Raw genomic sequence first — 288,358 nt, 5'->3', positions numbered from 1 at the left:
AAAGGTCTTCATTAAATTGTTCTTTACATAATATTCGCTGATATAACTATTTTAAATTTTAACATAAAATTTTAAATTTATGTTTTTAGTATTCTTAGAAATATGTTTTTTAAGAGATCATAATTACTTCACTATATTCATTACAGAATGAGGGTCACTTTCATTCTTGACTTTTAAGACTGTTCTCAAATGGTTTGCAGGTAGCATTCTTAGAAGAATCCTTATAACAAGTGTTGTTTTCTCTTGTTAATCCTCACCCGAGGATATTTTTCCATTGATGTTTAGAGAGAGTGGAAGGTGGGGATGGGGGGCAAATAGAAACATTGATGTTAGAGAAACACATTGATTGGTTGCTCCAGGCAGGGCTGGGGATTGAGCGTGCAACCTAGGTACGTTCCCTTGACCAGAATCAAACCTAGGACTCTTCAGTCTGCAGACCTATGCTTTATTCACTGAGCCAAACCCGTTAGGGCTGTAACAAGTGTTCTTAAACACTTTATGAATTTCAGAACTTATTTTCTTTTCTGGGGGGAATTAGCAAAGGATGGTCACCCTCCCAACTGCTCTCCCCTGCAGGCCTGGTCCCTCCCAACTGCCCTCCCCTGCAGGCCTGAGTTTCCCTCCAACTACCCTCCGCTGCAGGCCTGGTCCCCCCCAACTGCCCTCCCCTGCAGGCTTGGTCCCTCCCAACTGCCCTCCTCTGCAGGCCTGATCACCCACAACTGCCCTCCCCTGCTGGTCATCTTGTGGCAGTCATCTTTGATCACATGGGGGCAGCCATCTTGTGTGTTGGAGTGATGGTCAATTTGCATATTACCTCTTTATGATATGGGATTACTGAAATTATTACAGATGTTCCCAATTTAACCACCATTGCCCACCTCACCACCAGTACTCACCTCCCTTGCCTTCACCAAACTGTTGTCTGTGTCCATGGGCTATGCACATATGTTCTTCAGCTGATCTCTTCAGCTTCTTTTATTGAGTCCACCCCCACCCCCCCATGTCAGGTCTGTCAGTCTGTTCCATGTACACATGCCTCTGGATATATTTTGTTAATTAGACTTCACATATAAGAGACTATATGGTATTTCTTTTTCTCTGATTGGCTGATTTCCTCTAGCATAATAATCTTGAGGTCCATGCATGCCAACACAAAGAATAACAGTTCCTTCTTTTTACGGCCGTGTACTGTTCCATAGGGTAAATGTACCACGGCCTTTTTATCCACTCATCTACTGAAGGGCTATTTCCAGACCTTGACTAGTGTAAATAACATTACTATGAACACTGTGGTGCATATATTCTTTCTGATTGATGTTTTGGGATTCTTAGGATGTATTCCCAGAAGTGGGATCACTGGATTAAAAGAAAGTTCCATTTTTAATCTTTTGAGGAAAATTCCTACTGTTTTCCATAGTGGCTACACCAGTCTGCATGGGCACCAGCAGTGCACCAGCACTTTTCTCCATTCCTCGTCAGCACATGTTGGTTGTTGATTTATTGATAGTAGCCGTTCTGACAGGTGTGAGGTAATACCTCATTGTGGTTTTAATTTGTATCTCTCTGATGATGAGTGACTTTGAGCATTTTTTCATGTCTATTGGTCATCTGTATATCCTCTTTGGAGAAATGTCTATTCCGGTCCTTTGCCCATTTTTTAATTGTTTTGTTTGTCTTCCTGGTGTTAAGTTGTATGAGTTCTTCATATATTTTGGAAATGAGCCCCTTATCCGATGTATCATTTGTGAATATGTTCTCCCATACAGTGAGTTCTCTTTTCACTTTGTTGATGGTTTCTTTTGCTGTGCAGAAGCTTTTTATTTGATGTAGTCTCATTTCTTTATTTTCCCTTTTGTTTCTCTTGCCCTAGGAGATGTATCAGCAGGCATATTGGTACAAGAGATGTCTGGGGTTTACTGCCTATGTTTTCTTCAAGATTTTTTATGTATTTCTTGTGTGTGGTGTAAGTTGGTGGTCTAATTTAATTTTTTTGCTTGTACCTATCCAATTTTCCTATCACCATTTTACTGTCTTTACTCCACTGCATGCTCTGGCCTCCTTTGTTAAATATTAACTGACTATGATGGCATGGTTTGATTTCTGAGGGTCTCTGATCTGTTCCATTGATCAGCATGCTTTTTCTGTGCCAGTACCAAGCTGTTTTTATTATAATAGCTTTGTAGAATAGTTTGATATCCAGTATTGTGATCCCTACAACTTTGTTCTTCTTTTTCAAGATTACTGAGGCTATTCACGTGTGTGTGTTTTTTATTTGTTTGTTTTTTGTTTGTTTGGGGTTTTTTGGTCCCATATAAATTTTTGGACAGTTAGTTCTAGATCTGTGAAATATGCCATTGTTATTTTTTAAGGCATTGCGTTGAATCTATACATTGCTTTGGGTAGTGTGGCCATTTTAACTATGTTAATTCTTCCAATCCATGAACATAGTATATGCTATTATTTGTTTGTATCATTCTCTCTTTCTTTCTTCAATATCCTATGGTTTTCCAAGGACAGGTCTTTTACCTCCTTGGTTAACTTTATTCCTAGGTATCTTATTATTCTTTGCTGCAACAGTAAAAGAGATTTTTTTTTAGTATCTCTTTCTGAGAGTTCATTATTGGTGTATAAAAATGTCATTGATTTCTGGATATTAATTTTGTACTCTGCTACTTTGCCAAAAACATTTTTTAGATCTAATAGTTTTTTGGTGGAGTCTTTAGGGTTTTCTATGTACAATATCGTATCATCTGCAAATAATTACCCTTTTACTTTCTCTTTTCCAATTTAAATGCCTTTATTTTTTTCTTCTTGTTGGAATTCTGTGACTAGGTCTTCCAATACTATGCTGAATAAAAGTGGTGATAGTAGACATTCCTGTCTTGTTCCCGATCTTAACAGAAACACTTTTAGTTTTTGCCAGTTGAGTATGATGTTGGCTGTAGGTTTGTCATATATGGCCTTCATTATGTTGATGTATGATCCCTCCATCCCCACTTTGCTGAGATTTTTTTTATTCATAAATAGTTGTTGTATTTTGTTGAATGATTTCTCTGCATCTATTGATAAGATCATGTGATATTTATCCTTCATTTTGTTTATGTGACATATCACATTTATTGATTTGGTAATATTGCATCATCTTTGCATCTATGGAATAAATACCACTAGGTCATGATGTATGATCTTTTAAATGTATTGCTAGATTTGGTTTACTATTATTTTCTTGAGGATTTTAGCATCTTTGTTCATTAGGGATATTGGCCTATAATTTTCTTCCTTTGTAGTATCTTTATCTGGTGTTGGAATTAGGATAATGCTGGCCTTCTAAAAAGAGTTTGGAAGTGTTCCTTCTTCTTGAATTTTTTTTTGACATTTTATTCCTTTTTAAATATGTCCCTTTAACATATTTTGTAATACTAGTTATGTGGCAGTGAACTTTTAAAAATAATTTTCTTGTCTGGGTAGCTCTTTATCTCACCTTCATATATAAATTATAGTCTTGTTTGGTAGAATAGCCTTCATTGTAGGTTTTTGTTGTTGTTTTTACTTTGGTTATTTTGTGCCAATCCTTTCTGCTCTGCAAATTTTTTGTTGAGAAATAAGCTGACATTGTATTGGAGCTTCCTTGTACATAACTGCTTTGCTCTGCTGCTTTTAAGATTCTCTTTTATCTTTATTTTTTGGCATTTTAATTATGATTTGTGTTGGTCTGAGTTGTTTAGGATTTTATGTTTGGGACACTCTGTGCTCCCTGAAATTGTATGTGTATTTCCTTCACCAGATTAGAAAAATTTTCCATTATTATGTTTTCAAATAGGTTTTGATGTCTTTCTTCTCTTTCTAGTACCTCTGTGATACAAATGTTGGTATGCTTGATGTTGTCCTAGAAGTTTCTTAATCAATCCTTATTTATTTGATTCTTTTTTTCTTTTTGCTGTTCAGATGGGATGTGTTTTTTTTTCCTTTGTCTTTCTAAACTGATTTGAACCTCTGCCTCATTTGGCCTACTGTTGACTCATGTTCTTCATTTCAGTTATTGTGTTCTTCATTACTCATTGGCTTGTTTTTATATTTTATATTTTCATTTTTATGTTTATTCTCTGTTGAAGTTCTCAGTGGGTTCATCTCTCTTCCCCTAAGTTCATTGAGCATCCTTATAACCGGTGTTTTGAACTCTGCACCTGTTAGATTGCTTGTCTCCATTTTGTTAAGTTCATTTTCTGGAGTTTTTTTTCCATTTGGGGCATAGTTCTTTCTCTCCTTATTTATGCTGCCTCTCTGTATTAGGTTGACCTGCTACATTTCCTGCTCTTTGAAGATTGGCCTTATGTGGTACGTTTCAAGCGGGGCCGAGTGGTACAGCCTCCCTGTCACCTGGTTGGGTTCTCTAGGTCTTTCCTTTGTGTGGGTTGTGTGCCCTTGGTTGTAGTTGAGTCTTTATTGCTGTTGTGATGTCAGTGGGAGGGGTTGACCCTGAGTCTGACAGGCAGTGAGGAATGTCTGTGGCTATAGCAGATGAGCTGTTGTGCAGGGACTGGCCCGTGGAGTGGAATTTGTTTTAGCGGGGCTCTGCTCCTGCTGAACCTGCCTTTAGGGTTTGGCATTTGTGGGCTGATTGGGTGGTCCTTTGTTTTGTTCTGAACCTGGCCACCAGGTATATTGCTTCTGGGGCCTTTGTGGGGGCGGGGGGATGCTCTGGTTCGGGCCAAGGTCAGCCACTGCCTGTGTCCTGCCCAGGGCTACCTGGTAGGAGGTACAAAGTGATCTGCAGAAGGTTGCCACCTGTGCTTGGCTTGGAGGCACCTGGGAGAGGCTAAGTAGAGAACTGATCCAGCTTCCACTAGTTTCTTGCTTAAGGCAGCTTAGCAAGTGGTAATGGGCCTGCTGGGGCCAGATGCGACTTGTTTGGTATTTTTGAACTTTAGAGATATTTCAGGAACATGCACACTGCGACCTGAGGTGACCAGTCTGTTTGGGAATGAGGTTGGAGCAGGAACGTGATTTTGGTCAGTCAGGATTCAGGGAATCACCAGGGAAGGGTGATTGGTGTTAAGTAGTTTAGTGGATAGCTTAGATATGGTGCCCATTGAGCTTCAGGCTGGGTGTGGGGAGGACTCAACAAAGGAACAATGATGTCCACCAGCACTTCTGTCCTTGTATTGAGCCGCCCTAACCCCTGCCCCTCCAGCCCTCACCCTAAAATTAATAAATCCAGCCCCTTGCCTCCATATGTCCCTGGCACTTTTCATGCTGCTTCCCCAGTGCTGGAGATCAGAACAAATTGTGTTTAAAAGTGAGTCTGTGCATAGGTCTCCAACAGCCCTTCATCTCACTCACTGCCATCCCCACAGTTAGAAGTTGTGGGGTCTGGCTCTGAAGCCTTAGGCCGGGGAGCCTGGTGTGGGGCTGGGACTGCTTGCTCCTCAGGTGTTCTCCACAGCTGAGAGAGCACTCCCATTTCTTAACTCCACAACGTGGATGTGGGGCCTGTTCAGACCAGGTCTCTGCCTCTCCCACAAGTCTCCAGTGGCTTCTTCTTTATACCCTTAGTTCTAGGAGTTCTGTTCAGCTACTCTTCAGGTGGTTCTCAATGATAGGTCTTCTATAATTTTGTTGTAATTTTGATGCAGCAATGGGAGCAGATGAGTATAGCAATGACCTACTCCACCATAGTGAAGGGAAGTCTGTTTGCTTTCATTTTTTTTTTCCATTTTATTTTTTATTTATTTATTTATTTGTTTTTTAAATCTTTATTGTTCAGATTATTACATTTGTTCCTCTTTTTCCCCCCATGACTCCCCTAGTTCCCGCCCCACCCTCCGCCCTCACTCCCCACCCACTGTCCTCATCCATAGGTGCACGATTTTTGTCCAGTCTCTTCCCGCATCTCCCACACCCCTTTCCCCCCCAAGAATAGTCCAATCCCTTTCTATGTCCCTGATTCTATTATGATCACCAGATTATTTATTCACTTGATTCTTAGATTCACTTGTTGATAGATGCATGTTTGTTGTTCATAATTTGTTTCTTTACCTTTTTCTTCTTCTTCCTCTTCTTAAAGGATACCTTTCAGCATTTCATATAATCCTGGTTTGGTGGTGATGAACTCCTTTAGCTTTTCCTCATCTGTGAAGCTCTTTATCTGACCTTTAGTTCTGAATGATAGCTTTGCTGGATAAAGTAATCTTGGTTGTAGGTTCTTGGTATTCATCACTTTGAATATTTCTTGCCACTCCCTTCTGGCCTGCAAAGTTTCTGTTGAGAAATCAGCTGACAGTCGTATGGGTATTCCCTTGTAGGTAACTGAGTTTCTTTCTCTTGCTGTTTTTAAGATTCTCTCTTTGTCTTTTGCTCTTGGCATTTTAATTATGATGTGTCTTGGTGTGGTCCTCTTTGGATTCCTTTTGTTTGGGGTTCTCTGCGCTTCCTGGACCTGTAAGTCTATTTCTTTCACCAGGTGGGGGAAGTTTTCTGTCATTATTTCTTCAAATAGGTTTTCAATATCTTGCTCTCTCTCTTCTTCTGGCACCCCTATAATTCTGATGTTGGTACGCTTGAAGCTGTCCCAGAGGCTCCTTACACTATCTTCGTATTTTTGGATTCTTTTTTCATTTTGCTTTTCCGGTTGGGTGTTTTTGCTTCTTCGCATTTCAAATCATTGACTTGATTCTTGCACTCCTCTGGTCTGCTGTTGGGAGTCTGTATAATATTCTTTATTTCAGTCGGTGTATGCTTAGTTTCTAGTTGGTTCTTTATCATAGCATCGAGGGTCTCATTAGATTTCTTGTAGATCTCATTAAGTTTATCGGCGGCTTCTAGACAGTTCTTGAGAGCCCTTAAAAGTGTGGTTCTGAACTCTCTATCTTCCATTGACAATTTTGTCCTGTTTCTTTGTCTCTGCATTTTTTATGCTTTCTTGGTGCACCCCCTAGTGGTCTTTGTGTGCAGTTTTGTTGTAGTTAAGCCTTGATTGTTGTCGTTGATACTGGGGGGATTTGACCTCCAGGCCAATTGGCTGTGAGAATCAGCTGTGTCTGCAGTGGGAAAACTTCTGTCCTCTGGGGAGGTGCTAATCTAGCCTTTGCCTGAGGCTATCCGGCAAATGACTCTGTGCAGGGCTTGGGCGGGGCGGGTCGCACAGGATCAAACAGGGCAGGCGGAGCGAGCATTTATGGCTGCTCTCAGTTCCATCCCTAGGGGCTCTGCCTCTCAGAGTCCCAGCAACCACTGCAAACCTCGGAGAGAAAGCTGCCTTCGAGTTCCGACCAAAGCCAGACAGTCCGGCTTCTCCCGTTTGAGTCTGGGTCCCTAGAGACTCGCCCGGCTCTGGAGCTCAGAGTCTGAAGCTCCCTCCCGATTGAAAACAACAACCGCGCCCTCTGCCGCCAGCCTGCTCCGCGAGCACTCCGCACCTGAGAATTTCACTTCAGCACTGCGCCTCCTCTGAGTCTGGGTGTGATATTCTCTTTCCTCCTACTTGTAGAATTTCCACTCAGCCAGCCTTCCTGTGGTTCTGGATGATGTCCGTTCCGTCTTTTAGGTGTAATTTGAATTGGTTGTTTGAGGCAGCAATCTCCGGCGTTAACCTATGCCGCCATCTTGGTTCTCCTGTTTGATTTCATTTTTAATTTATCTTTGGTGTCAAAATTATAAGAATGATTTGGTTTATAGAGCAATGTAACGGATATGAAGTCTTTTAAATCTAGATTATTTTTAAAATTTAGGCTGAGGAAAAGAGGAGCTGTATCTTGAGTAGATTTATCACACAGATACTCTTGAATATAATTTTGTTCAGGAAAGTAGATTAAGAAAACACTTACCACTTTGTCAATTTTCTGATGTTGACATAGTTTCTGGATATTATAGTATTCTTCACAGTTATCATGAAACTTTTACCTTCTTGTCATGTATACAGATAGTTAAATTGTATATATAGGAACATACGACTTGAGCTGAATATGGTGATTTCTTACTTCTTCAACTCACTAACTGATGAGGATACTTATGTATTGGTATATATGTGTCTGTGTATAATATGCACATACATATTAGAAATCTGAAACAGTTTTATTAGCCTGTGGACTAGATGGACTGCTGTTTCCAATAAAATGATGTATTATACTACCAACACCAAATTTAATAAACAAGAAAAAATTGAGACACTTTTAGGAAAGGGTTTACATTCAAGCACCTGAGTTTTCATCAGTGTGATTCATCATCTTGCACCCCCATGTGGTAAGGCGAGGCTGTGCTGTCCTGATCACAAGCCACAATGGTTACTCCCTACCATACCTATGTATGCCACTCCCCTGCTCTCCAGCTGTCAGTCCTTTGCTTCCCGCTTCCCACCGTGTTTGTAATTCCCACAGCTGGCCCATTGGAAGAAGAGCGGTTTGGTTTCCCTTCATTCAGCGGAGTTTCTTGCCTGACCTGGCCTCTCTCGCTCTTCAGGGAACTTTCTCTCGTGTCTGCCACTTTGGAAGAGCGAAAGGAAGATCAGTACCTGAAAATGACTGTGTGCTTGGAGACAGAGAACAAACGGTAGGTTGTGGGAAACCGTGAAGAGAAGAAAACTTAAGGACATTCTCCCGTGTTCATCAGGGTGAATCTAGAGGGAACCTGGTGGGCCTACACCCTTAGCCCCAACTCCAGAAGGGCTGCCTGCTTTTGCTAACAGGACATTTACTGAGATTTCACATATATTGCTCTATTTCCTCTTCACAGAAGCCTTGAAAGGTAAATAAGACAAACATGATACCCTTGGCTAGTAAGTAAACAGAGACTTACAGAATTTGAGCAGGTTGCCTGAGCCATACAAGTGAGCAATATCAGACCTAGTAGCTTCTGTGGCCTGAATATTTCCCAAAATTCTATATAATAAAAGTGCAATATGCAAATTGACTGAACTGCAGAACAACCAGTTGGCAGGGGGTGGGGCTGGCAAGCAGGTGGTGCCAGGCCAGCCAAGGCTCATGCCAGTGGGCAGAGGGAGGGAACGGTGATGGGCTTGGGGGACCAGCAATGGTGGAGAGGCTATGGGGGGGCTGGCACTGTCCCCTAATCAGCCTGTCTGGTTGCCTCCGCAGAGGGAGGCCAGGTGGCAGCAGTGGCAGGGTGATGGGGGTGGCGCCGTCCCCTAATCGCCCATCCGGTCACTTCCTACAGAGGGAGGCTGGATGGCAGCAGTGAGGTGATGGGGGCAGCACCATCCCCTGATTGGCCGGCCCGGTCACCTCTGCAGTAGGACATCTCCTAAGGATTCCTGGACCGTGAGAGGGAGAAGGCCGGGCTGAGGGACCCTCAACCCCAGTGCATGAATTTTCGTGCACTGGGCCTCTAGTTTTATTATAAAAGTTTAAGACATATAGTGAGGTTGAAAGAATTTTGCAGTGAACACCCTTACAAATACCACCTAGATCAGGGGTGGGCAAACTTTTTGACTCGAGGGCCACAATGGGTTCTTAAACTGGACCGGAGGGCCGGAACAAAAGCATGGATGGAGTGTTTGTGTGAACTAATATAAATTCAAAGTAAACATCATTACATAAAAGGGTACGGTCTTTTTTTTCAATAGTTTTATTCATTTCAGACGGGCCGGATCCAGCCCGCGGGCCGTAGTTTGCCCACGGCTGACCTAGATCCTGCCATTAATATGTTACCTTGCTTGCTTATCACATGTCCAAAATTCGTCTCTCAGTGTGATCAAAATTTAAGGTTCTGTTTATCATCACATCATACTATCATACTGTTCCACAAACATTCTGATTATTTCTCATACCAAGTCTTTTTCAACAAAAACACATTTATAAATTTCCTTTAAAAGCATTTCAGCTCTGTAAAATATTTAAAACAGCTAAAGTTTTAGAGTGCCTATGTGTATTTCCAAGTAGGTGGGTCTCTTGGTAGTAAAATAAACAGATCATTGGGTATTTAAAAAAGAGAAAATTAATTTAATTCCTGAGTGAAACCTGATGTCCATTTTGAGGAGTCTCCTCTTTGCTAGGAAAAGGCAGAGGTAACAGATGACGGTGAAACATGCAGAGGGTGGCCCTGGCTCTGATGCTGGTCACGTGGAATTGCAGCCGTGTCCACTGTTAGGGTCTGTCCCCTGCGTTCAGAGGTAAAGGTAGCTCAGGGTGCTGCAGGAGTGCAGGGAACAGGCAACTGGAGAGGTCAGATCATGCTTCTTAGAGGAGGAGGTGCTGTGCTCCATCGTGGAGTGGGAATCAGACAGGAAGCAAGAGCTGACTCGCATTGCAAAGCATTGGGTGAAGGTTGGGCAGATGGCAAATACCACAGTTGTTAAATTCATATAATACTCTCCACCTCACAAATGGCATTTTTAATTTCACCACCATCACCACCACAACGTAGGTAAAGATGTGTACTCGTTATTTACTTTTACCGTTAGGAAGTTGAAGTGGAGGAAACATCCTGACATTTTGTATCCCCTCAAATTCTAAGGCTGTGTGTTACATGGAGGGGTCTGAGAAATTGTCTTAGGTAGATTAAAATATTTGGAGTATCTCAAGTGGTTTTTGTCTGGTGTTAAAGCAGTTAATAAGGAGCCTTGATATTCATCTTTATCATCACATTCTGGAATGTTTGTAAAGGCTGTATCATGAGTTTTAAAGCTAGCCACAGGCTGACACTAATATCATGTCACTTGTCATCTCTACCTCAATAAAGCAAACACAAAACAGAATCCTAAAAAACTAGCTATGAAATTAACTTTTTAAAATATATTTTTATTGATTTCAGAGAAGAAGAGAGAGATAGAAACATCATTGGTGAGAGAGAATCATTGGTCGGCTGCCTCCTGCACGCCCCCTACTGGGTATCGAGCCCGCAACCCAGGCATGTGCCCTTGAACAGAATCGAACCTGGGACACAGGCTGATGCTCTATCCACTGAGCCAAACCGGCTAAGGCTAAAGTTAACTTTTTAGAAGAATTTATACCAACTTTTTTATAGAGGTTATAATAATCATGTTTTTTTTTTCATTTGAGTCATAACCAAAAAAAATTTAATTGATAGATTTGAACACCTTACAAGTTTAGTAATTTAATTTAATTACTGTTTACTAAGAGTCTTTGCCTGACCTGAATGTGAACATCACATTTATGGGTTGGTGTTGATTCACACATGGATCATGTTAGTGGCTTCCAGAACAGGCAACTTGCTGAACTACAGTTCTTTAAGCAGATGGGTCCCTGCTTGGTTTACGGACCTTGTGGGTAGTGTGCTGTGTGAGGAAAGCCTTTTATCCTGTGCGTGCAGCTCTTGCTTCTGACTCTGCCTGGGAAGAATGCGTTGGGATCTGCGAGCCACTTTTCTCTTTTCCCCCCAGATCTTTTCTTAGTCTGCAGGCCAGATTTTGTAAGTAGCTATTTTTCCAGGCCTTGTCACTGCACACGAGAAGCCTCTGTCGGTTGTTTCCAGGTACAAATTGTTAAGTTGCGGCTATCTCCAAACAGCAGAGTGGCATGGAGCAGAGCCACAGCAGGAGATGGGGAGAATGGGAGGCATGATCTTCTAAGGCCACAACAGAAGAACTAGCAAGACAGGGATCGTTACTTGAAACCCTGTTGTACAATTGCTAGAATTCACTCATGTTTTTGTCCGGCATGTGCTGGTGTCAAAGTCTTCTTTGAGAAGGTAATGAAGGAATCCTTTCCCATAAAAATGCACATACGCATGGGAAGAATTTTCACAAAATCTCAGGTGGTTCGTGGATTGCCTGTAGTTCCTATCTGTCTCCCCTAGAGGGACCCATAAGACTCAGAGTAAAAACTCCTAAATAACAAAGTGGTGGTCACAAAAAGCACTGCATGAATTCCCCTGTCCGTGGCAAAATTAAAGGACTGTTTGGCACTAAAGTTGGAAATGATCACCCATGACCTTTGGGAGGCTGGTGGAGGTTGGGTTGCCACCTTAGCCACCTCGGGGAGCAGCAGCTGCAGGAAGGTGGCTACAAAACGAGGACCTGTTCCCGGGAGGCAGCAGGCAATCCCTGGTGCCTGTGTGTACTCTCTAACATCACGTTCTTTTGTTTTTGCAGCCCACTGACATGGATCGAGGAGAAAGGGCCTGGTCTAAAACGAAACCGGCATTTAAGCTTCCATTTCAAATCTGGGTCCCTAGAGAATGTGCCAAATGTAGGAGATAATAGGAATATTTTTCTGAAAGATCAGACTATATTTGTCCAGAAACTCTTGGGCCAGATTTCTGAAGTGGAACTGGCTGCTGAAAAGAAACGCATCCTGCACTGCTTGTGGCTCGCGGAAGAAATCCAGAAACGCTGTGGCTAAAAGAGAAAAGAAAGCAGCGGGCTCTTGCGACGTGAAACCATAGTTTGATGTTTATCGAGAGTTGATTTTACCTCTGTTCTTGCAATTAAACACGTCTTGGGGAAACAGGTTCGCTATTGTCGCTGGTTGTATGGCGCGTGGTATTGAGAGTAGAGGCACATGTGGTGGGGTGAGGAAAGAGCTCAGCTTGCTTACGCTGATCCAATGCTTTGTATGCCTGATTTCATTTACTCTCTCCAACCACCCTATGAGAAGGGGATTACCAGGCTTGTTTTCGTTAGTCTATTGGAAAGTCTTGCTTTTAACCCCACTTGGGCACTCCACCACTACAAAATAGTCCCATGAGCCTTAGTCCCTGCTTTCGGGCATTTTATTTTCTCACAAACGTTCACTAGTCGGCTATGCTAAGTACGCAGGTTTCTTAAAATGAATGAGAGGTAGCCACTGCCCCCAATAACTCACAGTGTCATAAAGGAACCAGTTACATAAACCGGTCATTGTAATGTAGTAGGTTCAATAAAAAAATATATATCCCTGGCCATCTGGAAAGGAGTTCAGGGAGATACTGACCATGAATAAGTCAGCTGTGTAAAGCTGAGAGCAGGGCCTTCCTGCAGGGAGCTCACATAAGGGAATGGAAGCAGCCTGGTGAGTGCCATGGGAACACTTACTGGAGGAGGGAGGCCTGAGAGGCAAGCCTTAGCCTGGAGGACCCTTTCACCAGGGGAAGGCACTGGCATGTTACTTATCAGGCAGTGCAGGTGCACTGAAAGGTGCCATTTAATAGGGGAGTGGCATGGTCAGTTGAGAGCCAACAGATATGCTTGTGCTTTCAGCCTTTGGCCCTGTCTGGACTTGTCCCTGATATTGAGTCAGACTCTGCTGAACTTGAGGACCAATCAAGTCCCAGGAAGCTGCTTTGTTTCATCAGAGGTCCTATTGCATTTTCTTCAAAGCTGGGTTTGCTTTCTTGCTTCTGTAAATCCTCCACCTTTTTTTTTGCCTCCTCCTCACTTGCCATTAATCAGTTCAAAGTCCTTGAGATTGTTAACGTAAAAAACCATTGAAACCTGTAAAGAATCTTTGTGAGTTTATTTGAGCCAAACTGTCGACATATGCCGGGAAGCAGAACCTCAATGAATTGAGATAGTGCTCCGGAGAATGGCAGGGTTACATCCGTATTTATACATGAAATTCATTGGTGACAGATTTAAGGAGGTGGGATTAAGCGAAGCGGGGGAAACCTCTGTGATAGGATAAAAAGTAAAATGATGGACACATACTTAGGTGGGTGCAGGATCAATCAACATGATAATGAAGGAATTTGTAGTATCTGCCCTGGCGCCCAGAACATTTGGTTATGCCCCAGGGGTTCCAGAAAAAGGGAAGTTACAAGTTACCCAGACACTTCAAAGGAATGTTATCTTAGAGGCAAAAAGGCAAATGGGCTCAGTAAGGATCAAAGTTGATCTTGTCAGTGAAGATACTGGCCTAGGACATAACTGCCCACCATAACTGCTTTTAGTTAAAGTTTAATTTCAGACCATCCTTTGTGGTTATTTTAGGTCTCTGAGTCTGCTAGGCTGCCACGCAGGCCTTCCCTGAGCTTGTCAGGTCAGCGTGTGGCCCCTTTCGTCCACAAGGTCATTGATGGAGGCAAACTCTATTTTTTTTTTTACCTGTTTATATTATTCCATCACCATAGAACATCAAGGTAAATAAAGCAAATATATTAATTTAAATATTTTTCAAGCCTTATGGTTATTCTTATACTTGCCATATAAAATAATTTGTAATAAATATTAGTCAATTTATTTTCTTAGTTTCTTATATACATCAAATGTCCCTTAAGGTCAGGGAATATTATATTGTATTTATTTTTGTATGCTGTGCAGCATCTAGTCTGAGGTAAATATTAAATATTTTATTATTAAAATGTAGTGCAAAAGGTTCTCCCATTTGGGTTTGATAATTGCTGTTTTAATATTATTAACCCTACTTGATATTGGAAGTGGGGGTATTCAAAGAAAACCAGAACTGGATGGACAGTAGAGTTGTATAACCAGATTTTATTCAGGAGTATTGCAATAGAGGAAAAGAGACCTCAGTATACAGCTGGACCCAGTTCCAAATATAACATAGACTAGCGGGGATTGATACCCAAGGAGCAGGGCAGGGGTCAGTAGAAGTGAAATTAATAAGAGGAAACATCAGGGGTAAGGGGAGGATTCTGGCTAAACCATCTTGACACGATCCTTACAGAAGGCATGTCAACCTGATCAGATACCTGGTGTGGGGGTGAAGAATTTAATCATATAGTAGGGTGGGGATTTTTACTAAACTGACTAAAATTAGGTGATGAAAACAGACATGGACGTTCCAAGGTAAAGGCTTAACTGAGAAGAATGTTTAGAGGAGCCCGGGTCATGGGCTCTGTCAGTGGTCGGCAAACTCATCAGTCAGCAGAGCCAAATGTCAACAGCACGACGACTGAAATTTCCTTTGAGAGCCAATTTTTAAACTTAAACTATATAGGTAGGTACACTGTTATTAACTTAATTAGGGTACTCCTAAGGCTTAGGAAGAGCCACACTCAAGGGGCCAAAAAGCCGTATGTGGCTCACGAGCCACAGTTTGCCGACCCACTGGGCTATGTGATTACTAATTGATACTGATAATTACTTATCTCAAGCTTAGTTTGTGTTTGGTCAAAAGATACAAAATAAAATCATCCATTAATTTTACTAATTTTAAAGAACTGCAGAGGGACAAAGAAGGGGAGGTGAAAGAACAACCTGGAGAGACGATGGGCCGGCAGCCTTGCTTACTCCTCTGTGTGCAACTGCTTTGGGGCCTGCTGGAGCCATGCTGGCTATACCCCATTGCAGCGTTTCCCAAATGCTTCTTCCTCCACAGGCCACTCCCACCCCCTACTTACAGCGTCTCCCCCAGGGTGTCACAGAAGACACCACAAGTGTCTCTCAATCATTGGCCCAAAGTGCCACGAGATTGTGGCCTTCACTTTCTCCTGCCATGAGGCTCTCCTGACTTCCTTGGAAGACTGGTGAGTAAGTGGGGGTTTGAGGTCTGATATTTCAGAACAAGTAGCCTTTCTATCCAACTTGAAAAACAAACAGAACACCTTTATCTAGCTGTACCAATGATAATAAGTGCTGGAGTGTCCTCTAGGAGGAAAGTGACTTAAAGTAGTGCCTTGAACTCCTCTCTTCCCCTCGCCCACTTCTCCCTGGCAGAAGTAACTAACTGTAAAGCTGACAAAGAGACTAAACGCACAAGTTCAGCAACCATTTTTACACACTTGAACTCTCTGCTTGTCCATGTGGTAGGCTCTTCCACCGTGGTGAGGTGGCCTAAAGCTTTGAGGAAAAATTAAGTTACTCTAAGACAGGGAAGATTAGCAAACCCATTTGCCTGTAGACACCAGCTACATTTCCCAATCAGCTTTAAAAAGAAAAAACCTCATCTCACAGGCAGGATCAGGATGGTGGCATAAGAGGAGGCAGAGTTTGTCCCCTCCCATGAGCACACCAAATGGACATCTATATTTGAGCAATTATTACTGAGAGATAAGTGAAGAGTTTATGCACACACACAAAAGAGCATAGAGAAGATTGAGTAAACACTGGAGCTCTCCAGAATCTGCGGGAAACCACTAAGTGCAGAAACCTGGTGAGCACCATTCTTTGCATCCTCCCCGCACTTGGATAACATGAGTTGGATCTCTCTGTTCAGGTGCTCTGGCCAACCTGCAAGGGCACCACAGTGCATCCCCAGCCACCCCTCCTGAAAAGAGCTCCATCAATAACAAGAGTGTCATAGCAGATGCACATGTCCACCCCACATGGGGCTTAATCCACAGTGTCCAACAGGGTACAGAGGCATGGGTGCACCAGGCCACTGCTGCACACACCCACAGTGCTGCCCCAGCTGGTGAAAAAGCAGAACGAGCATGCACTACAGCACAGGCACTCACAAGGCTCCCCAGCCCAGCCCAGGCTCCAGCAGCAGTCAACAAATCAACAGTGTATGCCTCACACATACACACAAGCCCAGCTCCACCTGGACTCAGAGGAAGCCGGCAAAGCGCCACAGTGCATGGGTGCTCGTGGAGCTGCCCTGCACAGCACAGACCCCAGTCCCATGGGAGACGATCAAATTAATAGGTATCACCAATGTAATACCCCAAGACCCATACCATTCTTATACGCCAGTAGTGAACTCTCAGAGAGAGAAACTAAACAAACCACCCTATTTACCATCACAACAAAAAATTAAGATACTTAGGAATAAATTTAACCAAGGAGGTAAAAGACCTGTATTTCGAAAACTACAGGACACTGAAAAAAGAGATAGAGGAAGATATAAACAAGTGGGAGAATATACCATATTCATGGATTGGTAGAATCAAAATCATTAAAATGTCCATATTACCCAAAGCAATCTACAGATTCAATGCAATCTCTATTAAAATACCAATGGCATATTTCACAGACCTAGAACACATATTCCAAACATTTATATGGTATAAAAAAAGACCCCGAATAGCCACAGAAATCTTGAGAAAGAACAACAAAGTTGGAGGGATTACAAAACCAGATATCAAGTTTTACTACAAAGCTGCTATACTCAAGACAGGCTGGTACTGGCACAAGAATGGGCATATAGACTAATGGGACAAAACAAAGTACCCAGTAATCAACCCAAGCCATTATTCTCAATATTTGAAAAAGGAGGCAAGAGGATACAATGGAGTCAAGACAGTCTCTTCAATAAGTGGTATTGGGAAAACTGAACAGATACATGCAAAAAGAAAAAGAAAAAACAGAAACTAGACTACAAACTTACACCATATACAAAAATAAACTCAAAATGGATAAAAGACTTAAATATAAGACATGACACCATAAAAATCTTAGAAAAAAAACAGGCAAAAAAATCTCAGACATCTTTCATAGCAATATGTTTACAGATACATCTCCTAGGGCATAGGAAACTAAGGAGAAAATAAACGGTACTACGTCAAAATAAAAAGCTTCTGCACAGCAAAAGAAACCATCAACAAACTAAGAGAACTCACGGCATGGGGGAACATATTTGCCTATGATACATCTGATAAGGGGTTAATCTCCAAAATTTATAGGGAACTTATACAACTTAACAAAAGGAAGATAAAAAAATCCAATTTAAAAATGGGCAAAGGATCTAAATAAGCACTTCTCCAAATTGGACATATAGAAGGCTAAAAGGTATATGAAAAAATTTTTAGTCACTAGTCACCTGAGAGATGCAAATAAAAACAACAGTAAGGTATCACCTCACTCCTGTCAGAATGGCTATCATCAATAAATCAACAAGCAACAAGTGCTGGCGAGGGTGTGGAGAAAAGGGAAACCTAGTGCACTGCTGGTGGGAATGCAGACTGCTACAGCCTCTGGAAAACAGTATGGAGTTTCCTCAAAAAATTAAATTTGAAACTCCCATTTGACCCACTGATCTTTTAGGAATATATCCTAAGAAATCAAAAGTACCAGTCAGAAAGACTATATGACCCCTATGTTCACAGCAGTGCAATTTACAATAGGTAAGATTTGAAAACAGCCTAAGTGCCCATCAGCAGATGAGTGGATTAAAAAACTGTGGTACATCTGGATGTGGGCAGGAGGGCCCTGGGCTACTGGGAGGCTGGTTAGTGGCAGCGGGTCAGTGCTAATGGCTCCATTTGGCCTCATTAGCAGTGGCAGTGGCTATGGTGATGACCCTGACTTTCTATTTCTGATGTATTAGTCCTTGAATATCTATTTGGTTCTGAAATTTCTTTTCCTTTGTCCATTACCCATCCTTTCCCGTAAATCCCTCAACACAATGTTCTATTTAAATGTTCTTTGTCATTTACAAGTCTCTATTGACTACTAACTTTGGTAATGGAGCCAGTTCCTTCCCTCTTCATGTCTTATGATTTTTAAAAATGCATTCTGTATTGTACATAAGAGGACAGTGGAGAGTAAAGCATAATTTTGTGTCTGTCCAGAGTACATGCCTTTCATTCTGTGATGGTTAGGGTGAGGGACTTATCTTTCAGAATTCCGCCCCCTCCCCCCCCAAGTGGAAGTGAACTGTTGCTGAACTGCAGCCTTAATTAGATGGAATTCACCTTCATTTAGCCCAAACCCTATCCTCCCATGCCTTATCTTTCTGGGCAAGTTGATAGGTTTTTTTTTTGTTGTTGTTTTTTAAATGTTCTAACTGGAATTAGAGCTCGGTCTCATTTTTAGTTTGAACCCTAATTTGGTTCCAACTGGCAATTAAGCGTGATGTCCTAAGCTGCATGAATTATCCTTGCTTACTAGGTCCTTTTACATTGATTGCTACTTTCTTTGTCAACTTTCAGAGAAAGGGGCAAAAGAACTCTTTGGTCAGGCAATTAATGCCCTTGTAGACTCATCTCACAATATTTTCAAAAGCTTAATTGATTTTTTCTTTCTTGCAAAATGCCCTGGTCTATGGCAAGTCCACTTCTAATCCAACACTCAGGCAGGCATCTGCCCCAGGTATAGCGGCTGCAGTCTCTGCTTACTTGTGAAGAACTCATCCCTCTTCAGTTTACATCCAGGCGACAAAATAGAAGAGTATAAACTAAGAAGGCAGAGAGGAGCAAGCTGCACCTTCACAGTCTCACAGAAAATGCTTCTGGGGAAGCGTGTGACTAGTTCAGCACAACCCCAGAGACTGCTGGGAAATTAAGGGAGGGGCTCAAAAGTAGGGCTGATATTAGTGCAGTTAATAATTGAAGGTCTTTATATTGAATAATTGCCCTTCTTCCCTATGCTTATGTGCTTGTAGATAGGTATTTACCACCTAGACAAAATACTCAAAGCAGTTCTCTAAAGGGCATGTAGATTTTTATACCGAAGAGTAAAACCTTCCCCTTCCTGGCATGTGGGGGTTCCCAAAACATAAAATCTGGCTCAAAGCTGAGTTTGAGAACCTAACTCTTAGCCATAGCTGTGTTATTTTTGTCAAGTTACTGAAGTTGATTGCCCCAGTCTCCTCATCTAATCTAATAAAAGAGAAACATGCAAATTGATTGCACCTCTGCTGCACCCAAGCCACGCCCACCAGCCAATCAGAGCAACTATATGCAAATTAACCCAACCAAGATGGCGGCTGGCAGCCATGGAGCTTGAGCAAGCAGGAGGCTTGGTTGCCCCAGCAATGGAGGAAGCCAAGCTTCCCACCTGCCCTGGCCGGCTGTGGCCTCTGCTCAAGGCAACAAAGTTTCAATTATAGAAGATAAATAAATCCCAGATATGTGCTTCCAGCCAGCCTCCACAGGGAGCTTGAGTGGCTGGGGGCCGTCCGTGGCCAGCCTGCAAACAGCCATCAGCCCCTCACCCAGGATGGCCACCCCCTCATGGGGTGAGGGTCCCCACTGAGGGGCTTGGCCAGCCTGCAAACAGCCATCAGCCCCTCACCCAGACTGGCCAAGCACCCCAGCAGGACTCCCCTCCCTGAAGGGGGTGTGGCCAGTCTGAGAACGGTCTCAGCCCCTCACCTAGGCTGGCCAGGCACCCCAGCGGGACCCCACCCTGATCCAGGACACCCTTCAGGGCAAACCAGCCGCACCCACCCATGCACCAGGCCTCTATCTTACCTAATAATAGACAAACATGCAAATTGACCTTACTTTCGCTATGCCTTAAGCCACACCCACCAGCCAATCAGAGCTAGTATATGCAAATTACCTCAACCAAGATGGTGGCCGGCAGCCACGGAGCTGGAGCGAGAAGGAGGCTTGCTTGCTCCAGTGATGGAGGAAGCCAGCCTGCCGCGGCCTGCTCTGAGCTACACTCAAAGCAACAAAGTTTCAATTAAGAAGGTAAATAAATCCCAGATACCTGCTTTCAGCCGGCTGTGGCCACAGAGCTAGAGTGAGCAGGAAGCTTGCTTGCTCCAGTGATGGAGGAAGCCAGCCTGCCACCGGTTCTGAGCTCCATTCAAAAGTAACAAAGTTTCAATTATAGAAGGTAAATAAACCCCAGGTACCTGCTTCCAGTCACCATGGCCACAGAGCTGGAGCAAATGAAAACAAAAAACAAAAAAAGGAAAGGCTGGGAGCTTCAGTTGCCAGGGGGCTTGGACAGTCTGAAAACAGCCATCAGCCCCTCACCAAGACTGGCCAGGCACCCCAGTGGTGACCCCCACCTGAAGGGGGTTTGGGCAGCCTGAAAACAGCCATCAGCCCCTCACCCAGGCTGGCCAGGCACCCAAGCGGGACCCCCACCCTGATCCGGGACACCCTTCAGGGCAAACCAGCCAGCCCCCACCCGTGCACCAGGCCTCTATTCTATATAATAAAAGGGTAATATGCAAATTGACCCTAACAGCAGAATGACTGGGAATGACTGGTCACTATGACACACGCTGACCACCAGGGGGCAGATGCTCAATACAGGAGCTGCCCCCTGGTGGTCAGTGTGCTCCCACAGGGGGAGTTCTGCTCAGCCACAAGCCAGGCTGAAGGCTGCCAGCACAGCAGTGGTGGTGGGAGCCTCTACTGTCTCCTCAGCAGCACTAAGGATGTCCGACTGCAGCTTAGGCCTGCTCCCCGCTGGCAAGTGGACATCCCCCGAGGGCTTCCAGGCTGCCAGAGGGATGCCTGACTGCCAGATTAGGCTCAATCCCCCAGGGAGCAGGCCTAAGCCAGCAGGTGGTCATCCACCGATGGTCCCAGACTGCGAGAGGGCACAGGCTGGGCTGAGGGACCCCCTCCCTCCCGAGTGCACAAATTTTTGTGCACTGGGGCTCTAGTCTTACCTAATAATAGACAAACATGTAAATTGACAGTCCCTCCGCTACACTCACCAGCCAACCAGGAGAGTATGCAAATTAACCCAACAAATATGGTGGTTAATTTGCATATGTAAGTGCGAAGTGGCGGAGCAAAGACTGAAGGCTCCGGCCTGGGTCCTGGGTGCCGAAGGAAAACTGGTGCCAGCAGCCAGGGGAAGGGAAGGCCTATTGCATGAATCTCTTCATGCAATGGGCCTTTAGTTCATAAAATAAAAGGTGTTTGTGAGGTTGAAGGAAATCATGTATGAAAAGTGTTTAGCATGGTGCCTAGAATACAATAAACATTCAATAGACAATAGCCCAGGCCACATAGGGGAGAAATCAGGTGTGGCTGGCACTTCCCTTCAGCCAGGAGGAGCAAAGAGCATTTCTATTGTTATTGATGAAATAGTTGTTTTATATGGAAAGGAAGAAAGGAATCCAAAGTTAGGTATTGGAGAGAAAGAGGAACGTCTTTTTGTTTTGTTTTTGTTTTTAAAGATGATTCACAGCATTTATATATTCTATTTAGTACAAGGACTAAAAGTCATTAAAATTAAATGAACCCTTGGCTGATTTAACACTTCCTAATTCAGTATCTATACTAATAAAAGGGTAATATGCAAATTGGTCATGACTCCCTCACAGTCACAACTGGATATGCTAATTAGTCACGGCCAGTATGCAAATTGACCATCACTCCAACACACAAGATGGCCTGCAGGGGAGGGCAATTGTGCGTGATCAGGCCAGCATAGGAGGACCGTTGGGGTGATTGGTCCAACAGGGGAGGGCAGTTAGAGGCAACCAGGTCAGCAGGTGAGGGCAGTTGGGGGGCGATTGGGCCAGCAGGGGAACAGTTAGGCATCGATCAGACTGGCAGGGGAGTGGTTAGGGGCAATCAGACAGGCAGGCAGGTGAGTGGTTGGGTGCCAGCAGTCCTGAATTGTGAGGGGTCACAGATTGGAGAGGGTGCAGGCTGGGCTGAGGGACACAACCCCCCCCACCCCCCCAGTGCATGAATTTCGTGCACCAGGCTTCTAGTTTTCAAATAATCATATTAGGTTTTAGGATTTCAAATAGAGCAAGCAAAGCAAAACAATCCCTGTTTCTTAAAATATAATGAAACACAGAAATCAAACTGAAACATGTGGTTTTCCTCTGGGCAGGATGCAAAGGTTATTTCCTAGGTTCCTGTCCAGGTGGATTCGAAGAATAAAGCCATAGACAAAGGTGGAAATTGGGAAGCAAGCACAGACTCCCACTTGGGAAGGGGGGTCCAAAGGGGTAGCCCACTAAGTGTCTCTTTCCTAATGTTTATAAAAGCTTCAGTTCTTTGTGTCCTAATATCCCCTCTGATTGGCCACTTCAAAAAGCAGCTACAAAGCTCAAACCCCACATGGGGTCCCCTTCTTCTTCTCCCCCTCCTATGGTAGAATTCTCTATTCCCTGTGAAAACCTGTTTTCCTCTTTCCCCCTTTTGTTTTTCTACTCCCTGTGACTTTCTCCTGTCTTCTGTAAATGGGTATCTTCCTCTCCCCTTTATCCTGTGGCATCTTTTTTCTCTCTGTGTGAATGTTTGCCTTTTGGCAGCTCCCAGCCCCCCAGCTTTGCAGTCCTCCCCCATGGGCCCTCTTTATTTCTAAAACTCCCTAAACCTGCCTATTTTACTCCTAAAAACTCCTTTCCCAAGATACCTCCTTCTTTAGATGAAAACTTTCCAGGAGAAAAGTAGGCACAGAAAACTCTTAATTGGAAAACAAATCTTAAACGAAAAAGAACTTCTAATCACCAGCGGCCTTGGCCTGCTTCTTCCTCCCCCCCATCCCCTTGGTCTCTCCCCTTGAAGTTTCAACAATTTGAACAGCTATAATTCAACAAAGGACCTCCCTCTTCAGTGCACAAACATGTCTAAGAGATCCACATACTGAAACACCTAGAGGTGGGCAAGCGGAGAAAGCCAGGGGGTGAGAGGGGAGCAGAGCCATGGACACAGCCTACACCCTAAAGCTCACTGCGGGGCCCAGCCTGAAGCTCACTGCGGGGTTCAGCCCCAAGGCAGAGGGGAGAAATCAGGTTGTGATTGGCACCTCCCTCCAGCCAGGAGGAGCAGAGAGTCATGAGCATTCCTGCGAGAGGGGGCATTACTAGCTGTAGCTGAGCCCACTGACCTGGGCAGGGATGAAGCACAAAGGTACGACCACAGTTGTCTGGCAATCGACAGTTCAGAGAAACAAAGCCACGGAGCCTGGCTCCCTTCCCTTAACCTCCTGGATATTGTCCCCTCACCCACCATGTCGGGTTGCACAGCACATTATCTGTAGCGCTGAGAACTGGTACTACAGAAACACAGTTTTCCTGAGTGAAGGGAGCACTCTGCAACTAATCCCAAGGTCAGGTGGAGGCACAAGGGATAGGATGTAGAGGACCACTGCTCCCCCATCCTGGGAGGGCAAAGCAACCAAGGAGCTCACCCCACTCCCATATATCTGGGAGGGCACTGCTGGTGGCCCCTGACTACAGAAGACAGCACTGGGATTTCAGGGTTGATCCCCTGAAACCAGGGCAAACAGATCACAGGGGAGGTGAAAGCAGTAATAAGAGGGAAGTTTATAGCCTTACAAGCCTACCTCAAGAAAAAAGAAAAATCTCAGGTAAACAACTTAACATTACATCTTAAAAGACTAGAAAGAGAAGGGGAAAAAAGCAGCCAAAAGTCAGGGGGAAAAAAGGAAATAATAAAAATTAGAGCTGACTTGAATGAATTGAAAATAAAAAGACTATTCAAAAAATGAATACAACAAAGAGCTGGTCCTATAAAAAGATGAACAAAATTGACAAAACCTTGGTTAGACTCACTAAGGAAAAAAGACCAAAGATGCAAATGAACAAAATCATATATGAAAAAGATGTTACCACAAATATCACAAAAATACAAAGGATCATAATAGAATACTATGAGAGATGATCTGCCACCAAATTCAATAACCTAGAAGAAATGGATAATTCCCCAGAAACATATAATCTTCCTAGACTGAATACAAAGAACTGGAAAATCTAATAGATCAATTGCCAGTGAGAAAATTTAAACCATCAGAAACCTCTCAAAAAGTAAAAGCCCAAGACCAGATGGCTTCATTAGTGAATTCTAACAAACATTCAAAGATACCTATTCTTATCAAACTCTTCCAAAAAACTGAGAAGAGGCAATACTTCCTAACACATTTTATGAGGCCAACATAACCCTGACACTAAAACCTGGCAAAGATAACAAAAACAGAAAACTACAAAAATATGTTGGATGAATACACATGTAAAATCTTAAACAGGGAGAACCAAGATGGTAGCATAGGTTAACGCCGGAGTTTGCTGCCTTGAACAACTACTTCAAAAGTGAAACTAAAAGACGGAACGGACATCACCCAGAACCACAGGAACACTGGCTGAGTGTAAGTCCTACAACTAGGAGGAAAGAGAAACGCATACGGACACTCAGAGGAGGCGCAGTGCTGAAGTCAAATTCTGAGGTGCGGAGTGCGAGGAGCGGGCTGGCGGCAGAGGGCGCGGTTGGCGTTTTCAATCCGGAGGGAGTCGCAGACTCTGAGCTCCAGATACGGGCGAGTCTCTAGGGACCCTGACTCAAACGGGAGAAGCGGGACTGTCTGGCTTCGGTCAGAGCGAGTGCAGCTTTCTCTCCGAGCTTTGCAGTGGGTGCTGGGACTCAGAGAGGCAGAGCCCCTGGGGACAGGACTGAGAGCCGCCATAACTGCTCTCTCCGGCCCACCCTGTTGATCCTGTGCAACCCGCCCCGCCCAAGCCCTGCACAGAGGCATTTGCGGGATAGCCTCAGGCAAAGGCTAGATTAGCACCTCCCTAGAGGACAGAAGTTCTCTCACTGCAGACACAGCTGATTCTCATAGCCACTTGGCCTGGAGGTCAAACCCTCCCTGGTACTAGCTACAACAAGGTTTAACTATAAGACTGCGAACAAAGACCACGAGGGGGTGCACCAAGAAAGCATAACAAAATGCGGAGACAAAGAAACAGGACAAAATTGTCAATGGAAGATAGAGAGTTCAGAACCACACTTTTAAGGTCTCTCAAGAACTGTTTAGAAGCCGCCGATAAACTTAATGAGATCTACAAGAAAACTAATGAGACCCTCGATGTTATATTGGGGAACCAACTAGAAATTAAGCATACACGGACTGAAATAACGAATATTATACAGACTCCCGACAGCAGACCAGAGGAGCGCAAGAATCAAGTCAATGATTTGAACTGCGAGGAAGCAAAAAACACCCAACCGGAAAAGCAAAATGAAAAAAGAATCCAAAAATGCGAGGATAGTGTAAGGAGCCTCTGGGACAGCTTCAAGCGTACCAACATCAGAATTATAGGGGTGCCAGAAGATGAGAGAGAGCAAGATATTGAAAACCTATTTGAAGAAATAATGACAGAAAACTTCCCCCACCTGGTGAAAGAAATGGACTTACAGGTCCAAGAAGCGCGGAGAACCCCAAACAAAAGGAATCCAAAGAGGACCACACCAAGGCACATCATAATTAAAATGCCAAGAGCAAAAGACAAAGAGAGAATCTTAAAAGCAGCAAGAGAAACTCAGTTACCTACAAGGGAATACCCATACGACTGTCAGCTGATTTCTCAACAGAAACTTTGCAGGCCAGAAGGGAGTGGCAAGAAATATTCAAAGTGATGAATACCAAGAACCTACAACCAAGATTACTTTATCCAGCAAAGCTATCATTCAGAATTGAAGGTCAGATAAAGAGCTTCACAGATAAGGAAAAGCTAAAGGAGTTCATCACCACCAAACCAGGATTATATGAAATGCTGAAAGGTATCCTTTAAGAAGAGGAAGAGGAAGAAAAAGGTAAAGATACAAATTATGAACAACAAATATGCATCTATCAACAAGTGAATCTAAGAATTAAGTGAATAAATAATCTGATGAACAGAATGAACTGGTGATTATAATAGAATCAGGGACACAGAAAGGGAATGGACTGACTATTCTTGGGGGGGAAAGGGGTGTGGGAGATGCGGGAAGAGACTGGACAAAAATCGTGCACTTATGGATGAGGACAGTGGGTGGGGAGTGAGGGCGGAGGGTGGGGCGGGAACTGGGAGGAGGGGAGTTATGGGGGGAAAAAAGAGGAACAACTGTAATAACCTCAACAATAAAGATTTAATTAAAAAATAAAAGAATAATAAAAAAACAAAAGAAAAATCTCCTGAATAACCAATTGAAGACTAGCTAGAGAGAAGCCTTATGACAAGAACTTACAGAGCAGGCCATGACAAGACTAGTAGGAAGTGTGGAGGAGCAAGAGAGCTGGCTGGAATAGCACAGCAGGAGCTAAAGTGCTACAGGTATATTTCCGCTGTGGGGGGTGTCCTCTGAATAGTTTGGGGTCTAAACCCCAAGCTAGGGTCCCCAGAACAGAGCATCAGAACCAGGAAAGGTGCCCACATAACATTTGGCTGTGAAAAAGCAGCAGGGCTTCTTCTGTCAGGGAGAGACAGCTGGAAATGCAGGCACCCTCCTAAAGAGTCAACACACAAAATGTTGTTTGCAGCTACTCACCCTGGGCTCTGATGAAGAGAGGGCAGAGAGGTCTAGAACTGCATGAGGAGTCTCTGGTGGTGGCTCTTGGGAGAGAGCTGAGAGGTCAGCCAGCAGGATCCCTCTGCTGAGTCATTCTCCCATACTGCAGAAGCCACCTTTCCCAAGCAGAGCATTCCCCTCTATGTAGCATCAGCTTGGGTAAAGCAACAGCCCCACCTGTTGGAATCCCTCTCAACACACCCTGTGGAGCCAACCCCCTGTGAACAAGTACAGCTGGCGGCTCTTTAAGTGACTGAGCCTAACAGACAGCTTGCAGGCAGAACCAGATCTCTGGGTAACCTGAGACATTTGATGATGTGCCCGTGTGCCCAGTGCTAGTAACAGCAGATCTTGGTGCACAGCTTGGTCCTTTCCACACTCATCTAGCCCCAGCAGAGGGAGCCACAAGCTTACTAATAGCTCCAAACAGGTTACCCACAGCCATTCTGAGACAATGTCTGACATTGTCCTGCACCAGAGTCCCTTCAAAGAGGCCCAGAACCAATAAACCCAGTGGCAAGCTTCAGACAACAAAGCAGCATATCCCAGGGAGATCTCGGCAGGCATCAAACCCTGCCGAGGTGAATTTGCTTCATGTGATCAGCACCTGCACAATAGCTTGCACACTGTGTTGGGGGCTAAGCCTCTCTGTCAGCCAGCCTGAGGATTGATCCAATGCACAAACAGGCCAATAGCAATCAAGACTCAATTACAATAGGAGGGCCCACATAACATGCAAAAAAGACATTCTTAGAGCACCCAGCTCAGGTGATCAGGGAGATTGTGCCACTGGGTTGCATAGGTCACCTATTACATAAGGCCACACTACCAAGACTGGGAGTCATAGCAGATCCACCTAGTTCATAGAAACAAACAGGCAGCCAAAATGGGGAGATGAAAGAAATAGTCCCCAAATTAAGGAATAATGGAATTCTCCAGTAGAGCTAAATGAAATGGAGGTAAGGTATTTATGAGATATAGACTTCAGAATGATTATAAGGATGCTCAATAACATGAAAAAGGACATAGAAACCACAAAAATGGACCAGTGAGAAATGAAGAATGCAATATCTGAAATAAAGAATACACTGGAAGGAATAAACTGTAGGCTCGATGAAGCAGAGGATGAATTCAGCAATTTGGAAGACAAGGTAGAAAAAAAAGTACCTAATCAGAGCAGCAAAAATAAAAAAGAATTAAAAAGAATGAGGCTATTTTAAAGACCTTTGGGACAACATGAAATGAATAACATCCATGTCATAGGTGTATCAGAAGAAGCAGCAAGGGATGAAGAACCTATTAGAACAATGAAAACTTTCATAACCTGGTGAAAAAAGAGATAGACAAGTCCAGGAAATGCAGAGTCCCAAGCAAGATGGACCCGAAGATGCCCACACCAAGATACATCATAATTAAAGGCCAAAAGTAAAAGACAAGAAGAAAAATTTAAAAGCTTAAAGAGAAAGGAAGTCAGTTACCTACAAGGGAACTCCCATAACACTGTCAGCTGATTTTTCAATAGAAATGTTTCAGGCCAGAAGGGATTGGCATAAAATATTCAAAGTGATGAATAGCAAGAGCCTAAAACCAGGCTATTTTACCCAGCAAAGGTATCATTTAAAATTGAAGGAGAAATGGAAGAAAGAGGAAGAAGAAAAAAAAGGAGGAGGAAGATGAGGAGGAGGAGAAAGAGAAGAAAGTTTAAAAAATAAAATGGAAATAAATAAAATACTCATTTTAAATGTAAATGGCTTAAAGGCTCCAATAAAAAGACATAGGCAGCTGAATGGATAAGAAAACAAAACCCACCAAAACCGGTTTGGCTCAGTGGATAGAGCGTCGGTCTGTGGAGTGAAAGGTCCCAGGTTCGATTCCAGTCAAGGGCATGTACCTGGGTTGTGGGCACATCCCCAGTAGATGTGCAGGAGGCAGCTGATCGATGTTTCTCTCTCATCGATGTTTCTAACTTTCTAACTCTCTCCCTTCCTCTCTGTAAAAAATAAATATATTTAAAAAAAACCAAAAACAAAACCCATGTATATACTGTCTTTAAGAGACCCACCTCAGAATGAGATACACAGACTAAAGGTAAAGGGGTGGAAAAGATATTTCATGAAAATATAAAGGAAATAAAAGCTGAAGTACTAATTCTTTTAAAAAATATATTTTTCACCGGTGAGGTCGAGACGGCCCCGGTGAGGTCAAATCGGCCCCGGCGAGGCTGAGACGACCCTGGTGAGTCTGAATCGGCCCCGGTGAGGCTGAGACGGCCCCGGTGAAGTTGAATCGGCCCTGGTGAGGTTGAATAGGCCGCGGTGAGGTTGAGACGGCCCTGGTGAGGTTGAGATGGCCCTGGTAAGGTTGAAACGGCTCCAGCGAGGTTGAAACGGCCCCAGTGAGGTTGAAACGGCCCCGGTGAGGTTGCAACAGCACCGGCGAGGTTGAGACGGCCCCGGCGAGGTTGAGATGGCCCTGGCGAGGTTGAGAAGGCCCTGGTGAGGTTGAAATGGCCCCTGTGAGGCTGGGACGGCCCCTGTGAGGCTGGGACGGCCCCTGGGAAGCTGAGAAAAATACCACATGAACTCACTCATTTATGGATAATAAGGACCATTATAAACTGTTGAACAAAAATGGATACAGAGGCAGAGCAGCATTGAGCAGACTGTCAAACTACTGTGGGAATTCTGGGGAGGGTTGGGGGGGGGGGTAGGAGATCAACCGAAGGACTTGTATGCATGCATATGAGAATAACCAATGGACACAAGACACTGGGGGGTGGGGGAGGCCGGGGGAATGTCAAGGGGGGGAATAAAAGGAGACATGTGTAATACTCTTTGTAATACTTTAAGAAATAAAAAAATAATAAAATAAAAAATATTTTTTTTTATTTCAGAGAGGAAGAGGGAGAGACTACAATGATGAGAGAGAACCATCAATCGGCTGCCTCCATGCCCTCTGCTGGGGACCTAGCCCACAACTCAGGCATTTGCCCTGACTAGGAATGGAACCTTGACCTCTTGGTTTTTTTTGTTTTTTTTTTAATATATTTTTTATGAAGATATTACATATGTGTCCTTGTCCCCACGTTACCCTCTACCCCCACCCCCCCGCTCATGCCCTCACCCCCCCCCGTTGTCCATGTCCATTGATTAGGCCTATATGCTTGCATATAAGTCCTTTGGTTGATCTTTCCCCCTTACCCCCACCCTCCCCTACCTTCCCTCCAAGTCCCGACAGTCATCAGCTTATGTTGTTCATTATATTCCACAAATGAGTGAGATCATGTGGTATTTATCCGCTCTCCAGTTCCATCCATGCTGTGGCAAATGGTCAGAGTTCCTTTTTCTTCTTCCTCTTCTTAAAGAATACCTTTCAGCATTTCATATAATGCTGGTTTGGTGGTGATGAACTCCTTTAGCTTTTTCTTATCCGTGAAGCTCTTTATCTGACCTTCTATTCTGAATGATAGCTTTGCTGGATAAAGTAATCTTGGTTGCAGGTTCTTGCTATTCATCACTTTGAATATTTCTTGCCACTCTCTTCTGGCCTGCATGGTTTCTGTTGAGAAATCAGCTGACAGTCGTATGGGTACGCCCTTGTAGGTAACTGACTGTCTTTCTCTTGCTGCTTTTAAGATTCTCTCTTTATCTTTTGCTCTTGGCATTTTAATTATGATGTGTCTTGGTGTGGTCCTCTTTGGATTCCTTTTGTTTGGGTTCTCTGCGCTTCCTGGACTTGTAAGTTCATTTCTTTCACCAGGTATGGGAAGTTTTCTGTCATTATTTCTTCAAAAAGGTTTTCAATATCTTGCCCTCTCTCTCCTTCTGGTACCCCTATAATTCTGATGTTGGTACGCTTGAAGTTGTCCCAGAGGTTCCTTACACTATCTTCATATTTTTGGAATCTCTTTTCTTTTTTCTTTTTCGGTTGGGTATTTTTTGTTTCTTTGAATTTCAAATCTTTGACTTGATTCTTGGGATCCTCTTGTCTGCTGCTGGATCTCTGTAAATTATTCTTTATTTCAGTCCGTGTATGCTTAATTTCTAGTTGGTCCTTTTTCATGTCCTCCATGGTCTCACTATACTTATTGAGGGATTCATTAAATTTATCGGCGGTTTCCATAAAATTCTTGAAAAACCTTATAAACGTGGCCTTGAACTCTATATCCAATCGTTTGCTTTCCTCCATTTCTGCCATTTGTGACCTGTTTCTTTGTCTCCGCATTTTGGCAGCTTCCCTGTGTTGATAGAGTGGCCCTGTGCGCCAGGTGTCCTGTAGGGCCCAGTAGCTCAGCCTCCCCAGTTACCTGGGGTGGACACTCTTGGTGCACTCTTGGTGCCTTGGTTGTTGTAGAATCACTGGGAGGATTTGACCTCCAGGCCAATTGGCTGTGAGAATCAGCTGTGTCTAAAGTGGGAGAACTTCTGTGCTGAAGACACCCTTCTGGGGCAAGACTTGCTTCAGTGGGGCTTTGGTGCTCACTGAGTCTGCTCCCTGAGTGTGTCCCTTATGGATCTGAGGAGTTGCAATCTGGATGGTCCAGTGGCTCCTGGATCTAAGGAGGTGCTAATTCAGCCTCTGCCTGAGGCCACACAGCAGGAGCCACGAAGAGGTTCAGCTGTGAAGCAATGCAAGCCGCTGCGGGGCCTTGGGCCTTCTCTTGGAAGTTCTGGGTCTGCCTGGCTGGGCTGCAGTTAGGTACATTCACATGCAAAAGCCTCTGCCGCAGCCTGGGTGGGGCGGGGTCTCAGGGAATCAAAGGGCGGATCAGGGAGCTATGGCTGATTCTCCGCCCGGAGTCTCGGGTCTCAGTGACCCGCTAATTTCTGCAAGCACCTCTGAGGGAAAGCCGCCTTCAAGTTCGCCCGCTGCTGGACAGACCAGCTTCTCCCCGTATGAGACCTGGGTCCCCAGAGACTTCCCGGAACCGGAGTTCAGAGCAGTCGGGAGTTTGTGATTCAAAAAAGCAGCCGCGTCCTCAGGTGCCACCCCCTTTCCTCACACGCGCGAGCCGCCGTACCTCTGCACTTCACCTCCGCAGCGCCTCTGGCTCTCAGCGTGCTTCTCTTTCCTTCTAGTTGTAGAATTTACACTCAGCCAGCCTTTCTGTTGTTCTGGATGATGTTTGCTCAGTCCTTTGCGGTAATTTTCAATTGTTGTGGGAGGCGACAATTTCCCGGTGTTTACCTATGCCGCCATCTTAGTTTCTCCCGACCTCTTGGTTCTTAAGTCAATGCTCAATCACTAAGCCACACCAGCCAGGCTAAAATTAATCAGATCTATTTTTCAATCTTTAGGTAAAAGTAACCAATCAACTTATCCTTCCCACAATATTGAATTTCTATATTATCACTTTACTGTTTTAAAACTGGCAACTTTTATTTTAGAACTAGAGGCTCGATGCACAAAAATTCCTGCTCTGGGGTAGGGGGGTGGTCCCTCAGCCCGGCCTGCCCCCTCACAGTTTGAGAGCCCTCACCATATGTCCTACTGATGGCTGGATGTCCTACTGATGCTCCCATGGGTAGCGGGCCTAAGCCGCAGTCTGGCCTCCCTCTGTGGAAGGCAACAGGGCCAATCAGGGGAAGGCACCGCCCTATCACCCTGCCGCCGCTGCTGCCTCTGCCCTATCTCTGCGGGAGGTGACTGGGCCCATCAGGGGAAGGCACTATGTCATCCCCATCACCCTGCTGCTGCTGCCGCCTCTGGCCTATCTCTGCGGGAGGCGACTGGGCCCATCAGAGGAAGGCTGCCACTACCGACTACCACAGCTGCTGGCCCTTGGCCCTCAAAGCCTGCCGGGTGGGGGGCGATCTGGGGCCAGGGCTGTGGGAGGTTGAGGCAGAGCAGGTTGCACCCCGTCCAGCCTCTGTGGAAGGAGCAGCACTGGGACAAGGGCCATGCAGCCCCCTCTCCCGCTGCCTCTGTGAAAGGGGCCACTGCCTCTCCCGTCAAATCCACCTGCTACCAACCATGAACTCCAAAAAAGCATCGGCATTTTTTGACTATCACTTGCAATATACTAAAACATTCAATAACTGTTATTTGCTCATTACATAAAAAAATTTTAATAAAATTTTATTCAAAGTATTTTGAAAATCATATTCAAAGCACAAATTAGACCATAATAACAATGCTGCATAGATAGTGGTATACAAGTTCCCTGATGCTTAGTGACTTCCTCCTAACTAAAACTTCAGTTTGCAAGTCACCAGATAAAAAATGGCGGGGGCATTATTCCGTCTCTCTGAGGTTGGAAAAATGGCTTTGATGGTGAGAAGTGACACCATTTAAACATCAAAGATTAGATTATACCCCAACTTAACTATATTCCCTTTTGGTTATTTCCCAGAGATAAAACTTTAGAATATGTAAGGATTACTAGAAGGAAATAGAAGATAAATGACCTCTTGGAAGATATCCTGACCAGTGCTTGCTTTAATGAGACAAAACACTGAAAAAAGTTTTAAAGATTACAACCTCACCATTATGCTTTAAGTAAAATTGTTAATATAAATATATTTTTACATAATATCTTACAAGAAAAAATGTTTCCAATACTTTTACCTTCAGTAAAAAAAAAAATGTTATCACTAATGGAGATTTGAAAAATAATTTTCATAGTAGAACTTTAGAACTTTAACTTTATAGAGATTGAAATAATTTCTAGAAAATTGCAAATAGTCTAAATCAATAAGAAACTGCTAAATTTGTAAGATTACTTTTTGAAAAGGAAGACAACTTATCTGGAAGAAATTTATAGCTGAAAACGTTGTTCATTAAAAAGCATGGTTACCCTGAAAAGACTCTTAAAATTACCAGTACTTTCATAGGCCCCCAACAATTCACAAAGGAGCAACTTTTAGGCTCTAGTCTAGCCTTAGTTACCTACATAAAATTTTTTTTTTTTTTTATCTAAACAGTAATTTGTGCTAGGTCACAACCAAGGCATCTGAATGTAATGGACAAAAACAAATTTTGCATGCATTTCAGGTAAACTTTTTTCTTTTCTAAGAAAGTTTGTAATTTTTCAAATGGTCTTGGACACAAACCTACTGCTCACAAAAAAAATCTTTTGTATGCAAATTCAGTTTCCTTATAATAGTAAACATCCTGGTCTATGCCTAGAAAATAAGGCATGAGTAATTAATTCTTCATTAATTCTTCACTGCAGAGCATAGACAAGTGTTTTCTTTCTAATGCAAACATCTCAAAGTGCACTGTTATTTTTACATCTCATGCATTTACAGTCAGAATTTTCTGAATTTCTACATACTTTTAGTATAAAAGAATGTTTATTCCCAACTACTTACATACCATAATTACTTGAAAAAAGACAAAGTGAGAGCAGCTACAGAAGTAACAGGATTTTTTTCACAAATAAGAATGTAATGTACAAAAACTGGCAAACTAGTGATAACTGGTAGTATGAACTCTTATAATAATAATCTCCTTTGGTTTTCAAACTAAGATTTGACAAGTTTAAAGCCCTGTCCTGTGTCCAGCACAGTAGGAAGAAACCAACTCATTTTTAATCTTTTCAAGCACCTAAAACAACTTTGGCAGATCCATAAAAGGTTCAGACCACACAACCAATTTGCCAAGTGTACTAGTGGGTATGTAATACGAGGAAAGTGCAACATCCAGTGCTTGGCCACGTCACTTCCCGTTGGCAAATGCAGAGTGTAGTCGCTCCACTGCTTCGACACACCATATACTGCTTTCACTTTGCGTCCCTTTTCAGTCCAGCAGATGCTATTATTGGAGTTGCAGTTATATTCTACCCAGTCTTTTGTAAAGTCACCCAGCTGTGGTGGGTCGGCTTCTTCAATATCTATTGTCTTCATCAACTCTGCTCCCTGCACTGCAATATACTGGTCACTTATTTTTCTTACTTCTTTCACCCAAGGGGTTGAATTCTCACTGTCTAATATAATAATAAGTCGAGAACAGAAGGAACCATTCTTTTCTCTCCACCATTCTAAAAGTGTGTCAAGGCGTAGTATGTCTCCACCTATAAACAAAAGAAAATTCAATAAGTAATTTCTGAATACTCTCAATAAGAATACCCTTCTGTCCTAAGTGTATTTTCTTTAAATTTTGGAAATTAAATATGTGAGTAGAAAAACAGAGCCTTCCTTTCAAAGCATTTCCTCAGAAGATTTTTTTTATTTTTTATTTTATTTTATTTTTTTTAATACATTTTATTGATTTTTTACAGAGAGGAAGGGAGAGGGACAGAGAGTTAGAAACATCGATGAGAGAGAAACATTGATCAGCTGCCTCCTGCACACCTCCCACTGGGGATGTGCCCGCAACCCAGGTACATGCCCTTGACCGGAATCGAACCCGGGACCTTTCAGTCTGCAGGCCGACGCTCTATCCACTGAGCCAAACCAGTTAGGGCAGAAGATTTTTTTTAAAAAACTTTAAACTTCAGGTTAAAAAAACGACAACCGAAAAAAAAAATCATCCTTGTTACTCACATAAAAAAATGGGATATGATAATTTTGTTAACCAATGTCAACCCAATATATTTAATTAAAAATTTTTTCTAAATGGGATATACTATAATAAATTTAAAAAATTATTTCTCTGGCCAGTTTGAGCATTGGCCTGCAGACCCAAGGGTCTCGGGTTTGATTCCCAATCAAAGGCACATACCTCAGTTGCAGACTTGATACCCAGATACCCAGCCCCAGTTGGGACCCGACGGAAGACAATCAATCGATGTCTCTCTCTCACATCCATGTTTCTCTCTCTCTCTCTCTCTGTTCCCCTCCTCCCTCCCCTCTATTCTCTCTCTCTCTCTCTCTCCAAAAAAAAAAAAAAAAAACCAATGGAAAAATATATCCTCAGGTGAGAATAAATGCAATCTTACTTTAAAAAATTATTTTATAAAGTTAAATTTGTTGAAAAAAATTAAAGGAACACTTATATTCTTCTACATCAAAAACAGCAAATATAGCTCGTGGTCCAAATCTTGCCCATTACCTGTCTTGGTATAGCCTGAGAGCTGAGGATTGATTTTACATGGTTGAAAAAAATAAAAAACGAACAGTATTTTGTGACATGGGAAATTATATGAAATTTACATTTCATATCATTGTTTCCATAAATAAACTCATTTGCATTCTGTCTATGGCTGCTTTTTTTTTCCTTTTTAATCTTCATTTGAGGATATTTTCAACTACAGCAGCAGAGCTGAGTGGTTCCAACAACGCAGATCCTATGGCCCACAAAGCCAAAAATATGTGGCCCTTTACACAAAAACTTTGCCAATCCCGTTGTGCACCACTGATAAATAATGTTACCTATCCTCATACGTAGGCACCTACTAGATGAAGAAGAAACTCTTCCTCCCTGTACCAAGAATGAATTTAGAATGAATTTATTTTTAAATCAGTTTTATACATGAAAAACAATAAATGATTAAAAATAGTTTATTCAGAAAGCTCTAAAGTAAATAAATTTGACCTACAAACCTGTCTTATAGTTAGTAGGCTTTCCATCTGGTTCATTGTGGATAGTTTCTTTTGCATTAACTTTGATTTTTAAATGTTACATTAAAATATTTTGATTGTTTGGTTTTTTGGTACCCTCTTAAATTTCATGGCCAAGGCAATTGCCATTTTTACCTCTCCCTAGTCCTGGCTGTGTCTCAACTGTACACTGATACAATGATCCTAATTCTAGATATTTATCCTAAGGAAAGAGTAGATATTGGGCAAAAAATTACATATAATGATTTCCTTCCCTTTGCTATCTAAAATAGTGTAAAATATGAAACAACCAGGGGAATGGAAATAAATTATGGTAAAACCTAATGAGGGAAAGGGAACTTTATAGTAAAGTGGTATTTATTAAGAAATTTTAATGACGAGAAAATTATCTGTGCAATTAGGATAAAAAGTATGACACCGAAGTGTATCTATAAAAATAACAGCAGGGGTTATTGCTGGGTGTTTGGATTTCAGGTGGTTTTGCTATATTTTTTTATATTTTCCAATTATTTTTTACATTGTGTATGTTACTTTTATAATTAGAAAAATGTTTTAACATGCTACAATACACTTTTTGTTGTTAATCCTCACCTGAGGATATTTTTTCCATTGCTTTTCAGAAAGAGTGAAAGGAAGGGAAGGAGAGAGAGAGAAATATCGATGTGAGAGATACATCAACTGGTTGCCTCCTACATGCACCCTGATAGGGGGTGGGATATGATCCGACAGCCCAAATTCGTGCCCTTGACTGGAAATCGAACCCGAGACCCTTTGGTGTGTGTGGGGCCAGTGCTCTAACCACTGAACACACTTTCCTAGGGCATACATACTCCTGAAGATATATTTTTTTAAAATGGTGAGATGCTAACTTTTCATTACTGCCAATTCTATTACATTTCTCTAGAGACCAGAGGATAACATAGATTTCAGGAGCTATTATACAAATTCCATCTGCCACAAAACATCACTAATTTACCTTTTACATCTATTTCAATAACTATTCTTCAGCACATTCTACACTAAGTCTCTTATATATATACTAGAGGCCCGGTGCACAAAAATTTGTGCACTGGGGGGGGAGGGGGGTCCCTCAGCCCGGCCTGTGCCCTCTCACAGTCTGGGACCCCTCGGGAGATAACAACCTGCTGGCTTAGGCCTGCTCCCGGGTGGCAGAGGGCAGGCCCAATCCCTAGGTGCAGCCCCTGGTCGGGCTCAGAGCAGGGCTGATTGGGGGGTTGGGGAACCGCCCCGTCACACTCAAGGCAGGGTCGATGGGGAGGGTGCAGCGCCACCCTGTCACGCACAGAGCAGGGCCCATCAGGGGGGTTGGGGCTCCGTACCCTGTCACGCACAGAGTAGGGTCGATCAGGGGGTTGAGGAGCTCCCCCCTGTAACTCACAGAGTAGGGCTGATAGGGGAGTTGGGGCACCGCCCCGTCACACACAGAGCAGGGCGGATCAAGGGGTTGGGGCGCCGCACCCTGTCACACTCAGGGCAGGGCCGATGGGGAGGTTATGGCTCTACCCTGTCACACACAGAGCAGGGCCTGTGGGGGGCAGTTGGGGCGCTGCCCTCTATCACCCACAGAGCAGGGCCGATCAGGGGGTTGGGGCACCGCCACTGTCACATTCAGGGCATGGCCAATGGGGAGGTTATGGCTCTACCTCGTCACACACAGAACAGGGCCTGTGGGGGGGGAGGGGGGAGGTTGGGGCGCCGCACCCTGTCACACACAGAGCAGGGCCGATCAGGGGGTTGGGGCGCCGCACCCTGTCACACACGGAGCTGCAGGGCGATCAGGTTTGGCGATCAGGAGGTTTGGGTGCTGCCCCCGTCACGCTGATCCCGGTGCCAGGAGGCCTCGCGGCTCTGCTGATCCCAGTGCTGGGAGGCATATTACCCTTTTACTATACAGGCGAGAGGCCTGGTGCACGGGTGGGGGCTGGCTCATTTGCCCTGAAAGGTGTCCTGGATCAGGGTGGGGGTCCCCACTGGGGTGCCTGGCCAGTCTGGGTGAGGGGCTGAGGGCTGTTTTCAGGCTGGCGGGTGACTGAAGCTCCCAACCGCTCCTTTTTTTCTTTTTCTTTTTTTCATTCTGGGCCAGCTTTAGCTCTGAGGCTTGGCTCCAGCTCTTAGGCCTTGGCTGCTGAAAGCAGGTATCTGGTTTGTTTGGGTTCTATAATTGAAACACTGTTTCAACTCCAGCTCTGAGATCCCGCCTGGCTGAAAGCAGGTTTCTGGGGTTTTGTTTAGCTTCTATATTTGTAGCAATGTTTCAAACTGCAAGCTCAGAGGCCGGCAGTGGCAGGCGGGGAACGTTAGCTTCCTCCCTCACTGGAGCAAGCAAGCCTCATGTTCGCTTCAAACTGCCTGGCTGCCGGCCGCCATCTTGGCTGGCAGTTAATTTGCATATCGCCCTGATTAGTCAATGGGAAGGGTAGCGGAGGTACGGCTAATTACCATGTTTCTCTTTTATTAGATAGGATATGCTCTTTAAATATCAACAAGAGACCTAACGCAGCATTAAAATCTTTTAAATGATGTCTGTCTCTTCTGTTTTGGTTTGCTCTGTGTTCTCCTATGAATTTGAGAAAATTCATTTGGCTTTTGGCCCAGATACAAAGTACTTAACATTTATCTTAGATAACAGCCATCTCATGCAGTTCAAGTAATTGAGAGTGAATTATAAAGGCTTTGTTTGTCTGTGATAAAGTACTTTACAGATTATCTACATATTTTTCATTTACAAAGTAGGTAACAGTTGTTCCTATGGGAAATAATATGATAATAATAATACAAGAATAAACTCTGTGTTTCGAGTACTTACAACTGCAAACCTACTTTTGCCAAACCCAGTATTTCTGTCTCTCATCACAGCCATCATTGTTTTGTACCCTCAAGCCACAAAGCAAAAATACCAGGTTCCGTATTATGAAACCCCATAAATTTAAGAGGACTACATATTCTAAATACTGCGAGTAAAGGCATAGGATAAAGGGCAAATACAGATTCTCTTTCCCACAGCGATATTTAGTTCTGGACCTGCTCTTAACTTGTTAACTCAAGTAATGTTATGATGTTTCTATTTTAAAGATTTTTAGACAGTAACAATTACAAAGTTCTGTGAGCCTGGAGCTCGTTGTCACTGGTTTAGATTGGATTACAGCATCTTCTTCAGAGCAGTTTTCAATACTATCTCTGAGGCAGAATCAGCCTTTGAGGGCTGTGTCTGGGGCAGGCTGGGGCAGGAACTGACTGAAAAGAGGCCTCAGCCTCTGGGCCTGGTTCAGCCTGGTTACCAGCAAGGGGGCCAGATGCCTCAGGCCTTGCGAGTATACAGTTGCTGAATTATGAGGAGGACTGCTATGTCTCTCCATTGTTTTTTGTTTTGTTTTTTTACTTTTAATAATAAAGTCTCTGACATAGAGAGTTACACATTCTGTCTATGGCTGCTTTTCTTATTTGGAACAAATCGTGGCTAACAGAGGGATTCCACAATGGTCAACTTATTGGTGACATACTTCAAAAAAATATAAAGATAATATTCCAGAATGCTACTTCTAGACATTTACTTATTATAAACTCCTATTTTAGCATTTTTAACTCTTCAAATTATTCCTGATAGTGAATAAAAATTTAACAAGATACGCACGCACACACACACACACAATATTTATCTTGGTGTCTATTTACTCTTCCAAGGAAAAGAAAATGCTGATTTAAATACTAGTAAACTGAACATCTAGAATTTATTTCCAAAGCAATCTTTTAAAAAATACTTGAAATAGACTTTAAGATAAAAAAATGTTTATATTAATAAATTCTTCACCTAAACAGCAAGCTTACTTTTAAGATTACTTTCTTATAAAACTTCAAAATAACTAAGGATTTATGTATGACCATCAAAATAAGGCTTTTCCCCCATTTAATTTGGAAATAATTTATTATCATAAGCATTAAGTTTTCAACAAATAATCTGTTTTTAGGTCTGAAATTCTATTTCTCTAAAGATCTTTTGACTACAACTTTTTCTCTTGTGCTCTGAAGTACACAGAATGCTACTCTTTACCTGAAATTAAAGTACCCATAAAGGTTAAAGAATTGTTTTCTATTTTGAGTTATTAAAAAGGTAAGGTCAGGCCCTAGCTGGCTTGGCTCAGTGGATAGAGCGTCGGCCTGCGGACTGAAGGGTCCCAGGTTTGATTCCGGTCAATGGACATGCCTGGGTAGCAAGTTCGATCCCCAGTGGGGAGCGTTCAGGAGGTGGCCAATCAGTGATTCTCTCATCATTGATGTTTCTGTCTCTCTCCCGCTCTCCCTTTCTCTCTGAGGTCAATAAAAATATATATTTTAAAAAAAGTTAAGGTCAGGAAAATAATTTTATAAATTATATTCAAGTAGTTTTAATGTTGACTACCTTCTACATTCTAATGTTTTGAAAATGGCAAACCAAGCTAACAAAAACATCTACTTAACCAGAATATGTCATTTCTCTACCTTCACGTTTTTTGTCTTTGGTGGCAACTTGGTACAATGGGAAAAAACATATTCTAGGAGTCAGGCAAATCTGGGCTTGAATCATGATTCCTCACTAATCAATAGTATGAGCCCTAACCGGTTTGACTCGGTGGATAGAGCATCAGCCTGCGGACTAAAGTGTGACAGGTTCGACTCCGGGCAAGGGCATGTATCTTGGTTGCGGGCACATCCCCAGTAGGAGGTGTGTAAGAGGCAGCTGATCGATGCTTCTTTCTCATCGATGTTTCTAACTCTCTATCCCTCTCCCTTTCTCTCTGTAAAAAATCAATAAAACATATATATTTTTAAAAAATTAAAAAATTAAATAAATGGCTTCATACACCTGCAACTGTGAATGTAAAAAAAATAGTATGAGCAATAGATAAGCTATGTAACCACTTTTAGCTTTCATTTCATCCTTTAAGTGAAACAGTATTTACCACAAAGGATTTCAAGTGAAGATTATTTCTAATGTGTATGAAATAGCAAGCATAGTAGCTGTGCTTCAAATGTGCCAATAAATAAATGTTAGTTTACCATTACTCCTAGGCAGACATTGGATTGTTCAATTATTTATATATAGAAACAAAAACTACAAAAATATTTTTATGATAAAGTCTTGGTTACAAATTTGGCATGAAATTAGCGAGACCATGTGATTTAAAATCATCTCTACTTTAACATGGAGTTTGTTTTCTTCCTTCTGGAGTTCATGTTTAGGCAGCTCTGCCTCTGTCTTTCTATAACACTTATGTTTATTATTTTTCTTTGATCTGAATATCTGTTTCTACTTTAACTGTTTTATTTTTTGTTTGGGTCCTTGGTATACATGAAAATTATTTTATGAAAAAAAGCAGGATATAATTATACCTAAAAGAAGTATTTCTAACCTAAAGTAAGAAAATTACTTTTTCATGATTCACTCAGTTTTATCCATCTACCAATTACTTAAGGACCCCCTACTATGTGCCAGGCTCTGTTCCAGGTGCTAAGCAAATAATTCATAAGACAAAGCTCTTGACTTACAGGGTATCTATTCTAGTTGGTGAGAGCAACAAACACATTTACAAATAATATAGAGAGATCTCATTTCTCACTTGGCAGGGAAATTTAATATCACCCTTTCATTTTATAGATGAGAGAATCGAAGCCAAGATAAGTTAAGTAACTTGTCTAAAATAACACTATTGCGGCAAATTAGGACCAAAACCAAGGTCTTCTGACCTAAGTGCTTTTCCCACCATATCACATCACCTGCTGTTTAAAATTTTATTGAGCTTTCTAGGATAAATAAAACTCTACATGTGAAAGACTATGAAAGTCAGTATCCATAACATTAAGAGACTTAAAAGTATTAGTCAACTTAATCAGCTTCTGAAAAGTGTTACTGTATTTAATAATTCTCAGAATAATTTAAAGGGAAACTGATTATAAGTATCACATCAAACAGATTTTTTTCTTCCAATAAGAGTAAGACATAATTCTCAAAACCTTTGGAGATTACTAAAATTATGCTATATAGGTATGCTAGAAAAAAGAAAAAAGTTATATCCAGGGGTCCTCAAACTTTTTAAACAGGGGGCCAGTTCACTGTCCCTCAGACCGTTGAAGGGCCGGACTATAGTTAAAAAAAAAACTATGAACAAATTCCTATGCACACTGCACATATCTTATTTTGAAGTAAAAAAACAAAACGGGAACAAATACAATCTCTGTATTTGCATGTGGCCTGCGGGCGGTAGTTTGAGGACCCCTGAATACACTTGGTAAACTGTAAAGTAGGAAACAGAGAATTCTGAAAATGTGACGTTTCCCAATGAAGGACAAATTTCCACACCAGGTGCATTTTCATAACAGTGAAAGTGCCAGAGGTGACTTTACCTGCAAGAGCCCACTCTCCTGTGCCATGGGTGTGCCCACTGTAATACAAAACATACGTATCGTGTCTAGGTCCATCCACAGTCCGAAGCTCAAGAAAAGCTTTCAGTTTGGAATGCAGAGTATCAAAAGACAGTCCACTTGTGGAATAGTCACACCCATAGGTCTCAATCATATGATGTGCAAAAAATCTTTGGATAGCATTGAGCATGCCAGTGGACCGCAAATTTAACTCCTGTACATGTTCTGGTGGAAGAAGTGCTGGCTGGCCATCAGGACTGAGGAGGAAAACAAAAGATTATTTCAGTGTTTAAGAAACATTCATTCTATATCATATTTTTATCCTTCACTTATAAGTAATTATCTAAGAAGCATGATAGTTTCTGCTAACTAAATGGCAGGATTTAAAAAAAAAAATCACCTTTTCTAAAATTTCTGGTGCTAGAATTAAGCTTTGAAAATCAAAGCCTAGTTTCTAAAAATTTTATTTCTTATCAATAAACAATAACAAAACTAAAAGGTGGGATAATAATATACCTCCACATGTAGACAGCACTACACTCTTTGTTCTTTATATTTTCTCACCAAATGATTGGTAATGGACAAGACATTTTAAAAGCAAAATTATACTAACTTTACCCCCAATGTATTTCAAGAACATGGGTGGGGACTATAATAAAAACTTTTCTTTCTCGAGAAAAAAAAATAAAGTATGAAAGCAATATTTTTAATTGTATACTTATTTAATTCCTATATTGAAAAGGAGTCTATAAAGTGGTGTTCAAGTTTTACTAACCTAAGGTAATAAATTATAGAAGAAATTGCCTATTAGTAAATGGCATTTAAAAATAATCATTAAAATTTAGTCAAACTGCCATATCCTACTAAATACTAATTGAAGACCTAGATCTGTTCCTGGAACAATTGTAAAATGACACTCTAGTAAAGATGATAAACCAAATCCTACAACTAGCAGAATCAAAATATTATGGATATGGAGGGAGGGGAAATCATTAATCCTATCTAGGAAAGGAATTTCAACCAGGAATTTTGAAAACTTTACATTTTGCTTCATGTATTATCAATAGCTTTCAAATAATACTTTAGTTTCCATTACAAGAACAAAACATTTTGTTCCATACTTATTTAGGTAACGATTTAATGATCACAAAAAAGTAAAAGAAGAAATGCATAAACAAAAATTATAATGGAATAAAAATCTAACCATGCGCCCTAACCGATTTGGCTCAGTGGATAGAGCGCCGGCCTGAGGACTGAAGGGTTCCAGGTTCGATTCCAGTCAAGGGCATGTACCTTGGCTGCGGGCACATTCCCAGTAGGAGGTGTGCAGGAGGCAGCTGATCGATGCTTCTCTCTCATCGATGTTTCTGACTCTCTATCCCTCTCCCTTCCTCTCTGTAAAAAATCAATAAAATATATTTTTAAAAAAATCTAACGATGCAAATTACTTTTTCCACATATTCCTTCTGCAAGTTGTCACATCTTACTTTATTTTACTTCTAATGAGAATTTTCAACTTTTTATTAAACCTTTAACATGGAGGAAAATATTTAATACAAATAGTCTATTTGGGGTTTTTATGTCAAATATTTGAAATTAGATAAATTTTTCACCCCAAGGAAAAGTATGATGAATTCTTGTTCATCAGGATTACTTAATGGCAAAGAACTCATTTTTTCTATTTCAAAGTTACTTAACTAAATAAAAGAAAAATTAAAATGTGGCAATATTTATAGATTCAGACAGATCTACCATATATTTGGGATAAAAAATTTTGAAATAAAACTATAGTAAGTTACACATATTTATACACATACAAAAACATATTTGCATGTATACATATATACACATTTATATACACATACATACACACACACACACACACACACACACACACATTGACAATCTTTTGAATTCCTCGTATTTGTATGACATTCTCTAGAGGGCAGAGCATTTTTATATTCATATTCTCACTAGCTCTTCATAATATTCTTCTGAGATGGGCAGAATAGGTACTGTCATCTGCATTTAGATAAAGACACTGAAGTTCAGAGAAGGTATGATTTCCCTAAGGAAATACAAAACTAGGATTTAGGACTCTCAGGTCTAGTGTACATTCCATTATATTTTATCATGCTGTTTCACAGGACATTTTTTTAAAGAAAATATTATGATTCCTTAGAAAATTCATTCATATTTCCCGATTTCTAGCTAAAATATAACCTAATATAGCGGTTCTCAACTGGTGGGTCGCAACCCCTTTGGGAGTCGAACGACCCTTTCACAGGGGTCGCCTAAGACCATCGGAAAACACATATATAATTACATTACGATTCATAACCGTAGCAAAATTACAGTTATGAAGTAGCTATGAAAATAATTTTATGGTTGGAGGTCACCACAACATGAGAAACTGTCTTAAAGGGTCGCAGCATTAGGAAGGTTGAGAACCACTGACCTAATCACTTTTATAAAGAAATAAAATAAATTGAACCCTGAAAATTATAATTTCACTGAGAGTAAAGGCTTTTTAACATTTGGGATAAATAAAAAATGTAACAGTAGTATATATTTAAAATACTATAGTTTTTAAAAAATGTGCTATATTTTATATTTATCGTCATACAAATATTAAGAAAATATTAAGAGTCAAGTAGTTATTACTAATTACTACATTCTAGATTACTATACCTGCAGAAGTTGGTAGGAATCACAATAGCATATCCAACAGATGTTCCTCCTAAACAATTACCCAATTCATGGAAGAGCCCATGAGCCATGGATTCCAATGGCAAAACAATTAGAAACATGCTCAAGAAGATTCCATTTGTTGGCTAAAAGAAATTTAATACATCAAATTTACACAGTGTGAATGCACTTATGTGTGCATATGTATATATATTTACATACATCTATGCATATTTACTTACATTTTTGGCACCACTTCCAAAAATAATTAAAAGGATAATTAATTATCTAAAAACAATTATAAGTTGAAGCAGACAAGAATATATGGATAAGCAATGAACCCTAAATTTATCTCTAAGGTTCTTGAATCCTGGCAAAACAAATACAGCACATATATTTTTGAATTTGTCAGATAATATCCCACTCAAAGTAAAAATACAAAAACAAAACAAAAACACAACCACTCTTGATGTAACTTAGAAAAAAAACAGAAAACAAATCCTTTGCTGTTAAAACCCATATGCCCAGCAAGGCTTGTGTGGCTCTGTGGCTGAGCATACACTATGAACCAGGTCAGTTTCATTCCCTGTTAGACACATGCCTGGGGTTGTGTCTAACAGCTAAGCTTGATCCCCAGTAGGGGGCGTGCAGAAGACAGCTGATCAATGATTCTCTCTCATCAGTGATGTTTCTATCTCTCCCTCACACTTCCTCTCTAAAATCAATTTTTAAAAATTTGCCATTTTATAAAAAAAATAAATAAATAAAACCCATATGTCCTGAATCACTTTCCAAATATTTACTTTTTCAGAAAAGATACTTTAGAAAATGTCTTTTTTTATCCTGCAAAAAATGCAGAAATTAAGAAAATAAAATCTTAAAGAAAATTTAAGATCCTGAAACTATCAAAGTGAATTCCATTCTTATATTTAATTAAACTTATACTACAGTCTTCCTTTGAAAAGCTTTAGACTCTCTATAGACTAAATTTAAAATTGTTAAAAAAAAGTAAATAAAGGACATTTAAGCATCCAAAAAGAATAGAAAAAGGAGGCAGAAGATAATATTAAAAGGGGGAGACAAGATTAGGTAGTAACTGCAATAATGGAAAAGAAAATAATTAAAGGACCCTTTTAAGTGAAAAGAAAATGGAAGGATGATACTCAGTCCTGATCTATATCTTTGCAATACTGATACTAGTCTATGTTCTGTGTTGTTACTGCACATACTACACAATCATGGGCCTATGTGCATGAACACATTTTTTTCTAATACTAGAAGGTAGTTCATTTCATCAGAATTTAATAAAAAAATAGGAAGCTGATTCCCATAATGGATAAAATGCCTTACATCTGATACATTCTGTTATCAAATACATAAATTATACAGTGCATGCCTAATTTAGAAACATTAAAAAATACAAATATTGGCGTTCTCCCTCCCAGTAGCATGCTGGCACCTTTCCCTATGCCCTCAGGAGCGTCACCTTTACCTTCCTCACTTCTAAGCTCCAAGGGCCCTTCCTTGGCCTCTATAACTTGTTTCCTAAGCCCATTTATTCTACGAATTACTTCTTCTATCTGTAATTTTTCAAACAAATGTTCTCTGATAAAATAAAATAATACAAATAAGTAAAAAAGACATGTCATTAAAATTACTCCAAGTACCATCATTCATACCCAGGTACTTTTAAAAAGATTTCCAACCTTCATGCAATTTATGTTTACAAATATATATTTATATATTTTTTTTATCCAAGGGGGACTGATAATGTTCTGTAAACTTCGTAATATATTGTAAGTCTATTAACATAGCTCTAAAAATATCTGTGAAGACCAAATGGCATTCCTATCACCTGATGAAATCTTAATTAGTTGATTAGCTATTATTGGCATTTAGGTTCCTATTAATTTTCCATTATGCTTAACAGAACTAGAATAAGTATTTAGTTCTCTGATTAATTATATTAAATACCTTTGATCATTTAGGTTTCATATTTAGTGAAGTGCTAAATACTTTGCCTACTTTTCCATGGGGTCACCTTTTAACTATTGATTTACAAGTTTGTTTTGCTCTCAACATATTTTAGATAAGAGTCTTTTGTTGGTTGTATTGTAAATACAGGCACAACATAATTTATTGTGCTTCACAGATACTGAGTTGTTGTTTTTTTACAAACTGAAGGTTTGTGGCAACATTACATTTGAGTAAGTCTATCCGTGCCATTTTTCTTTTAAATTTGAGAGGATGTTTATTAAAGCTGGGATGGTGTGGAAAAGGAAGGGCTTAGGTTAGAAGAGGCAACAGAAGAGAGTCTGGGCGGGGCTGATTTGGCTCTATAGAGGTGTTATAGGAAAGAAATGAGCCCACATGGGGCGCTTCGGCTCACGAGGAAGTCAGAGAAAAGGGGGTCTTGGAGACAGGATCAAGGGGTTAGCCTGGAACAAGCTGTTGCTGCACATTGCTGTCCTGGTTGCAAGTCTTGTGGGCACTCTTAAGAGTAAGGGAGATGCACACCTGAGAGGGAAGAAAGACATGGGCACGCTCCTGGGAGGGAGAGAGTCTCAGTGCCATTTTTTCCAACAGCATTTGCTCGCTCCATGCTTCTGTGTCACATTTAGGTAATCCACAATATTTCAAACTTTTTCATTATTATTATATTTGCTGTTGTGATCTATGATAAATGATCTTTGATGTTACTGTTGTACTTGTTTCAGGTTGCCACAAACTATACCCATATAAGAGGGTGAACTTAATCAATAAATGTCATATGTGTTCTGATTGTTCCCCCATCTCTCTCCCTCTCCTGGGGCCTCCTATTTCCTGAGATACAACAATATTAAAATTAGCTCAATTAATAATTGCAAGTGTTCAAGTGAAGAAAAGAGTTCCATGTCTCTCACTTTAAATCAAAAGCTAGAAAATACTATGCTTAGTGAGGAAGGTATGTCAAAAGCTGTGACAGGCCAAGAGCGAGGCCTCTTGTGCCAGCCCAATCCAGAGCAAGGGCCTATTTCCTCAATTTAATGAAGGCTGAGAGGTGAAGAAGCTGCAGAAAGTGTGAAGGTAGTAGAGGTTGGTTCATAGGATTTAAGAAGCCATCTCCATAACATCAAAGTATAAGGTGAAGCAACAAGTGCCGATGTAGAAGCTGCAGAAAGTTATCCAGAAAATCAAGCTAAGATAATTAATGAAGGTGGCTTCACTAATCAGCAGATTTTCAATGTAGAAGAAACAACCTTTTATTGGAAGATGCCATTCAGGACTTCATAGCTAGGGAGAAGTCAATTCCTGGCTTCAAAGAACAGGCTGACCCTCTTGTTAGGACTGATTTTAAGTGGAAGTCAATGCTCAGTTTCCACCACCTCTCCCTCCAAAATCCTAAGGCCTTTAAGAATTGTGCTAAATCTACCTTGCCTGTGCTCCATAGTTAGAACAAGAAAGCCTGGATGACAGACCTATTGCTCAGCTAAAAAAACACTCCTTTCAAAACATCACTGCTCATTGGCATGCAACTGGTCACCCAAGAGCTCTGAGGGAGATGAAAATGAGATTAATGTTGCTTTCATGCCTGCTAACACAACATCCATTTCTGCAGCCCATGGATCAAGAAGTAATTCTGGCTTTCAACTGTTATTATTCTAAGGCGACATAGCTGCTATAGATAGCGAATCCTCAGATGGATTCAGGCAAAGTAAATTGAAAACCTTCTGAAAAGGATTCACCATTCTAGATGCCATTAAGAAAATTCATGGGAAGAGGTCAAATATCAACATTAATAAACTGAAAGAGGTTGATTATAACCCTCATGAGTAACTTTGAGGGGTTCAAGATTTCGGTGGAGGCAGAACTAGAACAAATAATCCAAAAATGTGTATGCAACCATAAAGGACACAAAATAGTCACAACAATCTTGAAAAAGAATAACAAAGTTGTAAATATCATGCTACCTGATATCAAACTGTAATACAAAGCTATAGTCATCAAAACAGCATGGTACTGGCATAAAAACAGGCACATAGATCAATGAAAGAACAGAGAGCCCAGAAATAATCCCACACGCATATGGTCAATTAATACATGACAAAGGAGGCAAGAACATTCAATGGGGTATGGACAGTCTACACAATAAATGGTGTTGGGCTCTTTCTGCCATCGTGGGTCATGTGGAGGCCTGCTGTGAACAGGACTTTTACAACAACAAATATGTCTGAAAGGCTGTGGTCCAAGGCCATTTATGCTGGCATCAGCAGGGTCTGTGGAACCAGAGGGAGCACACAGCTCTTCTTAAAATTGAAGGTGTTTACCTATTAGAATGGCTATTATCAACAAGACAAGTAATAACAAGTACTGGAGAGTTGTGGTAAAAAGTTGCTAATGGGAATGTAAAGCGGTAGCACTAATATGAAAAACAGTATGCAGTTCCTAAAAAAATTAAGACTATGATCTAGTGAGTCCTCTTTCAAAACATCTGAAAACATTTATTCGAAAAAGATACATGCACTCCTATGTTTCATTGCAGAATTGTTCACAGTGGCCAAGACATGGAAACAATGAAGTGTACTTTGATAGATGATTGGATAAAGAAGATGTGGTACACACATACAGTGGAATACTACTCAGCCCTAAGAAAAGATGAAATACTGCCATTTGACACAAAATTGATGAACCCTGAGAATATCATGCTAAGTGAAATAAGTCAGACAGAAAAAGTTAAGAACCAAATGACTTCATTTACACGTGGGATAAAAACTAAAAGCAACAAACAAAAAAATCCAACCAAACAAGAACTTATAAACAAAGACAACAGTATGGTGATTACCAGAGGAAAGGGGGTTAGGGGAAAGTAAAAGGTGAAGAGGTCAAATATGTGGTGACGGAGGATGATCTGACTCTGGGTGGTGGAAACACAAAGCAATATACAGATCATGTATCACAGAAATGTACACTTTAAACCTATATACTCTGATTAACCAATGTCACCCCAATAAATTTAATTTTTCAAAATTAAAGGTGTTTATGCTCAAGATGAAACTCAGTGCTATCTAGACAAGAGAGGTGTACACAGCAAAGAACAAAAGGATTAAATGCTCCAATCAAAAGACATATAGTCGCTGAACAAATAACAAAACAAGACCTTTATATATGCTGTCTACAAGAGACTTCTGATCAGAAGAAAAACAGACTGAAAGTAAAAAGATGGAAAAGATATTTCATGGAAACTGAAACAAACAAAAAGCATACTTATACCAGACCAAAACACAGGCTATAACAAGAGAGAAAGAATGACCCAGCAATTTCAATTCTGGTATTTATTTGAAGAAACCCAAGACACTAAATTAAAAAATCATATGCACCCATATGTTCACTGCATCATTATTTACAACAGCTATGATATGGAAGCAACCTAAGTGCCCATCGTTAGATGAATGGATAAAGAAGTGATGCACACATACAATAGAATATAACTTACACATAAAAAAGAATGAAATCCTGCCATCTGCAACAATATGGATAGATCTAAACAATATTATACTAAGTGAAATACATCAAACAGAGAAAAACAAATGCTAGATGATTTCATTTATATGTGGTATATATATAAACAAAATAAATGAACAAGCAGAATAGAAACAGACTCATAGATACACAGAATAAACTGATGGTTGTCAGAAGGAGCAGGGGGTTAGGGAGCCAGGTAAAAAATGTGAAGGAATTAAGAAGTAGAAATTGGTAGATATAGAACAGTCATGGGGATGTAAAGTACAGCATAGGGAATATAGTCAATAATACTATACATGGTGTCAGATTTATTGGGTTGATTACTTCATAAATTATATAAATGTCTAATCACTATGTTGTACACCTGAAACTAATATCATATTGTAAGTCCACTGCAATCGAAAATAATTATTTTAAAGCATCTTTTTTGACCAAATGATATTAAACTAGAAACCAATTACTAAAAAAAACTGAAAATAACAAACACGTAAAGGCTAAACAACTTGCTCATAAATAATCAATGGGTTAAGGAGGAAATTTTAAAAAATATCTTCAGATAAATGAAAATGAAAACACAATGACCCAAAATCTATGGAACACAGAAAAAGCAGTTCTGAGAGGGAAATTCATAGCAATCAAGTCTACCCGAAGAAATAAAATATATCTCAAATAAACAATCTTACCTTATACCAACAGTAATTAGAAAAAGAAAAAACACAGCCCAAAGTTAGTAGAAGGAAGAAAATTTAAAAAAGATCAGAGTGGAAATAAATAAAATAGTAAAAATTAATAGAAAAGATCAATGAGCCGAAACCGGTTTGGCTCAGTGGATAGGGCGCTGGCCTGCGGACTGAAGGGTCCCAGGTTCGATTCCGGTCAAAGGCATGTACCTGGGTTGTGGGCACATCCCCAGTAGGAGATGTGCAGGAGGCAGCTGATCGATGTTTCTCTCTCATCGATGTTTCTGACTCTCTATCTCTCTCCCTTCCTCTCTGTAAAAAATCAATAAAATATATTTATAAAAAAAAAAAAAGAAAAGATCAATGAAACTAAGAGTTTGTAGTTTTAAATAAAGATAAAATTTATAAAGCTTTAGCTAGACTCATCAAAATAAAAGGAACAAAATAAAATCAGAAATTACAACTCAAAACCAGAAATACAAAGAATCATAAGTGACTACTAAGAACTATACACCAATAAATAGAAGAAACAGATGAATTACAAGAAACATACAATTTTCCAAGTCTGACTCAGGAAGAAACAAAATCGGAGCAGACCAATTAGTAGTAACAAAATTGAATCAGTAATCAAAAAACATCCAACAAACCAAAGTCCAGGACCAGATAGCTTCACGGGAGAATTATAGCAAGTATTTAAAGAAAATTAATACCTACCCTTCTCGAAACATTCTAGAAAATTAAAGAGGAAGGAATACTTCCAAACTCATTCTATGAAGACAGCATTACCCTGATATCAACACAAGACAAAGACTACAAAATATATTACAGGCCAATATCCCTGATGAACATAGATGTAAACATTCTCACACATTAACAAATCAAATTCAAAAACACATTAAAAGGATCATACACTATGATCAAATGGGATTTATTCCAGAAATGTGAGAATGGTTCAATAGCTGCATACAAATCATATCTGCATACTAACCAATGTAATACAACAATACATTAACAAAAAAAGGACAAAAATCATGATTATTTTAACATGCAAAAAAACACATTTGACAAAATTCATCTATTTATGATTAAAACTCTCAACAAAATGGAAATGGAGGGAACATATCTCAACATAATAAAGATCATATATGATAAACTCACAGGTAGAATAACCTCAATGGTAAAAAGCTCAAAGTTTCCCCTCTAAAATCAGGAATAAGATAAGAATGCCTATTCATATCACTTTTGTTCAACATACTACTGAAATTCCTAGCCTCAGCAATCAGACAAGAAAGTAAAATAAAAGACACTCAAAGTGGAAAGGAAGAGGTAAAACAGTCAACCAAAAAACTATCTCAGTAAATTAATTCAGTAAAGTTGCTGCACACAACATTAATATACAGCTATCAGTGGCATTTCTATATACCCATAATGTATAGAAAGAAAAATTAAGAGGACAAATCCCTTTACAATTGCATAAAAAAAATTTTAAGAAAGCCTAGGAATAAGTTTAACCAAGAAGGCAAAAGACCTAGACTCTGAAAACTGTAAGATGCTGAAGAAAGAAAATGAAGACAACACAAATGGTAGAATATACCATGCTTGTGGAATGGAAGAATTAATATCATTCAAACATCCTTATTACCCAGCAATCTACAGATTCAATGAACAAATAACCCTAAAATTTATATGGAACCACAAAAGCAATCCTGATAAAGGACATAATTGGAGGTATCACTCTACTGATTTCAAGCTGACTACAGAACAGTATGCTACTGGCACAATGAAACAAAATAGAAAGCCCAGAAATTAACTCACACTTATAGGTAAATTAGCACAACACAAAAGGCAGCATTATACAGTTGGGAAAAGACAGTCTCTTGAATAAATGGTGTTGGCGAAACTGTACAGATTTATGTAAAAAAAGCTGGACCACTTTCTTATACTATGTACAAAAATAAACTCAAAATAAAGACTTAAAGGTAATATGTGAAACCATTAAACTCCTAGAAGAAAACATAGGTAGTAAACTCTTTGAGAAGGGAGGAAGAGGTAGGAGAACTTTTGCTAGAGTTTCCCACATTATCCTCCATCATAACTACCACCACCACCACCACCATCACCATCACCATCCTGATAGTCCATAGCATTTGGCAAGTTAAGTGAGGAAGATATAATAGGGGCAACGCCCACCATGTTTACATCATTTGGTTGAATCCCACAGGCTCCCTTATCTAGCCTACACTGACTAAAAAGCACCATACCCAGATAAATCTCCACGTCTCCCTTCAAATATTCAGATCTAGAAATCATTCTGCAGCAACTAACTAGTGCAAAGCAGAAATAACCTTCCTTTATGCCCTACATCCCAACCTGAGCATTTGTCACTGTAATAATCGTTTGTTTACGTGCCTGTCTACTCCCCATCCTATTAGAGACTGTGTCTTCTTTAAGAACAGAGGCATTTCTTAGTTATCTTGAGGTCACACAGTATAGTACATGACATACAGCTCATTCAATAAATGTTCCATGAATGGAAGACTGGATTTATTAATACTGTAGATATAAACTCCGACCACACAGTTTAAATGTCTTTGGTAACATTCTGTGGACAGCAAATATATTGGGTTATTTTTTAAATAAATAAACAAACAAACAAACAAACAAATAAATAAATAAATATCTTTTTATTGATTTCAGAGAGTAAGGGAGAGGGAGAGAGGAAGAGTGAGATAGAAACATCAATGATGAGAGAGAATCATGGATCAGCTGCCTCCTGCAGGCCCCCTACTGAGGATTGAGACTGTAACCCTGGCATGTGCCCTTGAATGGAATTGAACCTGGGGCCCTTCAGTTCCCAGGCCAACCAACACTCTATCCACGGCTAGGGCGACAGAAAATGTATTGTAAAACCTTTCTTTCTTTCTTTCTTAGGAGAGCCTTTAATTTGTATGTAAGTACCTGATATGTTACTACACCACCTTTTATATAAAATCTTAGAGAAATGGCTATGTAAAAGAAATGTGCTGTAGTGAGGAGACCAGTAGACTACATAGAAGCTATGTAAACTGGTTCTGGCTACTACCAGTGACTCTGGATAAAAGTCTTCTCTCGCTTTCAGTTTCCTCATGTATAAAAAAGAAAGAACTGTCAGGCCAGTGTGGCCCAGTGGTTGAGTGTCGGCCTATGAACCAGGAGGTTACAGTTCGATTCCCAGTCAGGGTACATGCCCTGGTTTTGGGCTCTATCCCCCATAAGGGGCATGCAGGAGGCAGCCGATCAATGATTCTGTTTCATCATTGATGTTCCTCTCTCTCCCTCTCCCTTCCTCTCTGAAATCAATACTATACATACGTACGTACACACACACACACACACACACACACACACACACACACACACAATTTTTAATGAAAGAATTAAGGTACAATCTCTAAACACCTTTCAAATGTTAATATTCTAAATAATATTTAATCTTTGAGTACGTCATTCATTAATGAACAAGCAAAGGTGAGAGGCATGTCACATGTTGAGCATGCCTAACATTTTGGTGCCTCTTTGCTAGAGATCAAACTAAATTATCCTATCAATGTTCATTTAGTACTTCAATTCCATGAACAAAATTGATTAAGTGCCATAAAAAAGAATCTCCTTTTGAAATCAGGAACTTGACCTTTCAATTCTAATAATTAAACACTTGAAGAAAACATTTAATCACACATCATAGGCACTGACATAATAAACAAACTATAAGCTTACCTGCCAGGAAACTGCTCCCAAAACAGCTGTTGCAAGAAGACTAAAAAAAACTAACTGCTCTGAAATTAAGCAAAAATGGCGCATCCCTTTGGATGCCATGATTCTATCAAGGCTGTTGTTATCTACTCTGTGGGTAAAATATACTTTATGGCAGTCGTTTAATTTGGTATGAAATCCCCAAAGAGTTAGAAGAAATATAATATGACAAAACAACCAGAAAATTCCAAAAATGGAAAAACCTGGTATTACAAAATACCAGAGATGAGTGTCTCTAAGTTTAAATGCTGAAAGAATAAAAAATGTAAGTTCAATCATTCCAGTGAAAACAACTGAAAGTCTTCTGCAAATTCTTCCACGGTACAAAAAGGGTTTCCACCTCTCAGTCACTGAAAGTCCACTAAAATAAATGTCAAGGAAAGGATCAGTTATCAGGCAAATAAAAAAACATGCAAAAGCAACTGGATTTTTGGGAGTATCCAATGAGGAGAAAAATAATAAGACTACAAAAATAACTAAGTTTAAAATAGCTAGAAAAGACTTCATTCTTAGGTCAATAATCAGCATGGCCAAAGCTACAACCAGTAAAATGACACTGAGAGACTTTTCCACCAACATAATTGTGCTGGCAATGGCAAATCCAACAAGTTCCAGAAATTCAACTGTGGTTAGTAAAGTGGGCCGATGATGGACATAACCAGAAATTCTCTCCACCAAAGCACATAATATCCTTAATATTATAGAAGTCAGAAGCAAATATTTGGTTGATTCTTCTTTCACATCATTTTTAAAGAATGAATTATCAAGAAAGCATAGGAGGCCAAGCAAGAATCCAAACCACAGATTGGAGAGACTTAAACTTGCTACTTCCATTGAAAAATAATAATAGAGGATGCTGGCAATTCCAAGAACAAAAAGACCAAGAATAAAAATGACCAAAAGTAAGTTATTTGCTGTTTTTTCCCATCTTACGTAAAGACCTAAACATATAGCAACCAGTAAATTGATTCTGGCTAAATAGCCAAGATAACGCACTGAAGAATGCATGTTCACTTCTCTGTTTACTTCTTCCAGTCTTGTCATTGCTAAATAGAGGCAATGACTAAAGCAATAACGCAGTGATTTACACATGTAACTTGGCAATTTTGGCTTTCGCCCACGTTACAAAAATTAACTGCTTATATTTCATTCAGCAAATCCCATGCATCTGTAACTTCTATTTCAGCATTTTCTCTGGTTGAATTTTTGTCTAGTGATCTAAAAAGAAGAAAAAATATTTCAATGTTACTTTTATATAATTTATCTTTCACATGTAGCTTCTTCATTAAAAATAATGAATAAGTGAGAAATAAAGTTTATTCTGAAACCCAGTTTAAAACGTGACTTGCAAGTATCTTAATGGTAACTGTCTCTGGCTGAAAAATTCAGCAGTTTATCCAAACCCAAAAGGCCGTGCTCTCCACTCATCATATACTAAGATTGTATGACTAAATGAATATCAATGAAACTTTTTCCAGAAGTGGTGAGAAATTTGCCTAGTTAATTCTTATCCAATATCTCTTTTTTTCAACAACATGCAAATGTAAGACGTTCAGCTTAGCTTAGATTGTAGCAGGTGGGTTTGGCACAATGAAAAGCTACTCAGATCTTAAATAGAATGAGGGACTTCATCATTACCTCTAATTTGGAAAGTTCCAGTATCCAATAATAGCAGTCATTACTACCTGCCTAAAACCCTCTACATATTTTTACAAAGCAGTTCTAAAATGCTATAAAATCTTAATCTTTACATTGTTTAATAAACTTTCTAGAAGCAAAGTTTATTAAAGTTATTCAGTCCCAAAAGGTGACCCATAATTCTCCTTGTACATTTACCTCTACTACATTACTATGATTATCAAACCTACTTTTCAAATCTAAGTATTATCTCTGTAGCAAACCAATTCCTGACCTTTCTAGTCAAAATTGAAAAGTTGGAATGTTGTATTTACTGTAGAGTAAATTAAGAAATTAATTTTACTTTAAAAAAATTATCATGGGGGGTGGAAGGGCAATGGGGGGTAAGGACACATATGTAATACCTTAATCCAGGGGTCCTCAAACTACAGCCCGCGGGCCACATGTGGCCCGCCGAAAACATTTATCCGGCCCGCCGGGTGTTTTTGCCGCCGCTGTGTGCATAGAATTTGTTCATAGTTTTGTTTTTTGTTTTTAAACGATAGTCCGGCCCTCCAACGATCTGAGGGACAGTGAACTGGCCCCCTGTTTAAAAAGTTTGAGGACCCCTGCTAATCAATAAAGAAAGAACAAAAAGTTATCATAAGGATTATTTGTTGACAGGCCAGACAATTATTTCAACTTTAAGTGCCATACAAGATGCACTTAAAACTTGACAGTGGTCACAAAATGGTTTAACTAGGGAATTCTTCAATTTTTCTAGTATACTGTTTCAGAAGAACTGATGCATTGGCTCATGGCCACACTGAATATCCACAGAGAACTCAACCAGATAAAAACTCAAAAAGTAACTAGTTTGTGATCAGCTTATTTATAGTTTCTTTCTTTCTTTTCTTTTTGTGTTTTTGTTTATTTTGGAGAGAGAGAGAGGAAGGAAAAGGGAGAGAGAAACATCTATGTCAGAGCAAACATGGGTTGGCTGCCTCCCATATGCCCCACAATGGGGATCCAGCCGAACCAGCAACCCCTCAGTGCATGGGACAACACCCAACCGAGTCACACCCGCCAGGACTTACTTATACTTTCCTTCTTAAAAGCAGGACACTAAAAACAGACCCAACATAAACATGAGATAACCTGGAATGAACCCTTAATTATCCATCTGACTGGAGAAGAATGTCATTGAGTGAGCACCTCAGGGTGTCTGGGAGTATTATTACCAACGAATTCATGCACCAGTGGGGTCCCTTGGCCTGGCCTGCGGGATTGGGCCGAAACCGGCTTTCCAACATCCCCCGAGGGGTCCCTGATTGTGAGGGCGCAGGCCAGGCCGAGGGACCCCATCGGTGCACTTTCGGGCCAGGGAGGGACATGGGAGGTTGGCCAGCCAGGAAGGGACCAGGGGAGGGCTCCAGGGCGTGTCCAGCCCATCTCAATCAGTCCTGATTGGCTGAACCCCAGCAGCAAGCTAACGTACTGGTCGGAGCGTCTGCCCCCTGGTGGTCAGTGCATAGCATAGTGAGCGGCTGAGCGGCCTTAGCATATCATTAGCATATTACACTCTGCTTAGTTGAACGGCCAACGGGTCGACTGGACACTTAGCATATTAGGCTTTTATTATATAGGATTTTACTTCTAGATGTTCAACAAGTAGATTTTTTACAGCTAAATTGATTTAATTAAATAAGTTGTAACTGATTTTCCTCAATTATATTTTCATTCAATAACTTAAGATTCTATACACATTTACAGAAAATATCTTCCATTAGTAAATTTTGGTTTTATCTTTTATTTAAGTATGAGAAACTGATAAAATACAGACAGCATTGCACTTTTTAACATTATTTCTCTGTGTTATATAATCATTCACCAAATATATATCCTCAAAGGGTGGGTGGTACCGTTGGGACTCAGATGACTGAACACTGACTGCCAAAGGAAAAAAGATCACACATTAGGCTGAATGGTTATCACTCAACCACAAGCATCCTTCCGTGGTTCCCTGGTCAAAACTCTCTCCCTTCTGTGATTTTCCAAACCTCTCTTCCCCATCCTCAATCTCTGACTCCTGCTTCCCACTGCATTCTCACCAGATGACTTTGTCTCCAACAGAATAATCAGAAGGGATTTCACTTAAGTTTCCAACACCACAAACCCACCTCTACCTACATCTCCTAATACAAGAAGGGTGTCCCTTCCCTGTCTGAGGCTAAATCTCTGACATACTCTGTATCCCTTCCCCTGTGCCTCTTCCACAACTTCAGACTCTCCTTTCTTCAAACTCCCACTCTTCTCTTATTCATCAGAACTTAAACATTTGCAAAGCTCTTTTCAGAAACACCAAAACAAAAACACACCCAGAAGCAACAAACAAAACAACAATCCTCACTCATTCCCATCTCCTCTTCTAAATTCAATCTTCTGTACTTTCGACAATTAATATTTGATTGTTTCACTTTTCACATCACTAAACTGTGGGTTCCCACCCCACAATAAACTACTCTGCCGAGTACTAAAATGGCCAGTAAACTCCTAAATCTTTGGAGGAAAAGGAGCCACATACTAAACCTCACAAGCTCAGGGAAGGCCTGCATGGCGGCCTTACAGACTCAGAGACCTAAAGTAACCATAGAGGATGGTCTGAAATTAAAACTTTTTAACTAAAAGCAGTTCATAGTGGGGTAGTCAAGTCCCAGGCTGGAATCTTCCCCGACAAAGGTCAATTTTCACCTTAACTAACCCTGTGTACTGTCTTTTTGCATCTATGATAACATACCTTTGGAATGTCAAACTAATTTCCTTTTTGCGGACCCCTCAAAGCACAGAGTGGAGACCACCAACCCTCTTTTTTTAAAAAAATATATTTTATTGATTTTTTACAGAGAGGAAGGGAGAGGGATAGAGAGTTAGAAACATTGATGAGAGAGAAACATCGATCAGCTGCCTCCTGCACACTCCCCACTGGGGATGTGCCCGCAACCAAGGTACATGCCCTTGACCAGAATCGAACCCGGGACCCTTCAGTTTGCAGACCGACGCTCTATCCACTGAGCCAAACCGGTTAGGGCCAACCCTCTTATTGTTACTGAGTTAATTGTTGACTGTTAACTATCCTGTACCCCCCATGCAAAAGAATTATGTGTCTATCATTTTACTTTTCTTTTAAAAATATATTTTATTGATTTTTTACAGACAGGAAGGGAGAGAGATAGAGAGTTAGAAACATCGATGAGAGAGAAACATCGATCAGCTGCCTCCTGCACACCTCCTACTGGGGATGTGCCCACAACCAAGGTACATGCCCTTGACCAGAATAGAACCTGGGACCTTTCAGTCCGCAGGCCGACGCTCTATCCACTGAGCCAAACCAGTTTCGGCTATCATTTTACTTTTTATCCAATCCCAGAGGTTTCACCATTTTGCTTTCTCTTCTTTCCCTAATCTAACACCAACGGATTTCATGTAACCCACTTATGTCTTCTCTTTTGATTGTAATGTACAAAATAAGATGCAAGACTGCCATTTTCTGGAGCATCTTCTCAATCCGTTGAGATTTGCTTCCGAGCAATTGCCAACAATTTGGTTCAAATAAACTCACAAAAATTCTCTACAGGTTTTAATGTTTCTTACATTGACAAATTCAGTGGGTGCTTTTCACTCATATGCTCCACATTCTTTGAACAACCTTTGATTCTATTGACTTCTCTCACCTTCTGAAACCTGTCCTTCCTTTAGCTTCCAAAGACCAGTCTCCAGATTTTCTTCCTTAATTGATCTCTGCTTCTCATCTCTCCTCAATCCTACCTTCAGACATTCAATCCCAAGCCTAGACTTTTCTCCTACTACATATTTTCTACGAGCAATCTCATCTATCTCCATATCTTCAAATATTATCTCCCCCTACGCAGACAAATATTAATCTACCTGATAGACTTAAACGCATTAGCTCGATTCTGCATTAATAGAAGTAAAAATCACGAAAACAGGTAAATAAAGTACAGCACATCCATATAATGGAATATATGCAGCCACTATTATGGACTAAAATCAACATGGCAGAACACTGCTTTCAAGTGGCTAATTTACAAAAGTCTTTTCCCTAACCGGATAGTCTTCAAACGACCATTAGCCTGGATCAGAGAGTAAACAACAAAGCATTGCAATCCCTTCCAATTGGCCAGCCATCACTGGAGAATTCCTTGAGAGGCAGATAAAAATGGAGCACATGGGAAACCTGATGGGCCAGAGCCTGTTTTATGCTACTGGGAGCTTCCTCTCTCCTTCACCGCCCATACTGAATCCTTCCCACGTACTGACCACTCTTCTTCCTGCACACCTCTTACACCTTCCCACTGTCCAAGGTCACGGCCCCACTTCTGGTCACTGTCATCTCCTACTTGACCTGTATCCACTCTCGCCATTCTCTCCAAGATGTGTCCTTTTTTTTTAAAAAAAAAAAATACATTTTATTGATTTTTTACAGAGAGGAAGGGAGAGGGATAGAAAATTAGAAACATCGATCAGCTGCCTCTTGCACACCCCCTACTGGGGATGTGCCCGCAACTAAGGTACATGCCCTTGACCAGAATCGAACCTGGGACCTTTCAGTCCGCAGGCTGACGCTCTATCCGCTGAGCCAAACCGGCTAGGGCAAGATGTGTCCTTTTTAAAACCAAAATTTGTCACATCACTCTGCTATGTAAAACCCTCCAATGGCTTCCCATCACCCTTAGTAATAAATTGTCAACTCCTTAAAACACCTTATAAGGCTCTCTGCATTGGAAGTGAATAAATCTCCTGTCTTGTTGTTGCAGAAGACCAAAGAAATACCAAGCACGCTTCCTAGAGAAAAGGAGGGACGCCGTTTATTAACACTAGTGGACTCCGGGGATAATTTCCAAATCAGAGTGAAGAAACACGCAGAGGGCTTCACGTTTTATAACCTTCTGGGGTCTTTGTCTTGTAGATATGGTTCCGCTCCCTTTCCTGGGCTTACAGGAAGGGCCCCAGATGTTGGGGGTCCCCAGGCCACATCCGATTATCTGGGGGGGGGGGGGGCAGTGATAACGACCTCCCCCCTCCCCCAGGGCAGTGCATTGTTTAGTTTTTATGGCCTGACACACCTTGCAAGACCAGCTCCTCCTCATTGTGTGCATCCCCGTGAACTTTGTACTCTAGCCTTACTGACCTTCCCACTTTTCCAATGCTATTCCCTCTCCAGGTGCACTCCCTTCCCTCCTCCTAGCCCCAGGGCGGTCCTCGCCCCTGGCTTACCCCTCCTCCTCATGTCTCAGCCTAAACCATTTTCTTAGGAAGACTACCCCTGACGCAGGTGTAGGTCCCTATACATCCTCTAAAATAGGACCATAATGACCATCACCTGTCTGCATTCCTCACGACATCACAAAGTCTCTCAACATTTGTCGTCACTCCTATATGCCCAAGGTCTTGCACAAAGTCTGGAACCAAGTAGACATTGTTAAAAAAAACAAAGACTAGCCCTAACCGGTTTGGCTCAGTGGATAGAGCGTTGGCCTGCGGACTGAGGGGTCCCGGGTTTGATTCCGGTCCAGGGCATGTACCTCGGTTGCGGGCACATCCCCAGTAGGGGGTGTGCAGGAGGTAGCTGATCAATGTTTCTAACTCTCTATACCTCTCCCTTCCTCTCTGTTAAAAATCAATAAAATATATTTTTTAAAAAAAGAAACAAAGACGAATCCAGAAATAACTATATTTAGCAACACTGCCAATTAGTTAGGGACCACTTACTACCCAGAGAAAATAAACACAACACCTGATAGCTCACCACTAGTGGTAGAGCTAAGGCAGCGGTTCTCAACCTGTGGGCGGCGACCCCTCTGGTGGTGGAACGACCCTAAGACCATCCTGCATCTCAGAGATTTACATGACGATTCCTAACAGTAGCAACATTACAGTTATGAAGTGGCAAGGAAAATAATTTTATGGTTGGGTCACAGCATGAGGAACTGTATTTAAAGGGCCAGAAGTTTGAGAACCACTGAGCTAAGGGATTCCATGAATTTCTGGATGGTTTCTGGGCCCTACTCCAACCTTCACTCAATTCATTCAAATTCCTGTAAATCAGTGAATTCTCCCCCAAACCCTACCCTCGGGGAATGGCTCCCAGACACCCATCACTGGCGGCATCACTTCAGAAACCACCTCAGCTCCGTCTAGGGGCGGGGCAAAGCTAAAGGAGCCGAGAGCAGCCAGGCTCCGGGCCCCTGAACTCACACAACTCTTCCCGGAAGGAGCGCGGCGCCCCGAGCAGGGACCGAACCCGCAGCGACAGGCAGCGACTGCGGTTCCCCAGCACCCGCCCCCTCCAGCGAGGCGAGGCCGGAGCCCCGGTCCTCCAGCGCCACTGCTCAGGGGAAGGCGACCAGGCCTGGGAGCCCCGCTGAACGGGGGCGGAGGGACGGGGGGTGGGGGGGGGACCGCCTGCCCCCTCACCTCCCGCCGCCGCCGCCCTCACCCCGCGGGGAGCCGCTGGGCGGAGCCAGGGCTCCGGGCCCGGGTCCCGCTCGCCCCCTTCCCCTACCAGCCGGGCCGCGGCCGCCGGAGCTCCCGCCAGCCTCGGGGCCGGCCCCGCGGCCACACGGCCCAGGGACGGCCCTCGGGCTGTGCTGCAACTCGGGAGGGGGCAGAGGAGGGCCGAGGGCCCGCGGCCGCACGCACGAGGGCTGGCCGGTCTCTCGGAAACTTACTCCGACGCCGGCCCGCCACAGCCGCCATGTTCCCGCCGCCGGAGCCGCCGCGCTACGGAGCGCCGCCCGGGTCAAACCGCGGCGCGTTCCTCCCGCGAGGCCCGGCCTCCCCCGCTCCGGCCCCGCCCCGCGCGAGCATCCCCGCCGGGGGCGCAGCGGCACCTGCCATCGGGCCGCGGCCGAGGTCGGGGAGCGGGACGGCCACCGAGGGTCGCAGCCGTGGTGTCCGGCCGGCGGCCAGGCCACCTCCTCCGGCCGCTCAGACCCGGGAGCGGGACGGCCACGCCTCCCGTGGAAATACCGCAGCGCGCTGGCCGGGTGGATCAGTGGTTGGAGCGCGGGCCCGCGCACCGTAGGGTTTCGGGTTGGATCCCTGGTCAAGGGCACCTGCTGGGTTGCAAGTTCGATTCCCCGCCTGGTGGCGCGGGCGCAGGAGGCAACCAATCTATGGGTCTCACATGCATGTCTCCCTGGCTCGCTCTCTCTTTCCCTCCCTCCCACTCTACAATCAGTGGGAAAACATCCTCTGGTGAGGATTAACAGAAAATAAAAAATACTGCAGGAGGCGATGCTGCTCTTTATTTTAATACCTTTGGAATAATAATACCTGCCTGTGTCCATTGAGCGGCTAAAGCCCAAGCTCCTTAGGCTCCCCTTCAAAGCCCTTCTTGCCTCCTTTTCTACTAGAGACTCTCTTTATGTTTAGCTTTTTAAAATTCAATTTATTGGAGTGACATTGGCTAACAAAATTATGTAGGTTTCAGGTGTACAATTTTATAGTACACCGTCTGTATTCGGTACTGAGTGTTCGCCACCCGAATCAAGTCTCCCATCACCATTAATCCCCCGATTACCCTTTTACCTCTCCCCACCCAGCTTGATCATGTTGTATTATTTTTTTAATGCATTGTGTATTCACTTTGCTCGTATTTAGTTTAAGATTTTTGCATCCGTATTCATCAGAGACATTGGGGTGTAGCTTTATTATTTTTGTGTGTGTATGGTGTCCTTGCCAGCTTTTGGTATCAGAGTTATATTCACCTCAAAAAATGAGGAAATATTGCCTTTTCATCAGCTTTTGGGAAGAGATTGATTAGGATAGGTTTCAAATCTGGTCTGAATGTTTGGCAGAATTTAATGGGGAAGCAATCTGGTCCTGGACTTCTATATTTCGGGAGGTTTTTGATAGTTGTTTCCACCTCCTCACTGCTAATCAGTCTATTTAGATTTCCCAATTCTACCCGATTCAGTCTAGGAAGATTTTATACTCCTAGGAATTTATCCATTTCTTCTGGATTATTTAATTTGAAGGCATATAGTCTTTCATAGTATTCTAGTATGATTCTTTGTAAATCTGTGATGTGTGTGGTAATTTCTGCTCTTTCATTTCTGATTTTGTTTATATGGGTCTTTTTCTTTTTTCCAAAATAAGTCTAGGCAGAAATGTGTCAATTTTTTAATCTTTTCAAAAAACCAGCTCTTGGTTGTATTAATTTTTTAAAAATTAAATGTTTATTGTTGAAAGTATTACATATGTCCTTCTCTCCCTCCGCCCCCCCCCCCCCCCCCCCCATTGACCTCTTCTAGCCCCCGAACACCCACCTCTGGCCTTCACCACCCTATGGTCCATGTCCATGGGTTATGCATATATGTATACAAGTTCTTTGGTTGATCTACTCCCACCCGCCCACCTTCCCGCCTCCCGAGAACCAACAGCCTGTTCCATGGTCCTGTGCCTCTGGTTCTATTTAATTCATCAGTTTACTTTGTTCATCATATTCCACATATGAGTGAGATCATGTGATACTTATCTTTCTCTGCCTGCCTTATTTTACTTAGCATAGTCCTCTCCAGGTCCATCCATGCCTGTAAAGCTAATGTCTGCTGGAGAAAGATGTCCTCCGCAGCGTGAGGGAATGACTCAGCACAGGAAACCAGGGTTGCTGCCCTCCCAGAGCCCCTAAACCTGGCTTCTGCTCACACTGCTGCCCTCCCTCTGCCAGAGCCCAAGATGAGTGGCTGCCATGTGAAATTTTGTGCATTGGCCCTGTAAGAGGGTGCCTGCATTTCCAGCCATCTCGCCATGCTTTTCACAGCCCAAAGTTATATGGGCACCTTTCTCAGTTCTGGTGCTCTCTGCTGGGGCCCTAACTGGGGTTTAGACCCCAGAGTTCTCAGTGGGAACACCCCACAGCTGAGATATCCCTCCAGACCTTCAGCTGCTGACTGTGAAAGCCTGGCCAGCCTTTTCCTGTCTCCACATTTCCTTACCAGTCTCTACTTGGTCTCCACTTTCCATGTTTGGTTATGAGGATTCTCTCCAGCTAATATTCAGTTTATTACTAGTTTTTCTGTATTTTAGTTGTATTTCCAGTTTGGTCCTGGGAGAGTGTCAGTGTAGCTTCTACTTACTTCATCGTCATTTTTAAGCCTATATCTGAATTTTTTGTATTGTCTCATTGTTCTCTATTTCATTCAATAGTGCTCTCATTATTTCCTTTCTGCTGCTGAATTTGGATTGCTTTTGTTCTTTTCTTTCTAGTCTTAGATGTAATATTAGGTTGTTTATTTGGGATTTCTCTTGTTTCTTGAGATAGGCGTATAATGATATAAACTTTCCTCTTGTTACTGCTTTTGCAGCATCACAGAATTTCTGATATGTCATATTATCATTCTCATTTGTCTCTATATATCTTTTGATCTCACCCTTTATTTCTTCTTTGACCCAGTCATTTTGAATGTTTGTGTGTGCTGGAGAAGAATGTCTGATCTGATGTTTTTGGATGAAAGACTCTCTAAATGTCAATTTTGTCTATTTGGTCTGTGTCCTTTAAGGCCAATATTTCTTAATTTTCTGTTTGGATGATGTTTCTAGAGCTGTCACTGAAGTATTAAGGTCCCCAACTATGGTTGTGTTTTGGTCTGTTTCTCCCACCATTAGTTCTGTGAGGAGTTGCTTTCCATATTTCGGTGCTCCCTGATTGGGTGCATATATATTGAGAAGTGTTATGTCTTCATGATGTCATGTCCCCTTTGTCATTATAAAATGTCCATCTTTATCTCTATTACCTTTGTTATCTTAAAATGTATTTTGTCACATATATGTATAACTACACCTGCCTTTTTCTGGGTTTTATTTGCTTGGAGAATCATTTTCCACTTTTTCACTTTGAATCTACTTTTGTCTTTGCAGCTTAGATATATCTCCTGAAGGCAGCATATGGTTAGGTTTTGTTTTGTTTTGATCCAGTCTGCTACTCTGTACCTTTATATTGGTGAATTCAGTCCAGGTGCATTTTTTTTTAAATTTTATTGGTTTCACAGAGGAAGGGAGAGGGAGAGATAGATAGAAACATCAATGATGAGAGGATCATTGATCAGCTGCCTCCTGTGTGCCCCACACTGGGAATTGAGCCTGCAACCTGGGCTTGTGCCCTGACTAGGTGCAGTTTTAATATGCTGATGCATCAAAATGAGCGTATAGGGGAGTTTTGGGTTATTCTTTGGTCTGTTTCACTGTTATCTTAGCTGCCTGGCTTCAATGGGGTTTTGTTATTTGTTACCAGACATTATCTGTCCTTGGGTTTAGCTGACACAAATGGCATTAATTGGGCCTTTGTTCTTTATTTTCCAGACCAGGGTGATTTAAGTTACATATCCTCTGGTTAGGGAGGGGAGGTATAAACAATTTGCTTTCAAGTGACCTTGGTTGGGGAAGATAAGGTCTTGCAGTTCACAAGCTGGCTGCAAGCTGCTCAAACTGTTTGGCCTTGTGTAATTTTCTTGTCTCAGTTTCCCTATTCCACTGCCCAGGAATTTTCCTAGCTTCTTACTATCCTGCCACACAACTGTCTGCTAGATGTTTATACTTGAACACATCATCATCACTTCTAATTCAACTTGCTTTTAATGGACATTTACCCTTTTGTTATTTTAATTTGTACCACTGCACTGGAAACTCCCTTCTGTGTTGGAGAATTCCTGTGAGTCTGTTGGCTGAGACTGAAATGTGAAATATTTGCTTAGCCAATCATGCGCACCACTGAGAAGCTATTGACTCAAAAAAAGTGGGCCCAGCAAGCTGTGCTCCCTGGGTAACTGCAGGTGGCTCCTGGGGCAGAGTGTGGTTCTAGTGGTGGTGCCAGGCATCCAGTATTAGTGGTTCAGTGATTCAAGATGTCTGATCATGGTGACCGCAATCCCAGAGCCCTCTTCCATCATGTCTGTGGTCTGTTGTTATTGTTTGTCATTGTTGACCATGCTTGTCCAAGCCTCAATGTCCAGAAGTCCTTTGAGCTGCCCAATATCTTCTAATAAATTTCTTTCCTGCTTAAATCAGCCACAGAGGTTTTCTGTTCCCCAGCACTAATATTCCTCTTTCAAACAGTGCTTTTTCATCTTTCTCAAACATGAGCTTCTACCTTGTGATCTTGAAACCGTTTTTGATGCTTATCCTGTCAGTATACTTGAATTTTTTCTTAACTTTTCACTTACAATTGACATACAATATATAGTTTCAGTTGACATACAATATATAGTGATTATACTTTTATATGATTTACGTGTGATCACCCTGTAAGTCCAGTACCAATCTCTTGTCAGTCAACTTTAGAATACTCTAATGAACGGTGTCTGCGCTTGTGTTAACTTCAATCTGCACAGTCCAGGGTGAGTAATTAGCATCTGAAAGACACTAATCAGGAATCTTCACTATTAGTTGGATGCAGAAGTGCTTCCAATATCACTATGTAAATCTTCAATAGAGGAATGTTAATTAGCACAAAGGATTAGAAATAATGTTTCATTCTGGAAATAACAGATATTCAAGATACATGACTAGAATATTGTACAGGCACTTTCATCCTTGTATAACTGTTGTATGAGACTTTGCTGACTCTACCAGACTGATACCCTTCAGAATGGCCCCTGGTGTCTAGACTGCTGTTTAGTACTCTGTCACAAAATATTGTTTGTGTAGTTTTTCTGTGCCTACTTATTGATAAATATTTATTTATGTAGTAGTATTAAATCTGAGACTGGCTTTCACTGTAGGACACTACAAGTAGCAAGGAAGGAGACGTGTAGCTGTCATAAATTTTTTGTTGTTGAAGGCTACTAGTATTTACTAAAAAAACCTGATAATTGTGAAGGCCAGTGTTGTTCATTTTTATCCATCATATTTCATGCATTTTCTTTTAACTTCCATTGCCAGTACCCTAGTTGAGGTCCTAGTGCCTGTATTACTTCAATTACCTACTAGTATATGCTAGTCATCTTGATGTCAGCCTCAACCCAGACCAGTGGTTGGCAAACTGCGGTTCGCGAGCCACATGCGGCTCTTTGGCCCCTTGAGTGTGGCCACTAAGTTTCAATTGCACTGTACGTGCGCGCGCGCCCGCACGTGGTATTTTGTTGAAGAGCCACACTCAAGGGGCCGCAGTTTGCCGACCACTGACCCAGACTAATGCATCACACTGGTCCCCTCACTAAACTCAGAGCACCACTCTGTGACACTTCTTGGATCGAAATCAATAACTTTTACAGGTTACAACAACCTTTTTTATCGTATGGCACACATAAACTCATCATTTAATTTCTGCAACACACTGAAAAAAATATATTTTGCAGATCTGACAAAAATAGATATAATTTGGATTGACTTACAAAAAAATGGTAATTATCTACCTTTTTGTTCCAGAGGACTTTTTAAAAGATCAGGTGCCTGTACTTGTATATAAAGACTAGAGGCCCAGTGCACAGATTTGTGCACATTGAAAGGAAATTAATTAGAAGATGGCCAGCGGGGTGGGGCTGGGCAAGATGGGCTGGACACATCCTGTATCCAACCTCCCGCAATCCCTCCCCGTGCACCTGGGGCGGTGCCGGGGCTCGAAGGGCGTCTGCAGAGTGAGCAGGGTTCCCTCTGGCAGGTGGGGTCCCTTGGCCTGGCCTGTGGGGATTGGGCCGAAACCAGCAGTCTGACATCCCCGAGGGGTCCTGAAGTGCGAGAGGGCACTCTGCAAAGTTGCTGTCGCTCAGCAGCTCCTGCATTGAGTTGTCTGCCCGCAGGTGGTCAGTGCGCGTCATACCTAACCAGCTGGATGACCAGTCACTTAGCCTTTTATTTATATGGATTTCTGGTACCAAGAATTGATCCGACACAACTTTATTGTGTTAAGTATGCAACATGACCAATAAGATTTAACACTATTATATGACTTACAGGTCAATTTGCATATCACCCTTTTATTATATGCCTGGTGCATGGGTGGGGGCTGGCTGGTTTGCCCTGAAGGGTGTCCTGGGTCAGGGTGGGGGTCCCACTGGGGTGCCTGGCCAGCCTGGGTGAGGGGTTGAGGGCTGTTTTCAGGTTGGCCACACCGCCTTCAGAGATGGGGGTCCTGCTGGGGTGCCTGGCCAGCCTGGGTGAGGGGCTGATGGCTGTTTGCAGGCTTGCCACAGCCCCTTCAGTGTAGGGGTCCCCACTGGGGTGCCTGGCAAGCCTGGGTGAGGGGCAGAGGGCTGTTTTCAGGCTGGCCACATCCCCTTCAGGGTGGGGGGTCCTGCTGGGGTACCTGGCCAGTCTGGATGAGGGGCTGATGGCTGTTTTCCAGCTGGCCAAGGCACCCAGTGGGGACCCTCACCCCATGAGGGTGTGGCCAGTCTGGGTGAGGGGCTGATGGCTGTTTGCAGGCTGGCCACAGCCCCCAGCCACCCAAGCTCCCAGTGGAGGCTGGCTGGAAGTAGGTATCTGGGATTTATTTAGCTTCTATAATTGAAACTTTGTTGCCTTTAGCGGAGGCCACAGCCAACCAGGGCAGGCGGGAAGCTTAGCTTCCTCCATTGCTGGGGCAACCAATCCTCCTGCTTGCTCCAGCTCCGTGGCTTCCAGCCACCATCTTGGTTGGGTTAATTTGCATATAGTCGCTCTGATTGGCTGGTGGGCATGGCTTGGGGGTGAAGCGAAGGTATGGTCAATTTGCATGTTTCTCTTTTATTAAATTAGATGGGAGCAGCTTCATGGAGAATGGTCAACAATGAGCGGGTACTTGGAAGTCACCACAGACAGGTAATGGGAGTCCACGTCCTTGCTGTAGGCACCTCAGCACAAAAGGCTGAACTGATAGCCCTCACAAGAGCCTTAGAATTATCCCAGGGAAAGATACTAACATCTACACTGACCCTAAATATGCTTTCATGGCCATCCATGCTCATGGAGCAACATGGAAAGAAAGAAGGCTCTTAACCTTGGGAAATAAATAAGTGCATCAAACATGCAAAAGAAATTTTAAAATTGCTAGAGGCAGTGAATCTACCAAATCAGATTGCCATAATGCACTGCCCAGGACATCAGAAGGGCAGTTCCCAAACAAGCCAGGGAAACCAAACTGCTGATAAAGCAGCAAGACAAGCCACCCGAGGGCCGCCACTTCTTGGGATTCTAATTCTCCACCTGAACTTGTCAGAGTTTAAACCTCATTGCACAGAATGAGGTAAGAAATGGCCCGTAAATGAGGAATCTCTAACAATGACCCTAATTCTCTATGGAAGTTCAACACCCATGGTGTGATCTTTCTCCTTGAAGCTCTAGTATATCTCATCCTCAAACACCTACATGAAGAGACCCATTGTGGAAGGGATGCTTTAATAGGCCTCATTGGACCACATGTGAAGAGCCCTCACTTACAAAGGACTATTCAGAAGATTATACAAGCCTGTCAGATATGTGCCCCAAACAACCTGCCAAAAACAATCCTAAAACAAGAATGTGCTCCAACAGGAAAGGGAGTACAATATAAAGGGGTATGCCCGTGTGAGGACTAGCAATTTGACTTTACACAGATGCCTAAAACCACAGGAAACTTTACATTTTTATTAGTTTTTGTAGATACCTTTTCTAGATAGGAAGAGGCATACATATCCCAACAACACTGGAAGCCAAGTGAGGTAACAAAACCATTCAAAGAAATAATCCCTAGCCCCGTTGCATGTGGCTCAGCAGTTGAGCATCGACCCAGGAACCAAGAGGTCACTGGTTTGATTCCCGGGTGGTGGGCTCAATCCTCAGTGTGGGGCATGCAGGAGGCAGCCGATCAATGATTCTCTCTTACCACTGATGTTTCTCTCTCGCCCTCTCTGAAATCAATAAAAATATATTTAGAAGCAAAAAAGAATCCCTAGATTTGGTCTTTCTTTCAACATTCAAAGTGACAATGGACCATTGTTCACTTCAATAAATCTCCCAGAAGAAAGGATAGGAGGGGCACTACACACTCAATAAAAACTACATGCATCTTGGAGACCCCAATCTACAGGGAAGACTGAGAAAATGAACCAAATAATAAAGACAACCCCGGTGAAAATATGCCAGGGAACACATCTGAAATGGGACCAGGAACTGAAATGGGACCAGGAACTCTCTATTGCCTTGTTCTGAACTACGGAAGTGCCCTGAAGTGGGCTTAAATTAAGCCCTTTTGAAGGTTTATGGGAGATCCTTCCAATTTTCTGTTTTAGGAACACCTCCTTTAGATTTAAAACATGAATAGAAAATGTAAAAGCCGTATGTACATCATCTAGGGCAAACACTAACAATGTTGCATAAGTTTGCTCATTGCAGGTCTATCTACCTGTCTGATGAGCCCTTACACCCATTCCAGCCGGGAGACCTAGTTTTACTAAAGACCTGGAAGTCTCAAGGTCCTGAGCAGCAGTTAGCCAAGCAATGGGCCAGTCTCTATGACGTCCTGCTGACAACACACTCTTCACTAAAGCCGACAGGAATCGAGCCTTGGATCCACCACACACAGATAAAGTGGGCACCACCTGAGGAGGACTCGATCTTGCTGCTGCTGTTGATATTGCAAAGCTGGACCTGCACTCCTGAAAGATATTTAAAATTCCTCTCTCAGAAAGGGACAGTACTTCCCAAAGCTAAGTGACAATATTGCTTTTTATTTTCTTCTGCATTTCCCAGACAGTGGCTTCCTTGGAAATTTATCCCACTGTTGGGTGTGCCATCCAAAGCCCCGTTCAGGATTAAATCATGGGGATCCTTTAGTTTATTCAGTTTCTGATTTCACTACAATTCCCCCTGCACTACTAGGCATACCCCTCACTAAACACTTGTTTGCACAATAGGTCTCACTCTGGAAGCCCATTAACACCACCAGCTCTCGAAATATGAAGCAGTCTACCAGCTTTGCTTGTTCAATAGTTCCATCCTCTAGACACCATATATACCATCTTCCAAAGAGCAGTCCTCCCTCACATAAAGGCTTCCCTCCATTCTTGATCCACCTCTTCTTTCAGTAGATAGTAAGAATCTCTGGTTCTGGGGATAGGTAAGACTATACCCTTTGACAGCTGGAAGACACTACAGAAGATGAGACCTCCATTCATTTCCCCTTAGATAACAAGGGTCCAGAGTTTTGAACGGGGGGAGTTGTTACCGCAGTCAGTCAGAGCACTGGGGAGTCTTCCTCCACTGGCCAAGATGGCACAGGGAGAGGTTTATACTGAGTATGCCAAGACCTAGAAATATGAATGGATAGGGCCCTGGATGAGCTGAAAGCTAGGAAGGGTCTCAAGCCTGCCAAAAGCTAACAAGGTAGTGGATAGGGGGGAAAAAAGGCCCTTCCACTCCCTATCCCTATAAGAACAGGGGGCTTGAGCAGGAAGAGAAGATGGTCTTTGAGACAGGAGTTCACCTGTCCACAGGTCCTGCAGTGTGGCTCTTGAATAAAACCTCTTTTCCTTTTGCACCAGCACCTGCCTCAAAAGTTTGGCTTTCCTTGCAGCAGGCAGCCAAACCTTCACTCTTTTGTTCAGCTATATTCCTAAGGAGGTTATATGTAAGCCAAAACCTTAATAACAAACTAGCCATGCAAATCCAGTATAAAATAAAGACATTCTAGGCAGAGGGACTTGCTAGTACAAAGGTGGGCACAGGCTTGTCCCTCCCCACCCTGGGATTTCAACATAGAAGCTGTAGGAGTGAGGATTGCTGTGGGAGAGTTAGGGAGTAACAACATCATTTACATTTGGCACTTCCATGAGGGATACCCATATTTAAGTAAAATGCATCCAGATTGGCTATGAAGAATGAGCCAAAAGGTCATGTGAACAGATTTCTTTGATATGTACCACAAATTGCTGCAATACAAGAATATGCTGTTATGCAATTTTAAAGTTTTTTTTTGTTATCTCATGTTAATGCTATTTTTTGTTACATTGTCAGCTCTGAAGAGCACAGTATTTATTCCTTACAGCACCTAGTCTAGTATAATAGCGTAGTAACTAATCCTCAATTAAAGAATCAAGCAAGACTAAAGAGATAGGTGTGGCATCCTACCACTTATTCTGTAGCTCCTCATTCCAATTGGCACCATTCTCTATGCCAACAGGGTCCCTCCTATCTTGGTAATCCTTCTGGTAACACAGCTCCAGATCATCACCTTTCCTCTCCATAAAAATGTTATCTTATTACTTTAAAATCCCCGGGTCCCCACTGTTTTCACAGCAGCCTGTACTCTGGTACTTTGATCTGTGCTAGGAGCTCTAAGTATCTTTCTTGCAGGCAGTCTCCAGGGATTTGGCCTACTTACTTCTCTTCTTCCCAGCAATCACCCATCTACCTTATTTCCGGGGAATGTTTCATCCATGTCTGGCTTTGGGAAATAAGTTATCTTTTGGATTCTTAGTGAAAAGGCCTGTGGCATTTTAGAAACTATGATTGTTACTTGCTGACTTCCAAAAGTATCTCTGATGTAAATAACTTTCAAGGAAAGTGGAGTATGATATAGTTGACATACAGTGACTAGATAAACATAGCTAGAAAATTCTAAGTCATTCAAGTTCTAAATTGCCTCCCCATTTTGAAACCACTTAACGAGATAGGTCAAAACACACAAAACGTTCAGGTTACAAGTAATGGACAATGTATATTAGAAAATTAAAAAATTGTAATAAATGTGCATTGTTCACAAAATGTGAAAAAATACAACAAACACTTTCAAGTATGCCACTTGGCAACTATGATATAAACCAACTGATCCTAAAGAATCCAACCAAAGGATCATTTGTTTTTGAAACACCAAATTATTTTGGAGAATCCAACTGTGAATGCATCAGGAGGACCCTTACTTCTTTATATCCAAATGAAATCATTCTCAAGAGTATCCATATTAATACAGTATTAGAAGGCTCTATTGACTTTTCTTGATATTACACATATAATCTGGCACCAAGCCACATGACTATTTATATTTTAACACTTATATATTGAATTGGCTTTGATAGAATATGTGTTCGTTTAAATCCTTACTAACCTAATTTGAATACGCTGAATTTACAGTAACAAATGGTATTTATAAATTCAAAGAAACTTATAGTAAGTGGGAGTACAGGTTTTATAAAGAGAGATTTTTTTATAAAGAGAGATTTTTCTGTAAACTACTACTTAAAATACAACATGCACACTTCAGAGCATGAGCAGAATCAACATCTGTAAAAAAATCAGAAGTATTTATAGCACCAACATTTAGCTATAATACAAATGCTGACTCCAAGGTAGCACCTACACCAGGATCTCAAAAGCACTGTTTTCATTTACTTTCAAAGCACTTTTATTGGTATATTTTTTTCTTTGCCCTTAAGATAGTATTTAGTCAAATCAAAGAAAACAATATGGTAAAAGAAGTATTACTAAAACACATGTTTTTTTTTCTTTCTTTTAGGGGAGCTACAAGACTTGACCTGCAGTGCTTAACTGGAAAGAAAAGTCAATCTTTATTTAAAGAATCTATTAAAAGCTATTGAAAGTAAAGGAAAAATTTCAAGTTACTTATTGCATATTTGAACAACCAATATTTATTGCATGTAGTTAACTGACTTTTTTAGGTTAATTACAATCGTATTACTTTCATTAATTCAGAATGTGAAATTTAATTTGAAATATCAGGTACACACATTCAACCATTTATATCTTAAAAATACACTTTGTACTTCTAAATAAAGTTTGACATTCAAAATTAACTATGGCAATTCACAATAAGCACAAAAACATCAGTTTTACCAGAGTAAAGAAGTGCAGTTTATGAAATTTAGGATCAACTATTGAAAATACAAGTTTTCTTTAAACACACACACACACACACACACACACACACACACGTACATTAACATGAAATCTGAAACTGATATTTCAGTGCAAAAACCTCAGTATGAGGTAATTTTAATGTAAAAACCACTTGAAAAAAAAATCCACACAGTGGCACTCTTAAAAATGATAATTTACATCACAATTTCTGGCTGATAAGACAACACAGACTAAATATTCTTAGCTATTTAAACTAAATCTTGTCTTGTTTGGACATATATTTCTCCTTAACCATTTGCTTCTGATTCAGAAACACAGAAAGATTTATCAATGTGGAAAGGGAAAACTTCCACAGCCAATGAATGATTTATATTTTCAAAGAAAAGTTTCAGTTAGCAATTATATAGAAATAAGAATACCAAAAGCTCAAAACCATTTTATTAGACTACCAGCAGAGATTACTTTTAATTTTTTTCTATATAATTTCAGACTTGTAGTGCAGTATACCTTCTTAGTGGAAAGGTGAGGACCCCTTATGAAAAGTTAGTCTAGATAAAACATAAGCTCTCTTACAAGTGCAAACCCTTTCACAAAGGTGTTTTAGGTCAATATTGAGTATTATACTGTTCCTTACTTAAATAGGATAATTTGTAAATGAACTCTACATTTAAAAAAACAAAAGTGAACTTGCACAGTTAAATATATTTAACACCAAGGCTCAAAACAACAAGAAAGTTATGAAAACTCTACTTTGGCAATGGTGGTTTTTGTACTGTGCTAATCAAATTACAATACACACTTAGGGGGAACTCTCTCCCCCAGTATCTGATGTTGCCAAATGAGCAAGAACAAGGACAAAAATTACCATCAATTCCAAGAAGTTCAGGAAATATTGGATCACCAGATAAAACTGAAAAGAAAATGGCTTTCTGTAACAGATAGCAATTTCGTTAGAAAAAAGAACAAGTGCATCACAAAACAGCTAAATCCATCTATTTCTGTGATACATTTAACTGGTTAACCATCAAAGTGCAATCTACAGTTTTCTACATATCCCAAAGTTTCTCACTGCAATGGTTTAAAGTCAACATTGAAAAGATGAAAAAATACATAGCAAATTATGCTTCACTTTTCACAATAATACTAAGAAAAAGGTATCTTTCTATGATATCAGAGTGCTAAATGCTAATGTAATAGTGGTTTCTGCTATGACAAGAGTCACACTCTGCATGAAACTTTAAGATTTCTATATAAGAATAAATTTTAAAATCCAAAAGTAGAAAAAAATAGCAAACTCTGTCAACCTTTGCATTTCTCCTTTGCAAACCAGGTTTTAAGTACTGAGTTCATGCTAGTATTTCCGATCAGTGTAGGCAATTTAGGAGTCTGGAATGAAAGGTTTTCTGTTTATATATTAGCTTAAAAGCAATATGGGATCTTCTAGCTCATAGAAAGGAATGGAGCTGGCTTGACTTTCTCCAGAATCTGAGTCGTATGGAGCATCAGGGAGCTCTGTAAAACCATATGCCAGTTGTTCATCTTCTATATCTGATCGAACATAGCAGGAAGTGTTAGAATAGTCCTCATCTTCTATACTGTTGAAATCTTGAGGAATATATAACATCCCAGGGTAGTTTCTACTTACCAAGTCACTTGTAGTTTTTAGGGATATTTTTCTAAATGCCATCAGATGCATATGTGAAAATTTTGAATACTTAAAACGTTTAAAGCCCAGGGACTCTATAGCAATCTTCCAGCTTTTCATCATCATAGCATGACGATTCTGATGGGAGGAATCAGGTGTGATGATAAGCAATAAACCATTTAACATTAACAGTTCATGGGCTTTCTTGCAGCAAATCCATCTCTGGTAAGGTGATGGAAAATAAGAAAGAAGGAGAGAGAAAACAACCACATGGAAAAGTTCTCCAGGAAGAGAATCAATAGGGTTTTTCAGCTGCTTCAAAAAGGCATCTATAGCATCCTGTGCAAGCTGGAGTGGTTGCTGAAGCTGCAAGTTCAGGAAGTCACATTTATATACACTCTGCAGAAGTGGAAAAACAAGGCACATTAGAATTCCAAAATTACTTCCACCTTATTACAGAGTTTATACCAAACTATCTCAAAGCATTTCTATATAATTCAAACTTTAATTATGTACCTTTCCCTTCTAAATTATTCCATTTGCACAAAGTTATTCAATCAAAACTTTTAGTCAAAGAAATCAGAGTAATTCATTCTAGATAATTCCTAGTTCCCATTTAAAAACATGTAATTTGAAATCAGAAATATTTTTGAGATACATATCTTTAAAAAATAAGGGCTTATTTGAAATTTAATTGAGGTAAGATTTAATAGAAATGTTTTCTTCTTTTATGTTAAGTACTTTTTTACTTTTCAATTACAGTTGACATACATTATTATATTAGTTTCAGGTATACAACGCAGTGATTAGACATTACATAATTTATTAAATGATCACCCCAATAAATCTAATATCCATCTAACTCCATACTTATTAGAATATACTGACTACATTCCCTATGCTGTACTTATGGCACTCAGCACATTAACCTCTAGGTCCATCCATGTTGTTGCAGAGGGCAAGATTTTATATGTTTTTATGGTGAAGTCATAGTCCATTGTATACAGGTTGGGGCAAAAGTAGCTTCACAGTTGTTCGTATAAAAATACAAGAATAAATAATAATATATGAATAAACTGTTTCATGTAGTCACATCTGTACATCTACTTTGCTTCACAATGTATATATGCACAACTTCTTCTTTATCCATTTACCCACTGATGGACACTTAGGTTGCTTCCACATCTTGGCTATTATAAATGCTGCTGCAATAAACATGTGGATGTCTATATCTTTTTGATTTAGTGTTTTGTGTTTCTTTGGATAAATACCCAGAACTAGAATTGCTGAGTCCTTCTTTGTCTCTTATTAACAGCCATTGCTTTAAAGTCTATTTTGTATGGTATAAGTATTGCTGTCCCAGCTTTTCAATTATTTCCATTTGCATGAAATATCTTTTTCATCCCTTTATTTTCAATCTGTGTGTGTCTTTTGATCTGAAGTGAGTGCCTTGTAGACAGCGTATATAAGGGTCTTGTTTTCTTATCTATTCAGCCTCCACATGCTTTTTGATTGGAGCATTTAATCCATTTCACTTAAAGTAATTGTTGATAGATATGTATTTATTGCCATTTTATTAGTTATATGTTTGATCTTGCAGCTTTTAAGATTCTCTGTCCTTAACCTCTGCCATTTTAATTATGATGTGTCTTGGTGTGGGCCTTTTGTGAGTTCATCTTGTTTGGGATTCTCTGTGCTTCCTGGACTTGTATGTCTATTTCCTTCACCAGGTTAGAGAAGTTTGCTGCCATTATTTTTTCACATACGTTTCCAATTCCTTGCTCTCTCTCTTCACCTCCTGGCACTGCCATGATGCAAATGTTGATATGCTTGAAGTTGTCCCAGATGATTGTTATACTATCTTCATTTGTTTGGATTTTTCTTACTTTTTGCTGTTCTGATTGGGTGTTTTCTGCTTTTTTATCTTCCAAATATATGATTTGATCCTCTACTTCATCTACTCCACTGTTAATTCCCTATAATATATTCTGCATTTCAGTTAAGATGGTCTTCATTTCTCTTTTATACTTCCTATCGCTTTGTAGAAGTCCTCACAGAGATCACTGAACATCCTTATAACCCGTGTTTTGAACTTTGCATCTGGTAGATTGTCTCCATTTTCTTTAGTTGTTTTACTGGAGTTCTGTCCTGTTTTTTCATCTGGGACATGCCTCTGTTTCCTCATTTTGGCAGCCTCCCTCTGTTTATTTCTACATAAACTCCTGCGCTTGGTAGAATGGCCTTATTTAATACGTATCCTATAGGTCCCAGTGGCACAGCGTCCCTGATCACCTGAGCTGGACATTTCCAGTATTTAAGTCCCCTACTATGAGTTTTGGCCTGTTTCTCCCTTTAGTTCTGTTAGTAGTTGCTTTATATATTTCAGTGCTCCCAGATTGGGTGCATATATATTGAGAAGTGTTATGTCTTCTTGAGGTATTGTCCCATTTATCAGTATAAAAGTACATATTTGTCTCTTTTTACTCTTTTCATCTTGAAATCTATTTTGTCAGATATAAGTACAGTGACACACTTTTCTCTGGATACCATTTCTTGAGTTATCATCTTTCACCCCTCATTCTGACTCTATGCTTGTCTTTGTAGCTGAGATGGGTATCCTGAAGGTTGATAAGTATAGTTCTTTCTTTTGTTTTCCAGTACACGGTGCTACAGTGCAAATTTTGTTTTCTCTTACCTGCAGTACTGGAACTTGTTGGACTCTGTGGGGTGATGTTGCTTCAGTGTGGAAAATGCCCTGTATTCTTCGAGGAGACGGGCATCCCTTCTATAAGTGGTTGCCTGAGTCTCTGGGCAACACCTTTGTGGTAGTGTGGCCAGTGATGGGAATCCAGGTCTGAGTTCCAGCCCTGTTTTCCTGCAACCAGAAGCAGTCAGTTGCCCTGCACTCTTTGAGGTGTCCCTTCTGCCTTTACAGGTTCCACCGCAATGGGTAGGGTGGGTTAGGTAGGAGAGGTGGGCTGGTTCATTTGGAAATGAACATCTGCAGCTTTATTCTTTCTACTGGGTTTAGCTCAAATGAGAATAGGCCACTCCATTTAAAATGATGCCTCTGCTCCTTCACAACTTTCTTCTACTGCTGCTGCCTCCACTGGAAATGGCCGGCTACAAGAGGGTGGGGGGGGGAGGGGAGGCAGACTTGTGCATCTGTGGCTTTTTCTTTTTCCTTGGTGATGGTGGCAGTGCTACCCTTTGCACTATTTTTTTCACTGTCTCTATCCCTGGGTTCAGCATCAATGTGCACCAGCCTCCGGTCCACAAAAAGGAGGCTGCAACCCTACTGCACAGCTATACCACCTGTTGGGGCTGCTGCAATTGCTGGACTGCTTCTGCAGCTCCCTTCTCGGTCCTCCCTGCCCCCATGCCTGTACTGCTCACTCTTACAGCCCACCTTCAGATGGCTCAATGTGTGGTCACTCAGACATTTCGTGTTGGTCAGGGAATCCTTTGATGAATTACAGTTGTCCAGCCTGCTGTGTCTTTAAGAGAGGAGACTAAGGTTTTCTCACGCTGCCATGATGCTGACATCAATCTCAAATTTCCCTTCTTTTTTTTTGTATTAATATACTTTTTTATCAGTTTCAGAGAGGAAGGGAGAAGGAGAGATTGAAACATCAATGATGAGAATCATTGATTGGCTGCCTCCTGCATGCCCACACTGGGGATGGAGCCCACAACCCAGGAATGTGTCCAGTCTGGGAATTGAACTGCGACAGTGGTTCACAGGCTGACTCTAGGTGACAGATTTTTATCTTGTAGTCCTTTAACATGTCTTTTTCCAGAGTGGCTATTTCCAGCCTGTGTGAGTGCCAAGCACTATCACCTCTAGTCCTTTCAGGTGGTGCTTCTTCCATTCTCATGCAGTTTTCTACACACATATTGATCAGTACTCAGCTGTGTACTGAAGGAGGACTCTGCAGACCTTAGAGTCTTCCCTCTGTGCAGCTCTCATTTCTTTGGTACTCTGCCCTGGGAACCCTAGCTGTTTTGGGCTGCTAGAACTTTCAGCTCCATCTCCACAACTCGGGGGATCAGCTGGGTTGTGATCATCTCTTTGTGCATGTCCTGAAAATGATCTGAAGGCTATATACTGGTGCAATTTTAGGGCCCATATAATTTGTTTCAGTCCCTTGGGGATCATTGTCCTTTATTATCTAACGTCTAATCCTATATAATAAAAGCCTAATATGCTAAGTGCCCGACCATTTGTTCGACCAGTCGCTATGATGCGCACTGACCACCAGGGGAAAGACGCTCTGACGGTAGGTTAGTTTGCTGCCTGGGTCCAGCTGATTGGGACTGTGCAAGATGGGCTGGACATGCCCTGGAGCCAACCTCCCACAGTCCCTCCTTGGCCTCTAAAATATTCTAATTAATTTCCTTTCAATGTGCACAAATCCATGCACCAGGCCTCTAGTGTCTTATAAATTATTTTGTTCACATTTTTGTTGCCTAAGGCAGGGGGGAAAAGGATCACTCTGGTCCCTGTTACTTCATCTTGGCTGGAAGTGTCTCTTCCTTTTGTTTTAATTATAGGGTTCTGAAACTGTGGAAGTCTGATTCTACTACTAAACTTATATATAGCAGTTGTTTGCCTTCCCTAATGATTTTACAGTTGAAAATTTATAGCCACATCTCTAAACAAATAAAATATTTTAAGAATAATATTTAAGCCTGAGGTTCAGATCAAATGGTTGTCATGTCTCAGCAGTCCCTGAAGGATATCTCTAACACAAGTATGTGTCTTGAGGAAGGAAGGCGAGAGTCACCTGCCCTTTAAAACTATGGCTCCTTATAGCACCTGCAATGAAAAGCTAAGTAGGGCTGTTTAAATATAAAGCAAACATTTGTCCATCGTTAGGAAGTAGAGATAACACTAATGGTTTTAGAATTTCCTTGTTCCTCAATGTTACTCGTATACATCTACTCTAGATAGTCATGCTCATCAAAATTAAAGACCCATGAAAAAGTTGAATCTTCAATTAAAAACATTCCAATAATGATAGAAAACATTTCTTTAGCACTCACTATGTAACAGGTATTTTTCTAGGTGCTTTAAATATTTTTCCTCAAGTAAACATTATAACAAACTTGTAAAGTATAATCCATTATTAACTCCATTATACAGATGAGAAAATGAAGCTCAGAGATTCAAACCCAGGTTGAACAAAAGATTAGATTCTTTTATTCAAAAAACAAAATGGGAGACATCTGTAATACTGTCAACAATTAAAAAAAAAAAAAGTACTTAATGAGTACATAATGTACCAGGCATGTTTCTAAGTGCTGGGAACATAGTAGTGAGAAGGAAAAAAAAAAAAAAATCCTTATGCCAAAGAATTTGTATTCTTACACGCATTTTCTTTATAAAAATAAAAAGTTAATTTGAAATTTTCTTTTTGTGCCTGGTGTATCAAAAGTAAAATGGAAAACATTATAAATTTATGTCACTAAAAAAATTCTCCTTTTAAAAGTAGAGGATACATTCTGTGTAAAGGTAAGCAGTTTCATTTACTAAGTACATATAGTGGGATTAAATAAAGTTATGGCTAACTCCAAAGCCTTTGCTATTTCCATTATTCCATAATGGCTTCACATCACAATACATTTCAGAAAGAGATGCATTAAAAAATAAATCAATCAAAAGCCCAAATACTATAGCTATCTAAAAATCTGTGCAATTTACTAAATATTCTTGATTGCAAAAATAAATGATAAACAGGGAATAAAAATTGAGAAAATAAATACAAATATGGTAGAAGTCAAGTTAATATTTGTTAACTAAATGCTAAAAAATTTTAATTAAATATATATTTATTTTTGAATGGAAACAATATCAACATGTACACACGAAATATATTTGGTATTTCAAAAATGTAAAGACAATTATTTTCCTTTGTAAATATGCATGTAAAATATTCAAGTCTCAAAACAAAACATAACTATACATACCTCTACGGCAGGTACAATGTCTATGCCAACAGTTAGAAATTCTTCAAACTTCATAAATGGGTTAAAGCAGCTGCCAACATCAAGTAATCTGATCTTCCCTGAGGTTTGTAGCAACCTAAAAACATATTATTTTGTCTTATAACAAGCAAAATAAAAATAAATTATAAGAAAAATTCAGACATCTGAAAATTAAAAAGCTCATATAGATTTTTAGCTCTCTTTTTGGCCTTGAGATTCCTTTAACACATTTAAAAATTATGGAGGACCTTAAAGAATTTTTGTTTATGTGGGTTATTCCTATCAATATCATATTTGAGAAAAAAATATATTTGAAATTAAAGTCAAATAGTTTAAAAAACATTTATTGATATAACAATAAACCTATTGTATATGATATTGTAAATTTGGTATTTGTAATGAAAAATCTAGGTCAGAAAGACAGTAAAAAGTGAGTCATTAGTTTACATTTATTCAAGTCTCTTTAATGCTTGGCTTAATAGAAGATTGGTGAATTCTCATGTTTGCTTTTGTATTCGAGCTGTTCCAACATCACATGCCACGTAGTCTCTAGAAAAGCCTACACTCTACACTCATAAGATTGAGAGTAAAAAAGGCCTTTAACTTTTTAGTATTACTGTGAAAATAATTTTTCCTCCACAGACACGCCAGAAGGTTAACTTAGATTCCCAGACCACACTTCGAAAACTATCACTGTAGATGAGAGAATCCATTCACAAATCATTTCTCAGTAGTAAATATAACAATGTCTTTGTACTTAACTTTAATTTGTTTCAATGAGTTAAAAGGATCAAAGAGAAAAGCATAAACGGAACAGTATTGTTATAAAATTCTTTTGTTTTATTTTTATTTAAGAGCTCTCTTCATGTCCAAACACAGTAGGAAAAAATGAAGCAATAAAACCAGAAATGACCATATTTTAAAGTTAGCCAAATGCATCAAATATGGATAGCAGCAAGGATGAAGGAAAACAGTGGATTTCGTTGGTCTAAAGCCTATAATCCTAACATTCAGACAATATAGCAATAAGAAAAATCAACTTCATACATATGCCATTTTACTGATTTAAAATAATTTTCTTTAAAAAGATTATAAGTGGATATTGGGGAAAAAAATGAAATGCAAACAAATAATTGGGTAAAACCACAATCCTGACTCCTTAAATTTTAGAGAGCAGAGAGAACCTGTCCAGCGTCTCTCCTTTATACATTAGTAGAGGCCCGGTGAACAAATTCGTGCACCAGTGGGGTCCCTAGGCTTAGCCTATAGGATTGGGCCGAAACCAGCTCTCCGACATCCCGAGGGGTCCCAGATTGCGAGAGGGCGCAGACCAGGCTGAGGGACCCCACTGATGCACGATCGGGGCTGGGGAGGGATGTGGGAGATTGGCCAGCTGGGGAGGGACCATGGGAGGGTTCCAGGGCGGTCCAGCCCGTCTCGCTCAGTCCCAATCGGCCGGATCCCAGCAGAAAGCTGACCTACAAGTCGGAGCGTCTGCCCCCTGGTGGTCAGTACATGTCATAGAGACTTGTCGACTGGTCAACTGTCTGACTCCTGGTGGTCAGTACATGTCATAGCAAGCAGTTGAGCAGCCTTAGCATATCATTAGCATATTATGCTTTGATTGGTTGAATGGATGACCAGACACTTAGCATATTAGGCTTTTATAATATAGGACTAGAGGCCAGGTGCACAAAAATTAGTGCACTTGAGGGTGAGTGGGGGGTACCTCAGCCTGGCCTGTGCCCTCTTGCAGTCTGGGACCCCTCGGGAGATAACAACCTGCTGGCTTAGGCCTGCTCCCGGGTGGCAGAGGGCAGGCCCAATCCCTAGGTGCAGCCCCTGGTCGGGCTCAGAGAGGGCCGATTGGGGATTTGGGGCGCCGCCCCCTGTCATGCAAAGAGCAGGGCAGATTGGGAGGTTGCTATGCCACCCTCAGGGTAGGGCCGATTGGGGGGTTGGGGCACCGCCCCCTGTCACACTCAAGGCAGGGTCGATGGGGAGGTTGTGGCGCCACCCCGTCACGCACAGAGCCGCAGGGCGATCAGGGGGTTTGGGCGCTGACCCCTCTCACGCTGATCCCGGTGCCTGGAGGCCTCTCGGCTCCGCTGATCCCGGTGCTGGGAGGCATATTACCCTTTTACTATATAGAATAGAGGCCTGGTGCATGGGTGGGGGCCAGCTGGTTTGCCCTGAAGGGTGTCCTGGATCAGGGTGGGGGTCCCCACTGGGGTGCCTGGCCAGCCTGGATGAGGGGATGATGGCTGCTTGCACCTGGTCACACACCCTTCAGGGTGGGGGGTCCCCACTGGGGTGCCTGGCCAGTCTGGGTGAGGGGCTGAGGGCTGTTTTCAGGCTGGGACTGAAGCTCCCAACTGCTCCTTTTTTTCTTTCTTATTCTGGGCCAGCTTTAGCTCTGAGGCTTGGCTCCAGCTCTGAGGCCTCAGCTGCTGAAAACAGGTATCTGGTTTGTTTCAGTTCTATATCTTAACTCTGTATCAACTCCAGCTCTGAGATCCCAGCTCTCTGAAAGCTGGTTTCTGGGGTTTTGTTTAGCTTCTATATTTGTTACAATGTTTTTTAAACTGCAAGCTCAGAGGCCGGCAAGGCAGGCAGGGAACGTTGGTTTCCTCCGTCACTGAAGCAACAAGCCTCATGTTCAGTTTAAGCTGCCTGGTTGCCGGCCGCCATCTTGGCTGGCAGTTAGTTTGCATATCGCCCTGATTAGCCAATGGGAAGGGTAGCGGTCGTACGCCAATTACCATGTTTCTCTTTTATTAAATAGGACTAGAGGCCCGGTGCACAAAAATTTGTGCACTCGGCGGGGAGGGGAGGTCCCTAAGCCCGGCCTGTGCCCTCTCGCAGTCTGGGACCCCTCGGGAGATAACGACCTGCTGGCTTAGGCCTACTCCAGGGTGGAAGAGGGCAGGCCCAATCCCTAGGTGCAGCCCCTGGTCGGGCTCAGAGCAGGGCCGGTTGGGGAGTTGGGGCGCCGCCCCCTGTCATGCACAGAGCAGGGCGGATCGGGAGGTTGCAATGCCACCCTCGTCACGCTCAGGGTAGGGCCGATTGGGGGGTTGGGGCACCGCCCCCTGTCACACTCAAGGCAGGGTCCATGGGGAGGTTGCGGCGCCACCCCCTGTCACGCACAGAGCAGGGCCAATCAGGGGGTTGGGGTGCTGCCCCCTGTCACTCACAGAGCAGGGCCCATCAGGGGGGTTGGGCTCCGTACCCTGTCACGCACAGAGCAGGGTCGATCAGGGGGTTGGGGAGCTCCCCCCTGTCACGCACAGAGTAGGGCCGATAGGGGAGTTGGCACACCGCCCTCTATCACCCACAGAGAAGGGCCGATCCGGGGGTTGGGGCACCGCCACTGTCACACTCAGGGCAGGGCTGATGGGGAGGTTATGGCTCTACCCCATCACACACAGAGCAGGGCCCGTGAGGGGGGGGGGGTTGGGGCACACCGCCCTCTATCACCCACAGAGCAGGGCCGATCAGGGGGTTGGGGTGCCTTCCCCTGTCACGAACAGAGCAGGGTGGATAGGGAGGTTGTGGCCCCACCCCGTCACACACAGAACCGCAGGGCGATCAGGGGGTTTGGGCGCTGACCCCTCTCACGCTGATCCCGGTGCCGGGAGGCCTCGTGGCTCCGCTGATCCCAGTGCTGGGAGGCATATTACCCTTTTACTATATAGAATATAGGCCTGGTGCACGGGTGAGGGCCGGCTGGTTTGCCCTGAAGGGTGTCCTGGATCAGGGTGGGGGGTCCCCACTGGGGTGCCTGGCCAGCCTGGATGAGAGGGGATGATGGCTGTTTGCAGCTGGTCACACACCCTTCAGGGTGGGGTCCCCACTGGGGTGCCTGGCCAGTCTGGGTGAGGGGATGAGGGCTGTTTTCAGGCTGGGACTGAAGCTCCCAACTGCTCCTTTTTTTCTTTTTTATTCTGGGCCAGCTTTAGCTCTGAGGCTCCAGGTCTTAGGCCTCCGCTCCTGAAAGCAGGTATCTCGTTTGTTTCGGTTCTCGAAACTCTGTATCAACTCCAGCTGAGATCCCAGCCGGATGAAAGCTGGTTTCTGGAGTTTTGTTTAGCATCTGTATTTGTTATAATGTTTGAAACCGCAGGCTCAGAGGCCGGTAAGGCAGGCGGGGAACGCTGGAGTCCTCCGTCACTGAAGCAAGCAAGCCTCATGTTAGTTTCATGCTGCCTGGTTGCCGGCCACCATCTTGGCTGACAGTTAATTTGCATATTGCCCTGATTAGCCAATGGGAAGGGTAGCGGTCGTACGCCAATTACCATGTTTCTCTTTTATGAGTGTAGATTATTACCTTAGGGCCCATTAGGGAGGTGTTTCATTTCCAAATAGTAGGCTAAGCTCCTGGAAAAGGCACTAAATCAAAATAATATAAAGTTGATTTCCTCCAAAAAAAATGCATGCACTATGTGTAGGGTTACATTTTCTTGTTGTTAATCCTCACTGGAAGATATTTTTCCATTGCTTTTCAGAGAGAGAGGAAGGCGGGTTTGTGTGTAGGCGGGGGGTGGAGGGGGTGGGAGGGAGGTGGGGAGAGAAATATTGATGTGAAAGAGACACACTGATTGATTGGTTGTTTGCCTCCTGTATGTGCCCTGACCTCGGGCAGGGAGTGAACCCACAACCCTCAAGTGTGCAGACTGAAGGGTCTTGGGTTTGATTCTGGTTAAGGGCACATGCAGGAGGCAGCCAATCAATGATTCTCTCTCATCACTGATGGTTCTATCTCGCTCTCCCTTCCTCTCTGAAATCAATAAAAATAAATAATATAAAGACCAATTACAAAGTAAACAAAGTAATTAGCACCAATGCCAAGAAATATATCACTGCCTACACTCTGGAAGCAAGACCCTCCCTGATGACATCCACTACCCCTATCTGTAATTCTATTCACTACCTGACTTAAATGATAATGGTATCCTTTTGATGGTCTTACTACCTATGACTGACTGCTTAAATAATATAGTTTAGTTTTACACACTATACGTTTTCTTTTGTGACTTTCTTTTTTAATTTAATATTAATTTTGTGAAAGTCATATGTGTTTCTATTCATTAATTGCTGTTAATTTACATTCATTGCTGTATAGTAGTACCTTTACTTAACACATCCCATTGGGATTTTGATTACAGTAGCATTGAGTCTAAAGACCATTTGGGGAAAATTAATATCTTTACAATATTGAATTTTCCAGTTCACAGAAATGGCATAATTGTCCATCTGTTTAGGTTTTCTTTTAAATTGTCTTCTAATAACTTTATCATTTTCTCTTGAATGGTTACATATCTTTTGCTGGCATTATGTCTTTTTATGCTATTATTGCTTCCCCCTTATGGATAAACTTTATTATTAAAATTTCATTTTTCATTGTTGGTTACAGAAATGGAATTGATTTTTATATAATGATTTTATATCCAGTAACTTTACTAAGTTCCTGTTACCTCAACTGATTAACTGTGTATTATTTTGGGTATTCTAATCTAGATATATAATTATACAGTCTGTGAAAAATGACATTTATATCCTTCCTTTCCTGTCTATCCACACATCCAAACTTCCATCTATTTTTTGCGTCACTGCTTTGCCCAGGCCTTCTAATACAATGTTCAACAGAATACAAGCAGTCACTGCTATTTTGTTCCTACTCTCTGAGAGAGATCATTCCAGTGTTTTACCATTAAATATGACCATTGTATACTACCCTTGTTAAAGTTTGAAAAACTCCTTTTATACTTTGCTGGTGTGTGTGTGTGTGTGTGTTTTAATATAACACAAATCTGTTGGATTTTGTCAAATGCATTCTACTCAGCTATTCAGATAATAACTTTTCTTTTATCTACTTATATGGTAGAGTACACTCATTAATTGTGTAGTGTTAAATCAACCTTCCATTACTGGGAAGGATCTAATTTGGTTTTGATATATTATACTTTTCATAAGAGTATTTGTTTTATGTATGCATAAATAGTAATGGTAGTTATGATATATAGTCACCACAAATGCTGAACCATGGCACCTAAAGATATATAGTCTTAGGCTTCTGGTCACAACATTTGTCAACAGATCCAACACTTAACTTGGATTTACATGTGTTTTTGTTTACAAAGATATTTTATTTAGTATATATATTATGATGCTTTAACACTGAATTCACAGCCAATACCACTATAGCTCTCGTCCAAAGAAAGCTTATCTTACACTGGTATTTTCTCTGTAAGGCGTTTAACAGCCCCTTGTGCTTAATACATTAGATAGAACTTCAACACTAAGTTTGGAGGCCATTTTAAAAGTGAAATCATAAACCAAAATGCAAAAACTGTGACACTAAATAGACTGAAAATGGTCTCCATATACAATCATGCTCTACATGATGACATTTCAAAGTTTGGACTTCATATATGACACAAATCTATCCCATAAGATTATAATGGAGCTGAAAAATTCCTATTGCCTAGTGACATCATAAAGTAGCAATGCATTACTCATGTGTTTGTGGTGATACTCGTATAAACAAGCCTACTGTGCTGCTAGTCTTATGAAACTATAACACATACAACTATGTACAGCACATAATCCTTGGTAATGATAATAAACAACTGGTGCTGGTTTATGTATTTACTATACTACACTTTTTATCATTATGTTAGAATGTATTCTTCCTACTTATAAAAAAAATAGAATGGTATGCTGTATTGCATTGGTAGCAGCTGACAGCAGCCTTATATGTCCGCCTTATACATCTCATGCTGTTTTGTACAGAAACATCCGGTACGGGCTTGTAGCCTTGGTGTGTAGTAGGCTATACCATCAAGATTTGTCTAAGTGTACTCAATGATGTTTGCACAATGAGGAAATAACCTAAGAATGCATTTATCAGAACATAATCCTGACGTTAACTGGTACATAATAGGAGAGCTGAAGTAAGAAGACAGCCTACCTTGTCTGACTTCAACTGGGAAGGTGTATGTCAGACAACACACTCTGAACATGTCCACAAATAACTCTAAAAATGCCGTTAGTACCAATATTGGAGTTACAAATACATTTTAGTGAGTAGGTGAATTTGAAGATATGGATTTGTGAATGATTGAGTGTATATGTATTTTATGATGTTTGCATCTCTTTGAGTGACCAGACTGTAATTTTCCCTTCATGTATTGACTATGAATAGTTTTATATCAAGGACATGCTAAACTCCTAAAATGACTGTGGGAACTTGCCTTTAATTCTATTTTCAAAGATTTTTTAACAGGGAATAACTCTGACTAACCATGAAATGGAATTAGAATAAAATGTGCTAATAAACAGATAAAAGGAACTCATACTGACAGTTTCCTTATAAGCATATTGCAGGCATCAGCAGTTACAGTTCCTGCTTGTATAAGAAACAGCCTTGACAATGACTTCAGTTGACACAGATGGGCCAACTGCAGGAATTGGCTAGCACTGACCAGTTCCAGTATGCTGACATTACAGATCCATATCGGGACCAGCAAGGACACTGCCTGCATGTTCTCAGCCCCTTCTCCTGATCTCTTTGTTCTGCTTCCCCCTCCCTCCCTACAAAAATCCCTGCCTGCCCTAAGATGCCGAGATGGCTCTGGACAAGAGTCCCTCATCTACTTAAGATGCTGGTACTCAAATAAAACGTTCCCTTTTTTGCCATCATCTGTCTCAAGAATTTTTTTTCATGGTGCAGGCAGCCAAACCTTGGTTCCAGTTACAGTTTGTGTAAGAATATAACTCATTTTTGCTGGAATGTTTACTAGAACTTGCTGATGAAGCCATTTGGACCTGTTCTTTTATTTCTGAGATTTTAAACCACTGACTTAACTTCTTTAATATTATACTATGTTGTTCTGTGAAATTTATGAGCACAAAAAATTGTTATACTTTTGTTATTTTTTAAGTGTCTTCAATATATATAGTTCCATTCCCCTTTTTAAATTCTGAAATTACTTGTACCTTTTTCTTTGTGAGATTTTAAATTTTAATGCTTTAAACAATTCTAACTTATCTTTGTTGATTTTTTTCTTTCCTCCTACTCTTATCTTTATTATTTCCTTTTCACTTTTGTGGGTGGGGTGGGGTGGTGTGTGCTTATTTGCTGACTTATCTTTTTGAGTTAGATTCTTAGTTCATTAGCTTTCAGCTTTTCTTCTTCTTTTTTTTTAAATTAAATCTTTATTGTTCAGCTTATTACAGTTGTTCCTCTTTTTCCCCCCCATAGCTCCCCTCCGGGTTCCCACCCCACCCTCTGCCCTTACCCCCCTCCCCACTGTCCTCATCCATAGGTGTATGATTTTTGTCCAGTCTCTTCTTGCACCCCCCACACCGCTTCCCCGCCGAGAATTGTCAGTCCACTCCCTTTCTATGCCCCTGATTCTATTATATTCATCAGTTTATTCTGTTCATCAAATTATTTATTCATTTGATTTTTAGATTCACTTGTTGATAGATATGTATTTGTTGTTCATACTTTGTATCTTTACCTTTTCTTCTTCTTCCTCTTCTTAGAGGATACCTTTCAGCATTTCATATCATACTGGTTTGGTGGTGATGAACTCCTTTAGCTTTTTCTTATCTGTGAAGCTCTTTATCTGACCATCAATTCTGAATGATAGCTTTCCTCCATTTCTGTCATTTGTGACCTGTTTCTTTGTCTCTGCATTTTGGCTGCTTCCCTGTGTTGGTAGAGTGGCTTTCTGTGCTAGGTGTCCTATAGGGCCCAGTGGTTCAGCCTCCCCAGTTACCTGAGGTGGACACTCTTGGTGCACCCCTTTGTGTCTTGTTATAGTTAAGCCTTGATTGTTCTAGGTATCACTGGGAGGAATTGACCTCCAGGCCAATTGGCTGTGAGAATCAGGCTGTGGTTATGGTGGGAGAACTTCTGAGCTGGAGACACCCTTCTGGGGCAAGACTTGCTTCAGTGGGGCTTTGGTGCTCACTGAGTCTGCCCCCTAAGTGTGTCCCTTATGGATCTGAGGAGTTGTAATCTGGATGGTCCACTCTCACCACTGGGTACACTGGCTCTTGGATCTCGAAGGAAGTGCTCATTTAGCCTCTGCCTAAGGCTACCCAACAGGAGCTATGGAGAGATCTGCAGATTCCTTTTCTTTGTTTGGAGTTTGGAGGTGCCCACAGGAGGCCCAGCTGTGAAGCAATGCAAGCTTCTCTGGGGCCTTGGGCCTTCTTTTGGATGTTCTGGGTCTCTCTGACCCAGTTGCAGTTAGTTAAGTAATTTTTGCCCTGACCGGTTTGGCTCAGTGGATGGAGCGTCGGCCGGTGGACTGAAGGGTCCCAGGTTCGATTCCAGTCAAGGGCATGTACCTTGGTTGCGGGCACATCCTCAGTGGGGGGTGTGCAAGAGGCAGCTGATCGATGTTTCTCTCTCATCGATGTTTCTAACTCTCTATCCCTCTCTCTTCCTCTCTGTGAAAAATCAGAAAAATATATATATTTTTTAAAAAAGTAATTTTAGATTGCAAAGGGCCAGGGCATTCATATGCAAAAGCCTCTGCACACAGCTTGGGTGGGGCGGGGTCTCAGGGAATCAAAAGGGCAGAGCAAACAGCTATGGCTGATCCTCAGCCCTGCACTAAGAGGCCCCGGGTCTCACTGTTCCGCGGTAGTCACTGCAAACACCTCTGAGAGAAAGCCGCCCTCAAGTTCTGCCCGATGCCAGACAGTCCAGTCTCCCCGTATGAGTCTGGGTCCCCAGAGACTCGCCCGGAACTGGCTTTCAGAGCAGTCAGGAGCTTGTGTCTCCCTCCCGATTGAAAAAGACAGCCGCGTCCTCAGTTGCCAGCCCTTTCCGTGTGCGCCTCTGTATCTCTGCACTTTACTTCTGCACCTCCTCTGAGTCTCAGTATGCTTTTTCTCTTTCCTTCTAGTTATAGAATTTCCACTTGGCCAGCCTTCCTATGTTTCTGAATGATGTCCCTTTTGTCTTTCAGTTGTATTTTTGAAGTGGTTGTGCGAGCAGCAATTTCCGGTGTTTACCTATGCCGCCATCTTGGTTCTCTCTGACAGCTTTTCTTCTTGATAATATATGCATTTAACCTATAAATTTCCCTCTAAATGATGCTCTAGCAACATCCACAAGTGTTAATATAAAACTTTTTTGTAACATGTTTTTAAAAGCCTCACCCAAGGATATGCTTTCATTGATTTTTGAGAGAGAGAAAGAGAGAGAGAGAGAGAGAGAGACTGGTTGCCTGCCATATAAGCCCCAATGGGATCAAACCCACAACCTGTGTATGTGCCCTGACTGGGAGTGGAACCCGCCATCTTTTGATGTTGGGATGAGCCTCCCAGTCAGTGCTTTTTTGTAACATCATTTGATAAAATGTGTATAATGCTCGCTATCTCAATTATTAAGGTGTAATAAACATCTTCCAATGTATCTTTTAAAAAGGAGAAAAGAAAGCTCTCTATAAGTTGATTTGAAATGATTTTTTTTTATTTTTGCAAAAACAAACTCAACAAGGATAAACATATATAAATTAATAAAACCTCAGAGGATTTAGAAATGAAGTGGATATTTTAAGCAAGAGATGGGATGTTGAAGTACATCTTTCTTTATAGTTTTGGCTTTTGAAAGTTATTTTTACATATTAAAAAAAATTAAATTAAGTTACAGGAATGAGAAAAAACACAAAATAATAGGAAAAAATATAATGAACCTAGCCATATATTGAGTAACACAGGAGGAAACAAAATTGGTAAGTTCTAAACACAGTATGCCTACTATAATAATCTCAATGGGTGATATTTTAAGCACGAAATGAAATCTGCAAAGAAATTCTGGATTTTACAAAGTATGCTGTTTTTCTGGTGCAGGTTTAGAAATTATTTTGCATGAACTGATTGCTGAGCAAATGGGGGCATAAACTAAAGTTGCTGGGATATACAAATTCAAAACGGGGGAAAGGAGAGGCAGAAGCCTTTAGTGACGGACTGGAATTAGAGGATTCATACCCCAGTAACAATAAGCAGAATTTGGTCCCACATGAAAAAGTACCTATATTCTCAGAGGAATGGCACATCCTAGGGTTGAAACAGAGAAAGCATAAGGTTTGCCTGGATAATCTCGTACAAGGAAGTAAGGTAATGCTCAAATACTAGTGGGAATATATCAAAAGATCAGAAGTTTCCATTGAACTAATCTGGGATGTTTTCCATATCATCCTATATAATAAAAGCCTAATGTGCTAATGATACGCTAAGGCTGCTCAACTGCTTGCTATGACATACAACAGTGATGGCGAAACTATGACACGTGTGTCAGAGGTGACATGCGAACTCATTTTTTTGGTTCATTTTTCTTTGTTAAATGGCATTTAAATATATAAAATAAATATCAAAAATATAAGTCTTTGTTTTACTATGGTTGCAAATATCAAAAAATTTCTATATGTGATACGGCACCAGAGTTAAGTTAGGGTTTTCCAAAATGCTGACACGCCAAGCTCAAAAGGTTCGCCATCACTGAAGTACAATGTCCACCAGGGGACAGACAATTGACCAGTTGATCAGATGCTATGATATGCACTGACTACCAGGGTGCAGACACTCTGACCAGTAGGTTAGCTTGCTGCTTGGGTCCAGCTGATCAGGACTGAGCAAGATGGGCCAGACACACCCTGGAGCCCTTCCGCAGTCCCTCCCCAGCTGGCCAACCTCCCGTGTCCTTCCCTGGCCCCGATTATGCATCAGCAGGGTCCCTCGGCTTGGCCTGCGCCCTCTCGCAATCTGGGACCCCTCAGGGGATGTCGGAGAGCTGGTTTCAGCCCGATCCCCCAGGCTAGGCCGAGGGACCCCACTGGTGCACAAATTCGTGCAGTGGGCCTCTAGTAATGAATAATGATAGGAATGAATTATAATACAATGAATTTAAAAATCTGAGTCCATAGATATTTAAAAATAGAGAGGAGGAAAAGGGGAAAGTTCTTTACAGAAAATTGCTTCAGCAAGACAGAAAAAAAAAAAATCACCATTTTCAAACCAGAATAGTAAAACTGAAACAAAACAAAACAACAAAAACACATATTCTGGCATGACCATTAATGGATACTGAATCCACAGCAAAAACAAACAAACAAACAAAAAAAAATGTCAAGGAACAGGAAACTCACTCAGTCTTCATATATAACCCCACAGATTACAGATTAAAAGTACCTTTTACAATGGAGGAATCTGGTGGATACCAATTTCGTAAAAAAAAAAAAAAAAAAAAAAAAAAATCAAATTTAACATCGCAAATAATGAGATTAACTGCCCTTTGCCCTCATAGTGATATACAAAGAACATGACATCATCTATTTAGTATGCCTATCAAAAATATTTAATATGGCCTGGCCAATGTTGCTCAGTGGTTGAGCATCGACCTATAAACCAGCAGGTCTCTGTTAGATTCCCATTCAGGGCACATGCCCGGGTTGCAGGCTCGATTCCCAGCATGGAGTGCACAGGAGGCAGCTGATCAATGATTCTCTCTCATCATGGATGTTTCTCTCTCTCTCCCCTCCCTTCCTCTCTGAAATCAATAAAAATGTATAAAAAATGTTTAACATGAATCTAATCACAGGGAATTTTCTAGATTGTGAAGCCTAAGAGATATTCAACTAAATACAATACGTAACCTTTGAATGGATCTTGATTCAAACAACCAAATCACAGTTATGAAGGATATTATTGTGACAATCTGGGAAATCTGAGTAAGAACTGTGTATAATATAACTATATCAATTTCCTGAGTATAACGAAAATTGTATTGTGGCTATTATAGGCAAATGTCCTTGATCTTTGGTAATATATGTTAGAGTATTTAGGGTTAAAGTAACTCAAATGGTTTAGAAAATAAAAAGTATACACACACGCGCGTGCACACACATACATATACACAAATGTGAAGCATAGTAGCAAAATATTAACTACTGATGAATCTTAGATGATGAATATAAGGGTACTAGTGGCCCAGTGCAAAAAATTCGTGCACAGGGGTGGGGGGGGTGCTCCCCTCAGCCCAGCCTGCACCATCTCCAATCGGGGACCCCTTGGGGGATGTCCAACTACCTGTGGGATTGAGCCCACACTGGCAGTCGGACATCCCTCTCGCAATCTGGAACCGCTGGCTACTAACCACTCACCTGCTTGCCTGCCTGATCACCCCTAACTGCCTCTGCCTGCCTGCCTGTTTGCCCCTAACCCAGGGGTGGGCAAACTTTTTGACTTGAGAGCCACAATGGGTTCTTAAACTAGACCTGAGGGCCAGAACAAAAGCATGGATGGAGTGTTTGTGTGAACTAATATAAATTCAAAGTAAACATCATTACATAAAAGGGTACGGTCTTTTTTTTTTTTAGTTTTATTCATCTCAAACGGGCTGGATCCGGCCCGCGGGCCGTAGTTTGCCCACGGCTGCCCTAACCCCTCTGCATGCCTGCCTAATCGACCCCAACCTCTCTGCCTGCCTGCCTGATTTTCCCTAACTGCCCTCCCCTGCTGGCCTGATCTTGCCTCCAACTGCCCTCCCCTGCCGACGTGATCTCGCCCCCAACTGCCCTCCCCTGCAGGCCTGATCTCACCCCCAACTGGCCTCCCGTGCTGGCCTGATCACCCCTAACTGCCCTCCCCTGCAGGCCTGATCTTGCCCCCAACTGCCCTCCCCTGCCGGCCTCATTGCCCCAACTTCTCTCCCCAACCGGCCTCATCGCCCCCAACCACCTCTCGCCTCTAACTGCCTCTGCCTTGGCCCCCACCACCATGGCTTTGTCTGGAAGGAAGTCGGACGTCCGGAAGATGGCCGGTTGACCCGGTCTAATTAGCACATTACCCTTTTATTAGTATAGATAGATTACATAGAATTGCTTAAATGGGGGAGGAGGGAAGCCTTTTTCAGCAGGAAGAGATGCTCTTGGCAGACAAAAATACATAATCTCTATATCTGGACTGATAGCCAGCCATATGCACTATACTGCCAAACCGGTCATTAAAAAATTGAACTGGCCCTGACAGGTTTGGCTCAGTGGATAGAGCGTTGGCCTGCAGACTGAGGGGTCCCGGGTTTGATTCCGGTCAAGGGCATGTACCTTGGTTGTGGGCACATCCCCAGTAGAGGGTGTGCAGGAGGCAGCTGATCGATGTTTCTCTCTCATTGGTGATTCTAACTCTCTATCCCTTTCCCTTCCTCTCTGTAAAAAATCAATAAAGTATATTTAAAAAATTGAATTGCTTTCTTATACCTTACACCAAACAGCTGTTGTCCTTAAAACCCCTCCTCAGCCCCCACCTTAGGTTCTGCCTTCTCAGTTCACTCAGATTAGGTTCTGATTGGTCGGTTTCTATGCCAGTCAGCATCAAAAGCTCCACCTCCTAGGCAGCCATTGGCTCCTCACACCTCACCCAGATTTGGTTCTGACTGATCGGTTTCTATGCCAGGCAGCGTCATACTCTGCCTCCTAGGAAGCCACTGGCTCCTCACAGTTCACCCAGATTTGGTTCTGACTGGTCAGTTTTTATGCCCGTCAGCATCTCTGGATCTATCTCTGGGCCTGATCAGAGAGGCAGGGCTGATAGCAGCCGCCCCAGGCTGCTGGTGAGCAGGCAGAACTGCTAACCTCTCAGAGAAAGAGAGAGAGGTGTGGCTGCTGGCGAGGCCTGGAGAGAGAGAGAGAGAGAGGCAAAGGCTGACTGGCAGCTGCCATGGAGGCTGCGGATCAGACCCCGTTTTCTTTACGGGCCTTGCAAGCAGCTGCTGATCAGCCCCGCCTTCTCTCGCTCCAAGTGGTCAGCAGTTCAGCCCACTCGCCAGTCCCTGCCCACCTGAGCCTGCTGCGCGCGCAGCCTGGCGTTCAGTCATCCCTTCGTTCGTTTTGGCCATTACGGACCCTGGCTCTTTATGTATTATACTAGAGGCCCGGTGCACAAAAATCTGTGCACTGGGGGTGGGTGGGTAGAGTGGGGGGGGGGGTCCCTCAGCCTGGCCTGTGCCCTCTCGCAGTCTGGGACCCCTCGGGAGATAATGACCTGCTGGCTTAGGCCTGCTCCCGGGTGGCAACGGGAAGGCCCAATCCCTAGGTGCAGCCCCTGGTTGGGCTCAGAGCAGGGCCGATTGGGGGATTGGGGCACCGCCCCCTGTCACACTCAAGGCAGGGTCGATGGGGAGGTTGCAGCGCCACCCTGTCACCCACAGAGCAGGGCCAATCAGGGGGTTGGGGCGCTGCCCCCTGTCACTCACAGAGCAGGGCCCATCAGGGGGGTTGGGGCTCCATTCCCTGTCACGCACAGAGCAGGGCCGATCAGGGGGTTGAGGAGCTCCCCCCTGTCACTCACAGAGTAGGGCCAATAGGGGAGTTGGGGCACTGCCCCCTGTCACACACAGAGCAGGGCGAATCAGGGGGTTGAGGCGCCGCACCCTGTCACACTAAGGGCAGGGCCGATGGGGAGGTTATGGCTCTACCCTGTCACACAGAGCAGGGCCCATGGGGGGGGGGGGCGGGGGGGTTGGGGCGCCGCACCCGGTCACACACAGAGCTGCAGGGCGATCAGGGGGTTGGAGTGCTCCCCCCTATCAGACACAGAGCAGGGCTGATCAGGGGGTTGGGGCGCCTTCCCCTGTCCCGAACAGAGCAGGGCAGATAAGGAGATTGTAGCCCCACCCCGTTACACACAGAGCCGCAGGGCGATCAGGGGGTTTGGGAGCTGACCCGTCACGCTGATCCCGGTGCCGGGAAGCCTCGTGGCTCCACTGATCCCGGTGCTGGGAGGCATATTACCCTTTTACTATATAGGATAGAGGCCTGGTGCACGGGTGGGGGCCGGCTGGTTTGCCCTGAAGGGTGTCCTGGATCAGGGTGGGGGTCCCCACTGGGGTGCCTGGCCAGCCTGGGTGAGGGGATGATGGCTGCTTGCACCTGGTCACACACCCTTCAGGGTGGGGGTCCCCACTGGGGTGCCTGGCCAGTCTGGGTGAGGGGCTGAGGGCTGTTTTCAGGCTGGCGGGTGACTGAAGCTCCCAACTGCTCCTTTTTTTTTTTTTTTATTCTGGGCCAGCTTTAGCTCTGAGGCTTGGCTCCAGCTCTTAGGCCTCCTCTGCTGAAAGCAGGTATCTGGTTTGTCTGGGTTCTATAGTCGAAACACTGTATCAACTCCAGCTCTGAGATCCCAGCTGGCTGAAAGCAGGTTTCTGGGGTTTTGTTTAGCTTCTATATTTGCAACAATGTTTCAAACTGCAAGCTCAGAGGCCGGCAGTGGAAGGTGGGGAACCTTGGAGTCCTCCGTCACTGAAGCAAGCAAGCCTCATGTTTGCTTCCAGCTGCCTGGCTGCCGGCCGCCATCTTGGCTGGCAGTTAATTTGCATATCGCCCTGATTAGCAAATGGAAGGGTAGCGGATGTACGGCTAATTACCATGTTTCTTTTTTATTAGATAGGATAGATGGATTATACTACTCTTAGTCTACTCTCTCATGGACTTTTGAAATTTATCAAACTATTTTGGGAAAAATAAAACAAACCTCACACCAATCTACTGTAGACTTATTGTCTGTCAGTTTTGCTTTATTTGTATTGAAGCAATACTATTAGGCACATATAAATTAAACAATGTTTTATTTTCTTGTTAAGTCACACCTTTTATTGTTATGAAAACTCTCGTTTACTTGTAGAACCGATATTTATTCTAAAGTCTTATGTTTTGGATATGTCTCTCATAAGCAGCACAAAGTGGATTTTTAAATTCAGTCTGACAATCTTTTAACTAGAGTGTTTAGATTATTTACTTTTAATGTGATTTATTGACATATTTTGATTTAGTATCTTACTTTGCACTATCTGCTCTATATGTTCAATGTTTTCTTTTCTCCTTCCTCCATACTTTCTTTAGAATCACCTTGGGAGCTTTAAAATCACTCAGACATTCTGATTTAATTGGTGTGGGATGGAGTCCAGGCATTAGGATTTTAAAACAGTTCCCTAAATAAGGTTGAGAGCCAGTTTTAGGTTTTTCCTTTTACATTTTAATAATTCATGTTTTTCCATTTTATTGATTTTAAAATTAAGTATCCTTTCCAAAATAATGCTTTTAAGTGAATAAACTTAATTACAAAGAAATAGAGTAAAATCACATAAAGAAATACAATTATCAAAATAGTATTTTTTAAAAGTTACAATATAGTCACATGTGTTTTTTTAGTAACACTAATGTTACTAAAGAAACACATGTGGATGTGTTTCTTAACACATAATAAGGATCTAACAATGAATATAGTAAGATAATTTCAAAGTAGTGATATGAATAAGTATTTACATATATAGAAGCTATAATATAATACCTAAGTATCTATGTCTCTTATAAATGACAAAGTCATAGATACTGAACTTTGCTAAATTCCTAAAAGAGGGAAATGCTACATTTTAATTAGAAGTGAATTGATAAAAAGATTTTTTTTCTCATTCAAGTCCAGAAACTCTCTAAATTCTATTTATGGGTCTAATATCATAGATTGGGGCAAATGAGTAAAGAAACAACAATTGGTGGTTGCCAGAGGGATGAGGGTGGAGGGTGAAGGGGGTCCTAATATATGGTGGCAGGGGAAGATTTAACTTTGGGTGGTGGGCACACAATGCAATAGATGGATCTTGTAACATAGAAATCCACATTTGAAACCTATATAGTCATATTCACTAATGCCATCCCCAATAAATTTAATAAAAAAAGGAAAGAAAAAAAAAAGATTTGTACCTGGTTTTTGCCATTGGGGGGGAGAGGAAGTAGGGTACAGTAAAAAGGCTCAGGAGACAGATAATCAACAGAACTCTATCTTGACTTGTTCTTTACTATCAAGTAACCTTACAAACTATATTTGTCCTCTTTTTGTCTGTTTCCTCATCTGTAAACTGAAAAGGTTGGAGTAGATGAGGTCTAATGTCCATTATAATCTTAAAATTTTATATCAGTTCCAGACAGAATAAAATACTACTCTCTTACCCAATTCAAACCTGTCTATATCAACTTCCAGCTGGACATACTCAAATGAATAAAAATTACTACCTAGTAAATTTTCTCAAGGGCCAAATTTCATGAAAAATGTTTTTCATTCATATTGTTAATATATATTTAACAGCAGCAAAGCTCTAGGGAAGGGGTGGGTAACCCCTGCCACGCGTGCCAAACATGGCACGCCAGTAACTTTTGCTGGCACGCGAAACCCTCTCTTATAATCTTCCATTTACAATTGTGAATCTTTGTTCTCAGTGATGAATTTTGTTAAGTCTCATAATAGGAGTAGCCTGACGGATGAAAGTAGTAGCTTGTGCATATCTCTCTGAAGGTCACGAAATATAAACCTGATGTAAAATCTCTGTCATCAGTGATGCAGCAGCAAAAGTCCCACTGATAATATCAAACGGAGTCATAAAGTTTTCTGTCGGACTATCAGTGTACATGTACACATTAAAAAATAAATGTATTTTTCATCATCATATACCGTGTTTTTGTCGCTCAAATGAATTTTATTTCTTCAAGTTTCTTCACATATGTACACCTTAAGAGATATTAACACAGTGTATGCGGGAAACATATTTATACGTTTTACATATTTATACGTTCTAATAGTGTATTAGAGCGCGGGAAACGTATTAATACGTTTTTTATAGACTACCGGTAGAATGTGGGTAATGTATAAATACGTAAACTAAAGTTATTGTAATTTTACTGAATGTTGCCATTTGCACAAAAAATTAGCAAAAATGGCCCGTGCCACCTGTTAGCGTGCAATAAAAACTACCCGCAAACAATGTGTTAAGTAGGCGTAACATGTTCTCAAAAATTAGGGCTGGCACGCAGAATAATTTTGAGTCAGAGATTTTGCTGGTTTTGGCACGCACTCACAAAAAGGTTGCCCACCCCTGCTCTAGGGGGCACCTTTTTCAATGTGCCACATACAGGATAAAAACTGATATAGTCATGGGACTGTGACATATCTGATAAAATCTACGGCCCTTTTCACGTAGAAAGCAATGCACATATCACATAAAAGTCACAATTTGAAATGATTTGGGATGGTTCACAGAATCCCCTTGAATCATCTTCCCGTATATAAGCAGTAATGATAAAGACAAGGATTTGTCTTAGTCTGGTATAGTCTAGTTATAAGAAAGAGAAAATCATTTAAAGTTGCTTAAGAAAAAAGCAGATTTCTTTTAAATATGAAATGATATCTCATTGACTTCAATTTTAAGAAGCACAGCTTGTCCTCATGGGAACAGAAGTTAGCTAGCAGATACTCTTCTGCTTACCTCCTTTTCAGAAGGCTGCTTCAGTTGTTTCCCCAAAATTCTAGACTCCAATAACCAAAATAGATACAGTCCTGTATCCCTGGACTATACTACTAAAGTATAATTATTCCTTAATTCCATTTTGAATAATAGTATTTACATATACAGGACACAAACTAGAAATATCTATATAGATAAGAGCCTAAGCCCCTGGTCAACTGGTAGTTATAACGTGCACTGACCACCAGGGGGCAGATGCTTAATGCAGGAGCTGCCCCCTGGTGGTCAATGCGTTCCCACAGTGGGAGCGCCGCTCAGCTGACCAACCGGCTGACCAATGGGCGCCAGAGCTGGGATCATGGAGCCGCGCAAGGAGGAGTTAGGCTGCAATGACGAGCAGTGGCTGCGTGGTAATGGGCACGCCAGTATTGCCCTAGATGGGCGCAGGGAGACCACAGCAGAGCAGCAGGGGCAGGCACAGCGGGGCCATGATGAGCGGAGCAGCACGGTGCCTGGCCCAGGCTCTGGCCCTCCCAGGCCGCCTGCCACTTCATGTACTACTTTGTGCAGTGTGGGACAGATGTGGACAGCGGGCTGGAGCCCTACAAGCTGGCAGGTGAGGCCAGGCAGCAGTGTGAGGTCCACTGATCCCCGCAGGCCAGGCTGAGGGACCCCACTCGTCGGGCCTCTAGTTAAGTAATATTTGTGAACCCATCTCTTAGTTAATGTTTAGCATTCTTTATTAGGATATGCAATTTAAATTTTCTTCCGGAACACTTAATTTTCATGCTTCAGTCCTCTTTCCATAGCAACCTAAGGTTTCTAACAGCCATTTTCTATTGAAACATTTCTCCAACAATTAACATCAAATTAAACCACAAACAATTTGCCACCATTAAGAATGCTCAAAAGGAATATGGTGTAGCACTAACACTTCATTAAACAGTTTGAATAAATTTTGTGTTTTACAGCAGCACTGTTGGAATGTTTGTATTTTATGGAGACCCCTCTGGGGTATTTGAACACATTTTTTTAAAGGTGCACTAGGCTGTCATTATCTACACTAATAAAAGAGAAACATGCAAATTGGTGTCACTCTGCTACCCTTCCCATTGGCTAATCAGGGTGATATGCAAATTAACTGCCAGCCAAGATGGCGGCTGGCAGCCAGGCAGCTTGAAGCAAACATGAGGTTTGCTTGCTTCAGTGACGGAGGACTCCAAGGTTCCCTGCCTGCCACTGCCGGCCTCTGAGCTTGCAGTTTGAAACATTGTTACAAATATAGAAGCTAAACAAAACCCCAGAAACCTGCTTTCAGCCAGCTGGGATCTCAGAGCTGGAGTTGAAACAGTGTTTCGATTATAGAACCCAAACAAACCAGATACCTGCTTTCAGCAGCGGAGGCCTAAGAGCTGGAGCCAAGCCTCAGAGCTAAAGCTGGCCCAGAATAAAAAAAAAAAAAAGAAAAAAAGGAGTGGTTGGGAGCTTCAGTCACCCGCCAGCCTAAAAATAGCCCTCAGCCCCTCACCCAGACTGGCCAGGCACCACAGTGGGGACCTACCTTGAAGGGTGTGTGACCAGGTGCAAGCAGCCATCATCCCCTCACCCAGGCTGGCCAGGCACCCCAGTGGGGACCCCCACCCTGATCCAGGACACCCTTCAGGGCAAACCAGCCGGCCCCCACCCGTGCACCAGGCCTCTATCCTATATAGTAAAAGGGTAATATGCCTCCTAGCACCGGGATCAGCGGAGCCGCGAGGCCTCCCGGCACCGGGATCAGCGTGAGAGGGGTCAGCGCCCAAACCCCTTGATCGCCCTGCGGCTCAGTGTGTGACCGGGTGCGGCGCCCCAACCCCACCCCCCCCACGGGCCCTGCTGAGTGTGTGATGGGGTAGAGCCATAACCTCCCCATCGGCCCTGCCCTGAGTATGACAGGGTGCGGCGCCCCAACCCCCTGATTCGCCCTGCTGTGTGTGTGACAGGGGGCGGTGCCCCAACTCCCCTATCGGCCCTACTCTGTGAGTGACAGGGGGGAGCTCCTCAACCCCCGATAGGCCCTGCTCTGTGCGTGACGGGGGGAGCTCCCCAAACCCCTGATGGGCCCTGCTCTGTGGGTGACAGGGGGCAGGTCCCCAACCCCCTGATCGACCCTGCTCTGTGCGTGACAGGGGGTGGGGCCACAACCCCCCTGATGGGCCCTGCTCTGTGAGTGACAGGGGGCAGCACCCCAACCCCCTGATCCGCCCTGCTCTGTGCGTGACAGGGGGTGGGGCCGCAACCTCTCCATTGACCCTGCCTTGAGTGTGACAGGGCGCAGTGCCTGAACCCCCCATTCGGCCCTACCCTGAGTGTGACTGAGGGTGGCATCGCAACCTCCCGATCCGCCCTGCTCTGTGCATGACAGGGGGCAGCGTCCCAACTCCCCAATCGGCCCTGCTCTGAGCCCGACCAGGGGCTATACCTAGGGATTGGGCCTGCCCTCTGCCACCCGGGAGCAGGCCTAAGCCAGCAGGTCGTTATCTCCTGAGGGGTCCCAGACTGTGAGAGGGCACAGGCCGGGCTAAGAGACCCCCCTTCCCCCCGAGTGCACAAATTTTGTGCACCGGGTCTGTAGTACTTTATAAGAAACAAAAGAAATGGTTGAATTTACTAATGTTGGTAAGGCAAATATTTGGGAAAATTTGTTTGTTCTAATAAGGAAAATTTATATAATAGGTCAAAAGGCTGATTAGTCAGAAACCCATTCTGCAAAGTGATAAAACAAAATGGTTAGAAAACAAAATTTGGCTAAAAAGTTTGTTATGCTTCCTCTACATTTTAGTAACTCTGAAATGTTCATTTACATTCTTTAGTAAATTTTAATTCTTTTTATTTAGACAAACTTACACAGAGAATCTTAAAATTGTTTCATATAAAGCATTTTTAAAACTTAAGAACTCATAGTCTTTTTTCTAACTTCACTTGCCAGTTTTTCCTTCTTTAGATAATACAAAAGTGTTAAGAAAAATCCCATATTATATGTAAAAATATATAGGCTGTTCAAAAAGCACAGAAAATTTAAATAGAAAGTTTTTACTCAATACTGTCTTTGTTCTCTTTTCCAAAACAGTTATATTATAAAATCGTATTTCTTTATTCTCCCCTCCATTCCATCCTACTGGTAAGTAGTTCAATAAGAAAATACAGGATTTTTTATTTCCTACATAATTTCCTGTCTGGTATGCTGCCAGTGTAAACAGCAGCATCTTGAATTTCTCAGGACTTAGTAAAAGAGCTATAAACTCTAAGTAAAATATTTTTGCCCATTACATAAAAAACTTGGCAACATTTGCCCAAGTATGCAGTTTACAACAGTGGTTTTTCAAAGTGCTTTCTACAGAAATAGGTAGAGTTCATTCAAGGGTCAACAAAGGCAGACATCTATCTACTGGGAGGCTGCATTTCTATACCCTTTAACCAGACCATAGAATGTTTCCTCTGAAGAAAAAGTTCTATTGTTAAAAAGGTTAAAATCAGTAATCTAGGCCTTATTTATTATCCCTGCTGGTTTAAAGTAAGGGGAAAAATAGATTTCCATCTAATCTTTTTGAGGGGGAAAAAAATTTTCTCACTCTCTGAATTTATTTCTTTAAATACAGCAAAAAACTAGTTAAAACAGAATGTTCTGACTCCGATTTAAGACTTGGCTTTTAATAATTTATTTAGCAAACCATTCTTAGTACTTTTCATATAATCCATTTCATTTTTATATGTATCACAAATCCCTAAAATTCTGAGTGCTAAAGACTATTGATTTTGATGGCAACAGCTTTCCCCTCCACATATTAGTAAAAAACAAAAAAATGTACTGGAAAGAAATTAAATGTGGTGACTAAAGGTTGTTTAATCTGCATCATGTAGATGAGGTTAAGCTTTAACAAGTAAAATACAGGCATTGGCTCACGGAATTAAGGATTTATATCTGAAGAGACAGTTTTTCTCCAAATGCATTTCATGAGAGTCTTGCAAGATGCTTCTTTGTGAACAGGTCAATGCATGTGGATAATAGAGTTTCTTTTTGAAGAGCTACAAGCATGTAATCATATAACAATAGCTCTATAATTAAGAAACTCAATTTAATTTTTTTACTCAATTTTTTCCTAAATTAATTTTGCTGACAAACTTCCTTTTAAATTATGTATTATTTTATAGAACTTCTCTGGGAAACATTGAGATGGGAAATAATGGATGAAAAACTAGAGAAAGGCATGGATATCTAGTTTCTAAGCAAAGTACCTGAAAAACCTAAACGCATAATTCTGAAACTCCACATATAGAGATCAGAGAGGGGTATGAAGAATTAAGTGAAAAGACCTCACCCATGGCTTCACACTAATACCCAGATTGCTGTTTTTTTTTTTTAAAAAAATATATTGTTATTGATTTCAGAGAGGAAGGGAGAGGGGTGAGAGATAAAAACTTCAATGATGAGAGAGAATTATTGATCAGCTGCCTTCTGCACGTCCCCTACTGTGGATGGGGTCCACAATCCAGGCATGTGCCCCTGACTGGAATCAAACCTGGGACCCTTAAGTCCGCAGGCCGACACTCTATCCACAGAGCCAAACCGGCTAGGGCCAGATCCCTGTTCTTAATAATAACATTCTTTGTGTTGCCATGATGGTGATTATTGTAATCAAGTAACAATGGTGCACTCCATTTTCAAAACCAACAGCAGCACGTTGAGTCCTTCTAATGCTTCAAATCTACCTGAATCTTCTTTTACTGCTTTCTCCTGTAGCATTTAGAGAAAGTTCTCCACTTTTAAGAGCTCATGTGTTTGATTAAGCCCACCCAGATAATCTCCCCATTTTAAGGGCAGCTGATTAGTAGCCTTAATTATATCTGCAGAGTCGCTTCACAGCAGTACCTAGATTGGTATTTGAATAAATAAGGGATGAAAATTTTGGGAGCAAGTGGTAGGTGGGCACCTTCAGAATTCTGCCAACCACACTATACTTGGGAAAAAAAAACCTTTACTTTATATTAGACACTAATAAGTTCAGACGTTTATTCAGAATACTTGCTTGTATTACAGAGAGGTATGAGAAAATAGAGTTGTGTGTGTGTGTGTATGTTTGTGTACCCAATGGCTAATGATCACTTCTTTGTGCTTATTTATATGTAATTGAATTTATTGGGGTGAGCTTGGTTTGCAAAACCATACAGGTTTCAAGTGTACAACTCAATAAAAAATTGTCTCCACAATGCACCATGCGTCCACTGCCCCAAGCAAAGTCTCTTTCATCTCCATTTCTCCTATTTACCCCTTTTTGTGTTTTTGCAGCCATAAAAAATGAACAATTATATAACTAACTTGGAAATTCAGTTAATATGAATGCTCTCGTTTTCATTACTATTAAAAAAATAAAGAAAAATCATAACGGTAGTAAGAAATTATTAATACCTGAATTATGGACTTTTTTAAAAAGGAAAAAATAGTTTATTATTTGTAAGAATATAAAGGAACAAATACCAGCATGGCAAAACTGTCCTCTGTATGACAACATATTTTATGTCAAAGGATAGTTTTAAAGTATTTGAAAAAGTTGCAAAGTTAATTGTTTTTGCATAGAAGGGATAGAACACATAATGAAAAACTATCCTATTATCTAAAAACAAAACACTTGACAAAAGAAAGCCAAAAAACTAGATTATGACTGTCTCAATATGCTGCTACACAGGAAAACTAAGCAATGTAAAAATGTTTGTTGTCCAAACTTACTTAATATTTAATCCAATTGAAATCAATATCTCACAAAAAAGATTCTTTTTGAAGTAAAAGGGGTGAGAGAAATTTAACTAATTACTATAAATTAAAACAAAAAATAATATTCAAAATTGCCTGAATAGACATTTCTCCAAAGAGGACATATAGATGGCCAATAGACATGAAAAAATGTTCAACGTCACTAATCATCAGAGAGATGCAGATTAAAACTACAATGAGGTATCACCTCACACCTGCCAGAATGGCTACCATCAATAAATCAATGAACAACTGCTGGCAAGAATGATGGTTGAAGGGAACCTTAGTGCACTGTTGGTGGGAATGCAGAGTGATGCAGCCAACTGCAGAAAAGCAGTATGGAGTGTCCTCAAAAAGTTAAAAATGGAATTGCCTTTTGACCCAGTGATCCGACTTTTGGGAATATAATCTAAGAATCCTGAAACATCAGTCAGAAAGAATATATGCACCCCTATGTTCATGGTAGCACTATTTATAATAGCTAAGATCTGGAAACAGCCCAAGTGCCCATCAGTAGATGAATGGATAAAAAGGCTGTGTACATTTATACCATGGAATACTATGTAGCAGTAAAAAAGAAGGAACTCTTACCCTTTGCAACACTATGGATGGATCTGTAGATTGTTATGCTAAGCAAAATATACGAGTCAGAGAAAGACAAATACCATATGATCTCACTTATATATGGAATCTAATAAGCAAAATGAACTGATAAGCAAAATAGAACCAGAGGCTTGGATACATGTAATAGACTGATGATATCAGAGGGGAGTGGGAGTGAGAGGAACTGGACAAAAGAGGATGAAGAGATTAGCCAAAGGACATATATGCATAGCCCAAGGACACAGATAATAGTATGGTGAAGGCCAGGGGAGAGGGGAACAGAGGCGGGCACTGAGTCAAGGTAGACAAAGAGGGAGAAGATGGAGGACATCTGTAACAGTGTCAACAATAAGAAAAAAAAGTAAATAAATACTGAATCAAGAACAAAGGAATAGAATAGCTTCAGCTACATATAAAACGTTATTTGATGTTAGATCCACTCCTTGAAACGTATTTTAAAAAAACACCCTCAGATCAATTGTCATTGAATCATATGTAATATGAATCCCATCCAGGTAGGTCAGATCGAGTTTGTATTAAAGAATAAAAAGCTGAAAATAGCCTAGTTTGAAGAAAGATACTTTTTAAAAAAGCTTTGAAGCACTAGAAAAAAATCATAAAGAAAATAATCTATGATTAAAAAAAAAGTAAACGAAGAATGAGAAGAAAACGAAGGTCAATAATAGTCTATAGGAAAATGACATAACATTTTATAACGTTAGGTGAATATTAAAAATATATAGAGAAACTTAATTTAAAAGAAAAAAGTCAAGACCTTTACATATAAATGGGAAAATGATATACAGAGATGAGTACAATGCTAAACGTAAACTAAAAGCCATTAACATTAACCCATACTAGTAAATATACAAATACACACTAAGTATACACTTAAAGTTGCAAATTGCAAAAATATTATTTTGTTCTTACTGAGGTCAAAGTAAAGTTTATGTACACAATTGTCACACTAATGACAATGATAAAATTCCAGAGCTGTACTGGTATATATGGTGTCTTTGTAACTTAGAGAAAAGGTACCCATTCTTCAAATTAAGTTAGTATATTACTGCATATATTAAACAACTGAATGCAGTGGCCCAGCCTGCCTCGCCTCAGAGAGGCTATTCAGAGCCCATGAGAAAAAACCTGGCTGTGCAAGTATGTGGATCACACATATCCTAAACCCTGAAGTGCACACACTGCTAGCAACATACTACAACCCCTATGGCACCTCCATTGAGATGAGCTTATCATTGTCAGAGTAAGAAGTGAGCAAACATTGGGCCTCCAAGAACAGCAAGTGAACAAGGGGGATGGGGGAGTGACTCAACGGATGCCCAGTATGGCTGGGGTAGAACAAACAGTTGTGGGTACTGTTCTATGAATGATGATATTCTCTCTTGCTGCTCCAAGCTAGGCCAGGAGACAAGATTACACCCACTCTCCTTTAAGTTCATACATATGCCTAACATGTGAATGGTGCCTCCTAGAATGTGTTGAGGTTTATGATGCACAATATGAATACTATTTGTGGCAACTTTTTATAACTCTTTTTGCAAAACAAAATGGAAATACTTAGCAATACATTTGAAATATTTACACTCTTTAACTTGCAATGTCACTATAAATTTTACCTTAAGGACAACATGACAAGAGATAGGAAATATTAACTTGATGAATGCAAAGAATAGATATGCAAATGGAAGATAATAATTTTGAGATGATAAAAACATTAAATAATGCTTTTTAATGTCTAATTTTAAAAATAAGTCTAAAGAAAAGTTCCCATTCTTAAATGTCTAAATATCCCAACTATAATACTACTTCTATTTTTGTTTAAAAATCCTTCTTGCCAGCTTTAGCAAATAAATTTTTGATGAGCTGTAAATAACCATGAATTTCAAATTAATGAAGCTTTATGATACATTAGTGATTTACTTCTGAAAGCTCAGATAATTAAAGTAACACTCAAAAGTAATTTCTCTAGCAACCAGAGAAATTAGAGTCTAGTTCTAATAAATAAGGCTATTTGTAAACGGCATCCACTACAGTGTTTTGTTGAGGAATTTAGCATCTATGTTCATCAGGGATCCTAGCCTATAATTCTCTTTCTTTGTAGGGTTTTATCTGGTTTTGGAATTAGGCTAATGCTGGCTTTGTAAAATGAACTTGGAAGTCTTTCCTCCTCTTGAATATTCTGGAATAGTGAGGATAGGTGTTAGTTCTTTAAATGTTTGGTAAATTCACTGATGAAGCCATCTGATGGTCCAAGACTTTTGTTTGCTAGGAGTTTTTGATTACTGCTTCACATTCACTAGTTGTAATCTCTCTTTTTATATTCTCCGACTCTTCCTGATTCAGCTTTGGAAGACTGGATGTTTGTAGGAATTTATCAATTTCTTCCGAATTGTCCGATTTGTCCGCATATAGTTGTTCAGAATATTTTCTTACAATCCTTGGTATTTCTTTGGTGTCAATTGCTACTTGTCCTCTTTCATGTCTAATTCTATTTATTTGGGTACTCTCTCTTCTTTACTTTATGAATCTGGTTAAAGGCTTGTCATTCTTGTTTCTCTTTTGAAAGAACCAGCTCTTCCTTTTATTGATATTTTGTAGGTTTTTTTATATTATTTTATTTTTATTTATTTATATTTTATTTTTTGATTCTATTTCTGCTCTGATCTTTACTATTTCATTCATTCTACTTTGAGTTTTGTTTGTTCTTTTTTTTCAAGTTATTTTAAGTGTAAAGTTAGATTTTTAAAAACTTTTTATTTGTTGATTTTAGAGAAAGAGGATGAAAGAGAAAGAAATACATCGATTTGTTGCTCCACTTTTGATGCATTCATTGGTAGATTCTTGCATGTGCCCTGACCAGGGATGAAACCCACAACTTTCACATATTGGGACGGTGTTTTATACTGACTGAGCTACCCATTCAGGGCCTAAAGTTAGATTGTTTATTTGAGATTATCCTTCTTTCTTTAGATAGGTCTGTATTACTATGAATTTCACTGTGTCCCATAGGTTTTGGGATATTGTGTCCTCATTATTTGTTTCAAGGTATATTTTGAATGCTTCCTTGATGTCATTGCTAACCCAACCATTGTTTAGTAACATGTTATTTAGCTTCTATGTCTGTGTTTTTCTTCTTTTGATTGATTTCTAGTTTCTCATCATTATGTCAGAGAAAATCCTTGATATGATTTCAATCTCCTTAAATTTATTAAGACTTGTTCTGTGTCCTAACAGGTGGTCTATCCTAGAAAATGTTCCACATGCCCTTGAAAAGAATGTATATTCTGCTGCTTTGAGGTAAAATGCTCTGAAGATATCAATTAAATCCATCTGATCTAATCTGTCATTTAAGGTCACAATTTTCTTATTGATTTTCTGTCTGGAAAATCTACCCACTGATGTCAATGGTGCATTAAAATCCCCTACTATGACTGTATTACTGTCCATCTCTCCCTTTGTTTCCATTATTATGTGCTTTACATATATAGGGTTCTTATGTTGGGTGCATAAATATTTACAAGGATTATATCCTCTTATTGAATAGTGCTCCATTTATCATTATGTAGTGTCCCTTGTCTTTTACTATAACCTTTGTTTTAAAGTCTGTTTTGTCAGATATAAGTACTGCTACCCCAGGTTTTTTTTTTGCCTCTCCATTTACATGAATTATATTTTTCCATCCCATTTGTGTGTAACTTTCATACTGAATGGGGTCTCTTGTAGACAGCATATATGTGGGTCTTCTTTTCTTATTCATTCAACTACCATATGTCTTTGATTGGAGCATTTTAGAGATCTATATTTAAAGAGATTATTGATATGTATTGTATTTATTGCCATGTCATACTTTTAACTATGTTCCTCTGTTGTTGTAGTTGTTGTTGTTTTTTTAATCTTCTTCTTAAAGCAGGCCTTTTAACATTTCTTATAATACTGGTTTGGTGATAACAAACTCCTTTAGCTTTTTCTTGCCTGGGAAGTTCTTTATTTCTCCTTCAATTATAAATGCTAGCCTTGTTGTGTAAAGTAGTATTTGCGGTAGGTCCTTGATTTTCATCACTTTAAATATTTCATGTCAATCTCTTCTGAAATGCTTTTGTTGAAAAATCAGCTGACCGTCTTATGGAAGCTCCCTTGCATGTAACAAACGTCTTTCTCTTGCAGAAACCTACTGCTTTTCACAGCCAGATTTGGGTGCCTCTTCCCAGCTCTGCTGTTAAGGACTGGGGAGCCTGCCTCTGGGTTGAGACCCCATGCTTCTCAGAGGAAACCCTCACAGCTGAGATATTCCTCCAGAACCTCAGATGCTGCCCATGGGCCCAGGGCCTGCCCCTTTCATGCCTCTGCCCTTCCTACCAGTTCTTCTGTAAATCCTTGATTTTAAGTCTTCTCTTCAGCTAGTCTTCCATTGGTTATAAGGATGATTGTTCTATAATTTAGTTGTAATTCAGTTTGGTTCTGAGAGAAGTGAGTGCAGCTTCCATCTACTCTGCCACTATCTTGGATCTCATAAGAAAGTTGTTTTAAATAGTAAATCGCTAATAGATGTGAACACAGTAAACAGAACTACATTAAGATCTAATAAACTGAGGTCAACAAATAATTTTTTTGGAGTGCTTTAAACCTCAATAAGGAAAAGAAAGCACATTTACTTTAAGAATCCTTCCAGATGCCCTAACCGGTTTGGCTCAGTGGATAGAGCGTTGGCCTGCGGACTCAAGGGTCCCAGGTTCGATTCCAGTCAAGGGCATGTACCTTGGTTGCCGGCGCATCTCCAGTGGGGAGTGTGCTGGAGGTGGCTGATCGATGTTTCTCTCTCATCGATGTTTCTAACTCTCTGTCCCTCTCCCTTCCTCTCTGTAAAAAATCAATAAAATATATTAAAAAAAAAAAAAAAAAAAGAATCCTTCCAGACAGAATTTCTTTTGGTAGAAAGTTTTTTGCAGCTATCATTTTCCTTTGTCACATTATAGAAGCCTGGATCATGGTATTCTTCTCATGACCATTTGCTTACTGAGCTGTTACCCAAATGATGTTTGAATCTATATAATCATCACTACTTTCATTCTCAACACCTAGTACTTTGAGTCACTATCTGAAACTTCAGAGCTGTGGAGCTTGTATACATAGTTCTATTTCTTAATAGCTAGAATACTATAAAATATTTTTAATAAAAAGGAGGAGATTCAGGAATATTAGTTATTTCACCAAGATTATTCCCAGAACAAGTATTAAAACTGAGAAACTATCTTTCTAAGTTACTAGAAAGTAGTAACTGCTAAGTATGGATTATTTCCATTCAGTTTGTTCATAATTTTCTATATTTTTAAACCAAAAATACCCATGAAGCAAAATTTTATATTTTGAAATTGGCAATATATATTGTTTCTGTAGAAACAGCATTTAAAAATTACAATATAGATGGCTTTAAATGGGTCTTAATATCTTGATAATATCACTAAAAATCCAGACCTGATATTTGTAAACATAATTTCATCCTATTAACATTTCAGTAGAATGAAAAACTTTATTCATATTTATACATATACTTTAATTAGAATAATCAGTACATTTTTAAAAAAATATGTTTTTACTGATTTCAGAGAGGAAGGGAGAGGGAGAGACAAAGAAACATCAATGACGTGAAAGAATCATTGATCGGCTGCCTCCTGCACACCCCTATTGGTGATTGAGCCCACAACCCGGGCATGTGCCCTTGACCAGAATTGAACCCGGGACCTTTCAGTCTGTAGGCTGACGCTCTATCCACTGAGCAAAACCAGCAAGAGCAGAATAATCAATACATTTGAAACTAAAAGTAAAACACTACTGAAACCCACTATCATATATACTGAATTACGTTCAAAAGACTTCCTCCTTTACCACTGTTAATTATCTTTTAGTTACTAGGATAACCTTCAATATTAAAAAGACTGAGAAAATATAAAGAATACAAAAAGTGAATAGAAATCAACTGCTAACTAATATTTTAAACTAGAGAACAAAAATTACATTCAAAATCACTATTTATTTGTTATAAACTGAACTGTCACAACTGGCATTAATGCCCTAGCCCAGCTGTGGGCAAACTACGGCCCGAGGGCCTGGGCCCGTTTGAAATGAATAAAACTAAAAAAAAAAAGACCGTACCCTTTTATGTAATGATGTTTACTTTGAATTTATATTAGTTCACACAAACACTCCATCCATGCTTTTGTTCCGGCCCTCCGGTCCAGTTTAAGAACCCATTGTGGCCCTCGAGTCAAAAAGTTTGCCCACCCCTGCCCTAGCCAGTTTGGTTCAGTGGATAGAGCCTCGGCCTGCAGACCAAAGGATCTTGGGTTCTATTCAAGTCAAGGGCACATATCTTGGTTGCGGGCTCCTCTCTGGCCTGGGCCCTGGTACAGTTAGTGCAGGAGGCAACCAATCTATGTGTCTCTCACATCGATGTTTCTCTCTGTCTTTCCCTCTCTCTTCCACTCTCCCTAAAAATCCTCGGGTGAGGATTAACACATAAAAAACAAACTGGCATTAATATGTCTAATTAGGGAAGTCCAATATGGAGGTGGCAGAGGAGGATGCTGAACTCAACTCCTCCCATGATCAAAATAAAAAATAAAGTATATAGGTAGCATTTACACCTGCAAGAAAACTGAGTGTGGAATGAGTAGCTTCTGGCATCAAACAAGAGAAAGAGAAGAAACAGAGAAGGCTGGGAAGCCGAGGGGACCCTCCAGGAGCAGCAGGAACTCTCCAGGTCCAAGGAGCCTGTGAGCAACATTGTTTAGGTTCCCCTCCACGTTAACAGGTGCAGGGGCTGTGTGTGGGTGCTCTGGCTTACCTGCAAGATCATTACAGTGCTTTTTCATAGCTACACTGTCTGAAAACTTTTGCCTCAAAACAAAGGGAACAATCAGGAACAACAGGTGCCACCACATCCACCTGGCCTCCTGGCAAAGAGCTGCTCAGGGCCCCGTAGGCTAGGGCCCCAGGTGCCATAACTGTCTTCTGGGCTCCAAGCCTCTTCCCCAAACTACCAGAAACATAGAGCCTACACAAAGGTCACTTCTATACAAGGCTACTTTCGGTACAACAAAGAGACTGTACGGTGAAGAATGGAGTCACTGGAGCTCTTCCGGGCAGTGGGAATTCTCCAGGGTTAGAAGGGTTGGTGAACACCATTGTTTAAGTCCCCTTCCATCTCCATAGAGTGGGCAGAGGCTCTAGCCAGGTGATCTGGACTGCCTGCCAGGTTATTGCAGTGTGTTCCCCAATACATTGCCCAAGCCCATTTTGGCCCAAACAAAAGAAGTAAGCAGGATCGAGTACGGCATCATTACACACATCTGGCCTTCCCAACTGAAACTGCTCTGGCTCAGTAGACCAGTGCACCTTAGGCAACTGCTTAGCAGCTTGCCAAACGGGCTTGCCAAAACTAGCTGGCATAGTTTATGTAGGGTCTACTTCTATATAAGGCTGCTTTTTCCAAGGCTGGAAGAGACACCTACTTTGTCTAATTCATATATATAAACTAGAAAGTCAAACAAAAGATAGAAGAATATCTCTCAAATGAAGAAACATGAAACAACTCCAGGGGAGAGGGGAAACTTAAGAAAATAGAGGTAAGTAATTTGCCTGATACTAGAAAAGAGCTCAAAGAAAACAATTATAAGGATGCTCACCAAATCTGAGAATTGAATAGAGGAACTAAAAGAGAACTTGAACAAAGAATGAGAAAGTACAAAAAATAACAAAGCAGACCTGAATAATATAATAACTGAAAGAAAAAGCAAATTAGAAGGAATCAACAGCAGATTACCTAACAGAAAAGAAGGGATCAGTGGCTTGGAAGACAGACAAATGGAAATCAATAAAAAAGAATGGCAGGGGGGAAAAAAGAATTTAAAAAATGAGGATAATTTGAGGAACTTCTAGTATAACATCAAGCACTCAAACAACCACGCTATGGGGATCTCAGGAGGGCCAAACAGAAAGGAAGAGAAACTTTATATCTAAAAAAAAGGGTGTGTGTGTGTGTGAAAACTTTCCTAACCCAAGGAAAGAAACAGATATTCAGGTCTAGGAAGAACAAAGAGTTCCAAACAAGGTGAACCCAAAGAGACCCACACCAAGTTAAAAAGGCCAAAGTTGCCCTAACCGCTTTGGCTTAGTGGATAGAGCGTCGGCCTGCAGACTGAAAGGTCCCAGGTTCGATTCCGGCCAAGGGCATGTACCTTGGTTGCGGGCACATCCTCACTAGGAGGTGTGCAGGAGGCAGTTGATCGATGTTCCTCCCTCATCAATGTTTCTAACTCTCTATCCTTCTCCCTCTCTGTGAAAAATCAATAAAATATATATTTTTAAAAAAAGGCCAAAGTTAAGGATAAAGAGACAATTTTGTAGGAAGCAAGAGAAAAATGAGTTACATACAAAGGAAATCCTAAAAGGCTTACCCAATGATTTCTCAACAAGAACTTTACAGGCCAAAGGGAGTGGCAGGATATCTTTAAAGTGCTAAAACAAAGAAATTTACAACCTAGAATTAGTTGAATATTTAGAGTTGAAAGACAGGTACCAGCAAATATTATAGTTGAAAGACAGGTAAAGAGTTTTCTGGACAAGCAAAAACTAAAGATCATTACCATTAAACCAGCTTTAAAAGAAACGTTAAAAGATCTTTAAGTAGATATGGAAATGCCAGGAACAGAAGTGAGTAGTTAGGAGATACCCATTGCAAAAAAAACCCTAAAATATGACATCAATAACATAAAGCATGGAGGAAAAAGTAAATATGTAGTTCTTATGGAATTTATTTGAACTTATACACCTATCAGCTTAAAATAGACAGCTATAGATTAAGAATGATACACACAAACCACATAAAAACCACAAACCAAAAACCTATAAAAGATATACAAAGAATGAACTTTCGGTCAAGAAGGTGACATATGTAAACACAATACTTGAATCCTCCCACAACCACATCAAAAATACAACTAATCTTCAAAACAACCATCCTTCAGAACTTTCTGAAATCTACCTGAATGAAAGTCTTACAAACTAGGGATTTAAAGATGTCACATAGCGACTGGTAGGAGGGGTAAAGGGATGAATGGGCTGGTCCCACACTCACATGTGGTGGTTTTTAATCGGTAGTGATATCGTGGCTGCAGATGTCCCCCCTGAGGAGTGAAGGGCCCCAGCATCACACCAGACCCCTCAGCCCAGGGTTCCAGTGCCAGGAAGAGAAGTCCCTGTAATTTTGGTCTATAAAAACCAGCAGGGATTGTGGCTGAGTGACATGAAGGGTGCTGCAGTCCCAGGCAGTTCCTTTTCAAGGTTGGAGGCATGAACTTACCTGGACTCACTCCCTCTGAATTAAAGTGCTGGAACAGCAGCTTGAAAGGATCCAGGGACATACGTAGAGGAATTAAGTTGTTGGGCATCAGAGCAAGAGCTGAGGGATCAACTTTCTCCTAGACAAAAATGCTGGGAGAGGCCATTATTCCTTTGCTAAGCCCTTTCCCTACAGAGCAGGCACAATATATATCTAAGTCTCCATCAATCTGTTTCACACAGTTTACCTCACCTTGGTGATTCCTGAGACCTCTCCCCACCCAACCTGAGGCCTCACCTAAGCCATTTCCAGTGTTTCTTTCATACAATTGGCTTTTCATGCCTAAAGTTTTAGACTTTCCTTAAATCTTTCAAAAAAGCAACAGCTGGCCTCAGCAGGCCCCATACCTGGTACTAGTGGAAGTCGACCTTACTCACAGTAGGCTTCTCCTGAGCACCTCCAAGACCAACACAATAGTAGCCATCTGCAGATCACTCTGTAGCTCCTGCCAAGTGGCCCCGGAGCCAGTATACTCGATTGACAACTTCAGACCTTCTGGGTTATAACTCTACCACCTCCACAAGTGACAGACTTTAGTGCTCACCCAAGGAGCAGACTTGGTGAGCACTAAAGCCCCACTGAAGCAAGTCCTGCTCCTTAGGGTTGAATCATGCACAACAGCTCTTTGGCAGTAGTTGCAGCTGGTCCTTACAGCTGATTGGCCTGGGGGTCAAACCTACCCAGTGAGGCCAACAGCAATCAAGGCTCAACCTCAACAGGACAGTGCACACAGCCCTCACAGGGGCACACCTGGAGTGTCCAGCTCAGGTGGAGGGGGAGGCTGCACCACTGGGACCTACAGGACACCTACTACACAAGTCCTGGAGACATAGCAACTCTACCTAATATATAGAAACAAAAGGAAGCAGCCAAAATGAACAGCAACAACAAAAAAACATGTCGTAAATGAAAGAATAGGAGAAATCTTCAGAAAAAGAACTAAATGAAATGGAAGCAACCAAACTACTAGATACAGAGTTTGAGACAATAATTACACATATGCTCAAGGAACTTAGTGAGAACTTCATCAGTGTGAAAAAGGACTTAGGAATCAGTTAGAAATGAAGGATACACTAATTGAAATGAAGAATAATTTATAGGGAAGCAACAGTAGAGGACGCCGGGAATAAAACCTGTGATTTGGAATATGAGGAAGTAAAAAACACCCAATCAGAACAGCAAAAATAAAAAAGAATCCAAACATATGAAGACAGTGTAAGGAGCCTTCAGGACTTCAAGCATACCAATATTTGCATCATGGGGATGCCGGAAGGAGAAAAAAGGAAGTAAGAAATTGAAAATCTATTTTAAGAAATAATGACAGAAAACTTCCCTAACCTGGTGAAGGAAATAGACAGATAAGTCCAGGAAGTGCAGAGAGTTCCAAATAATATAAACCCAAAGAGGCCCACACCAAGATATGAAAGGGCGAGGGCTACGCCCTCCATCTTACCCCGGATCCTCCATTTTTGGGCAGCAGCCTTAGCCATGTGCTTGGCAAGGAGCTTCTTCCCGGAAGCCCAAGCCTCTGCTAGCCACACCTAGGATTTCTTTAAACTAACCAATGACAATCAAGGGAAGTGCGCGCCACAGACACAACCACATCCTGTGTAACAAGACTCTGACTTGTGCCTGGCCAATCGGCAGGGCCCACAGTCCTCTCTCCTCCCCTTACTCCAACCCCCCTATAAATTATAACTCCTCTCCCCACAGAGCTAGCTCTCTCTCTGCCGCTTGCCGCTGCATCGGCGAGTGTGGTCGGGGAGCCAAGCTAGCTCGAATAAAGACTCTATCTGCTTTTGCATCGGACTCGGCTGGCTCCCTGATGGTCTATTGGGGATCCTGAAATCTGGGCTTAACAGATACATCATAATTAAAATGCAAAAGGTTAAAGTGAAAGAGAGATTCTGAAAAGCAGCAACAGAAAAGCAGTTAGTTAACTACAAGGGAGCTCCCATAAGACTGTCAGCTGATTTCTCAACAGAAACTTTGATAATTGACAAATGGAATGGGGGTTGGGAGCGTTGGATGAAAAAAGTGAAGAAATTTAGAAGTACAAACTAGCAGTAACAGAATAGTCATGGGAGTATTAAATACAGCATAGGGAATATAGACAACAATATTCTAATAACTTTATGGTGTCAGATCAGTATGTTTTTTAGGGGAAAACCACTTGTAAATTTTGTAATGTCTAATATTTGGAGTGTACATCTGAAACTAATATAATACTGTATATCAACTGCAATTGAAAAAACTGATTTAAAAAAAGATATGCAAAGAACAGTGAAAAAGGAACCTTAACAAAAACACTAAAGAAAACGAGCAAACCACAATGGAGGAGATCAAGAGAAGAAAGGAATAGAGGACATCTATAAAAACCTAAAAACAATGAACAAAATGACAATAAGTAGCTACTTATCAATAATTACTTTAAATATAAATGGTTAAATCCTCTATAATCAAAAGACAATGGATTAAAAAATATGACCCATCTATATGCTGCTTAAAAGAGACTCAGTTCTAATTGAAAGACACTCAGACTGAAAGTTAAGGGATGGAAAAGCTATTCCATTCAAATAGAAACAAAAAGAAAGCTGGAGTAGCAATACTTATATGAGATAAAATAGATTTTCAAACAAAAGAATGTAATAAAATAATAATAAAAACATTATATAATTATAAAGGGGACAATATAAGAAGAGAATAAAGCAATCACCAATTTCTAAGCAACCAACATAGGAGCACCTAAATATATAAAGCGATTATTTATGGAAATAAAGGGGGAAATCCACAGTAAGACAATAGGAGTAGGGGATTGTAATACCCCACTGACATCGGTGGAACAGCCACCAACACAGAAAATTAATAATGAAATACTAACCTTAAACGTCATGTTAGACAAGAAAATCTTAAACATTTTTAAACCATTTCATTCAAAAAGTGCAGCCTACACATATTTCAAGTGTACATGAAACACTCTCCAAGATAGATCACATAGTAAGCCACACACAAGCCTAAATAAATTTTAAAAGACTGAAATCAATGACATCAGCATCATGGTGGTGAAAAGATTCCTTGGTTTCTTCCCTTAAGATGACAACAGACAGCTTCAATTCAATAAAGGGTAACCTGCTCAACACACAAACAGGTCTGAGAGATCCACAATTGAGACTGCTAGCTTAAGATGGGCTATGGGAGTGAGAAGCGGGGGCAGCATGTAGGGCTGTAGCCCTCACCAAACAGTCTGAAGGGTCAGAGGGGCAGTAGCAACATTTTGCCCTGAGTGGCAGGGACATGGAAATGGCATAGCAGTATAGCAGCCATGGGCTGGCAGCTGCCATTACTAAGGAAGGCAAAGTTGAAAACATGCAAAACTGCCTCCCCTCCACCCTTGCATCTGCCCAGGCCTAGGAGATGCTATAGCAGTGGAGGTGTAGGCTTGCAGCCCAAACTCAGCCCTGAGAGGAGGAGGGGCAGAAGCAACATTATTTCTAAGTAACCAGTGCCACTTGTGGCTAAACCCGAGTGGAGACATGGCACAACAGAATGAGAGTAGTGAGTTAGCAACCACCAGCACTAGTAAGAAGACACAGCTACAAACACACAAACCCATCTCCTCTCCCTCCCCTGCCAACCACTGCAGCATAATCCAGTAGAAACAGTGGAGATACCTTGATAGCACAGTGCACCAGGCAACCTCTGATTACAAGGAGGCAGTGCCTGGACCTCACAGGCCAGGAATCCCATTACCAACCACATTCAACCAAATGGATGGTACCAGCGATTGAGGCAACCTGGTTACAGAAGGGACTCCCAGCTCCTCCTGGAATATGAGGCAATTTCAACGATAGAGGTGACACTGCCCAAACAAGATGCCAGAAGTCCCAGTAGTGCAGGTAAGAAAAAACAAAATCTTGCACTATAGCACCATCTACTAGAAAACAAAAAAAACACTTCTCGTACAAACTTGTTGAATTGTTATAAAACAAACAGCACCTTTAAAAAAAGAATTTACTATCTTAAATGAGCAGCCGGAGAAAGAATCCATTAAGTACCAAGACAACAAGGTAGCTTAGCAAGAAAATAAAAAACTCCAGGAACAAACTAAAATCGTGGAAGATTGTGATTTAAATGACAGAGAAGCCAATGTTTCACATTTTAAAAAACTCAATGAAAAGATTAAAAATGGCAGCAGAGTAGGAGGATGCTGCAGAGCTGGCTACCAGGAACAGGCTGGAATTACAACTGAAATGCAGAAAGGATTCCTGAATAATCAATGGAAAACTCACAGGAGAGAACTCTAATACCCAAGGATCGAAGGTGGAGACTGGTAGGAGGGGTGGAAGTGCAAAAGGGTTTCCTGGGTACTCACAGACAGCAGCTGAAGTCCTGAAGAGATATCTCAGCTGGGGAGGGGGGGAGGAGGGGAGGTGCCACCGAGAACTCTGGGATCTAATCCCGAAGCTGGGCTCCCTAGCAGAGAGCACGAAACTGAGGAGGGTACCCACATAACATCTAGCTGGGAAAAGCAGTGGGGTGCTGTCTGGCAGGGAGTGGCAGCTGAAAGTTTGGGCACCCTCTTAAAGGGCCAATGCACAAAAATCCCTGTGGAGCCACCCATCTGGTGCTCTGGCAGAGGGAGGGTGAAGTGGACTGGAGCTGTGAGAGCAGAACCCAGGGCTGTGGACTCGGGGGGATAGAACTCAGAAGGCAGATACCCCAAGTTTCCTGTGCTGAGTCATTCCCTCACACAGCAGAGGACATCTTTCCCACACAGACATTTGCCTTGACTGGGAGGAAGGCAGTTCACACACCCTATTGGAAAACACCTTGCCCTGAGGCCACTTAAGAGATTAAAAGTAACAATTAGCCTCCAGGCAGAAGCAACTGCCCCACCCTGTTGAAAAGAACTCTCGCCACTCCTGAGGACCATTGCCGGGGGCAATTCAAGTCAGAATCCTATTAGTCTATAGACAGAGGCGGTCTCTGGAGGCTTTGAGTCTTTGCCTGATCCAATTAATCAGAAACAGCCTTTAACACCATCCTGCACTGGAGACTGAGAGGTGTAGAGGATCTACCTAATACATAGTCACTAACTCAAACATACAACCAAAATGAGGAAACAAAGAAATAATCCTCAAATGAAAGAACTAACAAATTCTTTAGAAGAAGAGCTAAATGAAGCAGAGATAAGAAATTCATCTGAAACAGAGTTCAGAGTAATGATTTTAAAAATGCCCAACAGTATGAAAAAAGATATAATAACTATGAAAAAAGAACAGTCTGAGATAAAGAATGACATAACAGAAATAAAGAACACATTGGAGGGAATACATAACAGATTAGGGGAAGCTGAGGATCGAATCAGTGAATTAGAAGACAGAGTTAAAAATATCACTCAATTAGAGACCCAAAAAGAAAACACAATTAAAAAAACAGGACAGCTTAAGGGAGCTGTGGGACAATGTGAAATGTAACAATATTAGAATAGTAGGTGTACCAGAAGAGGCAGAAAGGGAGAAAGGAATAGTGAAGGTGTTTGAAGAAATAATGACAGAAAACTTCCCTAACCTGGAAAAGGAAAAGTCACACAAGTTTAGGAGGCACAGAGAACCCCAAACAAGAAGAACCCAAACAGACCCCTGGCCAGACATATAATTAAAATGCCAAAAATTAAAGACAAAGAGAGAATCTTAAAGGCAGCAAGAGAAAACTGTTACCTACAAAGGAGTTCCCATAAGGCTGCCACCTGATTTCTCATCAGAAACTCTACAGACCAGAAGGGAATGGCATGAAGTACTCAAGGAAATGGAAAGCAAGGAGCTGAGACCAAGATTACTATATCCAGCAAGGCTATCATTCAAATTAGACGGTCAAATAAAAGAGCTTCCCAGACAAAAAAAGGCTAAATGAGTTCATCACCAACAAGACAGCATTACAAGAAACGCTAAAGGTATTGCTGTAAGGGATTGCTGAGAAGAAGAAATACAGAGATAAACCTAGTTATACAGAATTAAAATGACTATAAATAAGTACCTCTCAATAATAACCCTAAATGTAAATGGATTAAATGCTCCAATCAAAAGGTATAGGGTAGCTGAATGGATATAAAAACATTACCCAACTATATGCTGGCTACAAGAGATCCACCTCAAAACAAAAGACACACACAGGATGAAAGTGAAGGGATGAAAAAAAAATTTCCAGGCAAATGGAAAAGAAAAATAAGCTGGCATAGCAATACTCCTATCTGACAAAATAGACCTTAAATGCATCATGCTAAGCGAAATAATAAGCCAGTCAGAGAAAGATAAATATCATATGACCTCACTCACTTGTGGAATATAATGAACAACATAAACTGATGAACAAAAATAGAGCTAGAGAGAAAAAAATACTCTAGAAGTAATCCTGTTATTTGCAGACCTTTAGTATTTCCTACAACTTTTGTGATATCATACTATGTTAGTACAGTTTTGGTAATATTATACTTAAAATCCTTTTATTCTTGAAATATTAATGTTTACTGAATGTAATATTATATTAAAGATCATTTTTCTTGAATAATTGGTGTTTATTGCATGTAACAGTATCATATTTAAAATTGTTTTTCTTGAGATATTAATGTTTATTGCATGTAACATTATTATATTAAAGATCATTTTTCTTGAAATATTAAGGTTTATTGCATGTAACATAATTATATTTAAAATTGTTTTTCTTGAAATAAAAAATAAACCTGGAAAAACAAAGACAGGTATGGCAATGTCCTCTCAATTCAAGAGTGACCTCCAAAATAGGTTAATAGCTGGCATGGCATGGACACTGACCAATGGGAACACAGGTTGATGCATTGTAGCAGTGCAAACTAACTGAAAAGTAGCCTGGCCAACCCCCCTCCTCAATGGTTGCCACACTTCTTGGCAGTCTTTCTGCCAAAACCCTTATATAAATAACCTCTTGGCAGTCCAAACCCACCAATTTGCTAGATATGCCAAGACATGCTTAAAGCCAGTGGTGGACAGAGAGCTTCCCAAGTTGCGATCACCCCAAGTTGCGAATGTGTTATATTTGAATGCATCTAATTTGAAAAATTAGATACCCAAATAATATTGTAACAATAATGGAAACATTTTAAATGTAAGAAAAAAAACATTCTGAAAACCAACAAATGAATAAAACAACTGTTTGTATTTTTGGACATTTCCTCTGAGTCCTTATCCATATGCAAGTATTTTATAAAGTTGTCATTGTAATGGTTTTAATTTGGTTCTTACTGTTTCAGTTGCAATTATATTGTTCATTTTGTCAACATTTACTGAGTTCCTACTATGTGCCCTGCATCAACTGAGATCAAGAGAAACACTTTATATCTCCATGAAATATAAGCAGGAAGAAAATTAGAGATGAAGGCAAACTAAAAAAAAAAAAAAACACTTAATGAGATACAAGAAAACTCCGGAAGGCAATTCAATAAGTTCAGGAATAAAATCAATGAACAAAAGGAGTACTTTACCAAAGGAACTATAAAATAGAACCAAACTTAAATTGTGGACCTGAAGAACTCAATAAATAAGAGAAAGGAAGAATTAAAGAGTACAAGAGAGAGTTAAGTCAGAATTCTAAAAATGACTCAGGAAGAAGAGGGAGAACCGAGAATTTAAAAAAATAAACAAATGTTATAGGAACTATCTGACTCCATTAGAAAGGTCAGTACAAATATAATTGATATCCAGAAAGGAGAAGAGTGGAAGAAGGGAACAGAGAGTCCATTCAAACAAATAAAGACATTCTCCAATATATTAAAACTGTTAAAAGTTAATGACAAAAAAAATTCTCAAGGTAGCCAGGAAAAAATAAAGACTGTAACATGTAACCATTACATGATCATCAGATATTTCAGCAGAACCTTACAAGTGAGGAGACAGTGCAGTGAAATATTCAAAATATTGAAAGAGAGAACTCACCAGCCAAGATTAGTACATCCAAAAAGTTATCCTTTAGATATGAAGGAGAAATAAAGGCTTTTCCAGACAAACAAAAGATAAGGGAATTTACCACCACAAGACCTGCAATACAAGAAATGTTGAAAGGAGCTCTTCTAACTAAAACAAAATGATAAATTTATATAAAACTTTGAGTAAGATGACTAACAGAAAGACAAAAGCAGAAAATTGAAATTCTAATTCAGAATAAGATATTAAATCCTTAATTATAACACGAAAGATAAAGAGGCAAAAAGCATTTAAAAAATTGTAACTTCTGTGATTTGGAATCAAACACAAGCCAAAAAAAAAGGATAATTTGTGACAATAAAAACATAAGAGGAGATGAAAGAGGACAAACTTGCATCAGTGATTGCCGATGCAATTAGAAAAATAAGGTCTTTGTATATATGAAACAAAATTTTTACAGGAACATAATAGTAACCACGAAATAAAAATTTAGAACTGAGATATGTAACATAAAAATAGAGGAAAATATCTTAGAAAACAACCAAAGTAAAATAGAAAATAGAAACATACGGGAATAGAAACACAGAACAACCTGAAAATAATATATAAAATGGCTATACTAAGTCCTCATATATCAATAACCACCCTCAACATAAGTGGACTGAACTCGACAATTAAAGGATACATTGTGTGGTGGGAAAACAATGCAATATACACATCATGTATCATAGAAATGTATCCTTGAAACCTATATGATCTTATTAACATATGATCTTATAACAATGTCATCCCAATAAGTGTAATTTTAAAAAAAGAAAAATATATGGAAAGTTAATTTTCAGAGAGGAAGAAAAAGAATAGTGAAATATTTTTGTGATTGTAAAGAAGAAAGAACTCTTACCATTCACAACAGTATGGATGGACCTGAAGAGCATTATGCTAAGCGAAATAAGCCCGTTGGAGAAAGATAAATATCATATGATCTCACTCATTTGTGGAATATAATGAACAACATAAACTGATGAACAAAAATAGATCCAGAGACATAGAAGCATCGAACAGACTATCAAACCTCAGAGGGGAAGGCAAAGGAGGACGGGGGTGGGAGTAAGAGATCAACCAAAGGACTTGTATGCATGCATATAAGCATAACCAATGGACACAGACAGTAGGGGGGTAAGGGCCTGTGCTGGGGGACAGGAGTGACCAGGAAGAGGTCAATGGGGGGAAAAGGAGACATATGTAATACTTTAAACAATAAAGAATTTAAAAATATATATATTAGCAAATCGCATCCAGCAATATATTAAAAAGATCATACACCATGACCAAGTGGATTTATTCCAGGGATGCAAGGCTGGTATAATATTCACAAATCATATAAACATGATACATCATATAATGCAAATTCAAAGACAAAATTCACATGATCATATCAGTAGATGCAGAAAAAAGCATTTGACAAAATCCAACACCTATTTTTGATAAAAACTCCCTGCAAAGTGGGAATACAAGAATTATTTCTCAACCTACAGCCAACATCATACTCAATGGGCAAAAACTAAAACCATTTCCCCCAAGAACAGGAATAAGAAAGCAATGTCCGCTTTCACCACGCATATTCAACATAGTACTGAAAGTCTTAGCCACAGCAATCACACAAGAAGAAAACATAAAAGGCATCCAAATTGGAAAAGAGGAAGTAAAACTCTCCTTATTTGCAACTGGCATTGTACATAAATAACCCTAAAGACTCCACCAAAAAACCATCAAATTTAATAAATGAATTTGGCAATGTGGAAGGATAGAAAATTAACACCCGGAAATTGATGAAATTTTTAAACCCCATAATGAATTCTCAGAAAGAGATATTAAACAATCACATTTACCATTGCAAGAAAAAAATTAAGATACGCCATTTTTCATACAACTAAACCAAGGGGGTAAAAGACTTATACTCAGAAAACTATAGGATGTTGGAAAAAAGAGATAGAGGAAGATATAAACAAGTGGAAGAATATACTGTGTTCACTTATCGGTAGAATGAACATAATAAAATGTTCATATTACCCAAAGCAATCTATACACTCCATGCTATCCCTATTAAATATCTACGGAATATTTCGCAGATCTAGAAAAAACACTCCAAAAATTTATATGGAAACAAAAAGATCCCAAATAGCCACAGCAATCTTGAGGGGAAAACACAAAGTTGGATGGATCACAATACCAGATATAAAGTTACCATATACTACAAAGCCACTGTAATCAAAACAGCCTGGTACTGGCACAAGAACAGGCATATGTGTCAATGAAACAGAATAGAGAACCCAAAAAATGACACAAGCCATTACGCTCAACTAACTTTTGACAAAGGAGGCAAAAGCATACAACGGAGTCAAAACAGTTTCTTCAATAAATAGTGTTGGGAAAATTGGACAGATATATGCAAAAGAAATGAAACTAGACCACCAATTATAACATACACAAGAATAAACTCAGAATGGATAAAAATTAAATGTAAGACATGAAACGATAAAAATCCTAGAAGAAACCACAGGCAGCAAAATCTCAAGACATCTCTCCTAGAAATATTTGCAAATACATCTCTTAGGGCAAAAGAAATTATGAGGAAAATAAACAAATGGGACTACATCAAAATAAAAAGCTTCGGCTCAGCAAAAGAAACCATCAACAAAATGAAAAGGGAATCCCACTGCATGGGAGAACATATTCGGCAATGATACATCTGATAAAGGGTTAAAACCCATAATATATGAGGAACTCATACAACTTAACAAAAGGAAGACAAACAATCCAATTAAAAAATGGGCAAAGGACCTAAATAGACATTTCTTCAAAGCAAACATACAGATGGCCAGGAGATACATGAAAACATGCTCCAAGTCACTGATCATCAGAGAGATGCAAATTAAAATGACATTGAAGTATCACCTTACACCTGTCAGAATGGCTACCATCAACAAATAACAAATAACAAATGACAAGTGCTTTAGAGGATGTAGAGAAAAGGGAACCCTAGTACACTGCTGGTTTGAATGCAGACTGGTGCTGCCATTATGGAAAACAAAAAATTTAGTATGGAACTGCCATTTGACCCAGTTATCCCACTTCTAGGAATATATCCTAAGAAACCTGAAACGTCAGTCACAAAGCATGTATGCACTCCTGTGTTCATAGCAGCACAATTTACTAGAGCTAAGATCTCGAAACATCCCACATGATCATCAGTAGATGAGTGTTTAAAGAAGTTGTGATACATTTACACTATGGGATACTATGCAGCAGTAAAAATGAAGCATCTCTTACCCTGTGAGACAGCATGGAGGAACCTGGGGAGTATTATGCTCAACAAAATAAGCCAATCAGAGAAAGACAAGTATCACATGATCTTACTCATATGTGGAACAAAATAAACTGATGAACAAAATAGATCCAGAGACAGAAACATGGAAAAGACTGTGGAATCTCTGAGGGAAGATGGGGATGAATGGGAAGAGATCAACCAAATAACTTGTACACATCTATAGTAATAAAAGCATAACATGCTAATTAGACCGGACGAAGCGGGGCTGCAAGGGATGCCCAGTCCTGGGTGCCTGCCGGTGGCAGGAGGGAAGCCCGGGTCCCAGATGCCAGAGGGAAGCTGGTACTGGCAGCTGGGGAAAAGAAGGCCTACTCTTGCATGAATTTTGTGCATTGGGCCTCTAGTATACTAGTATGCATAACCCATGGACACAGAAAATAGGATGGGGAAGGCCTAGTGTTGGGGTAAAGGGAGGCTAGCAGGAGTACATGGGGGAAAAGAGGGACATATGTAAAGCTATAAACAATGAAGATTTAAACAAATGAAAAAAAAAGAATAAAATAAATTATGAAGAAAAAAATTTGTAAAGAGTTATTCCTAAAGTTATATGTAGTGCTACATTCATTGTACTTATATTCATGGTATATAGCCAAAACATGGAAACAACTGCGTGTACTTCAATAGATGATTGGATAAAGAAGATTTGGTACATATGTACAGTAGGATACGACAACAGAAAAAACATGAAATATTACCATTTGTGACAGCATGAATGGATCTTGAGAGTACTATGTTACATGGACAATATTCTCTTATACAAGTCAGATTGGAAAAGGACAAAAGTCATATGATTTCACTCATACATGAGATATAAAATGAAAAAGCAACAAATTAACAAATAAAACAAACATATCCATAGATACAGAAAATAGAATGGTGGGTTAGCAAAGGGGAAGACAAAGAAGGTAAATGGGGTTTGATAGAGGATGGGGCAAAAGTAGGTTTACAGTTGTTCATATGGAAAATAGACAAACATGGTAATTGATCGTACCTTCGCTACGCCTCCCATTGGACAATCAGAGAAATATGCAAATTAACCCAACCAAGATGGCGGCCGACAGCCATGCTGCTGAAGCGAGCAGGAGGCTTGCTTGCTCCAGTGATGGAGGAAGCCAAGGTTCCCCGCCCGCGGTGGCCCGGCTCTGAGCTCCGAAAGCAACAAAGTTTCAATTTTAGAAGCTAAACAAACCCCAGATACCTGCTTTCAGCAGGCCATGGCCACGGAGCAGGAGCCGGCTCTTAGCTCCAGTGACGGCAACAAAGTTTCAACTATAGAAGGTAAATAAATCCCAGAATAAAAAAAAAAAAAAAGGAGAGGCTGGGAGCTTCAGTCACCAGCCAGCCTGAAAACGGCCCTCAGCCCCTCATCCAGGCTGGCCAGGCACCCTAGTGGGGACCCCCACCTTGAAGGGGGTGTGACCAGCTGCAAACAGCCATCAGCCCCTCACCCAGGCTGGCCAGGCACCTCAGTGGGGACCCCCACCCTGAAGGGAGTGTGACCAGCTGCAAACAGCCATCAGCCCCTCAACCAGGCTGGCCAGGCACCCAGTAGGGACCCCCACCCTGATCCAGGACACCCTTCAGGGCAAACCAGCCAGCCCCCACCCGTGCACCAGGCCTCTATCCTATATAGTAAAAGGGTAATATGCAAACTGACCCTAACAGCAGAAAGACTGGGAATGACTGGTCACTATGACACACACTGACCACCAGGGGGCAGACGCTCAATGCAGGAGCTGCCCTCTGGTGGTCAGTGCGCTCCCACATGGGGGAGCTCTGCTCAGCCACAAGCCAGGCTGATGGCTGCCAGTACAGCGGTGGTGGTGGGAGCCTCTCCTGCCTCCTCAGAAGCACTAAGGATGTCCAACTGCAGCTTAGGTCTGCTCCCCGCTGGCAAGTGGACATCCCCTGAGGGCTGCCGGGCTGCCAGAGGGATGTCTGATTGCCAGCTTAGGCCCAATCCTTTGGGGAGCAGGCCTAAATTAGCAGGTGGTCATCCCCCGAGGGGTCCCAGACTGCAAGAGGGCACAGGCTGGGCCGAGGGGACCCCCCCCCCACCCCCCCGCCCCCCCGCCCAGAGAGCACAAATTTTTGTGCACTGGGCCTCTAGTCCTATATAATAAAAGCCTAATATGCAAATCGACCGGACGGCAGAATGACTGGTTGCTATGATGCGCACTGACCACAAAGGGGCAGATGCTCAATGCAGGAGCTGCCTGCAGGCCCCAGGCCAGCCAAGACGGGTGTGAGCGGGGGGCCCCCCTGATCACCCTGCCGGTCGCCCCACAGAGGGAGGCAACCAGTGTTGGCAGCGGCCAGGGGTGGGGCCAGCCGGCAGTGCCAGGCCAGCCAAGGCAGGTTCCAGCAGGGGCCCCCCTGATCACCCTGCCAGTTGCCCCACCAATCGGCCCTGATCGCCAGCCAGGCCTACGGACCCTACCCACGCATGAATTTCGTGCATTGGGCCTCTAGTTAATAAATAATAATACAAGAATAAATTTTTTGTTTTATGTATTCATAACTGTAAACCTACTGTGGCTTTACCCTGTATATAGTGATGAAAACAGATCAGATTTTGGGTAGTGAGTACACAATGGAATATACAGATAATGTATTACAAAGTTGTACCACTGAATCTTATATGCTGTATATAACTAATGCTAACCCAATAAATTAAAATAAAAGAAAGGTAAAGTTCTTTTTATAACATTTTTATTTCTTTAAATATATTTTTATTGATTTCAGAGAGAAAGGGAGAGGGAGAGAGAGATAGAATATCAATGATGAGATAGAACAATTGATCGGCTGCCTCCTACACACACCCCACTTGGAATAGAGCCTGCAACCCAGGCATGTGTCCAGACCAGGAATTGAACCTAGACCTTTGGTTCATAGGTTGAAGCTCAAGCACGAGCCACTGTTGCCATTTTATAACATTTATAAAAGAAGGAATCTGAAAAATGAAAGTGTAGTAGAGAGTTCTGCAATATTAAGTAAATAATCAAATCCATTGAAAACTTTTAAAATTCTATGCTGGCCCTGGTCGGTGTGGCTCGGTTGGGCATTGTCCCATGCACTGAGGGGTTGTGGGCAGAATTCCTAGTCAAGGCACATTCCCAGTGGCTGACTCAATCCCAGTGGGGCGGGGCATGTGGGAGGCAGCCTATCAATGGTTACATATCTCTCAATGATTTTTCTCTCCCTCTTTCTTCTCTTCTCTAAAAATCAATGAAAAACCATATTTAAAAAGAAATAAATAAAATTATACATTGCAAATTCTATTCTAATGATATAATCCATTCTAGGTTTAAGAAAAGTTTTTAAAATAATTATTCAATTCCAATGAAATTATCCTAAAAGAAAACAACAAAACTAGACAGACAGATATCCTAAATTGAAAATCATTATATACAACAGCTACTGTCATTACCAATAAAATGTTTTAAAAAAATGGAATCACTTAACCAAGGAGGTAAAAAGATCTGTACTTGGAAAACTAGAGAACATTAAATAGAAAGATAGAAGAGAATATAAACAAGTGGAAGAATATACCGTGTTCATGGAGAGGTAGCATTAACACAATTAAAATGTCCATACTACCCAAAGCAATCTATAGATTTAACGCAATCCCTATTAAAATACCAATGGCATACTTCACAAATCTAGAACAAACACTCCAAAAATTTATATGGAAACAAAAAGACCCCAAATAACCACAGCAATCCTGAGAAAGAAGAACAAAGTTAGAGGGATCACACCACCAGTTATCAAGCTATACTACAAAGCCACTGTAATCAAAATAGCCTGGTACTGGCACAAGAACAGACATATAAATCAATGGAACAGAACAGAGAACCCAGAAATCGACCCACGCCATTATGCTCAATTAATCTTCAATAAAAGAGGCAAGAGTATACAATGGAGTAAAGACAGTCTATTCAATAAATGGTGTTGGGATAATTGGACAACTATATGTAATGATATGAAACTAGACTTCCAACTTACACCATACACAAGAATAAACTCAAAATGGATAAAAGATTCAAATGTAAATTATGAAAACATAAAAATCCTTGAAGAAATCATAGGCAGCAAAATATCAAACATCTCATGTTGCAAAATTTTCACTGATACAATGCCTAGCGGAAGAGGAACAAAATAAACCGACAAACAAAATGGGTGCAGAGGCAGGGATTCATGGGACAGACTGACATACCTCAGAGGGGAAGTGGTGAAGGGTACGGGAAGAGATTAACCAAAGAACATATATGCATAACCCATGTATATTGATAATAGTGTGGGGAAGGCCTGTGGTGTGGTGGGGGCTGGGTGGAGTGGGGCAAGTGAGGGTGAAATGGGGACATCTGTAATACTGTCAACAATAAATTTTGAAATAAAAGCTGTCTTCTGTGGACATGAGAACTCTGCATGTAATCTTTTTAAAAACAAATTTAATAAATTTTGTACTGTTTGTAACACTTCAAAAAAAGAAATTCTAAGGTTGACATTTTCTATATTTATTAATTTTTTAACAAATACAACTATAATTTCTTACACTGGTCAACATTTATAAATATTCATCATGCCTGAATTATAGGATGTTCAGTTAGTTTTTATGCTATGTAAGCTTTGTAAATAAAGGTAAAGATGTGTTATCTTCCTACTGAACCTAAAAAAGGTATGTTAATTTTTCAATACAGTTGTTTTAACTAAATAATATTTTCAAATTGTGTAAAATCAAAATAACCAAGGGCTATTTTGTTAATATCTACAGATTTCAAACTATTTTAAGAGGGTACTTTATTTTCATGGTTATCTTTCAGTGTCTATCAAGAATATTTCTAGAATTACTCAAGTTTTGCATCTTCAAGAGATTAATAAAATATAACTTGAAACCACAAATGTATTCCCGTACTAGAGTGTTTAGATAATTATTACACTACTAATAATTAACTGGATCAGGATACATATATATATATATATACATACACACACACACACAATAGAGTACTATTTAGCCATTGAAAAAATACATATCCTACATTTGCGACCACATGGATGAACCTTGAAGGCATTATGATAAGTAAGTCAGACAGAGAAAGACAAATACTGTATGATCTTACTTCTATGTGGGAATCTAAAAATATTAAATTCAAAGAAACAGAGATCAGATTGGTGGATGCATGGGGAAGGGGGTGGGGGATGTAGGGACAGGTGGTGAAAGGTACAAACTTTCAGTTATAAAGGTAAATAAGTTCTGGGGATGTAATGTACAACATGACTATAGTTAACAAGTATTACATATTTGAAAGCTGCTTAAGACAGTAGTCCTTAAAAGTTCTCATCATATGAAACACATTTAAAATTATGTGAGTTGAGCAATGTTAACTATTTCAAGTGATGGGTGTTAATTAAACTTATTGTGGCAATCTTTCTGTACACACATACACACACTAGAGGCCCGATTCACAAAATTAGTGCAAGAGTAGGCCTTCACAGCCTTGGTGGCTGCCTTGATCCTGCCCTCGCAGCCAGGGCAGCTGCCTTGATCCTGTAGCTGTAGCCCTGGCTTCATGTGGAAGGTCATCCTGAAGGACGTCTGGATGACCGATTGGTTAATTTGCATATTATGCTTTTATTATTATAGATAACCATTATGTCATATACCTTATCCTATCTAATAAAAAAGAAACATGGTAATTAGCGTACGACCGCTACCCTTCCCATTGGCTAATCAGGGCAATATGCAAATTAACTGCCAGCCAAGATGGCGGCCGGCAGCCAGGCAGCTTGAAGCGAACATGAGGCTTGCTTGCTTGCTTCAGTGACGGAGGACTCCAACGTTCCCCGCCTGCCGCTGTAGGCCTCTGAGCTGCAACTCTAAGCAACTATGTAACAAATATAGAAGCTAAACAAAACCCCAGAAACCTGCTTTAGTCCGCTGGGCTTCAGCCAGCAGGATCGCAACACTGTTTCAAATACAGAAGGTAAACAAAGGCCAGAAACGTGCTTTCAGCAGCGGAGGCCTAAGAGCTGGAGCCAAGCCTCAAAGCTAAAGCTGGCCCAGAATAAAAAAAAAAGAAAAAAAGGAGTGGTTGGGAGCTTCAGTCACCCGCCAGCCTGAAAACAGCCCTCAGCCCCTCACCCAGGCTGGCCAGGCACCCCAGTGGGGACCCCCACCCTGATCCAGGACACCCTTCAGGGCAAACCAGCCGGCCCCGACCCATGCACCAGGCCTCTATCCTATATAGTAAAAGGGTAATATGCCTCCCAGCACCGGGATCAGCGGAGCCGAGAGGCGTTCCGGCACCAGGATCAGTGTGACTGGGGGCAGCGCCCAAACCCCGATCGCCCTGCGGCTCTGTGTGTGACAGGGGGCGGGGCCACAACCTCTCTATCCGCCCTGCTCTGTTCGTGACAGGGGAAGGCGCCCCTACCCCCTGATCAGCCCTGCTCTGTGCCTGATAGGGGGAGCTCCCCAACCCCCTGATTGCCCTGCGGCTCTGTGTGTGACAGGGTGTGGCACCCCAACCCCCTGATCGGCCCTTCTCTGTATGTGACAGGGGGCAGCGCCCCAAACCCGATCGGCCCTGCTCTGTGCGTGAAAGGGTACGGAGCCCCAATCCCCCTGATGGGCCCTGCTCTGTGAGTGACAGGGGGCAGCGCCCCAACCCCGATTGGCCCTGCTCTGTGCGTGACAGGGGGTGGCGCCGCAACCACCCCATGGACCCTTTGAGTGTGACAGGGGGCGGTGCCCCAATCCCCCAATCGGCCCTACCCTGAGCATGACTGAGGGTGGCATCGCAACCTCCCAATCCGCCCTGCTCTGTGCATGACAGGGGGCGGCGCCCCAACTCCCCAATCGGCCCTGCTCTGAGCCCGACCAGGGGCTGCACCTAGGGATTGGGCCTGCCCTCTGCCACCCGGGAGCAGGCCTAAGCCAGCAAGTCGTTATCTCCCGAGGAGTCCCAGACTGCGAGAGGGCACAGGCCAGGCTGAGGGAACCCCTCTCCCCCTCGAGTGCACAAATTTTTGTGCACCGGGTCTCTAGTCCTATATAATAAACGGCTAACATGCAAATTGTCCCCTTGACCGGGAGATCGACCAGGGGGCGGGGCCAGCTGACCAATTGCCCACAGCCCCTCCCCCTGGCCGGCCCGACTCCCAATTACCCCCTACAACCGTGATTGGGGGTAGGGCCAGTTGGCCAACTGCCCTTGGCCCCTCCCCCCAGCTGGCCCCACCCTTGATTAGCCACCCCCACCCTGATCAGCGAGGGCCGGCCTCATGCACCAGCCTCCAGTACTTATATAATATGTCAATTATATCACAATAAAACTAGAAAACTACTCATGTACTTATTAAATCAAATTTGTACCTCTATGCATACATTGATTACTACCAGATTTTCCTATGAACTGTAAAATAATGACAATTGGTTCTATTAGTCATCTTTCATTATTCGCTGTGATTTTTTAGTAGACAGCAAATTTAAACATAACTTAACAGGATTTTCCTGTTTTCTGTATATAAGCATAATTATTATAATATTTAATAAACTAGTCTTTCTCATTTTTGGTGAGGACAATCTATATTATAGAGTCATTAGTTTTTCAAATATCCCTTACAATTTTATGCCAGTTTTCTACCTAGTAATATTACAAATCTGTAGTTCTCAGCTTAATATAGTAGTAGTGGAGTAAGCATACTGCTCACTATTTGGTGTAAATCATCACCCTACTTTACATTATTAACACAGCTACCCAGGATAATGTTAGCAATTGAAGTAAAAAAGTATACTTACTCAGTTATAATTTCAGAATTTGTAAAGTTGAGGTTGGTTACATGACCTTCAAGTTTAGACTGTTCATGTGTATTTAAGGCTGGAGTGGTCTTGGTGGCAAGTACAGCTCTTTTTTTATCTTTTTCAAGTGCTTTTCTCTTTCCACCATTTTGAAAATATTCTCTGCATATACTACAAGGAAAATAAAGTTATATTTAAAAACACTAAGTATGAATATAAAATAAAATGAAGAAATATCAGGCTTTATTACTCAAAATGGGACACATTAAAATTACAGATTCCTATTTTTAAAATGTCACAGAGAGGTTAAGTTTGAGAATCTTGTAGCAATTTCACATTTTTTAAATTATCATATACAAAGCACAATCATAGATTATGTTGAATACATAAAAATTATGCTTGCCCTGGCTGGTTTGGTTCAGTGGATAAGCATCGGCCTACAGACTGAAGGGTCCCAGGTTCAATTCCGGTTAGGGGCACATGCCCCAGTTGTGGGCTCAATCCTCAGTGGGGAGTGTGAGGGAGGCAGCCCATCGATGATTCTCTCCCATCATTGATGTTTCTATCTTTCCCTTCCTCTCTGAAGTAAAAAAATAAAATACACACACACACACACACACACACATACTCTAGAGGCCTCATGCACAAAATTCGTGCACCTGGACCATGTGTGTGGGGGGGTCCCTTCAGCCCAGCCTGTGCCCTTCTTCGCAGTCTGGGAGCCCTCAGGGGATGTCCGGCTGACGGGGAGCAGGCCTAAGCCAGCAATCAGATATCCTTAGTGCTGCCGTGGAGGTGGGAGAGGATCGCCAGCTGTGAGCCCAGCTTCTGGCTGAGTGGCGCTATCCCTGTGGGAGCGCACTGACCACCAAGGGGCAGCTCCTGCATTGAGCATCTGCCCCTTGGTGGTCAGTGTGTGTCATAGCAACTGGTCATTCTGCCATTAGGTCGTTTTGCATATTAGCCTTTTATTATATAGGAAGGTATGTATATTTATATAAAATATGCTTTTCAGGAACACAGATGTGTTCATATATATTGCTGAACTTTATTCTTAACTGAAACATAAGTTCTTCCAGAAAAGCTTAGATAATTCTGCTATTCAGCTACAGCTTACAAAAAAGAATAGTAGTCGCAGTTAATTATGAGCCAGTTATGCTGGTATTAGACAAATATCCCAACAGTTATTTTTCAGGTCCCTTCTGGTTTATGACAGTCAGGTTGTTAACACATTCAGAATCACTTCTTATTTGCTCTGAAAGAAGGGTATAAAAATCTAGTTTAGGAAGAATAGTATCATTTCATAAAGGTATACATTCAGACAGAACAAAGGCTTAAACACAGTAGTGGTTTTTATAACACTTGAAAATTATTTCTGTGTATCAAGAGACTATTCCTGCTAGTCCCAATTCCTATACTATTAAAATGCAGACTTTTCAAGATGTATCATTTTAAACTCATATAGTATAGCCATATCAGGTTGCTATCCAGAATCAGAAACTGGTGACTGGCAAAACCTTAAACAACTTTTTTGTACCTAATATAATTGTAGGGTGAATACAGCAGGACACCATGCCTGGGTATATAATAGAATAACAAACATGAACCAAAGAATCAACTCCAACACTTATTAGCTATTAAAGCCAAGAAATCTAACAGAGAAAAAAAAAAAAAAAAAAAGACCAGTAAGACCTATTTGACAGGAAATACACACTTAAAAGCAATTATCGGATATACTTACCAAAGCTACTTAAAGTGAAGGAGAATGGAACCTAAAATAGTCTTTCTTTTTAACTTCTTAGAATAAATCACATTATAGTTACATATAGCTCATACTTTGAACAAAGCTAGACTTTTTTGTTCTATAGACACTCCCTGGTGAAATTCCAAAAACACATGGTAAGAAAAGTAAGAATTGAGGAATTAACTTAAAACTGATTTCTGCAAAACTGATTTCTGCAAGTAGAACTATGGTCTAAGCATGGAACAATGCCCAGTTCTCCTCATATTAACAGTATGCTATTAATTCAAACACAATTTTTATAGGTATCTATTATTTAAGACGTCTTTAACCCATCCTACTGAGATTTAGTTTTAACCCTAATTACATACAGGAATTGAAATACATTCATCATTAATTAAACATATATTAAGTACCTATCATGTGCCAGGCACATAGGTTACAGGACAACAAATTGAAGAAGGCATAACTGCCTTCAAGAAGCTCACACTAATGAAGGAGACAAACAATTTATATAACGACTAGAGGCCCAATGCACGAAATTCATGCAAGGGGGGCGGCCCTTGCAGCCCCAGCTTCGTCCAGAAGGTTGTCCGGAAGGTCGTTCAGCTGTCTGGTCTAATTAGCATATTATGCTTTTATTACTATAGATAAGGAAAATACAAGTAATAGATAAAATATAATTGATAAATTCCAAACCCACTCTAAAATCATTAATATAATTTTTGAAAACTGAGTAGGAATAAATCAAGCAAGGAAGAACATTAGTTAAGGAGAGAAGTGCTTTCCTGGCAAAGAGACTAGCATGAACAAAGTCATGAAAGAAAAAGCAGCCTGGATCCTGAAGAGATGGACATCAGTTCCAAGTGTGTGAAATTTAAAGTGACAGGCAGAAAATGGGTGGAAGGATGGACGGACGGACGGATGGATGAACTCACAGGTGAAAAGGCCATGAGGCCAATACACATACTAGGTGTACCAGTTAATGCAGATTTTGTAATAAAAGAAAACATAATTTCAAGAGAAACATCAAAAATGCTTTATTCAAAGTAATGTCCATCGCTAGCTACACATTTCCACGATCTTTTGGTAATTTGTGGATACCACCCCAACAGAACTTTTCTTGTTTTGAGACAAACCACTCAGAGACCCAATTTTCCACTTCTTCGTACATTTTGAAGTGCTGCACAGAAAGTGCGTGTGCCATTGATCGGAACAAGTGGTAATCTGAAGGAGCAAGGTCTGGTGAATACAGCGGGTGGGTTAATACTTCCCAGGCAAGATCTTTTAACATGTCCTTAACTGGTTTTAAGTGTGTTATGGTGTGTCATCATGAAGCAAAATTACTTTGCTGTGTCTTCTGTCACATTCTGGTCATTTCACCATCAAAGCATGGTTCAAATTGATTATTTGTTGTCAGTAGTGATCAGTATTAATGGTTTCATCTGGTTTTAGACGCTCATAACACACCACACCTTCTTGATCCCACCAAATGCAGAGCATTGATTTCTTTCCAAAGCGGTTTGGCCTTGCAGTCGATGTTGATGGTTGACTTGGATCAACCCATGATTTTGGGATTCTCAAAATAAATCCACTTTTCATTGCCAGTCACAATTCGATGCAAAAAAGATTTTCTTTCATGCCATTGAAGCAACATTTTACTGATGACTTTTTGGTTTTCCATTTGTCTTTTGTTCAGTTGATGTCGCACCCATTTTCCTTCCTTTATCTTTCCCATTGATTGTAAATGATCGGAAATTGTTTGCTGAGCAACGTTTAATCTTTCTGCAAGTTGTTTTTGAGTTTGACATGCATCTTCATCCAATAATGCTTGTAACTGTTGGTCTTCAAACTTTTTTAGTTGACCCTGATGTTCTTTGTTTTTCACATCAAAATCATCACTTTCAACGTGTCTAAACCAGTGTTCACAAGTATCTTACGATGGACCATATTCACCATATGCTTCCTGAAGTATTCAGCAGCATTTTTCTTCAAAATAAAGTAATGAATTAAAACTTCCCGAAAATGCTCTTTTTTTGGCACAAAATTTGACATGTTTAAGTGTAAAAATATTTATGAAGTTAACACCTTCAGCAAATTTGACATATGAAGTTTTGAAGCTTGCTGTCAATACAACAAAATAGCATACATATCAAATCACATATATATCAACATATGTGTAACTCCATCTATTGAAAAAATCTGCATTAACTGGTATACCTAGTGTACAGAGAAGAATGATAAGAAAGCTTCAGATCATGCAAGATCCACAGGCCAATTTAGAAATGTAGCCTTTAGAAATCTAATCTCACTACAGAAAGTGGTTTAGTGGTTTCCTGTAGTTGAGGAAGGCTCTGACTACAAAGGTAAACAATGGAGCTTATTAGAGTTATGGAAATGTTCTATATCTTGATAGTGTTAATGCTTACATAAGTATAAACAACTGTCAATACCAACTAAATGTACACTAGAATATAAATTAAACTTCAGTAAAGTTGATAAAAAAAAGTGTAGCCATTATCATCTTGGAATTAATACTAAAAATAATGCCTTTAGCACAAGCATGTCAAACTCAAAGGATAACATGGGCCAAATGAACAAGGTTTAAGTTTATGTGGGCCGCAAAAAAACAAAAGCTTCAATTTTCATAGAAACGTAGGTTTATTTCTATAGAGACATGCTGAATACAAAGGGCTGAAATAAATGAGTAATCATTAACATAAAATAGAACATTTTAATAAAAATTAATATTTTTTTCTTGAACATTAACTTACCAGTCACTGAATAACTGCACAAATTAATAAGCGTAACACAAATAAACCTATTTTTCTTGTTCTCTGAAAGCAAAGTATTTCCTGTTGTGCACATCAAATAAGTCAGTACAAGACTAATGACGTGGCTAAAATTTTCGCTACTAGTATTAGTAGAGAGAAACGGAGCACCTGCATGTAAGGTGCATAAGGGAAATGAATGCAAGACGATTATAGTAATCAGTCATAGCAAATGTTGTAGTTCATTATTAGTAATTATGTATTACAGGATATTGTAAAAACTAAGTTATGAAATTTTTATTAAAATGTTTCTTACATACAATTATATTGGGTGGGTTGCAAAAATATTCATTGTGGTCTGCATGAAGCCTGTGGGCCGCGAGTTTGACATGCTTGGTGTACTTGTGTACTTGTACCGCAGCTTTTTTATCCAGCGTGTCTACTGATGGGCACTTGGGCTATTTCTAGATCTTAGCTATTGTAAATTGTGCTGCTATGAACATAGGGGTGCATATATTCTTTCTGATTGGTGTTTCAGGTTTCTTAGTATATATCCCTGTAAGTGGGATCACTGGGCCAAATGGCAGTTCTATACTTAATTTTTTTGAGGGTTATTTTTTAACCTTTATTGAGAGTATTATAGATGTGCTCCCCTCCCCACCCATCTGCATTCCCACCAGCAGTGTTCTAGGGTTCCCTTTTCCCCACATCCTCACCAGCATTTGTCATTTGTTGATTTGTTGATGGTAGCCATTCTGATTGGTGTGGGGTGATACCTCATTGTTGTTTTAATTTGCATGTTTCTGTTCAGCAACACTGAGCATTTTTTCATGTCTCTTGACCATCTGTAAGTCCGCTTTGGAGAAGGATCTACTTAGGTCCTTTGCCCATTTTTTTTAATTGGATTGTTTGTCTTCCTTTTGTTAAGTTGTATGCATTCCTTATATATTTTGAGAATTAGCCCTTTATCAGATGTATCATTGGCAAATACATTCATTCATACATACACAGGGCTCCCTTTTGATTTTATTGATGACTTCTTTTGCTGTGCAGAAGTTATTTTATTTTAATGTAGTTCCATTTGTTTATTTTCTCCTTAGTTTCCTTTTCCTAGATGTATCCATAAACATATTGATACAAGAGATGTCTGAGATTTTACTGCCTGTGAATTCTTCTAGGATTTTTAGGGTGTCATAACTTACATTTAAGTCTTTTATCCATTTTGAGTTTATTCTTGTGTATGGTTTAAGTTGGTGGTCTAGTTTCATTTTGTTGCATGTATCTCTACAAATTTTCCCAACACAATTTATTGAAGAGACTGTCTTAACTCCATTGTATGCTCTTGCCTCTTTTATTGAAGATTAATTGAGCATAATGGCTTGGGTCGATTTCTGGGGTTTCTGTTCCGTTCCATTGATCTATATATCTGTTCTTGTGTCAGTGCCAGGCCGTTTTGATTACAGTGGCTTTGTAGTATAACTTGATATCTGGTATTGTGATCCCTCCAACTTTGTTCTTTTATCTCAAGATTGCTTCAGCTATCCGTGGTCTTTTTTTTTTTTTTGTTCCATATAAAATATTGGAGTATTTGTTCTAGATCTGTGAAATATGCCATTGGTATTTCAATAGGGATTTTGCATTGAATCTGTAGATTGCTTTGGGTAGTATAGACATTTTAGTGATGTTAATTCTACCACTCCATGAACACGGTATACTTTTCCACTTGTTTATATCTTCCTCTATCTCTTGTTTCAACATCATATAGTTTTCAAAGTATAAGTCTTTTACCCCCTCGGTTAAGTTTTTTCCCCCAAGTATCTAAATTTTTTGTTACAATGGTAAATGGGATTGTTTTGTTTAGTTTCTCTTTCTGAGAATTGGTATATATAAATGCCACAGATTTCTGGGTGTTAATCTTGTATCCTGCTATGTTGGTACATTTATTTATTAAATTTAGTAATTTTTTTGGTGGAGTCTTTAGGGTTTTCTATGTAAAGTATCATGTCATCTGCGAGTAATGAGAGTTTTACTTCCTCCTTTCAAATTTCGATGCCTTTTATTTCTTCTTGTCTGATCATTGTGGTTAGGACTTCTAGTACTATGTTGAATAAGAGTAGTGAAAGTGGACATCGCTGTCTTGTTCCTGTTCTTAGGGGAAATGGTTTTAGTTTTTTTCCCATTGAATATGATGTTCACTGTAGGTTTGTCATATATGGCCTTAATTTTGAGTGGTCTCTATTCCCACTTCACTGAAGAGTTTTTATCAAAAATAGGTGTTGGATTTTGTCAAATGCTTTTTCTGCGTGAATTGATATGATCGTGTGATTTTTTTTGTCTTTCAATTTGTTTATGTGATGTATCATATTTATTGATTTACAAATATTGTACCAGCATTGTATCAGAGGAATGAATTCCATCTGGTCATGGTGTATTATCTTTTTGATATACTGTTGGATGCGATTCACTAATATTTTGTTGAGGATTTTAGCATCTATGTTCATCAGGCATATTGGCCTGTAATTCTCTTTCCTTGTAGTGTCTTCATCTGGTTTTGGAATTAGGATAATGCTGGCCTAATAAAAAGAGCTTAGAAGTGTTCCTTCCTCTTGGATTTTTTTGGAATAGTTTGAGGAGGATAGGTGTCAATTATTCTTTGAAGATTTGTTCTTTGAAGCCATCCAGACCAGGGCTTTTGTTTGCTAGGAGTTTTTGATTATTGCTTCTATTTCATAATTTGTTGTGGGCATACTCAGGTTTTCTGATTCTTCCTGATTCAGTTTTGAAAGATGGTATTTTTCTAGGAATTTGTCCATTTCATTCACATTGTTCAGGTTGTTGGTATACAATCATTTGTATTTCTGTGGTGTCAGTTGTTACTTCACCACTTTCATTTTTTATTTTATTTATTTTGGTCCTCTCTGTTTCTTAATGAATCTGGCCAACGATTGATCAATTTTGTTTATTTGTTCAAAGAACTAGCTATCGGTTTCATTGATTTTTTTATAGCTTTTTTTTTTTTTTTAGTTTTCTCTATGTCATTAATTTCTGTTCTGATCTTTATTATTACCTTCCTTTTAATAACTCTGTTGTTCTCTAATTCTCAGGGTTAAATAGTTTATTATTGATTTTTCTTGTTTTTGTTTTTTTGAGGTAGGCCTGTAGTACTATAAACTTCCCTCTCAAGACTGCTTTCACTATGTCTTAGAGCAGCGGTTGTCAACCTGTGGGTTGCAACCCCTTTGGCAGTTGAATGACCCTTTCACAGGGGTCGCCTAAGACAATCCTGCATATCAGATATTTACATTACAATTCATAACAGTAGCAACATTACAGTTATGAAGTAGCAACGAAAATAATTTTATGGCTGGGTCACAACATGAGGAACTGTATTTAAAGGGCCAGAAGGTTGAGAACCACTGTAGAGATTTTGACTGTGTTTTCATTACTTTCCAGAAAGTTTTTTATTTCTTTCTTGATCTGATTGGTAACACATTCGTCGTTTAATAACATGCTATTTAGACTCCATGTGTGTCAATGTTGTTGAGTGTTTTTACTGTAGTGCATTTTTAATTTCATTCCATTATGTTTTGAAAAGATGCTTGATATGATTTCAATCTTATGGAACTTGTAGAGACTTGTTTTGTGTTCTAACATGTGGTCTATCTTTGAGAATGACTCGTGCACTTAAGAAGAATATGTATTCTGTATCTTTGCGGTGAAATGTCATATGAATGTCAATTAAATCCATCCGATCCAGTGTGTCACGTAGAGTCATTGTTTCATTGTTATTTTTTTGTCTTAAAGATCTATCCAGTGAAGTCAGCGGGGTGTTAAAGTCCCCTACTATAATTGTATTGCTGTTCATCTCTCTTAAAGTTCTCCATGAATATAGACAGCAGTTCTTTTTATATATTTTGGTGCTCCTATATTGGGTACATATATGTTTACCAGGGTTATATCCTCTTGTTGGATGGATCCCTTTGGCGTTATGTAGTGATGTTTATTGCTCATGTGATAGCCTTTATTTTGAAGTTTATTTTGTCAGATATGAGAACTGCTACCCCAGCTTTTTTTGTGTGTTTTTATATTTCCATTTGCATGGAAAATGTTTTCCATTCCTTCACTCTCATCCTGTGTGTCTTTCCTTCTGAGCCGGGTCTCTTATAGAGAGCATATAATAGGGTCATGTTTTGAATCCACTCAGCTACCCTATGTCTTTTGATTAGAGCATTTAATTCATTTACATGTAATATTATTATTGGTAGGTAGTGATGTATTGCCATTTTAATTCGTCATGCATATGATTCTCTTTTTCTTCTTCTCATTAGAGTATTCCCTTTAGCATTTCTCACAATGTTGGTTTGGTGGTGATAAACTCCTTTAGTCCTTTCTTGTCTGGGAAGCTTTTTATTTTGCCATCTATTTTGAATTATACTTTTACACATATAGTAATCTTGCTTTTGGATCCTTACTTTTCATTACCTTGAATACTTCATGCTGGCCTGTAGAATTTCCAATGAGAAATCAGCTGACAGCCTTATGGGAGCTCCTTTATAGGTAACACATTGCTTTTCTCTTGCTGCCTTTAAGATTCTCTCTTTGGCCCTAACCAGTTTGGCTCAGTGGATAGAGCAACGGCCTGTGGACTGAAAGGTCCCAAGTTCGATTCTGGTCAAGGACATGTACCTTGGTTGTGGGCACATCCCCAGTAGGAAGTGTGCAGGAGGCAGCTGATCGATGTTTCTCTCTCATCGATGTTTCTAGTTCTCTATCCCTCTCCCTTCCTCTCTCTAAAAAAAAAAAAAATCAATAAAATATATATTTTTAAAAAGATTCACTCTTTGTCTTTCATTTTTGGCATTTTAATGATGATGAGTCTGGGCATACACCTATTTAGGTTCTTCTTGCTTGGACTCTCTGTGCCTTCTGGACTTGTGTGACTTTTTCCTTCACCAGGTGAGGGAAGTTTTCTGCCATTAAATAGTTCTTCAAACATGTTCTCTATCCCTTGCTCACTTTCTTCCCTTCTGGCACTCCTATTACGTGAATATTGTTACCTTTCATGTTGGCCCACAGCTCCCTTAAGCTGTCCTGTTTTTTAATTGTTTTTCCTTTTTGGTTCTCTGATTTAATTTTTCTTTCTAACCTGGTGGATATCAAGTTTCGCTGGAGAAATATTTCCTCTGCAGCATGAGAGAATGTCTCCACACAAGAGACTGAAATGGTTGCCCTCTGAGCTCCAGCCCCAGAGCCCCCAATTCTGGCTTCTGCTCACACCACTCCAGTCCACTCTGTCCACCTTCTACCAGAACCCAAGATGAGTGTTGCACACAAAATTTTGTGTGTTGGCCCTATAAGAGGTTGCCTGCATTTCTAGCCATCTCTGGCTGGCAGACAGCAACCCTGCTGCTTTGCAGAGCCAGATGTTATGTTGGCACTTTTCTCAGTTCTGGTGCTCTGGGCTGGGGGGCCCAGCTTGGTATGTAGACCCCTGAGTTCTCAGTGGGAACTTCCCCCACCCTGATAGCTAAGATATTTATCTGGATCTTCAGCTGCTGTCTCTGGAAGCCCCGCCAGCCTTTTCATACCTTGGCACTTTCTACCAGTCTCTATGCGGTCTCTACTTTCCATCCTAGGTTATCAGGGTTCTCTCCAGCTAGTGTTCAGTTGATTTTTCACTGTGGTTTTTCAGTATTTTAGTTGTATTTCCAGTTTTGTCCTGGGAGAGTGTCAGTGCAGCTTCCACTTACTCCATCGCCATTTTGGAATCCACTAAACTTATACAATTTTATTAACTAATATTATCCCAATAAAAATTCTCAAAAATATGGAAAACAGAAATAGACATGAGAAGAAACCTGCAACATAACACTTCAACATTAATTATATTAAATAAGCAACTGTAGATATGAAAGAACACTTCACATTTAAAATTTTAAAATAACATAATAAAGATAAATAATTGGAGAATTATGCCATGAATATAGACAGAAAGATTTCAATTTTGCTGCGACCCAAAACTGCTCTATAAAATAAAGTCTACTTGAAAGGGGGAAAATATCTTGTCAACTCAGTATAGATACCATGTGCATTCCCACATAATGTAGTATACTGGGAAGGACACTATAACAGCAGTCGCCAACTTTTAGAACCTTGTCGACCACCAGTGGTCCACGGACCACGAGTTGGCGACCGCTTCTCCAAAGGTTTTTTTAAACCAGCAGTCGCCAACCTTTCAGACCTCGCAGACCACTGGTGGTCCAGTTGGCGACCGCTGCTATAACCTATGTAATATTCTTGCTAATATACTTAACTTGAATCTAATCACAAAGAAACAATCATATAAATCCAAGTTAAAATGTTTTTGTCCAGAAACTGAGGGAAAGTGTGAATCAAAGATTTCATATCTAACCAAGCTGTGCATCTTGTAACAAAACCTTAGAAAAACAGGTTTTGTTGTCTAAGAACTCAGCAAGCTGTTTTCAAAGAATCTAACTGGAAGATGAACTTCATTTGTGAGATGATTTGGAAATGTTGGTGAAAAGAATAGTAGTGGATAAAACCATTAAATGAATTTTTTAAAAGTATTTTATAGTGCTGAAGGCCTCAATTCTCAGTGAAGATGAAACAGTTATAAATAGTTATGTGCCATTTATCATAGCAACCATCCTCACAAAGCAGAAACTCCATGAGATGCATGGAGAAAGAGATACAGTTAACAACAGGGAACTTTAACACACCATTTCAATAAAGTGAATGAAAAATAAAATTACAAAAGCCCTATAGAGCATAATGTTTATTTTTTCACTATTTAACCATCTTATATATATACTTATATACTTAACATATACTCTGATGAAACAGAGCATATCATCAAGTGCACATAAAATATTCACAAAAATGACAAAATATTCACTTACTGACTTCATGCATTAAGTCTTGAAGAAAACCACAATAAGAGCCATAGGAAAAATAATACAAACAAAATCATCAGTTCACAATGCAATAAAAGTAGAACAACAATACAGAACAAAAAAAATCCATTTCACCTGCAATTTTTTAGAAATATATTTTTATTGATTTCAGAAAGGAAGGAAGAGATAGAAACATCAATGATGAGAGAGAATCATTGATAGGCTACCTCCTGCACACCCTCTAGTGGGGGTTGAGCCCGCAACCCGTGCATGTTCCCTTGACCAGAATCGAACCCAGGACACTTGTGTGTCCTGGCTGACGCTCTATCCACTGAGCCAAACCAGCTAGGGCTACCTGCAAATTTTTTAAAATTAAATAACTCTGGGGTCAAAGGGGAAATACTGATTAAAAAAAATCACAGGACTTCTAAAAAACAAAGAAATAATCATGAAACCACCACATGTCAGAGTCTAAGGAATCCAACTGAAATAAGGACCTGAGGAAAATTCAAGCCCTTTAATGTTATAGCAATACAAATGAAAGAATAAAAATAAATGAAATATTCAACACAAAGGATTAGGAGGAAAAATGTAAACCAAAAGAGAGCAAGGTATTAATGATTTACAAACAAAATGAGACCAACAAATAAATATACAAACTGGTACTTTAACTTACACAGCCTTTTGCAAATAAAGCTGAAAACAGAAGAAAAATTTTTCAAAGAATATATACTAAATATAGGAATATAGGAAAATTTATTACATTTGACTTTTGGTTATTGGTGGAAATGGTAAGTTTAAACAAAACCAAAATTGACATATAAAATACAGACTTTAAAAAAGCCCCAGTAATCCAATGAGGAATTCTACCAAACTTTTATTGAACCAGATAATACCGTATTAATCATGTTTTTATTTTTTTATCTTATGATGTTTTGATATCTTGGAGGGCCTTATATACCTAGGGAGAAACTACCTCTCACAAGGCTAGCTAAAGATAATGAACAGCTAACTTGGGAACATGCCTCTCAAATGCAAGACAGCATTTCCTTTATGTTACTCTCAGACATCAACCTATCACTTTCTCTGCCCTAAATCAATCCTGGTACAGTACCACACAAGGAAAAGCTCTTATTCTCCAAAGCCCACCAGAATTATTGAGACTAGCCATTCCTAAACTGTTTACACTGCCCTGCTCTGCCTTTCTCACAGAAACCCCATAACGTCTCTGGTCTGTACTTTCCCCTCACTCCTGCTTCTGCCTTCTGACAAAATCTGATGCTTCCCTTGTGGACTTGTGTGGAATGGCATGCCCCCTTCTCTCAGGATGTAAGTAATAAATGGCACTTTCAATGGCACTGACATCTCTGTGTTGTTACTCAATCATCTCTATAAAGTAAACTCCCACGAGTACAAATGAGATAACCTCAAAACTATTTAAATAGTTCCAGACCATAGCAACAAGAGAAATTTTCTAAGGTCATTTTTAGGAAGCAAAATAACAATGACAATTAGATCTAATTTCTACAAAAAATACAGACAATATCACTTATAAATATAAATGTAAAAATGTAAAATAAAATGTTAGCAAATAGAAAAAAACAGACCAAAGAGTATGCATTCCAGGAATACAAGAATCCTATCTAATAAAAGAGAAACATGGTAATTGGCATACGACCGCTACCCTTCCCATTGGCTAATCAGCGAGATATGCAAATTAACTGCCAGCCAAGATAGCGGCCGGCAGCCAGGCAGCTTAAACTGAACATGAGGCATGCTTGCTTCAGTGACGGAGGACTCCAACGTTCCCCGCCTGCCTTGCCGGCATCTGAGCCTGCAGTTTCAAACATTGTAACAAATATAGATGCTAAACAAAACCCCAGAAACCAGCTTTCAACCAGCTGGGATCTCAGAGCTGGAGTTGATACAGAGTTTCGATTATAGAACCGAAACAAACCAGATACCTGTTTTCAGCAGCTGAGGCCTCAGAGCTGGAGCCAAGCCTCAGAGCTAAAGCTGGCCCAGAATAAAAAAAGAAAAAGAAAAAAAGGAGCAGTTGGGAGCTTCAGTCCCAGCCTAAAAACAGCCCTCGGCCCAGACTGGCCAGGCACCCCAGTGGGGACCCCCACCCTGAAGGGTTTGTGACCAGCTGCAAACAGTCATCATCCCCTCATCTGGGTCAAGCCTCAGAGCTAAAGCTGGCCCAGAATAAAAAAGAAAAAAAGGAGCAGTTGGGAGCTTCAGTCCCAGCCTGAAAACAGCCCTCAGCCCCTCACTCAGACTGGCCAGGCACCACAGTGGGGACCCCACCATGAAGGGTGTGTGACCAGCTGCAAACAGCCATCATCCCCTCATCCAGGCTGGCCAGGCACCCCAGTGGGGACCCCCACCCTGATCCAGGACACCCTTCAGGACAAACCAGCCGGCCCCCACACGTGCACCAGTCCTCTATCCTATATAGTAAAAGGGTAATATGCTCCCAGCACTGGGATCAGGGGAGCTGAGAGGCCTCCCAGCACCGGGATCAGCGTGAGAGGGGTCAGCGCCCAAACCCCCTGATCGCCCTGCGGCTCTGTGTGTGACAGGGGGCGGGGCCACAACCTCCCTATCTGCCCTGCTCTGTTCATGACAGGTGAAGGCGCCCCAACCCCCTGATCGGCCCTGCTCTGTGCCTGATGGGGGGAGCTCCCCAATCTGCTGATCACCCTGTGGCTATGTGTGTGACAGGGTGCGGCACCCCAACTCCCTCACCCCACGGGTCCTGCTCTGTTTGTGACGGGGTAGAGCCATAACCTCCCCATCAGCCCTGCCCTGAGTATGAGAGTGGCGGCGCCCCAGCCCCCTGATCGGCCCTGCTCTGTGGGTGATAGAGGGCGGTGCCCCAACCCCTGTTCCGCTCTGCTCTGTGTGTGACAGGGGGCGGTGCCCCAATTCCCCTATCGGCCCTATTCTGTGAGTGACAGGGGAGAGCTCCCCAACCCCTGATGGTCCCTGCTCTGTGCGTGACAGGGGGGAGCTCCCCAACCCCCTGATTGACCCTGCTCTGTGCGTGACAGGGGGTGGCGCCGCAACCTCCCCATCGACCCTGCCTTGAGTGTGACAGGGGGCGGTGCCCCAACCCCCCAATTGGCCCTACCCTGAGCGTGACTGAGGGTGGCATCGCAACCTCCTAATCCACCCTGCTCTGTGCATGACAGGGGGCGGCGCCCCAACTCCCCAATTGGCCCTTTCTGAGCCCAACCAGGGGCTGCACCTAGGGATTGGGCCTGCCCTCTGCCACCCGGGAGCAGGCCTAAGCCAGCAGGTTGTTATCTCCCGAGGGATCCCAGACTGCGAGAGGGCACAGGCCGGGCTGAGGGACCCTCCCCTTCCCCCCAAGTGCAGAAATTTTTGTGCACTGGGCCTCTAGTCTAATCTAATAAAAGACAAACATGCAAATTGACCGTAACTTTGCTATGCCTTAAGCCACGCCCACCAGTCAATCAGAGCGACTATATGCAAATTAACCCAACCACAATGGCAGCTGGCAGCCACAGAGCTGGAGTGAGGAGGAGGCTTGGTTGCTCCAGTGAGGGAGGAAGCCAGACTTCCCTCCTGCCATGGCCGGCTCTGAGCTCCACTCAAGGCAACAAAGTTTCAATTATTGAAGATAAATAAACCCCAGATACCTGCTTTCAGCCGGCTGTGGCCACAGAGCTGGAGCGAACAGGAGGCTTGGGTTGCTCCTGGAAATGGAGGAAGCCAAGCTTCTCGCCCACCCTGGCCGGCTCTGAGCTCCACTCAAGGCTACAAAATTTCAATTATAGAAGGTAAATAAATCTCAGAATAAAAAAGAAAAAGAAAAAAAGGAGAGGCTGTGAGCTTCTGTCGCCAGGGGCCTTGGCCAGCCAGAAAAGGGCCCTCAGCCCCTCACCCAGACTGGCCAGGCAACCCAGTGGGGACCCCCCACCCTAAAGGAGGTGTGGCCAGCATAAAAACAGCCATCAGCCCCTCACCCAGGCTGGCCAGGCACCCCATTGGACCCCCACCCTGATCCAGGACACCCTTCAGGGCAAACCAGCCAGCCCCCACCCGTGCACCAGGCCTCTATCCTATATAGTAAAAGGGTAATATGCAAATTGACCCTAACAGCAGAAAGACTGGGAATGACTGGTCACTGTGACACACACTGACCACCAGGGGGCAGATGCTCAATGCACGAGCTGCCCTCTGGTGGTCAGTGTGCTCCCACAGGGGGAGCTCTGCTCAGCCACAAACCAGGCTGATGGCTGCCAGTACAGTGGTGGTGGTGGGAGCCTCTCCCGCCTCCTCAGCAGCGCTAAGGATGTCTGACTGAAGGTTAGGCCTATTCCCCGCTGGCAAGTGTACATCCCCCGAGGGCTCCTGGGCTGCCAGAGGGATGTCTGATTGCCAGCTTAGGCCCAATCCCCCGGGGAGCGTGCCTAAGCCAGCAAGTGGTCATCCCCTGAGGGGTCCCAGACTGCGAGAGGGCACAGGCCGGGCTGAGGGACCACCCCCGAGTGCATAAATTTTTGTGCACCGGGACTCTAGTGATTCAATATAAGAATATTCTCACTATATTCATAAATCTAAGAAGAAAACTCAAATTCATGGATGCTGAAAAGGACATTCAACAAAAATTCAACACTTACTCTTAATAAAAACACTCAATAAAATAGGAATTGGTGAACACTCAGCCCAAAAGCCAGTAACTTATTTAATGAGGACACACCACACACATTATTGCTAAATGAATAAGACACAACCATGTAATAGACAAAAGAAAACTAATTAGTCAAATGAATTGAAAAAAATAAAGAAAACGGTATATTCACAGATGATATGACAGCATATGTAGACAAGCCAAAAGAATCGATCATAAACTAACACAAACAGTAACAGAATTCAGTAAAACAGAGTGTAAACCATACAAAAGTCAAGTCTCCACAAATATACAAGAGCCTATTTTAACATATAATGGAAGGAAAGATCACATTTATAATAGCAACAATAAGATAAAATACCTAGGGATAAACATAACCAGAAATATGCATAACCAATATATGCAAAACCTTAAAACACTACTGCTCAAAAGTAGACTAGAAAAAGTAAAGCAATATACACCTTTTTTGTTGATACAATTATTCAGCATTATGAAGATATAAGTTCTCTCCAGTTATTAAAAAATTCAATGTAGCCCTGACTGGTTTGGCTCAGTGGATAGAGCATCAGCCTGTGGATTGAAGGGTCCCAGGTTCAATTCCAGTCAAGGGCCTGTACCTTGGTTGCAGGCACATTCCCAGTGAGGGGTGTGCAGGAGGCAGCTAATCGATGTCTCTCTCTCTCATCGGTGTTTCTAACTCTCTATCCCTCTCCCTTCCTCTCTGTAAAAAAAAAATCAATAAAATATATATTTTTTTAAAAAACAAAGAAGTTGAATGAACAGGACCAGAAGTATAAGTTTAAGAAAAAGAAACTTAAAAACTTTATTTAGACCAGTTGATTCTAACGTACACATAGAAAAAAACAAAAGGCAAGAATAACCAGGAATGTCTGGCTGGCATGGCTCAATGTTTGAGCGTTGACCTATGAACCAGGAGGTCAGAGTTCAATTCCCAGTCAGGGCATATGCCTGGCTTGAGGGCTTGATCCCAGGTGTGGGGTGTGCAGGAGGCAACCGATCAATGATTCTCTCTCATCATTGATGTTTCTATCTCTCTCTCCCTCTCCTTTCCTCTCTGAAATAAATAGAAATATATTTAAAAAAATAAAAAGAATAACCAGGAAAACTCAGAAGAACAGTGGAGGGGGTGGGGAAGATCTGTTTATAGAATAACACTGATTAAATGACATAGGCAATGAAACATAACAGAAGGTCCTAAAACAGAACCAACTATATGGGAAAACTTGGCATCTATATATATAAAAGCCTAAGCAATCATTCCAACAAAATGACCGGTTGCTATGACATGCACTGATCACCAGGGGGCAAACTCAATGAGGGAACTGCCCCCAGCCCGCAGGCCCTGATCACCTGATTGGGGCCTAATGGCCAACCTCTTGGTCTCTCTCCCTGTCCGGCAGGCCCCGATCACCGGGGGGTGGGTGGCATCAGATGCAGCCCCTTTCTCAGGGGGGGCTGAGGGCTGGCTCCCTCCTTGGGGCCAGTGGCCAACCTTCCAGGTCCCTTCCCCCGGCTGGCAGGACCCAATTGGCCTGCCGCCCACCCGCCTTGGTGGCAGTTGGTCCCTCTCCCTTGCTGGCAGGCCCCAATCACCCAGCGGGGTCTACCAGCCAACCTCCTTATCCCTCCCCCTGGCCGGCAGGTCCCAATCACCTGACTGGGGCTGGGCCTCGGGCTGGGACGGGGAACCAGGGGTGGGTGGTGGCAGATGCAGGCGACAAGGGAAGGAGGAGGGGAGGAGACTGGAATTGTGTGGTGGAGACGCGTGGGTGGTGAGGGAAGGAGGAGGCGGGGAACCTGATTGGCCCTGATCGCTGGCCAGGTCTAGGGACCCCACCCATGCACAAATTTTGTACACCGCACCTTTGGTATCATATAAGTGTTATGTCAAATCACAGTAAAAAATGTGGGCTTTTTCAAAAACGACATTTTCATAAATAAGTATTTGGGTGGAAAAGTTAGATTTATATTTGACAACAAACACCAGACTGAATTCCAAATAGGTGAGAGATCTAAATATAAAAAAATGATATCATGCAAGCACCAGAAAAAAATGAGTGAAATGCTAATAGGAATTCTTATAGTCTGGGAATCAGGAAAGTTTTTCTAAATCAATCAAAACCTGGAAGCAATGAAAGAGATAGATATATCTGATCATGTAAAAATAAAAACCTTATACATGGCAAACCAAAAATGTGCATGGCATGAGATATTTTAAAAAGTCAAAGAAAACAAGCACTTATCTGTATATTATATAAAGAGCTCTAAAAACAATTAAAAAAAAGTAGAAGTGTCAAAAACATGACCAGACAATTCACAAAAAAAAGCCTGTAATTCCTAAATATATGAAAACATACTCAACCTCATTTATATGAGAAATATAAGTTAAATCTAGAGACAATAATTCCCATTTATCAGATTGTCAAAAATTCAACATGTGGGCAACATACTCTTTTGGTGAAGTTGTGGAGAAATAGGTACTCTCATTTTTTGCTAGTGGAATTGAAAAATGATATAATCACCCTATGGAGGGTGATTTATCAATATCTAGCAAAATCACATAGGTATTTAGTCTTTTATCCTAAAATTCCACATCTAGAAATTTGCCAAAGATAAAATGTCAAAAATACAAAAAAAGTACACATAAAGTTATTTATTATAGCACTATATATAACAGGAAAACTTGTAATAACATCAAAATGAAGAAGAAGAAATCTATACACTTGTGATGGTTATTTATATGTCAACATTATAGGACCACCAGGTGCCTAAATATCTGGTCAGACATTCTGGATATTTCTCTGAGGAAGTTTCTGGATGAGAGTAACATTTAAATTGGTAGAATGACTAAGACAGATTGTTCTCTGCAATCAGTTCAAGATGTACATATAACAACAAAGCTGACCCTCCCTGAATATGAGAGAGTCCTCCTGCGTGACTGCCTTTGAACTAGCATACTGACTTTTCCCTGCCTTTGCACTCGAACTGAAACATGGGCTCTTCCTGGTTTCAAGCTTGCCAATCTTAGAACTGGAACTACACCAGTGATTCTCCTGAGTCTGCAGAATGTCAGCTCACCCTGCAGAACTTGAGACTTACGCGTCTCCACAAACAAGCGAGACAATTTTCTGGAGAACCTTGACTAATACAATACCAAGTAGAGTACTCTCCATGACATCTATGCTAATAAAAGGGGTAAGATGCTAATTAGACTGGACATCTTCCGGACATCCTTCCAGACAAAGCCACAGTGGTGGGGGCTGAGACAGAGGCAGTTAGGGGCGATCAGGCAGGCAGTTAGGAGCCGGCGGTCCCAAATTGCGAGAGGGATCGGGCCTAAACTGGCAGTCGGACATCCCCCGAGGGGTCCTGGATTGGAGAGGGTACCGGCCGGGCTGAGGTACTCCACCACCCCCACCCCCGGCACAAATTTCGTGCACCAGGCCTCTAGTATTATTAAGTAAAAAAGAAAGACACAAAACAGTATAAATAAGAAAGGGTGAGTATGTGTATGTGTATGTACATGCATATGTGTGTGAATTTGCTTATTTCTACAAAAAGAAACACTGATAGGACAAACAAGAAACAAGGAAAATAGAAGGAAGCCTTTTCTGAGTATACTTTTTTTTAAATAAACTTTTGACTTTTGAACCATGTAAATGTTTTATAGTCCCCCAAATTTACAGAAAATTAGGGGGAAAACCCATAAAACTGAAAGTAAAATGAAACCAATTGTGTAGTCAACTGGTAACATAACCACACACAAAAGAATTGTTGTAATTTTTAGAGAGATTATGACCCTTAGTGGATATGTTCTAAAGACAATAAAATTGGTACAGTAATTTTGAAACCATTTTATGTGAACCATAGGACAAAGCAAATGTGTTAATGTTATTCAGAATTAAGTCCTTCAATGTAACAGAAGAATATGATATTAGGCAAAAATCCTGTAATATTACATTTGAACAGAAAATATCAATTACGAGTTTGACTATATATTTTTTCTAATGCTTTTCACTGAAAAATTCTAGAAGGAAAGACACCACAGCAGGATATCTAGTGCTTAGATCTTGATTTATAAATGCCATTTCTCACTAAAAGAAACTAGGGCTCCTTGAATAAACAGTTTAATACTAGATCTTGCCCAGGAAAACTAAAGGCTCAACTTGTACTAAATATAAGAAAGTGCTCAAAGGTGATGTCAGAACATAGAAGTCAGCTTTGAAGGGCACCCACTGACTAAATATGGAATAATTTGAACAGGAAAAACAAAAACAAAACTAAAAAAACACCAAAGACTGATGGAAAAAAGTTGAAATAACAATCCAAGAGGATACAGTGATATTACAAAAATTAAAAAAACACAAAACTTGTCATAATTGGAATTATTATATCACTCCTTGTGAAAATTGGTAATTAAACAGAAAGATTTACATGTATGTATGTTTATTTTTTACCCAGCCTTTCTGGAGAACATGTTATTATTCTTTGTTCATACATTAAAATGCAAAGAACAATATTTAAAAATTTAACAAATTTTAAAAATCATTTTACAGTCCCAAATAAAATAATTGACTTAATAAATGAAGTATACCTGTTAATTGAAAGATTGTTGGGAGACAGGACTGATCCATAAGCCAACATTTTACTTGCTAATTGCAAAAAAACCCCAGATAATTTTACAATGGAAGGACCCAGTAATAGATACCATATTAACCAAATGGCAAAATTTAGCATCTCTAGTGGTGAAATAATCCTATATAATAAGAGCCTAATATGCTAAGTGGTCGGCTGTTCAACCAATCAAAGTGTAATATGCTAATGATATGCTAAGGCCGCTCAAACACTCGCTATGATGTGCACTGACCACTAGTGGACAGTCGACTGGTCAACCAGTTGCTTTTATGTGCACTGACCACCAGGGGAAAGACAGTCAACTAGTCAACCAGTCACTATGACGTGCACTGACCACCAGGGGGCAGATGCTCTGACCTGTAGGTTAGCTTGCTGCTGGGGTCCAGCCAATCAGGACTAAGCGAGATGGGCCAGAAATGCCCTGGAGCCTACCACAGTCCCTCTCCAGCTGGCAAACCTCCCGCATCTCTCCCCGGCCCTGATCCTGCACCAGAGGGGTCCCTCAGCCTGGCCTGCGCTGTGTGGCAATCCAGGACTCCTCGGGGGTTGTCGGAGAGCTGATTTCGGCCCAATCCCGCATGCCAGGCCGAGGGACCCCACTGGTGCACAAATTCGTGCACTGGGCCTCTATGTGACAATAAGAACCTGCTAATGTAATGCAATATGAATTATGCAGTTTCACCTAATAGGTTTTTTTTGGCAAAAACATGTGACCTGAATCAACCGTTTAGACCAGCCGTGGGCACACTACGGCCCGCGGGCCGGATCCAGCCCATTTGAAATGAATAAAACTAAAAAAAAAAGAAAGACCGTACCCTTTTATGTAATGATGTTTACTTTGAATTTATATTAGCTCACACAAACACTACATCCATGCTTTTGTTCCGGCCCTCCAGTCCAGTTTAAGAACCCATTGTGGCCCTCGAGTCAAAAAGTTTGCCCACCCCTGGTTTAGACCCAACTTTCAGTTTTTTCACGAAATAAAGATGAAAATAAATGGCACCATGAGAAAACAAACAAATTCAAAACATAGGACATAAAGCAAGTTTTGGATAAGGATATAATCACAAAAAACACCTAGTTGTGCTGTAAGTAGAAAAAGAAACTATACAATCTAGCCTGGTCCTTGTGGCTCAATGATTGAGTGTTGATGCATGAACCAGGAAGTCACTGTTCAATTCTGAGTCAGGGCACATACTGGGCTTGTGGGCTTGATCCCCAGTAGGGCCATGCAGTAGGTAGCCCATCAATGATTCTCATCATTGGTGTTTCTCTCTCTCTCCCTCTCCCTTCCTCTCTGAAATCAATATATATATATGATCTAAAAAGCAATACATTAAAAAGAAATTGAGAGAACTGAGGATGCAAAGAGGCCTAAGGGAACTAAATTCAGGGACACAAGCCTTTCCTAGATGGGAAGGGATCACAGGCACTTGGGCATTTGTGCATGGGCGGCAGAGGATCAAGCATTCCATGGTGCCGGGGTCCAACCCCAGCGGGTCCAGGGGTTCCCCAAAGGTGTGGACGGAGTTGGCGAAGAAGGAATGACACGGAGACAGCATTCAGTTGATCAGCAGCCTAGCCAGGATCTCTAGCCAGGTTCTGTGTCCATGTTCTCTTTCTAGGCTCTCCAGCCAGGTTCTGTAGCCAGGTTCCAGTCAGGTTCTCTTGCCAATTTCTGTAGTCAGGTTCAGTCCAGGATCTTTTGCCATGTTCTCTCCAGCGAAGTTCTTCTGTCTCTAGAGAACGTTCTGTGTAGGTTCTGTGCCTAGGTTCTGTCTCTCTTGGTTCCGTATTCTAAGTTCTGTGTCTTACTGTCTTATTACATCTGTATTTATACCAGTTGATTCAATCCTATCAATCTCTATTACAAAGGTTAGGGCGTTTCTTATCTCCATTCCAGGGAGTAAAGATTATGTAGCTTAAGCATGATTGTTCGTAGTTAAAGTGATTAATTACCCACCTGGCACTAGTTAAGAGGTTTTATTCCCTCCCTAACTTCAGGGGAAAATCCCTACCTGGGGAAACAACCTTTCTCAGAGACCTTGGTTAAAACACATAGTGCCAAGAAGGTGAGCAAACATATTAAGAACAGTATGCCATATATGCCAGGTCCCTTGAAACAGTAAGGATGGACCGGCTCCCAGCACCATGGGAGCGATACTCTGTTGTATTAAACAGAAAACAGCCGAGCTTTTAATGGCTGCTTAAAATGATGTGACAGAATCCTTAAGAAGACCAAATGCAGCCCTAACTGGTTTGGCTCAGTGGATAGAGCGTCAGTCTGTGGACTCAAGGGTCCCGGGTTCGATTCCAGTCGGGGGCACGTACCTTGGTTGTGGGCACTTCCCCAGTAGGGGGTGTGCAGGAGGCAGCTGATTAATGTTTCTCTCGTATTGATGTTTCTAACTCTCTATCCCTCTCCCTTCCTCTCTGTAAAAAATAAATAAAATATATTCAAAAAAAAAAAAAAAAGAAGACCAAATGCAGAGATTGTTCTCGCCATTCTCCTGCTTACCTCCATAGCTTTTTGAGTACATAAAGGCAGGAGAATAGCACTGGAGTCTTGGAGTGGAACTAAAAAGTAGAGAAAATTGTCTGCATTCTTCCTTGGTCAGAGTCCTACTAGAGCAGTGATGACGAACCTATGACATGCGTGTCAGAGGTGACATGTGAACTCATTTTTTTGGTTGATTTTTCTTTGTTAAATGGCATTTAAATATCCTATATAATAAAAGGGTAATATAAAAATTGACCCTAACAGCAGAATGACTGGGAATGACTGGTCACTATGACACACACTGACCACCAGGGGGCAGACGCTCAATGTAGGAGATGTCCCCTGGTGGTCAGTGTGCTCCCACAGGGGGAGCTCTGCTCAGCCACAAGCCAGGCTGATGCCTGCCAGCACAGCAGTGGTGGTGGGAGCCTCTCCTGCCTCCTTAGCAGTGCTAAGGATGTCCAACTGCAGCTTAGGCCTGCTCCCTGCTGGCAAGTGGGCATCCCCTGAGGGCTCCCGGGCTGCCAGAGGGATGTCTGACTGCCAGCTTAGGCCCAATCCCTCGGGGAGCGGGTCTAAGCCAGCAGGTGGTCATCCCCCAAGGGGTCCCAGACTGCGAGAGGGCACAGGCCGGGCTGAGGTACCCCCTTGAGAGCACAAATTTTTGTGTACCAAGCCTCTAGTATAAAATAAGTATCAAAAATACAAATCTTTGTTTTACTATGGTAGCAAATATCAAAAAATTTCTATATGTGACACGGCACCAGAGTTAAGTTAGGGTTTTTCAAAATGCTGACACGCGGAGCTCAAAAGGTTCGCCATCACTGCACTAGAGGATGGCACTTTTAATATACATAGAACAGGACTCGTCCTCAAAGCATTTGATGCCAGAGGTGAACAAACTAGCTAAAGAGGTAACCTACCTTCAATCCAGCTTAACATCTGATGGGATCAAACTGTTCTGTTTCTCATCCTGGCTGCCTGTCAGAAAAAAGCATGCCTTCTCTGGGAAAAATAATATTTACACCAGTCTCTTCTAAATACAATGCTAGTATATGTATTTTTTTTAATTACCAGTAATAAGTTAAGCAGATAAACATAATAGAAAAAACAGCCAAAAGAAACAGACCCACAGGTAAACTATATGTTGGAATAGGATGACAAAGACTGTAAAATAACTGCTTTAATTTTTTAATAGAGAAAAATATTAACTAAATAGAAAAATATGGAGAACTTCAATAGAAAAATGAAATCTCTAAAGAGCCAAATAATTATCACAGAAAAATTGAGAAAAATAGTATATTGAAAACATCTCTTGGTAATTAAAAGAAAGAAAAGCCAAAAAAAAAAAATTAGTGAGGAAATATAGAATATTTGAACAATGCTATTTACCACCTTGAACCAACAATTATAAACTACAGACTATAAGCTATTTTACAAATCAACTAACATTTCTCTAAAAACTTAATGTTAATGGAAAACAAAAACATTAAAGCTGAAGAAACGTAATCATCAAATGCAATGCAGGAGTCCTGACTGGATTTAGAAAAACAAATTATGAAGTACATTTTGGGGACAATGAGAAAAATCTAAATTTATGAAATAGGTATTTTAGGAAATTACTTTTGTTCTTAATGTGATTATAGTATTATGGTTTTGTAGAAGAATGTCCTTATTCTTAGGAAATGTGTTAGGTTGAAATGTTACCTGCTGTTTACTTTCAAATGGCCCAGGAAATAGTGTATGTTTCTCTCTGTGTTAAGAGTTACAAAAGGCAAATTTTTAAAGTTAAAGGTACAACTATAACTTTATATTGTATTTATTTTGTTTGTTTATTTTTCCTTTTTTTTCCAATTGACCTTCCCCCAGCCTCCCCTACCCCCTATATTGTATTTAGTGCCTAGTATTTAATACTTCATATTACAAATAAAATGTTATTATTTTTTTAAAGAAATCTTATGTAGAATTCTTCAAGCTAACCGGTCAACAAAATCTTAGCAGGGTAATGTCAGTAATACTTAACTCACATGCTAAATTCCAATAAAGTTTTAAGTACAACTAACTGGAAACAAACTTGTTACACCCTTTTTTAAAGCCCATTTTAGCTTTCAAAGTGACATTGCTGCCTGAGAACTGTCAACAGAGAAAGGAAGTATAAATAATGCAAGTTATAACTAACTACAGAGAATTCAAGTTTCAATATTGTTTTGAAGGCTTTTCCCAACCTACTTTTAAGTTTAAAGTAGACGTTATAAAACTCCTCTTGGGACAACTTCCCATAGTAAAATCTTTTACCGTATTTTGCCACCTACAGTTCTTTTTCAACAGTTTAAGCTAAATGCTTATTAATGTTCTTTTTTAGAAGTTTGACCTTAAAATAACCTCTTTCAGAACATAGGTAGATACAATAACTATTGATAAAAACATATATCTAAGGAAAAAGAAGAGTGAAGTGGGAGGCAGATTCATTATTCAAGTAGAAGGTACAAACAAGTACTCCTATAAGAATATCAAAGCCCATTTAAAAAATAAAGTCTAAGAACTTACCTTATGTACTGTAATACTAATTTATTTTTTAATATATTCTTATTGAGTTCAGTGAGGAAGGGAGAGGGAGAAAGAGATAGAAACATGAGTGATAAAAGACGATCGTCAGTCAGCTGCCTCCTGCATGCCCGCTACCCAGACAGGGGCCCTGACAGAATCAAACTGTGACCTCCTGGTTCATAGGTCGACACTCAACCACTGAGCCACACCTGCCGGGCTGCAGTACTAATATAAAAGCAGTGTTGCTAAAAGCCAAGAATAATGATCTCAAGTAGTGATGGTGCTGATTTCCTGATTGGATCACATTATTCTTCTGTGTTAGAAGGGAAATATTTAGTTTAGCAATACACCTGATTTTGTATTTCTTAGGTTGAGGAAGAAAATGTGTATTCTTAGAAAAGTCAGATTTATAACCATTTTCTCTCAGAACCAAACACCACCCCCAAAAAAACCATTTCAATTCCAAGTACCCTATTTCCTATTATTCTGATTCCTTCCTATAGTTTCCCAACTCCACAGTTCTTTGATTCCAGAACTCATTAAGGGTACCACCTATTTAATTCATTGCTCCTTACCCACCTCACATTCAACTTTCTCCTTACACATTGTCATACCACCACAATGTATACACTTTCATCTCACTTGTCACTCTCTTAAGTCATTATAATCATTTGAGCATTAATCCAATTACACCGTCCTATCCATTCACTTCCTCACCCTCCAAGAAAAACTGTTTCACTATAACTTTGTGCCTTGATTATTACAGTAGCCTCCAAATTGGTTTCCTTACTTACACCCTGACCTTCCTATAGGTCTACCTTAACAGAGCAATTAATTCTTAAGAATTAATGATATTTCAAAAGGCTAAAAAAATCCTATCACTCCTCTTCTTAAAACATCCAATGACCTCTCATCTCATGCAGAATAAAAGCCAGTATCTTCACAACAGTCCACAAGCCCCTACAAAAACTAGCTGTTCAGTATCTTATTTTCTACCATTTTCCCCCTCTCATTCTGCTCTAGCCACCCTGGTGGTCTCCTTGCTGTTTCTGAAACATGCCAGCATGCTCCTGCCTCAAGGCCTTTGGAATTATTAGAGCTTGTTCTCCCACTTCCTTCAGGTCTTTTACACACATTATTTCAGTGAGGCCTTCTTTGTCTACCCTACTTAAAACTATTTTATTTTTCCTTACTTCATTTTTCTCATTGCACTTACCATCTCTGACCTATTACATATTTAATTTATGTATTATTTCTTGCCTCTAATCCCCACTAGCATATAAACTCCATGAGAGCAAGGATTTTGCCTGTTTGGTTGATTGTTGTACTCCCAGTGTCTATGATATGACTAATAGACAGCAGACAACAAACACTATACATTACTTATTAAATGAATAAATAAAATAACTAATTTAAATACATCTTTTTCTCTAGATCATTTGTTGAATGAATGAAAGACACTATTACATAATTTTTAAATGAGATTAACATTGAAATTTTTAATAAAAAATAATTACATATAAAATACAAACCTGAAGTTATCACAAACTTATTGTCCATGTAGAAAGATAATGTTTTGTTTTCTAGGAATTCATTTTATTTTATTTTTTTATTTTTTTTTTAATATATTTTATTGATTTTTTACAGAGAGGAAGGGAGAGAGATAGAGAGTTAGAAACATCGATGAGAGAGAAACATTGATCAGCCGCCTCCTGCACACTCCCCGCTGGGGATGTGCCCGCAACCCAGGTACATGCCCCTGACCGGAATCGAACCTGGGACCCTTCAGTCCGCAGGCCGACGCTCTATCCACTGAGCCAAACCGGTTTCGGCAGGAATTCATTTTAAAATTCAGTCAATATACATACTCATTCCTATAATTTTATCAACTTTTGAGAGAGCTGATCATCAGTATTGCACTTTCTGATGTTTTAAACATTAGAATCTATACTATGAGAAAATAAACATTATCCAAAGTCAATATAAAAGTTGGAATACCCTGAATCACACACACACAAAAAAATCAGGATTTTAAAACTTTTAAGATGTCTTCAAATTTTAAATTATAGAAAAGTACTCACTTTTACTTGAATCCAACTGTGAATATTTATCTAAAGAAATTTCTATACTATAACTTATTAATGATGAATCATGTTAAATTTCATATTTTATCATATTAATGTTAAATGCACTTTTAAAGCTATTCTTTTATAAAGCTGAAGCAGAAAATTTAAAGTTATGTTAAAGAAAAATATTTTGATTTAAAAAGATGAATGAAATAAATCTAGAGGAAGTGAAACAAAGGGCAAGAAGTTGTTTCAAAGACATCAACTGTTTTCAAACACTTTATTTTGGTATAATAAATTATGCATAGCATTATTTAAATTGGAGCATGTCAACAATACATTAGAAACCAAACATGCTAGTTCATAAAAACACTCACCTACAACACCATTCAATACGTCCTTCACCTTCACAACTTTTCGCCCAATGATTATCTGCCAAATTTTTCATTGCAACAGCATATTCACAAAGTGTTTCCTCATCCTCGCAATGTTCTCGCCAGATCTTATCAAAATCTCCCACTAAAAACAAGGAAAAAAAATTAAATTAAGTTAATTATACTTTTGGGTCTCTACATATTTATCAGTTCCCTGTCCTGAAAAGGGGGTGATGGATGAGAGGGCCATACAAGTTAGCAAGCAAGTTAAATAATTTTATTTATACATTTGGACTTGCTTTAGGTATACTGTACTTTTGTAATCCTAGGGCAAAAATGTTACTAAAGAAACTACCTTGAAAGCCTCTCCCAAGTTTGGAGTCTTTATGAAATGTTCTGAATAAAAATTATAAACTGGGTACATTATCTGGGCACTGTATTATTTCCAGCAATTATCTTTTTAAAAAAATTAAATCAGTCATCACACTTAATATGAAATCTGAAATATCAATGTGAGTTCTTATAAAGAGAGGTATGAGAAAGCTATGGCTAAATAAATGACCTTAACATAATTTTCTAAATCTGACTTTTCTAAGAATATACATTTTCTTCCTCAAGCAAAAGAGTGAACAAAAATTATCAAGGTGGCTTCATTCAATGTCCTTAGACATAAAGATTTAAGTTCTCTTGCCTCACGTTCAAATGTAGGCAATTGTTTGGTGACAGAATAAACTTAAATTGTATAGTTCAACTATAACAACACTTATCTATTCAAAATTTGAAAAATGATTGGTTATTTTAAGCGTAGAGTTCAAAAAGTACTGAGTTGAAAACCAAACTAATAGCCTTCTAATTTGAACAAATCAAGAAAAATAGTAGCGTACAAACATACCCTCACATACACAGTCAGGTAAGCATCAGTCTCAGTCTTGGCCTGAACACTGATTTAAAACCCAAAAGTTTTCCCTTTGGGGGGTATTGTTCTTACACAACAAAATTTTCATTAATCACTAATCTAATATTTGTGTAGTGACAGGGCTCTCAATTTGTTAAGTAGCAGATTGGTAATAATTTCCCACTAAAAACAAGTAGGCAAACAAAATTCTTCTAAATACTCAAAGTCCTCCTCAGTTTTGCAACATCTTTCAGATGTAGTTATATACCAGTGTCAGTACAAAACTATAGGAAGTTAAGTTTTTGAAACAAATATTTTGATTAATGATATTTTAATAAACCTATCTATGATGGTTTATAACACTATTTCTGGCTTTAATAATTTAAAGTCTATAGAAAGTACAATTTAAGAGAAAGACCTAAGTACAAGTAGTTTATATGGAAACAGGAGTGAGGGAGTGGAAGAACAAGACAAGAAAGGAAAAAATGCTAATACCAGAGTGTATTATTGAGGTTGCTGCTGTGGGCAACAGAGAAGCATCTAGAAGGCTTCTGGAATTGTTCACCTACCGGATGCGAGGCTGGAACATTTATCTATCAGTCACCATCTTCCATTAACTAAGTGTTAACAACTGCTTAACAACTGGTACTTCTAGTCCAGTGGTTCTCAACCTTCCTAATGCCGCGACCCTTTAATACAGTTCCTCATGTTGTGGTGACCTCCAACCATAAAATTATTTTCGTTGCTACTTCATAACTGTAATTTTGCTACTGTTATGAATCGAAATGTAAATATCTGATATACAGGATGTATTTTCATTGTTACAAATTGAACATAATTAAAGCATAGTGATTAATCACAAAAACAGTAATTATATATTTGTTTTCCGATGGACTTAGGCGACCCCTGTGAAAGGGTCGTTCGACCCCCAAAGGGGTAGCGACCCACAGGTTGAGAACCGCTGTTCTAGTCTATACTTAGGCCCTAAATAAGGGACCATCCACAGTGGACTCCAGCAGTGTTGCAGAAAGTAGAAAAAAAAGCAACACACATTTAAAGTGAAACTCTGTCAGGGCTGGGGCCTCTGAGCTCACAGTGTCTGTCCACCCCAACTGACGACTAAGGGTATATTCTGTGAGGCACCAAAGGCATCTACTACTATGTAATTGTATAATGTGAAACTCAATTTACTTTAGAATTATTCTACTAGCTATGAGATGCAAAGACAACTGTAAATATACAGCAACCTGTTACCCTTCAGCTGTTTAGATCTTTAGTTTTTCACACTTAACAAAATTCTCTTTAAATATTGTCAATTTCTTATAGCGTTTTAAGGCTTGCTATCTGCTCCTATGAAGTTTTGAGGAAGGATTCAATTTTGTCTGTAAGCCTATTCAACTGATGGCAGACAACTTCAACTTAATGGTTTCACTAAGGAGTCTCCAGACTCTCCAAGTATACTGATACTGAAATTAACATGCGATTAGTAAAGTGCATTATACTTAATAGAGACTGAACAATGCAACTGTATATACTTTTTACTCTTTCAACAAGTTTGCTGAAAAAATACTTTATTTCAAACACTATCTCTAATAATAAAAGTGTAATATGCTAATTAGACTGGATGTCCTTCTGGACGACCTTCCAGATGAAGCTGCTGCGGGCAGGGGCTGAGGCAGAGGCAGCGGCGGGGGGCCAAGCCCCTTGTACGAATTTCATGCATCGGGCCTCTAGTGAAGAATAATAAAGCTAATGAGCAAGCACCAACATCACAGGAAGGGGAGAAGACATAATAAAATGTGGTAAATGCTATAGTAGTGACAGGAACCTGGTAAGTTCACTATGTTCCAGGCGAGGCACTACCCTGGTACCAGAACTTTTAAATCATATATTTATTAAACAAAAATGTATCAAGCTAGACTACCAGGTATACACTATATTAAATGTATGGTCGTTTCAAAGTTGAACCAAAAACATACTTAGCATTCGGTTATGAGAAAATTTCACTTTCCAGAATATCCTTAAAAGCTTACTAAAGTATTTTAAAATAAAGTTACTAAACAAAAATAGAATGAAAAATCCAGTTTATTTTTCATAACAACCTGTTATGTTTTTACAGTATTCAAAATAAATGGTATTTACCCTTTAAACAAAGTATTTTTGAAGTAATTTATAATTTGAGCTCTAAAAAGTCAAGAAATATTAAGGTCAACCTGTACACAATATACATATTCAAACTGCATACACACATAAAAAATGTTAAAACTATATTCTAAGGATTTTATTATCATTTAGTTATTAAGTTAATCAGGATTTAAAACACGGTCCTATTTTAAAGGGTAATAGTTTTTCATTATCAAAAAGAACTAAGAACTTCCTGAGATCTACATCAAACATGTAGTCAAAAGAATAAGAAATGTATTCAAGTTCATTCCATCAGAACACTCAATAATTAATAATTAGCCTTACAATGATTTTAATATATTGCATTTGTAATGACTAACTCACTGTGATTAATAATCTATATTCTTACCCATTTCTTATATAGACTTCCTATAAAAATATGAATGTATTTTTTTAAATATATTTCTTTATTGATTTCAGAGAGGAAGGGAGAAGGAAAGAGAGATAGAAACATCAATGATGAGAGAGAATCATTGATTGGCTGCCTCCTGCACACCCCCTACTGGGGATGGAGCCCACAACCCAGGCATGTGCCCTCGGCCGGAATTGAACCTGGGACCCTTCAGTCCGGAGGCTGACACTCTATCCACTGAGCTAAGCCAGCCAGGGCGTGAATGTATTTTTTAAATATATACAGTTTTTATTGATTTCAGAGAGGAAGAGAGAGATAGAAACATCAATGATGAGAGGGAATCATTGACTGGCTGCCTCCTGCACATCGGACCGGGCCCACAACCCAGGCATGTGCCCTGGACCAGAATAGCTCTATCCACTAAACCAAATTGGTTAGGGCAATATGAATGTATCTTAAACAAAGACAGTGAGAAAGAGAAAGAGGAAAGAGAGGGAAGAAGAGGGAAATTTCCAATGAATTCTTACATTTTACTTTGCCCAAACAGGGAATTCCAAAATTATTTTTAGAAAGCAAATTTAAAGATATATGTGTCCTGCAGCCTAGTTTGAAATTAATGGTAATAAACATTTTATGGTCAAACTAAAATAATAAATTTAGAGAAGAAATTGGTAATCATTTGTCCGATATATAGTTTCAAGATCAGCTCAAAGCTCTACCTTTAGCCAGACTCATCAAGAAACAGAGATAGGACCCAAATAAATAAAATCAGAAACCAAAGTAGTGAAGTAACCACTGACACCACAGAAATACAAAGGATTATAAAAAAACCAATATGAACAAGTATATGCCAACAAGCTAAACAATGTGTATGAAATGGACAAATTCCTAGAAATGTACAATCTTCCAAAACTGAATCAGAAAGAAACAGAAAACCTGAATAGCCCAATAACAACTGAAGAAATTGAAGCAGTAAAAAAAAAACAACAACAAAAAACTCCCAGCCTACAAAAGCCCTCATCCGGATGGCTTCACAGGGAAGTTTTACTGAACATTCAAAGAAGAACTAACACCTATCCTCTTCAAACTATTCCAAAAAATCCAAGAGGAAGGAACACTTCCAAGCTCTTTTTATGAGGCCAGTGTTATTCTAATTCCAAAAATTAAGACATTACAAAGAAAGAGAATTACAGACCAATATGCCTGATGAACATAGATGCTAAAATCCTCAACAAAATATTAGCAAATTGCATTCAGCAATATATTAAAAAGATTATACACCATGATCAAGTGGGATTTATTCCAGGGATGCAAGGCTGGTACAATATTCGCAAATCAATAAACGTGATACATCACATAAACAAATTCAAAGACAAAAAGCACATGATTATATAGAAAAAGCATTTGACAAAATCCAACACCCATTTTTGGCAAAAAACAAGAACTCTCAGCAAAGTTGTAATAGATTGATCATACCTCAACATAATAAAGGCCATATGTGACAAACCAACAGCGAACATCATACTCAATGGGCAAAAACCAAAACCATTTCCCCTAAGAACCTGAACAAGACAGTGACATCCAGTTTCACCACTCTTATTTAATAATAGTGGCCCAGTGAATGAAATTTGTGCAGAGGTGGGGTGGGGAAGGTTCCCCTCAGCACAGGCTGCACCCTCTCCAATCGGACATCCCCCTTGCAATCTGGGACCGCTGGCTCCTAACCGCTCACCTTCCTACCAGCCTGATCTCCCTAACTGCTTTCCCCTGCCAGCCTGATCCCCCTAACTGCTCTCCTCTGCTGGCCTGATCGCTCCTAACTGCCTCTTCCTTGGCCCCGCCACCATGGCTTTGTCCGAAAGGACGTCTGGAAAGTTGTTAGGAAGTTGTTTGGTCTAATTAGCATACTACCCTTTTATTAATATAGGTTGATTTCAGAGAGGGAGGGAGATAGAAACATCAATGATGAGAGAGAAACACTGATTGGCTACCTACTGCATGCCCCACACTGGGGATCAAGCCCAAAACCCAGGCGTGTGCCCGGACCAGGAATTGAACTCCGGGCCCTTCAATCCTCGGGCTCTATCCACTGAGCACACTGGCCGGGGCTATACTTTCCCTTTCTGCTGGGACGTGTTCTGTCTGCTAGAGCTGAAACACTGAAGCTGTCTCACTGGGGCAGAGTGGGGTGCATCGGGCAGCTAAGGGCAGAGTGGGGTACACTGGGTTGGGGCAGGTGGAGCCCCCTGAAAGCTGGAGAGGGGCCTCGTTTAACAGCCACACTGTTTCATGGCTGTGCTGCCTCCCAGTTGAGCAGCCACACTGTTGGGCTGTGCCACAGTCAGCGGGAGTTGACACAACTGAACTATCTGCATGGATAGCTTCCTCCTCACCACACCCCAAGCTGGGGGTTCCTCTTAGGGTTGAAGTGACACTGACCACCCTTGGTTGGTAGCCCAATCGGCCACCTTAGAAAGAGAAGTGGGGAATCCTGACTTTACATGAATGCTCCAATTTCTTAAGTTGGCAACTAATGCGAACTTCAGATGTTTGGGCCAAACCACAGAGGCGGTCAGGCCTGGTGTCCAGGCCACTGGGCAGCACTGGGATCAGTCCAGCTGTAAAGGGACCCTAGGTGTCTGGGCAGGTAAAGGGGTTGGGGGGTGTTTGGGTAATTCCGATGTCACCCCCCACCCCTTATTGTTTTTTTTCCCCCACTGATCACAATCCTATATAATAAAAGGGTAATATGCAAATTGACCCTAACAGCAGAATGACTGGGAATGACTGGTCACTATGACACACACTGACCACCAGGGGGCAGATGCTCAATGCAGGAGCTGCCTGCTGGTGGTCAGTGTGCTCCCACTGGGGGAGCTCTGCTCAGCCACAGCCAGGCTGATGGCTGCCAGCACAGCGGTGGTGGCAGGAGCCTCTTCCACCTCCTCAGCAGCGCTAAGGATGTCCAATTGCAGCTTAGACCTGCTCTCCGCTGACATCCCCTGAGGGCTCCCGAGCTGCCAGAGGGATGTCTGACTGCCAGCTTAGGCCTGATCCCCCCAGGGAGTGGGCCTAAACCAGCAGGTGGCCATCCCCTGAGGGGTCCCACACTGCACAGGCTGGGCTGAGGGACCCCCCCAAGTGCACAAATTTTTGTGCACCAGGCCTCTAGTTTATTATAATCTGTTGGTAGCATAGATAGATATTAGTTACCAGAACTATGTCTTCATAGAAATGGACAGTATGTAGCCATTCTATGGGGAACTGTGTGCCCTTAACCATCAGCATGATCTTTCATTTTCTTTTTTTTGTTTATTAATGAAAATAAGCTTTATTACATTAAGTAATAAATACTTACAAAGATGCAAACACTATTAGTCACTTTCTTCCAGATGTTTGGATCCACTGATGGGAAAGGTGGAACTGAAATCTACATACATCCTTAGGGGAAATTTCAGGGGTCCCAATAAGTTGCACTTTCTTCTGTATTTATAACTTGTGCATTTTAAAGATTGACTTCGAAGTACTAATAGTCATGCAAATGCTTAAGCAAAAAAAAAGTACATTGAGCAGAATTTATACTGTGTGGCAAACAGAACTGGCTACTAAAGCGCTGCCTCGGGACTTGCTGGAACAAAACCCTCAGAATTGGATCAGCTCAGAAGAGAAACATAAAGAACCATGTGAGTAACAGAAATATATCCAGAAGAGAAAAACCGGTATCTGGGAGGCCAAATGCGGTTTGCTGTGATAGGTATCTGACATGCATTATGTAAATCAATGCTTTAAAAAAAAATAACACAAAACGCCCTGGGTAGTTCCTAACATGGAAACCTAATAACTGCAAAAATCTCTTCTCCATCTCAGCGACGGGAGGTTCGGAGCCTGATGAACCACGGGAGGGGCACGGGGAGGAGAAACCAAGCTGTTACCATTTTGAAACCAAGTTTCATCTGAAGGAGGTGGGGGGGGGGGGGTGCATGAGCTGTCACTTCTTGGAAGAAGATGGAAAGCCTTTCGCGATGCCTCGGAGGCTAGGACCTGGCGTTCCGCTCCATCTCAGCCAAGCACTCCCGAACCAGCCCTCTCCTGTGGATGATGCCTCGTTTCAGTCTCTCCATCGTGCTCCTGCTGCCCGCATACGTGGATTGGATCTTCTTTCCCAGCTCTTTGATGATGGCCAGCAGCTCAGCATATTTGCTCTGGGGCACCTGGCTGTTCCCCAGACAAGAAAAAGCTAAAAAAGTTCATCACCATCAAACCAATATTACAAGAAATTTTAAAGGAGCTTCTTAAATGAGGAGAAAAAAGGTACATAACTATGACTAATAAAACTGAAAGTTAATTACCACCAAATCAGTCTATCAAGAAATGTTAAAGGGCCTACTTTAAGAAGAAAAAGAAAAGAAATAGTGACAGAAACATAGGTATAAAGAATAAAATGGCAATAAATAAGTATCTATCAATAATAACCTTAAAGGTAAATGGATTAAATGCTCCAAATGAAAGACACAGGGTAGATGAATGGATAACAATACATGACCCATCCTATGTAATAAAAGGCTAATGCAAATTGTCCCCTCAGGTGGGAGTTCAATTGACCGGGAGCTCCACAGGTCGCTATGACGCACACTGTGGCTGTCAACCAGCCCGATCCCCACCACGATCAGCCCGACATAATAGATTTAAAAAAAAAAATGCCGAAAAGAAGTTACAGGCGGAAAACCAAGATGGCGGCATAGGTAAACACCGGAGTTTGCTGCCTCGAACAACCACCTCAAAAATACGACTAAAAGACGGAAAGGACATCACCCAGAACCACAGGAAGGCTGGCTGAGTGGAAATTCTACAACTAGAAGGAAAGAGAAAAGCATACCGAGACTCAGAGGAGGCGCAGTGTGGAAGTAAAATACAAAGGTGCGGAGGTGCGTGCGGAGTGGGCTGGCAGCTGAGGGCACGGTTGTCTTTTTCAATCGGGAGTCTCAGGCTCTGAGTTCCAGTTCCGGGCGAGTCTCTGGGACCCAGGCTCATACGGGAGAAGCGGGAATGTCTGGCAGTGGTCGGAACTCAAGGGCAGCTTTCTCTCCGAGGGGCTTGCAGTGACTGCCAAGACACTGAGAAGCTGGGCCTCTGAGAGCAGCCATAACTGCTAGCCCCGCCATGTTGATCCCATGGGACCTGCCCTGCCCATGCCCTGTAGGGAGGCTTTTGCTGGATAGCCTCAGGCAGAGGCTAGATTAGCACCTCCCTATAGATCCAGGGGCCAGTGTACCCAGAGGTCAGAGTGGGACCATCCAGTTTTCAGCTCCGTGGAACCATAAAGGACACACTCAGGTGGCAGTCTCAGGGAGCACCAAAGCCCCATTGAAGCAAGTCTTGTCCCGGAGGGGTGTCTCCAGCACAGAAGTTCTCCCACTGTAGACACAGCTGATTCTCACAGCCAATTGGCCTGGAGGTCAATTCCTCCTAGTGATAACTACAACAATCAAGGCTTAATTACAACAAGACTGTGAGCATAGCCCAAATGGGGTGCACCAAGAGTGTCCTCCTCAGGTAATTGGAGAGGCTGAACCACTGGGCCCTAGAGGACACTTAGCACAGAAAACCACTTTATCAACACAGGGAAGCATAAAAAATGCGGAGACAAAGAAAAAGGACACAAATGACAGAAATGGAGGAAAGCAAACTACTGGATACAGAGTTCAAAACCACACTTTTAAAGTTTTTCAAGAATTTTCTAGAAGCTGCTGATAAACTTAATGAGACCTTAAAGAAATCTAATGAGACCCTCGAGGTTGTGATAAAGGACCAACTAGAAATTAAGCATACACTGACTGAAATAAAGAATATTATACAGACTCCCAACAGCAGACTAGAGGATTGCAAGAATCAAGTCAACGATTTGAAATACGAAGAAGCAAAACACACCCAACTGGAAAAGCAAGATGAAAAAAAATCCAAAAATACGAAGATAGTGTAAGGAGCCTCTTGGACAGCTTCAAGTGTACCAACATCTGAATTATAGGGGTGCCACACCAAGACACATCATAATTAAAATGCCAAGAGCAAAAGACAAAGAGAGAATCCTAAAAGCAGCAAGAGAAAGAAAGTCAGTTACCTACAAGGGAGTACCCATACAACTGTCAGCTGATTTCTCAACAGAAACTATGCAGGCCAGAAGGGAGTGGCAAGAAATATTCAAAGTGATGAATGCCAAGAACCTACAACCAAGATTACTTTATCCAGCAAAGCTATCACTCAGAATTGAAGGTCAGATAAAGAGCTTCACGGATAAGGAAAAGCTAAAGGAGTTCATCACCACCAAACCAGTATTATGTGAAATGCTGAAAGGTATCCTTTAAGAAGAGGAAGAGGAAGAAAAAGATAAAGATACAAATTATGAACAACAAATATGCATCTATCAACAAGTGAATCTAAGAATCAAGTGAATAAATAATCTGATGAACAGAATGAATTGGTGATTATAATAGAATCATGGGCATAGAAAGGGAATGGACTGACTATTCTCGGGGGGAAAAGGGTGCAGGGGATGTGGGAAGAGACTGGACAAAAATTGTGCACCTATGGATGAGGAAAGTGGTGGGGAGTGAGGGAGGAGGGTGGGGTGGGAACTGGGTGGAGGGGAGTTTTGGGGGAAAAAAGAGGAACAAATGTAATAATCTGAACAATAAAGATTTAATTAATAAAAAAAAAGAAGTTACAGGCTTGGAGCATGTAACTTCTAATATTAAAAAAAAAAATTACATAGCAAGAGATAAAGATCACTACATAATTCTAAAGGGATCAATCCATCAATGCAACATTGTACCACCTAATATATAAAGAAAACCATGGTAGACATTAAGGAAGAGACTAACGGCAATACAATCTAGTAGTGGACTTTAACACTCCACTGACATTAATGGAGAGCTCTTCCAGACAAAAAAACCAACGAGGCAACAGTGACCTTAAACAAGACACTGGACAAGATGGATTTAACTGATGTTTACTGAACACTTCATCCCAAAGCAGAATATACAATCCTCTCAAGTGCACACTGAACATTCTGAAAGATACACCACATGTTAAACACAAATTCAGTCTTAATATATCGAAGAAGATTAAAATCAGATCAAGCATCTTCTCTGACCACAATGGTATAAAACAAGAAATCAACTGCAAGAAAACAATTGAAAAACACATGAAGGCTAAATAACATATTAAACAATGAATGGATTAACAATGAAATCAAGAAAGCAATAAAAAGTTACCTGGAGACAAATAAAAATGAAAACACAACAACCCAAAGCCTATGAGACACAGTACAGCAGTTCTGAGAAGGAAGTTCATAGCATTACAAGCCTACCTCAAGAAGCAAGAAAAGTCTCCAATAAAAAGTCTAGCCCCACATGTAAAAGAACTAGAAAAAGAACAATAAGCCCGGAGTAAGTAGAAGGAAGGAAACAATCAAGATTATAGCAGAGGCTGCTACCATCCTTGGCTTCAGGCAGCTGTCCCCAAGCAGTGCAAAAACACTTTCATTTGTTTCTAAAGAAATGTGATTTCCCCTACAAATGAAATTTATCTCAAGACCCATGATGTGTTTTGCAGAATCTCCACATCCACTTTGGTGCTGCAAAGTTTCAGAGGGTCCAAGCCAGCCCGCAAGAATATCATTTGATCCATAGCAGCCAGATGGAACTAGAAAAGCAGTGAAAGCTGCTCAACTGAATGCATGTCAAGGACCATTTTCATGGGCAGTTCCAGCAAAGATGCCACCGAGGAGCAGTTCAGCTTGTGTTCAAGCATTCTAAGGATGGGCAATGGAAGATTCAGTACCTGCCCTGTCACACAGTGACCTTCCAACCTCTCATTTTACCTGGGAAGCTGAATTTTAAAAGCCACAAAAAAGAGAACCAAGATGGCAGCATAGGTAAATGCCTGTATTTGCTGCCTCCCACAACCACATCAAAAGTACAACTAAAATACAGAACAACTATCATTCAGAACCGCTGGAAAGCTGGCTGAATGGGAAGTACTACAACTAGAGAAGAAAGCACCCTGACACTGATAGGAGGTGCGGAGTGTGGAACAGGCTGGTCCGGCACCCGGGTGTGCAGCTTTTTTAATCGGGAAGGAGATCACCTCTGCAGGGGCTGCCTGGAGGAGCAAGGGATCCCAGCCCCACACCAGACCCCCAGTCCAGGATTCCCAGAGCTGGGGAAAGAAGTCCCTATGGGCAGCAAGAACTGAGGACTATAAAAACAAGGGTGGATTGGGGCTGAGTGACACACAGGCTGCTGGAGACCCAACTATTCCACTTAAAAGGCCGGCACCATGAACTGAATTTACAAGCTCCCACTTCCTCTGAGCTCCAGTGCTGGGCGACCTAGACACATACAGGGAGAAACTGGACTGTCTGGCACTGGGGCAGGAACTTGGGGCGGCTTTCTTCCCGACGAAGGTGCTTGCAGCCGCCATTGTTCCTGTGCTGGGACCTCCCTGGAGCAAAGCTGACTGGCAGCCATTTCTGTTTGCTTGACCCTGGTGATTCCCTGAGATCCTGGCCCCACCCAATTTATAACCCCACTCAAGCTGTGCACAGCGGATTTTGCATATGAATAGTCTTTCCTTTCGCAGGAAAAATTTGTTTTACAAATCTGTCTATCAAGCTGCAGCTGGATCAGGGAACCCCAAACCTATCAATAAAAGGCCCAAGACCCGGCACCAGCACCAGCCTGCCTTGCTTCAGAACTAGGCCTTGTCTGGACTGTCTGTGACCATACCAGATTACAACTCTTCACATCCATAAATGACACACTTAAAGGGCAGACTCAGTGAGCACCAAAGCCCCACTGACGCAAGTCCTGCTCCATAAAGGTGTCTCCTGCACACCAGCTCTCCCACTGTAGTCACAGCTGGTCCCCACAGCCAATTGACCTGGAGGTCAATTCCTCCCAGTGACACCAACAGCAATCAAGGCTCAACTACAACAAAACTGTGCACACAGCCCATAAAGGGGTGCACCAAGAGTATCCACCTGAGGTGACTGGGGAGGCAGAGCCACTAGGCCCTATAGGACACCTACTGCACAAGGCCACTCTATCAACACAAAGAGACTTAGCAGCTACCCAATACATAGAAACAAACACAGGGAAACAGCCAAAATGTGGAGACAAAGAAATATGTCACAAATGAAAGAAATGGAAGAAAGCAAACTACTGGACATAGAGTTCAAAAACACAGTTATAAGGTTACTCAAGAATCTTCTAGAAACCTCCGAGGAACTTAGTGAGACCTTCAAGGATCTTAGTGAGAATGCCAAAAAAAGGAAAAGGACCAGTGAGAATTAAGCATACACTGACTTAAATAAAGAATAATATACAAGGTTCAACAGTAGACTAGAGGATCCCAAGAATCAAGTCAAAGATTTGAAATATGAGGAAGCAAAAAACACCCAACCGGAAGAGCAAAAAGAAAAAAGAATCCAAAAATATCAAGATAGTGTAAGAAGCCTCTGGGACAACTTCAAGTGTACCAACATCTAATTACGGAGGTGCCAGAAGAAGAGAGAGAGCAAGATATTGAAAACCTATTTGAAGAAATAATGACAGAAAACGTCCTCTACCTGGTGAAAGAAATAGACTTACAAGTCCAGGAAGCGCAGAGAACCCCAAACAAGAGGAATCCAAAGAGGACCACACCAAGACACATCATAATTAAAATGCCAAGGGCAGCCCTGACCAGTTTGGCCCAGTGGATAGAGTGTCAGCCTGCAGACTGAAGGGTCCCAGGTTCGATTCCAGTCAAGGGCATGTACCTTGGTTGCGGGCACATCCACAGTAGGGGCTGTGCTGGAGGAAGCCGATTGATGTTTCTCTCATCGATGTTTCTAACTCTCTATCCTTCTCCCTTCCTCTCTGTAAAAATCAATAAAATATATTTTTTAAAAATGCCAAGGGCAAAAGACAAAGAAAGAATCTTAAAAGCAGTAAGAGAAAAACAGTCAGTTACCTACAAGGGAGTACCTATACAACTGTCAGCTGATTTCTCAACAGAAACTATGCAGGCCAGAAGGGAGTGGCAAGAAATATTCAAAGTGATGAATGCCAAGAACCTACAACCAAGATTACTTTATCCAGCAAAGCTATCATTCAAAATTGAAGGTCAGATAAAGAGCTTCACAGACAAGAAAAAGCTAAAGGAGTTCATCACCACCAAACCAGCATTATATGAAACACTGAAGGGTATTCTTTAAGAGGAAGAAGAAGAAAAAGGTAAAGATAAAAATTATGAACAACAAATACATATCTATCAACAAGTGAATCTAAAAATCAAATGAATAAAAAATGTGTTGAACAGAATAAACTGGTGAATATAATAGAATCAGGGGCATGGAAATGGAGCAGACTGACAATTCTCAGGGGGAAGGGGTTTGGGGGTGTGGGAAGAGATTGGACAAAGATCTTATATGCATGTATGCAGTATCTATGGATGGGGACAGTGGGGTGGCGAGGGCCTGGGGTGGGGTGAGAACCGGGTGGAGGGGAGCTATGGGAGTAAAAAAAAAGGGACATCTGTAATAATCTCAACAATAAAGATTAAAAATATAATAATAAAAAAATAAAAAGATCACATACTATGATCAAATGAGATTTATTCAGGGGATACAAGGTTGGTATGATATTCACAAATCAGTAAACATGATATAACACATAAACAAATTGAAGGATAAAAATAAGAAGATTGTATCAGTAGATACATACAAAGTATTTGATAAAATATAGCATTCATCTATATATACAAAGAGGTAAATGCTAATTGGTCCTAACAGTGTCACAGTAACGACCGCTAAGGAGGAGACTGCCTACACATGGACGGTGGGGTGTTGCTCTGGAGACAGGGCGGAAGCGGGGAGGCGTCCGGAGAAGGCGGAACCAGCCTGAGGCGACTGGAGGGACCAAGGGCGGGGCTTGAAGCAACCAGAGAAGGCCAGAGGAGTCAAGAGGTTGGGCCAGGCATGCTGGAGCTCTGGGTGGAGAGGTCCGGGTGTCAAGGCAGGGCAGCAGGTGGGTGGGCAGGCCGTGGGATTTCATGCACTGGGCTCCTAGTTTATGATAAAAACTCATGGCAAAGTGTGAATAGAGGGACCATACCTCAACATAATAAAGGTAATGTTTGCCAAACCACAGACAGCATCATACTCAATGGGCAAAAACTTAAAATCAGATACAAGACAGGGATGTCCACTTTTCACCACTCTCATTCAATATACAACTGGAAGTCCTAGCTACAGCAATCAGACTAGAAGAAATTAAAGGTATCAAGATTGGAAAGGAGGAAGTAAAACTGTCTCTCTTTACAGATAATATGATATTGAACATAAAAGACCCCCAAATTATCAGATCTAATAAGTGAATTTGGAAAAATACCATGATACAAAATTTATATTCAGAAATTGGTGGCATTTTTATACACCAATAATGAACTCTGAGAAAGAGAAATTAAGAAAATAATCTCATTTAATATTGCAACAACAGGAGACAAGGCAAAGCCAAGCAATCACCAGGTCCGCTCTCAGTCCACGCAGTCCATTGCGCACTGCCCACCCACCCCAACCCCTGCCCACTGCTGCCACCATGGGAGTGCAGGTGGAAACCATCCCCCCGGAAACAGAGATGGGTGCGCCTTCCCCAAGTGTGGCCAGACCTGTGTGGTGCACTACACAGGGATGCTTGAAGATGGAAAGAAATTTGATTCCTCCCAGGACAGAAACAAGCCCTTTAAGTTTATGCGAGGCAATCAGGAGGTGATCCAAGGCTGGGAAGAAGAGGTTTCCCAGATAAGTGTGGATCAGAGAGCCAAACTGACTATCTCCCCAAACTATACCTATGGTGCCACTGTGCACCAGTCATCATCCCACCAAATGCCACTCTCATCTTAGATGTGGAACTTCTAAAACTAGGATGACAAGAATGGCCCACTCCCTGAGCTTCCTGAGCTTGGATGTGCCATGGAGGGATCTGGTGCCCCCGAGGTGCACACGCGAATCCGTGCGTAGCTTTTCCTGATGTTCTACTACACTTTGTATAAACATCTGCCCCAACTGAATGTGTTCTATTAAACAACTTTGCTCTTCCCCTTTCTCTTCCTATGTGTGTTGACCTGAACTACATGCCATTAGCTTCAAGTTACTCTTTTTATTCTGTTTTTGTTTTGGGGTTGAGATTCAGTTTCAGTCTTTTGGATCTAGGTTTCCAATTACATATTAGTCAAGTATTATTAACAGCACAAGTAATGGGTTAACTTTAGACTAGGAATTGGTTTGTGGGGGATGCAAGAATCTTTTATTTTTTTGGGGGGTGGTGAAATTTTTATTCTATATTAAACATTCTTGCTGCTATGCTGCAAAGCCATAACAGACTTAAGGCTTAAGGCGCTGTTGAGGGCCCAACTATCCAAGTTGAGAGATGTCTTTAGGTTCAATTAAGAGCCCTACCCAAAACTGAAGTGGGGAGGGGAAAGCACTGGCCTCCACTGCCCCATCCCACTCTCCCCTTAAACCCGCTGCCTTTTAAAAGCAAACTGTTTTCACTGCGATGTTGGACACTTCAGGTATCTGTCCCCGGGCCAGCAGGGACCTCTGAAGCCTTCTTCAGGGCCTAATTCCCCCCCCCCCCCATACCCCGCCCCATTTTTTTCCTTCTAATAGATATTCAGGACTTTTATAATGTCATAGCTCCCCAGGCTCCACTCCCTAAATTTAAGAACTTTCATAGAAAGTTTAAATTGAAGGTGCTGTTTGCAGACACTTAAAACCCAATGAAAGCCCAGCCATCATGACAAATCCTTGAGTGTTATCTTAAGAAAATGACGCTGGTCATCACAGCTTCAGCATCTCCCGTTTTTTGATGCTCACCTCCCCCTGCTAAGCTCAAAGTTTCCTGGCTTTTTCTTCCCTCCTCTCACTCCTTTGCTGTCCTCTGTAGTGATTTGGTGAGAGAAATTATTGCTGCCCATCCCCCACCCACCTCCCCTGCACTACATATGAATGAGTTTCAAGTTTTATTATTGTAATAAAAGTACTTTACACTGGCTTTTCTCCAAAAAAAAAAAAAAATTGCAACAACAAAAAATAAGGTTCCTAGGAATAAATTTAACCAAGGAGGTAAATGACCTTTACTTGGAAAATTATAGGGCCTGGAAAAAAGAAACTGAGGAAGCATATACCATGTACATGTATTGGAAGAATTAACATCATTAAAATGTCTATACTACTGAAAGCAATCTATAGATTACTATTAAAAAGCAATGAAATATTTCACAGATCTAGAACAAACATGCCAAAAGTCTATATGCAACCACAAAAGACAAGAGCCTTAGCAATCTTGAGAAAAAAGTTGGAGGTTTAAACTACCTGATATTAAACTACACTACAAGGCCATATAATCAAAACAGCCCGGTATTAGCACAAGAACAGGTATATTGATCAATGGATCAGAATAGAGAACACAGAAATAAACCAATGCCTCTATGGTCAATTACTATTTGACAAAGGAGGCAAGAATATACAATGAGATAAATGATGTTGGGAAAATTGGAAGGATAGAGCAAAGTAATGAAACTAGACACAACTTGCACCATACCCAAGAATAAATTCAAAATGGATTAGACTTAAATGTTATTTCCAAAACCATAAATACCTTAGGGTGGCACTAAATTTCAGACATTTCTTTTTTTCTTTTAAATATATATTTTATTGATTTCAGAGAGGAATGGAGAGGGAGAGAGAGATAGAAATATCAATGATGAGAGGGAGTCATTGATGGCTGCATCCTGCACTGGGGATCAGGCCTGCAACCCAAGCATGTTCCCCCCTGACCTGGAATTCAACCCTGACTTCCTGGTTCATAGGTCAACACTCAACCATTGAGCCACTCCACCTGGGCCAGACATTTCTTGTAGCAATATTTTTTGCCCATATGTCTCCGAAGGCAAGAAAAGCAAAGGGAAAAATAAACAAATGGGACTTCATCAAACTAAAAAGCTTTTGCACAGCAAAAGAAACCATCAATAAAATGATAAAAGAACCCACTGAATAGGAGAACATATTTGCCAATAAAGAACTTATACAACTCAACACCAAGACAAACAACTAAATTTTAAAAAGGCAAAGGACCTGAATAGTCATGTCTCCAAAGAGGACAGTTAGACATAAGAAAAAAAATGCTCAATGTCACTAATCATCAAAGATGTGAATTAAAACCACAATGAGGTATCACCTCTCATCTGTCATAATGCCTATCATCACTAAATCAACAAACAGGTGCTGGTGAGGATGGAGAAAAGGAAACCCTATTGCACTGTTGGTGGGAATTCAGACTGGTACAGCACTGTGGAAAACAGCAATTTTCTCCAAAAATTAAAAATGTAACTGCCTTTTGATACAGCAATCCCAGTTCTGAAAATATATCTGAAGAAACTGAAACATTAATTAGAAAAAATATATGCATCCCTATATTCATTACAGCATTATTTATAACTAGAGGCCTGATGCAAGATTTGTGGAAGAGTAGGCCTTCGCAGCCCCAGCTTCGTCTGGAAGGTCATCTAGACAGTCGTTCCGCTGTTCAGCAGTTTGGTCGATTTGCATATTACACTTTTATTATTATAGATGCCTGTGGGATCGGCCGAAACCGGCTCTCCAACATCCCCCAAGGGGTCCTGGATTGCGAGAGGGCGCAGGCCAGTCCAAGGGACCCCACCAATGCATGATCGGGGTCGGGGAGAGACTCAGGAGGTTGGCCAGTTGGGGAGGGACCGCAGGAAGGCTCCAGGGCATGTCTGGCTGGTCTCGCTCAGTCCCGATCAGCCGGACCCCAGCAGCAAGCTAACCTCCTGGTTGGAGCGTCTGTCCCCTACTGGTTAGTGCATGTCATAGCAAACGGTTGAGCGGCCTTAGTATATCATTAGCATATTACACTTTGATCAGTTGAATAGTCTATCAGTCACTGGACACTTAGCATACTAGGCTTTTATTATACAGACAGTCCTCAAATTACATCGGACTTGACGTACGTCATTTCCTGGTTATGTCACCATCTCCTATTTATAAAAAAAATAAAGTTATGTCATTTCAACGTATGTACATATGTGCTTTATGTTTTTTATTATTTATTTACCACAAGTAAAGGTCAGGAATTGTTATCTTTCTTTTAAATTTTTTTTACTGTTTCACTTCATTACTGCTGTGTATATGCTCCATGTGAGTGACATAGGTGCTTATGTAGGTGGGTTCCAACTTATGGTGAAAATCGCATTACATCGCACCGTAGAAATGAATCTCTGACATAACCTGAGGACCTACTGTATAGGATAGCCAAGATCTGGAAACAGCCCAAGTGCCCATTGATAGATGAGTGGGTAAAAAAGCTATTGTATATTTACAATATTATACAATATTACAATATTTACAATATTTACAATATTATTATGGAATACTACTGGGCTGTAAAAAAGAAGGAAACCTTACCTTTTGCAACAGCATGGATGAATCTGGAGATTATTATGCTAAGTGAAATAAGCCAGTCAGAGAAAGACAAATACCATATGATTTTACTTATATGTGGAACCTAATGAACAAAATTAACTGACAAACAAAATAAAAACAGGCATAGACAGGGAACAGACTGACAGCTGTCAGAGGAGTGTAGGGGCTTATTGTGGGGCTGGATGAGAGAAGGTGAAAGGATTAAGAAAAAAATATATACATAGGTATATAAAACACATAGACACTTACAACAATGTGGTCATAGCCAGACGGAAAGGGGGATGGGATTAGGTGGAGGAGAGCAAAGGGCAGATACATGGGGATGGAAAGAGACTTTGCTTTGGGCAATGGGTACCTGAGGCAGTATATTGATGATGTTTTATTGCAGGGGTTCTCAACCTGTGGGTCGCGACCCCTTTGGAGGTCGAACGACCCTTTCACAGGGGTCGCCTAAATACATCCTGCATATCAGATATTTACATTACGATTCATAACAGTAGCAAAATTACAGTTACGAAGTAGCAACAAAAATAATTTTATGGTTGGGAGTCACCACAACATGAGGAACTGTATTAAAGGGTCGCGGCATTAGGAAGGTTGAGAACCACTGTTTTATTGAGTCGTACACTCGAAACATGTTATGATTTTGTGAACCAATGTCACCTCAATAATTCAATTGAAAAACAAAAACAAAACAAAACTGAACTCACATATTAATCAAGAGAGTTTATCTGCTTCCCCCTTGATCATCTTACAATTCACCCATATATGCAACTGCCATAGTTATAGTACTCTGTCATTTATATATGCTGTCTGTTAAAACCAAGCATGATTCTCCCAATAGAAAGGCAAAGACTACTTTTGGTTTATAACTTATATAAACTATAGAAGTTAATCACGGTGCCGCATTAATGGGGAAAAAAGTATTTATATTTTCACCATGCTCAAATAATATAGGAAACACCAAAATTACAAACAAATCCAGTAAGTTGCTAGAGTTAAATTCAAACTACAGTTGTTAACTGTCAACAGATAATAGTGATGAAAATGCAGTAAAATTTGAATACTTCAAAATAAGTGTTCTCAAAAAAAGAGTTACAAGGTTTAAAAAAGTAATAGGTTCAGAGTCAATATTCTGGAGACTTTATTCACTGTTTTAAGATGATTTAGAATTTTTTTTTCTTTTACTGTCAAAGCAAATCCTATCTAATAAAGAGGCAATATGCAAACTGACCATTACTCCAACACACTAGATGGCTGGCAGGGGAGGGCAGTTGTGGGCGATCAGGCCAGCAGGGGAGGGCAGTTGGGGGGGACCAGCCCTGCAGGGGAGGGCAGTTGGGGATGATCAGGCCTGCAGGGAAGGGCAGTTGGGGGGGACTAGCCCTGCAGGGGAGGGCAATTGGGGGGGACCAGCCTAGCAGGGGAGGGCAGTTGTGGGCGATCAGGCCAGCAGGGGAAGGCAGTTGGGGGCGACCAGGCCAGCAGGGGAGGGCAGTTGGGGGCGACCAGGCCAGCAGGGGAGGGCAGTTGGGGGGGGACCAGGCCTACAGGGGAGGGCAGTTGGGGGAGACCAGGCCTACAGGGGAGGGCAGTTGGGGGGGACCAGGCCTACAGGGGAGGGCAGTTGGGGGAGACCAGGCCTATAGGGGAGGGCAGTTGGGGAGGACCAGGCCTGAAGGGGAGCAGTTAGGCATCGATCAGGCTGACAGGGGAGTGGTTAGGGGGTGATCAGGCTGGCAGGCAGAAGCAGTTAGGGGCAATCAGGCAGGCAGGCAGGCGAGTCGTTGGGTGCCAGCAGTCCTGGATTGTGAGAGGGATGTCCCAGATTGGAGAGGGTGCAGGCTTGGCTGAGGGACACACCCCCTTGTGCACAAATTTGGTGCACCGGGCCTCTAGTTTATAATAACAAGAAATTGGTAAAACAGGAGTAGAGAGAAAGACTGACTGCATTGGTGCATGAGGAAATGTTCTGCACCTTTTTTAAAAATACATTTTTATAGATTTCAGAGAGGAAGGGAGAGGGAGATAGAAACATCAATGATGAGAGAGAATCATTGATTGGCTGCCTCCGGCATGCCCCCCACTGGGGGATTGAGTCTGAATCCAAGTATGTGCCCTTGTTCGGAATCGAACCTCGAACCCTTCAGTCCACAGGCCGATGCTCTATCCACTGAGCTAAACCGGCTAGGGCAATGTTCTGTATCTTGATTTTGGTAATGGTTTTATAGGAGTATACATCTGGCAAAACCCACTGATTTATACACTGTAAATGGATGCAGCCTATTGTACATAAAATTGTACCTCAATAAATTTTTTAAAATGATGCATCATGAAAGTTACAAACTAAAAACTGTATGTCATTAAATTTGAGGGTCATCAAATTCTCTTTAAAAAAATAAAAAAAGATTTACTTGAGTATCAGAAACAAGTGAACTTTTATAAATTCATAACTAACAATTTATATGATTTTTATTTAGGCACATTACCAAATACAGGCTGCAAGCAAGATACATTATCTGTAGATGACCAGATTGCCAAGTTCAAGTTCAAAGAACCTTTAAAGTCATTTCCTCTAACATGAGGTAAACAGAGAAGCTCATGCCCAAGTAGAAAAACATTCAGCAGCTATCCCAAAGCATTAACAAGTGTTCAGGACCAGATTGTCTCAGAGCATAGTTAAATCACACACAGACCAGCCTTCTCAGCATTCTTGAACACCTGATACAGTGACACACCTCAAGGTGGGACAAAATATCCAAGGTGTGTGGTGTTGAAGCAGCTGAGAATCAAATGAAGAAACCACCTGCACATCTACCTGCTTCTTATATCCAGTCATTTCTCTGATGGGTAGGGGATAGGGGGGTGGGGATAACCAATATTCAAATGTATTAAAAAGGTCAGACCTTTCACATAAAAACTTATAAATGTAGGAAGCAAAAGGGAGCAAAAGAAAAATGTTACAGTCATTCTAATACTGGAGAACAGACTATAGAACAGTCTAGGTAGAAATTCCAGGGACCACTCAGTCTTCAATGTTATAGTCCTTAAATGCATCCAGGCTACTAATACACCTATTTTCTGTGGGTTTTTAATCGTCATCTGAAGATATGTTTACTGATTTGAAAGAGAGAAAAAGAAACACTGATGTGAGAGAGAAACATCAATAGGTTGCCTCCCACCGTAACCGGTTTGGTTCAGTGGATAGAGCGTCGGCCTGCGGACTGAAAGGTCCCAGGTTCGATTCTGGTCAAGGGCATGTACCTTGATTGTGGGCACATCCCCAGTAGGAGGTGTGCAGGAGGCAGCTGATTGATGTTTCTCTCTCATCGATGTTTCTAGCTCTCTACCTCTCTCCCTTCCTCTCTGTAAAAAATTAATTTATTTTTTTAAAAAAATAGGTTGCCTCCCATATGTGCCCCAAACGGGATCGAACCTGCAACCTACTAAGTATGTGCCTTGATCGGGAATCAAACCTGAAACCTTTTGGTATACAGGAAGACGCTCCAACCAGCTAAGCCATTCGGCGAGGGCACCTCTGTTGTTTTTTATATTGTATATTTAACAAATTTAAGGCTTCCTATATGCCAGATGCTGCTTTAAGTTTGGGAACCCTGAGAAAGAAGTTGCCTACTAAGAAGGGTTCCTGGTGGCTTAACTGACCTTAAATTAAAAACAAAACCAAACCAGAGGCTAGCAGCTCTAAAAAGAATCTCTCACCCAAACCACACTTCAGGGAGAAGCTTGCACTAAGCTGCCTTCCTTCTGCACTGACCTGCCTTCCTACACTGTGTTTCTGCCATCTGAGCCTGCCCTTGAGTTCATGGAATCTTATTTCAACCAACAGGACTGAGACATTGCTTGTCTAACGGAAGCTGTGCAACTATATCCCCATCAGCATCTTCACTGACAAATCGGAGCAGCTCCATTCAGACCAATCAAGACATCAACCCTTTTGGACCAAACTGGGAAGATCTCAAGTCCTTATTTGCATGAGGATGGACCAATCAGGGACCAGGGACAGGGACTTCTGTCTATATAAACCAGCTCCCCTCTGGTTCAGAGAGCACACTCTCCCTTTCCACCAGAGACAGAAGATTCCCTAGGTGGAGAGTAGTGCAGAGAGAGGCAGGGCAGAAAACAGCAGACCAATGTAGAGCACAACAGAATAGACCAGACCAGACTAGAGTAGAACAAGGATAAGTAACTGAAAAGGGACCTGGTCCCAGGGCCACCTCACAGCCATGCTGTATCACATTTGAGCTGTTTTGCACTGAATAAAGTTTCCTTCTTTGTGGCACTGCAAAGGGGAAGTTTGACAAGTACTTAACAAATATTAACTTACTTAATGTTAATACCAACCCATTAAGGCACATATTTTACCTTACAGATATGGAAACTGAAGTACAGAGAGATTAAGTCACCTTCTCAAGGATACACATCAAACCTGGCAGTCAAGTTGCAAAGTGTATGCTTCTAAACACTAAACCACCTTGCCTCTTTTTATGAGTTTTTAATTGATAAACTTTCATGAATATGAACAAAGCTTTGCACTAGAGCAAAATACACTGACTCTATACTAGCCACTTGTTTAGTGGTCTTTTGTCAGTTAAATGCAGTTATTTAATCCCTGCAACAGTATTATTTGTTAGATTTCTATCAATAGTTTCAATTCTGGCTGCACAGTGGAATCACCCAGAAGTTTCATTTAATTGAAATGGGAACTGGTCATTTATTTTAATACTCCCCAGATGAATCCACTTTGTAGCCATGGTTCACAATCACAGGTCTATAGCAAGGTTGTAAACTCAACTACCTGGTGAAATAATATACAGAGCACTGAGGCAAGGGGCAACCTGAAGAGTCAAATTTACTTTTTTTAAAAAAACAAAACACTGCATAGATAAAACTTAGTATCTACAAACACAATTTGGCTCATGGTGTATCTTCCATATTTGGAGCACTCACATACATATTTATGATAAAAATTATTAATTCAAAATGTAAAACCCTTTGAATACATTCTGTATGAGAAATAAAAAGAATCAAGAAAAGCGAGAAATCAATGGCATCAACATCTGTTATACCCTCGTGAAACTTTACCAATATGTATACTACCACACAAATCACTTATTTAATGTAAACAAAGGATTTATGAACAACCTCTGGGACTTAATTTCTGTATAGATAGGAACAGGAATTTCTATAAAGTAGAGGAATTTTTGTATAAATGGGAATAAGGGATACTCAGACACCCCTTCCTCTAAAGGCCCAGGGATTAGCCATCTATTCTAAAATAACCCTTACAGCTCTAACCGGTTTGGCTCAGTGGACAGAGAGTCGGCCTGTGGACTGAAAGGTCCCAGGTTTGATTCCGGTCAAGGGCATGTACCTTGGTTGTGGGCACATCTCCAGTAGGGGTTGTGCAGAAGGCAGCTGATTGATGTTTCTCTCTCATTGATGTTTCTAACTCTCTATCCCTCTCCCTTTCTCTCTGCAAAAAATCAATAAAATATATTTTTAAAAAATAAAATAAAATAACCCTTACAATAGGCTTCAGTATATCTGCACGTAAAGCACAATACATTAGTACAGTTTAAATCAACTGTTCTCAGGTGTTTGAATTTTGCAATCAATATAAATTTCATCTACAAGATTGAGGAGATTAATATTGGCGTCTCAAATGTTTTTTTTTTGCTAAGTTAGAATATAAGTAAATTTACATACATACAAAAAACTATTACCATCTTCTAACACTAACATACATAGAGACACACATTGCACCACTGCAACACCCCTATCAGTTTTTATCTCATTTTTAAGGCAGATATTTTACTTTACAGATAAGGAAATTGAAGTACAGAGAGATTAACTTGGCAAAACTTTATTTTTTCTTTAATCTTTGGCTGACACTGGTATGTAGAAACCAATGGGTAGGAAAGGGGGAATAGCAGATAAAAGAAGAAATAAAATTCACAGCATACAGTAAAATAAGGCAACAAACATTTATCCAATATTTATTAAGAACAAAGTACTTTATTATATCTATAGTTTCAAAATTTTAGTGTTATATACAGAAAACTGAATATTATTCGTAACGATAATTTGGGCCATTTCAAAAAGGGTAACATTAATCTAATATACTGAATTTAAGAAGATATAAATTCATTACAAAAAATGATATCCAAAAGTTAAAACTTGAAAGTTATGAATATAAAAAGATTAAACTATAGGAAATATCTATATTAACCTCTTTGTTTTTGTGTATGTATGCCTTAAATCTATGAGGCATGGTTCTAAGTACTAGGAATCCTATCCTATATAATAAAAGCCTAATATGCTAAGTGTCCAGTCGGCCGTTGAACCAATCAAAGTGTAATATGCTAATGATATACTAAGGCTGCTCAACTGCTCGCTATGACGTGCACTGACCACAGGGGGCAGTCGACCCGCCAACCAGTTGCTATGACATGCACTGACCACCAGGGAGCAGATGCTCTGACTGGTAGGTTAGATTGCTGCTGGAGTCTGGCTGATCAGGACTGAGCTGGACACGCCCTGAAGCCCTCCCGCAGTCCCTCCCTGGCTGACCAACCTCCCACGTCCCTCCCCGACCCCGATTGTGCATTGGTGGAGTCCCTCGGCCTGGCCTGCACCCTCTCGCAATCCGGAATCCCTCAGGAGATGTTGGAGAGCCAGTTTCAGCCTGACCCCACAAGCCAGGCTGAGGGACCCCACTGGTGCATGAATTCGTGCACTGGGCCTCTAGTACAAAGATAAAAGGCAGCATCCTACTCAAGGAACTAAGTTTAGTGGGCAGACGAATGAACTGCCGAATGACAGACGAAAGACAGACGAATGAACTGGTAAGTGATAAAAACAATTAAGAGCAACTGTGCTTATGAGAGCACAAGGTAGAAAGAGAGCACTTATTTATGTAAAATTGCACACTGGTGTCTTCCAAGGATCTATCCTTAGCTATACGTTATCATCACTCCATTGGTCAGTTCATCTGTCTTCATCAATGCTTCAACTTCCAAAGAAAGGGCTTCCAATACATTTCCAAGGGACACATTCCATACTAAAGCATTACCACTTTCCTTAGGACAGGCCAACCTGCTTTCTACTCTGTTCTCCTTGCCCCTATCCCAACACACATTTTCAAACTGGATGGTGATGGCTACTTATTTTCCCAGGCAAGAAATCTTGGCATCATCTTTGACTCTTCCTCTTTACTTTAACTAAAACACCTCATTCTGAACTTCGGAAAGTCTTTTTGTCTATTTTCATGATCACTACTGTTATTTATGCTATTAACTCTAAATCATATTCCTGTCTCTTACCTGATTTCCTTTCTTCTAGATTCCTTCTCCAATATACAGTACTTTCTTAGCTCAATGTTCTTCAACACCTCTGTCCACTGTATAATCCACAAAACTTTTAAAATAATAGAGATACCTGTTACACAAAGTTCTATAGTTGATACTAATGTGGAATTAAGACCGAGATCCACTATATGTGTTGTTACATTTTTTCCCCCACAAAACAAAGGATCTACACCAATACTTTTTTTTACTGTACCTTTTGAAATGTAAAACATTCCCGAAAAAGATGCCTTAATACAAAGAAAACTAAAAATAACAAAATCAAATAACTATAATACTGTGTGCCCCTAAATGAAGTGACTGTTTATCAGTCACATTTCCCTTTATCTTTTGTTACTGATTATTAAACTCTTTTCATTTTTTTCATCTGCTAGAATGACAGTTCACTAACATTACATTCATTCCTTCATTTTTAGACCTTTTGGGTTTAGTTGAAAAGTATCTCTAATTCAAAAGATTTTCCCTTTCTCCAATTCTCTTGTTTTAGGTGTCTGCTAAAGAAAAATCAATTACAAATATATTTTTCAGCTGATCCTGAACCACTAATCTAACTCACCCTTTGTCCCAAACTATGAAAAACCATTTCAATAATCAACAAGAATTAAACATCTAAACTTGGCTTAGTTGTTGAGTCTTAAAATACTGCTCATAACGGCTAATCTTTGTAACACAATTTTTTCTGGATTTAGTCTTCAGAACCAACCTATCCTGTGTTTTCCTTTTCTGCTTCAGTATCACTCTTGTTTAATTACTTTTGTATTGTCAGTGCTCTAAAAAACATGGTTTTTTTAATGCAGAAAAGTAGAATAAAGATCAGCCATAATCTCATGACCTCAAGGATACTTACCACTGTTACCAGGTTAATGTACTTTTATTTCTCTCTGATTAATTAATAAACTGCATGGGTTTATGTGATTAATTGCTTTGATCAGTTTGGCATATAAAATAAGTAAATTCAGAGACTAAATAAATTGATGAAATTTGCTAAAGTAAATATATTCACAAGACAGGTTAAAAAAATCAAAACTAAATGGAATCGAGATCATACTTTCATTCCTAACAACCACAGCCTTTACATTTTCTTGGAATTTTTACATGGATACTTTAATTTTGGAAAAAGAGAAGATGCCAAGCATAATAACATTCATTAGAGTAACAGAATTATGTGACTAGTGTTTCAGGATAAGAAGCTAGGAAAATTCCAGGGCAGGAGGAATGGGGAAACTGAGACAGGAAAGTTAAAACAAGGCCAAACAGTGTGGGCAATTTGCAGCTGGCCTACAGATAACAAGCTATTATCTTCCTCAGCCAAGTATACATGAGAGCAAATGGTTAAAAAAGCCTCCGTAAGAATGAAGGAAAGGAGGGCGAAGGGAAAAGGGGCAGTTTGATTTTTTTAATCCCTAACAGAGAAGCCAGCAGTCTCAGGGCGTGGCAAGATAATATTGCCAGTTGCTTCTTACAAATTCTGGGAATAAACAGGTATCTTGAAATAGGAGGCAGAGTAAACTTGCCCCATATACACCTCAGCTCAGGATCACTGCCTGGTTTGTACTGTGAATGGGGAGACATTGAGAAAAAAAAAAAAGTATCTTGAGACTTAATCTATACCAAGATATTCAGCAAAAGAATCTTTGAAACCTATACACAGGAGGGTATATAACCCCTGAACCTGCATCAGACATCTGTTTTTCAGATTAGCCAGAACAGTCCATCTGCGCTTCGGAGCTGGATGAAATGAAACAGATTTGCTTGCCTTGCTTCTTTAATAATTTTGCTTGCTTAAATTGCTTTAATAAACTGGTTTATCACAATGCAATCAACTGGAGTTTTGTCGTTTAAATTCGTTTGTACAAGAGGACAAGAATTGAAGTTGGGGACAACCCTCTCCCTCCAACTCTGGGGGCTGTCCCATAACACCACTCCACTTCTCTGGTGTCTGTGAGAGGTGCCTGTAACTAGGATTATGGAAAAAAGTCATACAAAAACAACTGAAAATATACATGGCCCCACTACAGTTCTCAATTAGTTATGAAAAGCATAACTAGCTGTTTCTTATTAAAAAGTTGTCTACAACTCTTATATTTAAAATATTTTTTATTTACATGGAGGTCATATTTTTAAAATCTGTGTAGCAAAAATAGAAATCACATATCTGCATACACTCAATCTGAAAGACTGTCCCTTATCTACAAATGGCTGACACCAGAAACACTCCTCATCACTACTGCTAGACATTTCCTTACCATTTCCTCTTGGCAACTACTTCAGATAACAGCACTGCCTGAAACACTAACTTTACCTCCAATTCTCACTTTACTCTGATACAAACCGACAAAGGGCCTTTAAGTAGCGACACAAGACAGGCAGTAATATGGAGTAGAGAGGGAAAAAGAGGTCAAAGAAAAGAGTGCGTTAAACCTACTTGCTAGTCTTTACCACTACTAGTCTAGCCACTATCCAGTACCCCAACACTGCTCATTACATCAACAAGTGTCATTTGCACAAATGGATTGGGAAGGGTGGAGGGAAATCTTTTTCTACCACAGCAGGAAAATCTTATTTTCATTCTTATTCCTGCTTCATTTGCAATTCCACAACCAGAAATAAGAGAAGGAAAAATTATATATCCAAGCCTACACTCATTATTCAGTTCTCATTCCTGTACTTACTATCCAGTAAGTGTTTTGCTGCCTTCTTCATTCTATCCCAATTTATTTCCTTCCCTGCAATCTCTTCCAAAAGAGATTGCAATCTCTCGCACAGCCTCAGCTCAGCTAATCATACCTATCCAATGATTGCCCCATCCCCATCAATTTATATCTTTTTACCTAACACAAATTCTAGGGCCACTTTCCTGTTTCCCATTTTCCCTCCCATTCCACCAACATTTGGAGTCACAATTAGGCTTGGAATTGAGAAAAGACTATTATTCCCATAAAATATGTACAGTGCTAATTATGTGCTATCCAGACTTCAAGCAAGTTATTTTAATATTTGGGGGATTCCGTTCACTCACGCAGAAGAAGGAATTAGTTTAGGTCACCACTCCAAAATCTGGCTGACAAATTTCCAGGCCCCAAAATAAGGATTCTGAAAATGTACATCTGAAATGGAACGCAGTTTTCTAAAAGGCACTCAGATGAGGCTACTGATGAGCCATGCCTGGGAATCAATGATAAATGCTAAGGCTCTTTCTAGTCTAACATTCCAAGATTCCAAGCTGGAATTTTCACTGCATTTTCTGATAGGAATCTATCTATCTATCTATCTATCTATCTATCTCCACATATATAAAAGCCTAAGCGACCGTCTGACCGGTAGTTATGACGTGCAATGACTACCAGGGAACAGATGCTCAATGCAGGAGCTGTCAAGCTGCAGTGACTTGGCAGCTGCAGTTCTCAGGTGACGCACCCGGAACCAGAGAGGAGGGAGCCCAATTCCGGGGTGCATCACATCACCCGAGAACTGCCCTCTTGCATCCCGGGACCCCTCAGGGGATGTCAGAGAGCCAGTTTCGGACCCACAGGCCAGGCCAAGGGAACCCCACCAGTGCACGAATCCATGCACTGGACCTCTAGTATTGTTATAAAAGGAGTGTAGTTTCCCATTATTATTAGAGGTTCACGTAGATTACTGATTAAGTAGGCCTGTGTAAAGCACCTAAGCCCATTTATATTACTTTATGACCATAGCTGACTTGCAAATGAACATGTACAATGTATGTACACAGACTGGGGACCATCAGTATTATAACAATAGTAAGACCTCAAAGAAAAACAATGAAAATTGTCATCAGACTTTTTCAGATTTTTTTCAAATCACAACTAAGATTTGACCTAACTATCAGAAATAACGGTAGGAAGGCATGCTCATTGGGATCTTTAATTTTGCTAGTTCACTGATGGGGCTTTGTAAATCACTGGAATAAAGCCTAGAGAAGTCTAGATCATTAGTGAAATTCAGGGCATAAGATACCTAAAGAACAGTCTCATTCAAAGGTTTACAGATTGCCAGGACTTTACCTGCTCAGAAGCACACCAGATCATTCACTTATGAACTACATCAGAGGCCCAATGCACGAAATTCGTGCAAGAGTAGGCCTTCCTTCCCCCAGCTGCCGGCACCGGCTTCCCTCCCGCACCCGGGCTTCCCTCCGGCCGCCAGCAGGCACCCAGGACCCAGGCTATCCTTGCAGCCCTGGCTTCATCAGGAAGGTCGTCCAGAAGGACATTCAGTCTAATTAGCATATTATGCTTTTATTATTATTATAGATAGATGTACCTATTTTAATTCTAGTAATTTCCAATTACCAATTTTCATTATAACCAGTGTTTCCTTGGTTAATATTCAAGCTTATAGACATGTTTCAACATGTGGAAACTAAGCAAACATAAACAACACTTGAAAACATTAAACATTAGCAGTGTGTTAAGTGAAACTATGCATTTATGAATAATAAAATTATTAAAAGGTAAACATGGAAACTGAATTATATGCTAGTCATTTTTTTCTTTAAAAGATATACTTCCTTAATTTTGTACAAAATAGCATTATAAATAAAAGGAAAGTGTCCATTTATTCATTTCCTTATTTCTCCAAACATAAACATCTGTACTGAAAAAAAATTATATATATATATATATATATATATATATATATATATATATATATATATTTTTGTTTGTTTGTTTGTTTGTTTTTATTGCTTTCAGAGAGGGAGAGACAGAAATGTCAATGATGTGAGAGAATCATCGATCAGCTGCTTCCTGCAGGCCCCACAATGGGAATGGAGCCCACAACCCAGGCATGTGCTCTGACCCAGAATCAAACCCTGACCTCCTGGTTCATAGGTTGATGCTCAACCACTGAGCCATGCTGGCGGGGCCTGAATGCCATTATATAAGTTTATTCTCTGAATATCAAGAATGGTTGCTATGGTAAATACTCATTTTATTGAATAAATTGTGGGTTGTAGTTTAAAACATTTAAAAAACAAATTTCAACATAACTATACCTGATGTCTCTATTGCTATCTACTAAACAATAACTGTAGGCCATCTTTGAGACTATTATTTAAATAGCTATATAAAAAAACTAGACTTGAGTTGCCAAGGAATAAAACTTTGACTTTAAAGAGTTTGAAAAATAAAACATATCTCAACTATATTCAAAGGAACAAAGACACTTAGTATTAATCTTTAATCTAGATCAACATGATCTTACACGACTGTTTCAACTCATAATTTTGCTCCTAATGCTAAATTAAGTATAAGATCAACACCATAAGACTGCCAACTTTTCAGTTTGCAATTAAGCTAAATCGATAGCAAGTAGAGAGTTAGTTATCCCTCACTTTGATCTTTAAAATTTCTCCTGAGCATAGGGAAAAACTGTGACTTTTCAGTGTATTATTATAAAACTGAGACTTGGGTTACAAAATTCATGCACTGGGGTGGGGGGTGTCCCTCAGCCTGGCCTGTGCCCTCATGTCCGGGAGGCCTCAGGGGATGTCCAACTGCCCTGGAGGTGGGAAGCTGAGCAGCGCTCCCCCTATGGGAGCACACTGACCACCAGGGGGCAGCTCCTGCGTTGAGCATCTGCCCCCTGGTGTTCAGTGCGCGTCACAGCGACTGGTCGTTCCAACGTCTGGCCGAAACCAGCTCTCCAACATCCCCCAAGGGGTCCCAGATTGCAAGAGGGCGCAAGTCAGGTCAAGGGACCCCATGGGAGCATGATCAAGACTGGGGAGGGTGAGGAGAGGTTGGCCAGCCAGGGAGGGGCTGCGGGAGGGCTACAAGGCAAGTCTGGCCCATCTTGCTCAGTCCCCAACCATCTGCCAGACCCCAGCAGGGAGCTAACCTACTGGTCAGAGCATCTGCCCCCTGGTGGTCGTGCAGGTCATAGGGAGCCACTGAGCAGCCTTAGCATATCATTAGCATATCATGCTTTGATTGGTTGAACGCTGACCGGACACTTAGCATATTAAGCTCTCATTACACAGGAGGATAGCTCCGTAAAAAACGCCAACTGTGGGCCCCACTGTAAACACTCCTCAGGCACAAGCAAAGCCACGGAAACAACTTCTTTGCTTATCATGTCCCACAGGAGGGTCCCAGCCTGCGGCTTCTCCAGGGCCAGGTCCTCGGGATGCTGAGTCAAAAGCTAAGCCGTTTTGAGAACCTGCCCCAGATCTCTTCGTCCTCCGCCTAAATAAACACGAAGATCAGACATCCGAAGTCCAGGAAGTGGGGCGACGCGAAGTCCAGGCAGCTAAGCGGCTGCTGACTCCGAAGCCCTGCAACCCGGGAAGCTGGGTCCGGCCCCGACCCGCAGGAGCGAAGCCCTAGGAAGGCGGCTCCCGGCAGCAAACCCCACAGGCTGGTCCAGCGCGGCTCTCGGCTTCCTCCGTCCGCCTCCCTAGAGGCACTTGACCTGCGGTCGTGGTTCCCTTCCCGTCTCTCCAACGAGACCTCCACGCCCCCCTGAGGGTGTGCGTGCGAGGCCCCACAAGGGGCTGGGGCCGGCGGGGGCGGGGCTGAGTGCTCGCTCAGGCCTGGAGCTCCCCAGAGGGGCCCGCGGAGAAGGGGGTCCGGGCCTGGGCGAGCGGCGCTGCCAGGGACTGACGTTCAGTTCCTTCGGGTAGGAACGGGGTCCCCTGGGGGGAGGGCAGAGGTGGTAAAGGGCTGGGGCGAGGAGCCCCCTCTTCCCCCGCGGTCCCCCCCTCGGCTGTTTACCTTCCCGGTACTTCTTGCGGAGCCGCCGGTGGACGCTCTTCACCACCCCGGACAGCTTCTCCTGCTCCCGCTTCCGCTCCTGCTCCCCGAGCGGCGGAGGGCTCGCGGGCCCTGCCCCGTGTTTGCGAACGGCGCCGTGGCCGCCGGCTCCGAGCTCCATCTCGCCGCCGCCGCCGCCCCTCGGCCCGCGTCGACGTGCTCCCGCCGCAGGAGGTGGGGAAGGAGGCTGCAGCGGGGGTGGCCGCGGAAGGAGGCCGCACGGCTGGAGCCGCGGCGCGAGTGCGGCCCAAGGGCAAGGCTCACCCAGACGCGCAGAGCTGATTGGTGGGCTGCGAGGGCTGGGGAAGACGGACAGGGCCACGAGCCAATGCGGAGGCGGGGGGGCGTCTGGGCGGGGAGCAGCTGAAGGAGGCGGGGCGGGCAAGCTGAGAGCCGCTGAGCGGTAGGAGCAGCGAGCCCCACCCTCCTCTGCTCTCCCCGCCCCCCGGATTTTGTGGGCACGCGCTGTGGAGACCGCGGAGGGGAACTGTGGGCCACGCGCTTGCGCGTCGGAGTGTGCTTAGTTCTGACGTCACTCTGACGTCCACCTCCTGCCAGCACATTCGGGTGTGACGAGGCTGGGGGTCTACCCGAGCCCGCGCTGCACCCTGTCCTTGGCTGAGGCGCGTTTTCATTGGCGCCGGGAGAGGTATGGCTTCCAATGCGGGTTTATTAAGTGGGCCGGCCATTGCTAATGCTTCCAGGGTCAGTGCGGGTGAAAGACCGGAAATGGGGAAAGGAGAGGACCAAGGAAAGCGATGGAAGATGAGGGGAGCGAGGGAAAGAAAGATGGAGAAGCAACGACAGCTGCCCGCAAGAACTTCTATGGTGTCTCTGGTATCACAGGCATCCTGTCCTGCGTTAATGTGCATCAGAACTCTGACGCTTTATTTATTTTTTTCTTTTTTTAGATTTTTTAAAATTTTTATTTTTAGAAGAAGGGAGAGGGAGATGTGGACAAAAAGGGGCCACATGCTAACCTAACTCAGGGAAGGCCTACCTGGCGGCCTGAAAATACAACTTTTTAACTGAAGGCAGCCTATGGCAGATAGGCATGTCCTAGGCTAGATTCTTCCCTGACAAGTCAGTCTTCACCTTAACTAAGCCTGTCTGTTGTCTTTTGCATCTATGATAACATACCTTTGGAATGTCAGGATAACTGGTAACTTCCCTTTTTCCGGACTCCTCAGGTCACAACCAATGTCCTTGGCGCCAGGACTGGCGACCACTATTTCCTTCATTGCTATTGTTATTCATCGTTGGCTGTTAACTATCCTGTACTCACCTATGTGACAGAAGCTTGTGTCTATCTTCTTGCTTTTTATCAAATCCCAGAGACCCTGTCCCCTTTGCTTTCTTCCACCTCCCTAATCTATCACCAGTGGATTTCATGTCGCCCACTTACCTCTCTTCCTTGGATTGCAATGTAGAAAAATAAGTGAAAAACCACCATTTTCCCGAATATTATCCCAATGTGTTGAGATTCTGCTTTCTGGCAGTTGTCAACAGTTTGGCTCAAATAAACTCACAAAAATTGTTTACAGGTTTGAATGCTTTCTTATGTTAACAGAGAGAGTGGAACATCATGAGAGAATGGAACATTGATTGGCTGCCTCCTTTAAGCCCCCTGCAGAGGACTGAGCCTGCAACCCAGGCACCTGCCCTGACTAGGAATCAAACCTGCAACCTCTCCGAGCGCAAGGGGCGTGGGATGCCCAACCAACTGAGCCACATCAGCCAGGGCAGAACTCTGAACCCTTTTAAAGTTGACTTGGGTGAACCCCTGCCCTTTAAATTGGTGGGTTAATCTATGTCAGGGGTTCCTCAAACTTTTTTTTTTTTTTTTTTACCATTTTTCTCTTTTATTAGTGTAGATTACATGAGAACTAGATTTGAAGAATTTTCATATCAGAATACAGCCTTCTAATCATAGGTTGCAGCAACGGTTTCTAAAGTCAAGGTGTCCTTTAATTAGAATTAACAGTTACAAGGAGAGTTTCATAATAAAAACTAATATCTGCTTTTCTTACTTTCAAGAAGACTAAACATTTTTTCTTATCTTGCTGAGATTTCTTTCACTATAACTATGAGGGTCTGTGGTTTTTCAAGGCCAAGTGCTAGTAAGCCATTAGTTAGCAACAACAGGAAAAAATAGGTCTGAAAGCTCAAAATTTACAATTTGGAGAAGGAAAAAGGAGCAAAATGAGCTAGTTAATAAATGTAATATGGAGCATGTAATGCTGTACATCTATGCTTCCTAAACATAGATTCTAAGTGTCTCTAAAGATTTGCATTTTGAATTGCTGCAAATTTTTTCCAGTGGTATCAAAAGCTTGACATCAGCAAGGTGCAGTGTAGGTGTGTGGACAATGACAGAAGCTGTGGGGGTACTAGGGGCAGGTAAAGTTGAGTCTCGCCACCCTTGTCTCTGTTGTGGACCATTGGGACCACCGTCTGCCCCGTCCTCCGACACCTCTGAACAGGGTATCTCAGGTTCTGTGGTATGGCTACAGCAATGGGCATGGTACCAGAGAGAGATTTTCAATAAAATATCCAAGTCCCTCCCTCACTAGAGCTCATGTAAGTGGGGCAGGAACACTGCCCTGTCGGTCAGGTTTGGCATTTGGATCATTAGAGGATCACTGGGATAAGGTATACACTCTGAGAGAGGCAGGAGTAGAATTTCTGATAGGGCCATCTGAAAATGAAGGTAGGGAGACCCAAAAAGGGGTTCCTCAAACTTTTTAAACGGGGCCAGTTCACTGTCCCTCAGACCGTTGGAGGGCCGGACTATAGTTTAAAAAAAAACTATGAACAAATTCCTATGCACACTGCACATATCTTATTTTGAAGTAAAAAAACAAAACGGGAACAAATAGAATATTTGTATTTGCATGTGGCCCGCGGGCCGTAGTTTGAGGACCCCTGATCTATGTGCAGTGTGCCTAAGTAGGTTTGGCAACCTGTTCCTCCCCCACTCCTCTTTCTCCCCTAGGGAGCTCATGGGGAATGTGGTTGCTGATTTCTGTACCAGAAAGGTGGAACACTGCTCTGTAAAGAAGTAGACTCTGCAATTAGTTCTTCAAGTGGTACTGAGGCTGCTGCAGAGAGTCAATGGCTGAGAGCTCTTAATGAATTGTGTTAGTTTGCAACATATTTCTCCACTGCAGTTGTTGGTTACATGTGTGAAGCCTGAAAAAGAGGGTACCTACTCAGAAGGCCTCCTGGTGACTACCTGGGCTCCACTTAAAACAAAACAAAGCAAACAAACAAAAACAGAGTTTAGCTACCATTTCTATACAGGGTCCGCTCATGCATACGGCACCTTTGGGAGAAGCCTACACTGTGTTTCTGCCATCTGAGCCAGCCCTTATAGAGGAGTTCCTGGAATCCTATCTCAACAAATAGAACTGAGACATTCCCTGTCTAATTGGCGCTCTGCAACTACCGTATTTTTCCATGTATAAGACACCCCCATGTATAAGACGCCCCCCACTTCTCCAACCCAAAATTAAGAAATTAATATTTTAAACATTTTGCTGGTTTTCCTCTTAAGGCCTTATTCTTTTTTGGCATCTTAAGGAGTTGTTCTTCCTGTTTTCTCCACTGTCTGATCATACACTCATGGGAGGAGGTCCAAATTGTCTCTCTGCAGCGCTATTTCCATGCTCTTTTGCAGGGGTCCTCAAACTATGGCCCGCGGGCCACATGCAAATACAAATATTCTATTTGTTCCCGTTTTGTTTTTTTACTTCAAAATAAGATATGTGCAGTGTGCATAGGAATTTGTTCATAGTTTTTTTTTAAACTATAGTCCGGCCCTCCAACGGTCTGAGGGACAGTGAACTGGCCCCGTTTAAAAAGTCTGAGGACCCCTGCTCTTTTGCATAGCTGATTACATTTAGCTTGAATTTTGCAGAGTAAGACAATCGCTTACCGGTATATATCTTTTTTATTTTTTGATGTCTTTATGGGCTCAGAACTCAGGCTCATGATTGGAGGAAGTCTGTTTGACAAGGTATGGGTAGCTACACACCCGCACAGCTCCCTTCTTGGCTGACCTCCGTGTATAAGATGCCATTTTAGAAAAAAAATAACGTCTTATACACGGAAAAAAAATACATTGTATCCCAACAGCATCATCGCTGACCAATCAGAGCAGTTCCATTCTGACCAATTAAGACAGTGCCTTTTTTACCAAACCGGGAGTATTTGGAGGCCTCATTTGCATAAGGATGGACTAATCAGGGACCAAGGGTGTGGACATCTCTTTGTAGAAATCAGCTTCCCTCTGGCGCAGGAAGCGTGCTTTCCGTTATCACGAGACTGAAGACTGCATTTCCCTAGCCAGAGCTGAAACACTGAAGACTTCTCACTGGAATGAATCAAGGCAGAGCACACTGGTGCAGAGTGGAGTGGACCAGAACCGGTGGAACAGACCACAGTAGAGCAGAGCTGTCTAGCTGGAGAGGCTACACCCCAAAGCCACTGTGCCCCAGGGCTGCCTCACAGCAGTGCTGTTCCACAGCCTCGCTGCTTCATGGCTGAGCTGTAACACGATGGAGCTGTTCTACAGCTGGGCTGTTCTCACAGCCGTGCTATATCATAACTGAGCTGTTTGCATTGCATAAAGTTTCTTTCTTTACTGCACCCCAAATTGGGGATTCCGATTGGTGTTGAATTGGTGCCAGTGACCATTGGTTGACACATGACATTGTTTGGAAATTGTTGCAATAGCTTCCTAATCAATAACTTTATAAATATGAATAGAGTTTGCATTACATAACTGTTTTATATGGAACCTTCTGAATAATGAAGACCTTGAAGAAAAAAAGCATTACATACAGACTCCAGAACATGGATGAACAGGAGAGGAGGTGAAGGGAGAAGATTGATGGAATTTAAAAGATGGAAGACATTTTCCTACAGGCACAGTGAAGAGGCAGATCAAACACAGATAAACTTCAAAAGAATTAATTATAATTATGAAGAGAAATTACATAAATGGACCTACTAAATTGATGACATGGTGGTCTTTTTTTTTTTTAATTTTTTAATATATTTTATTGATTTTTTACAGAGAGGAAGGGAGAGGGATAGAGAGTTAGAAACATCGATGAGAGAGAAACATCGATCAGCTGCCTCCTGCACATCTCCCACTGGGGATGTGCCCACAACCCAGGTACATGCCCTTGACCGGAATCGAACCTGGGACCTTTCAGTCTGCAGGCCGACGCTCTATCCACTGAGCCAAACCGGTTTCGGCGACATGGTGGTCTTATTTGAGATTTCATTTGGGAAAAAAAGGGAACTTTTGGCTCTTTTCATATTTTGATAGATAAGGGAGGCATAAAGAGATGCAAATATTTAAATGTTACAATTATAATAAAGAAAACATTAAATTTCATTTGTACTGAACTGTAATTTTAAAGAATACTTTCCTCCATGCTATTACCAACAAATGACTTTTTTTTTTTTTTAAATATATTTTATTGATTTCTTACAGAGAGGAAGGGAGAGAGACAGAGAGCCAGAAACATCGATGAGAGAGAAACATCGACCAGCTGCCTCCTGCACATCTCCCACTGGGGATATGCCCGCAACCCAGGCACATGCCCTTGACCGGAATCGAACCTGGGACCCCTCAGTCCGCAGGCCGACGCTCTATCCACTGAGCCAAACCGGTTTCGGCCAAATGACTTTTTAAATGCTTTTTAAAAAGTAAAGGGGTACACTGAAGGAAAATTGGAAAATACAGAAAGGCATAAAGAGAGTAAAAGTGCTCAGACAGTAGATTCTAAATCTCACGACAAAAAAGAAAGGGTAACTGTGTGACTGTAGCTGATACTATCATGGTATTCCCTTTGCAGTTTATACAGTTTCCAACCAACACATGCACACCTTAAACTTACACAATGTTAAGTGTCAATTATATCACAATAAAGACAGAAAAAAAAAAAAAGTGAAACTCACCTGGAAATTCACCACTGAGATATAGCAACTGTTAACATTTTTTTCTTTGCTTGTAAGTACAATATTTCAAATGGATTTTTCTTCATGGCTGTGTGGTAATCTATTACATAAGTAGCCTATCATTTCAATAACCAATTCTTAGCTATTGTATATTTATATTGTTTCCAGTTTTTCTATATTCCAAATAATGCTGGGATGAACACCCTAATGCAAAATATCCATTTCTCATACATTTTAGTAAACGAAATTCCTAAAAGACAAAGTTTTGAATCAGTGTGAAACATGTTAAGGTTTTTTATGTATACTGTCAAATCACCTTTTCTGGAAGATGGTAGCAGTTTATGTCACCTCCAGCAGTGCGTGTGAATGTCTATTTCATTGCACCTGTACCAAATACGAGTATTACAATTTATAAAATCATTAATGAGATTTTATAAAGGTCTCTATTTTTAAGAAATGTGGGAATTTCCTGCTGTTTCTTAACTGGATGTTCTGGTTGGCATAATACTCAGTATTAAATATTAATACTATAAGAGCAAGTGAAAAAAACTTATTTAAGACTAGTCATTTTTAAAGCAAATTAAAGAGCTCCATATTTTACATTTGTTTTTTTTTTGTTTTTTGTTTTTTAATTTCACAGCTTCTTGAGAAGTAACTTGAGAAATAGAAATTACATAGCTGGTTTTTATTCTAAATTTGCATTAATTCAAATAGGGCAAGAGCTAACATGTCCTGAGAAACACCAAAACTTTTTTTTCTTAGGAAAACTATGGCAACTGGCCATAGACTACAGTATAAAAGGGAGTTTATATTTATAACCTTCCTCCAGTGTAATTAGTAATATTGGCAAAAGACTTATGTCAAGGCAGTAGAAAAATTGTAAAGGGATTATCTATTTAAGTAAAATAATTGTCTTAATTGATGGTAAGAGGGATTCACTGCAGGAAGTAGATTTGGTGCCATATTTAGTGAGTATATCATGTTCCCAAGAAAAAATACCAGCACCTTCCCCACCCACCTCAGTGTGGTAACAGGATTCATTTAATGTAAATATCTTATTTTTATTTTTTTAATTATTTTTATTTTAAATGGCTGTTAAGGATGTTGGAATAAAACAGTAGTCATTGAGCAGGACAAAGTAGTCTGGCAGGAAGGGACTTTTTTAATGACTACACTAAACACCTGATAACTACATTTTTTAACCTCATTCTTTGTCTTATCAGATTAGATTTGCAGCCTTCCTATGCGCATTTTGTGTATCATAATAAGCTTCCTATGTCAAAGAACCACTCAGTATAGGAAAAATGTTCCAAAAAAGGAAAAATGCCTTGTCCTTTACTAGTATATTTTTTATTAAGAAAGTTAATTTCCATAAAAAATGATGAGTCAACATGTAAAAAAATATGCATTTCATTCTTAGTGAGAGTTCAAAAAATATTAATTTGTGATAAAGTAAACTTTTAAAGTCCATATCAAAATCTGGGTTATGGCACTGAATTAGCAAATAGAAAGATTCTGGGTTCACTTTGCAAAAGTATACTTTTCATTACTACCGTTATTGAATGTTCTGTAGGAAGGAGAAGAGTACACAGTAGTTATGGGGGTTCTCTGAATTATCTAAAGTGTTAATCATTTATTTTTATTGTTCACTGAATTTTGGTATTATTTACTCCTCTTTGACCCTCTTTATCATTAAAATCTTGAAAACAATTAGGTTTTAATGTTGTGTAATAGAAGTATTAATATTAAATTTATGTTTATAAGACATACAATGGTGTACACCAACCATTCAAAAAGATTTGATAAACCTCCTTATTATTGAAGATAGAACTATTTTCCAAGCTGGCCAAATCTTTGAGTTTAGAAATAGAATTTTAAAAAGTTCAGTTAATGCTGGGAGCTGGTCCATCCTTGCTGCTTGACACAGTCGCTGCAGGGAAGAAACATCTGCACAGCATATGTTTCAAGGGACCTGGCGTATATGACATACTGTTCTTAATGTTTGCTCACCTTCTTGGCACTATGTGTTTTAACCAAGGTCACCTCTCTGAGAAAGGTTGTTTCCCCAGGTAGGGATTTTTCCCTGAAGTTAGGGAGGGAATAAAACCCCTTAACTAAGTGCCAGGCGGGTAATTAATCACTTTAACTAGGAACAATCATGCTTAAGCTACATAATCTTTACTCCCTGGAATGGAGATAAGAAACGCCCTAACCTTTGGAATAGAGATTGATAGGATTGGAATCAACTGGAATAAATACAGATGTAACAAGACAACAGGACACAGAACCTAGACACAGAACCTAGACACAGAACCTAGAGACAGAACATGGCAAACGATCCTGGACAGAAACTGGCAACAGAACCTAGAAACAGAACCTAGCAAGAGAACCTGTCCACAGAACCTAGAGACAGAACCTAGACAGAACATGGCAGGAGAACCTGGATAGAACCTGGCTGAAGAACCTGGCTGGAAAACCTAGCGAGAGAACATGGCAAAAGATCCTGGACAGAAACTGGCAACAGAACCTAGAGAGACAGAACCTAGAGAGACAGAACCTAGATACAGAACCTAGAGACACAGAACCTAGAGACACAGAACCTAGAGACAGAACCTAGCGGCAGAACATGGCAAAAGATCCTGGACAGAAACTGGCAACAGAACCTAGAGACAGAACCTAGCGAGAGAACCTGGCTGAAGATCCTAGAGACAGAACCTGGCTACAGAACCTGGATAGAACATGGCAAGAGAACCTGACTAGAACCTGGTGACTGAACCTGGCTGGAGAACCTGGACAGAACCTGGCTGGAGAACCTAGCGAGGGAACATGGCTACAGAACCTGGCTGGAGAACCTGGAGAACCTAGCAAGAGAACATGGACACAGAACCTGGCTGGAGATCCAAACCAGAACTTCGCTGGAGATCCTGAATAGAACTTGGCTGGAGATCCTGGCTAGAGATCCTGGCTAGGCTGCTGATCAACTGAACGCTGTCTCCATGTCATTCCTTCTTCGCCAACTCCGTCCACAACTTTGGGGACCCCTGGACCTGCTGGGGTTGGACCCCAGCAAGTTAAAATGAGGACTGGAAAAGTAAACTGTAATTTAAAAAATATTTATTATGACTTGAACAATTCTTACCCATGAATATAAAAATATCCATGAGGTTTAAGTACTTTTTTCTAGTAATTCAAATTTTTTAATGTAGCTGCATTATTAATAAGGTACATTGTAAAGAAACTGTTGAAAAGCTTTTGTTTTCATATTTTCTTTCAAATCATAAAAACTGTCTTTGAAAATGTATTTAATGTGTTGATAGAAACAAACAGTAGAAAACTAGCAAGAAAAATATTTTCATTTAGCATAGCAGATTACACCTTTAAAATCTCTTATTTACTGAAAATAGAATTATTTTCTTTAAAAATACACTTATTGCTACTAAACCAATGTCTTCTCTGCAATCCTTAACATAGCTGCTGACTGAAAAATCTTTAAAATAACACAGATTGTCTTTCCAGAGTTAATATGCAATACTAGTTTTAATACTAGTATTAACTACTGCAAGGAACAACTATTAATTATGGCCTAATTCCAAATGCAACTATAATATTTACAATATTTTGTGATCTAATAATTAATACATACATTTAATTATCACAACAGGGCTAATGCAGGAAGAGACTTACAAAGAAAATGGGAAGTATTCTTCAGGTGATAGATGATGTCCTTATAATGGAGAGTAGGACTGAGAGATTTTCTGCATCCTAATTCTAGCTTTGGTTTAACCACCAGAGCATAGTATTTGATTTCTCTGAGCCTTGTATTTTCTCCTTTAAGTGTAAAATGGAGAAGTTGGATTTGACTACTATTTTTAAATGTTTTTTCCTTTCACCATGGCTCACATTAAAAAATACATTTTAGGCCCTGGCTGAGTGGCTCAGTTGGTTGGAGTGTCCTCCCATGCATCAAAGGGTTGTGGCTTTGATTCCTGACTCGGGGTGGGGAGGCATATGGGAGGCAACCAATCAGTGGTTCTCTCTTGTATTGATGGCTGTCTGTCTGTCTGTCTCCCCCTTCCTCCCTTCCTCTCTTTCTAAAAAATTATTGAGAGAAAAGGAAGGAAGGAAGGGAGGGAGGGAGGGAGGGAGGGAGGGAGGGAGGGAGGGAGGGGAAGAAAAGAAGGAAGGAAAGAAAGAAAGAAAAGAAAAGAAAGAAAAAGAAAAGAAAGAAAGAGAGAGAGAAAGAAAGAAAGGAAAGAAGTACATTTTACATTGGGACTTAGGACACTAATATACCCATACTATACATATACAAATATAAATATAGACACATATCTATAATTAGGGCAAATGTTTTACCAGACAATACTTGCCTTCAATAAATTCAATACATAGGGGTATTTTCAATTCTATTTTAGTTTTTAAAACTATGGAACATGCTACATTGATTTTTATGGCCCTCTAATGAGTCATGGCCTAAACTTTGGAACACTCTGGCAATTTTAAAAATCCCTTTTAGCCATAATAATAATCCCTGTAATAATGTGACTCACCTTGGTTTTAAATGTTTTGTGAATTGTACTTGCCATTTTGAGGTTGCTCAGCCTTTTGAACATTTTTATATTTGGAGGATGTCCTCCATTATGAATGTGTGCTCAGATAAGTTCCCTATACTCTGCTACTCTTGTCCTCTGGAGTGAACTATCTATTCAGTAAAGGAAAAAAAAACAAAACAGAAATAACAAGCAAGCACGCAATCTTTTGTTCCGTTGAGGGAGTCTGTGCCGATGCTGGTCTTTTAGGATCACACTGACTGAGGTTCTATCTTTCAATGTCCAGCATTTGCCCTGTAAGCTAAGAAATAGAGGCAGTGGGGCCTGGCCCAGCAAAGTAGTCGCTGGGTCTGAATAGGTGTTGATCTAGGCTGGTAGTCTGTTTCTCTGGTCCTCCTAGACATTGTGGGTTATCTAATATGCTTCCCCTGCACATAATATGTTTCTCCCTCCCTCCCTGCCTCCCTCCCTGCCCCTTCCTCCCTCTCTCTCTCTCTCTCTCTTTCTTTCTTCTTTCTTTCTTTCATTGATGGTATTACAGATGCCCCTGATTTTCCATCAAACAACCCAAAATCTATGGGACACAATGAAAGCAGTCCTGCGAGGGAAGTTCATAGTGTTATAGGCCTACCTCAAGAAACAAGAACAATCTGAAATAAATGATCTAACCCTACAACTAAAAGAACTAGAAGGAGAGCAAGAAAAGCCGAGAGTAAGTAGAGGTTGTTATTTACAATACCTAATATCCTTTAACAAACACCTTACCTGTTTGAGTAGCTAGAGTGGGTTTTATTTTTCTCACAGAAGTATCTAGTGAAGACCATCTGGGAAAGAATTAGGTGACCTGGAAGCAGTTTCATTAGCTTTCACTGTGACTTTTGGTGATCTGTTATCTGCTGGCTTTCTCAATTTCCTCAGCTGCCAAACGATGATGACTTGCCATTCCTACTGCACAAAGTTGTATGACTACAAGGAAATTATAGGCTGAATGTGCTAAAACCAGCATCAAAATGAAACGGTAACCCACTGTATGGGAAAACACATTTGCCAATGACACGTCTGATAAGGGGTTAATTTCCAAAATATATAAAGTACTCATGCAACTCAACAAAAAGAAGATAAACAACCCAGTAAAAAAGGGGTAGAGGACCTGAATAGACACTTATCCAAAGAGGACATACAAATGACCAAGAGACATGAAAAAATGCTCAATGTCACTAATTATCAGAGAGATGCGAATTAAAAAGACAATGAGGTACCACTTCACACCTGCCAGAATGGCTACCATCAATAAATCAACAAACAACAAGTGCTGGCTAGCATGTGGGAAAAAAGGAACCCTAGTATACTGCTGGTGAGAATGCAGACTGTTAGAACAACTATGGAAAATAGTGTGAAGTTTCCTCCAAAAGTTAAAAATTAACTGCCTTTATACTCAGTGATCCCACTTCTTGAAGTATATCCTAAGAAGCCTGAAACACCAATCAGAAAGAATATGCACCCTTATGTTCATAGCAACATTATTTACAACTAGAGGCCCAGTGCACAAAATTCATGTACTCGGGAAGGAGGGTTCCCTCAGCCCTGCCTGCACCCTCTCACAGTCCAGGAGCCCTCGGGGGAATGTCTGATTGACAGCTTAGCTTGCTCCCCTGGCTTCTGGCTGAGCAGCGCTCCCTCTGTGGAAGCGCACTAACCACCAGGGGGCAGCTCCTGCATTGAGCATCTGCCCCCTGGTGGTCAGTGCACATCATAGCAACCGGTTGTTCTGCCATTCAGTCAATTTGCATATTAGCCTTTTATTATATAGGATAGCTAAGACCTGGAAACAACCCAAGTGCCCATCAGTAGAGAGTGGATAACAAAGCTGTGGGATACTATTTACACAATGGGATACTATGCAGCTGTAAAAAAAAAAAAAAGATCCCTTACCCTTTGAGACAGCATGCAGGGACCTGGAGAATATTATACAAAGTGAAATAAGCCACACAGAGAAAAACAAGTATCACATGTTCTCACTTATATGTGAAATCTAATGAGCAAAATAAATTGATGAACAAAACAGATCCAGAGGCATTGAAGCAAGCAACAGACCAATATATTTCAGAGGGAAGTGGGGTAGGGGGGCAGGAAGAGATTAACCAAATAACTCAGTGGTCAGCAAACTCATTAGTCAACAGAGCCAAATATCAACAGTACAATGATTGAAATTTCTTTTGAGAGCCAAATTTTTTAAACTTAAACTATATAGGTAGGTACATTGTTATTAACTTAATTAGGCTACTCCTGACTGACTGGCTCACTCAACTCGTGCATGAATTGCACACAACTCCCCTGCGCCGCGTCTTCCATCGCCCGACCAACCGACACCCCCCACTTCTTCTAACGCCACTTTTTCAAAATAGACTCGCCCAAGCCGAAAACCGACTTCTGCGCATGTGCCACGAAGTTTCAATCGCACTGTACATGCGTGCCCACACGTGGTATTTTGTGGAAGAGCCACACTCAAGGGGCCAAAGAGCCGCATGTGGCTTGCGAGCCGCGGTTTGCCGACCACTGAAATAACTTAAATGCATATATGCATAACCCATGTACACCAACAATAGTGTGGTGAAGGGCTGGGTAGAGGGTAGGAGTGGGGTAGAAGAGGTTGATGGGGGAAAAGAGGGAGACACCTGTAATACTTACAATAATAAAGATAAATTAAATATACATTTTCCCCCATTTTTAAATAGTTAAAAGAATTACAAAAGCAAATAAGTGCAAGGGGTGTTATTATTTTTTTAAGGAGTCTGAAGAAGTGAAATTTCCCTGGATTCAAATATTGATAGTGCTAAATTTCTCTCATTGAATGAATGTACAGCAGTCTCTCTTTAGATTTTAATAGTTTGTCACTATCTTACCATTTTTTTCTTTTTAAAAGGTAGAACATGCTCCAGAGATTTCTTATTAGGTCCACAATGACAGGGTTTTATATATCAAAGCATAAAGCAATCACCATACATTTCCTAAAGTTTACTGTACCTCTTTCAAATTTTTCTTGTAAGATAATTTCTTATAAGATAAAGAAATGTGTTTTTTTGAAAATCCAAATAAAAATTTCTTGCCATAACATATTAAAAACATGATATTTCTAATTTGCCTACAGCTTCTGAACATTCTTTCTTCCAAAACCAAATTTTCAACAATCTTTTTTTTTTCCAATAAATATTTATTCAGCTATGGGTCTGTAGACTCAATATTTTTAAGATGTCAATTCTTTCCATATTAGCCTAAAGATTCAAGGCAATCCAAATAAAATGTCAGCAAAAGTTTTTGTGGAAATTGACAAGCTGATTCTAATGTTCATATGGAAATACAAAAGAAGAAACCAGAAGATTTAAAACAAATGTAATAGAAGAGAGATAGAAACATCAATAATGAAAGAGAAACATTGATCGGCTTGTGAGTTAAGTAACTTGAAGCTATATAGCTTAAATCATATAATTTGGGCTCTGATATGATAACTTTACATAATTATTTTATTCTTTTTATTACATAACATTTCCCACATCCTTTTCAGCATTTGCATCTTACAGATACACATTTTCCTTTGTTAAAAGACAAATAACATTTTAAAAAAACTGTTTGCACTTTGAAAAAATAAATTAACCAGTCATCATATGATATGGATTTTAAAGAAAACACATGGTAAGTGAAAGAGAAGGCAAAGTTAGAAAGGTGGATAAAAGGGACGCAAAGGTCCTAACATAAATTTTGCTTATGTCACAATTTTAACCCATATTTAAAAAGGCAGTATTCACCCCAAAATTAGTAATTTAAAATAGTAACAATAACTCATAAGCAGCCAGTGTTGGCACAAGCTACAAAATTTCCGAAAATCTCTGAGAGGTCCACAAACTTCAAATAAGCAGCAGCTGACCTCACTATGCTCTGTATTTTATGCGGAGCAGTATCCCGCTCAGCACGAGTGGAAGCCAGCCTCAGTTCACAGCAGAGGCTCTCTGAGGTGCCTTCAAGTTCAGCACAGGCAGCTACGACTGCAGATCACTTCATAGTTCCTAATAGGTGGCCCCAGAATGGCACAGGCAATGTCTTACCTGGGTCTGCACCATAGCCCCTCCCAAGAAACCCCAGGACCAACATAGCCAGTGACTGGCTTCAGACCATGCAAGAGCACCATCCAATTAGCTTCACAGATGACACACCCAAAAGGGAGACTTACTATGGTGAATCCCACTTGGTGGGATCAGCCCCTACAAAACAGTTCATCCACTATAGTCACAGCCAATCCCCAGAGCCAGTCAGCCTAAAGGTAAATCTGACCCTTTGGCAACCAAGGTTCAACTACAGCAGGAGGGCACATATAACTCACACAAGTAAAACCTCTGAAGCAGCCATCTTAGGTGACTAAGGAGACTGTACCACTAGGATCCAAAGGACAAATACTACATAAGTCTATCCTGCCAAACTGGGAGATGTGGCAGATTTACCTAATACTTAGAAACAAACACAGGAAGGCAGCTAAAATGACAAGAAAAAGAAACATATCCAAATGAAGGACTATAACAAAGCTCTTAAAGAACTAAATAAAATGAAAGCAAGCATCTACCAAATACAGAATTCCAAACACTGATTATAAGGATGCTCAATGAACTTAGGCTAAAAATAGATGACTTCACTAAGTTACACAAAGATAGAAAACATAAAAAAAGAACTAGTCAGAAATGAAGACTACAATAACTGAAATGAATACATTAGTAGAATCAACAGCAGATTAAATGAAGCAGAGGATTGAATCACTGATTGGAAGACAAATCAGCAGAAAACACCCACTCAGAACAGCAGAAAAAATCCACAAACATTTTTTTAAAAAGGGGATAGTTTAAGAGACCTCTGGGACAATAACAATAACATTCATTTGCATCATAGGGAGAAGAGAGAGAGAACAAGGAATTGAAAACCTATTCAAAAAAATAATCATTGAAAACTTCAAAAATCTGCCAAAATAAAGACATACAAGTCCAGAAAGTGCAGAGTCCCCAACAAAATGAATCCAAAGAAGCCAAAACCCAGATACATCATAATTAAAATGCAAAAGGTAAAAGTAAAAGAATCTTAAAAGCAGCAAGAGAAAAGCAATTAGTTACATACAAGGCAGCTCAAATAAGAATGTCAGCTGATTTCTCAACAGAAACTCTGCAAGCCAGAAGGAATTGGCATAAAATATTCAGAGATGAAAAGGAAGGAACTACAACCAAGAATACTTTAACCAGCGAAGCTATCGTTTGAAGTTAAAGTGGAGATAAAGAGCTTCCCAGACAAGAAAAAGCTAGAGGAGTTTATCACCACTAATCCTGTATTACAAGAAATGTTAAAGGGGAAACTTTAAGAAGAAGAAAAAGAAAAAAAAAAGAAAAATATGAATAATAAAATGACAATAATTATACCTATTTAATTACTTTAAAAGTAAGTAAATTAGATGCTTCAATCAAAAGACACAGAGTATTTGAATGAATAAAAAGACAATACCATAATATGCTGCCTACAAGAGACCAAATTTAGATAAAAAAGACACCCACAGACTGAAAGTAAAGGGGTTAAAATATATTTTGTGAAAATAGATTTTAAAACAAAGGCTATAACAAAAGACAAAGAAGGACATTAAAAATAATTAAGGTGTCAATTTAACAAGAGGATATAAACCCTTGTGAAAATTTACACACCCAATGTAGTAGCACCTAAATACATAAAGCACATGTTAATGGACATAAAGGTTGAGGTAGACAATAATACAGTCATACTAGGAGACTTAAACACCTCATTGCACTAATGGATAGACAACCAAACAGAAAATAACAATAAAATAAAAACCTTAAATGACACTGTAGACCAGATATTTATAGAACATTTCACCCCAAGCAGAAGAAATACATTATTTTCAAGTGCACATGGAACATTTTCCAGGATAGACCCCATGTTAGGTGACAAACAGCCTCAATAAATATACGAAAATTGTAATCATACCAAGCATCTTCTTCAATCACAAGGGTATCACACTAGATATCAATTACAAGTAGAAAAATGAAAGACACAAAAGCATGTGGAGGCTAACTAACATGTTAGTAAACAAAGTACAATAAAGTTATAATGGGTTAACAATGAGATCAAAGAAGAAATCAAAAGATACCTTGAGACAAATAATGAAAACACAACAACCTCAAATCCAGGGGACACAACCAAGGCAGTTCTCAGAGAGAAATTCATAGCAATACAACCATCTCAAAAAAAAAAAAAAAGAGAGAGAGAGAGAGAAATCTCAAATAAACTAACTATAAACATAAAGGAGCTAGAAACAGGAGAACAAACAAAGCCAAAAGTGAGTAGAAGAAAGAAAATAACAAAGATCACAGTGGAAATAAATGAAATAGAGTAAAAAAAATCAATGAAACCAAGAATTGGTTCTTTAAAAAGATAAACAAAATTGATAAACAACCAGACTCATCAAGAAAAAAAGAGAATCAAATATATAAAAGTAGAAATGAAAGAAGAGAATGACAACTGATGCCCCAGAAATAAAAGAAGAGAATGATAACTGATTCTAAAATTTTTTAATAAACAATCACAAGCCAACAAACTGTATAACTTGGAAGAAATGAATAAATTTCTAGAAATATACAATTTTCCAAGATGGAATCAAGAAGAAACAGAAAATCCAAACAGACCAATAACTAGTAACAAAATTGAATCAGTAAAAAAACAAACAAACAAAATAATTCCCAACAAACAAAAGTCCTGAACTGGATGAATTCACAGGTTATTTTTACCAAACATTTGAAGAATTAACACTTACACTTCTTAAGCTATTCCAAAAACATTTAAAGAAGATGGAAGGCTACTAGGTTCATTTTAAGAGGCCAGCATTACTCTGATTTCAAAACCAGATGGCAAAATGCTAAAAGCATTTTCGATAAGACCGGGACAAAAAAAGAATGTCCACTTTCAACAATTCTATTCAACATAGTACTGGAAGTCCTAGCCACAGCAATTAGACAAGACAAAGAAATAAAAGGCATCCAACTAGAAAAGGAAGAATTAAAATGGTCATTGTTTGTCTTCCTGGTATTGAGTTGCATAAGTTCTTTATATATTTTGGAAATTAGCTCCTTATCAGATGTATCATTGGCAAATATGTTCTCCTGTACAGTGGGTTCCCTTTTCACTTTGTTGATGGTTTCTTTTGTTGTGCAGAAGCCTCAGTTTGATGTAGTCCTATTTATTTTTCTCTTTCCAACCAGGGACTGGATTTAAAGCTAAAATTCTATGAGGTCAACTTGAAAAAGCAAGTGAAGTGTAGCTGATTGGAAAAATTATATCTAAGGAGCACTGAAGAAGCCATGTAGAGACTGGTAAGGGGAAGCCACTCTCAAGCATGTACAGCGTCTGAGAGGCCTGAGGGATATCAGATGAAAAGCACCCTACCCCTGGGAGTGTGGAATCTCAACACCATGCAGGGATCCTAAAAACAGAGTAGCAGAGGAGGAAATAAGAGCCGGCATAGCATGAGGCAGAGGTAAGGAGGAGGACACTGTCTGCCTGGGACACTTGGACTGCACCTTCCCAGTGAAGGAGTGCTCCTATTGTTAGCAGCCCCAGTCTGAGAAGCTTGCTCCGCTCTGACTGCTGAAGAGTCTGTGCTCCTGTGTTTGGAGGGATCTGCAGCTGCACCTAGCAGTGACTTTGATGGACCCTCTACTTTCTTACTAGTAAAAGGCATTATGCAGACCCCCCATCCGCGACTGAACTATTTGGCTTGGGGAAAGGGGAACAGTCTCTCCCACCTCCAGTGAGTGGTCAGAACCCCTTCTCCCACGTGTGGAGCCTCCCAGATTGCCATATTATGCTGGGTTGGTTGCACGGTGAGCAGGGCAGGTTGGGGATTTGGGGCTTGCATTGCAGAGTTGGGAGCCCAAGCAGAGTGGGAATTTTGGCCTCTGCTTTACTGAGACCACCCTCACAGAAAGAATGTAGCCCTACATGGGGCTGATTTTTCTACCTCCTCCTACTTGGTCTAGTGGCGCAAGGATTCCAGTGCTGCACAGAGCTTGGAATTTTGGACTGTATCCAAAGGAGAGGCTTCAGTTGAGAGATAGGGCAGTGCTGGGCTTTTGATTGCATTCTGGGAGGCTGATCTGGGCTCCCCTGTGAGATCTGCCAGGCAGTCACGGGAAGTGCAGGTAGAGGCCTTCCCTGCCTCCTGCTGGCTGTGAAAACCACCACAGGAGAATGCTTGGTTCAGCCCTGTGAAGTCCTAGATACCCACAGTGGCACAATTCTGTGGTGATGGGAGAGTAGCTCAGAGCAGGACAGTGCAAGTGTGAGACCCTCAGGGGTTATTGTCTAGAAATGGGAGGAAATGCTTAGCCCTCTCCTTTGGATTGGGCCAGCAACATCCTCAACTGGAGATGCTTTTGATCAATCCCCTTGAGCCCACGGTGGTGGAAACTCCTCCTGCAGAAAAGACTTAGGCTGTACCCAACCTGATTCTGCAGCAAGCCCCCTTCAGGGGAACTGGAGTAAGAGTCTCTGATGGAGACTGAGGAGTTTGGCTTTGAAGCAGAGACTAATTTCCCCTTATTAAGTGTCTGACTGCATAATCTCCCATCAGGGAGTGCAATAACCCAACCTAGACTAGCCTGGGTCCATCCAACACTAGTCTGGGTCCATCCACCACTCTTTGGAAGGCTCTGAAGGAAGACGAGGCAACCTGAGGGAAGAGGTGGAGAGGTGGAGTAGCTGACAGGTAGTAGGGAACTTTAACACCCCACTGTTATCAGTTGGACAAAAAAAAAAAAAAAAAAAAATACCTTCCAGGACAAAAAAAAAATCACCAAGGAAACAGTGCCTTTAAATGACATACTGGATCAGAGGGATTTAATTGATATTTACAGAACATTTCATCACAAAGCAACGGAATATACATTCTTCTCAAGTGCACATGGAACATCCTCAAAGATAGACCACATGTTAGGACACAAAATAAGTCTTAACAAATTCAAGAAGTTTGAAATAATATCAAGCATCTTCTCATATCACAATGACATAAACCAGAAATCAACCTTGATAAAAAAGCTCAGATATATTCAAATACATGAAGACTAATTAGCATGTTATTAAACAATGAGTGGGTTCCCAAGGGGATCAAGGAAGAAATCAAAAATTACCTGCAAACAAATGAAAATGAACACACAACAATGCAAAGTCCATGGATACAGTGAAAGCAGTCCTGAGAGGGAAGTTCACAGGCCTCCCTCAAAAAAACAAGAAAAATCTCAAACAATCTACCCTACAACTAAAAGAACTATAAAAAATAAAAGAAAAATCTTATAGTAAGTAGAAGGAAGAAAATGATAAAGATCAGAGCAGAAATAAAAGGCATAAGAAAATACAAAATGAAACCAAAAGATGGTTCTTTCGAAGGATAAACAAGATTGATGAGCCTTTAACTAAACTCATCAAGAAACAAAGAGAGAGGATTCAAATAAATAAAATCAGAAACGAAAGAGGAGAGATAACAACTGACATCACAGAAATACAAATGATTTTACGAAAATATTATGAAGAAGTACATGCCAATAAAATAAGCAACCTGGGTGAAATGGACAAATTGCTATAAACATACAATCTTCCAAAACTGAATCTGGAAGAAGTAGAGCTCATGTATAGCCAACAACTAATAAAATGGAAGCAATAATAATTTTTAAAAAACCATGTTTGACAAATTCCTGAACCAGATGGTTTCACAGATGAATTTTACCAAACATTCAAAGAACACCTATCTTCCTCAAACTATTCCAAAAAATTCAAGGGGAGGGAATATTTCCCAGCTCTTTTTATTAGACCAACATTATCCTAATACCAAAATCAGGTAAAGACACAACGAAGAGTGATAGGGGACTGGATAAAGAAGATGTGGTACATATACACAATGGAATACTACTCAGCCATAAGAAAAGATGAAATAGTGCCATTTGCAACAACATGGATGGGCCTTGAGGACATTATGCTAAATGAAATAGATCAGTCAGAAAAACCTAAGAACTATATGATTTCACTCATATGTAGGCTATAAACCTGAAACTCGTGAACACAAACAGCAGTGTGGTGATTTCCAGAGGGGAATGGGGTAGGAAGAGAAGGGGGTACTAATATATGGTGACAGGAGAAGATTTGACTTTGGGTGGTGGACACATGGTGCAATATACAGATCTTGTAACATAGAAACTCACACCTGAAACCTATATGTTCATGTTTACCAGTGTCATCCCAATAAATTTAGTTAAAAAATAAAAACTGAAAAAAAGACACAACAAAGAAAGAAAATTGTAGGCAAATATCCCTCTAGCAAATATAGATGCTAAATTCCTCAACAAAATATTAGCAAATTGGATACAGCAATGCAGTAAAAAATAAATCATACAACATTATCAAGTGGGATTTATCCCAGTTATGGAATGTTGGTGCAATATCTGCAAATCAATAAACGTGATATATCACATAAAGAAAATTAAAGATTAAAAAATCACATGATTATATCAATAGATGCAGAAAAAAAATTTGACAAAATTCAGTACCCTTGCCGAAACCAGTTTGGCTCAGTGGATAGAGCGTTGGCCTGTGGACTGAAAGGTCCCGGGTTCAATTCCGGTCAAGGGCATGTACCTGTGTGGCGGGCACATCCCCAGTAGGAGATGTGCAGGAGGCAGCTGATTGATGTTTCTCTCTCATCGATGTTTCTGACTCTCTATCTCTCTCCCTTCCTCTCTGTAAAAAATCAATAAAATATGAAAACAAAATAAAACTTAAAAAAAAAATTCAGTACCCTTTTTTGACAAAAACTCTCAGCAAAATGGGAATAGAGGGATCATACCTCAACATAATAAAGGCTATATATGAAAAACCTATAGCCATCATCATACTCAATGGGCAAAAACTAAAAGTGTTTTTCTTAAGATCAGGACCAAGACAGGGATGTCTGCTTTCACTACTATTGGTCAACACAGTACTGGAAGTTCAAGCCATAGCAATCAGACAAGAAGTAGAAATAAAATGTATCAAAATTGGAAAGGAGGAAGTAAAACTGTCATTATTTGCAGGTAGCATGATATTGTATATAGGAAACCCTAAAGACTCTACCAAAAAACTACTAGAGTTAATAAGTGAATTCAGAAAAGTTGCAGGATACACAATCAATATCCAGAAACCGATGGTATTTTTATACACCAATAATAAACTGTCAGAAACAGAAACTAAGAAAACAACCCCATTTACTATTGCAACAACAAAAAGTAAAGCACCTAGGACTAAATTTAACCAAGGAAGTAAAAGACCTGCACTTGGAAAACTATGTGGTATTGAGGAAAGAAATTAAGGAAACTACCAATAAGTGAAAGCATATATACCATGTTTGTGAATTAGAAGAATTAACATAGTTAAAAGTACTACCCAAAGCAATCTATGGATTCTACACAATTCCTATTAAAATACCAATGGCATATTTTGCATATCCAGAAACAATATTCCAAAAATTTATATGAAAACAAAAAGATCCTGAATAGCCACAGCAATCTTGAGAATGAAGGACAAAGTTGGAGGTATCACAATATTAGATATCAACTTTACTACAAGGATATTATAATCAAAACAGTGGTACTGCCCTAGCCAGTTTGGCTCAGTGGATAGAGCATTGAACCACAGACTGAGGATCAAGGTTTTGATTCCAGTCAAGGGCATGTACCCATGTACCTTGGTTGTAGGCTCCATCCCTGGCCCTGGTCTGGGCCCATGTGGGAGGCAACCAATTGATGTGTCTCTCTCACATTGATATTTCGCTCTCTCTCTCCCCCCCTCCCTTCCACTCTCTCTAAAAATCAATGGAAAAATATCCTCGGGTGAGGATTAACAACAAAAAAAATTGAAAACAAAATACACATACAAAAAAAACAACAACAGACTGATATGGGCACAAGAACAGGCATGCAGATCAGTGGAAGAGAACAGAGAGCCCCAAAATCCATGCCTTTATGGTCAATTAATCTTTTAAATAGGAGGCAAGAGCATACAATGGAGCAAAGGCAGTCTCTTCAATAAATAGTGTTGGGGAAATTGGACAGGAACAAGCAAAAAATTCTCCTCAACCCAAAGTATGCTCACTGAGAACACAAACCAAGGCCCACATGTCTATGTCAGCGTCCCCTATGTAATATGTGTTAAATAAATGTTTGATAGATACAGTGGTTGTACACTGGGGCTTTTTAATTCTTTTTAGGAGATATTATTCCACTTGTAGTGATGTATGTATTGAATTTATGTAGATGATTTTAAAAATCTATTTGAAGTCTTTACCTATACCACCAAAGAAGAATTTAAATTACTCATTAGCTGGTCCTGGTCTGTTAGTTAGAGCATCATCCTGATAAACCAAGCTTGCAGGTTCGATCCCCAGTTAGGGCACATATAAGAATCAACCAATGAATGCGTAAATAAGTGGAACAACAAACCAGTCTCTCTCTCTCAAATCAATAAAAAAAATTAAAAATATTTATTATGTGTTATGAGTTCATTTATTTTATTACTTAAAATTTTTTTTTCCTACTTCATATCTTTTGGCCTTTCTCACTGATTCAAAGAAGCAAAGGTTCTTTTTAGGATGTTCAGCAGCAGTGATATAAACCTAGAAAATGCAAAGATAAAACTAGTTAGCATGAAAATAATGAGTGGAAATGTTTATTAACCAAATTGTCTTCAACTACAGAGGAAACTAGAGGGCCTTTAATAGTATTCCTTTTCTGATTCACATTAGCTCTATCAATACAGAGACCTGTGATGAACACATTAACCCATTTTGTCTTTTACTGCTCTGTATGTTTGCCACTGTTATGACTCAGAGAGTAATAAATGTACCATGACAGTGAGACAGAAAAAATGGTGCAAATAATAACTTGACAAAGAATAAATTGGATCTGTAAAACAATGAATTGAATTAAAAAAAATATCTTGGCTTACAGATGTGTCAGCATCTTCAAAAGTAATTTCTTTTTAGGCCACTTCAGTGATTACAGTTTGAAGAAGTTTCAAAACCTTGATCTCAAGGTAATGAGCCAGTTAAGAGGAGACTGGCTTTTGTGTAGGAAACAATTACCCCAATTGATAGGAAATGAGAAAATGAGCACAGGCTTTAATGAGTTTGTATTGTTTTTCCTGAGGGTAAAGAATAAAATCATAGCTTCTAAAATAGTGGCAGATTAAGTGGAAGCTACACTGATACTCCCCCAGGGCCAAACTGAAATTACAACTAAAATATAGAAAAACCATCCTAAATAATCAACTAAAGACTAGCTGGTGAGAACCCTTATGACCAAGGACATAAAGTGGAGACCACATAGAGACTTGGAGGAAGTACAGAGGCATAGAAGGCTGGCTGGGCTCCCACAGACAGCAGCTGAAGTCCCAGAGGGATATCTCAGGCATGGGGAGTTCTCACTGAGAACTCTAAATCCCGAGCTGGGCTCCCCATCTCAGAGCACCAGAACTCAGAAGGATGCCCACATCTCAGTGGAGTTGCTGTCTGCCAGGGAGAGAGAGCTGAAAATGCAGGCACCCTCTAAAAGGGCCAATGCACAAAATTCTGTGTGTAGCCTCTCACCTTGGGCTCTGGCAGAGTGACTAGAGCTGTGTGAGGAGAATCTAGGGCTGAGGGTTCTTGGGTTAGAGCTTGGAAGGCGGCCACCCCAGTTTCCTGTGCTGTCATTCCCCCATTCTGCAGAGGGTCTTTCTCAGGTAGACCTTTAGCATCCAGGCAGCTTTTGCCTAGGGAGGAAGTAATTGCCCCACTCTGTGGGAAAACACCTTGCCCCTCCCTGTGGAATCTACTTCTTGCTGTAGTATATAGCCTGAGGATCATTAAGAGACTGAGAATAACAATCAAACTGCAGGCCGGGATGGTTCTTTCTATGCTCTGAGTCCTTGCTTGATCTGCTTCTGGACCTGGGATAGGACAAAAAGATCTTGGTAAACATCTTGGTCCTTTCCAAAGGTACCCAGACACTGCTGTGGATTGCTAATAGCTCCAAACAAATGGTACTCAGGGACAGTCAGAAACAGTGTCTGACATTGTCCTGTACTAGACACCCTACAAAGAAGACTGGGAGTTGGAGCAGATCTACCTAATACATAGAAACAAACCCAAAGAGGCAGACAAAATAAGGAGATAAAAAAATAAGACCCAAATGAAAGACCAAGAGGAAAAAAAGCTAAATGAAATAGAGATAAGAAATTTTTCAGATATAGAGTTTAGAAAAATAATTACATGGTTGCTCAACAACATGAGAAAAGATATAGAAACTATGAAAAATGACCAGGTGGAAATGAAGAATGACATAGCCATAATAAAGAAATCAATGGAAGAAATAAATAGCAGATTAGGGGAAGCCAAGAATTAGATCAGTGGAGTAGAAGACAGGGCAGGAAAAATCACTCAAACAGAGAACCAAAAAGAAAATAACAATTAAAAAACAGGAGGACAGCTTAAGGGAGTTGTGGGACAATATGAAACATAACAATAGTTGCATCATAGAAGTGCCAGAAGGAGAAGAAAGTAAGAAAGGGATAGATAACCTGTTTGAAGAAATATAGCAGAAAACTTCCCTAACTGGGAGAAGAAAAAATGTCACAAGTTCAGGAGGCACAGAGAGTCCCAAGCAAGAAGAACCAAAACAGATCCCATGACCAAACACATCATAATTAAAATGCCAGAAATGAAAGACAAAGAGAGAATCTTAAAGGCAGCAAGATAAAATCAATTTGTTACCTACAAAGGAGCTCCCATAGGGCTATCAGCTGATTTTTCAGTGGAAACTCTACAGGCCAGAAGGGAATGGCATGACGTATTCAAGGTAATGAAAAGCAAGGATTTGAAACCAAGACAACTATATACAGCAAGGCTATCATTCAAAATTAGATAGTGAAATAAAGAGCTTCCCAGACCCCTAGAAAAGCTAAAGGAGTTTATCACCACCAAACCAGCACTGCCAAAAATGCTAAAGAGACTACTGTAATGAGAAGAAATAGCCCAAGAGAGAAACATAGGCATGAAGAATTAAAATGGCAATATGTAAGAACTGATTGATACTAACCTTAAATGTAAATGGATTAAATGCTCCAATCAAAAGACATAGGGTAGATGAATGAATAAAAATCATGGCCCACATATATGCTGTCTACAAGAGATCCACCTCAGAACAAAAGACTCACACAGGATGAGATTGAAGGGATGGTAAAAAATTTTCCATGCAATGGAACAAACAAACAAAAAAAGCTTGGGTAACAATGCTCTAATATAGCAAAATAGACTTCAAAATGAAGGCCATCACAAGAGACAATAAAGGTCACTACATAATACTAGAGGAATTGTTCCAACAAGAGGCTATAACCTGGTAAACATATATATACCCAATATAGGAGCACCTAAATATATTTAAAAATTCTGGAGGACTTTAAGGGAGAGTTTGATAACAATAGAGTCATAGTAGGGAACTTGAAAACCCCACTGACTTTACTAGATAGATTTCCAGACAAAAAAATCCAACAAGGAAACAGTAACTCTAAATGACACACTAGATAGATGGATTTAATTGACATTTACAGAACATTTCACTCCAAAGTTGCAGAATATACATTCTTCTCAAGTGCACAGGGGTCATTCTCAAAGACAGACCACGTCTTAGGATACAAAATAAGTCTCTACAAGCTGAAGATTGAAATCATATTAAGCATCTTCTCAGATTACAATGGCATGAAATTAGAAATTAACTACAGTAAAAACACTCAAAAACATTCAAACACATAGAGGCTAAATAGCATGTTAAACAATGAATGGGTTACCAATGAGATCAAGGAATAAAGCAAAAACTGCCTGGAAACATATGGAAATGAACACACAACAATCCAAAATTTATGGGACACAGTGAAAACAGTTCCGAGAGAGAAGTTCATAGCAATACAGGCCTATCTTAAAATACAAGACAATTTTTAATAAACTATATAACCCTACAGCTTAAAGAATTAGAAGGAAAAGCCCAGACTGAGTAGAAGGGAGGAAATTATTAGGATCAGAGCAGAAATAAATGACACAGTGAAAACTAAACAAAAAAATAAATACAAAAGATCAATGAAACGAAGAGCTAGTTCTTTGTAAAGATAAACAAGATTGATGAACCTTTAGCCAGACTCGTCAAGAAACAAAGAGAGAGAGCCGAACCAGTTTGGCTCAATGGATAGAGCGTCGGCCTGCGGACTGAAGGGTCCCAGGTTCGATTCCGGTCAAGGGCATGTACCTTGGTTGTGGGCACATCCCCCGTAGGGGGCGTGCAGGAGGCAGCTGATTGATTTCTTTCATTGATGTTTCTAACTCTTTATCCCTCTCCCTTCTTCTCTGTAAAAAATCAATAAAATATATTAAAAAAAAAAAAAAGAAACAAAGAGAGAGGACTCAGATAAATAAAATCAGAAACGAAAGCAATGAAGGAACAACAGACACCATAAATATACAAATATTGTAAGCAAGTACTATGAAAAACTATGCCAACAAGATGGACAATGTGGACAAAACCTAGAAACTTGTAATCTTACCAAAATGAATGAGGAAGAATCAGAAAACCTGAATGGGCCAATAATGATTGATGAAATTGAAGCAGTAATAAAAAAAACCTGCCAGCAAACAAAAGCCCTGGCCCGGATGGCTTCAGAGGAGAGTTTTACCAAACATTCAAAGAACAACTAACACCTATCCTCTTCAAACTATTCCAAAAAATCCAAGAGAAAGAAACACTTTCAAGCTCTTTTTATGAGGCCAGCATTATCCTATTTCCAAAAACAGATAAAGACAACACATGGAAAGAGAATTACAGGCCAATATCCCTAATGAACGTAGATATTAACATCCTCAACAAAATATTAGCTGAAAAAATATCACTTCTAAAATCGACTAAAGCCTCTGTTGTTGATAGGAGGTAAAGACACTTGAAAGCTGGTGGAACTGCCTCTGGGTTGCAGGCTTTGGCTAGAGCTATTAAGAGCTAACTGACTACCCCAGAAGTATGTATTTTTGATAGGGAAACTTCAGATGATAATTATCTGCTCCTAGAATAAAATTAAATGGAAACTCATATTTCTCACTATCTACACTGGAGTATTCTAGAGTAAATTACAGACAATATAGAGCAATTTCTTCAAAATGTTAAAAATAACAATAATTTGGCTTTTATTTTTAATATCTATACTAGTAAAAGGGTAATATGCTAATTAGACTGGGAGACCTTTCAGGAGACCTTCCAGATGTTCTTCTGGACAAAGCCATGGTGGCAGGGCTGAGGTAGAGGCGGTTAGAGGCCAAGAGGGGAGGGCAGTTGTGGGTGATCAGGCTGGTGGGGGGTGGGGCCGTTGAGGGTAAGCAGACCAGCAGGGGAGCCAGTTGGGGGCAAGCAGGCCATCAGTGGGGGTCAGTTGGAGGTGATCAGGACAGCGAGGGGGGGCAGTTTGGAGTGAGCAGGCCAGCAGGGGGGGCAGTTGGGGGTGGTCAGGCTGGCGGGGGGGGGGGCATTTGGGGGCAAGCAGGCTGGCAGGCAGAGTGGTTATGGGCAATCAGGCAGGCAGGCAGGCAGGTGAGTGGTTAGGAGCCAGCAGTCCGGGATTGCGAGAGGGATGTCTGACTGCAGGTTTAGGCCCAAACCCTGTAAACCGGCAGTAGGACATTTTTCAAGGGGTCCCAGATTGGAGAGGGTGCAGGCCAGGCTGAGGGACACCCCCTCCCCCTTGCACGAATTTTGTGCACCAGGCCACTAGTAGATAAATAAAATCATAAAAACAAATATTGGCTTAAAATTTCATCACCTAGGCAATATGTTGACATGTTAAACAAATACTTGAATATGATTATAAAAGTCAATGCTGTAGAGAAAGATGAAACTGAAAGGTGAACTCTAAACATCTCCCTCTAAACATCTTCACTCACAACCCCATTCCTTTTGTCATATATTTAAAGGTAAGCACCATTGTTTTGCTTTCTTCCAGAAAAAAACCAGGTCAGATTTATTGTTTTTTCTTCTCTCACATAATGATCATCTTTTTCTTATTGATTTACATGAGTTCTTTATAAGTTAAGAAAATTAATCCTTTTTTACAAGTTATGGATATTTTTCTTATGTATTCTTTGGCTTTGTTCATAGTTATAATTTCATTTTTCTCTATAAGTTTTCCATGCTGATTTGAAATACATTTAACATAAAGAAAATTTCTTACTTATTGTGCTCTATTTCTTGTTTTAAATTACGATAAATCAAAATATAACATTGTGTAATTTTAAGGTGTACAAGATATTGATATGATACTTTTATATACAGGGTGGGGGAAAAGTGGGTTTATAGTTGCATGGAAAATGACACAACAATTAATAAATAATAATACCAGAATAAACTGTTTCATGTACTCACAACTGCAATTTATTTATTTATTTATTTTTATTTCTTAAAGTATTACAAAGAGTATTACACATGTCTCCTTTTTTTTCCTCTTTGACATTCCCCCGGCCTCCCCCAACCCCCAGTGTCTTATGTCCACTGGTTATTCTCATATGCATGCATACAAGTCCTTCGGTTGATCTTCTACCTCCCCCCCCGCAACCCTCCCCACGTTTCCCACAGTAGTTTGACAGTCTGCTCAATGCTGCTCTGCCTCTGTATCCATTTTTGTTCATCAGTCTATAATGGTCCTTATTATCTATAAATGAGTGAGTTCATGTGGTATTTTTCTCAGCTTCCCAGGGACCGTCTTAGTCTCACAGGGGCCGTCTCAGCCTCACAGGGGTTGTTTCAACCTCACAGGGGCCGTTTCAACCTCACCGTGGCCATTTCAACCTCGCTGGGGCCATTGCAACCTCACCAGGGTCGTTGCAACCTCACCAGGGCCGTCGCAGCCTCACCGGGGCCGTCCCAACACCACCGGGGCCGTTTCAACCTCACCGGGGCTGTCTCAACCTCACTGGGGCCATCTCAACCTCGCCGGGGCTGTCTCAACCTCACCGGGGCCGTTTCGACCTCACCTCCTGGTTCAAAGATTGACAGTTAACCACTAAGCCACACCAGCTGGGCCTTTCTAAAGCTTTTTAGAAAGCAACTTCATATTTCTAATTCATAGTTCTATTTCAGCAATTTCTTACATTTCTCCCAATTTTTTTTTCCAATTTTATTTACCTCCTATTGCAATATCAAATTACTAGCAATGAACTATTTGCAGTACTTCTCTGGTTTTCTATTTGTCAAGTGTCATTTCACGTAATTGTCCAATATCAGCTTCTCTTAATTCACCCTGTGTTACCTACAGCCATTAGGTTCTATATCACTTTTATATAAGACTAGAGGCCTGGTGTCTTCATTTCCCCATTTATAAAGTTAGGATAAAAAAATTGAGTAAATGGAAATAAAATGCTTAAGACATTGTCTAACATATGGTAAGTGCTCAATAAACTTGACCATTAATATTGAAAGGATCAAATGAACTTTTGTGGCATTTCAGGAGCTCTTATAATGTGGTTTGCTTGGGGTTGTCACTGGGAGGTAAGAAACGAGGCTGCAGAAAAGGGTTGTCTTCACTTTGGAGGACATTTTAGCTTGTAAATAAAGGAGCATAAACTCTTATTATTAATCATGATGGTTCCATAATAGTAAAATGAATAAAAATTATACCTTACTTATGACTCAGCAAGATTAAACTATCAGTGTGAACATGAGGGAACCAGGGACAGAAGAGAATTTTAACCAAGTGAATTTTAGTGCTGAAAATGACTTTCCACTTGTTGCATATAACTTTAGGTTCAACCACAGTTAAAGGAAACAAATGGGAACAAAAGTAGTTAAATGATTAAAAACTGTACAATAAGTGGCCCTGGTCGGGTAGTTCAGTTGGTTAGATCATTGTCCTGATATGCTAAGGTTTCAGGTTCAATATCTGATGGGGGCAAATACAAGTATCAATCAATGAATGCATAAACAAGTGGAACAACACATCAATGTTTCTCTCCCCCCATCCCTCTAAAATCAATGAATACAATAGAATAAAAACTGTACAATAAGAAAAGAATACTTTTTAACACTAGAAAAATATACCATGAACTGTGTGACTTAAAACAACATAAATTTATTCCTCACAGTTCTGGAGGCTGGGAAGTCCAAGATCAAGGTGCTGGCAGATTTGGTGTCTAGCGATGGCCTGCTTCCTGGTTCATAGATAGCCTTCTTCTTTGGGTAACCTGACAAGGGGGGAGGGGACATGTGGGAAGTAATATGGGGTCCCTTTTATAATTCTATTCATGACCTAATCACCTCTCCAAAGCCCCATCTACAAATATTATCACATTGGAGATAAGGTTACAACATATGAATTTGTGGGAACACAAACATTCAGTCTATAAAAATAGCATTAACAAAATGTATTTTCATCCACTAGACTTCAATAAACTGTTTCTCAAGCCTTATCCTGGGCAGTAGACAAATGGTTGTGTGTTAGACTATGGAGGGAGGTGGGTGTCATCATTGCAGGTGGGGAGATGAAGGAGGGAGCCTTCAACCAAAGTTAATTTAGGCCATTGCATATAACTCCATTGCCGTGCTAATACTTGCTCTAGTATTTGAAGTAAAGAGAAGGCAGGAGAGGAAAGAAGAGAAGAATGTGAAGCAAACAAAAGGAGATTATATTTTCTCACTGGGTGGTTTTTTTTGGTAACCCACAGTATTTGTGGTGTCTGCCACCTTCCTTTATGACCCATTGGTACTTCTGGAACCCTTTTGTAGTTCCCAGACTTACATGTTTTCTACTGTACCAATTCCTCCACAGTTCAACTTTTGTCACCTTGTACTTATAAAATGATATGTTTTTACCACTTTTCAGCAAGCCTAACTCTGGCTGGCTGTTATAAGGACATAAAATTAAACTAAAATTTGCTATTATATGAATAGTGGATGGTACTTTACTCTCTCAAGAGATATTTTGTATTTTAAAGAAACCAAAGAATAATCTTTTTGGTAAAATTTTATTGTATAATAACTGAAGTGCAAAAACCCTAAACAAACCAGGAAATCTTTGGGGCTTGCAGGACAATATTTAAGCAAGAAGCTCTGTTTATGAATCTGGATTCAGGGTCTGTTCACAACTTTTCCTTATTCACTTTTCTGAACATCCAGATTTTCTAAAGATACCCACCTACCTGTACTCCTCCTTTCCTGCACACCACAATAGCCCACCTGGCAACAGTTCTAGAACTTTTGTGTGTGTGTGTGGGGGGGGGGGGTGGGGGGTGGGGGGGTGGGGTTCCAAATGATGGGAGAAGGGGCAGATAGGAGTCAGGGACAGGAATTTGTGAATCATGAGTAAATGTTGTTTCTCTAAGTCAGAAATTGCTTGAACTGAAAAGCAGCATTATTTGACATCTGGTCAGAAGTTTCAATAGTTAGTTTTTTAAATTATAAATATAACATATGACCATTGTAACCAATTTAAACAAAGAAATTTAAAAAGGAAATACATGATATAAAACATAACTCTTCTCTTTCCCCACTGTTAGAGGATATCAGTTTGGGGTATATATTTTCATACTTTACCATGCTCAGCTAATTTGGGCTCTGCATAATCCTGACATGTAGCTTTTCTAGCATTTTCATAGGCTGTCTTGTGCAAAAAGGTAGGTCAGGTTTATATCTGGGATATGGCACATAATATTTAATAAAGGGCCTAGTGCTGTAAAACTGAAGGTTTTCCATATTATTTTTTTAAAAGTTAGCTATTGAACATTTAGTTCTTTTTACCCATATAATGGTTTATCATCTTTCACAAAATTGTTGCTTTTAAGCATGGCTATGCCTAAGTTACTCAGTTATATGTTCCTATTTTATTATTATGTCATTTTAACTTTAGGCCTCCCTTCATGTCCCTTTTCGTTGCATTCTGTTTATTTGTGGATATATTTGAATTGGAGAAGTAGAATACTGGTTAAAGCACAAGACCCAAAACAACCAAAAACATCCTCAAATTCAGGAAGTTTTCTATTCTTCTCCCCATATTGATCAGTGATTAAATAACATTTCAGTTTTTTAAAAAATCTATAATTAAAAATAAATTTTTGGACAAATTTGCTGTTTGGTATACATTGTAGAATAAGCCCTTCTATTTTAAATCTGTAATTGTCTGCCTTCTGTTTTCTTTTCTCCAAATGGAATAATTCAAGTAATTTCTATGACAGTTTTCTGTCACCTTTGGTAATTGTTAGTTTCAAGTGTGTTCAGGTAAAGACTATTGTTTTATATGTGGAATTTTGCTTTTGTTTTTTTTTTTACTTACATCACACTTTTGAGGTGTTCTCCTTTAAAAAACAAATTTACTTGAATTGTATTGATTATGCAACTGCTCTAGACTTCAGATACTATTTTAAAAATCTAGGACTGGCAGATACCAATGAAAATCAGTTATAGGTGTAGAATATTCAATGGTAATGCTGGAAATGAAATGTGTAGGTTCTGGGAGTGTTAGCATACATTAAACTTGATGTGAGTCAGCCATGAAACACTCTTACTGAAAAAGAGAAGGCATAAGTGAGACAATTATCTATGCAAATTTGACAAATATATGTTTAATTTATTTTATTTTAAAGGATTAAATAAGCAATATAGTATTAAACTAGGAAATCAAAACCTGTTCAATTATATTTTAAACCCAGAGACATATGAACTCTGTAGAAGCTTGAAGGACCAGACCCATGTGGAGACAAGGCAACATTGAATGGGAAAACATTTTTTATCATAAATCATAATTGTGTAAAATCTTTACTGAACTCTAAACTCTATGTTAGCATCTATGGTTTAAGAGCAATGTACTATTTATTAACCCCCACTCCCTTTTATTCCAGCTATCTGTTTCAAAGGCTGAAGCAGGGAAATGCTATGTGCTTATCATTGAGATGTCTATCCAGCTCTCTCTGCATAATGCTAATTCAATATTATGTTTTGCCAAACACTAGAGTTAGGCTGGCTTCCATCATAATTATCAGTGTGGTGGCAAGTTTCTTTCTTCTCTCTGTGCCTTTATAGGCATTTCAGTGAAAGGCTTCATGTAGGGCTGCCAAAGAAATGCTTGGAGAACCATGTCAGTGCCCTATACTTAGCATGTGCTTAGTAAATAGCTATTGTATGAAAAACTGCATTAGCAAAGTTTAAAGAACAAAGACAGCTCTTTGCTAGCAGAGCAGGCAGCTAATCACTTAACATGACTTAAAGGCACTAAAAAGACTTTTTTTTTTTTGTTTTTTTTTTCAGTTAAGTATCCTGTTCATAAATTATTATTTATTTAATTTAAAAAAGAATAAAATTCTGAGAGCTTATTGTCTTAGCTCAGGATGCTATAAAAACGCAAACTGGTTGGCTTAAACAACTGAAATCAATCTCTCATGGTTCTGGAGACTGGGAAGTTCAAGGTCAAGGTCCCAGCTTCTCAGTGAGAACTCACTTCCTCGAGACTGTCTGTTCTTTTAATTTGGCAAATATAATACAGTGCCTGGGATGTTCACCTTAGATTTAAGAATACTTTATGTTTGAGCATTGAATGCTATTCTCAAAGAGAAATTACTCTGGAGATAAATCATAACCAACAATCAAAACCTAGTGTAAACCAGTATGGCAGTTCAGCTAGCTTGTCATCAGTCTGAGAGTGCAGAGAGAGCTTTAGATTTCAGAGGGATGAGAAAGGGAGGCAGCAAAGGCTAAGAACCTGGCGTGTTTGTATTCGGAGCATACGGAGTAGTGAGGGGGTCCTTCCGAAAGTGGGCCCACACAAAGAAGGTGTGAGTGGTGTATGAGTCGCCTGAGAGAAATTTGACCTCCTTTACCGTTTAGCCCGTCTTTGATTAAAGGGAAACAGCCTTACTTACTACCCTGGTTTTCTCTTTATGGCCAGGAGGGCAAAAAAGGAAAACAAACCAACATAAACCTTACTTCCAACTGTCTTGTTGAATTCTCTAGAGAAGGGCTGAACTGTCAGTGGTGGCCATTGGGGCCTTGAGTAAAAATCATTCCCTCAATCTTGGTTTCTGTATTCATGAAACTTTCCCCTCTAGATTCTGGAGAAAAGGAAGGGAATTTGTAAAAAGCGGGGGGAGGGGGAGAGTCTGAGTGGGGAGAGTGAAGAAGAGTGCTGGGGCAAATAGCCACTCATCCATAATCACGGGGCCTGCTTCTTACAATGTCCTCCACCCTGTGTTCTCAGTGGTTTTCAATGCTGAGTCCTATGTTCTGTGTGCTCCCTCAGACCGGCAGACAAAATTACTAGGTTGGTGAACAGACACCGAGCCCTCCGCTTCCACTGGTAAAATGTTCTCTCTTCATAGAAATACTCCGCTTGCTCATGTCTCCCGTGCAGAGTCTGGGAATAAATTTAGTAGAAACAGAGTTGTAACGTTTTAAGGCTACACTGAATTTTCCATGTAAATGATATGAATACATCTATAGCTCTATACTTTTATTATATTTTTATTATACATTTTAGGGGATAATAAAGCAAAGAATAATAATTAGCAAACTGTTACAGAATTCTTTATTTTAAGAAGTTAAATTTTATAAAGCATATGATTTTATTTTAAATTATGTTAAAATACATATAATATAAAATATATCTTATTTAAATTTATCAATTTAAATATATTTTTTAGAGAAATTTTAGATTCAAAGCAACATTGAGATGAGGGTACAGAAATATCCCCATACCCCTGCCCCTACACATGCCTAGCCTCCTCCAATAAGATCAACATTCCCCCTCCTACCCCAGTGTGGTACATTTGTTGTAATTGATGAATCTACACAGATACATTATTATCATTCAAAGTTCATAAATTACATTAGGATTTTCTCTTGATGTTGTACATTCTAACTTATAATATCATTTATAATGACATTTATCACATTTATAGTATCACACAGAATAGTTCCATTGCCATAAAAAATCCTTTGTGTTTCACCTATTCCTCTCTCCCTCCCCCTAGTTTCTGGAAACCACTGATCTTTTTATTGTCTCTATAGTTTTTGCCTTTTCCAGAATGTCAGATAGTTGAAATCATACAGTATGTAGCCTTTTCAGACTGGCTTCTTTCACATAATAATAATATGCATTTCATGGTTTGATAGCTCATTTCTTTTGCACTGTAAGAAATAAGGCAAGCCCCCAAATTCAGGGTCCTGGTAGAACACAAACATACTCAGGAGCCAGGCAGCAAGGCAAACATCTTTACTTCTATGTAGAAAGGTGCACAGCACATGGTCTGGAAGCACATGCACACTGAGCAGGTGGCCTGCTCAGGTTTACAATCCCTGATGCATGTGACCTGTCCCTCACTCTTTTTTTTTTTTAATATATTTTATTGATTTTTTATGGAGAGGAAGGAAGAGGGATAGAGAGTTAGAAACATCGACGAGAGAGAAACATGGATCAGCTACCACCTGCACACTCCCTACTGGGGATGTGCCCACAACCAAGGTACATGCCCTTGACCGGAATCGAACCTGGGACCCTTCAGTCCGCAGGCCGACACTCTATCCACTGAGCCAAACCGGTTAGGGTCTGTCCCTCACTCCTGATTGGAGCTCAGGCACACAGTCTTTAGCGATTGGCTAATTCAAAGGGAGGGGTTGGCCTTTGCCTTTTCAAGATGGTGACCCCCAGGGAGCTGCAAGCCATGCGGCCAACATGGAGGCTGCCAAGTCACGTGAGCCAAGATGGCGACTGTCTAAACTGTCCTTTGACGGAAAAGATGACTTGTTTATTCTTTCAGCACTAAAAAAAATTCCATTATCTGGGAGTACCATCATTTACCCATCCACTATTGAAGAACATCTTGTTTGCTTTCAGGTTTTAGAAATTATAAATAAAGCTGGTATAAACATCTGTGTTCAGATTTTGGTGTGGATATAAGTTTTTCTGTTCCTTTGAGTAAGGACTGTAACTGCTGGGTCTATAAGGTAAGAGAATGTTAGTTTTGTAAGAAACCTCCAGCTGCACCATTTTTATTCCCATCAGCAGTGAGTGAGAGTTCCTGTTGTTCTACATCCTCGGCAGCATCTGGTGCTGTCAGTGTTCTGGAGATGGGCCATTCTAGTAAGTGTGTAGTGCTATCTCATTGTTTTAATTTCTTAACCATTTTTCAGTGTACAGTTCAATAGTGTTAAGTATATTCACATTGTTGTGCAACCATCTCCAGAACGTCTTCATCTTGCAAAACTGAAACCCTTTCCCCATTGAACAACAACTCTCCACCTCCTCCCCTTAGCATCTGGCAATAATTATTGTACTTTCTGTTGTAATGAGTTTGATTGCTCTTGATACTTCATATAAATGAAAGTATATAATGTTTGCATTTTTGTGACTAGCTTATTGCACTTAGGATAATGTCCTCAAGGTTAATTAATGTGCAGCATGTATTAAAATTTTCTTCCTTTTAAAGGCTGAATAATATTACATTATAAGTACCACAGTTTGTTTATTCATCCATGGACCTTGGGTTGTTCCCATCTTTTGTCTTTTATAAATGATGTTTTTATGTATATGAATGTACAAATAGAACTTTGAAATACTGCTTTTGATTCTTCTGGGTATACATCTAGAAGTAGTATTGCCGGATCGGATGGTAATTCTATTTAAATTTTTTTGAGGAACTGCCATATTGTTTTCCATAGTGTCTGCACCATTTGACATTCTCATCAACAGTGTACAAGGATTTCTATTTTCCACAACCTTGCCAACACTTGTCATTTTTTAAATAGCAGCCATCGCAACTTACTTTTTAAAAAATCACTTATATTAATCTATCATCTTTCCTTTAAAGAGTGCAAATTGCAGTTCAAAGGAGAAGTGATTGCTTTAATAGCAACTAAAGGATTGAAACCCAGGTTTTCAGAATCCAAGTACAAAGCTCTTTGTACTACAACAGGCTCTTCACAACCTATCAGACAAAACTATTAGAAACAGCAATCAAAATTATCTTAAAATAAGAGAGCTCATTAGCGTAGGTAGCTAGTTAAGGAAGAGAGAAAATGGAAGCAGACATTAAGCCGATTCACTAGGAAGCCACAGTGTTCACAGGCTCCCCAGGGACAGACACATCCTCCGCTAAGGGTACTTAATCCCCAAAGGGGGCAGGCAGAATCAGCTACCTGCTATTAGCTGAGATTACCAAGGGAGGGATAAAACACGGGGGAAATTCCTTTGCTAGGCACATGTACAGTAGAAGCCAAGACAGTGGCGGTAAGTGCATGTGCAGTAGAAACCAGATGATGCAGCAAAACTTGGGGTCTTGCACACTTGAAGCCAAAATGGTGACATAAAGGGGCAGAGTCTAGCTTGGAAACATTTTGGAAAAGAATGAGATTGGATAATAGCATGAAATCCTAAAAGGTCCAGGGAAAGGATTGATTAGGGGGAGGGTCCAGGACAAGCCCAGGAACACCCAGGAATCATGTTGGGTAGTTTGGAAGAAAGGCTGCTCATTCCCTAAAACCAAGAAAATATATGAAGGATTATCAAGGATCTTGGAGCAGTTGTTACTAGTGCCTGCTTCCCCTCAGTATCCCAGAGGGTGTACTTCCCTTCACCTCAATAAATCTTGTCACTCTGCTTAAACTTCTCCCACGCATGTGCCCTTTGAAATTCCTTTCTTGCAACACTGCAAAAACCCATTTTCACCGGCAACAAGATGAAGCACTGGAAGCTTGATGAAGGAGGTTTCTATTCTTTAGTGTTTTGTTTGGATCTGCAAAGATAAGAATCTGTTGTTAATATTGTCGAAAGGAGGAAATCAATTTTGTTTTGTTTTTAATATATTTTTATTGATTTCAGAGAAGGGAGAGGGGGAGAGAGACAGAAACATGAATGATGAAAGAGAATCACTAATCAGCAACCCCTTGCAGGTCCCACACTGGGGATTGAGCCCACAACCTGGGCACATGCCCCAACTGGAAATGGAATCATGACCTTCTGGTTCATAGGTCAATGCTCAACCACTGAGCCATGCTGGCCGGGTAGAAATCAGGTTTTTTTTCTTTAAAACAATAAAGTTTGACCTTTATTAATATGCATACATTAGCATTATCTGATTTACATAGGTGTTAGGTAAGGTGCTTGAATAGCCAGGAGAATAATCTGAGACCATTATGAAACTGGAGACATCTTCTGTTCCTCTCTGAGGATTTTCAAATAAACATTAATTATAACAGCACCAAATTTAGGGTGGATGAATACAGAATTTCAGAAACCTTGTCATTACACATAATTATTTCATGAAATACAGAAATAAAGTAATTTTTTATAGCTTCTTGAAGATACATTTTTGGTGTGTGTGAGAAAAAACATACAACTACATTCCTTATGTGATTCTCAGGTATACTTCTGCAGCATAGAATTATATCTATAGTTTCACATATCACTTTGTTTATATCATTTGCATGAGTGTTCTAGACTAGTCCTGGCACATAATGGTTAATCTTCCTGGCTTTATATTTTGAGTACAATGTGAGAGAAACTGATATATGTTTCCCTGATGATAGGCTTTCTCTTTTTATTTTTATCTTTTTAATATATTTTATTGATTTTTTATAGAGAGGAAGGGAAAGGGATAGAGAGTTAGAAACATCAATGAGAGAGAAACATCGATCAGCTGCCTCCTGCACACTCCCCACTGGGGATGTGCCTGCAACCAAGGTACATGCCCTTGACCAGAATCGAACCTGGGACCCTTGAGTCCGCAGGCCGACGCGCTATCCACTGAGCCAAAGCAGTTAGGGCTAGGCTTTCTCTTTTTAATTACAGAGGTAAATAAGATGATATAAGTGTAATGCAGGCCTCAGTACTTCAACATCCTAGAATTTCTTTGTGCTTCTCTTGCTTGGTATGCAAGTTAATTTTAAGCATCCTGAAAAATCACTGATCATGGAAAATATAAAAATAACACTGTGAGGATATTGTGCTGAGTAAACAGCCACAGATCAATGAGAGTCATGTTCAATTCATACTTAATGCCTCTTCACAATATTACCTCAATTTTGTGAATGACAAATGTGAAGAAGAGAGAAGTCAGAAGACAATGCCAAACAAATCCTAGATACCATTAATCAATGAATTCATTCATATAAGTAATATTTATGAAGTGCCCATTATGTGCCAAGATTAGTATAAGACCTTCTAGTACACTCATAGAAGTAATATAAAGATGAAAAGACACCTTTCATGTTTTAAAAGACATTAAAAATAACCTCTATGATGCAATAACTCTCAAATTTTAGCATGTATTGGATCCAACATAGAGGGCTTATAAAAAAAACAAATTGCTGGAACCCACCCCAGCAGTTTCTGATTCAGTAGGATGGGTGTAGGTGGGAGGAGCAAACATTTGCATTTCTAAAACATTCCCAGAGGATGTTGATGCTATTGGACCAAATTTTGAGAACTACAATTATAAGGGAACTTTCCTAGCAGCAAAAGAAGAACCTAAAGCTTAGAGATCTTAACTTGTAATAGCCTTGTTCCCTTATATGTGAAAAAAATATTGAAGTTTTAGACAGTCAGCTGAGGCTGTACAATTAACAAAAGCCATAAAAGGAATGTAATAATTAGGCTTCTGATATATATAAATTAAAAGGTAGAAATAAAGAAATGGGACTTTATGAAACCATTTTGGAGATTATGAATATTTAGTATACTGTCCACAAAAAGCAACACCTGGTAAGGAAAGTGAGACACAAGTAAAACTTTCAGTGAAAAAAGAAACATTTCAGATTAAAATATATGTAAAAAAAACCCCAAAGGCTCATGTACAGATGAAACAGTTATCGGAGAATTGCACAGGTGGAATTTCTCCTTTGCTAGTGGAAGGGGGGTTGTTACAATATCTTGAGAAAAAGAATTTTGTAAGACTCACACAGGAAAATGGTTGATTTTTTATTTGCATAGAATTCTATCCCTCGGTTTGCAAAGTCGCACTTCCCTCAAACCAGTCCTGGAAAATGTGCAGCTGGGATCCAGCGGAGCTAGAAGCAAAGCCAGTGTCCAGAGTTTCTATTTCATGGTAGAGTTGAGTACGGCACAGCATGAGGCTAATCTCAATCCCTCGGTCCATTGTGTGTGGGGTCCACGTGGCAGTGGGTCATGTGGGTGTGTTGAGTGTGAGAGCACACCCCCTGCAACAACAGTCCCAAGAGAGCAAGAGAGTCAAGAGAAAGAACCCCCTTTGTTCAGGAGCTAACGTATCTCAGGTTTTGTGCCCTTGCAGTGCCCACACCTATTCTGGCCAATGACCTGCTCCCAGTTGTGACTGACAGATAATTACCTTCCTATGTCATTGAGACCTTACTGGGCATGCATCTATTCTTTCTTCGTCCAATCCCTCTCCCAGGGATCTGCAGGGAACAGACCTGGAGAGTGTTAACTGCAGCTTTCTGGCAAAGCTGTACAAATGGGATGCCTAATTATCAGCCTTCACTTTGCTCCTTTCTTGTTAAGTAATCAATAACTGGATTAATTACAGTGGTATTGAAGCCACATAAATATTAGAGAAATAATAAAATAAAAAATTTAATGATTATTCTGTTACATTAAAAACAATATAACACACCATGATCAAGTTGGATTTATTCCAGGGATGCAAGGTTGGCACAATATCTGCCAATCAATAAACGTGATACACCACATAAACGAAATGAAGGATAAAAACCACATGATCATATCAATAGATGCAGAAAATATTTGATACAAACCAGCACACATGTATGATAAAAACTCTCAGCAACGTGGGGATAGAGGGAACATGCCTCCATGTAATGATGGCCATGCATGACAAACCCACAGCCAACATCACACTCATTGGGTAAAAATTAAAAATGTTTCCTTTAAGATCAGTAACAAGACAGGGATGTCTGCTTTCATTATCCTTATTCAACATAATACTGGAAGTCCTGGACACAGCAATCAGACAAGAGGAAGAAATAAAAGGCATCCAAATTGGAAAGGAGGAAGTAAAACTGTCATTTTCGCAGATGACATGGTATTGTGCATAGAAAACCCCAGAGACTCAACCAAAAAGCTACTAGATCTAATAAATGAATTTGAAAATACAGTAGGATATAAAATTAATACTCAGAATTTGGTGGCATTCTTATACACCAATAATAAACCATCAAAAAGAGAAACTAAGAAAATGATCCATTTACTATTGCAACAACCAAAAAAAATAAGGTACCTAGTGTTATTGGACGAGCCAGCCTGGAGCAAATCTGCCTCAGGCCAGCCTGCAGTGTGTGGGACCGTGACTTTGCGCAGGAAAGATTTCACAACATGAGCATGGATGGGGTTGAAAGCGTGTTTATTTAAGCTGGGACAGTGAAACAAAGGAGCAAATTAGGGTAGAAGAAACGGGTGAGCACAGGCAGTGCTGTGCTTTGGCCTCTAGAAATGTTATTGGAAAGAAGTGAGCGTTGTTAGCTCACTGGGAAGTCAGGGGAAAAGGGGGCCTTGGAGACAGGATCAGGGGGTGAGCCCCGGTCCAGCTGCTGCTGCCCACTGCTATCCCTGGTTGCAAGTCCCATGGGGACCCTTAGAAATAGGAAGTTCATGCCTGGGAAGGGGGGTGGGCGTACTCCAAAGCGAGCCCGCACTGAGTCTTTGCTCTGAGGGCTTTTTATCATTTTTTTTTTTTCTGCAGGCAAGAATCTTAGGGAAGGTTTTGGTAGAATATTCATTAGGTGCATTTTTAATATGCTGATGCATTGAAATGAGCGTATAGGCGAGTTTTGGGTTATTCTTTGGATTGACTTACTGTTATCTGAGGTCTGTCTGGCTTTAATGGGTTTTTGTTATTTGTTCCCCGACTTCATCTGTCCTTGGGTTTAGCTGGCACAAATGGCATGGATTGAGTCTTTGTTCTCTATTTTTCCCAGGCCAGGGTGATTCAAGCTATGCATTTTCTGGTTAGAGAGAAGGTATAAAACTTGTTTTCAAATGTCCTTGGTTAGGGAAGATAAGGTCTTGCAATTCACAAGCTGGCTGTAAGTTGCCCAACTGTTTGGCCTTGTTGAATTTTTTTGTCTCAGCTTCCCCATCCCATTTGCCTCGGAATTTTCCTAGCTTCTATCTTGCCACGCCTAGGAACAAATTTAACCAAAGAGGTAAAAGACATGTACTCAGAAAACTACAGGACATTGAAGAAAGAAATTGAGGAAGGTACAAATAAGTGGAAGCATATACTGTGTTCATAGATTGGGAGAATTAACATAATTAAAATGTATATACTACACAAAGCAACCTATAGATTCAACACAATTCCTATTAAAATACCAATGGCATAATTCAGATCTAGAAAAAATATTCCAAAGCTTTATATGGAAATACAAAAGACCTTAAATATCCTCATCAATTTTGAGAAAGAAGAACAAAATTGGAGCTATCACAATACCTGCTATCAACCTATACTACAAGGCAGTTTTAATCAAATAACCTGATACTGACATAGAATAGGCACATAGAACAATGGAACAGAACAGAGAGCCCAGAAACATACCCATGCCTTTATGGTCAATTAATATTTGATGAAGGAGGAAGAGCATACAATGGAGTAAAGACAGTCTCTTTAATAAATGGTGTTGGGAAAATCAGACAGGTACATGCAAAAAAACCAAAAAACAGGAACTAGACAACCAACATACACCATACATAAGAATAAACTCAAAATGCATAAAAGACTGAGATGTAAGTCACGAAACCATAAAAATTCTAGAAAAAAGTATTGGTAGTACAATCTCGGACATCTCTTGTAGCAATATTTTTGCCAATATTTCTCCTAGGGCAAGGGAAACAAAGAAAAAAATAAACAAATGGGATTACATGAAATTATAAAGCTTCTGCCCAGCAAAATAAACAACCAAGAAAATGAAAAGAGAACCCACTGTAAGGGAGAACATATTTTCCAATGATATATCTGATAAGAGGTTAATTTCCAAATTACATAAAAAATTTATACAACTCAACACCAGAAGACAAATAATCCAATTAAGAAATGGGCAAAATACCTCAATAGACACTTCTCTAAAGAGGGCATAGAGATGGCCAATAGACATATGAAAAGAAATTCTCAATGTCACTAATAATTAGGATTAACAACAACAACAAGAAGCAGTACTCAGATTTTGTTAACAAAATTTGTTTTAATTTGTTTACTTTGTGCTGTTTATTTTTATTTGTTTAAGTCTAGCTTTAAACACCAGATCACATTATTTTTCTTATGTAAGATTTTTAGCAGCCTTTATTTGGGAAGAAATTTCCAGGTATTTAAATTTTTAAATTTCTACATAACTGAGTTAATCTTCATGTGTAGGTCCTGCCGGCAGTTCTTTGTGAGATTCAAGTTTTGTTACGGGTGATGTTGACTCTCAGTTCTTGAGTTACACACACACACACACACACACACACACACACACACACACACAATTCAGAACCAAGAACTCTAGCACAAGAGGAAGTTTAATTAGCAGGCAAAGTGAAAGTACGCTTGAAGATTCGAGCAGGCTGTTAAGAGAGCTGTCCTGGAGTGGTTGGCAAGGCTCCTCTTAGCCTGGAGAGACTGCTTCCTTCTCAGGCTGCCCCATTTGGGGTCCCATCACCTTCTGTCCTTGTTGGGGAATAGCTTCCCATATAAGGCTATTTTGGGGTTTGCCATCCTACATGTTACCCAAAATTCCCCTTTATCCTTCTCAAGGGGGTGGGGTGTCAAAACCTCAAAGCTAATAATATGCTAGGGAAGGAAAAGGTCACCCAGGGAGCAACGTTCTAGCCCACAGGACTTGTTTTCTCTAGTTTTACCTGTGGCCTGGCACCTGAGATTTTCAGCCCCGTGATATTCAGTATCCAGCCTATCATTCCTGCTCTGCTCATGTCTGTATACCTGCCTACTCTGTCAGTTTCACCACATGACTTTCATCATTATTAAATCTCCCACTTAGAGGCATGTGAGAGTACTAGCCTTCTTTCATATTTGGCCTGCTACTTTCATGCTAATCCTATATAATAATAGACAAAAATGTTAATTAACCATACCTCTAACACGCTTCCCATTGGCTAATCAGGGCGATATGCAAATTAACTGCCAACCAAGATGGTGGCCGGCAGCCAGGCAGCTGAAGCAAACAGGAGGTTTGCTTGCTCCAGTGAAGGAGGAAGCCAAGGTTCCCCGACTGCTGCTGCCGGCCTCTGAGCTTGCAGTCTAAGAAACAATGTTGCAAGTATAGAAGTTAAACAAAACCCAGAAACCTGCTTTCGGCCAGCCGGGCTTCAGCCAGCAGGATGGCAACAGTGTTTCAATTATAGAATCCAAACAAACCCAGATCCCTGCTTTCAGCAGCCGAGGTCTCAGAGCTGCAGCCGGGCCTCAGAGCTAAAGCCGGCTCTCAGCTCCAGTGACAGCCATAGAAGGTAAATAAATCCCAGAATAAAAAAAAAAGAACAAAAGGAGAAGTTGGGAGCTTTAGTCGCCCGCCAGCCTGAAAACGGCCCTCAACCCCTCACCCAGACTGGCCAGGCACCCCAGTGGGGACCCCCACCCTGAAGGGGGTATGACCAGCTGCAAACAGCCATCATCCCCTCATCCAAGCTGGCCAGGCACCCCAGTGGGGACCCCCACTCTGAAGGGGGTGCGGGCAGCCTAAAAATGGCCCTCAGCCCCTCACCCAGATTGGCCAGGCACCTCAGTGGGGACCCCCACCCTGAAGCAATAAGATGGTGGCTAATTTGCATACTGAAGGTGTGCAGCAGTGTGCAAGGCTGTCCCCGATCTGGGACTCGGATCCATGACCTGGCGGGCAGGGGCAGCGCTTGAGGCTGTCTGCAGCCTGGGACCTAGATCCATGACCTGGCGGGCGGGGGGGGGGGGGGGGGGGCGGGCCCAGTGCTTGAGGCTGTCCGTGGTCCCGGGACACGGATCCATGACCCTTCCCGGCGGGGTGGCAGCTCGTACAGGGGCGGATCGGCCGGGGTTGGGCAGGGCAGGACACCTGGCTTCCACCCAGCCCCAGTCACTCTGGGCAGGTGAGCAGCGCAGAGAGCCTCTGGACAGGGGAGGCAGGCCGGCGGAGGGCGGCCTGTACTCCCCACATGGCAGTGGTGACAGCTATGAGTGCACCAAGTGGAGCCTGCAGGCTGAGCTGAAGTAGCACCTGCAGGCCATCAGCACCCAGGAGTGGCTGCGCAAGATCCGCCTCTTGGCCCAGAAGGTGCAGGATCGCAGGGACAGCCACAGTGGCGGGCCAGACTGACATCCTCCTGGCTGCACCACAGGGGTTTGCGGATCTGCAAAGCCCAAGGTCTCCTGTGTGCACATCCCCCCCTGGTGTGTGAACATCCCCCAGCACACTGTCACCCTCCCGCGCCTGCAACAGTTGCAAACCAGGCGTGCACAAGTTCCCCCCGCCTCTCCACTGCACTTCCATCAACCCAGCATGCCTAACACCCCCACAGGATGTGCACACATCCCCTTTGATGCGCTCACGTCCTTTGGAGAGTGTCTGGGTGTTCTGGGTGCTGAGGGTAGGTGCCCACGGGTGGCCCTCGCTGAGGTGCCTTCAAGATCAAGAACCCAGAGGCTGAGAGGAATTCCGTCCTCTCAGTGAAACAGTGGGGTAGTCAGGGCGACTGTAGAGAAGGAATGTGCACTTTGGGTGCCAGCACCCATGAGCGAAGGCTGCCCTGACTGAGTCTCGCTTGCTTGGGGCCTAGTGCACTCCTGCCAGGCAGCGGGTGACAGGACGTGCTTTTCCAAATTAATGAGAGAAAACGTTGATTCTCCTGCTGCCCACGAAGGTGGAAAGTGAAGTGGGGAGACATGTGGGGAGTGAGTGAGGTTCCCTGTCTGGGGGTTCCAAATCTGCTGTTGGTTTCTTTCACCGCTGACTAGAGATATACAGGGTGTCCCCCCAAAATGTATACACACTTTGAATGCCTACTAATTCCAATGGTTTTAAGCATAAGAAAGAAACAACAATGGAGCTGTTATCTCTTAAAAGTGTGGGCACAAACAGGTAGTTGGACATTCCCTGAGGGGTCTCAGATTGGAGAGGGTGAAGGCCAGACTGAGGGGGCCCTCCTCCCTCACCCCAGTGCACGAATTTTGTGCACCGGGCTACTAGTAGAGTAAATATCACTGAATGGGGACATGGGCAGGCTCTGGAATCAAGCTTCCATGGTGCAAATCTCAGCTCTGGCACTTATTAGGTTAGTGACCTTGAAAAGAGTATTTAATTTTTCTGAGCCTGAGTTTCCCCATCTGTAAAATGGTGGTTTGTAGGAGCTGGTCCCAAACTGATGAGCAGGTCAGGGAATTGCAATAAAGCTATTCTGGAACGAGGACAACCTGTTAAGTTAAAAAGGATGAAGAATCTTTTCTGAAGCACAGCAGGAATTTTGTTGGCTCCGAAAAGTGACCAAGTGAGAATCATCTAAAGCTTTAACATGGATGGCCTTCTGAGAGGACCATCCATTTGTTTAGGTTGCAAGTTTCTTAAATATGGGATCAGTCCTAATCTAATCTAGTAGGATATTGCAGCGGGTTCTGGATTTTGTTGAGGTACTTGGAGTTTGGGCCAAGTATCCCTATAGCTCTTTGTAGTTAGGTGTCCAACTACGAGAAGTTACAAATCCAGCCAGTTCAACCGCAGAGCAGAAAAGAAAGTTGTACTAGCCTTGTGGTAAAGGATACACGTCCAACTATAATAAGCAGACAGAAGCCAACTGGAGTCTCAATTAGCTGAGTTTGTAATATGAGTGATGGAAATGATAGGGAATACGGGAATTTGGGGGGGGATTTCTGTGTATTTTTATACTGAAAGAAAGCTAAGATGTTAATGTATCAATTATAAAAGTAAACTTATTTTATTTCTTAATTAACAACATGCAGGTTAAAGTTTGCATATGGTTGTGTTAATTCTTAGGTGCACAAAAAATAAAGGTTTCTTGAGGGGTTAATTTTTCTAATAAGTTATGAAATAGCATAAATGTGCACTTCACTTCTCACTTGATTGACTCTTGTAGCATGCTCATTAAGAGAAGTTATCTTTGCAAAACAGTCAAGGCCGTCTTCAAAACCTCTTTTGAGGGATTTACTTGATTAGATCTTTATTTCTTAATAGCGTAGCTGTTTTTTAATTTCACTTTTATGGATTTCATGAAACCTGTATTTTTAAAAAAATTTCAGTTTCGCTGATAATTATCATGTTATAATTTTTATATGAAAATGGAAAAGAAATGAAAATGATGCATAGGATAAAAGCTAGTGTAAAATTAGTTTTTGAGTATGAACTCATTTTATGTGTGGTCAGTTCCTTATTTTTGTGTCATAATACTTTGCTTGCCTATGAAACCATGTAAAGTTGAGAACTTGAATAACAAATATATGGTTAACAAGAATGGCCTGTGTAATTTTGTTGTCCATTCAGGCAGGAGTTTTGTCCTTCCTAATGTGATTAATTTTTCAAGCCAAATATTTCCAAAAGAGAAAGAATATCTATAGCCATAGAGTAGTGTTCATAGTATAGTTATTTGCCATACATTATAGAGTCGATATGCCTTCAGAGAGTGAGGACACCCAACTGGATGAATCCCTCAAATGGTAAATCTGTTCAATGGTGGCCCTGCTATGGTGGACAGCAGATTTCCTCCTCTGGCATATTGGTCTGGGGCCACTTAGGAGAAGCAGGTTCTACTTGGGATCATGACGTATAGATTGTTTTTCCTATTTGTTGCTTTCTCTCTGCCAGGAGAGTCAGAAGGAGCTCTCAAAGACTTTAGCGCAGTGGTTCTCAACCTTCTGTCCCTTTAAATACAGTTCCTCATGTTGTGACCCAACCATAAAATTATTTTCGTTGCTACTTCATAACTGTAATGTTGCTACTGTTATGAATCGTAATGTAAATATCTGATATGCAGGATGGTCGTAGGCAACCCCTGTGAAAGGGTCGTTCAACCGCCAAAGGGGTCGCGACCCACAGGTTGAGAACCGCTGCAGCGGCTCCTGTAGAGGGTAGATGCTGGGTGTCTAAGCAGAAGTTCTGACAGTAGCTGCCCTCCCTCTGGATAAAGCTCCCTGTAAGCAGACTTACTCACTCTTCCTAGAACAGGTCCACAGGAGAGGCTTTTTAATTTAGGCTTTGAGACCACTGGGTTTTTCTGGATTTAAAATCCAGAATGGATATTGCTAGAGTCTGTATTCTTTTGTGGGCATAATGTTAACTTGGTGTCAAAATTTTTAAAGTGTGCTCTCCTAAAGCACAGAGTAGAGAAAATGGCAAGGTAATGCTCAAATTGCAACCAGAGCAGGGTTTCTCAACCTCAGGATAACTGACACTGTGGACTTGATAATTCTTTATTGTGGGAAACTGTCCTGTGTAATGTAGGATGTTTAGCAGCAACCCTGGTCTCTGTTTACTAAATACCTATAACAGACCTTTAGTCATGACAATAAAAAATTTCCAGATATTGTTGAATGCCTCTTGGAGGGAAAATGGCCCCTGGCCTGAGACCCATGCTAGACAAATATTGGGAAATCCTTTTGGTTGTATTTTTAAAATATGTTCAGATTCCAATCACTTCTCACCACTTCCATTTTCTTTTCCTTTTCTTGGTTAATTATATTTTTCCCATCACCATTTACACCCTTTTCCACCTCCACCCACCTCTGCAACCCCACAGTCACCACACTGTACTCCATGTCCATGAGTTTCCTTTCTTTTTTTTCTTTTTTGCTCAAATCTTCCACCTTCCCCTTACCCACCAGAGCTGTCTGCCTGTTCTCTATCTATGAGTCTGTCTCTGTTTTGCTTGTCAGTTCAGTTTATTCATTAAATTCCACATATGAGTGAAATCATTTAGTACTTGTCTTTCTCTAACTCACTTCTTTCACTTAACATAATGTTCTCCAGGTCCATCCACGCTATTGCAAAGGGTAAAATTTTCTTCCTTTTTATGGCAGAGTAATATTCCATTGTGTAAATATTCCACAGCTTTTTTTTTTATCTCCTGTTATTTATTCTTGATTGACATTTGGGCTGCTTCCAAATCTTGGCTATTGTAAATAAAGCACAATGAACATAAGGGTACAAATAGTCTTTTGAATTAGTTTGTCAGGTTCCTTCAGATAAATCCCCAGATGTACCTGGTAGGAATGCTGGATCATAAGGCAGTTCCATTTTTAATTTTTTGAAGTAAATCTATACTGCTTTCCACAGTGGCTGCACCAATCTGAATTCCACCAACAGTGCGATAGGGGTTTCTTTTCTCCACATCCTCGCTAGCACTTGTTTGTAGATTTATTGATCATAGACTTTCCGACAGGTGTGAGGTGATATCTCATTGTGGTTTTAATTTGCATTTCTCTGATGATTAATGATATTGTGCATCTTTTCATATATCTGTTGGCTATCTGTATGTCCTCTTTGGAGAAGTGTCTATTCAGGTCTTTTGCCCATTTTTAAATTGTATTGCTTGCTTTTTTTTTTTGATCTTGAGTTTTATAAATTCTTTATATATTTTGGATATTAACCCCTTATCAGATGTATCATTGACGAATATGTCCTCCCATTCAGTGGGCTGTCTTTTCATTTTGTTGATGGTTTTTTTGGCTGTACAACAACTCTTTAGTTTGATGTAGACCCATTTGTTTGTTTTCCTTGCCTGAGGAAATATATCAGAAAAAATATTGCTGTGAGGTTACGGAAAAGCGAACTTGAGAGTGAAATGTCACCGAGAACATTTCGATGACAATTGGTAATGTTCAATGGAACAGCAAGAGCCCTATCACACAAGAGAATTTGAATGGAAACTGGGACTACTCAGAGAGGTTCTGAAAGGTACGATTCTTTTCCAGTGAGAGGGAGATAATTTCCTGTTATTTATTCTTTCTGATATTACAAACTTCTCATTTTTCAAGGAATCTGTGAAATATCTTTTTTTTTTTTTTTTTTTTTTTACTGTCTGCTTCTTGGTCATTCCTTTTTGGGGAGGGAATGCAATAATCTGACAGCATATTGGTTTAAACACTCTTAATTTTAATCTCCTGTTGGAGACCAAGTGTAGCTTTTTCTCTAGGCTTTTGGTTTGGAATAACTTGCTGCCACAGAAAATAGTATTATCTCTCATAGATTGTTGCAAAGGTAAAATTCCTCTAGTAATATTAAAAACTTGATTGTTGCCGAAACTGGTTTGGCTCAGTGGATAGAGCGTCGGCCTGCGGACTGAAGGGTCCCAGGTTCGATTCCGGTCAAGGGCATGTACCTGGGTTGCGGGCACACCTCCAGTGCAGGAGGCAGCTGATCGATGTTTCTGGCTCTCTATCTCTCTCCCTTCCTCTCTGTGAAAGATCAATAAAATATATTTAAAAAAACAAACAAAACTTGATTGTTAAAGAAAAATGTAATCTAATAAGAAGCATGGCCCATAAGTCATTTGTTAAAGAAATTCATTAATAAAATACATTAGAGATTCCATAAGTTGTGATTACGGTCTCTAGTTAGCTCTCCAAGTTTATTTCATTCACAATTCAGTTGAAATGGAATGTTCTATAAATCAGATATATTATGGGTTAATAGGATCTTTGGGGATACCAAGATTGGTGGCAGTGAGAGGAAGAGTCAAGATTCTGACTGCCGTTATAAATTATTTCCAAGTTAATTGATTTCCAACTCACTGCTCAAGATGCCAAGATGGCAACTATAATACGTCCTAGGAAACTGAGAGAATGGAACGTGGGAAAAAGGAACAAAAGGAGGTGGAATTTTTCTCCTTGTGAGGCCATAAGTGGCAGTGGAAGCTCCCCCCACACTAAACTCTCACCAAACTACCTAGTATAAAGAGGCCTCATCACCCTCAGAATCAGAAAAGGTCCCATAAGGGGATTCTCTCTCTCCCTCCAAACTCTTTCCCCAGAAATCACTGCTTAGGATTGTTGGGTGATGGACACATAATGCAATATACAGATCATGTGTCATAAAAATGTATACTTGTGCCTGGCCAGTGTAGCTCAGTGGTTGAGCATTGACCCATGAACCAAGAGGTCACCATTTCAATTCCTGGTGTGAGCACATGCCTGGGTTTCCAGCTTGATCCCCAGTAGGGGGGCATGCAAGAGATAGCCAATATATGTTTCTCTCTCATTGATTTTTCTATCTCTCTATCCCTCGCCCTCCCTCTCTCTCTCAAATCAATAAAAACATATTAAAAATGTGTACTTAAAACCTATGTCATCTTATTAACCAATGTCCGCATGTCTTGCAAAGCAAGGCCCTTTGTTCTCAACTACCTTTTCAAGGATGTTAGGAAGATAGAGGTATTATCTCCCTCCAGAGAAAAGGCTAGCTGTTGCTTTCATTCTTGGAACAAAGAGATAGTATCTCAGTCTGGAGCAACGGGCAGGCACTCTAATTGGGTTTTCTAAGCTCAGGGTTCCTTTCTTATCATGTAACCTTATGGGAACTGGAACTCTGGGAATAAGTGCAATTGCTAATACTCTGGGAATTGTTATTGTTCTGGGTAATAAACTGCCTTTGTCTCTGATCCAGGAGGCTTGTCTTCTACCAGGACCCATGAAACTGTGCCAGGCTAATTTGTTAACTTGCAAGTAGTTAATGTGCTAGTCTGTGGCAGCTAGCTTAGTTTACTGATAGAAGCAGCTCATTTTGATTCTGATTGGGATAAATGTATATGTCAAAATCTAAAGAATGATCAATTATATCACCTATTTTCTTCAGATAAAACTCTATTATTTACATACTAAAATGTTTGGTGTAAGAAACAAGATGTTTTGTGTAAAAGAAAACATAATTGATTGGCACAAAAAAGTTTTAGGGATTAATTATGAATGTTAACTTTTTTCTATCTAAAATGTTATTTTAAATATAATACTCAAAGTTTTATATGTACAATTCTACAGTTTTAAGTGCCATTCATTCCTTTCCTTTTCTCATCTAAGCATTTGTAGCAAAAAAATATAGAAAAAATTAAATTTGCTCAATGGCCCAAAGGACAAATACAAATGAAGTGTCCTTTTCCACCACTAACACTTTTGAATTTACCCAGTTGCTGGGTAGCCTGGTTGTGTTTCCTAATGTTTGTGGCAGAGGATGGCCCAGTCCTAGTTAGGTGTGGTTGAAGGCAGAGCCTAACACTACTTGAAAGGTTAAAGACAAAAATAAGGCCCCCATTTTATGCCTTTAAAATATTTCACTATTAGCTTTAATATTAGATTTAGATTTTTTTGGTGGTGTATTCTCAATCTATATTCATGGACTCATTCTCCTTGGCTTATAGTTTATGTGGAGATTTCAAAAGCTCTCTGTGTATACCAGCTTTCTCTCAATATCTACTACCTCCAGGAGCTGTATAAACAAGATGTACAGAAAATGCAGCCGCTTCTGCTGCTTCTTAGTGACTTAATTATTGTATTTTTAGGTCTTTGCACATAAGAGCAGAGCAATGGATACAAGTTAGAAGCTGGAGTTGGATGTAAGTTTATCTTTGTTCTTTAAGACTATCCTAGAAGTAAGATTAAGATTTTACCCCAACTATTTTAATCAATAAAACAGGAGAATAGCATGTGCCCTTTCCTTCTGTAAATATTGTAGACAAAGAATTATTTATCAAATAAGTCATTCTTTAATTAATTAACAACCTTGAAAAATGAAAAGATTACATTGAAAAATACATGCATATAAAAGATTAGATAAGTGGAACTGTCAAGACAATTATCCTTTTATTTTAGAGGGTCATTTTCTATGACTATAGAAAATAAGTTGGAAAACCGTTTAAACTTTTGTTTTTGTTGCTCAAATTCAGCCCTGCAAATTAAATACCCATGTACATAATTATTTACTTAGAGGATTAAACCAATTCGTAAAACATCTAATAATAATAAAAAAATTGGTAGAAAATATTTATCTGCCAAAGAAGTGTTGTCTTATTTCTGCATTATCTTGATAGTCACAACTGTAATTGTTCTTATTTTATGGGTAAAGAAACTTAGACTTAGGAAAATTAAATAATTTGCCCAAGTTTACATAGCTGGTAAGTGATAGAATTTTTATTCAGCACTGTTATCTCTTAAAGTCATATAATGATAGCATTTTTCAATGAAAACAAAAATTCCATTGTTTTAAAACATACTGTCTGTTACTTGATATTATTTCAGAAACCAAATCTGAAGAAGAGATTTCTTTTTCTCCTGTTGCATTCAATTCAACTCTCAACCTGAGACTATTTATGGAAAAGAGCTTCCTCATCCCATAAGCAGCCTGAGGTGAAATGGTTCACTGTTCACTTGTCCCAGAAAACTCCACAAAATCATACAAATCAAAAGGTTCAAACATTTGTGTTCACTTTAAGAACACGTATGAAACTGCTTAGGCCATCAAAGGTATGCATATCAATAAAAGCCACCAAGTATCTGAAGGATGTCACTTTATAGAAGAATTGTGTGCCATTCCGTTGTTAAAATGGGGTGCGCAGGCCAAATTGTGGTCTGGACACAGGGTCAGTGGCCCCAAAAGAGTGCTGACTTTTTGCTGCACATGCTTAAAAGTGCAGAGAGTAATGCTGAGCTTAAGGGTTCTGATACAGATTCTCTGGTCATTGAGCACATCTGGGTGAACAACACTTCCAAGATGCAGCAGCAGATTAGCCCATGAGCTCCTCCAGATGAAAGGATTTAGAGATAAAGAGAGGCAGTTAGGGTAGGGTCCATGGGAAAAGAACGCATAAGTGATGGGCAGAGACAGCTCCAAACCGCCAAACTGTTTATCTTACAAGGACAAAAAGCAGTAGAATGTTACAAGAGGATGGGGGATGGTGGTGGAGTCGGGCAATGGGAGTTTGACGGTGAGGACACACTGGGTGAGCTTTGAAACTTTGAAACTTTGAAACCGATACCAGCCAGAAAAGGGGAAATTGGCCAATTAGGAAAAGAACATGAGGGACATAAAATAAGGAAGGGTCCAATTAAAAAGCAGCATGTACAGAACAAGAAACCCTTAGATCAGTGGTTCCCAACTTTTTTTTGGCCATGCCCCATCTCAGCATCTCTAAAATCGTGGTGCCCTCCCCGCCCCCCGAGACATGTAATTCTTATTATTCAAAAAGTGAACTCCTATTCACATGGAGGAAGCATAAAAGGCCACTAACTTGGTCTAAACCAGAGGTTCTCAACCTGTGGGTCGCGACCCCTTTGGGGTTCGAACCACCCTTTCACAGGGGTCGCCTAAGACCATCGAAAAACACATATATAATTACATATTGTTTTTGTGCTTAATCACTATGCTTTAATTATGTTCAATTTGTAACAATGAAAATACATTCTGCATATCAGATATTTACATTCCGATTCATAACAGTAGCAAAATTACAGTTATGAAGTAGCAAAGAAAATGATTTTATGGTTGGGGGTCACCACAACATGAGGAACTGTATGAAAGGGTCGCAGCATTAAGAAGGTTGAGAACCACTGGTCTAAACAAACCTCCAAAGAACATGGCATCCATGAAAGAGAAAAATTCCTATATAATAAAACCCTAATATGCTAAGTGTCCGGTAGTCCAGTCGTCCATTCAACCAATCAAAGCGTAATATGCTAATGATATGCTAAGGCTGCTCAACTGCTCGCTATGATATGCACTAACCATCAGGGGGCAGCCAGTTGACTGGTAGACCAGTCACTATGATGTGCACTGATCACCAGGGGGCAGATGCTCTGACCGGTAGGTTAGCTTGCTACTGGGGTCTGGCTGATTGGGACTGAGTGAAATGGGCCGGACATGCCCTGGAGCCCTCCCACGGTCCCTGCCCAGTTGGCCAACCTCTAGCATCCCTCCCCAGCCCCAATTGTGCACCGGTGGGGTCCCTTGGCCTGGCCTGTGCCCTCTTGCAATCCGGGACACCCTCAGGGGATGTCGGAGAGCCGGTTTTGAACTGATCCGGCAGGCAGGGCCAAGGGACCCCACTGGTGCATGAATTTGTCTACCAGGCCTCTAGTAAAAGAATGAAAGGACAGTTGAAGTACTGAGGAAGAAATCACTAAGGAATTGTTAAAATAATAATAATAATAATAGGAAGTGATATGAAAAAATAGCAAATAAAGTTTCAAAACATATAATAGAAAACTGAAATGCATAAATATGTCACAATATATACTGTATATGAGACCCCTAGAAATAAGAAATGCAAAATATTCACTGTTAATAACTTATTCTTGAATTGTCCCCCCATAAAAATCAAATTGCCCCCTGTGGGGCATGTGCCCCATATTGGGAACTACTGCCTTAGACAAAGGGACTCACTGGCTTTTTCCCATTTTGGGGACCCCTCCCCAGGGGGGAGTTTGTATACGCTTGCAATAAACTTCCATGCTTTTGCTTAAAATCTTTGTTTGCAGATTTTCATTCTTCAAACTTCGTAGGACAAGAACCCGGAATCCAGCTTGCCATTTGGGGCATTACTGACACATTGAAATGACCCTTACTGAAAAAGAGAAGAGTGTTCCTAAGCCAGAGAGGTGGTTGTACAGAATAAATAGATATCTCAGAAGAAACAAGAAACAAAAACTTATGGCCCAGGAGTAAATTCAGGAGGAAATAAATGCTAACGTTGCCAGTTGAAGCAATGAATTCTTTTTCAGTGCCGTGAGAAAAGAATTTCAAAGGCATACCTGTGGAGAAGTTTAAATGTGAGGGCGAGATTTTATTGTGAAGTAGGGGAATTAATACACCCTCGCGGCTGTAGAGGGTAGGCAGGCACTAAAGCGCTGCCGCAAGGTTCCTGTTAATCCTCCATATATCTTCTTGTTTCAGGCAAAGAACAAAGTACCATCCCAACTATCCAACCCAAATTCCTAACTTTTCCTGGGCCTGGATTTGGCCCTCCTCCCAGTAAATTCTATTGGGGTTTCATGCCCTCGAGACAATGCAATTGTTCCCAGGGTAGGCCCTGTCCCTCTGTTCCCTCACCCTGACTCTCATTGCATGTGTACAAAAGTTTCTTACATCATCTAGTTCCTACTACAGGCTCAGTATACAAAATTCGTGCATGGGGTTGGGGTGTTCCTCAGCCCAGCCTACACCCTCTTTAATCTGGGACCCCTCAAGGGATGTCCAACTGCCCATTTAGGCCCAATCGATATAGGATGGGCCTAAATGGGCAGTCGGACATCCCTCTAACAATCCAGGACTGCTGGCACCCAACTGCTCACCTGCCTGCCAGCCTGATCACCCCTAACCACTCCCCTGCCAGACTGATCAACGCCTAACTGCTCCCCTGACGGCCCGATCACCCCCAACTTCCCTCCCCTGCTGGCCTGGTCGCCCCCAACTGCTGTCCCCTGCAGGCCTGGTCACCCCCAACTGCCCTCCCCTGCTGGCCCGGTCACCCCTAACTGCCTTCTCCTGCAGGCCTGGTCACCCCCAACTGCCCTCCCCTGCTGGCCCGGTCACCCCTAACTGCCTTTCCCTGCAGGCCTGGTCCACCCTCCCCCCCCCACACACACACACGGCCCTCCCCTGCAGGCCATCTTGTGGCCACATGGGGGCAGCCATCTTTGACCACATAGTGTGTTGGAGTAATGGTCAATTTGCATTTTACCTCTTTATTATATAGGATAGCACATGTGCCCAGCAGAGGAATCTCCTCCTCCCGCTCTGTACTGGGCCTCTAGCAACCCTGGGGCGATTTTTTATCCCTGTCCCAAGGATTAAGTCTCCTGGGGCAGTGTCTTGGAGTGTGTGAATGAGTCCATTTGCCAGTAAACTAGATGGAATTCTGCTCTGTTACCTGCTTCTGCTTCCCAGTTTATTAAGATTATTTCGTTCCCTTTGCTTTCTTCCTTATATTAATAACTAGCTATCTTCCTCATATTAATAACTAGCTACTTATGTTGACACTGATAAAAGTTAAAAATTAAAAAACACACAAATCATGCATATGTCAGAAATAGCTTGTTAGAAACCCATTAACATTTAACTATCAAAATTTTAACCACTGAGTGTCTTAGGTTAAAGCTATCACAAGAAAATTGCCAATGCTTCCCTGGGGAGGAAATTCACTTACTTTAATGAAGTTAAGACTACAGACTCTACGACTAGACGGTACACACTCTAACAGCACTAATCAATTAAGCCTCATAATCCCGCTGAATTGAGCTCCAGCTTTTCGGAGAGGCCACATCAGCAGACACCTATAGGCTTCAATGGCAGATACCCCAATAGGCCTTTATTACAGACAGCTGTGTGGCTGTTGCTGGATCCTGTTAGCTTTCTGGGCAGTGCAAGTGGCAGCAGATTTCCAGGTTACCTAGGTTTGAGGAACCTACAGTTCCATTATTGGTCAGGAGATTAAACATTTGCCCTTGGTTTTGCTCTACTCTTTCTCCCCAGCAGTTCTGCAAAGTATATAATCTCTTCAAACAATGATTTCTTTGTTCACCCATTCAGACCTAAGGGTGGCCTTGTATGTAGTTAAAGAAGATAATTGCTTCTGTCCTGTGGTTTACAAAACCCTCAGCAGAGGACCTTGCAATACCTTGTCCCACTCTCGCATTCTCCACCAGTTTCTAGTGATTAATCTCTTATAAACGTGGCATGCCTAGAAAAACCCCAAATTACCTAATAAAAAGATGTAAATGGTTTGGAGGCACACACATCTTTACTGGATGAAATTCAAACTTGTGCTTACTCAGCCCTCCACCCCCTTAGTTTTTACAATTCCTTGTTAATCAACATCCACCTCTCTTGTCTCTTCTGATCTCTGCTACTTAGGCTTGGTGTTTTAGAAGGAGACCCATGACTCTATTCTAGCCTGAGCTCCTGCCGTGGCCAAATGAGCCCTCTGTAAAGGCTCTGAGCTCTGAAGTCTCAGTTTTCATGCGAATCCACCTGACCAGGATCCCATCCTGTGACCCTGCCCAAATTCTAATTCAATTATTATTGAAACTCTTTTTTCCCTCTGGGCAGGATGCAAAAGTGATTTCCTGGGTTCTTGACCAGGTAGATTCGAAGAATGAAGCCACGGACAAAAGGAGGAAATTTATTGGGAAATAAGCACAGACTCCCACGTGGGGAGGGGGAGAGAGACCCACTAAGTCCCTCTTTCTTAGGTTTATAAAAGCTGCAGTTCTTTGTGTCCCGATATCCCCTCTGATTGGTCACTATAGCAGCTTCCGAACTCAAAACCCACATGGGGTCCCCCTCATTTTCTCCCTTTTGTTTTTCTATTCTCTGTGGCCTTCCTCTTTATTCTGCGAATGGGTGGATTCCTCTCCTTTATTCTGGAAATGAGTGTCTTTTTCTCCTTTATTCTGTAAATGTAGATCCTTTGGCAGCGTCCAGCCCCCTTATTCTGTGAATGTATGTCTCCTGGCAGCTCCCAGCTGTGCAGCCCTGTGGCTCTCCCCCATGGACCGCCTAGTTCCTGAGGAAGCACAGTAACATTCATCTCGGGTAAAAACTGCTGTTTGAATTTTAACCCTGCTGGTCTGGCTTCTGTACACCTGCTTGCTTAAACAATAGCGTAGTTACCTCCATTTCCAGATTGAGACCTGGAAACTCACATAAATCACCCCATTATGTTGCCAGCCCACATCACAACGGCTATTCTCCTGTGTCTGAGGACCAGAGCCACAAAATTGCTTTCCTTAACTCAGTGGCTCTGGGAATACTTTCTGGTGACTCAGTGGCTCCAGGAACTGAAACTATAGATAATCTTTGAAGATTATTAACTTTGCTCAATTCTGCTTCTGTAAAACTGCTTTCGCAAGATAATTCCACATTCCAATGTCTGGCAGGGATGTGGTTTTTGCCTTTATAAGATGGCTACTACTCTCACTCAGGCACTACAAGATTTGGAGAGCATTTGCCCCCTCGTAGTCCCGGCTTTGAAATAAATGTGGTTCCTTAATTCCACTTCTTGAGGCATCCTTGTGTGATTCTCGGGGTACAATACAACACCAAGTCTCCCTAAACCTGCCTTTTTTTTTTTTACCCCTAAAAACTCCTTTCACTATGTTTGACCAAGCCATAACTGAGACCTCATTTACAACCAAATTGCCCCAGCTTCATAGGAGTAATCTTCAAATTTCTCAAGACTACCCATTTCAAACCCACCATTACTGTAGTCATACCAGAAGTCAGCTCTTTGTACACATGCACCCACTGTTACTCCATCTGTGAGACACTGCCAAGGGAAATTAATACTAGGAACATTGCCTCCAACTCACCAAAATTGGATTGATATTTGCATGTACAATTCTGATCACTCTAATTGCAGTAGTTTCCAACCTCTGTTTTAATCAGAAGTATTTTATTCAAACAAAACTTCCCCAGGGCCATCCCTACCTCACCGGGGCCGGGAGGGTTTGGGGGGGTGGTTTAAGAGATCAACCGAAGGACTTATATGCATGCATATAAGAATAACCAATGGACACAAGACACTAGGGGGTAGAGGCTGGGGGAATGTCAAGGTGGGGGAAAAAAGACATATGTAATACTCTTTGTAATACTTCAAGAAATAAAAATTATTAAAAAAAAAAACTTCACCAAAATCTCAGTATGGGTTGACATATTCAATAACTATTGGGCATATATCATGTGCCAAACTCTGAATATTTGCCTCAGGAAATGGAAATGCCATCCATCTACTAAATAGGTTCAGCCCAAAGTCTGGGTGTCATGCTGGATTCCCCTCTTTCCCTCACAGCACACATCCAGTCCATCAGCCAAGCTTAAGTCCACCTCTACTGTATATCTCCATTCCTTCCACTTCTCTCTATCCAAACTACACGCCCCCTGATCTAAATCACTGTCATTTCATACCTATCAGGACAAACCTCCCTGCTAGGTCTACTCTTGCTCTCCTCTCATTTATTTTTCGCCTAAAAGATTTTAGCATCATCTACAATGTCCAATGATCTAACCCTCCAGCCAGTCCCATTTCATCTCACCCTGTTATTCACAAACCCATAGACACAATGGACTTTCTTATGTCCCTTTGTGTCAAAAATTTACCTCCGTAGGTCTTTTGTACATTGTGCTTCCTCTTCCTGTAGTGCTCAGCCACCAGGCCCTCACATGGCTGCCTCTATCATAATTCCCACCTCAACTCAATGTTACTTTCTTGGAGAGGACTTTCCTGACCAGCCAGTTTAACTTCACCTGTCAACTTTTAGTCAGTCTTTATTATATTTCCCTGTTCAATTTTCTTCAAAGTGTTGGCTATCATCTGAAATATCATGTAACATGTTATTTTACTTGTTTATTGTCTGTCTCCCATACACTCCTTTATAATGTAAACTCTTTGTTAAAACAAATATAAATCACAATGCAATATTGTTTTTAAAAATATCTTTATTGTTGAAAGTATTACATATGTCCCCTCCCCCCCACCCCATTGATCTCTCTAGCCTGTCCCCCATCCCAGGCCTTCACCATCCTATTGTCTGTGACCATGGATTATGCATGTATGCATACAAGGTCATTGGTTGATCTCTTCCCTCCTACCCATCCTCCCCTGCCTTCCCTCTGAGGTTTGACAGTCTGTTCATGCTTCTATGTCTCTGGACCTATTTTTGTTCATAAGTTTATTTTGTTCATTAGATTCCACATATGAGTGAGATCATGTGATACTTATCTTTCTCTGGCTGGCTTATTTTGTATAATGTAAACTTTTTACACAATTGTGTCCCTTAAAATGGTGCTTGGCACATAGTTGGTACTGAATTGTTATTTGTTAAATAGACAGTGGGGAACAAAAAGTCCCTGGCTTCACAGAACTTTCAGTTAAGACAAAAAAAGTAAATAATGATTATTATAAAAAGTAAATAATATTCACTTTTGGAGTTGGTGCCACAAAAGAATAGATTGCTCTATATCAGTGGTTCTCAACCTTCTGGCCCTTTAAATACAGTTCCTCATGTTGTGACCCAACCATAAAATTATTTTTGTTGCTACTTCATAACTGTAATGTTGCTACTGTTATGAATCATAATGTAAATATCTGATATGCAGGATGGTCTTAGGCGACCCCTGTGAAAGGGTCGTTTGACAGCTAAAGGGGTCGCGACCCACAGGTTGAGAACCGCTGCTCTATATGGTCAGGGAAGGTGGCTCCATGAAGGTGGCATGAAGGAAGTGAGCTGGAAGGAGTTAGCCATGTGGCTATCTGAGGGCCTTAGATATATTAAGGCCTTAAAAGCTTTCTTAAGGCATGTCTGGCCTGTTTGAGGCTGGAGTGTAATGGGCCAGAGAGGAGTAATAGATGAGGTCAGAGACATAATGGGTTATAGTACCAGGGCTGTATCATTGAGTATAACTCCTAATAATTACATAGTAAGGCTCACGTTCCTCACTGTTCCTTGCAGTACACCTGGCAAGGATTTCAGGCTTCATGGAAGGTTTTCTTGTGTGTGGTCTAATGGTTCCATTGATGTTGATATGATATCAGACTGTTCTCATATATCCAATCACATAAGAACCCCAGAAAAGGATGCCTAATTTTGTGAACAATCAGATATTAATCATACTGGACCTCCAAGAATTGATTTTTTTAAAACTCTAAACACTCACTTACTTACACTTTGGCATTTTGATCCAAAGTAAAAATTAGGGGTTCAGTTTTATTCCAGTGCTTGAATAAAAACAAAGTAATCGATTGCTTTTAGGCAGAGTGTGCGTATACAAGAAAAATAATTTTGTTTAATTTTCAGAAGCACTTTTAAGTTTTGGGGGAAGTATTCCACTTCAGAAGGTAAACTTCTATTGAAAAGGTAAACTTTTTTGATATGTAAAATTGCACATAGCTTAATAGCATGGTTAGTATACAGAAATTAGGTAAGTTTATAATTTATTATTGAGTACAAATATAGGGGAAACCCTGGTACATAACTTCAAGGTGTTCATAGTATAATTGATAGATAAGAAAAACACATGAAAAAAGAAATTCTATAGAAACCATATGTCAGTGCAAAAATGAATATTATCATAATGTTCTCTGCTTGTCTTTCTTCTACATGAATTTTCCAGCCTCTGAAACATATCTTAGCGCCCATCTATGGTCTGGAAAGAATCATATTTCTGACCTATGGGAATTTAATGAGTAGTTGGCTGGTTGAAGTAGGATTCAGGTTTAGTCCATTTCTATAGTTGGTCTAGTTTTGGACTCCTACACTCACTATTCTGGATCTATCGTTGCCGTAGAACCAACCAATCTCTCCTATCCTGTTTATTACTGTGCTCTGTCAGCCTCTTACCCCATATTCGGGGATGAAATTACTTCCCAAATCAAAGGTAGACATTTGCTACCTTTGATTACCTGTCTTAGGCTACCTGCTTGTCTGCCCACATGCTGTCTGCTTCCAGAATACCCTGTAATGGCAGTCCAGTTCTGAGACTCAGGGGTGATATTATTATAACAGTAAAATATAATTAGCAGACACTTTTTCTAATTCACAGGAGATAGAACATGGGAAAGAGGGGCATTCACCTGACTCACTTTAGAGTTTTGTGTATTTTACTATATGGGTATGGTATTTTTTTGAGACTGTTTATGAGTTTATTTGAGACCAAACTGACAAATTCCAGGAAGCAAGATCTCAAATGCTCCTCTGCATATGGTATTTTAGAAATAATTTAAAATAAAAGAAAACTGAAACAGCAACAACTTAGAAAACTAAAAACATGTTAATTTTTTTAGTATAGAAAAATATCTGAATCTTGAAATTTCTTACCCTTGAGAGCCCCCGGAGAGCAATTCACACATAGGAAGCAAGATAAGCTAACTTTTGATTAAAAACGGAGGCTTTCACATTAAACCTCAATATCCAGGGAGCTAGACCCTAGGAAGCTGGACTCAAGATTACCTGCCACTCCAAAGTGGTTGTGAGCCTATGCAACAGATGAAACACAAGAGTGTGAGGAGACCAAGAATTTGTCATAATGCCCAGGTGTGGTTGGGGGAGATAGGACTTCCAGGCCTATCTTCCTAGTTGCATGGAAACACAGAGGCAGGTGAGGGGCCTGCCTTATGTTTTCAGTGTGTTGGAAGGAAAAAAAAATCCCCAAAGGACTATCTTTACATTTGTGTAATCTTTCAGTCCCTTTTCTACCTTCTTGTACTATAGTCTAATTGCGATAGAATGCAATGCCTACATACTAACCCATTTTTAGGAAAGGGGGTAAAGAAGGAAAGGGACCTTTAACTTCCTTCCTAGGGAGGAAAAATGATTAGACAGATGAGTTCATGATGAAGAAGGAACAGATGTTGGTGAGGATAGGGTAATATGAGGTGAAGGTGATTAGATAATGTCAGGTAGATCATGGAGAGTCTGGAAGTCATGATGAAGGGATTGGACTTTTTTTTTTTAGTTTATTTATTTATTCAGTAAAAATTTCCTAGGTTCCACATGCTGTCAGGCCCGGGTTGAGGCTGTGGTGATAATGATGGATAATATGCTCCTTTGAACTCAAGTAGGCTATATTCTCTAGGGGGAAATAGAGAAGTAAAGAGGCAATTAAAATAACATAATAAATTCTCCCATTCTGTAGGCTTTCATTTCATTTTGTTGATTACATCTTTCACTGTGCAGAAGCTTTTAAGTTTGATGTAGTTCCATTTGTTGATTTTTGCTTTTGTTGTTTGTGCTTTTGGCACTATGTTAAAAAAACCATTGGCAATCATGATATTGATGAGTTTCTTTCCTATGTTTTCATCTAGGAGTTTTACAGTATTAAGTCTTGGGTTTGAATATTTGATCCATTTTGAGTTAATTTTTGAGAGTGGTGTGAGATAGGGGTCCAATTTCATCCTTCTGCATGTGTTTCTCCAGTTTTCCCAATACTTTCTGTTAAAGAATCTATCCTTCCCCCTTAGGTATTCTTGGCTCCCTCATCAAATATTATTAGTGCTATACCTGGGTTACAGGAAGACACAAAACTTCCTATGGGAGGGGGCATTCGGAAGTTAGTACTAAAGAACTAAATCAGCAGAGACTGGCAAAAGGCACTTAGACAAAAGGATCACCATGCAGATGGATCAGAAGTTGAACATGTCATATTAGACCTGTATTACCTTCAATTTGTGTAGAGTGTGACAAAGGAAACAGTAAATAATAAGACTAGAAATATCTTCAAGGGCTAGATTATTAAAGGCCTTGTAAAACACATGTTTCTTAACATATGTCTTTTAGTTCAAAATTTGTCCCAAGAGCAATGGGGAGTTATTGAATGGTGTTAGGTAGGAAAGTGACATGATCATATTGGCACTTTTAATAAAATCATCCTGTCTAGTGTGGAGAATAGACTAGAAGGAGGCAAGAATGGAGGCAAGGAGACTAGTTAGGAGGATATTGCAATAATCCAGGAAGGAGCTGATGATCCTTGTGGTTAAATTATGATACCAAAGGATGAATTTGAATTCTTTTGTTGCATCTCCAGATCGCCTCTTTACATTTCTCACTGTTACACTGGTCCTTATGTTGATGCCCTATGTAGACTGTATCAACATTGCCCTCCAGTTTCCATTAATATGGCCAGTGGGAGATAGCTGTAGGGGAACTGAGGGAAGGAGAAGTGTGAGGTTGAGATACTGATTCCCTGCAACGCCCCAGATCCTGTCCACTTTGACCACTGCAGTTTGACTGCCTCCCTCTGGCAGAGGCTACCGCTTGTGTCTGGCAGTCCTATACGGTCTGGTTCTCTTCTCTGGGTCTCGTAACCACTCGCTTACTTTTGCCCCTTTTGGCTTAGTTGTGGTGGCTCCCAGGGCACTCTATGATTTACTTCAGCCCTGCTCATACCTTTGTAAATACAGTTATGCACCACAAAACAACATTTTGGTCAATACTGCATATGCGATGGTGGTATACCATAGAGCTTAGGTGTTTGGTAGGTTATATCATCTAGGCTTGTTTAAGTACACTCTATGATGTTCACACAACAATAAAATCACCTAGTGACATATTTCTCAGACCATCTCCCTGTGGTTAAGTGACACACGACTGTATTTTCACATTTAAACTCTCCCCAAATTATTACCATCTGTTTTCTGTTGGGACTTTGATATGCACAAGAGGACAGTGAGAGTAGGTTGGTGTGGAAAATTGTAAAATTGCATAAGTTAAAGGATTCTGTGTGAGATAGAGTGCAGAAGAGGGAGCAGTTGCTGATAATAATTTCTATAGATAATACATTGAGAGATTTTTTAAAAAAATATTTATTTATTTCAGAGAGGAAGGGAAAGGGATAGAGAGATAGAAACATCAAAGATGAGGGAGAATCACTGATTGGCAGCCTCCTGCACCCCCTATTCTTGGGATCAAGTCACAATCCAGGCATGTGCCCTGACCGGGAATTAAACCATGACCTCCTGGTTCAAAAGTTGACGCTCAATCACTGAGGCATGCCAGCCAGGCTTGAGAGATCTTTTGAAGACAGATAAGACAAAATGATTTGGTGAATAAATGTGTGGTACAATAAAGAGGAGGAATCAGAAATGATCCTGCCATTGAATATATATAAAAGATGTAAGTTACTATTAATAATTTCTTCTCATATTTTTTGCCAGTGGACTGGCTACCTACCATTTTTGAGAGATTCAGAAATTATTAACTCTGGGAAATTGATTTTATTACTGTGAAGTTATTTGATAATATTAACTAATTTGCATATATTGGTTTCAAACGCATAGACGTCTATTTCTGCCTATTCTTTTCTCCTTCTTCCCAATAATCTGTATACTGTACAGAAACACAGGAACACCTTTAATCCCATTTCACAAGCTTTCCAAGGGGAATATCTGCACAGAGACTAGGTCAGGCAAAGGACCCTCTTATTACTGGCTGATATTTGGCTTGAATTTGGGCTGGAGGCAAAGTAGGCCAAGTAGGTTTTATTCCTTCTAAATTTATACTGAAATCTTGGATGCTATGTCTCTGATTGAGCAACAACAACAACAACAAAGAACCATTGCTAGGGGAAGAAGCAAAGACAACAGCTCAAGAAAGTAATGGGGGCCTGAGGACAAACTTAGTTACTCTTACTTTAGCAGCATTGGCAGACACCCAAATAGACAAAATGGGATTCTCAAGAAATGGAATCCCAGATGAAAAACAGACCATGCCCCTTGCACTATGGCCCACTGTGGTGCTCTTGTTCTTGACCAATCTATATTAACATCACTTCTTCCAGGAAGGAAGTTTAATCAATAATGCAAAATGTCTATCTTTATAAATGAGATTTGCAACCATTAACCTCAGCAACAAAATCTTTAAACATACACACCTGTAGCTATGTATATAGGGTGGGGCAAACGAGGGTTTACAATTGTTCATATTGCACATAAAACAATCCTATCTAATAATAGACAAACATGGTAATTAACCGTACCTTTGCTACAACTCCCATTGGCTAATCAGCACAATATGCAAATTAACCCAACCAAGATGGCGGCCGGCAGCCACTCAGCTGAAGCGAGCAGGAGGCTTGCTTGCTCCAGTGATGGAGGAAGCCAAGGTTCCCCGCCTGCCGCGGCCCAGCTCTGAGCTCTGAAAGCAATAAAGTTTCAATTATAGAAGCTAAACAAACCCCAGATACCTGCTTTCAGCCGGCTGTGGCCACAGAGCTGGAGTGAGCAGGAGCCGGCTCTCAGCTCCAGTGACGGCAACAAAGTTTCAATTATAGGAGGTAAATAAATTCCAGAATAAAAAAAAAAAAGAAAAAAAAGGAGAGGCTGGGAGCTTCAGTCGCAGGCCAACCTGAAAACGGTCCTTAGCCCCTCACCCAGACTGGCCAGGCAACCCAGTGGGGACCCCACCCTGAAGGGGGTGTGACCAGCTGCAAACAGCCATCAGCCCCTAACAGGCTGGCCATGCACCCCAGCGGGACCCCCACCCTGATTTGGAACACACTTCAGGGCAAACCAGCCAGCCCCCACCCGTGCACCAGGCCTCTATCTTATATAGTAAAAGGGTAATATGCAAACTGACCCTAACAGCAGAAAGACTGGGAGTGATGGTCACTATGACACACACTGACCACCAGGGGGCAGACGCTCAATGTAAGAGCTGCCCTCTGGTGGTCAGTGCACTCCCACATGGGGGAGCTCTGCTCATTCACAAGCCAGGCTGATGGCTGCCAGTACAGTGGTGGTGGTGGGAGCCTCTCCTGCCTCCTCAGCAGCGCTAAGGATGTCCGACTGCAGCTTAGGTCTGCTCCCCGCTGGCAAGTGGACATCTCCTGAGGGCTGCCGGGCTGCCAGAGGGATGTCTGATTGCCATCTTAGGCCCAATCCCCCGGGGAGCAGGCCTAAGCCAGCAGGTGGTCATCCCCCGAGGGGTCCCAGACTGAGAGAGGGCACAGACAGGGCTGAGGGACCCCGCCCCATGCACAAATTTTTGTGCACTGGGCCTCTAGTAATTAATAAATAATGATTTAAAAACAAATCTGTTTTTGCATGCTCACAGCTATAAACCTACTTTTGTCCTACCCTGTATGTATAATTAGCTAAAATTAATAACACAACCTTAAAATGATCAAAAATGTGGATAAATAACTTATTTTATTATTATTATTTTTTGGCAGTACTTTTATTTTTCCATCACCATTTATCCTCACATACCCTCTTCCAACTCCACCCATTCCCACACTGTTATCCATGTCCATGAGTTCTTTCTCTGTTGTTTTTTGCTCAGTCCCTCCAACTACCCCAACATTCCCCTCCCCCACTGATAACAGAGCTGTCTGCCTGCTCTCTATCTATGAGTCTGGCTCTATTTTGCTTGACAGTTGTTTGTTCATTAAGTTCCACATATGAGTGAAATCATATGGTATTTGTCTTTCTCTGACTGACTTATTTCACTAAGCATAATGTTCTCCAGGTCCATATATGCTACTGCAAAGGGTACAATTTTCTTCCTTTTTACAGCTAGGGAGTATTTCATTGTGTAAATGTACCATAGCTGTTTTATCACTCATCTACGGATGGACACTTGAGCTGCTTCCAAATCTTGGCTATTATAAATAATGTTGCAATGGACATAAGGGTGCTTATATACTTTTGAATGAGTGTTTTGGCCTTCTTTGGATAAATTCCCAGAAATGGAATTTCTGGGTAATAAGGTAGTTCCATTTTTTATTTCTTGAGGTTACTCCTTACTGCTTTCCATAGTGACTGCCCCGGTCTGCATTCCCACCAACAGTGCAAAAATGTTCCCTTTTATCTACATCTTCCCCAACATTTATTGTTTGTTGATTTATTGATGATAGTCATTCTGACAGGTGTTTTTCAGTTTTCGTCTTACTATTTATTTCAAGTTTCATAGCATTGTGGTTAGAGTAGATGCTTGATATGATTTCAATCTTCTTAAATTTATTTAGCCTTGTTTTGTGTCCTAACATGTAGTCTATCCTAGAAAATGTTCCATGTATATTTGAAAGCATGTATATTCTGCTGCTTTGTGTTAAAATGCTCTGCAGATATAAATTAAATCCATCTGATCTAGTGTGTCATTAAAGCTGCCATCTCCTTGTTGATTATCTATCTTGAAGATTTATCCATTGATGTCAGCGGGATATTAAAATCCCTTACTATAACTGTATTACTCTCAATCACTCCCTTTACATCCATCACTATTTGCTTTAGAGCCTGGCCAGTTTGGCTCAGTGGTTGAATGTCAACCTATGAACCAAGAAGTCACAGTTTTATTCCTTGTCAGGGCACATGCCCAGGTTGCAGGCTCAATCCCTAGTAAGGGGTGTGCAGGAGGCAGCTGATCTCATGATTCTCCCTCATCATTGATGTTGCTATTTCTCTCTCCCTCTCCCTTTTGCTCTCAAATCAATGTGTATATATATATATATATATATATATATATATATATATATAAAACTTATATAATATATATATAACTTATATATAATATATATATATATATATATATATATATATATATATATATATATATATATAAAAATTGCAAAAAGATTTTCTTTACATATTTAGGTGCCCCTATACTGGATGCATAAATCATAAATGTTTACAGGGTTATATACTCTTGTTCATTTGATCTCTTTGTAATTATGTAGCGTCTTTCTTTGTCTCTTACTATAGCCATAGTTTTAAAGTCTTTTGTCAGATATAAGTATTGCTACCCCAGGTTTTTCTCCCTTCCTATTTGCATGAAATGTCTTTTTCAATCCCTTTATGTTTAGTCTGTGTGCAACTTTCATTCTGAGGTGGGTCTCTTAAAGACAGCATATACAGGGTCTTTTTAATTTATTTTAAATCCATGTAGCTACCTTATGTCCTTTGATTGGAACATTTAAACCATTTACATTAAAATGATTATTGATAGATACAAATTTTCTTTTTTTTTTTTTAACAATGTCCCTCTGGTTTTCTTCTCCTCCTCTTCCTCCTCCTTCTCCTCCTTCTTTTTCTACTTCTTAGAGCAAGCCTTTTAACATTTTTCATAATACTGGTTTGGTGGTAACAAACTCCATTAGTTTTTTCTTTTCTGGGAAGCTCTTTATTTCTCCTTCAAGTTTAAATGATAGCCTTGCTGGGTAAAATAGCCTTGGTTGTATAACCTTGTTTTTCATCACTTCGAATATATCACTCCAGTCCCTTCTGGTTTCTGTTGAGAAATCAGCTGACAGTTTTACGGGAGTTGCTATGTAGGTAACTGACTGCCTTTCTCTTGTAGCTTTTAAGATTCTCTCTCTGTTTTAACTTTTGCCATTTTAATTATGATCTGTCTCTTTGAGTTCTTCTTGTCTGCAACTCTCTGCACCTGCTGGACTTGTATATTATTTTTCTTCACCAGGTTAGGGAAGTTTTCAGTCATATTTTCTTTAGATATGTTCTTAATCCCTTGCTCTCTGTTTTCCTCTTCTGGTACCCCTATGATGTGAATTTTGTTACCCTTTATGTTGTCCCAAAAGTCCCTTAAACCAGTGATCACCAACCTCTTGGACCTCACAGACCACCAGTGGTCCGCAGACTACCAGTTGGCAACTACTGCTCCAAAGGTTTCCTTAAACCAGTGGTCGCCAACCTTTTGGACCTCATGGACCACCAGTGGTCCGCAGACCACTGGTTGGCAACCGCTGCCTTAAAGTATCTCCATTTTTAAAGTCTTTTTGCTGCTCTGATGGTTTTATTTTCCTTCCTTGCTTTCCAAATTGTTGATTCAAACCTCTGCTTCATCAAGCCTATTGTTTATTCCTTCCAATGTATTCTATATTTCAGATACGCCATTCTTCATTTCTGATTGGTTCTTTTTTATAGTTTCTATGTCCTTTTTCATTCTGTTGAGCATCTTTATAATCATTACTTTGAACTCTATATCTGATAAATTGCTTACCTCTGTTTCATATAGCTCTTCTTCTGGAGAATTATCTTGTTCTTTCATTTGGAACCTGTTTCTTTGTCTCCATATTTTGGCTGCCTGTTTGTTTCTATGTATTAGGTAGATCTACTATGGCTTCCCCCCAGGCTGATATTTCATGGAGGGTTATGCTGTGCCTGAGAAGATGGCTTCTGCAGTATAGAGGAAAGACTCAGCACAGGGATCCTGGTAGCTGACCTCTTAGCTCTCTCCCCCAAGAGCCACCAACCCCAGACTCTCCTCATGCGGCTCTAGTCCGTTCTGCCTGTCCTCCGCTGGAGCCCACAGTGAGTGCCTGGGAACAAATTTTTGTACATTGGCCCTTTATTAGGGTTCTTGTGTTTTTAGCTCTCTCTCCCTGGTGGCAGAAACCCTCTTGTTTTTAAGAGTCCAATGTTATGTGGGTGTCTTTCCCAATTCTGGTGCTCTGGGCTGGGGAGCCTGGCTTTAGACCCCACACTCCTTAGAGGTAACTCCCCCATAGTTGATATATCTCTCCAGAACTTCAGCTGCTGCCCATGAGTACCCAGCCAGTCCTCCTACACCTCTGCATCTCCTACCATTCTTTTTTTTAAAATTTTTATTGTTAAGTTTTTACATATGTGTCACGTATGTAACATGTTACCCCCCTCTCCTACCATTCTTGATGTGACCTCCTCTTTTAATCCTTGGTTATAAGGCTTCTCTCTAACTAGTCTTTACTTGGTTATTCAGGATCAGTATAGAACTTTTAAAATCCTGTTTTTATAGGTGAGGAGATAAAAATGTACAGAGATGAAGTTACTCACATATCTTATAGGCAGAGCTGCCAAATAACTTATTTTAACTGACCAATCAAAACTGTTAAAATAGATGTGCACACAGGCATCATTTAAGTCATGATTACTTTTTTTATGTTCTATAGCCCAGTTATTTTGTTAAACAAATGCAAGATGCTTTTTATCAGAAGATATTAAATTACCTTTACAACCCTTCTTCTTTTATGTTAATACATTTACTGTTATTAAATATTTTTCTTGGAAAAAGAAAGATTTATTTCCCCATATAACCACATAATGTCTTTTTAAAAAAAATATTGATTTCTTACAGAGAGGAAGGGAGAGGGATATAGAGTTAGAAACATTGATCAGCTGCCTCCTGCACACTCCCTACTGGGTATGTGCCTACAACCAAGGTACATGCCCTTGACCGGAATTGAACCTGGGACCCTTGAGTCCGCAGGCCGATGCTCTATCCATTGAGCCAAACTCGTTAGGGCTCCACATAATGTCTTTACTCAGCAGTAAGCTTTGGTGTACTGACTTGATCAATTGAAATATAGGTAAATTTGAATGGAAGGGGAAGTCCTCTTCTATTTCACCATTGCAATTAGATGTGGTATTTTAGAATATTAAGATTCCACATGCTTTTGCATGACTGTCACTTGGGAAGTTGCAACGTGAGTACTGTTCTTCATTTTAGTGATCTGTGCCACATCATTCTACCTCAGTTGTTAAGTCTTTAAATACATTGTCTTGTTTCACCCTTAAAACAGTTTCATAAAGTAAACATTATTCCATGTTATGAATGTGAAAACAGTGACTCACAGAGATTAGGCAACCTAGTTGAGGTTAACTATCCATCCAACTATCTGGTGATAGAGGTAGTATCCAAATTAATCTCTGAATGACTATTCAGTGGTTGGCAAACTCATTAGTCAACAGAGCCAAATATCAACCCTACAACGATTGAAATTTCTTTTGAGAGCCAAATTTTTTAAACTTAAACTATATAGGTAGGTACATTGTTATTAACTTAATTAGGGTACTCCTAAGGCTTAGGAAGAGCCACACTCAAGGGGCCAAAGAGCCTCATGTGGCTCGTGAGCCGCAGTTTGCTGACCATGGGACTATATCATATTTGTATGGAGCTCTGAGGGTATTTTTTAGATGTTGACACTTAGTTTTTCTTAGACTAAGTTTATATATGACTATGAATGGACTCTTTTAGGGAATTTGATGTTGAATTTTGGGATTCATTAAAAAATTAATTATTTTAGTATTTTTATATTCTTGTTTGAATGTTAAAAGGGTGCATAAACTATGTGACATAATTTCCCAGGTTAATTTTTTGACAAAGAGATCCAATCTATCTCCATATTGATTATCTCATCATTTTTGACAGCTTCCAATGGTCACATCAGATTATGGATAATATTAACTAAGATGGAGAAGAAAACTTCAGACAGGAGAGAAAGAATCATTGACTTTACATGAAGAGAAATGTATACTTATATATTATATATGTATTTTTTGAAAAAGATAAACATTACATTCCACATTTGTCACCAGAGGGAGCCATATGAATAGCACCACATATTGATAAAGAAAAAGAAAAAAAAATCAAGTATTTTCATCCAGTTTCAATGACATTTCAACAATTTTTCAGAATTTGGTAGAACTGCTATAATTATGGGAAAGGACTTAAATATCTCACCATAGGGTTGAAAACAGGAGAAAGATCTTGCTTAAAATAATCATGCAGGGTGAAAGATAAATGTCAAAACAAAGTAATAGACATTCCAGATTTTAGCAACACAAGCCTAATGTTATACTGAAACTAAAAAATCAAGTCATGAACTCTTTTGTTTCCCAAATCACTCAAAATGCTGTTTGTAAAATTTTTCTAGAATCAACAATTTCATTGATGTTTTAATAAGTACATTTCATTTTACAATTTTATTGCCTGTACCAGGATGACTGCTTGCTACTGTCAATATACAAAAGTGCATTGAAAAAAAGTTATTAAATAGAAAGGTCCATCATCTAAAGACCATTTTATGTACTATGATCTCTGAAACCTAGGCCAATATTTTCTCAGTTGACAAACCAGAGGGAAAGATGTATTACTTAATAACTGATAGATTTGTTACCCAATTTATTTTCCATCTAATTTCAGAATTGATCATTCAACAGCATTTCCTGAAAACTATAATATACACAGCACTAAATTGCCTATTAAAGTTAAGATCCAATGACAATAAATCTTAGAAAGATAAGTCCTGAAGTGATGTTTAATGCTCTTATGTACATCACTAGTTCTCAAAATGTGGTCTCTAGACAATTGCCTTGGACTTTGTTCAAAATACAAATTCTTCTCAGTTCAGATCTATTGATTCAGAAAATCTAGATAGAGATGGGGGCACAGCAATGTGTGTTTTGACTAGCCCTGTTGGTAATTCTGGTGCACGCTTAAATTTTGAGAACCAATGACTGAGGTCTATTATATAGTCTCTTTAAACTAAGTCCAGCAATGGATGCAAATTAAAGCATGTACTTTCTGTGTTTTATTGTAATAGTTATTTTCTTATGGGTAAATTAAAAAAATATAAATAAAATGAATGAGCATAGAAAAATGCAACCTTTTGTAACAGCAAATAGTCATGGATTAAAGTAATTGAATTCAATAATTATAAGCATATGTGTTAGAGAAGCAGGATTAAAAATAGGCACTTTTTGTCAAATGGCAGGGAAATTTGTTTTTTTTCCTCTCACAAGCATAGCTTTTGTCTAAAGGTAATGATTTATTGATTTTTTAATCTATAATTTTTGAGATTATATGACCATTTAGGAACTTGGAAAGAAGATGCTTTAAAGATTTTTTTAAACAGATAATGTTGCAAAGTGGGGATGAGGCTAATGAATATAAATGATATTCATTATCATTTATGATTTAGGAAACCCTGCCATCAAAAGCTGGGGTTGCTGCGCCACTGCACCCAATATTTACATGAACTGAATTAGGATGCCTGTAATGACGAATCATTAAATTTTCTGGCTTTCTCTTGTGGCTTTAGGTTTTTATTTTCAAGACCAACAAGTTAGACTAAGTCTTCCATCTAAAATCACAGCTGTTGCAAAGGGTAAGAGATCCTTCTTTTTTTTACAGCTGCATACTCTGTAGCATTTCTGTAATAATCTCTGATTAATTTTTCAGGATGAATTCACCTTAAGTGAAATGAATGTTCATTCATTCTTTAATTTATTCAACCAATATAGATTTGTTAAGCTCTAGTATTTGTCAGGTACAATTCTAGATGTTGGTGTATAGCAATGAACAAAATAAGTCTTTATCAAAAGGGAAGTTTTTGTTCCAGTGAGCAAGATGGACCATAAACAAAGGAGTAAATATGTAATATGGCAGGTGGTAAAAAGTGTTCTAAAGAAAAGTAAACCAGGGAAGAGAAATGGAGAGCAGAAGGGATGCTGTAAGCACTCGTTTACGTGGGATGATCAAAGAAGGTTTCTGATAAGGAAACAATGTAAGCAGAGAACTGAATGAAATGAAGTAGGCCTAAGTAGAAATCTGGGCACAGTGGTTATTGGGCACAGAGAACTTCAAGAGCAAAGGCTAGAGTATGTGGTAGCATTTTCATTTCTACAGAAAAAGAGGTTGGGATAGAAAAAAGGATAGCAACCTGGCAGAATCACACAACTGGTGGTGGGTGCTGCTGGAATTTGAACATGGTTTTGCAGAAAGATGAAGGAAATATAGAGAATATTTAGCTATGTCTGAGAAAGAGCATTTTAGGCAAAACCACGGTTCTTAAGAGAGCATATCCTTGGTGTGCCACAGGAACACGAGAGAAATGAATGAGGCTGGAGCAAAGGGATCTAGGGAGAGAGTGGTAAGATATAAAACTCTGGAGGTGACATGGAGTGGGGGCAAGGAGGAACATAGATGTGTAGAGACTTGTATGCTATTGTAAGGGCATTGAATTCTATTTTAAACTAGAGGCCTAGTGCACGAATTCATGCACAGGTGGGGTCCCTCTGCCTGGCCAGTGATCAAGGCCTATAGGGGGGCCGGCCGGCTGGGAAGAGGGACCCTGGGAAGTTGGCTGGCTGTCCCCCCCAAGTGGGGTCAATGGAGCTGGGGTGGGGGGCTGGCTGGCAGGGAGGAGGGACCGTAGGAAGTTGGTCAGCAGGGGAGAGGGCCACAGGAGGTTGGCTGTGGGAACACACTGACCACCAGGGGGCAGCTCCTACATTGAGCATCTGCCCCCTGGAGGTCAGTGCGCATCATAGTGACTGGTTGGCTGGTTGTTTGGTTGTAACAGTCGCTTAGGCTTTTATATATATAGATAAGCGTTTTGAGGAGAAAAGTGACATGTTACTATTTGTGTTTTCCAAAGATACTCTAGCTGCTGTGTGAAGAATATCCTGTAGGGGTGGTAAGGGTGTCAATAGGGAAATCATTTAGTAAACTATTGCAATAATTTAGATCAGAGAGTGATTATTTGGCTTGTTCTAAGGTTGTAGTGGAGGAAGGGGTGAGGAGTAACTGTACTCTGTCTATATTTTGAAGGAAGAGCCATCAAGATCTGTGGATAATATAATGAAGTTTTAGCAGAAAAATCATAATAATTATATAATCAAAGCTAGCATGTTTGAATTGATTCACTGAGAATAATGCCCACATTCAAAATCTGCATTTAAAAAAAAATCCTCACCCAAGGATATTTTTTCCATTGATTTTTCAGGCAGAGTGGAAGGGAGGGAGAAGGGGGGAGAGAAAGAGAGAGAGAAACATCGATGCTCTCACAAATATTGGTTGCCTCCCACATACGCTCCAACCAAGGTGTGTGCCCTTGACCAGCAATCAAACCCATAATTGAGGTATGTGCCCTTGACCAGCAATCAAACCCATAATTCCTCAGTCTGTGGGCTGACACTAACCTCTGAGTGAAATCAGCCAGGACAAAAATCTGCATTTTTAAAAAACTTGAATGCTTCCAGCATCTTCCTGCTGGTAACATTTTCTGTTTGACCTAAATAATGCTGCCTAGAAATTATTCACTCAGCCTTCATTTATGCCAAGAATGCATAACCAACATCTTAGACTCCTGCACAATGTATTTGTGGAATATTGCATATCAATTTTTGTTGCAGCAAGCTCTACTTGTGTTTGGTTATTTTTAGATAATGAAGTCATCTGAAGCCCTATTATCCACAAGAGAGAATCTGATCTTTTGACGACATTTTAATTAATGCAAGCATTTATACTAACACACATTAAAGACATACTGTTTTATTATGAAGGCTAATTTAAGAAAGATGAAAATGGCAATTGGAAAAATATGCAAATGAGTGTTCCTACTTAATGCATTTGGAAGAAAATTATCTTGAATTATTAAATTTTATGTATTATCTCACATCACCATACATTTCTTATTTTCTGTTTCCCTTAAGTTAAAGTAATTGATGATGCTAGGTGGAGTAAAAAATAATCTCTTCTTCAGGGTAGGTGAAGTATTTATTCCAGTTACAGTGATATATACTTTAGCATTATAAATTTGATGACTTGAATTATATGCATATATTTTAAATACTGTACCTTAGGGAGTTAAAAATGAAAAGTTGATTATATCTTCAGTTAGCCTCAGTGGACAGGTAATCAGTTCTCTTGAGATAGGTTTGGATTGAGATTTGGGATTCATAAGTCTCTACCTGCTTGTCATCATGTGTAAAATGGGACCTACCAGGAATGTGTAGGAGAAAATAGTGCCTGATACTGAACCTCGGTGACACTACTGTGTGAAGGGCAGGTGGAAGAAGAGAAGTCATCCAAAGCCGCTGAATGCTGAGCCAGGCCAAAGAATCAGGGGTGAGAGCCATGCAAACAAGTTGGAGGAAGTATTAGGAAGTGTGTAGCTATCGGTGTTAAATATTACAGAGAGAACAGAGGACACAAGGGTTTAAAATAACAGATTGGACTTGGTAATTCAATCTTTTACAAGAGCAGTTTCAGTGGTATGCTGAAGATAGAAGACAGATTTTAGTGAATTGGAGAAAAGGTAGATAAGAAAGTGAAGTCAGAATACACACAACTCTTCCTAGAAGCTTGAAGGCGAGAACTCATATATGATAAACCAGAAGAAGTGAGGGCATGAGTATTGTAGGTCAAAAGCAGGGGAAGGTGGGGAGGAAAAGAGACTAATTGTTGGAATAGGAACCAGGCTGTGGCATCAATGAGAGCACAAGGGAAGGCCAGGTTTTTGTAGGAGAAGGTTTCTTCCTTTTGATAAAAAAGTAGAGAAAACAAAGATGCGTGTGGTGGAGGTAAATTTTCAGAGTCTGGAGGGTGGGTTTGTGGGAAGAAAAGAAATTTGAGTTCAGAGCTGATAATCTCATCTTGTGTCTTTACCAGCACTACACTTCTATTTATGATGTGAATAAAAATATTTCAGTTTATATGAAATTAATTGATCAACTTTTCTTCTCATTCTCCTCTCTACCCCTCCTCCCCCCCCCCCGGTAACTACAATATCTTTTGTGATATTTTGCTATATTATTTTAGGTATGTATTCTTAGCATGTGATAATGTAGTCAGAAAGCTGGTATAATAGACATAGAAATAAAGCCATGATTATTCTGCTTGTATTTACAGAAGGAAAAGTATTAAGCAAGAATATCTGAAATATTTTTACTTCAGTTTGAAGAATAATTACATTGGGAATTTTTATTTGGGGAAGGAGTACCAATATTGAACTGACTGCAGAGTTAATATTTTATTAGAGTGGGCCAGAATCATATATTTCACTGAGTGACCATGAGACATTTGAAAGATTGTTGACAGCTCTCAGACTCTTACAAGTGACACAAAACCTGAAGTCAAACTGGACTCATTTTCTCCACCCCTCCTCCCCAACTGAAGTGTTTCAAGGTGTAAGAAGACTGAGCATCATTATTTAGGTAAAAGACGAAATGTGACTCTCTTCACAGGATAGAATTTCAGTAGCTAAATTGCTTCATTAAATAATGTCTATCTTCTCTTTTATTGTTAATTTACTGTGCATAGATGAGCTGCAACAAAAGCCACACTTTTGGATGCTCAATGTAAAGGCAGAGAGACTGATAGACACAGTATTTTCCAGATTAGCCCTTTTCTCATTCTGCTCTTGTTTTCCCCCCTCTTTTTTTTCAGAAATAAAGAAACACTAATGGGGGGGATGAGGACACATATGTAATACCTTCATCAATAAAGAAATGAAAAAAATAAAGAAACACACAGCTAAGTTAATTGTTATAAACAAACAAACAGTGCATAGGCCAAATAAGATTATATTCTAATTATGCTAACGTGAATTACTTTTAATAGGATCTAATCTCATGGGTTTGGAGAAAGAATCATTTCAGCTTTTTAGAGAAAATGTGCCTAAGTGGTGCATAAGGATTCTAAATAATATTAGCCATTTATAGGTAAAGTAGTTTCTGGACATAATTCAAAATTGGAAATTAGGTTCCTATTACTATTTAATTCAACTTCTTTTTTTTTAATATATTTTTTATTGATTAAGATATTACATATGTGTCCTTGTCCCCACGTTACCCTCTACCCCCCCACCCCCCCTGCTCATGCCCTCACCCCCCTGTTGTCCATGTCCATTGATTAGGCCTATATGCTTGCATATAAGTCCTTTGGTTGATCTTTCCCCCTTACCCCCACCCTCCCCTACCTTCCCTCCAAGGCCCTACAGTCCAATCAATGCCTCTCCGTCTCTGGATCAGTCCTTGTTCATCAGTTTATGTTGTTCATTATATTCCACAAATGAGTGAGATCATGTGGTATTTATCCGCTCTCCATTTCCATCCATGCTGTGGCAAATGGTAAGAGTTCCTTTTTCTTCTTCCTCTTCTTAAAGAATACCTTTCAGCATTTCATATAATGCTGGTTTGGTGGTGATGAACTCCTTTAGCTTTTTCTTATCTGTGAAGCTCTTTATCTGACCTTCTATTCTGAATGATAGCTTTGCTGGATAAAGTAATCTTGGTTGCAGGTTCTTGCTATTCATCACTTTGAATATTTCTTGCCACTCTCTTCTGGCCTGCATGGTTTCTGTTGAGAAATCAGCTGACAGTCGTATGGGTACTCCCTTGTAGGTAACTGACTGTCTTTCTCTTGCTGCTTTTAAGATTCTCTCTTTATCTTTTGCTCTTGGCATTTTAATTATGATGTGTCTTGGTGTGGTCCTCTTTGGATTCCTTTTGTTTGGGGTTCTCTGCGCTTCCTGGACTTGTAAGTCCATTTCTTTCACCAGGTAGGGGAAGTTTTCTGTCATTATTTCTTCAAAAAGGTTTTCAATATCTTGCCCTCTCTCTCCTTCTGGTACCCCTATAATTCTGATGTTGGTACGCTTGAAGTTGTCCCAGAGGTTCCTTACACTATCTTCATATTTTTGGAATCTCTTTTCTTTTTTCTTTTTCGGTTGGGTATTTTTTGTTTCTTTGTATTTCAAATCTTTGACTTGATTCTTGGGATCCTCTTGTCTGCTGCTGGATCTCTGTAAATTATTCTTTATTTCAGTCAGTGTATGCTTAATTTCTAGTTGGTCCTTTTTCATGTCCTCCATGGTCTCACTATACTTATTGAGGGATTCATTAAATTTATCGGCGGTTTCCATAAAATTCTTGAAAAACCTTATAAATGTGGCCTTGAACTCTATATCCAATCATTGGCTTTCCTCCATTTCTGCCATTTGTGACCTGTTTCTTTGTCTCCGCATTTTGGCAGCTTCCCTGTGTTGATAGAGTGGCCCTGCGCACCAGGTGTCCTGTAGGGCCCAGTAGCTCAGCCTCCCCAGTTACCTGGGGTGGACACTCTTGGTGCACTCTTGGTGCCTTGGTTGTTGTAGGATCACTGGGAGGAATTGACCTCCAGGCCAATTGGCTGTGAGAATCAGCTGTGTCTAAAGTGGGAGAACTTCTGTGCTGAAGACACCCTTCTGGGGCAAGACTTGCTTCAGTGGGGCTTTGGTGCTCACTGAGTCTGCTCCCTGAGTGTGTCCCTTATGGATCTGAGGAGTTGCAATCTGGATGGTCCCCCTCTGACCAGTGGGTACAGTGGCTCCTGGATCTAAGGAGGTGCTAATTCAACCTCTGCCTGAGGCCACACAGCAGGAGCCACGAAGAGGCTCAGCTGTGAAGCAATGCAAGCCGCTGTGGGGCCTTGGGCCTTCTCTTGGAAGTTCCAGGTCTGCCTGGCTCGGCTGCAGTTAGGTACATTCACATGCAAAAGCCTCTGCCGCAGCCTGGGTGGGGCAGAGTCTCAGGGAATCAAAGGGCGGATCAAGGAGCTATGGCTGATTCTCCGCCCGGAGTCGGGGGTTGCTGCAAGCACCTCTGAGGGAAAGCCGCCTTCAAGTTCGCCCGCTGCCGGACAGACCAGCTTCTCCCCGTATGAGTCCTGGGTCCCCAGAGACTTCCCGGAACCGGAGTTCAGAGCAGTCGGGAGCTTGTGATTCAAAAAGACAGCCGCGTCCTCAGGTGCCACCCCCTTTACTCGCGCGCGCGCTAGCCGGCCGTACCTCTGCACTTGTACCTCTGCACTTCACCTCTGCAGCTCCTCTGGCTCTCAGCGTGCTTTTCTTTCCTTCTAGTTGTAGAATTTACACTCAGCCAGCCTTCCTGTTGTTCTGGATGATGTTTGCTCTGTCCTTTGCGGTAATTTTCAATTGTTGTGTGAGGCGGCAATTTCCCGGTGTTTACCTATGCCGCCATCTTAGTTTCTCTCTCAACTTCTTATTTATAGAATTATTTGTTGAGAAAGGGTAGGAAACTTTACAGAAAAGGGCATTTCATTAGTCAAATCATATCCAGACATGAATTACGTAAATCTGTTAACAGATCACTCTTCCAGTTTATATTCCTAAGCAGTAGAACAAGAACTTGTTTTCCATTATTTTAGATGTTGGTGAACATTGTCTCTGTGTTCTTTCTAGAGTTAGTGGGAGTCTATCTGTATTGAAACAGTTAGGTACTAAGACCCGGAAAAAGGAATTTACTCTTTTTGTTTCTCTAACGGGGGGTTGTGACATTTTGGGATTGTGTGAAAAGTCTAATTGGATGCTTGAGTAGAATCTTTGGTTGCAAGTTAGGGAGTGGTGACAGTGCCAAATGTTTTTTGTTTTGTTTTTTTGTATCTCTAGCATGAACACTTGCATTCCTTGGGGAAACTGTAGGCCTAAAAATCATGGGAGATATAGGAAAAAGTAGATATGTACAGAATATTACAACATAGGTACACTATTATCCTCCCTCTGGTATCAGAACTAGTTAAGCAACTTATGGTAAATATCAGTTACTATTTAGTTCTTTCCCCTTAAAGTCTTTATTCACTTTTTCAAAAAATATATGAGGAATACCTATTTGGACTGGAAATACAAGGGTGAGAAAGAAAGATATCATCCCTGCCCTGATGAAGTTTAGAATCTAGTGTGGAGAAGTAGAAATTACACAATTTTCATAAATACAGATGCAAGTTGGATCTGTAGCATTTTTTAGAAAAAGTTCAAGGAAACTTACTTAAATTGGGGGCAAGAGTGGAAGTGGGAAATTACCCCAGACATAAAGTGAATAGTTGTTAACTAGGTCAAAATTGAGAGATAGAGTATTTGAGGCTCATTTTGATGTGACTTAATCTCTTTTTCTAAGTGATAAATTATAAATACAATGGGCACCTTTTGAATTATCACATAGATTTTAAAAAGGAAATTATTTTTTAAATTAACATAAAAATCAAAGTAAAAATTTTCATGTCATCCTTCATGTATACTTGCAACAACAACTGTTGTAAAGGTCATGGCATTTTATATACATTTTGAAAATTTACCCTCTTTATATTTTTAGAACACTAAAGAGCAAATTTTCTTATTAAATTAGTAGATACACATTGAGGGTTTCCTTTAAAACCAAAGGCATAAAAGGTGAGTATGTTTCTGGAATGCTAAAAATTTTGGCATTTTGAATGTTGTCAGCTTTTCTTGAAAAAATTAGTAAGCTAAGAACTTTATAGAACTGATTTCTCATCTCCCAGGACTGTAATTTATTCTATTTCAGGGAAACATCTTCAATGAAGGATCATTTGTCTTTAATAACTTTTAGATCTTGACATGTTTTAATCATGGTTCCTCAACCTTATATTGATTGTCTTGTGCCCTGAGCCTGAACTTCTCTTTCAGCCTTTCAGAGAGAACACATTGGGAAATCAGGATAGACTGGTAATGCTTGTCTTGTGGATTATCATATTACACATTTGCCATCTTTTACATTATCCCCACTTTTAAACTTTGCACTTGAATAACTTGTATACAGTCATTTCAGCAGATATTTATATACACATAGGCTATGCTTATGAATATATGAATGCCTAAGCATCTAGGCAAAAAGCAAATACTGCAGTCAATTATCAAAGGCTTTGTCAGCATGAGAACAAACATGCAGAAGCTTGTCTTTACTTGCTTTCTCCCCACTGCTGCAAACTGTCAGGATACATCAAGACAAAACTTAGCCCCTGGGTAGACTGGATCTCATAGCTCTAATTCCATCAACTTTTTTTTTATTGTTTTATTGCTTAAAGTATTACGAAGAGTATTACATATGTCTCCTTTTTCCCACCCTTGACAATCTCCTGGCCTCCCCTACCCCCCAGTGTCTTATGTCCATTGGTTATGCTTATATGCATGCATACAAGTCCTTCGGTTAATCTCTTAAACTCCCCTCCTGCCCCCCAACCCTCCCCGGCCTTCCCGCTGTAATTTGATAGTCTGTTTGAGGCTGCTCTGCCTCTGTATCTATTTTTGTTCATAAGTTTATAATGGTCTTTATTATCCATAAATGAGTGAGATCATGTGGTATTTTTCCTTCATTGACTGGCTTATTTCACCTAGCATAATGCTCTCAAGTTCCATCCATGTCGTTGCAAATGGTAAGAGTTCCTTCCTTTTTACAGCAGCATAGTATTCCATCGTGTAGATGTACCACAGTTTTCTAATCCATTCATCTACTGATGGGCACTTAGGCTGTTTCCAGATCTTAGCTATGGTGAATTGTGCTGCTATGAACATAGGGGTGCATATATCCTTTCTGATTGGTGTTTTTGGTTTCTTGGGATATATTACTAGAAGTGAGATCATGGGGTCAAATGGGAGTTCCATTTTTAGTTTTCTGAGGAAACTCCATACTGTCTTCCATAGTGGCTGCACCAGTCTGCATTCCCACCAGCAGTGCACTAGTGTTCCTTTTTCTCCGCATCCTCTCCAACACTAGTCATTTGTTGATTTGTTGATGATAGCCATTCTGACAGGTGTGAGATGGTACCTCATTGTTGTTTTGATTTGCATCTCTCAGATGATTAGTGACTTTGAACATGTTTTCATATGTCTCTTGGCTTTCTGAATGTCCTCTTTTGAAAAGTGTCTCTATTTAGGTCCTTTGCCCATTTTTTGATTGGATTGTTTATCTTCCTTTTGTTAAGTTGTATGAGTTCCCTATAAATGTTAAAGATTAAACCCTTATCGGTGATAACATTGGCAAATATGTTTTCCCATGCAATGGGCTTTCTTGTTGTTTTGTTGATGGTTTCTTTTGCTGTGTAGAAGCTTTTTATTTTGATGTAGTCCCATTTGTTTATTTTCTCTTTAGTTTCCAATGCCCTAGGAGCTGTATCGGCGAAAAAATGCTTCGGCATATGTCTGAGATTTTGTTGCCTTTGGATTCTTCCAGTATTTTTATGGTTTCCCATCTTACATTTAAGTCCTTTATCCATTTTGAGTTTATTTTCGTGAATGGTGTAAGTTGGTGGTCTAGTTTCATTTTTTTACATGTATCTGTCCAATTTTCCCAACACCATTTATTGAAGAGACTATCTTGACTCCATTGTATGTTCTTGCCTCCTTTGTCAAATATTAATTGAGCATATCAGTTCAGGCCGATTTCTGGGCTCTCTATTCTATTCCATTTATCTATATGTCTGTTCTTGTGCCATTACCAGGCAGTTTTGAGAACAGTGGCTTTGTAATACAGCTTGATATCTGGTATTGAGTCCCACCTACTTTGTTCTTTCTCAGGATTGCTGCAGCTATTCGGGGTCTTTTTTTATTCCAGATGAATTTTTGGAGAGTTCGTGCTAGGTCTGTGAAATATGTCATTGGTATTTTAATGGGAAGTGCGTTGAATTTATAGATTGCTTTGGGTAGTATGGACATTTTAATGATGTTGATTCTACCAATCCAAGAACATGGTATGTTCTTCCATCTGTTTATATCTTTCTCTATCTCTTTTTTCAATGTCCTGTAGTTTTCTACCTCCTTTTTTACCTCTTTAGTTAAGGTCTTTTGCCTCTTTAGTTAAGTTTATTCCTAGGTATCTTAATTTTTTTGGTGCAATGGTAAATGGGATTTTTTTTTTAGTCTTTCTTTCTGTAAGTTCATTATTGGTGTATAGAAATGCCTCAGATTTCTTGGTATTAATTTTGTATCCTGCTACATTGCCAAATTCATTTATTAAGTCTAATAGTTTTTTGATGGAGTCTTTAGGGTTTTTTATGTATAATATCATGTCATCTGCAAATAAGGACAGTTTTACTTCTTCTTTTCCAATTTGGATGCCTTTTATTTCTTCTTCTTGTCTAATTACAATGGCTAATACTTCCAGTACTATGTTGAACAGGAGTGGTGAGAGTGGGCATCCCTGTCTTGTTCCTGTTCTTAGGGGAAATGCTTTTAGTTTTTGCCCATTGAGTATGATGTTGGGTGTGGGTTTGTCATATATGGCTTTTATTATATTGAGGTATGATCCGTCTATTCCCACCTTGCTGAGAGTTTTTATCAAAAATGGGTGTTGGATTTTGTCAAATGCTTTTTCTGCATCAATTGATATGACTACGTGGTTTTTTCTCTCAATTTGTTTATGTGATGTATCACGTTTATTGATTTTCAGATATTGTACCATCCTTGCATCCCTGGGATAAATCCTACTTGGTCATGGCATATGATCTTTCTGATGTACTGCTGGATCCGATTTGCTAAGATTTTGTTGAGAATTTTGGCATCTATGTTCATGAGGGATATTGGTCTGTAATTCTCTTTCATTGTGTTGTCTTTATCTGTTTTTGGAATTAGGGTGATACTGACTTCACAGGATGAGCTTGGAAGTGTTCCTTCCTCTTGAATTTTTTGTAGTAATCTGAGGAGGATAGGTTTTAGTTCTTCCTTGAATGTTTGGTAAAACTCCCCTGTGAAGCCGTTTGGTCCTGGGCTTTTGTTTGCGGGAAGCTTTTTGATGACTGCTTCAATTTCTTCCATAGTTATTGGCCTGTTGAGATTTTTAGATTCTTCCTGATTGAGTTTTGGAATGTTGTATTTTTCTAGGAATATTTCCATTTCCTCCAGGTTGTCTAGTTTGTTGGAGTAGAGTTGTCCATAGTATTTTTTAACAATCATTTGTATTTCTGTGGGGTCTGTTGTTATTTCGCCTGTATCATTTCTGATTTTGTTTATTTGGGTCCTCTCTCTTTGCTTCGTGAGCCTGGCTAGAGGTTCATCAATCTTGTTGATCCTTTCAAAGAACCAGCTCTTGGTTTCATTGAATTTATGTATTTTTTTTGGGTCTCTATGTCATTTATTTCTGCTCTAATCTTTATTATCTCCTTCCTTCTGCTCACTATGGGCTTTTCTTGTTGCTCTCTTTCTAGTTCTTTGAGATATAGAGTTAGATGATTTACTACCATTTTTTCTTGTTTTTTGAGGTAGTCCTGTAGAGCTATAAACTTCCCTCTCCTGACTGCTTTCATTGTGTCCCATAGGTTTTGGATTGTTTTGTTTTCATTGTCATTAGTTTCCAGGATGTTTTTAATTTCTTCTGTGATCTCACTGGTAACCCAATCAATATTTAATAACATGCTATTCAGCTTCCAGGTGTTTGAGTATTTTGGGTTGTTTTTATTGTAGTTTATTTCTAATATTATGCCATTGTGTTCTGAGAAGATGCTTGGTATGATTTCAATCTTCTTGAATTTGGGGAGACTTTGTGACCCAATATGTGGTCTATTTTTGAAAATGTCCCATGAGCACTTGAAAAGAACGTATACTCTGTGGCTTTGGGGTGAAATGTTCTGAAGATGTCAATTAAGTCCATCTGATCTAGTGAGTCATTTAGGATTGCTGTTTCTTTGCCGATTTTTTGTCTAGAGGATTTATCCAGTGATGTCAGTGGTGTATTAAAGTCCCCTACTACGATTGTATTGTTGTTGATCTCTCCCTTGATATCTTCCAGGAGTTATTTTTATGTATTTGCGTGCTCCTGCATTGGGTGCATATATGTTTACCAGGGTTATATCTTCTTGTTGTATTAATCCCTTTAGTATTGTGAAGTGGCCTTCCTTATCTCTTGTTATGGCCTTCACTTTGAGGTCTATTTTGTCCGATATAAGTATTGCTACCCCTGCTTTTTTTTTTTCATTTCAATTTGCCTGAAAGATATTTTTCCATCCCTTCACTTTCAGTCTGTGTGAGTCCCTTCTTCTGAGGTGGGTCTCTTGTAGACAGCAAATATATGGGTCATGGTTTTTTATCCATTTCGTCTTTTGATTGGAGCATTTAGTCCATTTACTTTTAAAGTTATTATTGAAAGGTACTTGTTTGTAGCCATTTCTATTTTTTTAAAAATATATTTTATTGATTTTTTCAGAGAGGAAGGGAGAGAGATAGAGAGTTAGAAACATCGATGAGAGAGAAACATCGATCAGCTGCCTCCTACATATCTCCCACTGGGGATATGCCTGCAACCCAGGTACACGCCCTTGACCGGAATCGAACCCGGGACCCTTCAGTCCGCAGGCCGACGCTCTATCCACTGAGCCAAACCGGTTTCGGCCATTTCTATTTTTTGTGCCTGTTTTCTTTCTGAGCTTTTTATTTCTTCTTTTTACAGCAGTCCCTTTAGCATTTCTTGCATTGCTGGTTTGGTGGTGATAACCTCCCTTAGCCTTTTTTTGTCTGTGAAGCTTCTTATTTCCCCTTCAATGTTGAATGATAGCCTTGCTGCATAGAGTATTCTTGGATTCAGTCCTTTGCTTTGCATCACTTTGTAAATTTCCGTCCATTCTTTTCTGGCCTGATGTTCTGTTGAGAAATCATTTGATAATCTAATGGGAGATCCCTTGTATGTAACTTTCCATCTCTCTCTCTTGCAGCCTTTAAGATTCTCTCTTTGTCCTGAACATTTGCCATGGTAATTATGATGTGTCTTGCTGTGGGTCTTTTCAGGTTCACCTTGTTTGGGACTCTCTGTGCTTGTGTGACTTTTTTCTTCCCCACCTCAGGGAAGTTTTCTGATATTATTTCTTCAAATAGGTTTTCTAACCCTTGTTCCTCTTTCTGTTGTTCTGGCACTCCTGTTATTCATATGTTGTTTCGTTTCATGTTGTCCCAAAGCTCCCTTAGGCTCTCCTCCTGTCTTTTAATTTTTTTCTCCAATTGAAGTACAGTTTGGGTGTGTTTTGCTTCCTTGTCTTCTAATTCCCTAATTCGGTCCTCTGTTTTTCCTAGTCTACTGTTGAAACTTTCAATGTGTTTTTTATTGCAGCTATATCACTCTCCATTTCTTCTTGGGTCTTACATGATTTGTTGATTTTTTCATCTGTTTCCTCTTGCTTCTTGCATAAATTGTTGATTTTTTTCCTCCATCTGGTTTATGCATTCTAGGACCCTTAATCTGAATTATTTTTCTGTCATGCTGAATGCTTCTGTTTCACTTAGCTGCTTTTCTGGCAAGTCCTCTTTTTATTTCCTTTGGGGGTTTCTTTGTCTACTCATGTTTGATCTCACTGACATATCTAGATGTTGAGTCATTCAGGCGCTGTTCCTTGGGTGGCAGTGGCTTCTTGGGCTGTGGTTGCTCCTCGGGCAGTTGTGGTAGCAGCTGTTCCTCAGTTGGCAGCAGCTCGTCTGGTGGGTGCTGTTCACAGCTGTGGTGGTTGGTGGGGGGAGGCTTCTCACACAACTGCTGTTTTTCAGACAGAAGGTGTGCTGATCACGAGGCTGCTGTTCCTTGGATGGTGCGGGCTACACATGCAGCTGCTACTCCTTGAACTGGGGCGGACTGCTCACATGGCTGCTGATCCTTGGATGGGGGCTGGCTGCACGCTGCTGTTGTTCCTCTGATGTGGTGGGCTGCTTGTGGGGCTATGGTTCCTAGGACTTAGACAAGTTGATTGCAAGTCTGCTGCTCCTCGGACAGGGGTAGGCTGCTTGCGAGGCTGCTGCTCTTTGGATGGGAGTGAGCAGCACGCGTGGCTGCTTCTCCTCAGACAGGGA

General features: G+C 40.6%; 3 protein-coding genes and 2 pseudogenes across 11 annotated transcripts in view; 3 read left to right on the top strand and 2 right to left on the bottom strand.

Moving 5' to 3' along the window:
• The window catches only part of BLVRA (biliverdin reductase A), a 61,609-nt gene extending 49,184 nt beyond the window's left edge, over window positions 1-12,425 (top strand). For all 4 annotated transcript variants that reach the window (XM_036328937.1, XM_036328938.1, XM_036328939.1 and 1 more), the window contains 2 exons: window positions 8,376-8,547; window positions 12,068-12,425. In XM_036328937.1, the coding sequence (XP_036184830.1) occupies window positions 8,376-8,547; window positions 12,068-12,317 (422 nt within the window). In that variant the 3' untranslated portion in view covers window positions 12,318-12,425. The remainder of the gene's footprint in view (window positions 1-8,375; window positions 8,548-12,067) is intronic.
• A 20,432-nt stretch (window positions 12,426-32,857) lies between these two features.
• Window positions 32,858-63,925, bottom strand: TMEM168 (transmembrane protein 168). Of its 4 annotated transcripts, none has more exons than XM_036328932.1 (5): window positions 63,907-63,925; window positions 55,343-56,596; window positions 45,408-45,550; window positions 42,699-42,973; window positions 32,858-34,810 (listed from the first exon to the last, which is right to left on the bottom strand). In XM_036328932.1, exons 2-5 carry the CDS (start codon window positions 56,468-56,470, stop codon window positions 34,263-34,265), a joined length of 2,094 nt encoding a protein of 697 aa, XP_036184825.1. In that variant the 5' UTR covers window positions 56,471-56,596; window positions 63,907-63,925; the 3' UTR covers window positions 32,858-34,262. The 4 variants fall into 4 exon arrangements, with proteins under 4 accessions (XP_036184825.1, XP_036184824.1, XP_036184826.1 ...); XM_036328931.1 differs by lacking the exon at window positions 63,907-63,925 and adding an exon at window positions 63,745-63,862; XM_036328933.1 differs by lacking the exon at window positions 63,907-63,925 and adding an exon at window positions 63,745-63,861 and having other exon boundaries at window positions 56,375-56,596.
• Window positions 63,926-75,599: 11,674 nt separating this feature from the next.
• Window positions 75,600-199,402, bottom strand: BMT2 (base methyltransferase of 25S rRNA 2 homolog). 3 transcript variants are annotated; one of them, XM_036328928.1, is made up of 5 exons: window positions 199,084-199,402; window positions 165,981-166,122; window positions 137,746-137,916; window positions 83,460-83,574; window positions 75,600-77,888 (listed from the first exon to the last, which is right to left on the bottom strand). In XM_036328928.1, the coding sequence occupies exons 1-5, from the start codon at window positions 199,241-199,243 to the stop codon at window positions 77,259-77,261; spliced, it is 1,218 nt and encodes a 405-aa protein (XP_036184821.1). In that variant the 5' UTR covers window positions 199,244-199,402; the 3' UTR covers window positions 75,600-77,258. The 3 variants fall into 3 exon arrangements, with proteins under 3 accessions (XP_036184821.1, XP_036184822.1, XP_036184823.1); XM_036328929.1 differs by lacking the exon at window positions 199,084-199,402 and adding an exon at window positions 192,302-195,811; XM_036328930.1 differs by lacking the exon at window positions 199,084-199,402 and adding an exon at window positions 173,450-173,692.
• On the top strand, window positions 181,048-181,378 carry LOC118666542 (annotated as a pseudogene).
• Window positions 193,797-193,917, top strand: LOC118666689 (annotated as a pseudogene).
• Window positions 199,403-288,358: the final 88,956 nt, after the last annotated feature.

The sequence above is a fragment of the Myotis myotis genome, unplaced genomic scaffold (assembly GCF_014108235.1).
Source record: "Myotis myotis isolate mMyoMyo1 unplaced genomic scaffold, mMyoMyo1.p scaffold_m19_p_11, whole genome shotgun sequence".
Classification (NCBI taxonomy): domain Eukaryota; kingdom Metazoa; phylum Chordata; class Mammalia; order Chiroptera; family Vespertilionidae; genus Myotis; species Myotis myotis.
The sequence above is the reverse complement of the archived record's forward strand: the minus strand, read 5'-3'. Positions and strand labels throughout refer to the sequence as shown.

What these genes read in the sequence shown, in the direction of transcription:
- BMT2 (XM_036328928.1), bottom strand. Translation starts at nt 199,243, where the DNA reads ATGGAGCTCGGAGCCGGCGGCCACGGCGCCGTTCGCAAACACGGGGCA. An exon ending in CCGCAAGAAGTACCGGGAAG is followed by an intron (nt 166,123 to 199,083) that starts GTAAACAGCCGA and finishes CCTTGTTTTTAG; the next exon opens with TGGGAGATTTTGATAAGATC. An exon ending in AATTCTGAAATTATAACTGA is followed by an intron (nt 83,575 to 137,745) that starts GTAAGTATACTT and finishes ATATGTTTTTAG; the next exon opens with GTTGCTACAAACCTCAGGGA.
- TMEM168 (XM_036328932.1), bottom strand. Translation starts at nt 56,470, where the DNA reads ATGTGTAAATCACTGCGTTATTGCTTTAGTCATTGCCTCTATTTAGCA. An exon ending in ATTCCTACCAACTTCTGCAG is followed by an intron (nt 42,974 to 45,407) that starts GTATAGTAATCT and finishes TTTCCTCCTCAG; the next exon opens with TCCTGATGGCCAGCCAGCAC. An exon ending in AGGAGAGTGGGCTCTTGCAG is followed by an intron (nt 34,811 to 42,698) that starts GTAAAGTCACCT and finishes TTTTGTTTATAG; the next exon opens with GTGGAGACATACTACGCCTT.